Below are 268,448 nucleotides of genomic sequence, written 5' to 3'. Positions count from 1 at the left end.
CTAAGGGATCTGAACTTGTCACAGAAATCTCAGTGATTGTCTAGGGTGAGAACCCTATTTTGTCTAGGGTTGTTAAGACCCAGAGAGAAGAACCCAGTATTCTGGAGTGTGGGTGTTCTACCTCCCTTACAACAATTTGCCAAGTTGTACAAACTATGGTTCCTAAAGGAATTTCACGTCTTTTTTGGGGGGGGAGAGGGAGGGGTCTTAATCAGAGAAGCAAATGTTAGCATCTGCTAATGTATTTGTTTCCTTTCCTTGACTCAGGCAGCAAGTGACTCAGGTGAACTGAGGGAAGGGGCATATTGTTTGCCTAGTGATATTAAGTACTGTCACTCTCTCTACCTCGTCAGGATACCACCTTCATGAGAGGAACTGGGGTCATGGCCAACTCTAGGGCTTCTACTGGAGCCCGAGCGCCACAACTAAAGAGAAGCCTGCACTCCACAACTAGAGAGAAGCCTGCGCATGGCAATGAAGATCCCGTGTGCTGCAACTAAGACCCAACACAGCCAAAAAAAAAAAGACAAAAGACATCAGGAGTAGGTACATATGGTAAATGCTTTATTTTCATATTAACATTAAAACATAAGACACAAACATTAAAACACAGAACATGAACAGAGATCCCACTGTCCGGTTTTCAAAGCAGGTACAAGGATATATACAACAAGAAAATATTTTTGAGTCTGCTTAACTCCAAACCCTCAAATGGGAAAACAACCTTAGAGCCAGGGGTGAGGGAACATGGTGGGGCAGAGTCTGGGTCTACAGAGGTAATCTCTCCTGCCAGGCAGAGGAGAGCGGGGGCAGGGGCAAAGTTTTTTTCGTTTGGAGAAATCAGTCACAGTCCCAAGAATTTGCTTCTAAAACATCTAAATTTACTAGAGGAATGCAAGGATTGGTAAGACATGAGATTCTTCCAACTTCCCTAGTAATACAAGTCCCTTGGTTCCTACACTTGGGGGGATTAATCAGCATCAGCTGAGTGTACTTCAACATTAGTCAAATCCTAACCCTGCCCTGGGTCCTGCCCCTGCCAAAGACAGAGGCAGCCAGGGCCTGACCACTTGCATCCTCTCTGTTATCATTGGCTGAAACCAGATGAGCTCTGCTTTTTCATTCAAATCCTTTTCTGCCACTGAAGCTCTAGACCTGGGCAGTCATTCTTAATCATCAACATATCAAAAGGAACACCTCCTCTAGAAAAGGGGGCTCTTTCCCAGGCTCTGGAAACTGGCTTTTTGAAAGATGTCCTTAAATAGGAGGCCATTCTTTAAAAGCACAACTAGAATGTGGAACTCTGGGGAAATCTATTGCAATAACCCCTTGCTGGTGAGAAATGCTGGAAACAGTTCAGGAGTTGACCGGTCAGAACTGTTTTAAAATAAAAATGATAAAATTTCTACATAAAATAAAATAAAATTTCTATTATTTAAGAAAATCACAATGTTAGCCATCCTGCTCCCAAGAACAAGGAGCACACACCTTGAGACATGTTCTGTTGTGGACAATAGTTTAGCAGAGTAGCCTTTGGCAAAGCAAACAGATATAAAGTGAGCCCTCTATTGGAGAAAAGTGCAGTTCCCAAAGTTGGACAATCCAGGGCTGAAATGAAAGCTGGTGGGCATCTCCCTGCAAACCACATAGGCCTCCAACCACTATTATCTTCCTGAGAATAACTGTTTTACTAACAACACTTTTTTTTAAAGTTAGGAAGGGAGGCAAATCAGAGGAACTTGGAATCAAACATCAGTTTCACCTGGGGGAAGGATTTAACCTGGGAATTCTAAACACGCTCAAGAATGGCTCCTCACTCCAAGGGGTTGACTTTATTCAGAGAGAGACTCTTTCAAAATGGAAAACACAAGTCCTTCTTTTGCTTTCAACAGCAGTCTGAGTAGCTTCTCTTTTGTAAGCCTCTCTTGGTTAGCCCCTTGCTCCTGATCTCTCATACTAGAAGACTCAAGTAAGAGCTCTGACATATGGCTCATCTTTTCCTAGTGAGAGGGACAAAGAGTGGCCTTCAAAGCATTGGCTTATATAAAACCAATCCTGAGATCCTAAGCTGGCTAGAAAAAAAAGTGAGTCTTCCTCACTGCTCAAACAACTGGTCTCTTTCCTTGACTCCCACAATGTGACAAACTCCGTACACTCGGCATTAGGGAAGGGTCCACAGCTCATCAGCCACCACCATCACTGGGTTTACCAATATCCCAGCACTGCACACCTGAATATTACTGTTCCTGCCACAAAGCAGACCAGATGTGCTCTACCACACACTTCTGTAGGGATGAGACCAAGTTACTAAAAGGTTATCAGGCCGCAAGGTCAGAAATAGATCAAATCCTTTGGAAGATTCTGCAGTGCCCTCTTGTGTTCAACTAAAGATTCTTTTGCATCCAGGCTGCATCAGGAAGATGGTTAGTCCCTTCAGGAACATACGCATTCCCAAGTCATATAGCTCAAGTGACAAGACCACTCTGGTGGGATGTCACATCCTCTGGAAATGCTTGGTGCACACACATATCCTAAATGACTTCTGGGAGGATACTCTCCGAGGTTCGGCAGAAAGTTTGATCAAAAATATTGATTCTCAACGAAGATTCATGAAGGCTTTTACCCCCAAGAAATGTATAATGTGATGGAGTACCAGTCACTGACTCTTTTGATGGACACTGAAAATACACAATCTGTAGTGCTTTGCTGACCTGGAGTCCTAGAATCATACTAACCCAACGGAACCACAATCCCAAAAGTTCTAGGCCACAGACAATAAGCACAGATCTTGCTCAGGGCTGCCAGGTGCTAACAAACAACATTTAACATTAACCAGCAGCATGCCCGACAAGTTTCAAGACCACGGTCACTCCCACCTATGGATGTGGACCATCTTCTCCGTTAAGGTAGCCAAGTAGCTGTTATGGTTCACCTGAAATGGACAGATGTCCAAGACAGGCTGATTAGCCTGCAGTTCCTGCAGCAACGAGCCACTGCCAGCATCCCACAGCTAAAAAAGAAAAGCAGAGACAAAGGTCAGCTAGGTCCCTTCAATTCAGCTAGGGACTTGCATTCTTTATCATCACACAACTTTGAAAGCACTGCAGAGACAGCATTTCCTGGGGAGCAAAACAGACTGTCCCTAACCTTCACAAGGTTGCACAAAGCCAACACACCTGACATAGGTCACGTATGGCCTCACCTACTATAATCAGCAATTAGTCTACCTGTGAGTGGATCTGAAAACCAAGCCTAGTATTCACCCCTTCAATCTATGTGCCAAGAACTCTTTTAGGGAAAGAAGGGTCAACAAGACAAAAAGTCCCTGTCTCTGCCCTCATGGAACCTATATTCTAACTGGTGTTTTCTTCTCCTTTAAAAAAAATTTCTATTGTGGAAAAAAAAAATTAAAGTAATAAAAAGTACAACAGTACAATGAGCCATCCATCACCCAGATTACTAAGCTTTTACCATACCTGCTTTATTGATTTTATTTTTTTCTTTGGTGACATCATGTCATTTTACTCTTATATACATAAGTATACATCTCTAAAAAAAGACATTTTCTTGGGACTTCCCTGGTGGCGCAGTGGTTAAGAATCCACCTGCCAATGCAGGGGACACGGGTTCGAGCCCTGGTCTGGGAAGATCCCACATGCTGCTGAGCAACTAAGCCCGTGCACCACAAATACCGAGCCCGCGTGCCACAGCTACTGAAGCCCGCACGCCTAGAGCCCGTGCTCCACAAGAGAAGCCACTGTAACACTGTAATGAGAAGCCTGCACACCGCAATGAAGAGTAGCACCCGCTCGCCACAACTAGAGAAAGCCTGTGTGCAGCAACAAAGACCCAACGCAGCCAAAAAAAAAAAAAAAAAGACATTTTCTTACACCTCAGTGTCACTATGCCTAACAAAATGAACAATAATTTATAGTATTCTCTAATACCTAGTGCATAATAAAAACTTTCTGATAGTCTCTTTTTATATTTGGTTTGTTTGAATCAGGATCCAAGTAAGGTCCACATTATACTTGGTAGTCATAAATGTTTGGTTTTCTTTTTTTGGCTGCCCTGGGTCTTTGTTGCTGCGTGCGGGCTTTTTTCTCTAGTTGTGGTGAGTGGGGGCTACTCTTTGTTGTGGTGCGCAGGCTTCTCATTGCGGTGGCTTCTCTTGTTGTGAAGCATGGGCTCTAGGCGCACGGACTTCAGTAGTTGCAGCACGAGGGCTCAGTGGTGGCGGCACACGGGCCCCAGAGTGTGGGCTCAGTAGTTGTGGCGCAAGGGCTTAGTTGCCCCGCGGCACGTGGGATCTTCCTGGACCAGGGATCAAACCCGTGTCCCCTGCATTGGCAGGCAGATTCTTAACCACTGGACCACCAGGGAAGTCCAACAGTCATAAATTTAAATAAGCCACTTTTTTTTTTGGCCACACCACATGGCATGCAGGATCTTAATTCCCCAACCAGGGATCGAACCCATACCCCCTGCAGTGGAAGCGCAGAGTCTTAACCACTGGACTGCCAGGGAAGTCCCAAGCCTCTTTTAACCTAGAGCAGATCCAACCTTCCCACTTTTTTTTCTTCTTCCACTGACTTGTTGTGGAAGCAGGATCAGTTGTCCTATAGAATGTCCACAACCTAGATCTGTGTGTTTGCTTTCTGTACTATTACTTAACTTGTTCCTCTACCCACTGCAATTCCAGTAAATGAAAGCATTAGACTCTAGAGTGGTGCTATCCAATATGGTGGCCACTAGTCACATAAGGCTCTTTTTTAAAAATTAATTTTTATTGTAGTATAGACGCTTTACAATGTTGTGTTAGTTTCTACTGTACAGCAAAATGAATCAGCTATACATATACATATATCCCCTCTTTTTTGGATTTCCTTCCCATCTAGGTCACCACAGTGCATTAAGCAGAGTTTCCTGTGTTATACAGTATGCCACATAAGGCTCTTTACATTTAAATTAAATTACATAAAAATTTTACAATTAAGTTCTTCATTCACATTAACTACTTTCAAGTGCTCACATGGCCAGTGTGACATAACTGGACAGTGCTGCTCCATGGGTTCAAGGACACCACACAGAAGGCATCGTGTGCTTCATTTTGCCTAACATCAAGAGGCAAATTATTTCTGGTTAACCCACTTACAGTGATGCAAAGGTTGATCAATGTATTCAGGTGGTGACAGGCTGACCCCTCCACTGTAAATTCATCCTGAATTGATGAAGCTGATGCCTGATCAATTATTTTATAGGGGTTTCAGTAGCACTTTTTTTAAAAGGTTCACAATATGGCCCATGAGACACTATAGCTCACATAAAAAGAGTGAGGTCAATCTAAAGATACTGGTATGGAAAGATATCCAAAACAGGAAGTTAAATGGGAAAGAGCAAACTACAGAATAGTATGTATCAATAAAGTGTGACTTGTGTAAAAAATAAACTAAGCAACCACACATATACACGTATGAAGATACATGCAATTATGAAGAACTTTGGCTCTTTGCTTTATATAAGTCAGTATAAAAAACTGACAGACTACTCACCAGGGCAGAATTTGACACTTCATCCCCAGTACACACCAGGATGCTGCCATCATTCTCTGGATTTTGGAAAATGGCACTTTTGGTCAGTAGTTTGCAAGTGGGTCCCCCACGGAATGTTTGTACAGAATGGCAGGAGCAGATTGGCTCTCCAGCATTATCCAGCTTATAGGACATCTCCATGAGTACACTTCGTAAGGTGCTGTGATTTTTATCTATGAGACAGAGAAATCAGTATTGATCCATGGGGATGGTCCAAAGAAATTAACCAAGTACATGAACTTGGTTACCAGTTAGTTGAGTGGAAAGGGCACAATTTTATCAAACCATCATGAATAGTGACAGAGCAAACATAACAAGAACAAAATAATACATCACAAATGAAATTCAGAACCCTAGGCTAGCATGAAGCAAGTTATCTACAATAGGTTTTTGTATATGAGGGAAACAATTCTGAGAATGAGCTAGCCTTTTTAGGAAAATCACTGTAACCGGCTGTAATCACTGTAAAAGACCTCTGTTTGGGTTTTTGTCGTCCTTAAGGGTTCTGACTACAAGGTTTTTTCCTTCCCCCAGTCAGGACCCCATTAATCCCTGGAACTGTACATATAAAGTGAAAGCATATTATTACAGAAAGGGAAGCATATACAAGTGGTTCTGCTGGGAGGCAAACAAAAGCTAGAGAACAAAATGGGATCCCCAAGCTTTCTAAGGTCATAGCAAATCCTTGGAGATAGAGGACCTAGATGACTAAAACCAAAAGGGAAAGAAGAGTCTGCTGAAGCAGCTTCTCAGCTCAAACAAAACTTAAAATGCTTAGGTCAATCCACAACTAGCAGAAGTATGAGCACTTTAATGACTGTCTCTTACAAAACACCTGCCTGACCATCAATATAGCTCATCAGGAATTTAGATTCATACCTGTCAGCTAGGAAGAACCTGTGAATTTTAGCACAGTTGGTCGTCAAGGGTTGCAGTCCTGGTTCTGGAGGCCATGAGAAGTTCAGCTGGCTAGGGCCACTGCAGTTGTCCATCTACTCTTCACTTACATGTGTTGGCCCCAAATAAGGAAGAACAGCTAATGGCCTAGAGTCTGGGCTCTTTACATGACTCCCCTTATCTGGGCCTTTCTTTTAAGTGAAATGAGGGGCAAGTAGAAAACATGAAACTGATCTAAGGGTAGCTCAGTGGCTTCAAGAGCAGGTCTCCTCATGCCACTACTGTCTTAAGTCATAGGGGCTCCTAAAGTGGCTGATTCACTTCCAAGGAGTACCTGGCCAAATATGTCCCAGTTCACACAAGTGAGGAAAAGGGAGGCAGGCTCTATGGAAGAACTTGGGGCCACTGTCCTCACTGTAGTAGCAAGAGCTATTAGTCTGTGAGGGGCTTACCAGTACCACCTGAAGGCTAGGACAAGCTCTCCTTTTCTCCCCTCTACCAATCTGCTCCCAAACAAACCACAGGTCCCACGAGGACATGCCAACAACACTCACCAGGCCTGTAGGTCACAAGACAGTGCCGGGTGCTGCTCTCTGTCTGAAAGTCTATGCAGCCCCCAGGCTCCATGGGCAGCACGTGAGGCCAATGAGTAAAGCCCATTTTCAGCTCCCAAAAGGAAGCATTCTCCAAGCTTCCAGCCAACACCCCACCATATGGAAATGCAGCCGAGGCAGCTCTGGGTATGTATGACAGGGATACCAGCGGGCATCTGAAGGGAAAGAAAGGAAATTATGGCTCACCTTCCAATACTTGGATTGCTCCAGACCCCACTACCAGGAGCCCTTGAGGACTTTCCTAACTCTATAGAAAAGGTTAAAAAACTTCTGAGGGTCACTATCCTCTGACAGCTGATAAAACTACCAACCCACTCTGCAGAAACAAAAGAGCATACATACAATATTCCACATTCAGTTTCAGAGGGGACACCACATGCTCTAAAAGCAACGGGAAAAAAATGGACTAGGAAATTTAAAAGTACAAGATTACAAACACAAGATCTGACTGGCGTGAAGCTTCTGGAAATGGGGTTAGCCACATACACAAGAAAAGTCAGGAAGGAAATTCAGCTTATACATCTAATAAACTAAAGCTTCCAAGCTGTAGTTGACAGACCCCCTCAATTAAAATCCAGCCTAGGGAATTCCCTGGTGGTCCAGTGGTTAGGAATCTGTGCTTTCACTGCTGTGGGCCCAGGTTCGACCACTGGTCAGGGAACTAAGATCCCACAAGCTGTGTGGCACGGCCAAAAAACAAACAAAAAAAACAGCCTAAAGCAACTACATTTTAATTCAGAAACAGGATTGTTTCTTTAGAGATTTTCTAAATGTCTTTCTGCAATCATATGACCCAGACTGCATGCCAAGAGTTCTCTCAGAAATATTAGCCTACAGACTATGTTCCTATGAACTCGTTTCTGCTGAAGCTGCTAAAGTGATCACGTTGCCTGCTTTGTTTCATTTCCTTGTCATAATGAAGCTAACCTAAGCAAACTAAAACAAAAACAAATACATATTCTTCCCTTGCTATTTGCTGTATTTTATTGTCTACTCTACGTGGATCCTCTACATCGACGGCAGTCACCTTGTTTGCCTGGAGTTCGTATTTGTATAAACTTACATCAGTCACCTTCAGGCCCATGAACCACATCACTGAAGAACGATTCCACTCAACCCAAATGAAAAGAAAACCCCACAGTGTTGAGGCTAGGTTTCAGTAAACAATTATTACTATAGTGATATCTTTATGTTTAGATTGCTCTACCCCCCTTTTCGTACACTCTGAAGAGCCAAAGTGGTGCTGGTGGCTACCCATCCTCAGAACCTGGGCCAACTTCACAAACCTCCCAACTCTATAACTGGATTATAAATGGATAAATCATAGTAATATGGTATCCTTAGACCAAGGTGGTTCAGCTGTGGATTAGGGAAGTTTTAAATCACTTTTTATTGGGCTGCTCTTTACTGATCTCTTCCTATGTGTTAGACATGTGTCTATTAAAGCAAGACGGTGCTAACCACATTTCACAGATGAAGCTCATAACAGGCCAAGAAATGTGACCAAGGTCACACAGCTCATAAATGGTGGAGCTGGGCTCTGAACACAGATCTGATTTCATTTTGGCATGTTGGGTCAATCTGGTTATATTTGGTACCAGAACTTTCTACCATACGAACTACCATGAACACAAACTCTAAGGATCTTACTGATTCTGAAGTGAGAATAGATCAGTGGACTCAGAGAGGCCCTCTGTTAGGAATTCTGATCAACTGTGAAACACTCTCAAAAGACAGGATTAATACAATAACAGTCTAAGAGAAAGCTGTTACCTATAGGTGGCTCCCTACCTAGCTTTCTGAGGTACTAACTCCTGGATATGAGAGCTTGTGTTTCGAAGGTCATATAACAGAACTGAACCGTTGACCAATCCAGCATACATGTAATTGTTTTCATCAAGACACCAGCAGCAGCTCCAGACAGGACGTCCAGTATTATAAGTCTGGACCACAGTATTTGTCTCCAGGCTGTGGAGTTAAAAAAGACTTTTACAACTATGCATTACAAAAATCAAATACAGAAGAAAGATGTAAAGATTATCATTTTAATGATGATCCTTTAAGAACATAACCACACACCAAAACTATCTGGATTCCCAATTTCCCCTAGGGACTGCCCAGATAACTCCTTTTAATTCCAAAATATTTGTTTTGGGGGACAGGTTTTCCTCCTGAGCTGTAAGGAAGTAAAAGAATAAGTTAAAGGGACAGATAAACAGTACATTCCCTACTCTACCCCTATTACTTTCTCCATAGCTACCTATTACACAGGTAATCAATATTTAATATTGAAAAACTAGAAAATACATATAAGAAAAATAAAAATAAAGTATAATCCAATCATCCAGAGGTAGTCATTAATAACACTTTGCTATTTAACCTTTCTTTCTCCCCCTAATTTTCAACATTACTAAAATAAGTCATAGCACATAGATACACATAAAACATAATGGTACATTGATTTTGGGGGTAAAATTAAGCTGAAGCATTCTTGAAAAGTCAAAAGGTATATCAGGCCTGGAGCAGGCATCATGACATCCCTCAGATTTAGCTGCAGAAATTAAATAAGAAGCCAACTAAGAGACATCTAATCAGAACTACTTTTTTTTTTTTTAATTAATTTTTATTGGAGTACAGTTGCTTTACAATCTTGTGTTAGTTTCTACCATACAGCAAAATGAATCAGCTATACGTATACATAGATACCTTCTTTTTTGGATTTCCTTCCCATTTAGGTCACCAGAGAGCACTGAGTAGAGTTCCCTGTGCTATAGAGTAGGTTCTCATTAGTTACCTATTTTATACATAATAGCAATAGTGTATATATGTCAATCCCAATCTCCCAATTCCTCCCACCCCCTTCTTTTCCCCCTTGGTATCCATACATTTGTTCTCTATGTCTGTGTCTCTATTCCTGCTTTGCAAATAAGATCATCTATACCATTTTTCTAGATTCCACATATATGCGTTAATATATTTGTTGTTCTCTTTCTGACTTACTTCACTCTGCATGACAGTCTCTAGGTCCATCCACATCTCTACAAATGACCCAATTTCGTTTCTTTTTATGGCTGAGTAATATTCCATTGTATATACGTACCACATCTTCTTTATCCATTCCTCTGTTGATGGACATTTAGGTTGCTTCCGTGTCCTGGCTACTGTAAATAGAGCTGCAATGAACACTGGAGTGCATGTGTTTTTTTTTTTTTTTTTAAATAAATATATTTATTTATTTATTTATTTTTTGGCTGCATTGGGTCTTTGTTGCTGTGCGCGGGCTTTCTCTAGTTGCACTGAGCAGGGACTACTCTTTGTTGCGGTGCACAGGCTTCTCATTGCAGTGGCTTCTCTTGTTGTGGAGCACAGGCTCTAGGCGTGCGGGCTTCAGTAGTTGTGGCTCGTGGGCTCTAGAGCGCAGGCTCAGTAGTCGTGCAACACGGGCTTAGTTGCTCCACGGCATGTGGGATCTTCCCGGACTAGGGCTCGAACCCGTGTCCCCTGCATTGGCAGGTGGATTCTTAACCACTGCACCAGCAGGGAAGTCCCCAGCATATGTCTTTTTGAATTATGGTTTCCTCTGGGTGTATGCCCAATAGTGGGATTGCTGGGTCATATGGTAGTTCTATTTTTAGTGTTTTAAGGAACCTCCATACTGTTCTCCATAGTGGCTGTATCAATTTACATTCCCACCAACAGTGCAGGAGAGTTCCCTTTTCTCCACACCCTCTCCAGCATTTACTGTTTATAGATTTTTTGATGATGGCCATTTTGACCAGTGGGAGGTGATACCGCATTATAGTTTTGATTTGCATTTCTCCAATAATTAGTGATGTTGAGCATCTTTTCATGGTTTGTTGGCCATCTATCTGTATGTCTTCTTTGGAGAAATGTCTACTCCGGTCTTCCGCTCATTTTTTGACTGGGTTATTTGTTTTTTTGATATTGAGCTGCATGAGCTGTTTGTGTATTTTGGAGATTAATCCTTTGTCAGCTGCTTCATTTGCAAATATTTTCTCCCATTCTGAGGGTTGTCTTTTTGTCTTGTTTATAGTTTCCTTTGCTGTACAAAAGCTTTTAAGTTTAATTAAGTCCCTTTTGTTTGTTTTTATTCTCATTACTCTAGGCAGTGGGTCAAAAAAGATCTTGCTGTGATTTATGTCAAAGAGTGTTCTGCCTATGTTTTTTTTAAAAAATAAATTAATTTATTTATTTTTGGCTGCATTGGGGTTCGTTGCTGCACATGGGCTTTCTCCAGTTGTGGCGAGCAGGGGCTACTCTTTGTTGCGGTGCGCGGGCTTCTCATTGCGTTGGCTTTTCTTGTTGCGGAGCACAGGCTCTAGGTGTGCGGGCTCAGTAGTTGTGGCATGTGGGCTCAGTAGACGTGGCTTGCGCGCTCTAGAGCGCAGGCTCATTAGTTGTGGCGCACGGGCTTAATTGCTCCATGGCATGTGGGATCTTCCTGGACCACGGCTCAAACCCATATCCCCTGCATTGGCAGGCATATTTTTATGCACCCCCAGGGTAGTCCTCTGCCTATGTTTTCCTCTAAGAGTTTTAAAGTGTCTGGCCTTAAATTTAAGTCTTTAATCCATTTTGAGTTTATTTTTGTGTATGGTGTTAGGGAGTGTTCTAATTTCATTCTTTTACATGTAGCTGTCCAGTTTTCCCAGCAACACTTATTGAAGAGGCTGTCTTTTCTCCATTGTATATTCTTGCCTCCGTTGTCATAGATTAGGTGGCCATAGGTGCGTGGGTTAGAACTACTTTCTAAAAGATAAAGGCATGGAGCACACTCAGATCTGGTGCAGGGTACTTGCAGAGCATGTGAAAGATAAAATGTAGTAACTGAGGGTTACTGATGAGAGCAGTCATCATGGCACCCAGGACAATGAGTTCCTGGTAGGCATTTCTGTTAGGTACAATGATCCGGGAACAGACAAGGAATAAGCAGTCCCAAGCTAGTATGGTGACTCCATGGTGTCAGTACCAAGGCTCCCTCCATATTGTCATTCTACCAACTCTAGGGTGTTACTCTCATCTGCATGACTTAAGATATATTTTGTAACATATATAATTTTTAAGAAATGGAACACCACACGTTCTGTTTTGTCACCAGCTGTGTCCACTTTTTAAAGCAATACATTTTAAATTCAATGAAGCTGGATCTGAGAAGACAATGCCTTAGACATCTCCCATCCCACCCCCACAAAAGCCAAGGTCATCATAACACAGATAACTAATTTCCACACTATTCAACCCTAGGCAACCCAGGGCCCATCTTCCCCACAGAGCACTCACCTGGTCAGTTTAATAGTGTTGTCCAGGGAAGCAGAGAGAAGTAAGCCTTTGGATCGACTGCTGAAAGCCAGTCCACGTATCTGTTTGCCATGCACGGGAATATACTGACTGCTTTTCATGTTGGCAGTACTCAACATCTTAACACCAAAGCCTGCCAAAGATACGAGAGAGTGAAACAGATCACTGAAAGTCAATTTAGGGCAAAGCAAACTACCATTTCAAGTAGGTCCTTTCTTCACCTTTCTTGGCATGTCTCTGGGAAAAAGCTAGTCGAACAAAGAAAATAAAAATTCCCCGGGGTTCTAATTTATTTTAAAAAATACATTCCATCCCAAATATCTATCAATAAGTGAATGATAAAGCATTGTATATACATACAATGGAATACTACCCAACAATAAAAAGAAATGAACTACTGATAGACACAATATGGATAATCTTAAAAAAGTTATGTTGAAAAAAGCCAGACAAAAAAAGAGTAACACTGTATGGTTCCATTTATGTAAAATTCTAGAAAATATAAACTGATCTATCATGACAGAACGTGGTTGCCTGGGGATGGGGAGAGGAGGGAGGGACAGGTGGATGATGGATTACAAAAGGGCTTGAGCAAACTTTCAGGGTGACAGATATGTTCATTATCTAGACTGTGGCGATGGTTTCAGGAGTGCATACATGTATCAACACTCACCAAATGGTATACCACGTTAAGTATGTGCAGTTTATTGTACATCAATTATACTTTAATAATAAAGCTGTTGGGGGAGGGAGAGAGAGAGAGAGAGAGAGAGAGAAAGACACTATTCCACCTGAACCACAGATACTCAAGATGTAGAAGAGATAATGAACAATATAGAATGGAGATAAGTAATTTCTGTGTCAGGTGGTCAAGATATGTTACCTTTTTCTGAAACAGAATGAAAACAGATGACATCAAGTATGCTAATCAACGTATATCATTCCAAGAGAGGAAAAGAAAGCCAAAAACTTGTCCTTTTAAATTTATTTGTTACTCTGTTCTCTTACCAGGTTATGATAATACATTTATTTTTACCAAGTATCTATTTTACCTGAGTTATACACAAACAAAATTTGTCAAATCCTAGATTCAAGATCACACTTCTGCTTCACTAGGGAAAAAAGTGAGAGAAAGTTTACTGTGTTTTCTCCTGAAACAGAATTAGGAGAGCCAGAGACACAAACACAGAAACTACAGGCTTTAAATCAACAAGGGAACATGAGTATTTGCCTAGTTAATCATTAAAGGAAACAAGAGGAAATTAGCATCATCAGTCTATCAGGAAGAGCTAGCTGTGCAGTATGGAATAGACACATTAAGAAATAAAGGAACAGATCACACCCAATTTGGGGAAACAACTGGAAGAAATAAGTATTTTTCCAATTAATGGTGAGGGTTTTATACGATGATAAATCTTTTTATTAAAATTTTGAATGGGATATAGGAACATTATAAACAATCCTTTTACTTTCCCCTCAATTGGAGCCTCCTGATAGCCTCTCAACTCATAGGTAATATTAGTGAATAGAGAAATATAAAATAATCTAGGGATTCCACCACCAATCCTATATATACCTAAGTGTGGGGGACATAGTTTTGAAGCATTTGAATGTAACTTCTAAGTCGGGGGACAGGAAATCAGGCTGAAGCAAAGGGACCTGACAGTTGACAGAAATCATATGCTGAAGACAGCAGGAAAAACATCTACAACATTGGGCATGTGAGATTTGGTTTTCAACATTACGACAACCTAAAATTAAGCTTGAAAAGCACACAAAAAAGAGAAAAGCAGTATAATATTAATAAAATAATAATGTTCCCAAATTCTTTTATTTGGAATTTGTCAATTTGAACACTACTGAAAATAAGCATTAAATCTTGTTTTAACTTGAATTAGAGCTTCGGGTAGTGTTTTTTCAAATATTTCTAGTCTAAAATGAATCTGTACTTATGATGTTCTTATCCTTGGACAACCCACACTTCTAAGTACATATTCTCTCACTTTACCATGGTTCAGTATCTCTACCCTTTTGGTGAACAAATTTACAGAATGACGTCAACAGACAGTACAGACATCTTTGCAGTACCCTAAAGTATCTGTATTAACAGGAAAGTGACTAGGAAAAAGTGATTTGGTGGGCTGTGGACAGTGTTCACCTACTAGTGAGCCCTGGATTCTCCAAGAAGGGAGGAGAGAAATAGAGTCCAATAATGAACATAAAAACTGAGGTTCTGGGGACTTCCCTGGTGGCGCAGTGGTTAAGAATCCACCTGCCAACGCAGGCAACACGGGTTCAAACCCTGGTCCGTGAAGATACCACATGCCGCGGAGCAACTAAGCCCGTGCGCCACAACTACTGAGCCTGCACTCTAGAGCCCACAAGCCACAACTACTGAAGCCTGCGTGCCTAGAGCCCATGCTCTGCAGCAAGAGAAGCCACTGCATCTCTTAAGCCCATGCGCCACAATGAAGAGTAACCCCCTCTCGCCGCAACTAGAGAAAGCCCACGCGCAGCGACGAAGACCCAACGCAGCCAAAAAATAAATAAATAAATGTTCCTTAAAAAAACAAAACAAAACAAAAAAACACCTGAGGTTCTGGACTATTCACCTGGAAGGAAGGAGGCCTGAGGAGAAGGCTGTGATACTACCAGGCAGCTCAGAGCATCACAGTATGTCATGACTCGGCAGTTTCCTGTTTGAGACACTGTGAATGTCTTCTGGAAATGGTATTTGTGTCGGCTCTGGCTGGAGGGCAGGCTGCTTAGGAAATGTGCTTGGGAACTCCCGGTCAGCTGTGAAATCTGACCCTGATGCTGCACAATAAGTTTTTTCAAGTCCTAAAATGAAAAAGATTTTGTAAATGTGAAGCTTTTTCGTTTGGTATTCCCCTCATACACAATTCCTTGATCTAATACAAGGATATTTCTTATCCTTTACAAGAAAATGTTAACATGAATCCTAAAGAACTGCTGCAGTTTTCACAATATTTCAACAAGCAATTGAAATAGGGAGAGCACGGAATCATAAAGCACTGAAAGTCCTTAATGGTCATTTTGTCTGAAATTCTCATTTAATTGGTAGATTCAAGGAAGTGAAATGACTTAAACAAGTTTTGATTATCAGGTGGCTGTTCAATTTTTTAAAAATTCACACTGCAGTAGAATTCATCATAAAGCATGTATATAAGCCCTAATCAGAAATAAAGACTTGATCATGTTTACTTCCTGAAAAACCTGGTAAATCCTATTCGTATCTGAGATGAAACTAAATAATATTTAGATGCCTTCTTAATTCCTACTCCAAAAGTTCTTTGGGTTAGAAAAGGCAAACTTACCTGAACATGACTGTGAAGCTTAGTGCATTCCTCAGTGAGGACTTGAAGCTGGAGCCGGCACTGTGCCGATTCTAACTCAGCCTTCTTCCTTAGCGTCTGCTCCTCTTCTAAGGAACTAGAGGGGGAAAGCCAGCAACAGGTGGAGATTAGAAAGACTACAGAAGACTTCTCATCAAGATGACATAGTAAATTCATGCTATGATATACACACTTTGCTGTAAATATGTCATGATAGTGAATAAAATATAACAAGTGAAAAATCTCTCAAGCCCAGAAACACTATAGAAAGGTAGCATGCAGGGCTGAACTCATGAGCCTACTGGGGTGGGTCTCAATGTTGAAGTAGGCAGTGATGACCAGGAATTTGGCTCTTACTAGGGAATGGGGACCTAAAATGCAAAATGAGGGATTAGAGCCAAGCTCACTGCTTGAGTTAGAACCAAATTATAAAAGAGTAAAAATGACCTGTTAAAAGACCAAGAGTATCTACTGGATAAAAAGAAAATAAGGTACTGGTTGTTCATCAGATATTCAAATTAAAGAACACTATAAAAAGAGGCTGGACTTCCCTGGTGGCCCAGTGGTTAGGAATCTGTCTGCCAGTGCAGGGGACATGGGTTCGAGCCCTGGTCTGGGAAGATCCCACATGCCACGGAGCAACTAAGCCCATGTGCCGCAACTACTAAGCCTGTGCTCTAGAGCCCACATGCCACAACTACTGAAGCCCACGTGCCTGGAGCCCGTGCTCCACAACAAGAGAAGCCACCGCAGTGAGAAACCCGCACACCACAACAAAGAGTAGCCCCCCCTAGAGAAAGCCCACGTGCAGCAAGGAAGACCCAATGCAGCCATAAATTAATTAATTAATTAATTAAAAAAAGAGGCTGAAGTTAAAAAGACAGAAAGTATACACTAGGCAAATGTTAAAAAAAGACTGATTAGAATTAAAAAGGATGAATAGGCATAAAGAGAAACAATGTGTAATGAAAGGACACATTCACCAGGAATAAAAATCATAAATCTGAATGTTTCAAAATATGAAATGCAAAAAAAGAGATTTCCACTCCAATGAGATAGGAGAGAAAAAAAGATGAAAATTAGAAAGGAAGGGATAAAGTGGCTTTTATAATTCAAGTGAACCCACAAACTATTAGAGTTCAGCAAGGCTGCTGTAGTCAAGATCAAGAAAATTAGATCAACAGCATTCCCCATACACCAGATAACTGACTAGTAAATATAACAGAAAAAAATTCATTCGAAATAGCATTCTAACAACAGCAACCTAGGAATAAAGTTAAGGCCTTTAAGAAGCAAAATACAGTTATAAAAGACACAAAGGAAACAGTGAATAAGTGAAAGGATATTATATAATGTTCATAGCTGGAAAGACTAAATTGAAGTACTGGTGCAAGAATTAACAAACAGACCCCAGAACAACAGAGTAGTCCATTCATAATATAGAAACTTAATTTAGGATAGAGGTAGCAATAGAAATTTATATAGAAAGAATATTTCTATATAAATTTTTATTAATTTAAAATTATTTATTAGTTTTTAAATTATTAATTTTAACAATTAATACAATTGTGGTTATCCATAAAACTAGATTTTAGGTAGACTAAAAACTAGTGTAAAAACTAAAACTTTTAAAGACATTTAAAAGGGGCTTCCCTGGTGGCACAGTGGTTAAGAATCTGCCTGCCAGTGCAGGGGACACGGGTTCAAGCCCTGGTCCAGGAAGATCCCACATGCCACAGAGCAACTAAGCCCATGCGCCACAACTACTGAGCCCGTTCGCCTAGAGCCCGTGCTCCGCAACAAGAGAAGGCACCGCAATGAGAAGCCCGCGCACTGGAACGAAGAGTAGCCCTCGCGTGCCACAACTAGAGAAAGCCCACACGCAGCAACGAAGACCCAACGCAGCCAAAAGAAAAAATTTATTAAAAAAAAAAAAAGACATTTCAAAGAAGATATTATGTCTCCATGATTGTAATGTAGTAGGGACAAAAACACACAAAACGAGAGACTGATAAATGACTACACTAAAATTAAAAACTTGTGTTTAACAAAAGATACCATAGACAAGTTAAAGAGACAAACCATAAACTAGAAGATGACATTTGCAACGTATACAACCAACAAAGAGTTGGTATAAGGAAAACAAAGAACTATAAATCAGTAAGAAACAATATATTTTTTTCAATATAAATGAGCAAAATATTTGAGCACAATGTATAGAAAAGTAGGTTCAACCGCAATTGAGGAAAAGCAAATTAAAGTAAATACTACTTCACTCCATGAAATTGGCAAAAATTAAGTCTGATAATACAAAGTAGGTGAGGGTATGAAAAAAAATGAGAAATCTCTTACACTGCTGCTGGTATATACTGGAATAGCCTCTTGGAAGAGCAATTTGACAATATCTAGTAAAGTTGAAATTACATGTACCCTATGATAAAGCAAAGCCACTTCTAGACCTAAAGAAATTCTCACCTATCTCTCTGCAGCATGGCTTATATTAACAAAAACTGGAAACCACCTAACTGTCCACCAATACGAAATACATATAGGTAAACTCTAATTAGAAAAATAGAATATTATATAGAAATTAAAATGAATCAACTAGAGCCACATCTATCAACTAGGATATGTGCCTCAGAGTATTAAGCAAAAATCAAGTCTGGGGCTTCCCTGGTGGCGCAGTAGTTGAGAGTCTGCCTGCCAATGCAGGGGACACGGGTTCGAGCCCTGGTCTGGGAAGATCCCACATGCCGCGGAGCAACTGGGCCCGTGAGCCACAATTACTGAGCCTGCGCGTCTGGAGCCTGTGCTCCGCAACAACAGAGGCCGCGATAGTGAGAGGCCCGCGCACCGCGATGAAGAGTGGCCCCCGCTTGCTGCACCTAGAGAAAGCCCTCGCACAGAAACGAAGACCCAACACAGCCATAAAATTAAAAAAAAATTTTAAAAAAATCAAGTCTGATTTAAGTACATCTTTGTACATATCCTTAATCATTTCTTTAGAGAAAATGCCTGAAGCAGAATTACTTTTAGACTTCTGAAGCATATTGCCAAAGGCCTCTCTAAATGTTTGTGCCCGTGTACATTTTTACCAGTAATACATGAGCGAACCCACATCCCTGTAGTCTCTCAGTGCAGGTTCTTTTTATTTTTTTTGGCTGTGCTGCGAGGCATGTGGGATCTTAGTTCCCTGACCAGGAATCGAACCTGTGCCCCTTGCAGTGGAAGCGTGCAGTGTTAACCACTGGACCGCTAGGGAAGTCCAGTGCAGGTATTTTTAATCTTTAATGTTCTTAGAGCATATTTTATAAGTAGTGTTATTAGCATTTGTTCATGGGCTTCCAAAATCTTGATACTTTCTTGCATTGTATGACAAGTGCAAAGCTTCAGTTATGAGACTTCTTTGCAGAGTACTGTTGCAGGAGGGCTTAGGGACACAAGAAACAAAAATCCTCAGTTTTTAAAAAGTATCATTAAGTCTATTCTAGTGACAAGGAGATTGAGACTTGGGAGTGTGTTCTAGATGGCCATGAATTGGCTACAAAGAGTAAGACAGAGGATTCCCTGATTCAGTGTTCACAGTATTTAGGAGCAGAGGCAGGCAGTAAATGTAATCCCTAGGGAAGAATCTGGACGGGCTACAAAAAATCCAGGCTATCTTTCTGATTGGGTCTGCTTCCCAGCCTAGGTGTGAGGTATTACTGTATGGCTAAAGGTTTCTCTATGACTTTTTTTTGTTTTAAATTAATTAATTTATTTATTATTTATTTTTGGTTGCATTGGGTCGGTTGCTGTGCGCAGGCTTTCTCTAGTTGCAGTGAGCAGGGGCTACTCTTCCTTGCGGCGCGCGGGCCTCTCATTGCGGTGGCTTCTCCTGTTGCGGAGCACGGGCTCTAGGCACGCGGGCTTCAGTAGTTGTGGCTCGCGGGCTCTAGATCGCAGGCTCAGTAGTTGTGGCTCATGGGCCCAGTTGCTCCATGGCATGTGGGATCTTCCCAGACCAGGGCTCGAACCCGTGTCCCCCGCACTGGCAGGCGGGTTCCTAACCACTGTGCCACCAGGGAAGCCCCAGATCATCATTTTTAATGCTATATGGAGAGCAAACCATGCTTCAGATGATCAGACATGTATCATAAATCACAGTGTTAGACAGATTGCCGATGATCCCCAGAGATCCCCAGTCACGGCCCAAGGAAAGCCTCAGAACCACACTAAGAGTGACTCATACCTTTTTCAAAGGTGCATACAAAGAACCAAAAGGGAATATTCCAGCTAGGCAGACTCTTGCCACCTACCTTTTCATGAGCTCCTGTTCACTAGCGTCCAAAGCTCTCAGGGTTCGGGCATAAAGGACAACGATGTCACTGTGCTTGGCTTTCTTGTTGCACTAAGGAGCCCAATGGGACACAATAAGTGTGGTTCTAGGAATCCTCCTGACTTAACATGTTGACTGTGCACACGCACAGTTCTTAACTATGGTCATTACCTGAGGACATTTTCGTGCCTGTCCTTTGAGCCACTTAGAAATGCACTTATACCCAAAGAGGTGCCCACAGCGCAATGCCGAGAGCCGGTGATCCCCAGCATTGGTCCACTGTTCCAAACATATTGTGCAAGTGTCCACTTCTTCCTCATCCACAGAAGCAGAAGCTAGAAGAGGATTAGACTTCTGGGGAGACTGCTAGATGGAAACCAGAATACATTCAAATTAGAGAAAATGCAAAATCAGTCTTGAAGAAGATGTGAAACTCGATCAAATTAACAAAAAATCACACAAAAATGATACAAATGCAATTGAAAATGCCAAAGAAAAACCCCAACACCCATGAATCACTTCCCATTCTTTCCAGAATGCAATCTGGTGAAAGGTAATATAAGCCATGAAAATATTATTACCCTTTGAGCTTATAAAATTCTTGATTTTCTTTCATTCAAATGACAAAAAGGAGCTATATTTACGAAGATATTAAAACAAAACAAACCTAGAAGTGACCCAGTTAAATAACAACAGGGAATATTAAGTTTGTTATACATTTGAAATTAGGTCCATAATCAATTCAAGTAGCTATAAAATACCTGGCTCATGTGAATAAAGAAAAAAAAAATACCAGGAAAAAAAGAAAGGATATAAACAACTCACACAAAAATACAAATGGTCAGTAAGTGTTCACTTATAATTAAAGAAATGAAAATTCAAGAAAGAGACCACATTTTTACTTTTTCATCTACTAGATGGCATAAATTGATGTCTGATGACACCAAGCACTGAGGGTGAGGGAGAAATGGGCATGCTTACATACTGTTGCTGCAAGTAGAAACTGGCACAAATTTTCCAGAGGGCAACTTGGCGTTATCTATCAAAACTAAAAATACATACATCTTTCCTTTGATATAGCAATCTCTCTGCTAGAAATATATCCATGAATATAATCACAAATATTTGCCAAGACAATAGTACAAAGATGCTCAGTGCAGCATGATCTTATTAGGAATCAACAGCAACAACAAAGAAAGAAAGAAAAAGGGAACAACCATAGTGTACATGGCAAGGGAAGAGTTAACTAAAAATGTATTCCTACGTAAAAACACTGTGCAGCTATTACTGCCAATAAGAATGAGATTCAATTTTATGGACTGACACTAAAAGGCTCTCCAAAATGCAGTAAGTTGGGGGAAAAGGAACCAGTCTCAGAACAGGATATTATATAATCCCTCTTGTGTGAATTTTAAAATAGAACATTTAAATGAATTCAGTAAAGTTGAAGGATACAAAATTCATCTACGGAAATCTGTTGCATTTCTACACACTAAAAATGAACTATCAGAAAGAGAAATTAAGAAAATAATCCCATTTGTGAACTACATCAAAAAGAACAAAATACCTAGAAATAAATCTAACTGAAGAGGTAAAAGACCTGTACTCTGAAAACTATAAGACACTGATGAAAGAAATTGAAGACAACACAAACAAATGGAAAGATATACTATGCTCATGGATTGGAAGAATTAACACTGTTAAAATAATCATACCCCCGCCAGGCAATCTATAGATTCAATGCAATCCCTGTCAAAATATGAATAACATTTTTCACAGAACTAGAATAAATAATTCTAAAACTTGTATGGAAACACAAAACTCCAAATAGCCAAAGCAATCTCAAGTAAGAAGAACAAAGTTGGAAATATTACACTCCCTGATTTCAAACTATACTACAAAACTACAGTAATCAAAACAGTATGGTACTACCACATAAGCAGACATATAGATCAATGGAACAGAACAGAGAGCCCAGAAATAAACCCACACTTATATGGGCAATTAATTTACGACAAAAGAGGCAAGAATAGACAATGGGGAAAAGACAGCCTCTTCAATAAATGGTGTTGGGAAATCTGGACAGCTACGTGCAAAAAAATCAAACTGGACTACTTTCTCACATCATATACAAAAGTAACCTCAAAATGGACTAAAGATTTAAATATAAGACCTGAAACCATAAAACTTCTAGAAGAAAACATAGGCAGTAGGCTCTTTGACATGGGTCTTAGCAGTAGTTTTTTGAATATGTCTCCTCAGGCAAGGGAAGCAAGCAAAAATAAACAAACAGTACTATATCAAACTAAAGCTTTTGCACAGCAAAGGAAACTATCAACAAAATGAACAGGCAGCCTACCGAATTGGAGAAGATATTAACAAAAGATACATCTGATAAGAGGTTAATATCCAAAATAAACAAAGAGCTCATACAACTCAACAGCAAGAAAACAACCTGATTAAAAATGGGCAAAAGACATGAACAGACATTTTCCCAAAGAAACAGCCAACAGACACATAAAAAAAGATGCTCAGCATCACTAATTATCAGGGAAATGCAAATTAAAACCACAAAGAGATACCACCTTATACCTGTCAGAATGGCTATCATCAAAAAGACAACAAATAACAAGCATTGGCGAGGATGTGGAGAAAAGGGAACACTCATGCACTGTTGGTGGGAATGTAAATTGGTGCACCCACTATAGGGAACAGTATGGAGTGTGGACAAATACCATATGATCTCACTTACATGTGGAATCTGAAAAATAAAACAAAACAAAAAAACCCAGACTAACAGACACAGAGAACAAATGGGTGAGTGCCAGAGGGAAGGGGAGTGGGGTATGGCAAAATAGGTGAAGGGGATTAAGAGGTACTAACCTCCAGTTATAAAATAATAAACCATGGGGAGGTAATATATAGCATGAAAAATGTGGTCAATAATATTGTAATAACTTTGTATGGGGACAGATGGTTACTAAACTTACTGTGGTGATCACTTCATAATGTATGCAAATGTCAAGTCACTTTGCAGTACACTTGAAACTAACATAATACTGTACATCAACTATATTTCAATAAATAAAGAAAAAACATTTATACACATAAGTAAATTTATATGAGAGTAACTTTTCTAGAGAGAATAAATAAAAACAGAAACTTGCAAAAAGTGGATCAATGATGTTTTGGAACTGGCAGGGTCCACAGTTGGTATAAATAAGTCTCAGATTAAGGACAGTGATATCTGTAATTTTTAAAAATAAAAACTGTTTATCTCATAGCAATCTTTCTGCCAGACAGTTCATAAACTGCATTCGTATCTACTGCTTTAACTGATACTTAACCTTGTTAGGTGGACAGGACAAGTTCTCCTCACATCTTCCCCTACCCCATGTTTTTAAACCTAAGGGGAGGCAGTCACACAAATAATGAGTAACTTGTATAGTATCTACACCTGGACCCCTTGCCTACAAAGTCTGTGGGCTTTCCACTTTAATCTGCAGCTGCCTTTTTAAATGTAAATCGAAACCTCTCATTTAAAAGGATGTTCATATTACCTGTTTGGGGAGAGTCTCTCCTCCACCGATACATGTAACTTCTTGCTCTGTTGAGATATCTCTTAGTTGCTCTGCCAAGTCGTTACCTCCTAGTTGCTCTGCCAAGTCGTTTCCAGAAATGATGGGATAGGTAATATGTAAAAGAAGATATAAGTCAGGTATAAGGCTAGCAGGAGAGCCTGACTCACCACAGCTTTCCATTTCTAATTGATACTGTTGCTGTAAAAGGAATGACAATTTCCCCAAGTAGCATCAATGAATCCTTTTTTTTTGGCTGTGCAGCACAAGGGATCTTAGTTTCCTGACCAGGGGCTGAACCCACGCCTCCTGCAGTGGAAGCATGGAGTCCCAACCACTGGACCGCCAAGGAAGTCCCAATGAATTCATTTTTAAATGTAGACAGAATAGTAAACTAACCCACAAGTACCCATCACCCATTTCAAAAATAATATTTTGCCAATCTTGTTCCAAATAAGCCCCCATTCCCATTATTTTCTTTCCTAATAACAAACCCTAAAATGTGGTTTCACTTGGAAAAACTTTTGTAGCACTCACTGATAAGGACTTTTTTTTTTACATAAACACTATACCTAACAAAATTAACAATACTATATCTAACAAAGTTAACAATAATCCTTCAATACCATCCCAGACACCCAGTTTGTACTCAAAATTTCCCAGTTGTTGTTGTTGCTTTTTGTGGCCACATAGTGAGGCATACAGGATCTTCCCCAACCAGGGAACGAACCCATGCCCCGCATAGTCTTAACCACTGGACCACCAGGGAAGTCCCTCCCAATTGCTTTAAAGTTGCTCTTTACAATAGATTTATTCCAATCAGGATCCAAACAAGGTCTTCAAACAGTGAGCTTGGATTGTTATGTCTCTTAAGTCTTTTTCATTTATAACAATTCTCCTTCACTTATTTCTATCCCCTCCTTGTCACTGATTTGTTGAGGGAGATTTGGTCATTTGTCTTATGAAATGTCCTACATCCTGGATTTGGCTGATTGCTTCCTGTGGTATTCCTTACTGCTCCACTGCCTGCCTTTCCTATAAACTGGCCATTAGACCTAGATGTTTTTGTAGATTCAATTCTGTTTTTTGGAAAGAGGAAGGGCAGCAAGAAACTTAGGTTTTGTGCTTCTGATAGCAGTACACCAGGAGGCTCATACTGGGTTCAGGTGATGTCAGTCTGACCCCTAGACTATCTGGTTCCTCAACAACTTTTCACAGCTTCCATTAATGGTCAAGATAGTAATCTTAACTTTTAGTCATTTTTCTTTTTGAGGCTCAAATTGTTCCATCGTAGGCCAGAGAGAATCCCTTCAAATTGGCTCTTTTAAAAAAAAAATCTTTTATTGAAATGTAATATGCATACAGAAAAGTGTACCATAAATATTTTTAGTGAATTTTCACAAACTGAACTATAAACCAGAACATCACCAACGACCCTAAGAGTGCCCCTTATACCCTTATGTCCTTTTATCTTGGGTGACAGGCAGGGAGGTGACCTTGCCCCCCAAAAGTAACTACTTTACTAAATTTTAACACCATCGACTGGTTTCGCCTGTTTTTGTATATAAATGGCATCTGAGTTACCCACTTTCTGCTACTTTTGTTTGACATTCTTTGCAAAATTTTTCCATACTAATGTGTGGAGTTGTAGTTCATTTTCACTTCTGTACAGTGTTTTACTGCGTAAATATATAACATTTATTTATCCGTTCTACTGCTAATGGGTTTGTGGATAGTTTTGTTTTTTCCTATTACAAACAGTGTTATTACATTCTTGTACATGTCGTTCATGAACACATGTACTCATTTCCTTGGCTATATACCTAAAAGTGAAATTGTTGAGCCACTGGTTCTATATATATATATAGTGAGTTTATAACAATACTAGCAAAATGTTTGTACCAATTTATGTTTTGATGTAAAAGAGGATATCAAAATCATAAAATGTGGGGGAGAAGAGTAAGAAAATGTAAATTTTTAAAAAAAAATTTCCTAAAATGTATTTGAGCCCATATGACTACCAGTCTAAGGCAAGCAGATATAGGAAAGGGTTACTACACTTGAAAAACAGGGTAACCACAAATTAAAAACATACACAAAAACCAAAAAGAAGAGAACATAAGTATAATACAAAAGATAATCAGGGGGAAGGGATAAATTGGGAGACTGGGATTGACAAATACACACTACTATATATAAAATAGATAACTAGTAAGAACCTACTGCATAGCACAGGGAACTCTACTCAATACTCTGTAATGACCTATATGGGAACAGAATCTAAAAGAGTGGATGTATGTATATGTATAACTGATTCACTTTGCTGTACAGCAGAAACTAACACAACATTGTAAATCAACTATACTCCAATAAAAATTAATAATAATAATAAAAAGAATCAAACCACAAAAGGAAAAACAAAAAGAAAAAAAGGACAAAGAAGAAATAAAAAATCAATGGGAAAACAAGGTTTAAAATGGCAATAAATACGTATCTATCAATAATTACCTTAAGGACTTCCCTGGTGGTGCAGTAGTTAAGAATCCGCCTGCAAACGCAGGGGGCAGGGGTTTGATCCCTGGTCTAGGAAGATCCCACATGCCACAGAGCAACTAAGCCCATGTGCTGCAACTACTGAAGCCTGCGCGTCTAGAGCCCATGCTCCACAACAAGAGAAGCCACTGCAAGGAGAAGCCTGCGCACGGCAATGAAGAGTAGCCCCCGCTCGCTGCAACTAGAGAAAGCCCGTGCACAGCAACGAAGACCCAACAGAGCCCAAAAATAAATAAATAAACATAAATTTTTTAAATTTTAAAAATTGAGAAAATAATAAACTGTAACATTAAAAAATAAATAAATGATACATTTCTTAAAAAAAAAAATTACTTTAAATGTCAACGGACTAAATGCTCCAATCAAAAGACACAGAGTGGCAGACTGGATAAAAAAAACAAGAACCTACAATATGCTGCCTACAAGAGACCCACTTTAGGGCAAAGCACACATACAGATTGAAAGTGAGGGGATGGAAAAAGATGTATCATGCTAACGGAAATGATAAGAAAGTGGGGGTCGCAATACTCATATCAGACAAAATAGACTTTGAGAAAAAGGCCATAAGGAAAGATACAGGACACTATCTAATGATAAAAAGGATCAATACAAGAAGAGGATTTTAACTCATCAACATATATGCACCTAATATAGAAGCATCAAAATACATAAAACACAATTAACAGACATAAAGGGAGAGACTGACAGGAATACAATAATAGTAGGAGACTTTAACACCCCACTCACGTCAATGGACAGATCTTCTAGACTGAAAATCAATACAGCAAACAGAGATCCTAAATGATACAACAGAACTGTTAGACTTAATTTATATTTTTAGAAATTATCTCAAGCATCTTTTGTGACCACGACAGCATGAAACTAGAAATCAACCACAGCAAAAGAAATGAGAAAAAAACGATTACATGGAAACTAAACAACATGCTACTAAACAACCAATGGGTCAACAATGAAATCAAACAGGAAATTAAAAAATACCTTGAGACAAATGACAATGAAAACACAACCATACAAAATCTATGGGATGCAGCAAAAGCAGTTCTTACAGGGAAGTTCAAGCGATACATGCCTTCCTCAAAAAACAAGAACATGAAGAGATATGGGAACATATGTATATGTATAACTAATTCACTTTGTTATAAAGCAGAAACTAACACACCATTGTAAAGCAATTATACTCCAATAAAGATGTTAAGAAAAAAAAAAAAAATAATGCCAGATCAAAAGCAACACTATGTACCAGAGGCCATGTTACTGTGTTCTAGTAAAGATGGTAAATGTAGCACAGCCAAAAAACAAAACAAAACAAAAAAAACATGTTTTTTGTCATAAACATGTCTGTTTATGACAAACTCACAGACAATATAATACTCAATGGTGAAAAGCTGAAAGCCTTCCTGCTAAAATCTGGAACAAGACAAGGATGCCCACTCTCACCACTTCTATTCAACATAGTACTGGAAGTCCTAGCCACAGCAATCAGACAAGAAAAAGAAATAAAAGGTATCCAAATTGGAAGGGAAGAGGTAAAACTGTCATTATATGCAAATAATATGATACTATGTATATAAAATCTTAAGGATTCCACACAAAAACTACTAGAACTGAACGAATTCAGCAAGGTAGCAAGATACAAGATTAACATACAGAAATCGGTTGCATTTCTTTACACTAACAATGAAGTATCAGAAAGGGGATGTAAAAATACAACACTTTTTAAAAATCACACCCGCAAGGGACTTCCCTGGCAGTTCAATGGTTAAGACTCCGCACTTCCACTGCATGGGACATGAGTTCAATCCCCGGTCGGGGAACTAAGATCCCGCATGCTGTGCGGCCAAAAAGAAGAAAGAAAAAAATCACACCCCCCAAAATAAAATATTTAGAAATAAACCTGACTAAGGAGGAGAAAGACTTATTCACTGAGAACTATAAAACATTAATAAAGGAAACTGAAGATGATTCAAAGAAATGGAAAGATATCCCATGCTCTTGGACTGGAAGAATTAATATTGCTAAAATGGCCATACTACACAAAGCAACCTACAGATTTAATGCAATCCTCATCAAATTACCCATGACATTTTTCACAGCACTAGAACAAATAATCCTAAAATTTATATGGAACCATAAAAGACCCAGAATTGCCAAAGCAATCCTGAAGAAAAAGAACGAAGCAGGAGGCATAACCCTCCCAGACTTCAGACAATACCACAAAGCTACAGTAATCCAAACAGCATGGTACTGGCACAAAAACAGACACACGGATCAATGGAACAGAAAATAGAGCCCAGAAATAAACCCACCCACCTACAGTCAATTAATCTTCAACAAAAGAGGCAAGAATATACAATGGGAAAAAGACAGTCTCTTTAGCAAGTGGTGTTGGGAAAGTTGGACAGCCATACGTAAATAAATGAAGTTAGAACACACCCTCTCACCATACACTAAAATAAATTCAAAATGGCTCAAAGAATTAAACAGAAAACATGACACCATAAAACTCCTAAGAAGAGATCATAGGCAAAACAAATCATACCAATGTTTTCTTAGGTCAGTCTCCCAAAGCAATAGAAATAAAAACAAAAATAAATAAATGGGACCTAATCAAACTTACAAGCTTCTGCACAGCAAAGGAAACCATAAGCAAAATGAAAAGACAACCTACAGAATGGGAGAAAATATTTGCAAAAGATGCGACCAACGTGGGCTTAATTTCCAAAATATACAAACAGCTCATACAACTCAACAACAAAAAAACAACCCAATCAAGAAATGGGCAGAAGAGGGACCTCCCTGGTGGCGCAGTGGTTAAGGATCTGCCTACCAATGCAGGGGACATGGGTTCAATCCCTGGTCTGGGAGGATCCCACATGCCACGGAGCAACTAAGCCCATGTGCCACAACTACTGGCCCACGTGCCACAACTACTGAAGCCCACATGCTTAGAGCCCATTCTCAGCAATGAGAAGCCCACGCACCGCAACTAGAGAAAGCCCACACGCAGCAACAAAGACCCAACGCAGCCAAAAATAAATAAGTAAATAAATATCCTATGATAAACCATAATGGAAAAGAATATATAAAAAAAGAATATACATATATATGTATAACTGAATCTCTTTGCTGTACAGCAGAAATTAACACAACATTGTAAATCAACTATACTTCAATAAAAAAATAAATAAAATGAACCTCTTATAAGCAGCATTAAAAAAAAAAAAAATTTATACTCCCACCAGTACTGTGTGAGAGGTCTGGTTGCTTTATATCCTTCCCAATACTTGATATTGTCAATCTTTTAAATTTTAGCTGTTGCGGTGGGTGCATATCAGTTACCACACTGTGGTTTTAATCTGTATTTCCCTGATGACTAATCAAGTCTCTGTATATATTTATTGGCCATCTAGCTATCTTGTTTTGGAAGTATCTTTGCAAATCTTCAGCCCATTTTTCTATAAGGTTGTAAAAGTTATTTATGTATTCTAGATATAAGCCCTTTTCTGGATATATGTATTATGAATGTTCTCTCTAGTCAGTGGGTTGCCATTTCACTCTTTTAATGACGTCTTTTGATTAAGAGAAGTTCTAAATTAAAATTCACCTGTTTTGTCACTGATTTGTTGGAGAAATCTGGTCATTGGTCCTGTGAAATGTCCTACATCCTAGATTTGACCAACTACTTCCTCAAGATATTTTTAAACTTATTTACAGAGTTGTAAAACCATTACCACAATCCAATTTTAAAACATTTCTATCACCCCCAAAATATCCATCACACCAATTTAGAATCATTCCCCATTTGTACCAGCAGCCCTTACGCAACCACTAATCTACTTTGTCTCTATAGATTTGTCTTTTCTGGACATTTTACATAAGTGGAAACAAAGTATCTATGCTGGCTTACTGTCATAATTTTTTTAAAAATTTTATGTAATTTTTTTATATTTCTTCTATATTTTGAAGTACTCCTTACTCCTAGATTTTATCACTCATGTATTCCTCTAATACTAAATGGTTTCATTTTCCACACTAGATCTCTGACCTCTTATGTCCTGGTTTATAGTATGAGGAACAAATCCAAATTTGTTTTCCAGTTTTTTTTTTTTTTTAAAGAGTAACACTTTTCTTAAAAAAATTTTATTTATTTATTTATTTATTTATAGCTGTGTTGGGTCTTCGTTTCTGTGTGAGGGCTTTCTCTAGTTGTGGCGAGTGGGGGCCACTCTTCATCGCGGTGCGCGGGCCTCTCACTGTCGCGGCCTCTCTTGTTGCGGAGCACAAGCTCCAGACGCGCAGGCTCAGTAGTTGTGGCTCACTGGCCTAGTTGTTCCGTGGCACGTGGGATCTTCCCAGACCAGGGCTCGAACCCGTGTCCCCTGCATTGGCAGGCAGATTCTCAACCACTGCGCCACTAGGGAAGCCCAGCTATCCAGTTTTAACAATAATATTAATTATAAGTCTATTTTTTCCCTGCTGATATGAGATATTCCCTTTACAACATATTAGATTTTCAGATATGTATGGGCCTTTTCCTAGATGTTCCATTTGTAGAATGTCTTACATTTTAGATTTGAATGACTGCATTTTTCAGTTATTGCTCACCTTGTTCCTTTATTTCCTTCCTGTAAACTGCCTAAACTGTTTATTATATCTAGAATCTCAAGGTCATTCAGGGTTTTTATGGGGGGCAACAGTACTTGCTAGGTGGTGTGGACATTTTCTTTAAATTAATTAATTTATTTTTGGCTGCGTTGGGTCTTTGTCGCTGCACATGGGCTTTCTCTAGTTGTGGAGAGCGGGGGCTACCCTTCATTGTGGTGCGTGGGCTTCTCATTGCGGTGGCTTCTCTTGTTGCGGAGCATGGGCTGTAGGTGTGTGGGCTTCAGTAGTTGTGGCACACGGGCTCTAGAGCGCAGGCTCAGTAGTTGTGGCGCACAGGCTTAGTTGCTCTGCGGCATATGGGATCTTCCCGGACCAGGGATTGAACCCGTGTCCCCTGCACTGGCAGGTGGATTATTAACCACTGTGCCACCAGGGAAGCCCTGGACATTTCTGATTGCAGCACATCAAGAGGCACATATAATGGTTTCACTTTCTGAAATGCTAAGATTGATAAATGGGTTCCGGTGGTGTCAGCGTGGTCCCTCTATTAAAAAGACTCCCACCAACCTTCCAACCTAATGGTTTTAAGAGTCACTGATGATCTTTGACTAGATACATCAATTCATTAGGAGTCACAAAATGATAATTTTTTCCCCCTATCATTCAGGCTACAATTACTAGCTGGAATTTTTCTATTAAAAAAAACTTCCTTAGGGGGTGCGTGGAAGGGAAGAATAGGCCGAGCATAGAGAATCTTTAGGGCACTGAAAATACTGTATATGATATTATAATGATGGATGTATGTCATTATACATTTGTCCAAACTTATAGAATGTGCAACACCAACAGTAAACCCTAAGGTAAACCAAACACTTTGAGTGATTACAGTGTGTAACTAATGTACCATTCTGGTGAATGATGCCAATAATGGGGAGGCAATGCATGTATGTGTGGGGGAGGGAGGGGGGCAGGTGTATAAGGGAGATCTCTCTACCTTCCTTTCAGTTTTGTTGTGAACCATAAACTACTCTAAAAAAAAAAAAGTGTTAAAAACAAACACTTAAAAGACCTTCTCCATCAACTATTTGGTTTCCTGAATACAGTTCATATAGGAAAGGCAGGATAAATGCTTAATCCTTTATTCAACAGTTTTCAGAGCAATGAGTTAGGACTCTAATAACTTATGATGGTGATAAGTAAGGTTTTTTTTTTAAAAAAGTGCACAATTATGAATTTATAGATTCACACAGATTTGATGTATTTCAATCTGTAATCTAAGAATACATTCATTATTCTTTTTAATGTTCAAACTGTCCCAACTTAGGCCAGTAGGATCTCTTTCAAGGTTGTGCCTGTGCCTACTGACGTAACTCTGTAAGACTCAGACGGCTTCCTTGCTTTCCAGCACAATAAAATGCCCTAGGCCCATCTTGTATATTTCCTATCACAGACCTGGAAAGCCATTTCTCCAAGCCTTGGTTCCCTTTAGTGTGAGAAGACCACAGTGTAGGGTATCAGATAGGTTTTTTGTTTTTTGGGTAAAGATTTAATTTTATTTATTTTTGGCTGCGTTGGGTCTTTGTTGCTCCACACAGGCTTTCTCTAGTTGTGGCGACTGGGGACTAGTCTTCATTGTGGTGCGCAGGCTTCTCCTTGTGGTGGCTTTCCTTGCTGTGGAGCACAGGCTCTAGGCGTGTGGGCTTCAGTAGTTGTGGCTCGTGGGCTTAGTTGCTCCACAGTACGTGGGATCCTCCCAGACCAGGGATCGAACCTGTGTCCCCTGCATTGGCAGGCGGATTCTTCTTTTTTTTTTTTTTAGTAAATTTATTTATTTTTGGCTGTGTTGGGTCTTCGTTGCTGCGCGCGGGCTTTCTCTAGTTGCAACGACCGGGGGCTACTCTTCGTTGCAGTGCATGGGCTTCTCATCGCCGTGGCTTCTCTTGTTGCGGAGCACAGGCTCTAGGCTCGCGGGCTTCAGTAGTTGTAGCACACGGGCTCAGTAGTTGTGGCTTGCGGGCTCTAGAGCACAGGCTCAGTAGTTGTGGCGCACCGGCTTAGCTGCTCCGCGGCACGTGGGATCTTCCCGGACCAGGGCTTGAACCCATGTCCCCTGCGTTGGCAGGCGGATTCTTATCCACTGCGCCACCAGGGAAGTCCGCAGAGAGTTTTTTAATACAAGCATATGCTTAAGGGGTCTCTGCCCATCTACTGTTAAATAAAGTTCCACTTGCACAACACGTAACATTACACTAGGACTTAAAAAGTACCGGACTAGACAGGGTGCTGAATTTATGAAGCTTTTCTTTTAAATAATCTACTTCCTTCTCAAATGTCTAAGAAAACGAAAGGGAATGTAAAATGCCATTATAAAGTGACCAACTCAATGGGTCACAAATCACATTAAATTGCAAGCCAGATCAAATCCTCTCTATATAGTTATGGCCAGTGAAAGCTCTGTACGATAAAGCATTAATCTATGACATCTGGGGTGAAAAGGGAAAGTATCAAAACACAAGTCTAGAGTTTCTAGCCTTCTGGAGTCTAAACTTTCCGGATGTTGACCTTGTGAATCAAATCTGGATAAAACACTCACCTTCTAAAACAACAGCTCCAGGTTCCTCTGCCTGGACAACTCCCTCTTCATACTCTGTGGAGCTGTCACTGTCAGAACTACCTGATACCTGCAAGTCTTCAGAAACAGGATTCCTAGTCTCTGAATCATAAGAGGTGGCTGGCGAATAAGGCTGCGTCCTGCTCACTTGAAAGTAAGCATCCAACGGTGTTCTCAACCTATATGTGCAGAAAGACAACAAAATTCTTGTACAACGTACCATCATCACAAGAATAATCCACAGTAATTTGGAGGTAAATCCTAGTCATTTTAACACATCACCAGACCATTAAATGCTGCCTTTGAACGCTGAAGTAGGAATAGAGATTCAGGCAGGTGCTGACTGGACTAGACATGCTCTTTCAACTCAAGTATTCCATTAGCCCACACTGAAGCCTGACCCCTCTGCTAAAAGCTAATCCTACTTTACTGGCATTTCTTTTGTCAATACCTTTTAAAGACATGACTCATTAATATAAAGGAAGGAAGGGAGGGAGGGAGGGCTGACTCAGCAATTTGTCTGCTGATATTAGGGGGTTGAAAAGAGAGTGGGCAAGACGAAAAAGGGCCCTATTGATCAAATATGGCCTCATGGGATTCTGCTGCTGCAGCTACTAAGACCAAGGTCTTTTGAAGGTATGAAGCCTGGCTATGGTCATCATTGTCTCACCTCTTATTTTAAGCCACTTTTCAAGTCAAAAATGTCAAAGAAGGACAAAAGTTCTCTCTTTTGCCTGCTCAAACCTGCTGTTGAGCTCTCTAGTGATTTTTTTCCATTTACTGTGTCAACTCCAGTATTTCTATTTTGTACATTTTATAACTTCAGTCTCTTTATTGATATTGTCTATTTTGTTGTTTTATACTTTGCTTTAGTTCTTTGAATATATTTAAATAGCAGATTTAAAGTTGGTCTGGTAAGTCCAACATCTTGGCTTCTTCATGTACAGTTTCTATTTTTTCTTCCTGTGTATTGGTTATACTTTCTTTACATATCTTATTTTTTCTTGAAAACTGGACGTTTCAAATAATGTAATGTGGTAACTCTGGAAATGAGATTTCACCCATTCCCAGGGTTTGTTGTTCTTGCTATTTCTTATAGTTATTACTATTGGTTTAGTGACTTTTCTGAAGTAATTCTATAAAGTTTGCATTCTTTGTTGTGTGTGGCCACTGAAGTTTCTGTTTGGTTAGCTTGGTGTTCAGTTCATGACTAGATAGAGATTTCCTTAAACACTTGGATTCAGTATCTACCTCCCAGTCTTTGCTGAGGGACTTGATGTGTGTGTTGGGACACATCATCAATAATCAGCCAGGCAGGTGACAACTCTGCCTTAGCCTTCATCTCCTGCTTACGCAGAGCCTCAAGGTCAGCCAGAGTTGAGAGCTTAGTGCCTTCCTAGGTCTTTCCTGATTGTGGGCCCAGCTGCACACAGCCCTGGGCATGTATGTGGCCTTCTAGATTCCCAGGAATATGTCAGAACTTTTCAAAACCCCATAGGAAGATCTCATTCTCCACCTTTTCCTTTTAAGCTTTTTGGTTAGTCTAATGTTTTCCCCAATGGTCATCCACTGCCACAGGCAGACCCTGGGGAAAAGGCTTTAGAATTTTCGAACTGGACAAGCCAGGGATTGCCTTTCAAGTGGGATCTTCCAGGAAACCAACAAACAGGTCAAAGAAAGAGAATTCTCTGGGGATGAGGCTTTGAAGGACCTCCAATTCCATTCTACTCTCTCTAGTTGCTTCCAGGCTGCTGCCTTTTCACTGTGATTGCAGGCATTTAGTTTTCAAGACTACTATGGAGGGACTTCATAGTAAGTCCCTCCATAGTAGTGGTTAAGAATCAGCCTTCTAATGCAGGGAGCATGGGTTCGATCCCTGGTCGGGGAACTAAGATCCCACATGCTGTGGGGCAACGAAGCCCGCGTGCCGCAATGAAAGATCCCACATGCTGCAGCTAAGACCCAACGCAGCCAAATAAATAAATAAATATTTAAAAAAAAAAAAAGACTACTATGAAGCTGAAGAGAGGGATGGGAATAGGGAATGCCACAAAGCACACAGTTCTTACTGAGATTCAGCTGGTTTTCTTTAAGAATCACTCACTGAATTGCTACAAGTATTTGGTTAATTTCCAGAGTACTGAAAAAGTTGATTTTGATAAATGTTGCCAGTTGTTTCAATGATTTTATGGAGAGAATTTTCTGAGGTCCTTACTCTGCCGTTTTCACTGATGTCACTCAGGTTTCCTTTTCAAAAAAAATGCTAACCAACTTTACAAACTTATTTTATGAACTGTGCATGAACAGCAGCTATAGATACTCCTGAGAATAAGAATATAAGAACAGTATTTCCTAACAACATTTTCACCAAATGAAATACATAATAAAGTTAGGCTATTACATGCATATCAATAGCATTCTGCATAGAAACCAGTAAAAAATTAAGTGATTGACTATTTTTTTAAAAATCACTCATCAATATTGCTTTTACATAGCAAACTAGGCATTTCCAAGGTCAGGTGGGGACATATAAAAGAGAAACTATGAAGAGCAACTGGGAGGCAGTGCTAGGAGTACAGTCTTGGAACCCAAGAAATTCTCCTTTTTTCCTGCACTTATCATCTCTGCATTAAATAACAGTATAGTAAGTTATTGCCCCTTGCTTACCCTCTGTAGTCCTAGATTCCATAAGCTCCAAGAGAAAAGGTACCCTGATCTGTCCTGTTCACCAATGTATCTCCAAGGCAAAAGTTCAGTCTCTCACACAGTGGAGTGTTACAAGTATTTGATGAATAAGTGATGATGCTGGCTGTCAGAATCAAGCAGCCTCAAACAAAGAAACAGGAAAGGAGTTTGTGACCTTGGCTGAGAAGTAGTTGGGAAAAATATCCCACTATGCAGGTTTCCCAAATTTTGGCTTCTTGGTGGAGTCTGAGGCAAAAGCTGCTCACCTTGGCCCAGGCTCTCAGCACCTGGCCCAGGAATGGTCTGTCAGGTGAGTAATGCCAAACACCATAATGAGAAATTCACCTCAAGAAATTCAGAAGGTATAAGCAATGAGTCCTGGAAAAGCTCAGACTTTTATGTGAATTTAGTGTGCAATTTGTTTACAACACAATTTAAAGGAAAAAAACTTTAACGCCACATTTATCTGGCTCCAGAATCCATGTTCTCTCCACTGAACTGCATAATCCCTTGCCTTTAAGGTTTATTCTCTTTGTGGAGACAAACATATGACTGTCAGTCAAATAGCTTAACTGACATCATTTAACATCTAAATTCTGAGCTCAGTCCCTGAGCAGAGATTCTACACACATCAAGCTATTTTCTGATTAGAGTCTGGCTTCTGTGTGGCAGCATCCCCTAGGAGAATCATGCTGACCATGCCAACAAGAGAATTTGGTCTCTGTGGTGTTTCTAATTTTCTCTGTAAATTGGCATCTGGTTTATAAGTGTCACTCTCCTGTGAACTGGTTAACACAAAAGTCCCCAACCAAGAGCAATCTCCACCCCCGCCTGCTCATGAGTGGATGAACAACCAAGCGTGAGGACTACTGCAAGAGGCCTCTTGACAGTTCTTGGGGACACCACTCTCAACTCTCAGCCCCCTTACTTCAACAGGGTCCCCAAATTGCACTACAAGGTACCTTCACCTATGACACAAATGTATGAAATCCTACTTTGCTTTCAAAATCCGAGTAAACGGCATCTTAAAATAACAGAGTAGCATGCATTTGCAACTCTTGTCAACACAGAACTGGGCACCTCTCACCCTTGATGGATCACATCCAGCAGTGACCAGGCATTACAGAGACTGAAGCCACAGTAACAGCAGGCCCTGATACAGTAATCAGCAGGATCCATGGAAAAGGATGCTGAAATCCAGAATCAGAAGGTACAGTCCAGTTCCAGAGTTATCCCAGTCAAAACACAAATCACCCCATCATCTTCCTCATTTGTAAAACATAAGTAATAGATGGCCCAACTACCACTTTTTATTGTCACCTCATTATTTTCACAGTGTTAGAAAACAAATAGGTCTGACTGAAGCCAGCTCTAACCTCCTCTGTGCTGTCGCTATGAGACCCTGAACAAACCACTCTCTCAGGGTCCAAGTTTCCTTCATATTTAAAATGAAAAGGTTGAATTCAATCTCTTTCAACATTATGAAGGTACTTAGAAGCCCAAATGTGAAACAAAGTATTTCAAAAAAAGCTGGAGGAAGTTAAAAAACAGGTAAGGCATAGACAATTGTTATTCTTCTTAATAACTCTGTCAAGACTTGACAGCTAAGCCCTTCAAGAGGCAAATTCAAACCAAAACCTATGGAAGAAAATTATTTTTAACTCTACAACACAGTATCAGGTGAGGAGGGCTAGAATGTTTCTCACTTAGTCAGATAAGCTCTAAATTAATTCACACTCTACTTTTCACAAGGCTTCTCTAAATCCAGCCTGCCCATCTTCTGAAATCTACTGCACCACTTAGTGGAGAACAATGAAACTTGGGCGAGTGGAGTAGCCTTGCAAGTTAAATATTTTTTTGATGTACAAGAGACAAATGATCTAAAGAAAAGCCAGCCTCTACAGAAAACGCTGCCAACAAACTACCACCGAGTTTTCAAAACATATCAGTGTAACTTATCCCCTCCATTACTTTGTGAAGTAAATAAGGCAAGCACTTTTATTCTCATCTGACTTATGAGGTAATGGGGGTTCAGAAAGGTCACCTGACTTGCCAAGTCACAATGCCAATTCTTGGCAGCACTGGGGCTACGATCAGGGCCTAAGGTTCATAATTCCCAATCTGGCACTAATCCTACTGTTTATACATATATTTACCTGGCACTGTTTGTCCTGTGAGACCCTCCAGCTCTTGCCCTCTGTGAAGCAGAACTCCTCCTCCTCCTAGCTCTCACTGGCCCCACCCTGTGTTCCAAAGTTGGTCTCAGGAATTCCAGCATGCCATGAAGTCTCCGCAGCCCATTGATGAAGCCGTTCATTGAATCCAATGAAGATACTTGGGCAGTGTGGTTAGCACCAGATTCCTGCCTACGTTCCTCTGAAACTCCTGGATTGATGTTCTCCACAGTCTCTTCTCCTGGGAGCTCCTCTGTCACATCAATGGACACCTGTGGAGCAGGCTGAAGCAGGGACAGTCCCTCTTGGCTGCTGACCACTTCATCAGGAGAGGGCTGGAGCAGGGGTGGTCTCCCTTGGCTGCTGACCACTGCAGCAGGTGCAGGCTCAAACAGGGGTGGTCCTTCCTGGCTGCTGACCACCTCAGTATGAGAAGGCTGGAGCAGGGGTGGTCCCCCTTGGCCGCTGACCACTTCAGGAGGAGCAGGCTGTTGTGCAGCACCATGATCTAACTGCACCTGAAGATCATATTTCATTGCTTCATGAGCCATCACTGAGAAAGCAATATTTGTAAGTATTAGTAAAATATATCAGCTATAAGACATGTTTTATCTAATCATATCTGTTCTTTAATATTTCTGTTTAAGATCATTCTTGGCAAAACTGGGAAACTTAAAGAGATGATTTTGTTCGATTTTTTTTTTCCATAATAAGTACTTATAACCAGTTTTCCTGTTTGCCCTTTGAAAACATGAAGTCATGTGATCACAGCACTATCCTTTAAAATAGATCTAGGGACTTCCCTGGTGGCACAGTGGTTAAGAATACGCCTGCTAACGCAGGAGACACAGGTTTGATCCCCGGTCCAGGAAGATCCCACATGCTGCAGAGCAACTAAGCCCATGCGCCACAACTACTGAGTCTGTGCTCTAGAGGCCGCAAGCCACAAGTACTGAAGCCCGTGTGCTGCAACTACTGAAGCCCATGTGCTCTAGGGCCCACATGCTGCAACTACTGAAGCTCGCGTGCCTAGAGCCCGTGCTCTGCAACAAGAGAAGCCACCATGATGAGAAGCCCGCGCACCGCAACCAAGAGTAGACCCCGCTCGCTGCAACTAGAGAAAAGCCCGTGCACAGGATAAATAAATAATTACTTAATTAAAAAAATAGATCAATAAAATAAGAGGACTGAACTACTGAAAGTAGTGGATCCACAAGTACAAGGCAAAGAGAGTATGAGACACACAAATCAGTTTTTCGGACTGATAACTGGTAGGACTGTGTGCTGTTGAGAAGCAAGCTAATTTCCACTGAGGGGACTGTAAAAACCACATACCAAAGAAGACAGCATTGTAAGACGGAGATGGAAAGGCTGTGAAAGTAGTTAATCTGTCCCTCAGGCAAACAATCAAAAAACCCCTCCCCCTATGCTGCAGACAACTGGAGGTCTGAACCAGACAGACTTAAGACCAGCAGTGAAAACAAAGAGTTAAGTGAAAGTCTACAAACTTTCACAAGTGTGAGACACTTCCAACCCTTCTCCCCAGCTGCACAAATCCAGAACGCAATATTCTGGTTTGCATACATTCTCTATGCCTCAAGGCAGGAGATTACAGGATTGTTCCCTAGAGAAAACCAGCTCAAGAGGAAAGATCTATAAATACTGACAGCTCTGACTCTCAAGAAAATGGCTGGGTCTCTGCCCGTACATCTAACAGTAAAAGTCCATTGGTTGGTAAGGTTCAGTCATTCATACAGAGCTTCCAATCAGTTTTCTGGGGGTCTCTCCTCAAAATGAACAAATAGCCAAAGAACAACTGACATTCAAGAAAAGCCTCCAACATGAGAAAGAGACCAAAGCAGACAAAGAGAAGAAACTTGGAGAAAAGAAAGGAATACAATGCAAGAAACAGAAATAAGTAAATAAAGAAAGAAACAAATCCAAACTTAAAAGAATGCCAAGGAAAAAAAGATCAAATCAGAAAACAAGAAAGAGCTCTTAGAAAAGAAAATTTACAGCCAAAGTAAATGCTTTAATAGAAGGACTGGAAGATAAACCTGAATAACTCTTTCAGAAAACAAAAGACAGTTAAAAAATAATACTAATATTAAAAGCTCAAGCTAGAATACTTGATTAACTGAAGTACAAGAATGAGAGAACTCAAAATGGAGAAGAAAGTGAAACAAAACCTCTGGTCAAGATGTAACCATAAACTCTCTTCTAAGAACCCCAACACGGTAAATTTCCTTAAAAATTATATCAGTTACAGAACAACTTCCATTATTAATTCCAATTTTAGGACACTTATAAAATATGCAAAACCACACTACTATATGGATTTATAGATATAAGACAGTATAAAACAAGCCCAGGCATGAAAAATACCAAATTCAGGAGAGGAAGGGTGCAGAGGTACACATGAGGCTTTGAATACAGAATTTTTTTTAAGGGGAAAAAAAAAAGAATTCTATCAAAAAGTCAAAGCCAAGATTTGTTAGATCTGGGTGGTGAATGCACGGGTCTTTTAAAAATTATTCTGTGCACTTCTCAGTATGGTTAAATATTAAAAAGTGAAATTTCTTCCCATCATATGCCAGATCTGATTAGAGAAAAACCAGTTCTGATAAGACGTGAAAGGCCCAGAGCCGAATCCAAACCTGATTCATCGGTGTATCCTACACAGCAAGAAGTACAGAGCAGATGCTAAATATTTACTTAATTACCCACCATCCACCTAAAAACACAAAACCAACCAAAAATCCCCCAACAACTAAGAACATATTAGCACCCGATATTGACAGAGATCGGAGAGATACAGAACATGTTCATCCCGGCAGAAAGTTCTCTAACCAGCGTCATCCTGGAGCAAAGCTTCCCAATCAACGTGGGGAAACACAAATCCCTCCAGGCCTGGGGCTGAGCAGCGGTGCGTCGGCTGCACCCCCCGCTCACCCAGGCCGTGAGCAGCCTGGTCCTAGACCTCCCGTAATCTTCCCAAGCTTTGTCACTCACATTTCAACCAAAGTCCGCTCCAGGCGGGATGATGGCTCCCAGTTGAAAGAATAAGAGGCGCCGGCGGGGAGTCGTGCCGACCTGGGCTCAAATCCCTGCTCTGTCACATCCTACCTCTGGGACCTTAGGAGGTTCCCTATTCGACTTGCTCCTCTGTAAAATGGGGATAATAAAAGTGTTTACGTCACAGTGTTGCTGTGAGGTAAAGTTGGATAGAATAGATCTTTCGTTCAACTTGAAAGTGATGCAAGTAGAGGGCGCTCCACGGGACGGCAGTTATTTGCAGATGATGAGTCTGAGGCTCGGCTGCCTGGAGAGCAACCCGGGACCTTTGACTCCGGCCCCGCGGCGAAGTCGGCTCCTTCCGGGATCCCCGATGTTCCTGCCTTCCCCGCCCCCACCCTCACCAGCAACCCCGCAGCCCATCTCGTGGGGCGTCCCGGGGCCCCGCGTCCATGGACCCAGCCCGGGAAGTCATCCCGGAGCCAGAGGCCCAAGGTCTGGGAAGAGGCAAGCACCCACCTCACCTGAAGCCGGAAGGACGCGGTCAGACTCGCGGGACCGCCGCAGCAACTGCCGTCTCCTCAGAAAACCTCTCGCCGGACTGGCGCCAACACCCACTTCCGGAGCAGCTCAATCCGCCAGCCCGAGTTGCGGGCTCGGCCTGCTCCTATTGGGCAGCAGTGCCAGTCGGCAGCCAATACCCTCTCTTCTTCTTTCTTTGGTCGCCACTGGCTGAAACAGCGGCGCTCTCATTGGCTGATCCTTCGTAAACGGACTAGGCGGGACCACGCTCGAGGAGCCTCGTACAATTGGTAGAAACCTACGTCCGTCAACTCTCGCCCAAAGAGAAAAGCGGAAGAAGGGTTTTACCGCTCTTTATTTGAACTTTGTGGCGGGAGAAAGTCGTATGGGAAACATTTCTTGGTCCATTTTGAAAAGATGAAAATATTCAAACTGTGCCTCATGCTATTCCTCCCTAAGTCTTTGGTGAAGGAGATGTCTTTATCCAAAGGCTGGTAGCTAATCCAATAATTTCAAAATGTTGCCCGCAGTATCCCGGAGCCTGTAAAGAAGAGTGGGACAATCCTGTTCATATATTGTATATCCTCCAGTGGGTTGAAGAGCTCATGCAAAAGAACTTACCTACACGGTCTCTTCAATCCCAAACCATTGCAACAAATTGCCTGCTACTAAACTACCGTCACATCACTTGACAGCAAACATTTTTCAAGCATTTCCCTGAAAGACGAAATCTCACCATTAGGAGGAAGACCTAAAAATCTAAACCTCAGGCACAGACTGCACACTGCCAAATTTCATTTACTCAGCTTCCAATTCTGAGTGGAACTAGTAGCAGAGGAGAGTGTAAACAACCGAAAGCCATGGATTATCCAAATAATTGACTTTTCAATATTTTCCTCCTCCAAACCTGTCACTAAAGTGAATATTAGCATTTGTACTTTTTTTTTTCCTTTTCCTGCCCCTAAGGGAGCTTCTACTGAGCTATAGCAAGGTTAATATGAGGAAAAGGAATCTTATTTTGTAAACAAATACATATATTATGGCATAGAATGAAAAACATTTTGAGTGATTCTCACTGTTATATGAGTAACTGCATGTCCAATGCAGAAAATTTAGACAATACATAGAAGCAAAAAAGAAAAATTGTCTCCAGAGAAGTCATTAGTTACTTTGTTTAAAATCGTCATCTATCTAAATGTGTATATTTAGGTATAGATGGAATTGTGTTTTAATCTCAAATTTTATCTTGAATTGCTTTCCTTGTCAATGAATACATAGGCACATCATCAAACACTGAGTGATTCTTTGAAAATTAAAAAAAAATTAATAGGTAATATCACATGGCAAAAAAAATTTGGACAACACAGAGGGCTGCTTAGTGAAAAATAATACAGAATGTTTCTAAAAGGTTCTGAGAGTATATTCATTCATGATCCACCTAATGGCCATGTTTACTAATTAGAAGAGAAAGAGAATAAACACACAAGCCAGAAGGTTATAGTCTTGTCTCCAACTTCCAAAAGTTTTATATAGTTAGAGGAGAAAGGTATTGGCTGTATTTCATTTTAAGGGTGAAATTCCCGTTTACAACTTTATGGGTGATTACTTAAACACCAACCCCCCCGTTGGCTCATTTGTAAAAAGACTGAAAAAAAAATGCACTAAGCGCCACTTCATAGAAGAGTTGTTTAGATGGATGTCTTTTATTTTTCCTCCACCAAAAGACATAACTAATGGGTTCCCCTAAACTACATGATAGTAACCACTTTTATGGACCTGAATGTATAATTTAAATGAAAAATTTGAAATAACTGTCAAGGTTAAAATATGCCAAAGAAAGTTTACACTTGTGGTAAGCCTCATCCCCAGGATCTGGGGAAAGCCATGAATTTCCCTCTACCATTAGCAGTACCTTCATTCATTCATTTTCTAGTTCATTCGGTCAACAAATATTGATACTTTATTCAACAACTACTTAAATCCTGGCTCTGGTCTATTTGGTATGGATATGGTATATAAGACAGAGAGGACTCTTGACCTAATGGAACTTACATTCTACTAAGTGGGGTAGATCATAAACCAATAAACAAGAATAAAGTAGGTAATTTCACATAGTAAATATCATAAAAGCAGTAAAACAGAGGGACATGAATGGAAAGTGCTTAGGAGAACTTCTTTCAATTGAAGGTTCAAGGAAGGACTCTCTGAGGTGCTGATATTAGAGCTGAGACCTGAAAACCTCAGAGGAAAACTTTGAGAAATGGTGTATAGTCTATAATTGACCATAATAAAAAATAGAGTAAGGTAAGTGCTGTGATGGGCATGGTAGTGCCGCAAATAATGTGACTGGATAGGGCTTCAGGACACCTGGGTCTGCCTCTACTCCCCCAATCATCACTAATATTTTACATGAGGTGCTGCCCATTTTTGGACCTAATTTTTTGCATGACAAAATGAGATAGCTGGACCAAAATGAAGAGTTGTCCCTGTTTGAAGTGAAGCAAATCCAGAAGACCACAAAATGCTGCAGAAGTTCAAAGCAGGATGGGGGGAAAAATGATCTCCTCTGCCAGATATTAACAGACAGAACCATGCTGGTCTGAAGTCCCTCTGCATCAGCTTTTTGGAATGCTATGGGAATTGATATGTGGACAGGTTACTATTGATATGTACTGGGAATTTATTCTCAATGTCACCACCATTCTCCTAACACAGCATGAGATCCCAGGAAGTAGCCTTGTAGGCAGGAGTAGATGCAGGTTTCATGGGCCTGAAGCTTATACAATGTGGAGGAACCTCTTAAAGTATACAAAATTAAAAATATAAAATTACTTCCAGTAAAGGCCAGCTATCTCCTGTTAAGCAAATCCTTTAACAGACAATAACTAAAAGCTCTTGACAAATTTTTTTTTCTTTTTTTTTTTTGGGCCATGCCATGTGGCATGCAGGATCTTAGTTCCCTGACTTGGGATTGAACCTGCACCCGCTGCAGTGGAAGTGTGGAGTCTTAACCACCGGACTGCCAGGGAAGTCCCCGGACAAAATATTTTAAAAAAAAACAGCTACCTGAAGGCACTGGAAAGCAGCTAAAGGCAGGCAGAAACTAGAGGGGTCTATATGGAAGAAAGAGATGGCACTAGGTGAGCCTCCCATTTTTTTTTTTTATGGCTTTTAGCTTGAGGGTAGGACCCCATTGGCACCATTTGCAGTGGCTGAAACTTGGAGAGAAACTCTCAGTCTAATTTGGTTGAAAATCAGAGGACAAAGTTTGGAGTGACCATAGTAGTTAGAAAGTGAGAGAGAAAATCTAGGAAAGGAGAAAACCAGAGAGGAGAAGCCCCAATTCTGTATATAATCTCTACCCAAATCTCTATCTTACCTCTGAGTTAGGCATGTGTGGAGCGACTTCAAGCAGTGGCTAAGCCTAAAATACTGAACAGAGATTTCAGATATAACCAAGTAAAGGGGAGACATAGTTTGGAATTTAAGTCCAGCCAAATTAATTGCCTGTTAAAAAAAATACTCTCTGAAGAACTATGACAGAATCTATACTCTCTACAACTATCAATAAAAATGTCCAAGAAATATCCCAAATTACTGGAGGTATGAAAAAACATGAGGATAATCTATAATCAAAAGAAAAGTCAATCAGTGGGGACTAACCCCAAAATGACCTAAATGTTGGATTTAGCAGACAGGGGTTTTAAAGCAGCTATTGTAACCACTGTCAAGGATGTAAAAGAAAACATGCTTATAATGAAGGAACACGAAAGAAATCTCAGCAGAGAAATAGAAATCATAAAAATAGGAGCAAATGGAAATTCCAGAACTTAAAAATACAATATCTCAATTTAAAAATTCACTGGATGAGCTTAATGCAAAGTTGGAGAGAAAGAAGAGTCGATTGAAGATACAGCAACAGAAATTACTCAGTCTGAAGAACAGAGAAGAAAAAAGAAAAAGAAAGAACAGACCTTCAGGGATCTGTGTGACAACATCTAAAAGTCTAACATTTATGAAATTGGAATCAAAGAAGGAAAGGAGAGAGAATAGGGAAGAAAAAATATTTGAAGACATAATAATCCACACCTTATTAACTCAAAAGAGGTCACAGACTTAAGCGTAAATTCTAAAACTATAAATGTGTAGAAGAAAGCAGGAGAAAATCTTCATGACCTTGGGTTAGGCAAAGATTTATTAAATAACCCCCAAAAGCATGATTCATAAAAACAAAAACTGACAACTTGGACTTCAAAATTAAAAATGTATGCTCTTCAAAAGACGCTGTTAAGGTGAACTGAATCCTGGTAGAAAATATTTGCAGGACTTCCCTGGCGGTCCAGTGGTTAAGACGCCGTGCTTCCACTGCAGGGGGCACGGGTTCAATCCCTGGTCGGGGAGCTAAGATCCCACATGCCTTGCGGTGTGACCCACCCCCCCGCCAAAAAAAAGAAGAAAATATTTGCAAATCATTTATCTGATAAAAGGCTTGTATCCAGAATACAGTATACAGAGAACCCTCAAAACTCAATAATTAGTAAAACAAAACAACAACACAACTATGGGCAAAAGATTTGAACAGACACTTCACCAAAGAATATATATAGATGGCAAATTAAATGAAAGGATGATCAACATCATTAGTCATTAGGGAAATGCAAACTAAAGGCTCAATGACATACCAATCGTTATATACCTATCAGGATCACCAAAATTAAAAAGGCTGATCATACCAAATGTTGGCAAGGATATAGAGGAACTCTCTATATACTACTAGTGGAATGGAAAATAGCACAACCACTCTGGAAAACAGTTTGACAGTTTCTTAAAAAGTTAAACGTACATCTACCATATGATCTAGCTGTTCACTTCTAGGTATTTACCCAAGAGAAATAAAAGCATATATTCAAACAGACTTGTACATGAAAATCCATAGCAGCCTTATTTGTAATAGCCAAAAATTACAAACAACTCAAATGTTCATCAACAGGCCAATGGATAAATAAACAGTTACACACATACATTGCAATAGTTTTCAACAGTAAAACAGGAATAAAATATCGATACATCCAATTACATGGGTGAATCTCAAAATAATTATACTGAGTGAAAGAAGGCAAACTTATTATACACCATATGATTTCATTTATATAAAACTTTAAAATGCAAACTAATCTATAGTGACAGAAAGCAGATCAGTGGTTGCCTAGGGAAATGGGGAGGGGGTGGCATGGAATGGAGTGATTATAAAGGAGCATGAAGAAGCTTTGGGAGTTGATGGACATATTCATTATCTTGATTGTAGTGGTGTATACATGTCAAAACATCAAATTGCACATGTTAAATATGTGTAGTTTACTGTGTGACAATTATACCTCAAAAATGCTGTTGAAATCAGAATTGTGGGGCAAGAGTGAGGAGAAGGATTGATTGTGTGGGCATAATAGAACTTTTTGGCATGATGGTACTGTTCATCATCTTGATGGGGCTTGGATTAATCATGTGTATGAATTTGTCAGACTCATCAAATGGTATATTTAGGATTTGTGCATCTCACAACATGGAAAGTTTACCTCCCCCCCGCCAAAAAAAACCCCTGTAAACAAATATTGAACTGCAGTTAATGATATAAATGCTGAAGTGTTTAGGAATGAAGTGTGCTGATGTCTGAAATTTTCTTCTAAATGCATAAAAAATAAGGATGGATCAATCGATGGGAAGAGGAAGGGGAGGACTGATATGCATGTGATAAAATATAGTGAATTGTTAGGTATAGAATCTAGGTGGTGACTATACAGATGTTCAGAGTATAATTCTACTGACTTTTCGGTGTATTTGAAAATATTTATATTTATAAATGTTGAGGAAAAAATTAGGTACCAGACTTTGGAAGATGTCTTGTGTGAGTGAGGGGCCCTGAAGATTAAGCTTTATTAGTTTCACAGTAAATCTACCTCTGCCTGTGGGTCTGCTAGAGCGTGTATAATTAATCTATAAGGGAGCATGTTCACTGTAGCTCCTACAGCAAAGAGAAAAGATTTTAAAGATGAAAATAGTAGTACCTGATGATAAGCTCTAGAAAAGACTCATTTTCAATGTTCAACTTGTTCATGTTTATTCTTTACCTTTTTTTTGTTTTTTTTACTTAAAAAATGTTCTAGGGGCTTCTCTGGTGGCGCAGTGGTTAGGAATCCACCTGCCAATGCAGGGGACACAGGTTCATGCCCCGGTCCGGGAAGATCCCACATGCCGCGGAGCGGCTAGGCCCGTGAGCCACAGCTGCTGAGCCTGCGCGTCTGGAGCCTGTGCTCCGCAACGGGAGAGGCCGCGACAGTGAGAGGCCCGCGCACCGCGATGAAGAGTGGCCCCCGCTCGCCGCAACTGGAGAAAGCCCTTGCACAGAAACGAAGACTCAACACAGCCAAAAATAAATAAATAAATTTATTAAAAAAAAAAAAAGTGTTCTAGGTTAAAAAAATCAAGAATTGCCAAGAGGTGTGGATCCAGAGAGAGAGATATATATATATATATATTTTTTTTTTTTAAAGAGACTTTTTTTTTTTTTAATTTATTTTTTTATTTATTTATGGCTGTGTTGGGTCTCCGTTTCTGTGCGAGGGCTTTCTCTAGTTGTGGCAAGCGGGGGCCACTCTTCATCGCGGTGCGCGGGCCTCTCACCGTCGCGGCCTCTCCCGCTGCGGAGCACAGGCTCCAGACGCGCAGGCTCAGTAATTGTGGCTCACGGGCCCAGTTGCTCCGTGGCATGTGGGATCTTCCCAGACCAGGGCTCGAACCCGTGTCCCCTGCATTGGCAGGCAGACTCCCAACCACTGCGCCACCAGGGAAGCCCGAGATATATTTTTGTAAAACATCTATCAGAGTTACCATCAGAGGTGTATTTTTGACAATATCATTTGGAGTGGGATGGGCTCTGTATTACTGGAGTTGTTTTCTATTTGTAACAGACAAGTGCTGCCTTCCTGCACCCACAAATAACTCCATGCTGAAGGATATGAGGGAGAAAGATGCCCAGCTTGTGCTCTTCCAGCTCCTTGTTCAGGGACTCAATTTCAGTTTCAATACTTGGCTTAACAAAAAGTAGACAGTCTCTCTAAGATTTCTGTGAATGAATAAACAGAAAGTTAGACAAGGGCAGGAACTGAGAGCCACATTAGAGACACAGACATTTCCAAAGTTCACAATACTGTAGAAACTGCATTCCCCTTGGTCTGGCTGGAAACTAAGCCACCACCGGCACTCATGCCTTTGTGATATGATGATCCCTCTTACTCTGTCAACTTTCAAAATACAACTAGCTTGTGGAAGGGGTAAGCTCACATCTTAGTGTGAATTAGTCTCAGGTATTAGATTCTCTAATACCTGGAGGACCCTGGGTTTAAGGACCCTGGAAAGAGGAGGAAGAAGACAAAGGAGAATTTGAAGGAGAGGAAGGTACTATAGAAAATACTGTCAGCTTCTCATCCACCCTGAAGGCTAATTCTTCAGGAGGCACCATTGAATCTGCTCTTCTACGCTGTGGTGGCAAAGAGAAAGTTTCAGACAGAAGCTAGGCCAGGGTTTTGATTTTTCACCCCAAAAGGTAGGGATGGGGGTGAAGGAGGGGGAGGGATGAGATACCTGCTAACATGACTGTTAGCATGATTCCCGATGGACCACAAATGAGAAGGCCTTGAAGGACAGTCCTCATGTCAGACACTTCTGTAATTAGTGGCTCTGTCCTTGGGGGACTACCTCCAAAGCCTGGACATCTGTCTCTTTAGTTCCTCTCTCAAGGCATTGCATCTTCAATTAACAATGCACTCCACCCCCAGGTCTCTAACTCAAGATAACTCTCACGTGTGTTTCTCAGGAAACGTGCGCAAGAATGTTTAAGGGAGTGGCTCCTAAGGACAACTAAAATATCCATCGATAGTGGAAGGGGTAAGTAAGGTGCATGGTGATCTAGTGGCCTACTGTACAGCAGTGAAAACGAATGAGTTGAAACCATCACATTAGCATGGATGAATTTCAAATCATTTGCTCATACTAATTGACCAAATGAAGCAAGTTATGGTAGAATACAGCACGACATCATTCACAAAAAGTCCTCATACATGAGAAACCAAATAATATAGTGTACCTAGGTTGTAAAACTATAGACAAATTTTTACCAAAATGTTAGGACAGTGGCTACTCCGGGAGGATGGGACAGGAATGTGAAAGCAAGGGACTCATAGGTGGTTTCTGAGTTGGTGGCAATGTTCTAGTCTTTAACCAGGGGTGGATATGTGATGTTCTTGTCCTCTGACTTAAAAAAAATTGCACATATATATTTTATACACTGCTGTACTGTGATACGTATCACAATAAAGATAAGAAAAATATTATTTTGTATCTTTGACCTCTGTAGCAACTTCAGTGGAAACACTTCCCCAATCCGGGGATACTGCCTGTGAATCATGTTCTCTTGTGTCTGGAGCTTTGTGGAAAGTCTGAGGAATTTGGATCTAGAGTGGGAGAGGGAGACATTCCCAGGGAGGGAGATGGTGTAAAGAAATGGAGGAGCAGCTGATAACATGGTGAAATAAAAGTCTGAGTAGAGGAAATTATCCCCAGGATGTTGATAAAAGAGAAGGAAGGGAGAGAAAGAATATAGGCTGGAGTAATCTGCCTTCGCAACCCACTTTAGACTAAACAATGCCCTTAGGGCTGGGTTTCTGAACTCCTGTGCTATTGATATCTGGGCCGGATAATCTTTGTTGTAGGGGGCTGTCCTGTGCCTTGTAGGATGTTGAGAAGCTTCTATCCACTAGATGCCAGTGGCATGTCCACCCCACCCCACCTCCCCTGAGTTGTGACAGCCAAAAATGTCTTTAGACATTGTCAAATGTCCCCCGAAGGGCAAAACAACCCCTGGCTGTGATACATAAGGAAAATCTTTCACAAATGTTAACACATGTGGCCCATGCTCTTTAGACCAGACAAAGCCCTACCTTTAACACAGGGCCTCCTGGAGGGCTCATACACACAGCAATCATCAATGATCTCCTGCAACTGTGAAGGGCAATCTTTATCCACTGGCTCCTGGTGCCGGTCCACAGCCACCAGCTGGTAGATCTCCTTGGAATCACAGCCTGGCATGGAAATGATAGGATGGGAGGCTTAAAAATTGCTCTGGCACACACACATCTCTCTGGATGCGGATGGCTGGCAATGGAACTAGGGACTTTGAGAACTGAAGAAACAGCAGCTTCCAATGACCCCAATGACAAGCGCAGGCAATGCCCACATTGAAGAACAAAGCACCCAGGACAGCACTGATGGGAATCTCTAGTCTCTTGGAAGGCGACCCAATCCCAGCACCATCTGAGCCAACTTTCACACTGGTTACCTTCAAATGGGCTTTTCCCAGTGGCGATTTCCCAGAGGACGATTCCAAAGCTAAAAGAGAACCAAGAAACTGAACAACCGTAACAAGTTTCCCTTTTCCCATGCCCCTCTAGCCATTTCCAGAAAACATAGTGGATTTTCTTTTTTTCTTTTTGGCCATGCTGAGCAGCTTGTGGGATCTCAGTTCCCCAATCAGGGATTGAACCCAGGCCACGGCAGTGAAAGCGCAGAGTCCTAACCACTGGACCACCAGGGAACTCCTCACAGTGAATTTTCTGATTACCACCCAATTCCATTCAACAGAGTTAAGATGCTCCTCCCTAATGGCATTTGACTTGGACTTTCTTGTCCCGTTCATCTGAGTTAGAATCTGCACGAGAACATAAACATACCTGTATATTTCAGCTTTTATGTCATATTTATTATACACATTTTCCAGTCTCTGAGGTGAGATGTATGCAGCAGAATTGACTCTCTCTGCTTCTTTTCCTTTAGTTGGTCAGCTGATGGAAGTCTGTGTTTTGCTCAACTCAAATCCTGCAAGCTAGATAGAGAATGACTCAGAGACAGAAAGAAACAGCACCATCTCGGGTGGGGGATAGAGGGAATGGGTTGGTGCTACACCTGATTTTCAGGGGATGGTCTTTTTCCTTTGGGATGTATTTCCAGTGGTGTCTTCTGGCTCTGTGGCTACTCTCCTGGCTGGCATCCTGGGTTCAATTTATTATGGTGTAACGACCAAGAGAAACACAAAGAGGTTTCTTCTCTATAAAATGGGGCATGAGGATTACTTGAGGTGATGGTTATAAAGCACCTGTAAGACTTGGTATGTTGTTGTTCTAGTGTTACTATGTTAGATACAGGGCTTTCTCAGTTGACGACTCAGCTCCACTGAGTGAGGGTGGACAGGGGTGCCCGGAGTCACCGATGGCTCGTTTTCTCTCAGAAGCAGACAAAAAAAACACACAAAAAACCAACACAGGGGTATCCTCTCTGTTGTATCTGAACCTATAGGCAGCCTGTTACCCCACTGACCCTGCACGGTCAATGCCATGCTCTTAAAGAAGCCACAGCACAAGTCATGGGAGTGTGCGTTCTCCTTGGTCCATGCACATCTGTCGTCAGCACCATCCATGTGCAGAGGGCTGCCAGCCCTAAACGCAGCCAGGGATCCAAAACTAGGGGCAAGGTCAGGAAAAGGATTAGACACTTAGGTGGCTCCTCCCCCTTTCATTGACATGTTCAGTGAGCACTGACATCCTCTGACATCTGGCTCCACACTAGCCACCAGGGGTGAAAGGCTGAACAGCACATGTTACAGTCAGGTGTGAGAAGAACTGTGCTATGTGAACACTTATATTACACCTGCTACGGGGAAAGACATCTGAAAGGCAGAAAAGACCCGTCTTCTGTTATTCAGAGAAAGCTATCTGTGGATGACAGAGAAGATATTCTTTTAGCATTTGGGAACTGTGGACATCGAGTTAACAGAACCCTTTTCTCTTCCATAGGAGAATCTGAATTTCAGTGAACCTTTTAGCTCTATTCCCCTGGGAAACTGACAAAAGCTGACTGTTACCTATGCTCCTAAGTAATATTGCTGCTGATTAAAAAATGATGGGTGATTAGTAAGTCGTTTATGGACAAGAGGTCGGGGGGATGGGGACTATAAAGAGCTATAGGGGGGCTTCCCTGGTGGTCCAGTGGTAAAGAATCCGCCTTCCAATGCAGGGGAAGCGGGTTCAATCCCTGGTCGGGGAACTAAGATCCCACATGCCGTGGGGTAACTAAGCTGGCACACCACAACTACTGAGCCTTTGCACCTCAACTAGAGAGCCCACGTGCCACAACTAGAGAGCCCACACACCACAACTAGAGAGCCCACGTGCCACAACTAGAGAGCCCACACACCGCAACTAGAGAAGCCTATGCGCCACAAGGAAGAGCCCGCGTGCCACAGCGAAAGATCCCGCATGCCTCAACGAAGATCCCGTGTGCCGCAACTAAGACCCGACGCACCCAAAAAAGTAAAGAAAATAAATAAATAAATAATAAATAAATCTAAAAAAAAAAGAAAGAATATTGACTCCTGTGAGTCGTGAGGCTTCTAAGCCTGGATGGCCCCGCACCCACCCGAGGGGAGTCTCTTTCTGTCGCACCTGGGATGAGGATGAGGAGAATATCTCCTGGAGGATTGTGGGGACAGGTGTGGCATCTCCGGCTGGAGAGAAGGATTTGATGCTGCCCTGTTGGCAAGCTGTGTTGTGTGATACCCTTCTAATTGCCTCCAGGTGCCAAGTGTGGGCTATGGCTGGCCTGTGAGTCTGAATGCCTACCTGGGCTTAAGAAGATCCCCTCATGGGTGTTGCAGGGACACAGAAGTGGTGTCCAGGCATCTGAGGGGAAATGGCTCTTAGCCCATCCCTGCTGAGTGCCTGGGCAGTGGTGGATGACGGGCATCAGAAGAGCAGGCAGGACTGAGTCTGTCCTGTGGTGGGCACACGGGAAGCTGTCCAGGCAGGGGAAGAGTTGAACTCAGTTCTAAGGTGAAGGCAGAGAAACGAGCAGGCACAGGCCTCTGGGAAACGTGCGTCCCTCTCCCAGCACCAAACAGTCACACAGGTCAAACTCAAAGGGCCCCTGGAAGGCCATACTCACCTTCACATTGCAGTCTTTAGTTACCAGGAAGCTCGTGCTGCTGCTGTTTCTGTGGAGTTCTGCAGGTGTTTCTGAATGGTGCAGCCTGACACGACCAAAGGCAGGGAACATTAGTGACCTTTGCACAGACTTTGCTATCCACGGGTAGGCGGGAAAACCAGGATGCAGAGGTGAGATTTGACAATTGTGAGCTGTATGCCTCTGTGGTGCTCTGCCTGGGAAGCACTGAGCAAAGCAAAGGGCTCAGAGGCATGGCTGGATGGTTGGACCATACCTAGGACCCTTCTGGTTGAAACAGAATGTGAAGCTGGGGTTCCCACCAACTTAGTAAGTGGTAAGTGTTTTGGATTAATGGAGCCCCTGCCTCCCAGTTTGGGGTGTTATCACAGAGTTGGCCTTAGGTTGGGTTCTCCCAGAAGCAGATCATGAGGCACGGATTTGGGTACAAGTGATTGATTAAGAAGGTATTCCCAGGAGAAACCAGGTGAGGGAGTAGAGGAAGCAGGACAGAGAAGGAGAAGAAAGCAAGCAAGGGCGTGACTTCAGGTGAAGTTCCAGGCTCAGCCTGACCCCACGGGGACCTCTAGAGGATAGCTACCCCTCAGGGTTTGTTCTGCACGAAGCAAAGGAGCTGGACTTTTGTACTCACACCTGTTGTTCAATGACTGTGGACTGGGTCGGGGGGCGGGGGGAGAGGAACAGGGACAGGGACAGGTGGCTATAAAGCTCCCGGGCACCTTCAGCTCTCAGGGCCAAGGGGCTCCGGCGCCCATGGATATTCCTCTGCAGATGGCGGCCATGAGCTGTTAGCAGCAAAGTATGCTGAGGGGGGGATGAGTGTGCAGAGCAGGTAAAAAGGATCAGAGGCCACCTGGATAGGCACTAACAGTGTCTCCTACAGTCCAAAATTACTTCTCATAAAACCCACTAGTGTAGGGAGTCGAGAAGGAATAAACTTTATGATTTCCAAGAAAGAGCGAAGGCAGTATTTCCAAAAGTATGGATAAGTGGTATGCAAGATGACATGGTGAGAAAATTATTCTTCTTTTAATTCCAGTCTTTCTGATTACGTCAAGAAGAAAGTCTCAGTTTGGTGCTGGATGTCTTTAATACCTCCCTAAATCTGCTGACATCTCCTCTGCACAAAGAGAACGCCGGTCTGAATTGCAGACCTTTGGGCAGGAGGCATCATGCAGCCAGAATTTAATAACATTGTTTTGGTTTTATTTGTGGTCACCTATTTGTGATAAGTGATTCTCATCTTCAATTTATGGTAGTAATAGAAAGTGTCCTTTTTTTTTTTTTAAACTTATTTAGGTTTTTAAAAATTGAGCTGATTAAAAGGAAAATATTAAGTAAATAATGCTGGCATTATTGTGAATACGGTAATAACCATGTAAGAGGTCTGTGAGTGACTGACCTTTGGGGGCCCTTGGGCTAAAGGAACCATAGACTATGTGTGAGCTTCCAGATAAAATACAGGACACCCAGCTCATTTTTAATTTTGGAAAATCAATACATTTTTTTTAAAAAAGTACTAAAAAAGTATTGTGGTTTATATGAAATTCTGTACATCTGAAATTTTAGTAAAAGTATGTCTCATGTAATATTTGGGATATACTTATACTAAAAAATTGTTCATTGCTTATCTGAAATTCAAATTTAACTGGACATCTTGTATTTTTATTTGCTAAATCTGGTAACCTTAAGACTAAGGCCTGTCCAATTCCACAACAGCAGCCTGGATATTAAATTCAACCCTCAGTTCTGGGAGCTGGTGCTCACTGGATTAAGCCACATTTCCCCCTTCTGTCTCAGGTGTTACAATCAGAGTTAAGTAGTAAAACAACTTATGGAAGGGAAGGCTACCTGGGGCTTCTGGCCTCTTCTCTCCTTATCTCTGGGACTATCAGTAAAGAAGACAGACTCATTCCGTTCTTCTTGGCGCCCTCTCCCCCATCTGGTACCTGTATAAGCCTCTGGCTGCCCCCAGGACCAGGATGATGCACTTGGCAAGGGTGAGGTCCTTTTCCTGATCCAGCAGTTCCCTCAGGGTCCCGAGCTCACAGTACTCCATGACGATAACTGAGGTGGGGTCACTGATGGAAAGGAGCCAAACACTATGAAGACCCAGCCCCACTCAGAGGGCCTACTCTCTGCAGCCCACTCCACCATCTCTCTACAGAGACAGACTCGCCTCTGCTATGTTTCTCCATCTCCATCTCACGCAGTTTGACTCCTTGAATGGGTCCAATACCCACCGAGTCTTTGTGGGTATTCTTTGTGGCGTCTGGCATGTCAGAATTCTATATTTCCATTAGTTATTTGAGTAATGTCTCCCAGATTCAACCATATATCCCAGGAGGGCATACAGTGCTCACGGGGAGCTGAGTAAATATGTATGGTAGGAAGAAATGAGGCACAGACTGCAGGGGCTGGTGAGGGGAGCTCAGACAGGAAGTCAAGGGCATGGGCCTGAGATGCAAGAACTGACACACACAGAGTGAGTCAGTCACCTTGGCCGTCACCCAGGAGGATAAACATCACTGGAAGTTCTCCTTTAGACTGGGATTCTATGTTCCAAAGTCAGGTCGCCTGAAGCTGTGGAGAAACTTCCAGAGAGGATAAGATGGGAGTTGCTCTGTCCTCTCTGTAGGCAAGAGCAGCAAAACATAACCAGCAGGAGAGGCCATGCTGTGAGGGAAAACGCAGCCACATTAAAAAAATTAAAGTTAAAATGAACCTGAGGAGTGAGGTTCCTGGTAAAGGCGTAGGTTAATCTAGCTTTTAGATTCACTCTGCACTAATGATCAATGTTAGATTCCTTATTTGGGTCGTCAGCTTTATAACGTTTTCTTGCAACAAAACCCACCCATCACCCAGGTCAGCATCTGAACAAGCATTTCCTTGGTTCCCAGTGAACCAGCAGGAGGAGATATGGTCGCATTAGTGCAAACCAGCCCTGGGGCTGAAGCCAACTTCAAGCCCTCTTCTCTTGAAAGAAGATGGGAACCTGCATCCTGGGATGTGAAAAAATTAACGTTGATAAAAAAGCACAGTGTAGATGCCACCCTTTGAGCTGTTCTTTAAAAATGCAACGCAGTAAAACAAAGAAGACATATGACAGACCACCAAAAGCATACCCAGTCCTAGAAACAGCCTTACCTGTTTCATCAGTGCAAATCCCAAACATACGCAGGATGTTGGGGGAATCAAATTTCTTCATGGTTCTGATTTCGTTATTGAAAGTATGCCTCATTATCTATGAGAATAAAAGGGGAAATTAGCATTTCAGGATTGGGAGGTCCTTCAGAGAACACTCAGTGTAGTGACCATCTGTGTATACGTGGGGTGTGAGGGATCGTCAGCATCTCCCAGGGGTGAGTATAGGTGTATACAACCTGTTCTGAAGAGTCATCTGGTAATTCTTAGTCAATTTAATATACGCATACCCTATGATCAATCAATTCCTCTCCTGGCAATACAGCCCAAAGAAATCCCCATACAGGGCCATAAGGGGATACTTAAGGCAGCATTATTTTTGATGTGGGAAAGTTAGAAACAGGTTGTTTTCCATCACTGGAAAAAAAGGTAAAATGTGGATCTCCACCATGGACAGCAGTCAGAAGGAAAGGACTACAAGTACAGTACATGATGCTGAGTGAGAATGGTAAGAAAAGTAGGCAGCAGACATATAACACTACCATTTGTGAAAATTTAAAATGCACACACAGGGCTTCCCTGGTGGCGCAGTGGTTGAGAATCTGCCTGCCAATGCAGGGGACACGGGTTCGAGCCCTGGTCTGGGAAGATCCCACATGCCGCGGAGCGACTAGGCCCGTGAGCCACAGTTGCTGAGCCTGCGCGTCTGGAGCCTGTGCTCCACAACAAGAGAGGCCGCGATAGTGAGAGGCCCGCGCACCGCGATGAAGAGTGGCCCCCACTTGCCGCAACTAGAGAAAGCCCTCGTACAGAAACGAAGACCCAACACAGCCATAAATAAATAAATAAATAAATAAAATTAAAAAAAATAAAATAAAATGTACACACATATCATGACAACATACATTTTGCCAGAACACATACAAACAAAATACTTTATTGTCTGTGGAAGGGATGGGAAACTAAGAAACAGGAATAAAAGGAAATACATCTTTTTTTTTTCCTTCCCGGCCGCACCTTGCAGCTTTCGGGATATTATTAGTTCCTTGACCAGGGATTGAACCTGGGCCCATGGCAGTGAAAGCGCCAGGTCCTAACCACTGGACTGCCAGGGAATTCCCAGGAATACATCTTTAAAAATATCTAAATACATGAATAAATAAGAGAAGTTTCCAGAATTGATGTTGGAAGACATGTCTTTAAGTCTAGACTCTGCTCCTTAATAGCGGAGAGCAAGTCATTTAACCCTTTGGGGTCTGGGTTCCCCTATATCTAAATATGGAGACAATATGCCTCTCTCCTTGTGGAGTTATAGAGAGAAAGTAACTTGGGGGGTTACAGAGAGAACTCTGCACAACTTACCCAATGTCTCTGGCCTGGGGTTTGTGAATACTTTTATGGCCACTGGAGATTTGCGCTATTTTCCTTCATAAAGTGTGCTGAATTAATTTTCCTTTAGCAGGATCTAATCGGCTTCTGGAAGCTCCTCCTTCTTAATCTCCTTGACTTGATCTTCTGGGAGCCCCTTCTTGCGTTTCTGTGGGACTGACCTCATCCCTAGGAGAGAAGGTAATAAAGAGTCAATAAACTGAGGAGGGTGTGTGTCATAAGGGAAGAGGCATCTGAGCAACATGTGAATGGGAAGCCCTACACCGTGAACCAAAGCTGGCCTTGCCTGGAGCTTCTGATTGACTCATCCCAGAAGCGAGGTCCCAGTGCTTCTGAGTGACTGGTACAGACACATTTGGATGGTTAATAGAAATGTCTCATGTACTTCCTTTCCCTCCTCTTCAGATCCTCCCTGTCTCCAGCCTACACCCCCATCTCAACCCATCTCTCTCATCTACTCCTACTGCCACACAGCTTGGCACCTGAGCATTTGGCATCTTGTCGAGTGATTTCAGTTCTAATAGGTATATACATAGTTCAAGCTCGGTAACCCCACTGCTGTTATGTGCTCACATGTCTCTCTTTTCTCTCCCTTCCTCTAGGCCACGGCTGGGAGCTCCCGGAAGGCAGGGTCTTTCTCTGCATCTTAGTTTCCTCTATGCACTGGCTCCAGCATAAAGCAGAGACTCACAGATGTGTAGAATGGATGAGCATTTTAAATTTGATTTGAATTTCTTCTTGGAAATTCAGCAAATGACTTGAAGCTTTGAAGCTATCTAAAGGAAGTTGTCAGCACTTCAACACGTGCTAGAAGATATCTGGCTGGTCAAGAAGTTCCCTTCAAACACTACTCCAGGGACAGAAGCCTGGGCCAGCCATGAGCACATCCCCAAACCTGTGGGCTGCTTCCAGCCATCCAGCCCAGAAAATGGACAAGGGTGGGGGCGGGGTGGGCTGGAGTTCCTAGCAAACTAATGACTTCTAGTTTGGGGCAGTCAGAAGCAGCAGGGCACGTGATAACTCACAGCTCCTCACGGTTTCCACGGTTTTCTTTGTGTTGTTTTCCAAGTGCCTCAATAAAGTTTCTATGGTTTCATTTTCTGCAAGAAAAAGAGCAGCAGATACTCAAAAATAGAAATGCTCATTAAAAGCACACCGAGATACCCTTTTTCATCTATCATATTCATTGCAGTAGAAATGATTACTGCTCACGAATATTCAGCTCTCCACTTCTAAGCACACAGGAAGTGCCCCGAGGCATGGCTGTGTGCCTTGCTGTGGCCAAGAAATGAAGTGAAAGAGATTTCAGGGAAGTCTGTGTCAACATCAAAGTGCCATAATATTGAAACATCCTGGAAGGAGAACAGCTACCTTGGAGAGTCTCCTGGACTTTCCCTGAATGAGAAATAGACATTTCTTTCTTTAAGACACTGAGTTGTTTTTTTTTCTTTTTTTGAACCATAGTATAATCTAACCTATCCTGATTTATATATTCAGAAATATGTTAAAAAATTGATCATACACTACATAGGGTGGCCAACCATCCCAGTTTTCTCAGGACTGAGGAGTTCTGAGGATATGGGACCTTCAGTGTTCAAACCAGGAAAATCGCAACAATCTCAGACATTGTTAGTAGGAGTGATATTTTTACAACTTGTGTGGAGGGTAATCTGCCAACCTGTATCAAAATTTAAAATGTCCATACTCTTTGACCCAGCAATTAGACCCAGTAACTCTACTTCTAGGAATTTTCCCTAAAGATATCCTGAAATATATACAAAGATGCTCACAACAGAACTATTTACAATAGTGAAAAACTGGACACAACTTAAATGCCCATCAACAGGGAGATGCTTAAATATATCTGGTCCATGTTTACCAAGGAATATGAGACAACTCTGTGGGCATATATACAGAAGAATATTCAAGGTTATTTAAAGAGAAAAGCAAGAAGGAGAACAGTGTGTTTAGCATGCAACTGATTATACAATAACAACAACAACGATAACAACAAACAACAAAATATAAACTTAAATCTCCAGAAGGCTATTCAAGAAACTGGTAAGAGAGCGTGTGTCTTGGAATGGAACCTTGCTGTCAAGGATGAGAGTGGCAGATTTATGTCTCATGCTGGGTCCTTTTTGTACCTTTTGAATTTTGTACTATATGAATGTATTACCCAATAAAAATGTTTTTACAAAATTGCAGGAAGTAAATCCTTTCCTCCAAGTTGATGACACCAATGGGCCACTTCCACCAGAAAGTGGACCAATGAAAACTCTGAAGATTAGGAAGGCCAGGGACCAGTCCTGCCCTTTGGCTGGATCAGCCTCTGCACCGCCCCCAACCTCACTCCAACCCAATTCCTGACTCTCTTTTTCCTTGGCAGCAGGTACTTGGTTGGGGGATTAAAAATGCCTCACTTTTCCTCATCCAGAAAAGAACACATTTTGCCCACAGGTCTCTTCCATATCTGGTTTGTCCTGTTTGAGTGTCTCCTGCTGACCTGATTGGGGATGGACCACCCTCCACATCAAGGTGGCAGAACAGTTATCCCTCGGAGTTCCAGTTATCCCTCTGAGTACCTGAAGGTTCATCCAAATGTCTTTCACTGTCCCCTTAATTCCTCTCCCTCCACCCACCATCCTAATAAGAGGGAAGGATTTGGAATTCATATCACCAGTATCTGCAAAAGTGTAAAGAGGTCACGGGTCCATCCTTCCCTCTCTTCCCTTTTCTGGTGGTCCCTGGCTCTACTGTCATCCCCCAGTCCAACCTAGCCCGTGTCTAATCCCTTTAGAGCCTTGCCCTCTGCCGAGTCCAATTCGAGCCACTCTAATTCAAGCCACTGTCATCTCTTACCTAGCCTCTAAAGTGGTCTCCTAACTGGGCTCATACTTCCAATCTTTTTTTTTTTTGACTTTAAAAAAATTAATCTATTTATTTATTTTTGGCTGCGCTGGGTCTTCGTTGCTGCACGCAGGCTTTCTCTAGTTGCGGCGAGCGGGGGCTACTCTTTGTTGCGGTGCGCGGGCTTCTCATTGTGGTGGCATCTCTTGTTGCGGAGCACAGGCCCTAGGCGTGCAGGCTTCAGTAGTTGTGGCACACGGGCTCAGCAGTTGTGGTTCGTGGGCTCTAGAGCGCAGGCTCAGTAGTTGTGGTGCACGGGCTTAGTTGCTCCACGGCATGTGGCATCTTCCCGGACCAGGGATCAAACCCATGTCCCCTGCATTGGCAGGCGGATTCTTAACCACTGCACCACCAGGGAAGTCTCCATACTTCCACTCTTGCCCCCTGGGGTTTTCTGAATTATTATTCCCAAGTCTTCACCCCCATGTAGTAGTATTATACATCCACACTCCGGCCACAGCCTCATAGTGAGCACCCCACCCTCCCTGTCCCTTCATGCTGGGCTTGCCCATATGACTTGCTTTGGATGCTAACGGATGTGATACAAATAAGAGTCTTGAAATGTGCTGGCACAGTTGAGCTTCCCTTCTTGCCATTCTACCTCGGAAAGAACATTCTCCAGGTACTCATTGCTGCTTCAGCCTTGGCTCCAGAATGAGACACGTGGAACAGACCCAAATTGGACCTGGTGCCTAAAGGCCAGCCCAGTCAAGCCTACATGAGATCAGGAGAACCCCAGCAGATCCACAGATCTGTGAGCAAGAGAATTAATGACTATTGTTTTAAGCCTCTGAGTTCTGGTATGGTTTGTTATGCAGCATTAGTGCAGCAGTAATTGACTAATACATATCCATTTGCCACATAGCAGCCTGGGTGATTTTCTTTTCATACAAATCAAATCATGACAGGCCCACATTTAAGGATCTCCTTTCACTGACTTCTAATGACTCAGAATAAAATCTAAAATTCTTATCAGGCCTACCAGAACCTGCATGACTTTGCTCCTGTATCTTCTGGCCTACTTCCCCACTTTAATATGGTATCTCTCCTTCACCTACCACACTAAAGCCATCCTGGCTTCTGGCTGTTCCTTGCACATGCCATATTTATTCCCACCTCAGGGCTTTTGCATTCACTGTCTTCCCGGCCTGGAATGCGCCTCTCCCTCAACTTCACATGACTCGCTCCTTTTCATTATTCAAGGTATCCATTCAAATGTCACCCTGACCACTCTCGCTGCACCCACTGTCACTTTCCATCTCATTACCATGTGTACGATTTTCATTGCCTTTAGATAAAATAATTTACTTAGGCCTCTATCTGCAGATTTTATGTTCCATGAAGGCAAAGATCTTGTGTATTTTGCTCTGTGTTGAATCTCCAGCACTTAGAACAGTGCCTGGCACATGGTACTCAATTCCTGTTTGTTTAGATAATTAGTGAATTTTTCTTCCTGGATAATTTACATATTAATGGAAGGTCCTGGAAAAACTAAGGCTGGGAGGAATGACATCAAAGAGAATGGAAAGGGAAACACGACTCATCAGTATCACCCCCACCCCGCCACTGGTGGCACACTCAAATCTCACCAGCCCCCACCATGTCTGTACCCAGGGATGTCCGGAGTTCTGAGTTACATGAATAGACACCTGCTAAAACCTCTTCAGCCTTCCTGATTTTTTGGTAAACCAAAATGAGACTAATATACCCCCATTTGGAGTCCCCCCATCTAAAAAAACTCCTTACCACTTCTCAGTCCTTGGATAACCTTCCTGTCTTCCTCTGCATCCTATTGATCTTCCTGTTGCCAGAATGCTCCTGGGCTGATGCTTGAAATATGCATCCGTTGATCCACCTGAAGCAGCAGTGAGAACTCCTCCCAGACATCTCTCAGCCTCTTGTTCACTCCACTGAAGAGTATTCTGTCATGCCCTGCTGTTAGAAACTTCTGGATATTGGATTTATTGCTGAACTTATCTATCCGCTCCTTAGCTTCCTCTAGGGCAGCCTGGAAACGTTTCAGGGCAGTGGTTTTCTCGGTGGGCAGGTTCCTCTCTCCTTGGGCCTGGAGCATTTGCAGAGGCTGCAGCAGGCCATGACATGGTTCCTTAGACGCCAGCACTGTTTCTGGCAGTATTTCATCTCTTCACACTGGTTGTAGATAAGCTGGCCTAAGGAGATGATCTGCCTCAATTGATCCATATCTGGAAGAAACAGATGGAATTTGTTTAAGTCCCAGGAATCTCCTGCGTATTTACTACTGGGCTAAGGGTGTCTGTGATTTAAATGGCTGTAGAGGTCTCCCCATCAATTTCATGTAAGGTAGAGATGGCTTGCTGTCCACCAAATTCTTCCAGTTTTAGCTGGGAAGTGTTGGCCCAGCTAGGGCTACATCTCCCAGCCTTCCTTGCAGCTTGATGTGGCCATGTGACTAGTTCTCACCAATGGGGTGTGAGTAATATAAGTGTTACTTTGGGCTGAGTCAGGTTTGTCTCCTTCACACACTGTCAGCTGGTTACACAGGATGATGTAGCCCTAGGTGTGGTAGAGCCCAAGAAGGGAGAATCCTGGATCCCGGAATCATCACTTGGAGGAGAGCTGCTCATAAACCTGGAATATCTGCCATGGACTAAATTTCTATTGCATTTGAACCATTATATTTTGGGGTCTATTTATTAAGTAAGTTTAGCCTATTCTAACAAATATATCCTGCCAAAGTATAGGGGTGACTATAGGATAGTAGGTTGAAAAGCTCAGGCCCTTTCTAAAGAAGGCAAGGATTACCTAGTAAGTCACCAACTCTTCAAGGATAAAGGGCCCAGTGGTGGAAGATCTTCTAGTTTTTAAAGAGCAATCAGAAATTTGGATTTTTATGTTAAATCTCTCAATTTAAAATATTGCAACCAAGTAAAAAAATGTTTTAAAAACTGTGCAGTCCAACACTGTGTTGGTCAAATAAAATATGTTTGTCACCTGGATATTGCCCATGAAGCCTCAGTTTACAACCTTGGCCACAGCCGGCTGAGGATATTCAGGACCGTAATAGAAGTTGGCTTCTGCAATCTCAAATTTTCTTTTCTGTCTCTTTTCCCAGTGCTTGAGCAGCCCTGCCTCCCTGGTCCTCACCTCCATCCCTCTCTACTGTGTTTTTAGCACTCTGTAAATTTGTTCCAGCCTCCCCATTGGCTGATTCATCAATAAGCCTTCATGTTGTAAGTGCTGACCCCTCAGAGGCATTTGCACTAAAGACTAAGATTTTTCAGGCCCAGAGGAGTTGAGGTAGACATCTGTGTTGCCTACACAGCATCCATTTCTCTACTTCCTACTGCTGCCCAAATTTTCTGTGACTATCTGCTCCTCCTCCATTCAGCAATCAGTTTGTGGGGAGTTGGCCCCACCCCTGGTTCTAAGGGTGAGACTTGTATCTAAGCCAGTGGTTCTAAACTGAAGGTGACTTTGCACACGCCCCCCACTCCCTGCTGGGACTTTTGGCAACGTCTGGAGACATTTTTGGTTGCCACGACTAGGGGATGGGTGTTATTGACATCTAGCAGGTAGAGGTCAAGGTGCTACGACGCATAGGATGCCTCCAACCCCGCCCCGCCAGCAAAGAATGATCCAGCCCAAAATGTCAATAGTGCAGGGGTTGAGAAACGTTGATCTAAGCCATCAGACAATTCCTAGTAGCTTATCACAGTGATTGGTTCAAAACTGGGCACCTGGGCTACTTTGAGGGGTACATTTGGCTGGGGAGCTTCCTGGCTCCCCTAAGACAGCCCAGGAAGTCAGCTTCTAACTCTCAACCTCTCTCTGAATATGAGTGAGAAAGCATGGAGCCCTGATTCTAAAGCTGTGGAATGAGGCTAACCTTCAGATGGCAGAACGGAAAGCAAAGAATGAGTCCTCAGTGACAACACTGAGCCACTGGTGGTTTGAACTGACCCTGAAGTCTACCCCATTCCTCAATTACAGGTTTCATGAACCAATAATCTTCCTTATTGTTTAAGCTCATTTGAATCGTGTTTGCTGTACTTGTAACCAAAGGCAACTGGGTTCAGTAATGAATGATGATAATAGCGATGATTACTACAGGCTAAGTGCTTTGGAACCACAAGCTCACTGTGGTTACCTACATTGTATAGGTGAAGATCCTGAGGTAGGGAAAGGTTGCATTTAAATAAGTACAAGTCCACGGAAAGGGTTGCCAAAGGACCTTTATTTTGGCAGGCAAGATCTTAGTGCCCCCGCAGTGGGAGTGCGGAGTCTTAACCAATGGACCGCCAGGGAAGTCCCTCTAAAGTACTTTTAAACAAAGTTAATCTCAACAGTTCTATTCCAAGAAGGTAATTGGTCTGGAGCCCAAATCTGGTTTAAAAAGCATGAGTAAGAAACTAGCAGAAGCCAAACCAAATAAGCAACTAATTGATACATTTTTGTTGTTGCCTTAGTGTTATACTGATCTAACAAGAGAAGTAACAGGTATTAGGGCATGCCTAAAAAGACTCAGTGGGTCTCAGGCTGCCCAGCTATTCGCAGTTGCTAAGCAGAGAGCTTCAAGGCCATTTCTTGGGACTCCTGAGGGCAATGAACTATATACCTTTCTCTGGTCCCCCGGAGACAAAGGCAGATGTGAAAATGTTGCTCAAGGAACCTTGAGGATTTCAGCTTCATAGCTCCAAGCTTCAGTTATCTTATTGCCAGCCTCATCAAAAAAGCCATATCTCAGAAACAACTAATCAAAAGATAATTGGAAAAAATATCCCACTCATCAAAGCAACAATTTAAAACAATACATTTCGCAGGAAAAGTGATAATGTGGTATGAGGAAAACCACAGAAAACAAAGCTTCAAGAAATGGAGAGGGACTTCCCTGGCGGAGAAGTGGTTAAGACTCCGTGCTTCCACTGCAGGGAGCACGGGTTCCATCCCTGGTTGGGGGACTAAGATCTCGCATGCCTCGAGGCGCGGCCACAATAAAAACCAAAAAACGAAATGGAAAGAACTGTTATTTTTCTGGCTGGGAAGATTAAAAATGACAAACCTGACAATCCTTTCCAAAGGTAAATCCAATTTAATGCAGCGCCAATAAAACTCTCAATGGCACGTTTTGGTACTGAAACTAAATGATCCTCAAGTTCATTTGAAAGAGGAAATTAGTAGGGATAACAAGGATTTTTGTAATAAAAAGGGACTTACCTATAAGATATTAAAATTATAATTACTAAAATTGTTTAGGGCTTATTAAGTATAGGATAAAGATACCAAAAGGATGAAAGGGAATATAAATGCATATATATTTTGACTCAACAATGTGAATTTCTAGGAACTTGTGCTGTGGAAAAGCTCATATGTGTACAGATAGATGGATACTAAGGATGTGCATTGAGGTGCCATTTGTAACATGTAAAACTGCTAACAACCTTGATAAGGATATGTTAGTTGCAGAAAAACAATGAGGGGTAAAAGTCACTAATTTTAAAAGTGAAAAATCTTAAAACGGTGGTAACAATATAAATCCATTGAGAACTCTAATGCCATTTCCTCTTCCCCTCCGAAAAATGCCATCAAGCAACCTTTCCTGATGAGACATTTTACATAAGGTTACTCTCCTTTTGTCTAAAATGGGCCCCAGAAAAGGAAGAGGGCATTAATCATCAAGATCTGGAATCATCTCCCTTGGCAATGTCCCACTGTTTGGAGTTGTCTGTCTGGGGCTGCTTGGCCAATTCTTCTGAGCTGGGTTCCCGAGGCCCTTCCACAACGACCTCCACCCGGAGCCCACCCCTTTGCCGCGCCTTCTTTAGCTGGAAGCAGTCGGAGACACGAGCGGGCGGCTCCACCCTCAGAGCAGAGGAAAGAAAACCAACTCGGTCCTGAGTTCCAGGAAATGGGACCGTGGGTCACCCCCACCTCCCACCGCGGCTCTCCCCTCACTGCCCAGGAATCTGGCTGCGCCCTTCAGCCCCGCCGCCTCCGGGGACCGCGCGCGCCCCGGGACGACTGCCAGACTCACCCTCGTCCCTCCTGAGGGCGTCCAGTCGGTCCTGTGCGCAGTTCCAGGAAGACACCTCGGCTTCTCGGACGACTGCCTTCCTCCCGGGCGAGAAGTCTGCGAACGCGAGACCCCGCGGGAAGTGCCGAGTCCCCGCCCGCGCCTCCTGCCCTCGGTGCCCGTGCCGCGCGGCCACCGGGCGGATGTGTTCCTTCGAAGTCAAGCGACGTTCGGCCCCTCCACGTGTCCCCAAATCAGCTTTATCGGCGGCTGTTTTTGCCCTGAGCCAGCTAAAGGACTGGGGGTCGGACAGGGAAGTCTGTCCCGCCTTCTCTGAGCTTTCACAGGGCTCTTGTAGCCAAACCCCAGGCTCAGGGTGCATTGGTTCCCTAGAACCTCTTTCCATCTGGTTCAGAGCGAAGGATCCTTCCTTCCTCCTGGTATTCTCCCCTTGCCCTTTCCACACTCCCCCACCTTCCCCAAATTTCTCAGTAATTATTTACAGAGTACTCCTGGGGCCAGGCCCTCTGCTTGGGGCCGGAGATTCAGAAAAGAATAAGGTCCCAGGAAACTATTATAACCAGGACACAGTATGAGAAAGATTAGATGAGCAAAAAACAGAGCTAGAGAGAAGGTTCTTGTGTCTGCTTCTCGGTGCTTGAAAATATTGGGGTTGGGGGAAGGGAGTGAAGGAAGAGACACACTTAAGCTGGGGTGGGGGGGAGGGTTCGGCGGAAATCAACTTCCTCCTCTAAGGTCATTGCAGAGCTTTCTGTTTTGGTGTAGTCATGTTTTATTACAGTTAGCTGTGTCCCCAGCTAGAAAGTTTGAGGAATGACATTCATTAACTCATCAGGCTGTTTCCTCTAAAAGGACAGAATTGGATTGTATGAGAAGACTTTTTGGATAGGGAAGACCTGGGTAGAGGATGTCTGGGGTGTTTATTCATTTATATTCTCCTGCTATTGTTCTCCACCTACTGCATCATCAGTTTTCTTCTTAGGTCAGGTTCCCTAGTAGCAGAGTCCAAAAAAGAGAATCAGGTACATTGTGATTTATTGAAGGAAGGCTCTCAGGATAGAGGGTAGGATAGGGCAGGGGGAGAAAATAGCTAAGCAAGGATGCAGTCTCAGTGCAGAGTGGCTTCAGTCAGATTCCATGGGGAGGTCTGGAGCAAGAGGCAGGTCCTCCTCTGGATAGATCAGAAGTTAGGTTACAAAAAGTCTTAACAAACTGAAGAAGATTGAAATCATACCAAGTATTTTTTCTGACCACAGTGGAATGAAACTAGAAATCAACAGCAGAAGGAAAACTGGAAAATTCATAAATATGTGGAAAGTAAACAACTCTTGAGCAGCTATCCTGTCAAAAAAGAAATCAAAAGGAAATTAGAAAGTACCTTGAAACAAATGAAACACAACATACCAAAACTTAGGGGATGCAACAAAAGCAGTACTAAGAGGGACGTTGACAGCAATAAATACCTACATAAAAAAGAAGAAAGATCTCAAATAAACAACCAAACTTTACACTTCAAGGAACTAGAAAAAGAAGAACAAACTAAGTCCAAGGTTAGCAGAAGGAAGGAAATAAATATTAGAGCAGAAATAAATGAAATAGAAAACAGAAAAATAATAGAAAAAAATCAGTGAAACAGAGTTTATTTTTTTAAAGATAAATTCTACAAACCCTTAGCTACACTAAGAAAAAAAGGGAGAAAATTCAAATAAAAAAATCACAAATAAAAGACATTACAACTGATGTCACAGAAATAAAAAGGATCAAAAGAGACTGTAATGGGGAATTCCCTGGAGGTCCAGGGGTTGGGATTCCAGGCCTTCAGTGCCAGGGGTCCGGGTTTGATCCCTGGTTGGGGAACTAATATGCCACAAAGCCCTGCAGCATGAGCAAAAAAAAAAGAAAGAGAGAGAGAGAGATTGTGATGAACAATTATATGCCAACAAACTGGGTAACCTAGAAGAAACAGATAAATTCCTAGAAACATACAGCCTACCAGGATTAAATCATGAAGAAACAGAAAGTCTGAACAGACCTATAATTAGTAATGGAGACTGAATCAGTAATCAAAAACCTCCCAACAAAGAAAAGCCCAGGGCCAGATGGCTTCACTAGTGAATTCTACGAAACATTTAAAAATGAATTAGTACCAATCCTTCTTAAACTCTTGCAAAAAATTGAAGAGGAGAGAACACTTCGAAGCTCATTTTATAAGCTCACATTACGCTGATACCAAAGCCAGACAAAGATAATAAGAAAAGTACAGGCCAATACCCCTGCTGAATATAGATACAACAATCCTCAACAAAATACTAGCAAACCAAATCCAACAACACATTAAAAGGATCATACACCATGACCAAGTGGGATTTATTCCTAGGATGCAAGAATGGTTCAACATATGAAAATCAATTAATGTGATACACCACCATAACACAATAAAGGATAAAAACATATGATCATCTCAATAGGCGCAGAAAAAGCGTTTCACAAAATTCAACACTCTTTAATGATTAAAGACTCTCACCAAATTAGGAATAGGAGGAAATTATCTCAACATCACTAAGGCCATATATTACAAGCTCACAGCTAACATCATTCTCAATGGTGAAAAACTGAATGCTTTTCCTCCAAGATCAGGAACAAGGCAAGGATGTCGACTCTCACCGGTTCTATTCAATATAATAATAGAAGTCCTAGCCAGAGCAATTAGGCAAGAAAAAGAAAGAAAAGACATCAAAATAGGAAAGAAAGAAGTAAAGTTGTCCCTGTTTGCAGATTACATGGTCTTATCTATAGAAAACTCTAAAGACGCCATTTAAAAAGCCCACAAAACTGTTAGAACTAATAAATGAATTCAGTGAAGTTGCAGGATACAAAATCAACGTAAAAAATGAGTTGTGTTTCTATACACTAACAACAAATTATCTGAAAAGGAAATTAGGAAAACAATGCCATTTTCAATAGCACCAAAAAGAATAAAATACTTAGGAATAATAAATCAACTAGGGAGGTAAAAGACTTGTACACAGAAAACTACAAAACACTGATGAAGGAAATTAAACAATATACAAATAAATGGAAAGACCAGTGTTCATGGATTGGAAGACTTAATATTGTTAAAATGAGCATCTACCCAATGCAGTCTACAGATTCAATGCAATCCCTATCAAACTCCCAATGTCATTTTATAGAGAAATAGAAAAACAATTCTAAAATTAATATGGAGGGACTTCCCTGGTGGTCCAGTGGTTAAGACTCCATGCTTCCACTGCCAGGGGCGCAGGTTCAATCCCTGATTGGGGAACTAAGATCCCGCATGCTGCGTGGTGCATTAAATTAAGTTAAATTAAATTAAATTAATATGGAAACACAAAAGACCATAAATAGCCAAATCATTCTTTTTAAAATTTATTTATTTATTTATTTATTTTTGGCTGCATTGGGTCTTCATTGCTGCCTGCGGGCTTTCTATAGTTGTGGCGAGTGGGGGCTACTCTTCATTGTGGTGCACTGGCTTCTTGCTGCGGTGGCTTCTCTTTTTGCAGAGCATGGGCTCTAGGCGCACGGGATTCAGTAGTTGTGGCTCGTGGGCTCTAGAGCGCAGGCTCAGCAGTTGTGGCGCATGGGCTTAGTTGCTCCGCGGCACATGGGATCTTCCTGGGCATGAACCTGTGGTGTCCCCTGCATTGGCAGGCAGATTCTTAACCACTGTGCCACCAGGGAAGCCCCCAAATCATTCTTGAGAAAGAAGAATGAAACCGGAAGAATCACACTTTCTTATTTCAAAATATATTACAAAGCTACAGTAATCAAAACATTATGGTACTGGCGTAATGGCTGACATATAGACAAATGGAACAAAATAGAGAACCCAGAAATAAATCCACATATATATGATCAACTGATCTTTGACAAGGGTGCCAAGAATACACAATGGGACAAGGATAGTCTGTTCAACAAATAGTGTTGGGAAAACCATATCCACATGCCAAAAAATTAAGTTGAACCCTTATTTTATATCACTCACAAAAACCAACTCAAAATGGATTAAAGACTTACACATGACACCTGAAACTGTAAAACTTCTAGAAGAAGACATAAGGGAAAAGCTTTGTGACATTGACCCCGGCAATGATTTCATGGATACAACACCAAGAGCACAGGTAACAAAAATAAGTAAAATTATATTAAACTAAAAAGCTTCTGCACAGCAAAAGAAACAAGAGTGGAAAAGCAACCTATGGAATGGTAGAAAATATTTTCAAACCATATATTTGATAAGGGGTTAACCTCCAAAATATATAAAGAACTCCTACAACTCAATAGTAAAAACATGAATAACCTGATGAAAAAAAATGGGCTAAGGACTTGAACAGACATTTCTCCAAAGAAGACTTACAAATGGCCCACTTGTATGTGAAAAAATCCTCAACGTTACTAATCATTAGGGAAATGCAAATCAAAACCACAATGAAATATCATCTCACACCTGTCAAGATGGCTATTATAAAAAAGAAGAAGACAACAAGTGTTGGTGAGGATGTAGAGAAACTGAAACCCTTGCACACTGTTGGAGGGAAAATGGTGCAGTCATTATGGAAATCAGTATCGAGGTTTCTCAAAAAGTTAAAAGTAGAACTACCATATGATCCAGCAATCCCACTTTTGGGTATTTAACCAAAATAGTTGAAATCAGGATTTCAAAGAAATAGCACATCTATGTTCATTGCAATACTATTCACAATAGCCAAGAAGTGATAACAACCTAAATGTCCATTAACAGATGAATGGATAAAGTAAATGTGGTATATGCCTACAATGGAATAGAATTCAGCCTTAAAAAAGAAGGAAATTCTGCAATATGTAACAACATGGATGAACCTCGAGGACATTATACTAAGTGAAATAAGCTGATCACAGAAAGACAAATACAGCATGACTCAGCTTATAAGAGGTATCTAAAACAGTCAAATTCATAGAATCAGAAAGAGGAATGATGGTTCCCAGAGGCTGGGGGAGGGGGAAATGGGGAGTTACTAGTCATTGAGCATCAAGTTTCAGTCAAGAAAGATGAATAAGCTCCAGAGAACTGCTGTACAACATTGTACCTACAGTCAACAATAATATATTGTACACTTTAAAAATTGTCAAGAGTGTAGATCTCATGTTAAGTGTTTTTTCCATAATAATAAAAAAGAAATAAAACGACTGTAAGGGAATATATGAACAATTGTACATCAACCAATTAGATAACCTAGATGAGACGCACACAAATAACCTAAGTGATTCAAGAAGAAATAGAAAAATTTGAACAGACTTGTAACAAGTAAAGAGACTGAATCAGTAATCAAAACCTTCCCCCCAAAATAAAAGGTCGGGCCAGATGATTTCACTGGTGAATTCTACAAAACATTTGAAAATGAATTAACACTAATCCTTCTCAAACTGTTTCAAAAAGATAAATGGAGAGAACACTTCCTAACCCATTTTAGGAGGCCAGCATTACCCTGATACCACAAGAAAGAAAACTACAAACCAATACCATTGATGAATATAGATGCAAAAATCCACAACAAAATACTAGAAAACTGAATCCTAAAACACAGTAATGGATTGTATGCCTTTATATGACCAAATGAGATTTATTCTAGGAATGCAAGTGTGGTTCAACATATGAAACAATATAATACACCATATTAATAGAACAAAGGAAAAAACCCCACATCATCTCAATTGATGCAGGAACAAATTTTGACAAAATTCAACACCATTTCATGATGAAAACACTCAGCAAACCAGGAAGAGAAGGGAACTTCCCCTTGATAAAGGACATTTATGAAAAACCCAGAGCTAACATCATATCTAATGGTGAAAGACTGAATGCTTTCTCCCTAAGATCAGGAATAAGAGAAGGATGCTCACGTTCATCAGTGCTGTTCAACATTGTACTGGAAGTTCTAGACAGAACAATTCGTCAAGAAGAAAAACTTAAGGCATTCAGATTGGATAAGGAGAAGTAAAAATGTCTCTGTTCACTGATGACATAATCTTGTATGTAGAAAACCAAGTATCCAATAAAAATTTTACTAGAGCTAATGAAGGAATTCAGCAGAGTTGCAGGATATAAGATTAACACAAAAATCAGTTGTGTGTCTACACCAGCAATGAAAAATACAAAAAAAGGAAATTAAGAAAACAATTCCAATTACAATAGCAGCCAAAAGAATAAAATATTTGGGAATAAATATAACCAAGTAGGTGAAAAGACTTGTACACTGAAAACTACAAACCATTGCTGAAGTAAATTAAAGAGTTCCAGGTATAAACACCTGGACCGCCAATCTCTTGCCAGTGCCTGTATTTGCAGAACTGGCAGTCAATATGCAAAAGAACACACTGAGGCAGTACACAGATCAGCCTCACAGGGTACTGAGAGGGATGGGAAAGAAGGGGAGAGTGAATCTGGAGAGTAAATGGCAAGTATCTAGCCCATCTCATAATTCCTATGTCTGATGTCTTTGTTGGTGTATTTGTTGCATGTTGTTTCTACCAGCGTTTACTCATGGTGCCTTCTTTCCCTGTGGGTTTTGTTTTGTTTTTATTGTGAGCTTATAGTCCTTGGAATTTTATCTGTGGGAATTTTTTGAGGCCTAGATTGAAGCTACATTTTTTTCCACCAAAATTTATAAGTGCTTCTCCTGAGAGCCTTGTGGCTCCACCAGTCAGGGATATTTTACACTAAAATTTTGACTTGAGGTGTTTCAAACCACACAGTTTATGTGAATCCAGGCTTCAGACCACCATGAGGGCTATGCCTGTGGTTCTATATTCTCAAAAGAGCTTTTTCTCCACCCCATGCAGGTAATTTTACTTGCAGTGCCCTGGGAAGGTGGCTTTACTTCCGGTTCACTCTTCCACTGCGGATCTAGCCTTTTGGGGTCTGTAGCAGACATGTCTGGCATCCTTGTCATATCCCTTCAGTCCACCTCTGGTCTTAACCTCAGTTGTGGTGGAAGGTTCTGTGGGAACTCAGCCACAGTTCTGGTGGATAGTTCCTGGCAAGCTCACACTCAGCTTGTACTGACTGCATCCCACTTCAATTGCACACATCTGTCTTTCTGCTTTTGTTCCAGGACCTTTGTCAGAGCCAAGGAATCTGGTTGCGTTGCACGCTGGGACAGCACATCAGTGAGAAGGGTGTTGACACCAATGCTCAACCAATAGGAGAGGAAGCTGTGGGTAAATGTTCCAGCCTCTTGTCCTTTAGGTGGACAATTCTGGCAGGTATTCTGTCTGCTTCTCAAGATGCCCCTGCGGAATCTGTATGAGAACCTCACATACTCATTCTTATTTGGCTCCCCCACTGTCTAATCTTTCCCAATTTCTCACTCTTTATTTCTGCAATTGGCTCCCAAATAAACTACATGCATCCATGTTCTTGTTTTAAGGTTTGCTTTTTAGGGAACCTAAATGAAGACAGCCCCCTACCTTTATGCTTTTGCCAAAATGATATTTTTTCTTCTTTTTCTTATCGCTCCTTCTTCCCCCTCCCCCACTATAAGCTAATAAGGTGTCTGGGATGGAGTGCAGATGAGACTCTTGGCATTTTCCAAATTTCACATTCACCCTGTAGCATCCTTAATAGATAACAGTTCTTCATTGTGCCGTTATTACCTCATTGTAAAGAAATCTCCATCTTTTTTCCCAACCATCATATCTTTATAGAAAGTTAGAACTGGAAAGTTCATATGTATAGTTCCAGCTTCCTCTCAAAAACAGTAGATGAGACAAAACAGTAAGGTAAGAGAACAGGTAAGGTGGAAAAGTGATGGAATTTTACAATCACAGGCATCTGATTTCCAGTCATAAGGGGGCAGAGCCGCATGCCGTCACCAGAGGGCAGCAGAGGCCAGGGAACCGGTGGAAAACCAAAGCCCAAACAATGTAACCTGCCAGAGATCTGACAGAGACAAGACTAACATTTATTGGGGCCTGTTACAAGTTGGGCTTTGCGCTGAGCACAATTAGAAACAGTACAAAGTTCAAAGGCAGAGATGGGAGGCTAGAGCCAATGCAGGAGTGGAACGGAGTCAAGTTAACAGCGCGGTTCTTCAGGTCAGCCGAGAAATGCCCAAAGACAGCATGTCTGGAGGTAGAGCGATGCCAGAAATAAAGATAACAGCTATGGCCCTGTCCTCTGCCAGGGCAGCTGGGTTGTTGCTAGAGAATCAGGTAAGTTGCTAGGATCACTGAGAGTCAGTCAACCTGCATATTTACTTTACACTGATCAGAATTTAAATGGCCCTTTGCCCACGTAAACATTAAACTTTCTTGATGATTTTTCTGTCTTCTCCCACTACAGAAATAATCACGTGCTCCAAGTTTCAGGCTTTCCCATCATGCTAGATGCGCTGGCATCTTGATAATGTCCCCTGCTGGCTTTAGCATCTAATCTTTGACTCCTCCTTGGGTCTTGCACTTGAAGATAAAATTCTCTGACTCCAGCAGATGATCACTGAGTAGGGACTGCACTTTGAGCGCCAACTGGCTTGAGGTTAAGGGCACTTTCTATATTATTCTCTTCTGTAGGATGGGGCTTAGTCTCTCCCTTCCAAGGCCTTGTGGAAATTCCTAACCCCTTGGAAAGTTCTAGCCAGCACAGTAGGAAGCTCTGGGGGAGTCTGTCCAATATTCACTGAGTGGACCTTTTCATTAATAGATTGGCTTGTTTTTTTTTTCCCCCCTAAATCTTCTCATTACCATGCTACAAACTCACATAGATTTTGGCACTTCTTACTAGCTCTGTTTTAATCTTTTTAAAGAATTTTTTTTTCCAATTAATTTTTTGCTCAAACTTGCTCATCTTAGACCTGTCTCCGGTGGACTCGCATATTTACAACTAGTTGATCTCTTTCTTTGCTCCTGCTTTTTGTTTCTTCCTTCCCCTGGGGAGTGATGCTCCATGGTTGGATTCCCAACAGCATCTAGGGAATGGAGGTTGGATTTCTGCTGCTTGGATGGCCTGATTGCAGGAGCTTGAGGGAGGATTGGCTCAGACAGGTCGCCCTAACCTTCAGGCTGGGAGCTGCTCTCTCGAGCAGGGCGAGGCAGCAGGAGCGGGGGCCCCTCCATGTGGCCACAGTCTCGCCAACATCAGCTTGCTTCCGCTTTCATTTTTGCCTTTGCATCCTTGTGCAGGCGAATGCAGAGCCCACCTCTGCCGCACCTACTGAATGAGACTCTGAGCGTTGAGGACTTGGATCTGTGGTTTGATAGGTTCCATAGGTGGTTCTGATGTGGTGGCTGGGAAGATATCCTGGGAAACTGTTTCACCCAGACTGAGCTGGCCTGAAGTTCTAGTTCCTACATTGGGCATTTGTTGCTGGAGCCTTAGAAAAGTCAACTAGAGTCTTAGCTGTGGTCTGGTAAATTCCAGAAGAAACACCTCCTCTGTTGTGTACCAAGGCAGTTGGTGGGAGTGACGCCCCCTTATGCCCACCTCCAGGTATAAGCAGTGAGGGGGAGATGCTGTCTGCAGAGAATTTAAAAACAGTAACGAGGGAATTCCCTGGTGGTCCAGTGGTTAGGGCCCCGCAATTTCACTGCGAACGGCGTGGGTTTGATCCCTGGTCGGGGTACTAAGATCCCGCAAGCCCCGAGGCAGTGACCAAAAGAAAAAAAAAAAACAGTAATAAAATCGAATAAAAGGATAGGGGTTGGTCTGCTTTTTATCATCACTCTACCCCAGCAAGTCTACACAACCTGGTCAGCGATCGAATAAATACTCCCTCCTGCTCAACAAGCCACACCCCCCCAACCCTCCTGCGCCTCCCCGGCCTCGACAAAGTCTGGTGAGTCGCCATCAGCAAGTAACACCTCTTTTTTGGTTTCTTTTCCAATGTTTTTATTTTTCAAAATATACAATTTATTTACACCTTTATTTCACAACGGTAGTTTGTATATTTATTCCCAAATCTTTAAATAACCCCGCAGTAAACAGTACAAATCACAGGATCGGTCAAACTGCTTCCCTTTAGCCTTTACACACATCGAGTTTTTAAAAAGTTTCAAGTAGTAACAGTTTGTGGGTAAGAAGGGAACAAAAATAAGACAAAAACGTTTTTACATAAGCTCGACATGTAGGATTAGAAAGGGCAATCTGAGCAGCTACTTGGTCTGGGGCCCGACTAAGGGTATTTATATAGTTTATAAATAAGACCCTCTTATGAGCAGCGAGGGTTTTGGTTATGAGGAAGAAAGGGTGGGAACCTCGTCAGCTGGGGTGGGAGGGGCTGGGAGATAAGGCACCGCATCAAGGCTTCTTCTCGGCTTAAGGAGGCACTGGCTGGAAGGGTCCTGAGTGAGGCGGGCAGGGGCCCACTTATGCCAGGTGGAGGTCGAGAATGGCTGGGGACAGGATGGGGCTCCCACCCATGGAGAGGTCTCTTTAGCCTCCCTTGGGGAAAAGCTTTGTGATTCTGGAGGCGAAGAGATGGCTAGAGCAGCTGGTGCTTCCTAAAGAAAGGGGCGTGGGCTCCCTCCAGCCTTGAGACCCGCAACAGCTACTGTCGGCCCACCTGCACAGACAGGTGAGGGCCAGGCGTGTGGGTGCTGGATGTGTCACAGCCCGAGGCACGTGGTGATGCAGCTGGCATTTGTCATTGGCAGGGGACAAAGGTGCAGCCCCGGGATTGGGGGTGGCCTGGAGGAGGCTTCATGCTTTCTCCTCTTCTGAGAGGGCTTCATCCACCTCTGTGCTCTCCAGTCCTCAGGACAACAGCCAGAGCCACCACACCCTCCCCAGGAGGAGAAGGTGGGGAAGACGAGGGCCATGGCCCTGCAGACTCCGTTCTTCACTGTTAACACTGGCAGTTCCAGGGTTTCGAGGGGGGCAGCTCCTAGGGAGCCCAGGGTGCTAAGATACAGGTGGGACACCAGCTGGTCCCAGGGGTCAGTTGCCTTCACTCCCCTTAGGAAAGTCCCCACTGGCCAGTCCTGAAGCAGTCCTGTGGGCTAAGGCACTGGGCGGGGGTGTGAGTGAAGAGGCTGGGGTGCTCCAGGGAAGAGCTAGTCCCTGAGGGCCACTGGGCCACCAAGTGGACGTGACCCTCCTGTGCTGGGTCAGGAGGGCAGTCTCAGGGTTAGCCTCGGGCTTCAGGGTTTCCCCAGCACCCTCCACCAAGCCCAAGGGCCGGACAAAGCCCGTACTGCCTGGTCAAGCAAACCTTCTTTGCAGGGTCTGGATGGGGGTGGACTGGGGTAGGGGCCACGGCAGGGCTGAGGGCAGGACAACAGGGCTGGGAGTTGTCACTGTATCTTCGGGTGGGGTTCTTCCGGAATAAGGGTGTGGAAAAAGTGATCCCAAAATTTAGTGCTGATGCCAAATCCTAGAGAGGGAGACAAATGGGGAGAAGATGAGGCATTCTTGAAGGAGTCAGTTTGCTCGGAAGGGAGCCTAGCTGGGGCTAGCACGTGGGGAAGATTTCAACATCGGTCCCCGATGGCCTTCCCAACTCTCAGGGCCATTCTGGCAGAAGTCAAGAGCAGGGTACCAGTGTTTCTAGACTCCCAAGGATACTGTTGGAATAACCCCCAATTTCTTATCTGGCCTGGCTTCCTGGGGGAGCCTGGCTGCTGCCTGCCTCTGCCTCTCTCTCCCTCACACTCCAGCCGCCTCCTTCTCTTTGAAGATGCCAAGTTCATTCCTGCTTCAAGGCTTCACACCTGTTGCTCCTGGGATGCTCTTCCTCCAGACACTGGATGCTGGCTTCTCCTAATTCAGGTCTCAGCTCTAATGACGTCTCTGCAGTGACACCTTCCTGGACCACTTTAGCTAGCATTCTGCTGTCCAGCAGGGTGGCCACTAGCCCATGTGACTCCTGAGCACTGGAAATGTGGCCCGAGCTATGGAGGGACTAAATTCCCAACTTCATTTAATTTTAATTAACTTACATTTCAATGTAAAAACCTATACTCGATTCAGTTACTGGAAAACTTTTAGGCACATTTGGAGCAACTCATGTATGTGAATCTACTTTTTTGACTGTAAATTTTATAAACTCTAAATATGGATCAAGTATTTCCAATGAACATTTAGCCCTTGAATGGCGACGGGCTTGTAAGTGCAAGATACACACCAGATATCGAAGACTTAATAGAAGGAAAGAATGTAAAATTTCTCATTAACAATTTTTTTTTTTTTTTGGCCACGCCGCACGGCTTGCGGGATCCCAGTTCCCCAACCAGAGATCAAACCTGGGCCCACGGCAGTGAAAGCGCTGAGTCCTAACCACTGGGCCTCCAGGGAATTCCCAACAATTTTTATATTGATCACACGTTGAAATGATAATATTTTGGTTGTATTTGGCTTAATAAACTATATTATTAAAATTAACTTCATTGGTTTAATTTTACTTGTTAATGTGGCTACTAGAAAATGTAAAATCCCATCTGTGACTCACATTCTAGATTATTAAACAGTGTGGGTCCCCTGCCCCGCTGACATGGTTTCTCTAACATCACTTTGCTTTATTTTCTTTGTGGCACTTATCACTGTCTGAAATGGTCTTTGCTATTTACTGGTTTCCTTGTTTGTCTGTCTCTGCACAGCCCCCTGCACCAGGGACTAGGATGGGAGTCCCAGGCTTGCCTTGCTGACTGTGTATCCCCAGAACCGTGCCTGGCCCTGGCTAGAAGCTCAGGGGTAGCTGTCAAATAAGAAATGAACAAACGAGGAAGCGGGGAGGCACCGGCAGGTCCTCACCTGACTGCTGATGTGCAAAGTGGTGCTTGACGTGGTGGGCCTTCAGGTGGTACAGATAGGAGCCCTTGTGCGGGGAGCCGAAGTGCAGATAGTAGTGGATCATGTCGTAGATGACGTAGCCCAGGAGGCCCCCTGCAAACACAGTGCCCCCCACCGCCTCGGGCAGGATGAGCCGTAAGAACACGTAGAAGAAAGCTATCACCAGAGAGGCTGGCACCGGGGGGAAGACCAGGCGGGACTCGTCGAAGGGTGCCTGTGGATGGAGGGGCTCATGTGTCAGGATGCAGCCCGGGGCCCCAGGGCCTGACTGTGGTCACACACAGCATGCCGGCCCAGAGATGCTCCCATGGGGGATGGGGCGGAGCAGCCCACACAGTCCAGGGAGGGCGTAGGCTTGGCACCCTCGGTGGCTTTGGGGAGGGTGGGCCACCAAGCCTAAAAGCCCTGGAGAGTCTGTCCCACCCCCAATTTCCAAGCCAGGATGGGACCTGGAAAACCGGCCAAGAAAACAGGGGTGGGTGTGATGTGGGCAGGAAGCTCACAGAGCAGAGCCCCGCTTTATGCTCAAGAGGCCCCTTTGTCTCTGGAATTTGTTCGGTGCTAGAGAAGAGGCCCAACCCCCCACCCCAAGTACCAGGCGGGGCACCTAGACAAGGCCTGAGGGTGATGAAGGCGTACATGTTGGACGATCCTGGAAGTGTTAACAGGCAGGTCCCCCACCCCAGGTGGCCTTCTTTGTTCCAAGGGGGTGTTGTCACAGTGAACCAGACAGCAAAAGAACCTAGTCTTTGGCTCTGGAGCTTCACAAGCCAAGGGCCTGGCAGACAGGTAAGATTTTAGAGACTGTGTGAGTATTCTGAGGAGAGACCCTCTCTGGGCTGAAAGAGGAGAGAGAGAAATCAGGCGACAGAGAAAGAGCAATATACTGATGTGGGCGTCCCTCCCCTCTGACCAGGAACAACAGGACTTGCTGGCCATGTGTCAGAACACCGGCTCCAGGACAAAGAAGGAAGGAAGGAAGGGAGGGGGGAGGATGGAGACCCTGGGACAGGCTGAGAACAGCACGGTGCAGGGACAGAGAAGCAGCAGGGGGACACAACTTCCTCTGGGCAGACCTGGCTTCCAATCCCAGCTGCTGGGACCATCATGTTGCCCTCGAGGAGCCCCAGGGGGGTGGATGGCTGACAGCACAGACTCTGGATTCCACGGGGGACAACATCCAGGTGTGACCTTGGGTGAATTCCTTAGTTCCTTTATTTCCCCAAGCCTCAGTGTGCCAGTCTGTGGAATGGGGAGAACTGCAGCACCATCTTCAGAATGAAGCTCCACAAGGGCAGTGATTCTTGACTGTTTTGTTCAATGGTGTCTAGAACAGTGCCCGGCACATAGTGAGCACTTAAGTGAGCATTTACTGAATGAATGAATAAATGAAGGAATGAAGTTGCTGTGAGGATTAAAGTTGGACACACATGCTCACTCTGTCCATGCCCGGTGCAGGTTAGGACCCAGTCACATGCCCTTGATTTCCCCTCGCTCTCAACCTGGCTCCCACCAAGATGGGCAGCTCCCACGGGTGGGTCACAGTGGCAGGGACCCGGGTGAGAGCCTGCCCTGCTCACCTTGTGGTGCTGGCCGTGCATGACGAAGTGCAGCATGATGAGGTAATAGCTGTCACTGGGGGGCTTCATGTGGAACAGGAAGCGGTGGATGAGGTACTCTACTAGGCTCCAGAGGAGCAGCCCCAGCATGAACAGGCCCGGGAACGTGGACTCAGGCATGGTTACTGAGTACTCTGCAGAGGGGCAGGAGAGAGGCAAGGTCAGGGCAGACAGCCCCGGGGCACAGCAGTGCCTGGTAGCTCCAGAGGTCCTGTCTCACGGCCCTGTCACCTTGGGAGCTGCTGCCCTCTGCCCAGCAGCTATGGGGCCCAGCCCCACGATCAGGGCCTTTGAATCAAAATGGGAAGGAGGCTGTGACGATCTATGTTGGGCTTAGGAGGAGTCCTCTCAGAGGACTATTGATGTGGGGTATTACATTGATTTCAGATGTTGAACCACCCTTGCATTCTGGAATAAATCCCATTTGGTGGTGGTGTATAATCCTTTAATATGTTCTAGGATTCAGTTTTCTAGTGTTTTGTTGAGGATTGTTGCATCTATATTCGTCAGTGATATTAGTTTGTAGTTTTCTTTCTTGTGGTGTCTTTGTCTGGCTTTGGTATCAGAGTAAGATTTGGCTAGAGATCTGAGATCTTCCTTAAAGGGACTGTAAGAGGAACAGCTATGGCCAGCACTGGACCTTTACTTGGTGCTATGGTCTGAACGTGTTCCCTCAAATTCATATGTTGAAACCTAACCCCCAAGGTGATGGGAGGTGATTAGGTCATGGGGTGAATAGGACTAATTCCCTTATAAAAGAGGCTCGAGAGAACTCTTCCCCTTTCTGCCATGTGAGGATACAATGAGTCTTTGACCTAGAAGAGGGCCCTCACCTGACCATGCTGACACCCTGATCTCGGACTTCCAGCCTCCAGAATCGTAAGCAATTAATTTCTGTTGTTTACAAGCCACCCAGTCTGTGATGTTTTGTTATAGCAGCCTGAACGGACTAAGACACCAGGAAAAAGTGACCTTGCCCCAGCAGCATGGAGGAGAGGGAGGGGCGATCCTGATGAAGCCAGCAGAGCTGGGGGGCTATTGGTGGAAGATGTTAACCACCAGGGACTGGGGGGCCAGGAGGGTCAGGAACACCCAAGGAGAGACAGGTTCATGAACAATACTTAAAATCATAGCATATGAGGAAGATGTGAAAAACCTGAAGATGATTAGCCCGGAGACCAGAAGACTGGAGAGGTGTAATTATCATCAAGTGTGAGGTTCCCCATGCCCAGCCCTTGGAGGACAGCCTGCAGTCCTTCCGGCTCTCGTTTCTTTTCTCTACTTCATCCATTCTTTGACTTCACCGACACTTCAGCTCTTGTCACAGTTTCCTTCATGTCTATCCTCACCCTCTTAGTTCTACTTCTTTTCTCCACAAGCTATTGCTTTGGCTATACTTGCTCTCTCTTTTAAAAAGGAGCAGCTTTATTGAAATATAACTCACATATCTTACAATTCACCCATTTAAAGTGTACAATTCAATGGTTTTTAGTATACTCAGAGTTGTACAACCATCACCACAATTTTAGAACATTTTTATCACCCCAGAAAGAAACCCTTTACCCATTAGCAGTCACTGCCCATTTCCTCCAACCTCTGCCATTTCCCAGAGCCAGGAATCCCCTAATCTACTTTCTGTCTATTGCATTTGCCTATTCTGGATATTTCGTATCAATGGACTCATACAGTATGTGGTCTTTTGTGACTGGCTTCTTTTACTTACAATATTTTCAAGGTTCATCCACGTTGTAGCATGTATCAGAACTTCATTCCTTTTTAAGGCTGAATAATATTCCTTATTAATATGGATGTACCACATTTGTTTATCCACTCATCAGCTGATGGACAGCTGGGTTGTTTCTACTTTTTGGCTATTATGAATAATGCTGCTATGAACATTCATGTGCGATTTTTTGTGTGGACGTATGTTTTCAGTTGTCTTGGGTATATGCCTAGGAGTGGAATTGCTGGCACCTATTGCAACTATGTTTAACTTTTGGGGAAACTACCAAACTGTTTTCTAAAGCTAGCCATTCTCTTTTGACCTCAGCTGCCCCCATGACCTCCCAAGCCAGGATCAGCACAAGACCTATTTCTCCACTCCACACCCAAGCTGCTGAACACAGAGGAGACATGTGTAGCCATGGGTCTGGCGCCTTCAACCTCAGCTAGACCTCAGACACTGCCTGGTGATCCTTTTATGCCTCCAGGTTCAGCTCCCTCCCCACTGCCCTCAAACATCCCCCGTTCCTTCCACCCAGACTCCTACTTCACAGAGAAAAAACGACTTGGGGTGGAAGAAAAGAAGGGGAGGAGAACAGCTCCTTCACATCTGTCCACCTTCAACCACACCTGATTGTGCCCCAACCCTGAAACTTCCTTCTTGCTCCTCATAGAAGAAGTGTGTACCCAGGTACCTGGGCACTGGATGGTGGCAATAATAATAATAATAATAATAATAATAATAATAGCAGCAGCAGATGTGTGTTGAGGCACCCTTCATGCCAGGTGCCACTCAAGTGCTTTACATGGGTTACTTCACATTTCATCTCACTCCAGCCTCTCGAGGGAAGCACTGGCATTGCCCATGTGAGTGAGGATGTGGAATTACAGACAACTTACATTACTTGCCAAGCTCACCCCACTAGGTAGTGCACAGCCCTCAGTCTGCCTCCCCGCCGGCCCCTCCATCCCAACCAACCACTCTGGGCATCTTCAACTTCTCCTCCACTGGCTCTTCTGCTCATCTTTAAGACTTTCCCATCATAGATGCAGTACCTTCATAGCCAAACCTACTGAAAAGGTTGGCTAGACTCAAATCTACTTCACCTCTTCCCATTCGCTCAAGTCCCTAAAGTCTGTCTTCTACAAAGAACGGCAAAGGCCATTTGTGACGTATTCCTTGCCAGATCGAAGTAATTTTTTTCAATTCGTCTCTGACTTGGCTGTGGCATATGACATTGGTGACCATTCTATTTTTGAATCTGTAACCCCATATGTTCCCATCCTGAGGTTTATGAATAACCCAGAGTCCTCGGTTGGATTTCAGAGTGAACCTGCTGACATGGTATCCCAAACAATGCGTCTGTGTGCATCTTTCTGGGGGTTGAGTCCACAAATATTCAGATTCTCAAAGGAACTGGAACCAACAAGGTTTGAACACACAGCTCCACTCCCTGCCTGCTGGGGTACTTGGCTTTTCTCCTTTTCTCTAGATGCCCTTTGTCAGGCTCCATCGTGGAAACTGCCTCTGTCTCCAGGGTCAAAACCTTGACCCTCCCCTCTTATATGCTCTCTGTTTGATCTAGGATGTCAGCCGCACCTGCCTGCTGACAAGCCCCAGATCTATGCCTCCAGCTCAGCCCTGGATGGCCACTTGCTACTGGGCATCTCCATGCAGCTGTCCACAGCCCCGCCTCCAAGGTCAGCAGCTTCCAAATGAAGCCAATCATCTTCTTCCTTCCTGCCCACCCTATCACCCCAGGCTGCACCTCAGTGGGGGGGGGTTAATGACTTCCACACATTACCTAAGGCTCAACTTATTCCCCTCTCCCGTGTCCAACCTGTCACCAAGCTCTGTCAGCTCCCTCTCCTTAATATCTTCTGGCAAAGTGAAAAAAAAGCCAGACACAAAAGACCACATATTGTAGGAGTCTATTTATATGGCATGTCCAGAACAGGCAAATGTAGAGAGACAGAAGTAGACTGGTGGCTGCCAGGGGCTGGAGGAGGGGGGAATGGGGAGCAGCTGCTCACTGGGGATGGGGTTTCCTTTTGGGGTGATGAAAACATTTTGGAACTAGACAGAAGTGGTGGTGGCACAACATTGTGAACGTACTAAATGCCACTGAATTGTTCTCTTCAGAATGGTTCATTTTATGTTATATGTATCTCACCTCAATTTTAAAAAAAATCTCTTGGGTCACTTCACTGCTCTGACTCCCCCACTACCTCACCACCCGGTGGCTGCGTCAGCTTCCTACTCCAACTCTCTGCCCCTACATGCTGTTAAAACCCTCCTGTGGTGCCTCGTTCTCTTTAGGTAAAGTCCAAACCCCTAGCCTGGCACTGGAGCTCCCTTGAGACCCAGCCCTGCCAGCCACATCCCTGCCTCATTGCCCCGTCACCCTGTACGGGGGCCAAACCGAACCACTTGTGGCTCCTGAGATGCCCACGTTCCCCACCCACACATATCTTTTCCTTCGCTGGAATTCCCTCTCTCCCTTCCTTACCCCACGTGTCTCCTCCTGTGCGAAGCCTCCGCAGACGCCCTTTGCCCCGACCTGGGCCGGGTTCGAGGCCTGCCACATCATCCTTTATCATGTTGAGCTATGGCTGCTGTTTTACTCATTCGTCCCCACCAGGTTGTGAGCATTTTATGGGCAGAGTGGGTATTCTGTTCTGTATCTCCTGTGCTTAACACAGCAGGTGCTCAGACACTCGTGGGAGATTCATGGGCCAGCCCAAGTCTCTCTGGAGGGCTGGACAAAGATGAGATTTGACCCGCGCTGTTCTAAGGGCAGAACAGGGGCAGCCTCTGGTTCTGTTTAAGGAAGCACTTCTGAAGGACTGTGCCCAGTGTGAATGACCACAGGGAACTAGTGAGGAAGGAGAGAGCCCAGGAAGGTGAGGAGGAGAGGTGACTTTCCTGCTCTTTGGACCAGATGCCAGGCCCAGGGCCATTCTGATAGACGGTTCCAAATGAGTCTCTAAGCTAAGGAAGGATTTTTCACACCTCGCCTGGAAAGTAACACACAACGCAGCTAAGATTCAATCCCCAAAGGACCCATCCAATCTCTCTCAAATCAGGTGTTGAGCTGGTCTGACATTTCTCATCAGTGGGGCCTGCTGTGTCCACATCTGGCACGAGACACTTGCCTGACAGCATTGCCTGTCAGTGGCCATCCAGCCCTGGCTGGGCTGCTCTGGTTGGCCAGGTCCCACTTTGAGGGAAGGCTAGATACCTCTGGGGTCTTTCAGGACACTCTGGTGAAGTGCAGGGAGCCTGGGCTTTGGATTTGCAGACCTGGGTTCAGATCCCGGTTCTGTACCATCTACGTGTTTTCTCAACAGTAAAATATCCTACCACTTGTGAAGGGCTGTTGCTAAGACAGAGGGAATATAACACCTGATTATGTGATAAATATATATCTTATATATAAGAATAATATATTGTATATTAATACTTATCATAATAATATAATATGCCTCATATATAACAAGCAGCTACTATAATTTTTAAATATAATGAGTCAAAGTACATCTAAGTTCCACCCACAGTCCTCCTTGTGCTGTGTTTTCTCAGTTCTCCTTGCAGGGCTCTGGAGCGTCCCTGGTTGGGGGAGAAGGAATTTCCCAGCTCCCCCGTCCCCCTGCCCCAGAGTGCAGGAGCCCTTCCTCGCTGTGTAGCTCTCTTGTCAGCAGGGAAAGGACTGGACATACAGAAGCATTCCCTGGCCACAGACTTTGGTCTTGACCTTTGCTGGGGATCCCACCACAATCGCATGGTGGCCTGAATCCTTGCCTAGGACGCTGCTCTGCACTCACTCTAATGCGCCTCCAGGAACTGTGCTGGGGGCCAGCCTGGATGTGCAGAAGCCCTCTGCTTTCCAAAGCATTTTCACACACGCACCTAGGAATTTCAGCCTTGCACTGGTGTCTCCGTGCAGCTTCCACTGTTCCTTGGCACCCTGAGTCTCCTGCATTTACTCCAGTGCACCCTTTGTCCAGCAGCTGTGCTGGGACCCTGCTGAGTTTCCACTCGCCTTGCTTTGTGGCTCTATTTTTTTCTGCCTGTGGCCTGTGCCTTGCCTGATGAGCTGCAGGTGAGGGAGGCGTGTGCGGCTCTCATGCCACCATCGCTGGCATCATGGTCACAGCCCCACTAACCCCCTACACTAGACCTTTATCAGACAGCACATTTCAGCTCTCTGCAGAGGCCCGTGGTTCTGATGAAGCCGTCGAATCACCTTCCCTGCCTCGCAGAAGAGTCCCCTCCTATAGGTCAAGTCTCTGCCCGCCCCCTCACCCCAGCATCACCCCCGTCAGCCCATCAGGCCGGAGCTGGTACCGAGTGGCATCTCTGGAGGAATCCTGCAAAGGGACCTGGGCCAAAGCTCTGGCATCCCATTCCCCCTCCGGCCCCAGCCCTGGCGGCCCTGCCACTGTTGGTGATTGTTAGGGGAGCGCCCGGCAGACAGTGGGTGATTCAGTGAGCAGGCCGTCTCAGCAACAAGCCCTGTGCTGTGCCTGAGCTATTCAGCGTGGGCAGAAAAGGGTAACCTTGGCTCGAGGGGTGCACACATTAACCCTTGGGGACCGGGAGCAGCCTGGGCTCTGGGGGACTTCCTGCAGCTAGCTCAGCCCCTCCCCATCCTGGACCAGATGGGAAAACTGGGGCTCCCGGTGCTGCGGCCGTGGCCCCTCTCATCTAAACCATTCAGCCCTCAACTTCTCCTCCTGGGGAGGCGGGCAGGAGAGAGCCTCGGAGTGTGGAGAGAAGGAAGGTCGTCAGGGTGAGAGATATACATGCACAGAAGCTCGAGAGGGTCCAACTTCCCTAGAGACACACCTCTCAACTAGAGGGGGATGAGATGTCTCTGGCAGAGACAGGGGTTCAGAGGCTCACAGTTGGGAACATGACATGTGATCAGGAGAGGAAAGCCCACCTGAGCTATTCCCAGCACCCCTCTCCCACCTGTCCCCCTGCCCGGCCTCTGTCTGAGCCATTTGCCATGGGCAAGCACTCCCCAAGGCAGGTTCTGCCAGGACGGACAGATTACCTGGGCAGGTGGCACGCACGAGGAGACCAAAGGTAGGTGATGAACTTGGGAGGCAGGCTGGCAGAAGAGGCCCAAACCTGTGGCTGCCCTGAGAGACTCAGCCTCACAGGCTCTTTGGAAGTCACCCCATGTCAGCCCTTCTCTCTGTCCCCTGCCCACCTGGGTGGCACCTAGCATCTACATCCTAGCCACGTGACCCTGAATTGCTCGCTTGACTTCCTGAGGTTCCATTTCCTTATCTCTAAAGGGGTGTACCTTTGTTGTGGGGCTGTTGGGAGCGTTAAATGAGATGGTCCCTGGAAAGCACCAGGCATGTGATAAGTGCTCAGTAGAGGTTAGTGGGTTGCTACTCTGAGTCAGGGCTTCTGCCGCTGGGCCTTTGCCCTGGGGGACATTCTAGGACACTCTGGGATCCTTCTCTCCCAGGCTCTAATCTGTGTTCTGTTCGTGAACCATTCCAAGTTCAGCTCTCTGCTGTGCCACCTGGTGAAATGACTTCATTTAGTTTCCTGACGAACAATCCCAGGTCACACTTTTTCTATTCTTAGACTCAGTGAGAAACCCCCGTCTTTATTGTTACACCACTTGATGAAATGATTTCATTTAGTGTCTGCTAATGTGTGGCTGGTTGTTTTTTTTTTTTTTTTTTTGGCTGGTTGTTTTTTAAAACTCATTTTGTGGAGGGTGGGGAGGTCTGACATTTCTTTTGGAAGAATATTTCTACAGATAGACCTCATTTTAAAATCTTTGTGATATGGTTTAGGGTTCTATGTTCTCAGAAACTCAGGACCAGGGAGAGCACCAAGGTCTCCGGCCTTCAGGAGCCACGGGAGCAATTGAGGAAGGACCCGACATTACCTGTGGTGAAGGACGTGAAGAGTCGGACGTTGCCCTGGGCGAGGGTTCGGTAGTAGGACCAACTGAGATACAGCATCAGGGGAACCCAGATGATGGGGACGCTGTACCTGCAGGAAGGTCGTCAGGGTGAGAGATATACATGCACAGAAGCTCGAGAGGGTCCAACTTCCCTAGAGACACACCTCTCAACTAGAGGGGGATGAGATGATACCAAAGCATGTGCACAAAGCATATGGAGACCTGCGGTCCAGGGGACACTGATGTGGGGGGTGGGGAGGGGAGGAGGAGAAAATAAGAGAGGAGCTGTGAGTCTGTCTCAGTCTCTGAGACGAATTACTGGCAGGAAAAAAAAAAAAAAAAAAAAAGAGTCCCTCTGGCTGACAGTGCAGCTAGATAGGTGCTGACCTCTTGTGGCAGAGGGGCTAATTGCAGGCAAAATAGTCCGCCATGGGCAGGGAAGGCTAGAAACCCCTCACAGGAGTCTGGAATAGAACAGGAGTGACATTCAAAGTGGTTTCTGGTTACACGTTGGATTGTCACTCAGTGGACAAAATCATGCATACGAATGGATTATGCCTATGGCATGTTCCACTATCGCCAAGAGCTTACAGTACAGCTCTGGGCTCCAGGGAGGGATCCATTTGCCCCTTCCCCTTTGCATCTGACTGGCACCATCAGGAGAGAGGGATAGCCCACCATGGTCCGAGAACAGGGCTCACCAGACAGTCTTGCTGAGGGCCTCGACGAGATCTGAGTGGAAGAGGCGGATGGGCCTGGTCACCGGCTGGTGGACCCACTCATCGTACTTCTCTCCCAAGTGGCCTACCTGCCACAGTAGGGGCTTCTGCCAGTCTACCAGGTCCTGCAAGAGATAAAGTCAAGTGGACACTTGAAATTCACACCTGTGCACATTCGTTCTCCCATCTCCTGGTTACAGCATCCTACTCCCCAGCCCCACCTCAGCTTATGTGGTCTGTATGGAGCTACCAACCCTCCTGCTCCAGTGCTTGGGGACTAACTGTTCACCCCAACCCGAGGGCCACAGAAATGGGATCCAGGATAGGCTCATGGCCTAAGCTGGTGCAATGAGCCATCGGACAACCCTCTCCTCTTGCTGGGATTGCTAGGTTGGCAGGGCATGACCCTGGAGTTGCCAGTGAAGGCTGCCTGAGGATGAAGTCAACACAGAGGATGGCCAAGCCAGGAGCTGGAGACACTGAATCCTGGTGATGACATCTGAGTGCCCAGATTCAGCCATGCATGAAGCTTGAAGTCTTAACCAGGATTCTTTAGGTATAGGAGCCAATACATTCTGTACTAGGAATCAAGTAGGCCCTTTCTCCTCCAACAAGGGCTTTCTTCTTCTTTTTTGTGGCTGCACTGGGTCTTCGTTGCTGTGCACAGGCTTTTCTCTAGTTGCGGCGAGTGGGGGCTATTCTTCATTGCAGTGCGTGGGCTTCTCATCACGGTGGCTTCTCTTGTTGTGGAGCACAGGCTCTAGGGGCGCGGGCTTCAGTAGTTGCAGCACGCAGGCCCCAGAGCACGAGGGCTTCAGTAGTTATGGTGTGCGGGCTCAGTGGTTGCCGCTCACAGGCTCTAGAGTGTGCACTCAGTAGTTGGTAGCACATGGGCTTAGTTGCCTCGAGGCATGTGGGATCTTCTCAGACCAGGGATCGAACCCATGTTCCCTCCATTGGCAGGCAGATTCTTTTTTTTTTTCTTTAATTTATATATGTATTTTTATTTATTTATTTTTGGCTGCATTGGGTCTTCGTTGCTGTGCGTGGGCTTTCTCTAGTTGCTGCAAGGAAGGGCTACTCTTCGTTGTGGTGCATGGGCTTCTCATTGCGGTGGCTTCTCTTGTTGCGGAGCATGGGCTTTAGGCACGTGGACTTCAGTAGTTGTGGCACACGGGCTCAGTTGCTCCGTGGCATGTGAGATCTTCCCGGACCAGGGCTCGAATCCGTGTCTCCTGCACTGGCAGGTGGATTCTTAACCACTGCACCACCAGGGAAGTCCAAGGGCTTTCTTCTTCGTGGTGGCCTGTGTAATTCATTCATTCACCCATCCAAACAATCATTTGTTCAGCACTTTGCTTGACATATATCTATATTTCTATGTTAGTTGCTGGGAATAATAAACAACAATGTAAGAGACCATCTTTGCTTCACATAGCTTAGTGCTGAAGCAGAGTTCAGACTCTAGAGACAGGCTCTATCACTTACTGTGTGACCTTGGGGAAATTACTTGACCTCTCTGAGCCCCAGTTTACCTAGCTATGAAATGGAAGTAATAATAATGGTACCCACATAAAGTACTCAGCAAGGTGAGACATGCCAGGCAAGATAATTTAATGGTGATGCAGGCAGGCTGAGGCTGGGAGGCAGAATGATTGGTACAAATGCCCGGGTCTAGGGTAGGAGAGGAGGGCTTTGCACAGAACCTAGGGTTTGGGTTGGAGCTCATACAATATGGAATACTTGGAAAGGGGGAGAAGGGAAAGGAGGTGGGGAGGGAGTATGGGCATAGATGTGGAGTTGAGAATGATTGTGGCCCATTTGATTCCTTGACATTGGTCTGTGGGGCAGTAGAAAGAGATCTGCTGAGGGCTTTAGATGACAGAACACCCAGTATCAGGCTCAGGAGTTGTCACTTCATCCTCCAGGCTGGCGGTCTCCAAGGTAGGGATGTATGTGTACCCCAGGGGTACTAACAGGCTGATCCCCAGAGGTGGAGGAGAAAATATTAGAGACTATTTTTGATATATTTCTTTCATATATAAACCATATTTGAATGTTTTCTAATGTACGTAATACAAGAGTACATTAGCTCGCACAAATAATTTGTAGATAATTTAAATGGACATATAATGGAGAATGTGCTCAAAACGTTTTACTTAATAGGGATGCAAGGTCAAAAAAGTTTGGAGGCTGCAGAAGCCCTTGAAGACAATGGGAAGCCCTTGAAGATTTCTGATGAGTCGGTGTATTGAAGATTAATCTAGACCAAAATCAGTAAAGAAAAATGACCTTGGAGTCAGGTGACCACCTTCAAAGCCTGACTCTGCCTTTTATCAGCTGTGGGACCCTAGGCAAGTGCCTTTACCTCTCAGAGCCTCTCGGCTCTCTCGTCTGTAAAGCCGGGTGTGCCTGGACCCACCACCCACGATAGGAGAGAGGGCACCATGTGCCCAGTGTCTGGTGTTCAGTGGGTGTCAATGAACGTCCAATGCAGGGCATTTGGCGGCTACTGCGGGTGACAGGGACGTGGTGTCAGGAAAGGAATGGAGAAGAGCAAGGGATGGATGTGGAGGAAGAGCACTGAAGCTTGGGAGAAAGAATCAATCGTGATTCAGAAACCCACCTGCCTGCAGCCCCAGCTGGAACCTCACCCTTGCACTGGCCTCCATGCCAAAGCTGGCTCAGCCCCAGCAGGGCTCCCAGCCCTGCCAGAGGTGAAGCTAGCCCTGCCATTACAGCCTTGGAGCAGGGGGCTGGGGGTCTCGGGGCAAGTGGGGAAGGTCACCAAGCACTCTCTCTGTGCCGGCGACCAGAGGGAAAGGCCCAAAGATAATTGTGGTTCCTGCCATGTGAACTTGGCAGGTCCCAGGTGCTGACTGCCTTCATGCTTCTCAGGCTGGAAGATGACCCAGGTCAGCCTGGAGCCATCCCATCCAGCACCAATTAAACCAGGCAATCATCCAAACCCCACCTGGTCGTTGCACTCCTCCTGGCCCCGTCCCAGTGTCTCCTTGACTTCATCCTTTGGGTCTAGCAGCAAACGGATTACTGGATGCAGGCTGACTCATTCGTCCCATTCCTCTGCCTCAGGTCTCTATACACACACACACACACACACACACAGGGAAAGGGAACTGGAGGAACCAGGTAGTGGCCTGTGTTCACATCTTATCTTGCAACAGCCTGCAGAGCCTCACCTCAGAAGAAGCTCAGCCAGGATCACAGTGAGAGCCTGAGGCTTTGTCCCAGATGCAACAACACTGAGGGCTAAGAGTCACAGAGCACTGGTTATGTGCTAAGCATGGTGAGTTAAATCCTGTGATCCTCACTGTACCCATAACTAGGCGGGTACTTTTATTGTTGTTGTTTGCAGATGGGGAAATTGAAGCTGAGTAACTTGCCCAAGGCTGCCCAGTTAAGACATTTTTGATGAATTGGCCCCTCTATTATTGGGAAATAGTCCCTGGTAATACTCCTTGTCCTGAAGTCCACTTTGTCTGATTTTAGCAAGGCTTCCTTATACTTGGTGTTTGCATGGTCTTTCTTTCCCCACCCTTTTACTTTCACCTTGCACATGCCTTTAAATTTAAAGTACATCTCTTGCAGACAGTGTATAGTTGGGTCTTGCTTTTCGATCTAGTCAGACACCCTCTGCCTTTTAATTGGAGTATTCAGTCCATTTACATTTAATGTTGTCTTGCTATTTGCTTTCTGTTTGTCTCCTCTGTTCTTCCCTTCTTGACCTGTTTGTGTTGATCAAGAATTAAAAATATTCTATATTATCTGCTCTGTTGGCATTTTAGCTATGCCTTTTTGTATATTTCTTAGTTGCTGTTCAAAGGATGATAATACGCATCCATAGCTTATCACCATCTATCTCAAGTGAAAGCCCTGGTTTTTACATGTTCCACTTTTGCATGTTACACACGACACTTAATTCAGACTTAGCTACCTTAGACAAGGAACGTTTCCAGCTGTGGCACAGAGATGTGAACAGGCAGGCCTTTCTCTCAGACAAGCAGTGGCTTGGGAAAATTTTTTCTGTTGATCCGTTTTGCCCTCATTTTGTAAAGTGAACAGAAAACAGTATGCGATTCATAAGCTTGATTCAGTTGAGACCCAGGAAGAAACGTCTAGGTCTAGCACCAAGCAGGGATTCCAGCCTGAATCTAACACCCTGTTGCGAAGGGAACAGAACAGAAGGACAGAGAATGTATGGAGAAGCTGGACTCAGATGGCCAGAGAGCTGCTTGTTTACAGGCATGATGGAAACAGAGCCAGCCTCTCCTCCCAGACACAAGGGTCTCTCATTCGATGGCCTGTTGCCCACTGGATCTTTGGACATGACTTGGGTTCCTCCCTGGCTAGACCACTGGGCACTGGCCACTGTACAAAGGGCGGACTTGCTGTCTTGAGTTGGTCCCAAGGGTCCTCTGACCTGCTGGCTGGCCTTGGAGGGCCTGGAACCTGGGCTCTGTGTCTAGCCCCCCGTGCATTTCCGCAAGGTAGCCCTCATTGGTGCCCAGGAAGGGCCACTTCACCCTGGGGGATGAAGGACCACAGCGGAGGAATCCGAAGAAGGCTCACTTTCCTCTCTGCAAACATCCCCCTCAGTCCTCAAAGGCTGACACCTGCACTCTCCCCGCTGGCAGTCCTGCTATTCCAGGGGCAGTAAAGCTACCCTTCCACATTAAGTGTAGAAATCCAGCTTGGCTGACTTCCTCCCCACTTTGAAAAGGACGACACTGAGGCCCAGAGGGGTTAGGCGACTCTTCAGATAGGGTTGGTTGGTCCTGTAGTAGGAGCCTCCCTTCCCGCCTCCCCCAAGCTCATAGCATCCTCCACACAATCTCCCAGGAGCTGGGACATTCACCACGGGCTCCACCCTGGTTTAGACAGTACAGCACACACAGGGTGTCTCTTCTCAATTCTCTTCCAGTCCTGCTCACTGATGAGAAAGTCTCAGGTGGGTGCTAATTCAACACCTCTCGCTCGCTGGTCATTTCCAACATGGCAGCTGGCTGAGACGGGAGGATGGCAAGAGATGATGGCTCAGATCCATGAGGTGGGAAGGGACTCAGGATAAATTTCACTTCCTACTCTACCTGGCCGGAACCCCTTGGCCCCTTAACCCTCCCACATAAACGGCTCTCTTCCTCCAGAGCTGGTGTCTGCTCCTGGCCCTCTCCCACCCCTACTTCCTAAGGCTCAGGGGAGACAGGGAAGGCGTCAGCAAGGGTCTGCGGGCCTCGGAAGGAGGCTGGGTGGGGGTAGGAGGGGGGAACAGGCCACTGATCACGCCTCCAGTTCCCAGGCATCTGGGGGTTTCTGTTGCTACCCTCACGATAGCAAATCCTCCTTTTACAGCTGTGGAACCCGATGCTCAGAGAGGGCAAGTGATTCACTCAGGGTCACCCAGCTAAAGCCAGACTGCATGGATGAGGGTGAGGATATGTCCAGAAACTGCTCTTGAGTGCACTTGTTGAGGGTGGTGGGGGGGGTGGGCTTGAGTGAACTCAAAGACCCAGAGCAACAGGCCAAGTCCCAGGGAGCACACGTGTAAGTTGGGGTGAGTTTGGCCCAGGCACCTGGCGTCCCATTCCCCTCCCCCAAGCAGCTCTGTCCCTGCCCTAACGGGAGGGAGGGGGAGGGAGTCTCCCCGGGCTATGCCAGGAATGCAGCTGCAGCAGGGCCAGCGGGGGAAAAGGGCAGCCTGCTGCCCAGAGGGTGGGTGGAAGGGCGCTGCCAGGGTGGGGAGGGGGCCTCTTTTCTCGCCCCGCCCATTCCCCAGAGGCCCCTCCTCCTGGGCAGCACAGGGCCAGGTGGCACATCACTCTTTCCGGGGGCAGCCCCAGCGCAGGAGTGGGAATCTACTCATCCCCAGACAGGGCGAGGGGCAAATGTGGGGAGAGGGGGCAGCTGCTGTCAGCAGCTCCTCCCACCACCGCAGCTGTGAGCTGAGGCGATTGTTGAAAGAAATGTGTACCCAAACCCCAGAGCTCACAGCTCCAGGGCAGCTTTCTGGGCCAGGGAGGTGGGGGAGGGGCTTCCAACCAGCAGGAGCGGGGGCGGAGCGGGGGCGGGGCGGGGGCGGGGCGGGGGCGGTGCCCGTGAAGGGCGAGAATTCCAGCCACTGTTTCTGCATCCTTGTAACAGGCCCCTGGGCTCAGACTTCAGGTCCATTGTTCTTGGAAGCTAGCATTTTGAGAGATGGGGCCTCTGATGAGCTCATTTGACAGATGAGGAGACTTAGGCTAGATGCTCAGCTATGTATGCTGCACCTCAGCCGCCCAGCTCCGCAGCCCGAGGTCCTAACCACAGGGCCAGGAGGCCCACTCTTAGCTGGCTCAGGACCTGCACGGCCGTGGGTTCTCTGGCACAGAGGCTGTGAGGGATCCAGCAGGGGTGTCCAGTGCAGCGGCTCTTGGTGGCCTTGCAGGGGGGAGTGCAGGCCTGTCCCCTGAGGTCTAACTGGGGGCTCCCAGCTGGACAAGCTCAAGTCCACAGGGGCGGGTTCTGCCTCCCCCGCCCGTGCCCTATAACCTCCCCGTGCCCAGAGGAGGTGGCCTCATGCTCCCCGCTGCGAAGGTGCAGGAGATGAGAGTGACAGGAAGCAGGGGGCAAAGGGGCCGAGGCCCAGGGAGAGAGGAAGGATGGCGTGCTGTGCAGAAAGCCAGTACCACTGCAGTCCCGCCCTGGGTGCCCAGCCCAAGGCCAGGCAGGGTGGTCTTTCACTGGCAACTCACTTTCTGATACCCCACACAATACAGGGCAGGAATAATTTCCTCCTTCTTCTTGATGGAGAAACAGGCCGGAACTGCCTGTGGTCACCCAGTGGCACCTCCTGCTCCCCAGCCTGCCTTGTACGCTGCCCCTGCAGGGACAAAGAGGGCAGTGCCCAGCCTGCCTGCCTGGTGTCTCCCCGGGGGGTATTTTTTGAGCACAGCTGAGCTCTTTAGAAGAGGGGCCCAGACCTCCGGGCAAGGGGACGGGCAGGGAGGAAACTTGAGAGGCTCTGGGCCAGGAGGACAATCCTGGGGACCCCCTGTGGATCCCTCTGCAACCAGACCCTCCACACCCCTACTCTGGGGCAGGCCAAAGGGAGAAGGGAGGCTCAAGGGGGCCCCAGGTGACTGGGGGGCAGAGTCCTGGGAAGGAAGCCAGCACCCATGGTGTCGAGGTCGGCCCTGTCCCAGGGGCGGCTGCCTGAGGGGCGCTGGTTCCGATCCAGGTGCTGCTTGCTCAAGTTCTCAGTGACTTATGTGAGGGTCGTGAAAGGGTAAAACTCATTGGGCAAAATCAACATCTTTGCCAGGCAGCCCCTGATGCCAAGGGGTGTGTGTGTGTGTGTGTGTGTGTGTGTAGGGGCAGGGAGGTTGGGGAGCTGCAGTTTGCTCTGACACCTGCTGGTGGCCTCCAGGAGCCTGAGGGAAGCAGGATGCTGAGAGGAGGCGGCCAAGCTTTGAAGACACCTCCCTGAGTACCTGCTCAGCCTCCTCCCTGCCTTCTGCCACCCCCTCTCCCAGTCACGGGCCTCAGGGTCTTATTCTTGGCCAGCCACCAGGGTGGAAGGGCTCCAGGACACACGGAGGGGGCAGGGCAGGGGGCTCAGCTGTGACCCCCTACGCTAACCAGCAGAGTGACTTTGACCTTGGGCAGAAGATCTTCCTCATTAGTTAAATCGGGATCATTATCACCTTGTGTTGTTGCTAAAAGATAATTTCATTAAAGTGCTTAGCCTAAAGCTCTTACCCAGTGCCGAAGAGCTCAATGAAAGAAGAGTTAATTCAGTGTTAACTCCACTGTCCAGGGGGATCTGGGCAGGGGGTTCTGCAAACCCCTCAAATCACACTAGTTCAATTTGGTTCCCAGGACGCTGGCCCCACAATGGGAAGCCCTGCCAAGGACACAGTGAAGGAGCAAAAGAGGCCGTGGGACAAATGGAACAGGTGTGCCCAGAAGCCAGGAGCAGTGGGCACTCCGTCTACCTCTACTGGGGTAGGCTCCGAGCTGGCTGGGTTCCAGGAAACAGGGAGAGACATGTAGGGCGTAGTGCGGGGTAAGGAGCTACAACCTGGTTTCTTGTCCCACAAGGAAGCTTCGGTCCTGCCCAAGAGGTGATGGAAGGTATGATTCAGAAATTGTTCCAATAAAATCCCATGCAGAGCTGGAAAGTCAGACGATACTGCACCTCTAAGCAGGGCAGGGCCCCCCGGGCTTCTTCCTGGCCTTTTCTCCTGTCTTTTCAGAACTCTCCGCCCTCCACTCTCTACCCCAGCACCCCCATCCCAGTTTCCCCTCACTCTTTCCAGCATGGCTGAATCTGTCCCCCAGCTTCTAGGACCAGGGAGGCTGGGCCATGGTAACCAAGACTCCCTTCCTTAGCAGCACCTAGAGGGGCTTCCCGTGAATGCAAAACATGAAGGGTTAACTTTGGCAAGTCCACCCCAGGCCCGGGACCCCCGGCTGAGACAAAGCTGCTGCCCTCTTGGCCTTTCTCTAGAGCTCCTCAAGGTCCAGACCCTGGCCTGGGTCAGAAACAGATGGGGGTCTCCCAGCCTCTCGTCTCCCCGCAAAGGGGCTGGGATTGACCACGTGGTAGATGAATAAAAAAGGAAAAAAAGCAAGGAAAGCACTGTTCACTCTCCCTGGGAAGTAAGCTTCTCGTGCCGGGTCTTCTCAGGGCCTGGGGGAGGCACGAAGCTGACTCCCCATTGCTCCCAGTGGGTCTCCACACCGTCTCTTGGGCCAGCCCTTGCCCCTCTCTCTCAGCCCAGGGACAAAGGAAGAGGGAGAGGAGGAAGAGAGAAAGTGCGTGTGAGAGAGAGAGAATGACAGAGGCGGGGAAGGTGAGTCAGGTATGACCTGGATGTGCTGGAGAGGAGCCTGGGCAGGGCCCGGGGGAGGAGGGGGAGGGGAGGCCTCTCTTCCCCTTGGGTGGATGGATGGAACAGGCCTGGGGGACTTGATCCCTCTGCCTTGTGCTGAGGGCAGCCCAGGGAAACTGGGAGGACCCCTCCCCTGAGCAGGGCTGGTGATCTGCCCGTCCCCAGCCAGGCTCATGTGACAGTCCCCTCCCTTCTAGGATGATTCTTTCTTGCCTCCCCACCCCAGGCCTGCTCAGCTCTCTGTAGAGTATTTTCTTTCCAACCTTCAACCCCTAAACCAAGCCCACAGATGCTGGCCCCAAGGACCCCTCTTCCTGCGGTCCTTTCAGCACCGTCCACTGGCCGCTGAGCCCAGAGCCCGACATGCTGCAGCTCACTCTCTGGTCCCACCCTCATCCCCCCACCCTCCTTGTCTCCCACCACAGCTCCTCCTTTTTCAAGTCGAGGTCCTGACTCCACCAGCTTCCAAGGTCCTTGTCCCATTCAAGCTAGCTGCCTCCCCCTCCATCCTGCCCTCGTGCAGAACAAGCCCAGGTCCCCAAAGTTTCCAGAGAAGTCAGCCGTTTGTACTGAGACCTTCAACCTGTGCCCCTGGCCTGGGCAATGAGCAATCGTGGCTGAGTCCGGCGTCAAGGTCAGGAGACCAGGTCCAGTGAGCCCTCTAGGGACATACTGCGTGGCCTATGCAAGCCTTTCCCCTTGATGGCCTTCAATTTCCCTTTCGGTCACAGGCCTGCTTGAAGGGGATGGGGCACAGGACAACTTGTCCTGGCCTCTTTAGTGAAGCACCCAAAGGCGTCTTTGCCCTGGGCTGATGGGCTTCCCCAGAGGCAGAGGCGATTCCCACGTGACAGATGCCATCTCTGAGTTCCTGGGGTCAGGGCCTCAGGAGTCCTGGCAAAAGGGGCCCAGCAAACAATCAGTGGGGGCCTCCTCTGGTCACCTGTGTCCCTTGGGTGTGCTTCTTGTATCTCCCCATGTTGTTATAACATGTTTGGGGGGAGATCTGCCCTCCACAGCAGATTGTGAACTCCCTGAAAGCAATGGCCTGTCCTGTTGGTCTCTTGTTCCCAGTGTCCAGCACAGGTTGGGGACATTTATGGACATATACACTTATGTCTATTACAGGAGGAAATGACGACATGACATTGAGAAAGTCCCATGACCCAGGTTGGAGGGAAATGACACCCAGGTCTGGTTCTCTCCAGAGCCCCCAGGCAATGCTACCCCTCCCTCCTCTTGGCTCCACTGCCACCTGTGACTACCCAGCTCCTCTAGGACTACCCTAACCAGCAAATGGGTGTGCCTAATCACAGCAAGATGCTGGTCTCCGAGCGCCAAGAGAGGTTTGTCATCGGGCTCTGCAGCCACATGCTACAGAAGGCTCCAGCCCTTTCCCTGCTGGCCTCAGCAGGCTCCCATGCCGGTCACTCCTGCGAGTGGTCACCGGCACCTGGGGCAGCTCTGCCTTGTGCACTGGCCAAGCTGGGTGTGTCTGGGCCTCCTGACCCTCTCATCGTGCCCTTCTCAGCTTCAGGGGTCCCTGTGGGAGACCTCCCTCTGGGGTCTTTGGAGCCTGGCTCTGCACAGATCTCGTGTGTCGTTTCCCCAGACCCACCATAACCTCGGCCTGGGTTTGCTGCCCCAGGTCGTGCTTGTGAGCTGTGGGCACCTGCTCCTCGGTCCTCATCTTCCCTGGGCAAACATCATGAATAACCATAGCCTGTGGCTGCACGCACCCTCTCCTCGGCCCTGGGAGCCCCGACCATCACCCCACCCTGTCTTGTGCCCGCTACCTTGTCCCAGTCCACTGCTTTGAGGTTTGGCTCCATCGCAGGGTCTGTCTTCTGAGTGCTTGCAGAGGTCACAGCCCCATTCTCCACGGAACCCTGGGGAGAGAAGACACAAGCGGATTACCCACAGTGGGCGAGGGAAGAGAACCCCCAACTGCCCCACGATGAGGCAGTCAGGAGTGGTGGGAGCACCATGGCAGGGCAAGGTGGGCGGAAATCAAGGGCACCGAGTGCACTTGAAAAAGGGTAGACACTGATGTGGGTGGTCTTAACCTCTGCACTTTTCTTCTCCCTGAAAAAGAAAATAATACCCATAAAAACAAGAGGCAAAAGATCTGGGGGAGGAGAGAAGCTGGCAGAGAGACTGGAGGGAAATGAGAGCAGTGGGTGGGAATGCCCTGGCCCAGGAGATCTCTGCCAGCCTTTCCCCAGGCCCCTGGCAGGTGTCAGGTAAAGAGTCACAGGGTGGCACCAGGGGACCTGGCAGGCTCACTGGGTCACGCCCAATGACTACACCACCTGCCTCTCTCCCTGGTAATTCTACAGAGCTCGTGGGCCACAGGCTGGGCAGCTAGGTCCACGTGCCCACAAGAAAGGAAGGCAGCAGAGCGTGAGGGAGCCGTCCCTCCAGGAACTCCCAGGTGTGGGTCAGCGGCCACACGCGGGGCGGGACTGGCAGAGGAGAGCCCAGATGGGCTCAAGGTCAAATGGAAGGAGCAAAGAGGCAAAGGCAGAAGGAAATGGAATGTACTGGGAAAATCACATGGCTCCAGCTGGCCCTGACGTCATGTGGGGTGAGGCCGGAGAGGGCAGGCCGGCACGTAGGTAAAATGCAGGCTTCCCTCCAGGAAGGGTGGGAAGAGCACTTACCAATGGGGGGGGGGGTGTCCTGAGTCCCTGTGACTAAAGGAAGCTGTGGTGGCCATGGAGAAGGGGCCCTTGGAACCTGGATATTGGCAAGAACCCAAGAAGAGTGTTTGAGCAGCCAGTTGGGGTTTCTGTTGCTATGATTCTTACATTTTTTGCTTCCAAATGAACCAAGAGAACTTGATGGTGACAGTGACGCTGTCATTTTCTGGGAAAACACATATGTAACCCAAGTAAAAGTGGGCTTTCATGGTCCTGTCTTGGTCTGGGTATCTCAGCATTTTTAGTCTTTGTCACCATGCTAATAACTGAATTCTTCTAAAAAGCAACTCTGATGATCTCTTGAGGATGGAGTGGATTTTATAGTATTTCATACAAGGAAACTCCCTAAGTATCAAATATAAATGCCATATAAGAATCTTGTCCCTTCTAATTCTGTTCTACCCTTGAAATACCTTCGAGCGCCTCCAATCATGGACCTATTGGTTCTCCCTCCCTCCTAGATAGTTCTTTTCTCCTGGTCACCCCAAGTCCTTTCTTAAGTAGGGTGATCTAATCCTTCTCTGCACCTCCAACCTGTCTCATTCACTACAACTCCATCCATCTCTCTCCACAAAAGGCTTGTCTTGGGGTCCACCCATCCCAAGCAGGGAAGGGGTTATCACTCGAATTAGCATTTGATGTTTTTGTCTGTGCTACACTTTTCAGACATCCCTGAGTGGCAGACACAGATCTGTTTGGGGCACATGCATCTAAACAACTACTGGAAGCAGAAGAAATGGTCATCACTTTTCAGCACTGGGCACAGAGCACTCATCTATCCAGCCCGTGCTTCTGGTCACTTAAGGCTGCGCTGTTTTCTGAGAGTTTGAGTCCTTGGGAAAGTCTCCCTTCTGCTCAGCTGGCTGCCTCAGTTTCCAGGGACCACTCCTGGCTCTTCCCCTCTAGGACTGTACGGGCTCTTTTTCACCTGGCAGCTTATACATACATGAGGACCACTGCCATCTGCTTTTCCACAAGACCTCCTTAGGACATAACAGGGTCTCTAAGCATAATGATTGGTTCCTGCTCCTCTTCAAAGGTGGGTGTGATGGGACCAGGCCAGAACCCAGCAGGGCTCATGCCTCCCCCACATGGAACATCCTATTTCAGGCCATGGGAACTGAGCTCCCATTGGCACTTTGACCTCCATCTTATGTGGCTCATTCACTTAGCTTATAGCCACCTGAAGCTTTTTTCATGGACTGCTGCTGCTGGTGTGGTGTGGAGAGCTTGTGTGGCCCAGGAGGCGAGCTGGACCTGCAGACCCACTGTGATGAAGACTGGGATGCCCGGAGTAGTGATGAACAGGAGGGCAGAAGGCGGTGGAAACCAGAGAAACCCTAAGAAATGGGATCATCAAAAAAAAAAAAAAAAAAAAAAAAAAGAAATGGGATCATCGAGGGGAGTTTGCGGGGACGGAAGCCCTGGTTCCATATCCGCCTCCTCTTCAGGGGCTGGTGGTCTCAGTGAAGTATCACTATGGTCCCCTGCCTCTTCCCTTAATTCTTCCCTCCTACAAGGATCTGATCCACACCCACTGCTGTCACCCACTCATCCACAGACATACGTGTTTGAACATCTGCAACGTGCCAATCACACATCAGCTCAGAAGACTCTGCAACATCTCTCTAACACTGGTCCTGCTCCTTGCTCCAGGAGTACGTTTCCAACAGCTGACATTGTAGTCTGACCCTCTGACCACATTCCTAAGAGTGAACACGCTATCTTCCTCTGTAGGTCGGCTTATCCTTGACTTCCTTGTATTTAACGTCTTTCCCCTGTATTTCCAAGCTCTTCTCCTGTCACACCTTTGAATTAACCCTAATTTTTCCCTCTCACCGGTAGGGACGACTTGCCATTTTCTAAACATACCTCGCGTTCTTCTTCTCAAATGTCATCCTATCTAGCATGATGACGACGGTTAATATTCACGAAGGCTTACCATGTGCCCAGCCCTTTCATCTTCATAACAACCATATGAAGGAGGCATGATTATTATTCCCACTTGACAGATGAGAGGGCCAAGGCATGAAGGAGCCCCATAGCTAATGAGGGGTAGAGCCACAGTTGGGCTCCAGAATATTCTCTTGACCACCATGTATTTCTTCCCTAACCATTCTAGCCAGAAATGAGCTCTTCATTTTCCAACTTTAAAAAAAGTCACACTTTCCATGTGTCCCACTGCCTCAGTTGGTATTTACAATTTCCTGCCTCTTATTGTTTTTGCATGTTTGGGCCATGATCTTGTTTGTCCAATGGTGGACAAACAATAGATTCTAACAGGCCAGGAAACTACTGTTTCCTCTCCTCAAGTTACCTAGGGTGGGCTGTTGAAAATATTACATCTCCACTCATACTTCTTGAGTGGATCATGTTTCAGTGATGGCTCTTTGCAGCACAGCCACGATCCCCTGACACTCCAGACCCCTGAGATGTGGCAGGAACCTCAGGGGATCCTGGCCGTGCTGCTCGGGGTGGAGCCCTGAAACTCTGCCAGGCTCATGCTCCTTGGAAATATATAAAGGATGGGGGGTGAGCACATCTGCTTGGAAGAGAGAGGTCGCCCAGGACACTGAACACACCATCTGAGAATGCCACCCCGGGCTGGGTGGGGTGATGCCCAGACACAAGGGTCAAATTCCAATAATCCGGGCCATATATTCTCAGTGCCCTTTGGCCAAGTTCATAGGATAGGCATGGGCAGAACTGAAAGTACATTAGTCTGACATGAAATTACCAGCAACTTATTTTGTCAAATAAAAATATTAAAAAGGGGCTTCCTTGGTGGCGCAGTGGTTGGGAATCCGCCTGCCAATGCAGGGGACACAGGTTTGAGCCCTGGTCCGGGGAGATCCCACATGCCGCGGAGCAACTAAGCCCGTGCGCCACAACTACCGAGCCTGTGCTCTAGAGCCCGCGAGCCACAACTACTGAGCCCACGCGCCACAACTACTGAAGCCTGTAGCCCGTGCTCTGCAACTGCAATAAGAGAAGCTGCCGCAATGAGAAGCCCACGCACCGCAATGAAGGGTAGCCCCCGCTCGCCTCAACTAGAGAAAGCCCGCGCGCAGCAACGAAGACCCAACGCAGCCAAAAAAAAAAAGAGTAAATAAAATAAATAAATGAAAAAACATATATTAAAAAAATATTTAAAAAATTATCAGCAGCATTTCATAAATGAAAGAAATAGGTAGGAAACACATGCTTGCAGAATAAAAGGCAGTTCTTCCCAAGGAAGGGCATTTGGCAAATTTACAGGGGGATTAAAAAAAAAAAAAGGTTCCATTTAAAAATATTTATTAATGCAGAAGAAATTACAACCTAAAATTTTGTTTTGTGAGCATTAATTGTATGTCATTGTTTTCTTGGTTCATGGTGGTCGGTGTGGGTCTCTAGTCTCTGTGTAACAGGAAGTAGATCAAATGCTCTCTTTGTTCCAGTTCCAAGGTTTTCTTAACAAATTACTAAAAATCCAGTTTCACAGAGAGATGTTGGCTGAAAATGAAAACAGAACTTTCAAGGGTTTTTTTTTGTTGCTGTTGTCGTTCAGCTGGAAATACTCCGGGTGGAATGAGGGAAATGGAGGGAGGATCCCCGTGGCTCTCTGCCTCTTTCCTGAGAGCCAGGAGGAAGGGGAGCGGCTCCTGCCCAGCACCGGGCTCACCAGCTTGCTTCCCCAGCCCTGAGCAGTCAGGGACTCTCCCAAGACGCTGCCCTTGAATCCTGCACCAGCGCCTGTCTGAGGGCTGGCAGGGCCGTGCGCTGCCATGGAGGGTGGGGAAAGGAGAGGAAGAAGGGACGGGAGAAGGCTGTTTCCTCCTGCCACCCCAGCTAATCACAACTTGAGGGTCCTGGAACCACCAGGCAGTCGTGTCGTGGGTGATAGGCTTTTGGCCAATAGATCCCAGACTGACAATAGAACCAAGGTGCTTTCTGGGTGGCCTCATCGGGACCACAGCCCTCCATGGCAGGAGCCCAGGTTTATTAACCACAAGACTGTACACAGCTCCAATACGGGAGGAGATTTCAAGGAGGACCACAGCAAGCAGCACATGGGCGCTGCCAGGAGCAGAAATGCCCTCAGGTACAAGGAAGTGTCCTCTAGTGCGTCTTTTATTGACTCTTTTTCTAGAGTCTAGCTGTGAGTTTTCAAAAGGTCTCCCATTCCCACTCGGGGGCTGCTCCCATCCAAACCGGGGCGGGGGGCGGGTGTTCCAGGAACCGAGTCCTGCTGGGAGCCGCCACACCACACACACTGATCTGGGCCATGGTTTCCAGACTTCCCTGCCCCGTGTTTATTTTATGGTTGAGCTGGGCTCACCCTTGAATTCCATGCGCAAACACCATCTATGAATCAGAAGTGTGTAAAGGTCATTCCTAGGGACTAGGGTACAACTCAGACTCTAAAAGACTTTTTAAAAAAAGTTTCTTGGAAACTTCCACAATGCATTATTTAAAAGACTCTCCTGATCCTGGAAGCAAGCCTGAAAACCAAAAACCTTTAAAAACCAAAAAGCAGCGGCAAGTGAAGAATACATGTACTCTTTTCCAGGTTTTGGAAATTGTTCTGGGTCCTGCCTTCAGATTGCATTAGCTGCAGACTTTGGGGAAGGGAGGTGAGTAATTCTGTAGTCAGACTCACAATGGCTTTCACAAGAATAATCAGCCCAAGTGTTGATGGATGTGGCTTGACATGCGGCGTCCAACCCGTGTCAGATGACAGCTTTCCTAGAGGGTCTACCCGAGGGACACAAGATTGTCCCAGGGTAGCAAGAATGGAGCTGAAGACCCACCCCTCCTCTTGAGCCCTGCTGACCTTTCCATCCTGGGAAGGCAGGCAGGAGACCTGGCTAGAAGCACATTTATGGTCAGGCCCAAGGCTGTTTGAGCTTAGCAAAGTATCGATAGTTCAGGGGCTGAAAGCATCTTGCTTTCCTATGCATTTCCCTGTGATTGCCTCCCAAGCCAGAATGCAAGCTCCATGAGGGTAGAGACCCTGCTGCCTTGCTCACTGCTCTGTCCCTGGCAGCTGGCACGGGGTCAGCACCTGAATACGTGCTGAATGGTATATTTGAGTAGATGGTGGCCTGTTTAGGGTCTGGGGGCCCAGGCAGGCAGGATGCCTACTTGAGGGGAGAAGGTCAATGTGCCCTGCTAAGGAGACTAGGTAGGCGGGCACTGCCCACCCTGAGCTGGGAACCACTGGACATGCTGGGCAATATGGGGGAGGAGGTGAGGAGGGCATTTTGATCTCCTTAGATCCTCCCAGCCACAGTCCAAGGCTGCAGGGAAAGAAGCCAATGAAACAGCAGCACCAGCCTTATTTTCTCCCAGTACAGTGCCAGTTCCCGGCTGCTAATGAATCATGATGTCCTCTCAGGTCAGCCCAAGCCACTGCTCTTGTTTCATGGAGATGGTCCTGCTGACACCACCGCCCCCTCTCCTGGGCTCCCTCGGCCACCGCCTCCTCTCTCATACTGAGTTCAATGCCCTCGGACCCGAACTCACAGAGGACCCAGGAGTTGTCCCCTGCCAGCTCGCTGAGGTTCCAGCAAGTTCCCCCAACATGCCTGTCTCTCAGGGAAGCAGCCCTCGGGGGAAGAATCCGGGTCCAACCATCTATTCCAGACCCTGCAGATTCAGCTTTAATGAAGAGACAAAGTTCTAGACCAGCCTCCCTCATCAACTTGTCTTGTGACCTGAGGATCTTCCCCTTGGAACAAGAAGTGCTTCTCTCCGGCGAAGGCACCCCGAGTTCCTGCTCTGTCCTCAGAAGGTGGGCAGGTGCCTTCAATGAATGAAGCAGGCAGAGTGTGGTTCATAATACAGACTCATTTTGTTTGCGGACTAAACACGTAGGAATATTCTTTTTTTTCTTTTTTTAATTTTGTTCTTGTGATGAGAACTTTTTTTTAAATTTTATTTTTATTTATTTATTTTTGGCTGTGTTGGGTCTTCGTTGCTGTGCATGGGCTTTCTCTAGTTGTGGCGAGCAGGGGCTACTCTTTGTTGTGGTGCGCGGGCTTCTCATTGCGGTGGCTTCTCTTGTTGTGGAGCACAGGCTCTAGGTGCACAGGCTTCAGTAGTTGTGGCTCACGGGCTCAGGAGTTGTGGCTCACGGGCTTAGTTGCTCTGCGGCATGTAGGATCTTCCCAGACCAAGGATCGAACCCGTGTCCCCTGCATTGGCAGGTGGATTCTTAACCACTGTGCCACCAGGGAAGTCCCCGCGAACTTTTTTTTTTTTTAATTTTATTTTTATTTATTTATTTTTGGCTAAATACATAGGAATATTCTTTACTTCTATGAGGAAAGATGCTCACTCTCCTTTTCCTTAAAACACAAGGCACCAAGAAACAAAAGACAAGCACAAACATGACGAGCCCTTTTGCTAGAGACAGCAGTACAGAGAAAAAAAGAAATGCAACACGTGCAGTAATCTATGGTCATTGTCGTGGGGTCTTGGCATGGGGGAGGCTGTGGGGAATGGAGGGGACTGCAGCAAACTGGAGGGGGTCACACCCCGTTGAAAGGGGGCAGCCCCGACTGAGGTTCAGGTCAGGTGAGGATGGGGCCCAGTGTTGTCAGACCTTCCGACTTCTAAGAAAAACTGGAAAACTAGATTTCTCTGTGAAATCTCCAGATTTCAAAATTTGACTCCTGTTTAAAACAAACACACGATGTGGGCCAAACCAACCTGCCTGAATACAAACACAGCCCTTGGTCCGCCAGTTTGAAAAGCCTGGGTGAGCTGCAGCCCTCCTGCCCCCGGGACAGCCTCAGAGAAGGATGGGCATGGACGGGCAAGAGCAAGGGTTTTGCCCTCCTGTTCCCACAACAGGGAATCCACGGGGAGCCCACGTGCACCCACCCAGCTGTACCAACGCCCTGAGTGGGCTGGTGACAGGCGGGCAGCACTCGAGGACCAGAGCCCCAGCAAGGCTCAACGAAGGGCAACCCGGGCCTCTTTCTCCCTCCAGGCTAGCCGAGAGGAGGCAGGGTGTCAGGAAGCAGAAGTGCGTGGTGGATGCGGATTTTTACTGGCGCTCTTCCCTCTCATGGTGTCTGGAAAGGAGACAAATCCGTGAGGGTGAGGGAATCGCAGCGGAGACGCAGCTCTGCACCAAGGACGTTCCCTCCAGGGAGGGTTGACTTGATCCTCCCCATGCCCACCCCACCTCTAATAAATTCCTATGTTGATGTCCTAACCCCGAGTCCATCAGAACGTGACCTTATTTGGAACTAGGGTCACTGCAGGTGTGATTAGTTAAGGTGAAGTGATTAGGGTGGGCCCTAATCCAATGTGGCTGGTGCCCCTATAAAGAGGTGAAATTTGGAAACAGACACACACACTGAGAACACCATGTGAAGAGGGAGGCGGAGATCAGGGTGAAGCAGCTGCAAATGCCAAACCGCCAAAGACTGCCAACAAAGTACCAGGAGCTAGGGAGAGGCCTGGGACAGAGTCTCTCCCACAGCCCTCGCTAGGAGCCAAGCCTGCCACACCTTGGTCTCAGACTGCTAGCCTTCAGAACTGTGACACGTAAATTTCTGTTGCCTAAGCCACCCAGGTTGTGGGACTTTGTTATGGCAGCGCTAGCAAACGAATCCAAGCTGAACCAGTTTCCCCTGGGTTTGCCTCAGGGCCACAGAAGGAGAAGGAATCCAACCAGGAACGAGAACAAATGATGGAGGCGTCCAAGGAGATGTGGAGACAAGATCTGAGGAGGCGGCAGAAACCAGGGTCTTGCAATCAGCACAGCCTTCCTGCCAGGCCCTTGGTGGCAGCCCACACAGACGGCACTAGGAGGGGTAGGCATTTGAGTACAGCAAGTCCCCTACGTACGAAACTTCAAGTTGCGAACTTTCAAAGATGCGAACGTGTGTTCTGTCAACGTCAGGCGTGAGTGAAATTGCAGCTTGCCCTCCGTCTCCTGTTGCTGGCGATCCTTCAGCTCTACCATCTCCCACCTCCTCTCCCTCCTCCAGTCAGTAACTCTTCTTGCCTGTTCCCTCGATGCCAGCCCCTGTATGCCACCTGTTGTACTGCACTACTGTACTTTTCAAGGTACTGTACTGTAAGATTAAAAATGTTGTCTTGGGGCTTCCCTGGTGGCACAGTGGTTGAGAATCTGCCTGCCAATGCAGGGGACACGGGTTCGAGCCCTGGTCTGGGAAGATCCCACATGCCGCAGAGCAACTAGGCCCGCGAGCCACAATTACTGAGCCTGTGCGTCTGGAGCCTGTGCTCCGCAACAAGAGAGGCCGTGATAATGAGAGGCCCGCGCACCGCGATGAAGAGTGGCCCCCACTTGCCACAACTAGAGAAAGCCCTCACACAGAAACGAAGACCCAACACAGCCATAAATAAATAAATAAATAAATAAACCCAAAGTTTAAAAAAAAAAGTCTTTATTTTTTGTGTTTATTTTTTATGTATTATCTGTGTGACAAGTATTATAAACCTATTACAGTAAATACTATATAGCCAATTGTGTTAGCTGGGTACCTACCTAACTTTGTTGGACTCATGAACAAATTAGACTTACGAACGTGCGCTTGGAACGGAACTCGTTCATATGTAGGGGACTTACTATACCTCCCTCCCCAGCCCACCGTTCCCTGTCTAGCAGCCAGGAGTGGCCTTGCTCCCCTTCTTCACGGCCTGGGAAGTCACTCCCCAGCACCTGGAAGCACTGTGTTGGGGAGGCAGGCTGAACGGGGCGGGGGGGGGGGGTCCGGTGTACCGCGACCCCCTTTAGCACAAACCTTGGCCTACTTGGCAATCCCCACCCCCCCACCAGCCACGAGGCTTCCGAGACAGCTGCGCCACCTCCACGGTGAGTGCCATTACCACCTGCACGTGTGGCCAACATCTCATCGGGATCAACACAATTCTCCCTGAGGACATGTTCCCTGGATGAGGGAAATGGAGGCACAGACGGACCAAGTCCCTGATTCAAGGACTTGCAAACAGTTGCTGGGAGAGCCAGCCAGGAATCCACTTCCAGGGCTGTCCCTGCCGAGGTCCTTCCCACGTCCTCTTCTATCCCCTCCGGGAGGACTCATCGGGATGCTCCAAGCCCCTGCCCTGAGCCCCCAAGCCCCTCTCTAGTGCCCCAGACCGTCCTCAGAGAGGGTTTGCTTGGATGGTGCATGAGGGGGAGAGAAAAGAGAAGAACAACAAAAAGCCTGCCCTCTGCATGGCAAACAAACAACCCGACCGCAGAGGCGGTGAAAGGAGGCTGTGTGCAGCGGGGCGGGGGCTGCAGGAGGCGGGGGAGCCGGTATAAAGGAATGTTGTTTGGGAAAGCCGGGGCTGGGCACCGAGGGACAGACAGATGGCCTTTTATCCCATGGCCTGGGTTCGGCCTGAAAACCCTTCTTCTGAAATGAGAGGGTGCCCCAGGCCGTGTCCAGCTGCCCCCCCCACCCCACGGAGGCCCAGAGGCCCATGTGTCTCAGGATACCTGGGTCACACGTGGCCCAGGCAGGCCCCGGAAGGAGGAGGACCGTAACCGCACCAAGAGGCTTCCTTGGGGAGAAGTCAGTGTTAACAAGCCCACCCCCAGGCCCCCCAGGGAGCAGCCTCCCTGAAGCTGGTTGTCTTCTGCAGCCAGAAACATGGGGCGAAAATGAAGGCGGCAGGACCTGCTTGCTTCCGTCTCCAATAAGCTGCTGTGTGATGAGGTCCAAATCAGAAGCCAGGCCCAGCCAGGTCCTGTGGCCTATCCAAGCCTTAAAACATTTAAAATAAACCCCTGACGTGCACAAAACCCAAACCAAAACAAAATCCATGCCTGGCAAATGACAAGCCACAGAACTCCCAAAGCACACGCATGTCTCACTCGCCCAGTCACTGCAAGGCAGCTAGCTCTGCCAGCCACTCTCCCTGTATTCATGGTAGGCAGATGAAAGGAAAAGAGAAAATGAGTAGGAATAGGAAACTTGCACCTGAGGTGTGCCCCACGCCTCTCTCTCGGAAGACGTGGGGATGTGGACAAGACATTCCGAGCCTCCTGGGTCCTTGACGTCAGTTTGCTGTGGACCCAGCATTGCTCTTACTCATGAAATGAGCCTCCTTGGATGACATCACCCGCAACCTTGTCACCAGAAGCAGGAGCCAGCATAGGTGGGCATTCCAAGACATCAGAAAAGGGGGCCAGTGGATTGAAAATAGTAAATTACCACTCAAAACTCGCCAAAGCACCCCACAAGTTTTCAGGCTACTAACTTGATTCTCTACCAAATCCTGCCATGGACCATCTGTATCCAGGCAGATCCCCTCTGCTCTAGCCTCTAACCTTAGATGAGGGCACCATTTCCAGGAAGTCACCAAGAGTCAAGCAGACACAGTTTTTTCCCAATGAAAGCCTAACTCAGGGATTTGGAACAGCCCGAGGGGAAAATTCCATCTGGGAGCCTGGGCTGGGGAGGTTGACCTGGGCATGGTCAGGGGGGGACCAGGGAAGCTCTCTGAGGCTCACCTCCTTGGTCCTGCCTTACAAAACCCTGCCTCGCCTGCAGTGGTAGGATGGGTGGGACCAGAGCTTCAACTCTGATGAGCAGCGTCAACAACTGCAGGAAATGAGCTCCTCAAGATTTAGCCTTTTGCAGATTCGACGGGACATTTCTAGACAGTGCTCTCTCAAGTCTTAGACCTCAAGGCACCTCAGGTGGGCTTACAGAATGTGCTATCCACAGGGAAGACACACTTAAGCCATCTAAAATATATTATCTCCTGACTGACCCAACTTCTATAAAAAAACCAATTTCAGATGTTAACACTCCGTCTGTAAGGATTAATCTCAAAATACTATTTTGCTGTTTTATTAAAGGAGAAACAAGACCATTGATTTACAAATAACCTCATATATCACTATTCCAGAGACAAGATTCCTAAATGTGCCTTTTATAATCTAATAATTTAAGAAAGAAAAATACTGTCGTTCTCCTTTGTTTACAAAATGGCAAATGATCATATTGCCAGAAACAATAAAAGTCACTGAACTGTTTTGTAAACAAAACAATAAAAACAACAACAAAAAACAACCTGTCTTATACCCACTACTTCTTTTTACTTATTCAAGCAATTTCCCCCTCTCCCTGCTCAGGCACGGAATCTTCTCCCATGTGTAGCTGAGGATGTTGATGCTCAAGAGGTTGACTGGCTTAACCTCCAGGGACACAGTTAGTTCAAGAACACAAGACTGCTGAACTCTAAACCTGTCTTCTTTTCCACCCTCATTTATCCTGACAACTTCCAAATCCACTGCACATTCCTCAAACTAGCCAAGTCTGCACAGTGAGCCCTAGAACTGGTACCGCCTCATGAGGAACAGCCTACACTCCACGTTTTATGCTCATGTGTTTATACTCGTCACTCTAATGATGCTCAGCCCCAGGGGATGATGTCCTTGATCAGCCTCAAGGCAACTTGTCCTTCTGGGTGGCCAGTGCCTCTCTGACATGGCCACATGTCAGGGACATCACTGAATACACGATCTGGTGTGATCATGTAGAGAGAGAGCAAGAAGGAGCCATTTGAGAAGGATGCAGGGACACCAGCTTTCTGGCCCCAAATCACCAGATTAGGATGCCACTATCCTAGAGAGAAATGCCTTTGTGACTCTGGGCCACAGCTCAGACCAACGCTTTTTTGCCCAAGAGAACTTTCTGCAATGATGGAAATGTTCTAGATCTGTCCTGTCCAATATAGTAGTCACTAGCCACATATGTCTACTGAGCACTTGAAATGTAGCTAGTGTGACTGAGGAACTGCATTTTTATTTATTTAATTTAAAATTAAATTACCACATGTGCCTAGTGGCTACCATATTGGACACCAGAGTTCTGGACTCATATATTCAACTACTATTTGAAATCTCTACCTGGGTGTTTCCTGGGCATCTCAAACCTAATAGGGTCCTAGTGAACTTTAACTGCCCCATCCCAAACCAGGGACCCCCATCCCAGTATTCATCATTCCACAAATCAAACCACCTAATTGCTCAGGTCAAAACCTTGATGTCGGGCTTCCCTGGTGGCGCAGTGGTTGAGAATCTGCCTGCCAATGCAGGGGACACGGGTTCGAGCCCTGGTCTGGGAAGATCCCACATGCCACAGAGCAACTAGGCCCGTGAGCCACAATTACTGAGCCTGCGCGTCTGGAGCCTGTGCTCCGCAACAAGAGAGGCCGCGATAGTGAGAGGCCCGCGCACCGCGATGAAGAGTGGCCCCCACTTGCCGCAATTAGAGAAAGCCCTCGCACAGAAACGAAGACCCAACACAGCCATAAATAAATAAATAAATAAATAAAATTAAAAAAAAAAAAAGAGTATCTACTGTTGCTTTAACAACAATGAATCTTTAAAAAAAAAAAAACCTTGATGTCACCCTCAACTCCTCTCTTTCCGTCACTCCCAATGTTTAATCCCTCAGCAAGACATTTTCAATTTCTATCTACTTCTTTCTGTCCCAATGGCCTCCCAGTCCAGGCCACCTCTTTTTGTCATCTGGACAACAGTGATGGCCTCTTAGCTCTCTTCCTGTTTCCACTCTTTTTAAATTAATTAATTAATTAATTTATTTATTTATTTATTTTTGGCTGCGTTGAGTCTTTGCTGCTGCACGTGGGCTCTCCCTAGGTGCGGCGAGCGGGGGCTACTCTCCATTGTGGTGCGTGGGTCTCATCGCGGTGGCCTCTGTTGTTGTGGAGCACAGGCTCTAGGTGTGCGGGCCTCAGTAGTTGTGGCACGCAGGTCTCAGTAGTTGTGGCGCACGGGCTTAGTTGCTCCGCGGCATGTGAGATCTTCCCGGACCAGGGCTTGAACCCATGTCCCCTGCATTGGCAGGCGGATTCTTAACCACTGTGCCACCAGGGAAGCTCCCTGTTTACACTCTTGACTCCCTTCAAGCTACCATCCACATGGCAGCCAGAATGATCTAATAAACTATAGACCAACTTTGTCAGTGTTCCGCTTCAAGTCCTCCAGCCCTTGTTCTCAGGGTAAAATCTAAGCCCCCTACAATGACCTGTGAGCCCCGCTGAGGTACGGCTCCTGCTTACTCCCCACTTCAGCCCACGCCACACTCCCCGTCGCCCACAACACTCCAGCAACAGCAGAGCCGCCTCTTGGATGCCTGATGTCACCAATCCTGCCAGACCCCAGGACCTTAGTGCTTGCTATTCCTCTGCCTAGAATGCTTTTTCACCCAGTTCTTATGACAGCTCCTTTTCATCCATCATATATCAGTTCCCCAGAGAAGCCTTCCCTGACCATCCCCATCAGAAGCTGCAGCTGTGACTCTGTCACAGCCCCCTGATCTAAAATATATTTTCTGTCTGTCTATCTGTCTGTCTATCTATCTATCTATCTAAAATATATTCTGTTACAGCTCTTGCCACCACCTGTAATTGCCCTATCTATCTCCCTCCGTCTACTGGTAGGCACTCCCCATGAGGGCAGCGACCAGTTGTCTTTTTATCCCCAGTATCGAGCTTGGTCTGGGCATGATGAGACTATATCCACTATGTTTGCAGGTGAATAGAGGAAGGAATGGTGGGGAGAAAGAGGCAGCCCTGCAAGCCCCTGGGACCACTGGGGCGGTCGCCAGCCTCTGTTTCAGAGACCAACTGTCCCTGATCAGGGCGCGTGTCCCCAGTCCAACATTGTACTTGTCCAGGTGAAGACAGAATGAGGACAGCAGGTTGGTGCAGACCCCACATGCCCTAGCTGGGGGGAGGGGTAACTCTGAGAGACTGAATGTCACCACTCTCCAGCTCCTCCAGGGGGTAAGTGGCCTCACCCAAGAGAGCCTGAGCACATAGCAACTCAGATCCTAAAAGCATCCACCCCTCACCACCTAACAGGAATCTGCCTTTTCTTAGCAGAAGTTGGGGCTAAAGGGGCTCGTAATCATCTATCTCAGTTTAATCTACATGTTCTGTCTTACAGAGCTCACATGATGTCACTGAAGCCGCACAAAATCCTGTAGTGATGCAAGAAATAAGGAAATCAAGGCCAAGAGAGGTTTAGTGACTTATGCGATGTCATGTAGCCGGTAAGACCCAGAGCTAGACCCAGAGCTGCAGATCCCCGGCTCCTCTCTCCTGGAGGGGAATAGGATGGGCTGCCAATTCAGCACCCACCACACAACTGCTCTGCACTAAGCTCCACTCTGGGAGCTTGGGGACGCTGATTCTTCAGTAATTCCAAGAGATCTACCTACTGAGCCACTTTCAGTGACTCCAGCTTTTCCATCTCCATTTTCCCTCTGCCCTTAGCCTTCTAGAACAGTAGGTTGCAAACTTTATGTTGCTTCTAAGGCACATAGAGAGCTTGTTAAAAGTACAGATTTCTGGGGTCTTGCCTTCAGAGATTCTGATTTTGTAGATTTGGGGAATGGCCCAAGAATATGAAATATATATATATATATATATATATACATACACACACACACACACACACATATATATATCTATATGTGTGTGTGTATATATATATATCTCCTTATGGCAATTAATTCTCTAATTTAGTTTTATGTCTATTTTTTTCACCCCCAGTGAAACATCAAACTTTTCACACAAGTCTTAAAATATTAGAATCTCTGTTGCTACTAGAGCCATTTTTCTGAAATATAACGCAGTTCTCCAGTGCCTATCACATTCACTTCCTTCTAGGTTATTTGAGCGGCAGAAGTTGTTTAACGATATCTGTATTGGCAGAAATAGTATCTCTCTGCACCCCACCCCTGCCAAGTTCATGTCCACCCAGAACCTTGTGAATGTGACTTTATTTGGACATAGTGTCTTTGCACTGATCATGTTATCATGAGGTCATACTGAGTTAGGGTGGGCTCTGAGTCCAATATGACTGGTGTCCTAGTAAGAAGAGGGGAAATTTGGAGACACAGACGCAGAGACACAGGGAAGAATGCTTTTGTGCAGATGGTTGCAGAGACTGGAGTGATGTATCCACAAGCCAAGGAACACCAAGCATTGCCGGCCCCACCAGAAGCTAGGAAAGAAGCAAGGAACAGATTTTCCCTTAGAGCCTCCAGAAGGAACCAACCTTGCCGACTCCTTGATTTCAGACTTCTAGCATCTAGAATGGTGAGAATAAATTCCTGTTATTTTAAGTACCCACTTTGTGGTATTTTGTTACAGCTGCTCTAGGAAACTAATACAATATCACTAGAAATGTGACGCCTTGTTACACGTAACCATTCATGTGCTGTTACCTTGTTTTATTTTCCCACTCATCCTTTAAGAACATATTTGGGAGTGATGTCCATGATGTAACTACCCAGTATTTTTCCACTTTTTATTATGAAACAATTTAAACGTGCAGCCAAGGTGAAAGAATCTCACTGTGAATACCTGTATCCCTACTACCTAGATCCTATCATTCACATTCTATTCTTTCTTTTTAAAAGCATTTTTGGTACATACCTTAATTAAAAAATACTTTATTGCTAAAATATGCTAACCATCACCTGAGCCTTCAGTGAGTTATTACCTTTTTGCTGTAAGAGGGTTTGAAATATTGTTAGAATTACCAAAATGTGACACGGAGACACAAAGTGACCAAATTCTGTTGGAAAAACGGCACCGATAGACTTGCTTGACGCGGGGTTGCCACAAACCTTCAATTAAAAAAAAAAAAATGCAGTATCTGCGAAGTACAACAAAGTGAAGTGCAATAAAACAAGGTCTGCCTGTATATACTGTGTGATTCCACTTCTGTAGTATTCTGTGTATGTCTGGAAGAGGAAGATCAGAGGACAAAGAAGTGCCTCACAGTATGTGGACAGTCCTAAGTAAAATGTTGATCCTTGCACCTCCCTACCAGGTAGTCTCACTGCCCTCCCCCCAAGGCTCTTGGAAACCCAGTCCCTATGTCACAGTATGCTCCTATTACCCAAACGACACCCCACTGGGACCTCCCTGCTTCCCAGAGCCTTTCTCCAAAGCCATCTCCTCACCACAAAATCCAAACCAGCATTCCCTCAGTGTGCTCCAATTCTGCCCAGTTCTAGCAGGAAAAAAGCCTGATTTACGTGATTGACATTAAGATCTGAATGACCAGAGACAACCCTTTTAACCTGTCAGAGTTTTCATGCTTTTAATTGAGCTAAGATTTCTAATCTCTAGTTGATAGACCTTCAGACAATACTACTCAACGGTAAAATGATTAAAAAAAAAAAAGCAATTTTTAAAGGCTGGTGTATACCAACATCTAACGCTTGCAATCATGAGGTCATATCTTTAGAAGCAATTACTTAATATGTGTTAAATTTATTTGCCTCCTTTAAAAAAATTGGGTATAAACTTCATATAGTAAAAAATTACCTATCTTAAGTATATTGTTTGATATGTTTTGACAATTATATGCCTCCTTGCAGCCAATGCCCACATCAAGATGTAGGACATTTCCACCATCCCAGAAAGTCCCAGGAATCTATTTTTAGTAAGGCCTCATTTGATTTTGATGAAAGGAAGGTAGAGGGGGATAAGTATTCAGTTCCCTTGACCAGAGGGACAAGAAGTTTTAGATTTACAGGGATTTACAAGAGAGGTGCCAGTTTCCCTGATAGGGCTCCTTCCCGGCTCTCCTAGCCTCCCCTGTTCATACACACATAGAACTTGACCTGTAGGCCCCTCCTCCAACTACAAGCTGTGGACACAAAGCAGGAAAGGTACACAGGACCCGCCCCCATGCTGAGTTCAAGCGGCAAGGCTGCCTCCAGACATTCCCTCCACACCCCTCCTCATCCTTGCATTCCCTGCTGAAATCACTACCATTCCACAACCACTGCACACCCACTGTGCACCCCCCCTTCCCATGGGCTTTCGGACTGCGGCTGCAGCCTGTGTGAGCTTCCCTGAGCCACTTCCTCCCTGCTCCAGCCACACGACATCAGGGTCAGGGCGTGCTGGGCAGCCGCAGCTCCTGAAAGTCAGACTTGACTGTATTTCCCCAAGGCTGGCAACATGGTCCAGAATTGATGCTCAGCTCTTGTCCTGCCCTTTGCTTTCTCTAGTGGAGCAGGTGGGAGCAGGATGGAATGGAACAGAAGGAGGAAAGGGGAAAAAAACCCCGAATGGCTAAAACTTAATAAGAAAATGAGTGATTTCATTAGTATAGCATAGAGTCCAAGAATAGACCAAAATATATCTGTGAATGTTTGATGTGTGATAAAGGTTTTTGTTTTTGTTTTTGTTTTAAATCAGTGAGAAAAGATAGATTATTCCATAAATCTACTGGGATAACCAGTTGGTCATTTGGAAAAATATAAACCTAAAATAATCTCTATTTTGTTCTTTACACCAAAAAAAAAAAAAAAAAATCCAGGTAGATAAAACATTTAAGCAAAAACAAACAAACAACAACAGAATCATTAAGGATAAAAACTATGAGCAGGATACAAAATACTTTTTGCTTGCTTTTATATATAAAATCATAAAGTAGAGGTGGTCTTTCTAAGAATGATAAGATGACAGCTTTTACTACATGGAAAACTGAAAGGTTTAAATGGAGAAAAAAAAAAATTAAACAAGCCAAAAGACAAATGAGAGCTGGAAGACGAGTAGTATTATGTATGATGGAAAATAGGCTAATATTCTTTATATATAAAGAGTGATATAAATCAATAAGAAAAAGATCAACTATCCAGTACAGATGGACAAAGGACCTGAACATGCAGTTTACCAAAAAGGCGCAAATAATTTAGAAATGTATAAAAAGACACTCACTCTCTCATAATTCATATAAATGAAAATTTGAACAGGGAGCAATTTTTTTCACCCATTGGCAAAGATTAAAAATATTGGTTGTACACAGCATCGGTGAGGGTGTGAAGGAACAGGCATTCTTGTATGCTTTTGGAGGGAGTTTTAATTGGTACAACCTTTTTAGAGGGCAATTTGGCAATATCCATCAAAATACAAAACGGATATGATTTTGATCTAGAAATTTCACGTCTCGGACTCTATATTACAAATTTATTTGCATATGTGTGCAAAATGATTATGTAAGGATGCTTCTTGTAGCATTGATATAATAGGGAAAAACATCAATAGGGACAGCTATCAGAAAGAATGTTGACAACCTAGAAGAAATGGACAACCTTCTAGAAACATACAGCCCACCAAAATTGAATCAAGAGGAAATAGATAATTTGAAGAGACCGATCACTAGACGTGAAATAGAATCTGTAATAAAAAAAACTCCCTACAAAAAAAGTCCAGGACCAGATAGCTTCACAGGAGAATTCTACCAAACAAACAAAGAAGAACTTATACTGATTCTTCTCAAACTTTTCCAAAAGATTGAAGAGGAGGGAACACTCCCAAAGACAGTCTCTTAAGCCACCATCACACTGACACCAAAACCAGAAAAGATACCACCAAAAAGGAAATTACAGACCAATATCTTTGATGAATACAGATGCAAAAATTCTCAACAAAATATTAGCAAACCGAATCCAACAACACATAAAAAAGATCGTACACCACGACCAAGTGGGATTCATCCCAAGTTCACAAGGATGGTTCAACATATGCAAATCAATCAATGTAATACACCACATAAACAAAAGAAAAGTGAAAAACCACATGACCATCTCAATAGATGCAGAGAAAGCATTTGACAAAATTCAACATCCATTCATGATAAAAACTCTCACCAAAGTGGGTGTAGAGGGAACATAACTCAACATAATAAAAGCCATTTATGACAAACCCACAGCCAATATAATACTCAACAGTGAAAAGCTGAAAACCTTCCCACTAAAATCTGGAACAAGACAAGGATGCCCACTCTCACCACTTCTATTTAACATAGTATTGGAAGTCCCAACCACAGCAATCAGAGAAGAAAAAGAAATAAAAGGTATCCAAATTGGAAGGGAAGAGGTAAAACTGTCATTATATGCAGATGACATGATACTATATATAGAAAACCCTAAGCACTCCACACAAAGACTACTAGATCTAATAAATGAATTCAGAAAAGTAGCAGGAAACAAGACTAATATTCAGAAATCAGTTGCATTTTTCTACATTAACAATGAAATATCAGAAAGGGAATGTAAAAAAACAATAACTTTTAAAATCACCCCACCCCCAAAAAATACCTAGGAATAAACCTGACCAAGGAGGTGAAAGACTTATATGCTGAGAACTAAAACATTAATAAAGGAAATCAAGGGACTTCCCTGGTGGTGCAGTGGTTAAGAATCTGCCTGCCAGTGCTGGGGGTATGGGTTCAATCCTGGTCCAGGAAGATCCCACATGCCACGGAGCAACTAAGCCCATGCGCCACAATTACTGAGCCTGTGCTCTAGAGCCAGCGAGCCACAACTACTGAGCCCGTGCACCTAGAGCCCGTGCTCTGCCACGAGAGAAGCCACTGCAGTGAGAAGCCCGCGCACCTCAACGAAGAGTAGCCCCCACTCGACGCAACTAGAGAAAGCCTGCGCGCGGCAATGAAGACCCAACTGAAACATAAATAAATAAATAAAATAAAGGAAATCAAAGAGGATTCAAAGAAATGGAAAGATATCCCATGCTCTTGGACTGGAAGAAAGAATGAAGAAAACTTTTATTACTGATGTGGAAGGAAGTACAAAACATGTCATTAGGTGAAAAAAGCCACAAGTTGCCAAGCTGCCTGTACCATACAACTCCTTTATGTGGGAAATAGAATAATATGTGTGTTTTTCTGAGGCCACATAGGAAACTGTTGGTAGTGTTTACACAGGGACTAGGTTGGGAGGGGCACTCAATATTTTTTTTTGCACATTGCTTTTTTTTTAAAAATTTATTTATTTATTTTTGGCTGTGTTGGGTCTTCATTTCTGTGCGAGGGCTTTCTCTAGTTGCGGCAAGCGGGGGCCACTCTTCATCGCGGTGCACGGGTCTCTCACTATCGCGGCCTCTCTTGTTGCGGAGCACAGGCTCCAGACGCGCAGGCTCAGTAATTGTGGCTCACGGGCCCAGTTGCTCCGCGGCATGTGGGATCTTCCCAGACCAGGGCTCGAACCCGTGTCCCCTGCATTGGCAGGCAGATTCTCAACCACTGCGCCACCAGGGAAGCCCTGTACATTACTTTTAATGATATAAATTTTTGTATGAACTATGTTCATGGGTAATTATCACAATAGAGAAAAGGAGGGACAAAGTGATAGCTGGGGTTACTACCATCTGACAGTATACAATATAACAAAATGCAAACTGACTGCAAAGTGAAAATTCAAAATCAATGCAAAAACTTAGAAAATTTCATGAAGTCAATTAAAGTGAGAGAAAACTGTTTTAGTTACAGTTCCACTGCCCAAATAAGGATCTGGCAAAGTCAGGCTGTTTAACACTGAAACACAGGCAATCAACAAAGGATGAGGCCCTTCAAAAGAGGAGGACTTGTTTATTAAAGGATCAAAAGAGATCCTTAGCCCTTAAATACTCTTGCTAAAATGACCTTTTTTAAAAAATTTTAAAATTTTGGCTGCATTGGGTCTTCATTGCTGCACGCGGACTTTCTCTAGTTGTGGTGAGCAGGGGCTACTCTTTGTTGCGGTGCACGGGCTTCTCATTGCGGTGGCTTCTCTTGTTGCAGAGCATGGGCTCTAGGCACGTGGGCTGCAGTAGTTGTGGCTCACGGGCTCAGTAGTTGTGGCTCACGGGCTTAGTTGCTCCGCTGCATGTGGTATCTTCCCAGAGCAGGGATCAATCCTGTGTCCCCTGCATTGGCAGGTGGATTCTTTTTTTTTTTTTTAATTTATTTATTTATTATTTTTTGGCTGCATTGGGTCTTCGTTGCTGCGCATGGCTTTCTCTAGTTGCAGCGAGCGGGGCCACTCTTCACTGCGGTGCATGAGCTTCTCATTGCGGTGGCCTCTCTTGTTGCGGAGCGCTGGCTCTAGGCGCGCGGGCTTCAGTAGTTGTGGCACGCGGGCTCAGTAGTTGTGGCTCGTGGGCTCTAGAGCGCAGGCTCAGTAGTTGTGGTGCACGGGCTTAGCTGCTCCGCGGCATGTGGGATCCTCCTAGACCAGGGCTCGAACCCGTGTCCCCTGCATTGGCAGGCGGATTCTCAACCACTAAGCCACCAGGGAAGCCCCGGCAGGTGGATTCTTAACCACTGCAGCACCAGGGAAGTCTCTAAAATGACCTTTATGATCACACTGTGAACAGCCAATGCAATGTTTAGAATGTCACAATGTGCTTTCATACGTTTTTGTCAGAAAAACCACACAGGCGCAAAACAACACTACTTGATTCATTATTTGCTCAATTTAAGAATCAGCACCCAAGTGCAATCTTAATTTTGCTGTCAGATTTTTTTTTTTTGGCTGTGCCACGGGGTTTGCAGGATCTTAGTTGCCCGACTAGGGATCAAACCCGTGTCCCTTGCAGTGCAAGCACAGAGTCCTAACCACTGGACCGCCAGGGAATTCCCTTGCTGTCAGATTAAAATAAACTAAAGCAAACAACAAAAAAAACTTTTCAGTTTCATTTTTAAAGAGAATCAATTTCCTTCTCTCAACCACTTGGTCCATTTTCTATGAAATTTTGGTCTTCATTTAAAGTAGATTCATTTTAAGTGACCTTTAATCCTAGGAGTCAAGGACTTTCCTACTCAGGTTTAAGAACAACTGAATTTTTTTATGGCACCCTGTCTCCAACCTGCATAATCTTTTACACCTGGCACTCCAAAGGGTCTTGCCCAGGACATGGGGAAGCAACAACTAAATCGGGTTGGTCTGTCCTGGTGCCTAACTTGGGATAATGGAAGCTGTATTTATTCAGCTAAATGTAACTTCTCCTTATTCCTTCATGGCAGCCAGTCTCAAAGTGTGGGCCTTAACTTGATTTAAAAATGTGAGGTCTTTCTTTGATCTTTGTGGGTAAATGATGCTTGTTTCACAGACATTCATTATTACATAAGACTAGGTGCTATTTATTAGCAACTAAGTGGGTTATTATGGACTATTAACATTTGCGATTTATAAAACAAAGCTAGCCATTACTAGAGATCCCTAAAATCTCCAATTCCATTTTCCAGTGGGAAAGGTAAGCATCATGCAATGCTAAGCAATGTTAAAAAGGTTCTGCTGGGCATAGAAGAATGTACAGAACTAGAACTCTACTCCCTTTAAATTCTATTTGTTTTAAAGGAGAAACTATGACTAATTCACTTAGGTAATTATCAACCACATTTGTTGTAGATTACATGGTTCACTCTAAGTGTGTAGTCACATGTACTTCCATCAAAGGAATTTTTGGCTACTAGCTTTCCTCTAACAGGACCTTAAGACATTCTGTATGCATCGTAGTTCAAAACACATCCCCCCAAATTTGCTTATCTGGTACTGCTATTTTAACACCTTGCAATATAAATACTATCGAAGTCAGAAAACAAAGCATTTGAATAATTATGTTTTAGGGCAATGCTTCACAACAACAAATCCTGAGTATGAGGTTTCTATTTCTCAATGATAGCTTTATCGCTGTTGCTAGCATCAATTTTGTTGTTCCCCAGTCTTGTTACTATGACTGAGTTTGTTTTCCATCAGAGGGCAAGAGCAGGTGGGGAAACGGTCGTTAGAATCTTCTGCCCATCTTAGTTGAGCAGCAATTAGAGAAGATTGAGAATCACCATTCGGAGATGACACGCTGTAGAGAATTTTGCATGAAAAGACACAGGAAAGAGTAAACAGAACTGGTAACCCAGGAACCTGGGTCCTGCCTATGCACATCATCCAGACACTTACAGACACATGGGGACGGGTCACAGCCCTGAGAGCAAGGAGGGCTCTCAATTGGCATTTTCTATGGTTAATTTCACTTCTAACCTTGCAGGGGACTCACGGGCAGGGATGAACTTCAGTAGCCTGGTATGGAAGACGTTTTGCCAACTCTTTCTGGCTGCGAAAAACTGAGGGCAAAGGCAGAAATGAGTGACTCACTTGATAGTCCTCCATCCTTTCCATCAACTCCCAACCCTTTTAGCTAACAAAGAAGAAACTGGAAAGAGGTTTGTTTCTGTTTTCTTTTTTTTTTTAACATCTTACTACTTGAAGTATCTTGTGTGTGCTAATATCACCACTTTCCTTTTCAATCTGGTACACATATCAGTTTTCCAAGCAGCTCATTCATTCATTTATTCAGACATTTGTTACTTCCTGTTGGTAGGCACCAGTGGGCTACTGTCTCCTAGGGAAACCCAGATGAATCAGGCAATTCCAGTCTTCAGAGAGTTTACAGTTTACTAGAGAAGATAAGACACGTAGTGAAAACACAGTGAATAAGGAAGAACATTTTGAATGCTGTAATGTAGGGAGAGGCCAAGTGCTATGAGAGTTTGGGAGAAGGAAAAACCCAGTTCTAGATGGGGAGGTAAGGAGAATCTCTGTGGAAGAAACAGAGTTTGAGATGGACTTAAAGGATGTGGCAATCGGGAGCCACTGAAGATTTAGGAATCCCGCTGTAACATAACCACATGCTCTTTGGAAAGCTTCACAAGGCCATGGGCTGAAGGAAGCGTTGGCAGGGAGAGACCTGCCCAGGGGACTGCTGCAATAATGAGCATAACGCAGCTCTGGCCAAGGTAGGGTAGTAGTGGGTAGGCGTCCTGGAAGGAAGACTAAGGAGGCTCATGAGGATCGGCATGGGGTCTGTCCCAGCCACTGGCTCTGCTTTTTTCCAGTTATCCCTCATTTTCCCCTCTACAGCCTCTGGATTCTCTAGGACAGAGCAAGGAATGGAGACAGTTGAAAAACACACATACAGGAAAGAGTAAACAGAACTGGAAACCCAGTTGAAAAACAGCTGAAAAACACAAATACTATCTCCCAGACGTAGTATTGGATGAAAGAAGCTGTACAGCAGAGCACACACTGTGTGACTTTTCTGGGAAATGAGGAGCAAGGGAAACTAGCAGTGGAGACTGAGCTGTAACGACCAGGGGTATAAGGGGTGAAGCAGGCGGGATAACGCACCCCCCCTTCAAAATCTACAGCCCAATACCTGGAACCCGTGACTGTGTTACTTTACATGGCACAGAGGACTCTGCAGTTGTGATTAAATTAAAGACTTTGTGATGAGGAGATGATCCTGGACATCTGGTGTCGGGGGGGGGGCGCGGGGGGGACAGGAGCACAGTGTAATCACAGGGTTCCTTATAAGTGAAGGATGGAGGCAGGAGAATCAGAGTCTGAGAACGAGAAGAGACAGGAGAGCAGAGGTCAAAGCAATGTGACTGCTGGCTGGGGGCCAGGAGCCAGGGAACACAGGCAGCTCCTAAAAGCTGCAAAAAGTGAGGAAACGTTCTCCCCTAGAGCCTCCAGAAGGAAGGCTGCCCTGCCAATTCATTTCTGACTTCTGACCCTCCAGAAACATAAGAGAATAGATGTGTGTTGCTTTAAGTCACTGAGTTTGTGGTAATTTGTTACAGCAGCAATAGAAAACCAAAGGGGTGAGGTATCCAGAAACCAGCTGAGGACAGTGTGTCAAGAAGGGGGGGGGCGATCGCCATGTCGAGAGTTGCTGCCAGGCCAGGTGAGAACTGACCACCAGGTTTAGCCAGGTGAAGGTCCCGATGGCCCTGGCAAGGGTACTTTCAGTGCCGTGGTGGGTTTCAGAGAGAACAGGACGCTTATTTCCTGTCTGTCTAAATGAATGAAGACGACATATGGACCAACAGTGAGTGTGTGTCTTAAGATAAATAAATAAATAAATAAATAAGGAAAGGGAAGATGATGGATGCTGCTCAGGCATCAATTTGGGTTCTTTGCTGGGAATGTTTCCAGAAATGATTACCCTCAGGTGTTTCTGAGATTCCTGTCTATTTCTTTTTATTTCCCCCATACAGTCCTAATTTCCAACCTTCGCCCTAATCTGGGTCTCGAAGCCCCTTCAATCACTGAATTCTGAGGTGACACCAGGGGGCACTCTTGGAGCCTGTGTTTACCCTGTGTCACATGGAACCACAGTGACTTGGGTCCCTGGCCCTCTCCCAGCTTGCCCTAGCTTCATCCTCCAGGTAAGGCTCACCTGGCACCACAGCAGGCCAGGGCTCACAAGTCCCTGGCAGGTAGCAAAGGACGGTGGCTGCTGACTGGCCAGGCAGGCCCTCTTAGGAAGCCTTGTTGTGGGCTAAGCAGACCTCGACCCCCTTCAGTTAGCAGATTTCTCACATCCACTCCGCTCTGCAGGCTGGGGGAGTTTAGCAAGTTTCCCAATCATCAGCTTTTATCTGAATTCTCAGCTCAGACCGGCATTCCAAGCTGGGCTGTGCTCAAGCTGTTCCGGAGCCCCGGGTGGGGTGGGGACCCTGAGTCTTCCTGCACTTAGATCTCCTCCCTATTGTCCATCCCCATTTAATTACTCAATCTCCAAAGTTCTGAATGGCTGGACGCCCAAAGCCTGGCAGAACCACATGTGGCAGAATCTGTGGACTTCTCAGCCACTCATAGACAGATACACCCTGCGGGATTAGGATGCGACACACATTCAGACAGTAGGGTTAACCCAACAGCAGGGGCTGGGGAGTCAGGGCTTGCCCTCCTCTAGGGTCTCCCCAAACAGAGGGCTTTTCTCCAGGGGCATGGTCAGATGTCTGCCCACAGGAGGCCCCCTCAAGGTCTGGGTGTGTAAGACGGGGGCAGGATGATCTGCCCTTTCAGTTATTTTCCTCTTGGTGGCAGGTCTGGAGTGAGGGAAGGATTCTGGTTGGACTGTGATGAAAGCTGCAGCTCTCTCACCAGAAAAATGCACAACCATGCATGTTTTACACACAATTTCATCTCTTCCATCAATCCCAGAAAATGATCCATAGAACTCCAGAGTTAAGAAGCTCTGCTCCTTGTATCTTCCAAAGTGTGATACTTACTCCACTGACGGTGCTCAGGATGTTAGGGGATAGGAGGATGAGCATTTACTTTAATAGCTCTATTTTTAAAGTGCATGTACACCCTGATTTCACTGGTAATATTGCCTAGGGTGAGTAAATGGTAAAATAAAAAGTGAGTCTACTTAAAGATAAATATTAAATAGTTCAAGTCGTATGCCAATTTGGAAAAAAACTGGGACAGTGATTCATGGATGACAAGTCTGGGAAACAGTATCTATGGCCTTGGGAGGTTTGGACCCGAAGTTCTTTTCTTTCCTATTTCTTTAAAAAAATTGCTGGTTGCAGCTCAATCAATGGATTTCATGCCCCACTAACAATGTGAGCCACTCTTATCTAAGCTTGGAGTGAGGAGCCCTGAGCGCCCAATCGAGAAGAGGGCCTGGCTTCCCTGCTCAGCCATCACTGATTCACTTCCTCAAGTCCAGGGCTACAACAGATCTTGTCTCATCCCCACGGTATGTTAGCTCAAACAAGTTCGACTTGTTTCATGTGTGTGTGCTTCCCTGTGAGTGTGAATGTGTGGGTAAGTGTGTATACAGAAGGGGTGTGGCAAAGTGGGGGAAAGGGGAAACCAGTGGGGCTGAGCCTTGTCCCTGGAATTTCATGGCAGAGCTCCAGCAGGCTCCCCGCTGAGGACTACACTTGGGAAGAAGGACTCCAAGGAGGGGCACCATTCAGAAATGAGCTCCGAACAACAGAGCTGGTTCATGACACTCCCCTTCCCCGTCAACACCCCTTCTGGTCCTCACCCTACAGGAGCCGGGTTCTAGCCTCAACAGGTGTCAGCATCCCTGGTCCAGCAGGAGGAGATGGGAGAGGTGGAGAAGGCAGCATGGGGGTTGTCAGAAGGGCTTAACCAGAGAGAAGAACAGATATGTCTTCTCTCCATTCAGCCCTTACGAAGATGGCTTCTCTCTGAAAAGATATCTTCTCCAGATTTCTCCTCTGAATACCTCTCTTCCCCAATATAAAGACAACCCTACACTAGTTTCCAGAATAGCAGACAGAAGCTGACGAGCAACTGGAGTATTGGGTGACTACGGCCATTGGTCAAGTTTGGGCCATGGATTTGTAAATGTGGTGTTAATTTTTAGTTTTTTTCCCACATCCTCAGGTGGGGGCCCAGATATAAGGATGCCTGAAACATGGCCATACTGGGACTCTTGGGGTAACAGGTGAGTGCAGGGGTAAGAAACAAATTTAGACTCAGTATTCTCTAAAGGTCAGGTAAAGCAAAGCAAAACAAAGCCAAATCAAACCATAGTGCTGGGTAGCTAGCAGAGCTGGGAGGTAAAGCCATCTAGGGCAGCTAGCCAGGAGAGATGCTCTAGATGGTGCTGGGAGGAGAGGCCACACCCTAAGGCTCCTGTTTATAGGACACAGTTACAATGTAGGATGGCTTCCATGAGCCATCGCAAGCTTGGAAGTCTCTAGTATTCCAGCCCCCACCTCTCATTTCCTGCACTCAGCTTCAGTTATATCTATGGCTAAACCTTCTGCGCCTTCAGCATGACCTGACACCTAACATCAGCTTCCAAGATTAAACTGGGAGTCCTGCCATTTTACGTATGAAGTCTCCCAAATTCAACCTTCCCCTTCCCTTGGTCATAGTCACCGTTACCTCTCACTTGGGCTATGGGGTAGCCTCCCGCCTGGTCTCCTCACACCCACTTGGGTTCCTTCCACCCCTTCTTGGCATCGCAGCCAGGATGCTCTTCCAAAGATGCAAATCTGACCACACCACACCCCTGCTTGAATCCATTACCTGGCTTCCCATTGTTCTTAGAATCAAGTCCCAAATCCTGACCACAGTGGCCCTGGCTGATCTCCGGCCTCCTTCCACTCCCTCTCCTTGCCCAACAGCCTCTGGTCACATTGGTTTTATTTCTGTCCCTTGACTCTGCCAAGCCCTTACCCTTCAGAGCCTTCACACATTCTTTTCCCTCTGTCTGGAAGGTTCTTCTCACCACACTTCACCTGGCTTAAGCCCTATCCATTGATTAGCTCCCAGGGTAAGTATCACTTTCTCCAGAAAGCTCTCCCTGATTCATACTCTGATAGCACCAGGTAATTGAAGAATTACTGTGGGATTAGTATGTTACCTCATTAGCCTGTTAGGTCCATGAAGACCGTACTGCTTTTGTCCATTGATACCTCCTCAGTGCCTAGCTCAGTGCTGCCAATCACTAAGGGACCAAGTGAGTGAGTGAATAAATGATTAAAGAATTAGGCAAGATGGCCTAGTGAAAAGCCACCTGGAACAGTGAGAGGCAAGTCCTCTCATCCAAAGATCTAAAAGCACTTGCTGGGGCTATCTTGAACGCAAGAGCTAGAAGCAGGGAACAACTGTTGGTTTATGTCCAAGCATGACGGCCTCACTGTCACCAGTCCTACAGCTGGGGCTGGGGAAGTCCTGAAGAGTTGGTTTGCCTCTGGCACAAGCCTACCTGGAACCCAACGGATAAGATCATCTCCCAGGCCCAAGGATCCTTGGGATGGAGAGAGCATTGATTTTGGAATCAGACACACCTGACTTTTCCACTAACTAGCTCAAATTACCTCAAATTCCAAATTGACCTCAAATTCCAAACTGACCTCAAATTACAGTGCCTCCTTGATCCTGTTTCCACATCCTAAAATGGGGATAACAAAACCCACCCCAGGATCAGTCAGAGGCTTAAATACAATCACGAGCCTGTGGTGCACAGCAGCGTGCAGCTCAGAGCGCTACTCCCTTCTCCCCAGCAAAACTGGCTCACCCTGTCATGTCACTCTGCTGGACACCCAAGCCAGCATGCAAGACAAGGAATAAAGGGAGGTCTGAGGCGTGGGAGGACATAGGCCACCCAAGACACTGCGCCAACCTCTCCACGCAACCAGAGAAGCCCTTGTGCAAGACTAGGGTGGCACCAGGAAATCCAAACTAGCTGAGAAGGGTGACTGGTCTGTGCCTTTTGGATGCAGGGGTAGGGTGAGATGGGGAGGAGAGGACAGGTGAGCTTGGAAGCTATTATTCAAACAGAAATGAAGAGCAGTTGCGAAGAGGGAGAGGCCGATAAGGGGACAGGAAGGAAAGATTGAGTGTGTGAAGGGCTGGGAGGGAAAAGGTGATCCAAGTTGTCAGATGGTAGAGGCTGCAGCAGGAACACGTAGGAAGGAGGAGGTACCTTGGGAGGTGGGAGAAGTAGCAGATAGAGGAGGGTCAGGGGAAATGCTGGAGAGGAAGGGGAAATGCTGGAGAGGAAGGGCAAACTCCTGGTTGGGGGTGGTGGTGGTAGGCAGGGACCTGTTACCTGGAGAGAAGAGAGGTGAGGGCGGAGGCTGTCACCTTGGGTCCTCCTAGAGGGCAGGTGAACGCGGCCTGCCGGGGAGTGGCGAGTTGGGGCGGGGAGGGTGGGGGGAATAGAGGGTGTGTGACCCCGGGGCCCGGCTGTACCTGAGGGTCTCCTTGCAGGTCCCCCACGTAGTACTGCTCGAGCCAGCGGCGCGCGTTGTCCGAGTGCCGGTGCGGTGGCCCGTCCAGGTCGGCGCTAACATCCTGACCAGCCCGTGCCCGCAGCAGCTGCTCGCCCCCTGGATGGTGCCGCACGAAGCCGGTGAGGTCGTAGAGGCGGGCCCCGCAGCGGACCCAGCAGGCGCCGGCCGCCAGGCGCCGCTGGACCTCGGCGGGGGAGAAGGAGGCGGCGGGGGGCGGAGCGGGGGCCATGGCGGGAGACCGGAGCTCGCGGCTCGAAGCCTGCGCGTAAGCTCCGCGGCCGCCCAGCTCGCCTCTAACATCCCCTGACCCGCTGCCGCCTTGACTGGTCAGCCGTCGCCGCACCTGCTCATTTGCATGCCGCGCTCCCATTGGCCGCTCCTAAGGACGCTGACCGTGTCCGGAGGGGCCCCTTCCCCATTGGCCGGCAGGACGCCCAGCCGACCCGAGCGGGGCGGGCCAGGGGATGCCCCCCCCTCCGTCAGGTGGTCCTGGGCAGGTAGAGGGAGCGCCCGCCAAGAGTGTCTCATTGCAAGAGATCAAAGGCGGCGGGAGGACGCAGGTGGAGCAAGTCTTCCTGTTGCCGGCGGCTGTGTGGACGGACGTCCTCGATAGCCTGATCGCCACCGGAATAACTCTTCTGCTGCTGCCTTATGGGAGAAACTTGCAGTTTTCCTTCCTCAGGCTGCAGGAGTGGGTGAAGAGTGGGGGAGGCAGCGTGAGAACTAGAGTAAGGCAAGGGAGACACTGGCCTCTGGCGCCCCCAAACTCAGTAATCACGATATACAATATTTTAATGTAATATTTTAAAAAAATCATGTCGTGTACAGAACAATGTGAATGTGTTTAATGCCACTGAACTGTAAAGTTTAGAATGGTTAAAATGGTACATTTTATATTATGTATATTTTACCACAATAAAAAATATATATAACAAAGAATTTTAAAAAATAGGAATACTGGCGAACCACAGCCAGTGGGCTGGCCACCTGATTTTGTATATAAAGTTTTAGTGGAACCAGGACTAGTGAGAGGAGTGAGGCAGGTTGATGAAAGTGAAGGGTTGGATCTCGTCTTTAACACGGTAAGTTGTGGTATTTTGTTCATCATGGATTTTTTTGTTTGCATTAGTTTTGAATTATTAAAATACACTTTTTTGTTTGTTTTTGTTTTTCGCCGCGCCACGCGGCATGCAGAATCTTAGTTCCCGGAGGAGGAATCGAACCCCTGCCCCCTGCAGTGGAAGCTCGGAGTCCTAACCACTGGACCGCCAGGGGATTCCCTAAAGTATTCTTTATCTTGATTACTGAGTTTTTTGGCACACCCTTAACTTTTGCCTGCAGAATGACTGCCTCAGTTGCCTCACTCTAGTCTCACCTTCTGGGGAGGATCCTGAGGGACGAACAGAGAATCCTGCTGCCATTATAGGAGGAGAAATAGGGACCTAAAGAAGTAAAGCCTGGTAGTCATGCTGGATGGAAGGGAAGAGCAAGTGTGCTCAATCCAGTTTTGTTTATAACAGGGGAGAACTGCACACAACTTTTAACTGCCCAGCAATTGGGGATCTCACTTGAACTCATGATTTGTAATAAAAGAATGCTGGTACTGAGGTTGCCCCATTCAACTGGCCTTGGTCTCTCTCAGCAAAAGGTATTTTCAGGGTCACCCCTGTTTATGCTCTTCTGGGGTTGGGCCTCTATGCTGGGCCAGTGCTGTGGGGGAAAGCCTAGCTCAGATGCCCTAGGGGCCACCCCAACTATAGACACGTCCAAGGTCAGGAGAGTTGTTCCTTCCTTCTCTCCTTCCCAAGACTTTCCTGGCTCACCCTCAGGGAGTAGGCAAGAGTTTGGCTGAGTATATGGGTCGGCTGTGGAACTGCTGTCCAACAGGCCTGGAGGGAGGCCTTAGGTCACTAATTTTGCTTTTCTCAAGCAATGAATACATAGTCACTCTCACTTCACTTCCACACCTACTCTGTTCCAAATACCTTGCATGTGCAAAAGCATTCAAACACTCCTGGGTGTCCTCAGGTACTTCCTGATGACAATATCTGTAGGCCACCCGCATTTGGATTTTTCACCGTTGCCTTAAACTCATATTGTCTGAAGTTAAACAAGCAATTTAGTCATCTATTCAGAATTGTAACATTTCTTACCATAGTAATTCCACTTCTAGAAATTTGACCTTTCAGATTACTGTATAAAGATGTGTAGGGAGGAAAAATAATTTTCCTTCTACTCTTCTAGGTTCTCGGCTGAGACACTCCCTGAAATAAAAGATTAATAGGAGAACAACAAACTTAATTTCATACATAAGGGGACCCCAAAGGTATAAGACCCAAAGAAGTGACCAGAGCAGGCAGCTTTTACACCTTTCGGACAAAGAAACAATAAATCTGTGAAGAATTGACAAGACAAAGGAGTTCGGGCTTGGAGTAGTATATTAGTAAAGAAGTAACAAGATTTTTTTTTATACAGACATCTTAGCTCTGAACTCCCTATCTCTAGTGATAAGAATGCCCTCTACCCTTCTGGTACATGGAGGGTACCTTTCACATGGAAGACTTATTTCCTGCTTTTAGGGGGACAAAGGAGGGTCAGAGTGTCCTTCTTGTACCAGCTGTTTCTTAAGTAAATTTAATTCAAAATAATCAATATGCCAAAGTGGCATATTTTGGAGTGGCCTGCCCTGAACCCCATCAGATGTATGCATAATAATATTAATTGCGGGGACACCCCTGGCAGGCCAGTGGTTAAGACTCTGCCCTGCTGCAGGGGGCGCAGGTTTGATCTCTGGTTAGGGAACTAAGATCCCACATGCCGTGCGGTGTGGCCAAAAAAATAATAATAATAATAATTAATTAATTACGACATTGCTTATAGACTAGAAACAACCCAAATATTCATCATTAAGGAGGACTGGTTAAATAAATGATGGTGTATTCAGTGGAATACTATGTAACCGTTAGAAAGAATGAGGTAAGTCTATGTGTACCGATAGGGAACAATCTCTATGATATTGTAAGTGGAAAACAAGAACAGTGTGTATGGTATGCTAATAATTATTTTGCTATTTTAAGTTCTTTAATTTTTAAAATATTTAAAATGCAAACAAAAGAGTATGTATATGCTCTAAAGCAAAAATAGTATAATTAATTCAATGAATTTCCCTCCCAACCCAAGAGCTAGGACATTACAAAAATTGCACCTACTCCTACACTCCAAAACTCCCATTTCTGCCTCCTCCCAAGAGGTAATCACTGTCCTGACTTTTGTTAATGTCCATGAATCATTTTGTTAATGTCCATGAAAAAATTTTTTTATATTTTTATCACATCTATATGTATGCTTATACAATATATTGTTTAGATTACCTTGTTTCTGAATTTTATGAAAATCACATGACACTGTATTTTGATTTATGTAGCCTTTCATGTTTTACTCAATATTGCTTTAGGGTTCATCCATGTTCTTGAGGGTCACTATAGGTCATCAATTTTCACTGCAGTGTCATATTCCACAATACAAATTTATTTACCCATTTTCCTTTACTTGCAGATACGAATTTGAGTTTTTCTTTTTTTTCTATTATAAGCATTCTTGTACATATGGGTACTTCAACTATACTTCAATAAAAATGTTATATTTCAAATAATAAAACTCAGAATACTCAGAATGTATTTTTTAAAATTAATTGATTAATTAATTTATGGCTGCTTTGGGTCTTTGTTGCTGCCCATGGGCTTTCTCTAGTTATGGCGAGCAGGGGCTACTCTTCGTTGCGGAGCATGGGCTCTAGGCACGTGGGCTTCAGTAGTTGTGGCACTTGGGCTCAGCAGTTGTGGCTCGCGGGCTCTAGAGCGCAGGCTCAGTAGTTGTGGTGCACGGGCTTAGTTGCTCCGCAGCATGTGGGATCTTCCTGGACCAGGGATCAAACCTGTGTCCCCTGCATTGGCAGGCGGATTCTTAACCACTGCGCCACTGTATTTTTTAAAAAAAGAAATGAAAGGTATAAAGAGCAGAGATGAAGGCTTAAAAATCTCTCTATTTGCAGATAACATGATTGTTTACATAGAAAACATCAACTAATTTGCAAAGCAACCAGAATAAGTGAATTTAGCAAGTTCACAGGATCCAAGGTCAAAATACAAAATCAATTATGTGTTAACTACTATCAGCAAACAACTGAAAAATAAAAAAGTTAAATTCCATTTATAATAATGTCAAAAAGCATGAATTATGTGAAACTAATTGAAAACTACAAAACACTGCTGAGAGAAATGAAAGAGCATCTAAATAAATGGAGTTCATGGATATAACAAATTCCAAGTTCATGGATTGGAAGGCTCAATATTAAGATCTCAAATCCTCCAATTGATCTAAAGGTTCAATCCAATCCCAATCATAATCCCACTAGGTTTTTTTTAAGAAATTGATAAACAATTATATAATTGAAATTTGCTAAGAGAGTAGTACTTAAATGTTCTCACCAAAAAAAGAAAAAGAAAAAGAAAGAAAGACAAGAAAAAAATTGACAAACTGCTTCAAAATTTACATGGAAATGTAAAGGACCTAGAATATCCAAAGCAATATTGAGAAAGAACGAAGTTGCAGACTTACACTTCCTAACTTCAAGACTTAAAACTTCATATTTGAAAGAGTGTAGTGCTCTCATAAGAACCGACAAATAGATCGATGGAACAAAAGAGTCCAGAAATAGACCCAAACATATAAGGCCATTTTGTTATTTTACTGAGATACAAAATTTGACCTTTTTAATATATATAGTTGTCCCTTGGTATCCACAGGGGATTTGGTCCAGGACCACCACCCTCTCCCCACAGATACCAAAATCCAAGGATGCTCAAGTCTTTTATATAAAATGGTGTAGTATTTGCATATAACCTATGTACATCCTCCTGTATACTTTAACTCAGCTCTAGAGTACTTATAATAACTAGTACAATGTAAATGCTACGTAAATAGCTGCTGATGCATAGCAAATTCAAGTTTTGCTTTTTGGAACTTTCTGGAATTTTTTCCCCCAAATATTTTCGATCTGCAGTTGGTTGAATCCGCAGATGTGGAACTCATAGATATGGAGAGACAACTATACAGTTCTATGAGTTTTGGGCATCTTCTATACTGTTATAAAGATCGGGTTTGTCTCTCCTTTTGTCAATACCACATTGTCTTTGTTATTATAATAGCCTTATATTAAATCTTGATATCTGGTAAGTCTACTGCGCACTCCCTGTTCTCCTTTAGCGTGTCTTGGCTTATATTTGGATTTTTCCTTTTTCATATAAACTTTAGAATCATTTTGTTAATGTCCATGAAAAAGCCTATTTGGATTATGAAAGGAATTGCATTGAATCTATAGATTAATTTGGAAAGGATTAATATGTTTGCAATACTGAGTCTTCCTATTTATGAACTTGAGCTATATCTCTACTTATTCCAGTCATATGTAATATTGTTCCATGAAGTTTAAAATTTTCTGCATACAGGACTTGCATATATATGTTAAATTAATTTATAAGTATACCTTATAGGGTTTTGTTTTGTTTTTGCTATTGTCAATGGCTTCTTTTTTAAAAAAGCTTTTTTCGTTGAAATATGACATCCATAGAGAAAAGTACACAAAATCATAAGGGTACAGTTCAATGAATTTTCACAAAATGAACACACACTTACCAGAAGATAGAACACTAGCAGTCCCACAGAAATCTCCCTCATGCCCTTTTCACATTACTACTTCCTTTCCTCCCCAAAGAAAATCACCATATTGGTTTCAAAAACTGTACATCAGTTTTGTCTGCTTTTGATCTTTATATTAATGGAATCATATAGGGTGTGCTCTTTTGTAGCTACCTTCTTTCACTCAAATTATGTTCCTGAAATTCACCCATGTTCTGAGGTGTACTAATCATTTGTACATTCTTGTGGCTGTGAAGTATTTCACTATATGAAAAAGCCACACTAATTTATTCATTCTATCATTGATACCTATTTGAGTTGCTTCCAGCTTGGGGCAATTAAGAATAAAGTTGCTATGAACACTCCTGTACATGTCTTTTTTTTCTTTTTTTTTTTTTTTTTAGTATAATTGACCTACAACAATATGTTAGTTCCAAGTGTACAACATAGTGATTCAATATTTCTATATATTACAGGATGATCACAAGTCTACTTACCATCTGTCACCAAAGTTATTCCAGTATTCTTGACTATATTCCCCATGCTGTATACTTCATCCCTGTGACTCATTTATTTTGTAGCTGAAAATACGTACCTCTCAATCTCCCTCACCTATTCCACTCATCCCCCTTCCCTCCCTCTGGCAACCACCTGTTTGTTCTCTGTATCTATAAGCCTGTTTCTGTTTTTTGTGTGTGTGTTTGTTCATTTGTTTTGTTTTTTAGAGTCCACATATAAGTGAATTCATATGTTTGTCTTGCTCTGTCTGACATTTCATTTAGCATAATACCTTCTAGGTCCATCCGTGTTGTCACAAATGGCAAGATTTCATTCTTTTTATGATTGAGTAATATTCCATTGTATATATATACCACATCTTCTTTATCTATTCATCTATTGATGGGCACTTAGTTTGTTTCTAAACCTTGGCTATTGTAAATAATGTAAACAATGCTGCAATGAACATAAGGACGCATATATCTTTTTGAATTAGTGTTTTTGTTTTCTTTGGAAAAATCCCCAGAAGTGGAATTGGTGGATCACATGGTTGTTCTATTTTTAATTTTTTGAGGAGCCCCATACTGTTTTCCATAGTGGGTGCACCAATTTACATTCCCACCAACAGTGCACAAAGGTTCCCTTTTCTCCACATCCTTACCAACACTTGTTATTTGTTGTCTTTTTTAATAATAGCCGTTCAAACAGGTGTGAGGGGGGTATCTCGTTGTGGTTTTGATTTGCATCTCCCTGATGGTTTTGATGTTAAGCATCTTTTCCTGTGCCTGTTGGCCATCTGTATATCTTCTTTGGAAAAATGCTCATTTTAAAATCAGATTGTTTATTTAGTTGATGTTGAGTTGTACGAGTTCTTTGTATATTTTGGCTATTTAAATCCTTACCAGATATATTGTTTGCAGATGTCTTTTCCCATTCAGTAGGCGGCCTTTTCATTTTGTTGATAGTTTTCTTTGCTATGCAAAGGAGTTTTAGTTTGATGTGGTCCCGTTTGCTTATTTTTGCTTTTGTTTCCCTTGCCTGAGGAGACAGATCCAAAAAAAAAATATTGCTAAGACCCATGTCAAACAGTGTACTGCCTATGTTTTCTTCTAGGAATTTTATGGTTTCAGGTCTTAAAAGCTTTTTCTTAAGTCAGTAGCCCCTTCTAGATTGCCTTATTTCTGTCCACGATACTACAGCTCACCTAACCCTGACATGCAAAATCTTAGAATCACCCAAGACCTATACCGCAGGCTTCTCCTTTAAAATGCATCTTCTGTAACTTGTATTTTCTTTTCATCGTAGAAAGGATAGAATTAAAAGTGACCCAAGAGAAGGAATATGGTTCAATTTCATCATTTGATAGATGAGGAAGATTAGACCTGAGACCATAGAACTAGTAAGGAATACAGCTGGGAGCCAAGTTTAACTTCAAATTTAATGTTAATTTTTCTATTGCCACTAGACGTGAGCAACTCAAGGGCAGGGGCCATTTTGCCTCCATCATTGCTGTTTTGCTCCTCACAGAGCTTCAGATACATAGTAGGTGCTTAATAAATATGTGTTGAAATTGAACTCCACACTCTAATTCAGATGCTCCCCTGATGCTTAGACTAGTGCAATAGCCTAACAGTCTCTTTTCCTTCAAGTTCCACTTCTTCCGATTCATCTTCAACACCACTGAAGAAGTGCAAATTAACTAAGTACATGTCATTACCCTGCTCAGAAACTGTCGGTTGTTCCCTCTTGCAAAAATGATGCAATCCAAATTCAAGCTGGGATGCGAGCCCTGATCACTTCCTCAGGCTCACCTCACCCTCCTTCAAATGGAAAGATCCTCTATCTCTCTGCCTGGCAGGCCTGACCCCTAGATTCAAGGACCACCTCTCCAAAGAATCTTCTCTGATTCCTTTACTGTCTGTCCCACTCATATTGCCCTTGCCATACAGTGTCCTGTACTGTTACCCTCACTCCCTAATTAGACTGGAAGTGCTCAAGGGCAGGGAATGATTCCCATGTTAGTTTGAATCTCCAGCACTTAGCACACAGTAGAAAACCAATAAATATTTACTTATAATTATGCCAGTAAGTATAAACACAAATTTGTTACAAGCAAACATGCACACATTTCAAGCACTCTTTTTTTTTTAATTAATTAATTAATTATTTTATTTTTGACTGCGTTGGGTCTTCGTTGCGGTGCGTGGGCTTCTCAGTGCGGTGGCTTCTCTTGTTGCGGAGCACGGGCTCTAGGCACGTGGGCTTCAGTAGTTGTGGCACTTGGCCTCGGTAGTTGTGGCTTGTGGGCTCTAGAGCGCAGGCTCAGTCGTTGTGGCACATGGGCTTAGCTGCTCCGCGGCATGCGGGATCTTCCCAGACCAGGGATCGAACCCGTGTCCCCTGCATTGGCAGGCGGATTCTTAATCACTGCACTACCAGGGAAGTCCCTCAAGCACTCTTTTGAACACTAAGCATTTTGTTTATACTAGGAAAATCTGAAGGTAATACCTTTTTCTTCCACATGTTATTGACTATGTACCTCATTCATTGTGGGACAAACCCTAGGGTTTTTGTTTATTTATTTTTGGTGGGCTTTTTGTTTATTGGCTGGTTGGCTAGCTGGTTGGTTGGTTTGCTAAAAGGCAGCATAGTGTCTGTTGAAGCATTGGGTTTGGGGGGTTTGTTTTTTCTATTTTATTGAGATGTAATTGACATACAGCTCTATGTGAGTTTAAGAGGTGTCTGATGATCTCACTTCTATGTGGAATCTAAAACAAAACAAAACAAAAATCACAGAAAATAGATAATAGATCATATTTGTGGTTACCAGTGGTGAAGCACTGGTTTTTGAGTCTGAAGCCCTGAATCTACTGGAGGTCTTAACATTGACCCTGGTGACTTTAGCCAGCTTCTTATGCTAGTGAACACTGGTTTCTTTTTTCTTTTTTAAAAAATTCTCACACAGATGAGAGCCATTCGTCCTGACTGTCTTGCAACTGCAAGATGAAATTTCCCCTTCACCTGATAAGGTATCTCTATCTTAGAGATGACAGTCCAGAACAGGAACGGCCAGGCGAATAATAGCAGGTGCTCCGAAGACTAGCCTGATTCTCGTGCAGCCGCAGGAGACACCATAGGCAGGACTGAGGCTCGCCATGGTTTTTCCCAAAGTGTGACTGTGACAGAACTGTTGGTGTCCCGTCCAGATGCCCTAACTGGGGCATGCACCTGTCCTCCAGCTCCAGGGTGTTGGCTGCTAACTGCTCACCCCTACACCCTCCTCCTGTCCTTGGCTGGCCACCACGGCTTTGTCTGGAGATGGCTGGAAGGTTCTGCACCATCCTTGGAGGGAAGCCTGCGGCCAATGACTAAACTATGTGGGAGTACAACAGCCCTGCTCCCTTGCCTCTGGCTGCGTGTGGAAGGACAACCTCAGTGATACATGTCACATTCTAGAGCTCCCTTGGGATCAGGCTGAAGCTACACTTAATCCAAACCCATGTCTTTCCTTGGCTCACCCCCTGCCCTATCCTGCTTCCCTCTCCGCGTTACACGTTTCTTTGGAGCCCCTTCTCTCAGTAAATCTCTTGCACAACAACCACCCTTTCAGATCCTGCTTCTGGAAAACCCATCTAATAATAATGCCCTGCCCACACCAGTCTTATAAAAAGATCTGTAAGAAATAAGTTTCATGGCCAAATAAGTGGGAACAGCTCTGCAAATTCTGTTCCCCTCCTAAAGGACCAAAATGCATATTAAAGGTTCTGAGAGATCTTCCCATAAAGAAACCTGCTGAATCCTGTTAGTACTTGCTTTAGCACATCTAAGCCAGTCAGGTTCAGAATAAGTAGGTTGGGGGTGGGAAAGGGATATCGGGAAGAATCACTGATGGAGAATATTCTAAGACTAAGTCTATTCTGAGGCTGGCTTTGGGGTATGGATTCAGTTTGGTTGGAGATTACAGAGAGGATTTGCTCTGTGTAACTGCGGGGAAGTTCCCAGACCAGTAGTCACCCAAGTCCAAGCTTGGACACAAATGACAAGGCTAGAACCAGCTCAAACCCCAGGGCCTGGGTGTGGAAGCATCATCCCTCTTGCCCTTCTGGCTGGACTGCTGACCCCAAGTCACAGCTCCTCTGTTGCTCGCTCTAAACAAGGACCACGCGGGATGACCACCTCTTTCCTGCTTTCACTGCCAACTGGGAAGAGTATTGTTTGACTACAGAAAACGTCTGGCTTTTTTCCTAACTGAAGACGTTCCAAAGTCAAATTCCGTCTAGGAGATCAGTTTGCCATAGTCCACCTTCTCTTTTCTTTCTCCAAGAGGGTGTGAGGAAAATTATTCTCTATTAACAACGTGGGTTGGCAGGTCCACAGTGATGGGGAAAACATGATATCAACATGACCTTGGCAGAGCTGGAAGATGAGAGTGTGAGAAAAGGAGCAGGGCAGGGGCAAGACGGAACCAGTCTCCTCTCGTTGACTTGCCCTATCCCTGCCTCAGGGCGACGCTGAAACGTGCTGCAGCCAGTGCCCGATCCGTGAGAGTCTTCATAATCCTCGTTCTAGGGGCTTGGTGTCCGCTCCTTTCCTGCCACTTCCATCTGACTGGAGGAAGTGTGCTGCCTGGAGAGTGTTGGGTCCAACTGGATGAGTGGTGACCCCAAGGCCCTACTTTTGGGGAGCTCAAGGCTTTCCAGAGCATCTGAGCGAGGCAGCTGGCTTTCCCACCCAACCTCTAAGGCCACCTGAAAACTTCTAACCATTGAACCTCCAAACTGCAAATAAGAAGCCAAGGCACACTCGGGACTTCCCTGGCGATCCAGTGGTTAGGACTCCGTGTTCCCAATGCAGGGGGCGCGGGTTCAGTCCCTGATCAGGGAACTAAGATCCCGCAGGCAGTGAGGCCAAAAAAAAAAAATTAATTAATTAAAAAAAAAAAAAAAAAGCCAAGGCACACTGAAAAGAGTAGTTTGAAATGCCCGGTTATATGATTATGCAATTCCACTTAAGATGATAATATCACATATGAAACCTGCTTGAACAAGCCAGTTTAAACTTAACCAATAGTTGAATTGTCTCCAGACATGAAAACGCCACAGAAGCCAGTAGTTTAGATGTAGGTCTAGAAAGAAATAAAATAAAAATAAACTTGATCAGAATACCAGCCTGTGGCGACTGGTGTACTAGCACAATGAACTTGAGTCATCCTGAGTTTTGTAGATATTATGTGATTAATTGACTAAGGCAGTCCTTGCAAAAGCCTGAGACCAAGAAGCTGGGAGCATGGGAGGAAATTTGTGGTGTGTTCGTGGAAGGTTGTGTGCTTCCAACGGGACTCATGGTGTGGACACTGGTGTATCCAAGATGTGTGCGTGTGAGCAGAAGCTGGGTGCGCGTGAGGAGCCCTGTGGTGCAGAGGCAAACGGCTGTGTCTGAGAAGGCCTGTGTGGGGGAAGAGGGCTGTGTGTGGGGAGGGGAGCTGTGATGTGGATGGACACACTTGAGAGAGCTTACTGTGTGGACATGAAAGGCTTTGCGTTCTTGAGGGGACTTGTGGTATGGATGTGTGTACCTGCCCAAGGGGATCAGTAGTATGGACACAGAAGGCTGTGTGTTCCTGAGGAAACATGTGGTGTGTTTCTAGAAGGCTGTATAGACACGAGGAGATGTGTGGTGTGGATATGGATGTGTACCCAGAGAGCTGGTAGTGTGGACACAGAAGGCTTGTGTACCCAGGGGAACAGTGGTGTAGACATTGATGGTGAAAGGACCTGAGGGCCTCTGTGTTGTAGACAGAGATGGCTGTGTGTGCCAGATGTGGCTTGGGTCTGGACACAGAAAACAGTGTGTGTTCTGAGAGGACTTAGCGTGTGGACAGGGAGGTCTGTGTGTCTCTGAGGGAGTTCTGTGGAGGGGGGGAGTGGAAGGCTGTGTATATGTGATGCAACTTGTGGGGTGGACACAGAAAACGGTGTGTCCCTGAGGGGACTTGTGGTGTGGATAGAGGACACAGAAGGTTGCGTAAACCCAAGGGCACAGAGACTCAGTAGTTAAAAAAAAAGGCTGTGTGAACTCGAAGGGACGTCTGCTGTGGACCCCTGAGTCTGTGTAGGTGTCAGAGGAAACGTGTGATGTGGACAAAGAAGGCTGTGTGTCCCCAAGCGGATGCATGCTGTGCATACGAGGGTGTGTGTGCTCAAGACAACATGCGGAGTGGAAGCAGAAAGCGTTTGTTCGGGGAATTCCCCGGCGGTCCAGTGGTTAGGACTCCGCGCTTCCACTGCAGGGGACACGGGTTTGATCCCTGGTTGGGGAACTAAGATCCCACATGCCGTGTGATACGGCAAAAGAAAAAAAAAGAAAGCTGTTTGTTCCCAAGATGACATGTGGTGGTGTGGAGGTAGACGTGTCGACATGCGCCCCCGTGTGATGTGGGCATAAAAGGCGGTGTGTCCCCGAGGAGACTTTCTGTGTGGATAGAAGGCTGTGAGCACCTCAGGGACCTGTGGTGTGTGTCCCTGAGAACCGTGGTATAGACAAAAAAAGACTGTGTGTACCTGAGCGGACTTGTGATGCGGACATAGGTGGCTCTTTGTACGCCAGGGGACAGAAGGTGGTTGTATGCAGTTGGAATTGTGGTGTAGATACAGGAGGCTCTGAGTACCTGAGGAGACCTGTGGTGTGGTCACAGAAAACTGTCTGTAACCAGGAGATCTCCGGTTTGGGCAAAGAAGGCTGTGTGTAACCCAGGGGACGTGTGATGGAGACACAGAAGACTTGTGTACCTGAGTAGAATTGCGTGAACACAGCTAGCTGTGTGTACCTGAAGCAACTTCTGTGTTGGACAAGAAGGCTCTGTGTTCGGAAGGCGAGTTGTAGCAGGGAGGTGGAGATGCTAGTACCTGCGGTGACCCGCGGGGTCAACGTGGAAGGCTCTGGATACCTGAGACTGTGGTCTCCATGCTGTGGACACAGTAAACTGTGTTAGCCCAGGGGACTTACATGGACATGGAAGGCCACGTGTGCCCAAAGGGACACGTGGTGAGGAAGCCGAAGCCGTGAGGGGGCTTGTGGTGTCGACATAGAAGGCTGTGTATGGCCAAGGGGACTTGTGGTGTCGACATAGAAGGCTGTGTATGGCCAAGGGGACTTGTGGTGTGGATACAGGTCTAATGAAAAAAATACAGATAGGGCTTCCCTGGTGGCACAGTGGTTAAGAATCCACCTGCCAATGCAGGGGACATGGGTTCGATCCCTGGTCCAGGAAGGTCCCACCTGCCATGGAGCAACTAAGCCCCGTGCGCCACAACTACTGAGCCTGCGCTCTAGAGCCCGCGAGCCACAACTACTGAGCCCACGTGCCACAACTACTGAAGCCCACGCACGTAGAGCCCGTGCTCCACAACAAGAGAAGCCATCGCAATGAGAAGCCCGCGCACCACAATGAAGAGTAGCCTCCCCTTGCTGCAACTAAAGAAAGCCTGTGTGCAACAACGAAGACCCAGTGCAGCCAAAAATAAAATAAATAAAATAAATTTATAAAAAAAAAAAAGACAAGGATGCCTGCTTTTAAAAAAAATACAGATAATAACAAATGTTGGTGAGAAGGTGGAGAAGTTGGAATTGCTGGTGGGAAAGTAAAATTGTGTATTTGCTTTGGAAAACAGTCTGACAGTCCAGTCCTCCCAACGTTAAACACAGAGTCACTATATGACTCATATACTCAGGAGAAACGAAAACATATGTCCACGGAAAAACTTCCACATAGATGTTCACAGCAGCATCATTCATAATAAACAAAAGGCAGAAACAACCCAAATGTCCATCAACTGATGAATGGATGAACAAGATGTGGTGTATCCATAAAATGGAATATTATTCAGCCATAAAAAGAAATGGGATTCCGATACATCTTACAACATGGATAAACCTTGAAAACATCATGTTAAATGAAAGAAGCCAATCACAAAAGACTACATGACATGTATATGAAATGTCCATAATAGGCTAATCTCTAAAGACAGAAAATAAACTGGTGGTTACCAGAAGCCAGGGGAAGAGGGGGAGGTTGAAGTCTATTCGTTTCCCAGGGCTGCCATAATTATTGCCACAAACCTGGCAGCTTAAAACAACAGAAATGTATTCTCTCCCAGTTCAGGAGGCCAGAAGTCCAAAACCAAGGTGTCGGCAGGGTTGGTTCCCTCTGGAGGCTCTGAGGGAGAATCCCTTCCGTGTCTCTCTCCTGGCTTCTGGTGATTGCTGGTGATCCACTGATGCTCCTGGCTTGGGCTTTGTAAGTCCAACCTCTGCCTGCATCTTCACACTGCCTTCTCTCTGTGTCTCTGCATGTTCTCCTTTTTCTGTCTCTTATAAAGACACTCATCATTGGTTTTAAAAACCCTAATCCAGAATGATCTCATCTCATGATCCTTACTTTAATTACATCTGCAAAGACCCTTGTTCCAAAAAAGGTCACATTTTGAGATTCCAAATGGACATATCTTTGGGGGCCACAATTCAACCCACTCAGGGGGTGCTGGCAACGGGGTACAGGGTTCCATTTTGGAGATGATAAAAACGTTCTAAAATTGATTGTGGTGATGGTTGCATGACTTTATGAATATACTGTAAGGCATTGAACTGTGTACTTTTAAAAAATTTTTTATTTTATTTTTATTTATTTATTTTTGGCTGCAGTGGGTCTTCCTTGCTGCATGCGGGCTTTCTCTAGTTGTGTCGAGTGGGGGCTACTGTTTGTTGCGGTGCGCAGGCTTCTCATTGCAGTGGCTTCTCTTGTTGTGGAGCACGGGCTCTAGGCGTGCGGGCTTCAGTAGTTGTGGCTCGTGGGCTCTAGAGCGCAGGCTCAGTAGTTGTGGCGCATGGGCTTAGTTGCTCTGCGGCATGTGGGATCTTCCCGGACCAGGGATCAAACCCGTGTCCCCTGCATTGGCAGGCGGATTCTTAAATCACTGTGCCACCAGGGAAGTCCCTCAAGCACTCTTTTGAACACTAAGCATTTTGCTTATACTAGGAAAATCTGAAGGTAATATCTTTTTCTTCCACATGTTATTGACTATGTACCTCATTCATTGCAGGACAAACCCTAGGGTTTTTGTTTATTTATTTTTGGTGGGCTTTTTGTTTATTGGCTGGTTGGTTAGCTGGTTGGTTGGTTTGCTAAAAGACTGCATAGTGTCTGTTGAAGCACTGGGTTTGGGGGGTTTGTTTTTTTCCATTTTATTGAGATGTAATTGACATACAGCTCTATGTGAGTTTAAGAGGTGTCTGATGATCTCACTTCTATGTGGAATCTAAAACAAAACAAAACAAAAATCACAGAAAATAGATAATAGATCATATTTGTGGTTACCAGTGGTGAAGCACTGGTTTTTGAGTCTGAAGCCCTGAATCTACTGGAGGTCTTAACATTGACCCTGGTGACTTTAGCCAGCTTCTTATGCTAGTGAACACTGGTTTCTTTTTTCTTTTTTAAAAAATTCTCACACAGATGAGAGCCATTCGTCCTGACTGCATAGTCTTGCAACTGCAAGATGAAATTTCCCCTTCACCTGATAAGGTATCTCTATCTTAGAGATGATGACAGTCCAGAACAGGAATGGCCAGGCGAATAATAGCAGGTGCTCCAAAGACTAGCCTGATTCTCGTGCAGCCGCAGGAGACACCATAGGCAGGACTGAGGCTCGCCATGGTTTTTCCCAAAGTGTGACTGTGACAGAACTGTTGGTGTCCCGTCCAGATGCCCTAACTGGGGCATGCACCTGTCCTCCAGCTCCAGGGTGTTGGCTGCTAACTGCTCACCCCTACACCCTCCTCCTGTCCTTGGCTGGCCACCACGGCTTTGTCTGGAGATGGCTGGAAGGTTCTGCACCATCCTTGGAGGGAAGCCTGCGGCCAATGACTAATCTATGTGGGAGTACAACAGCCCTGCTCCCTTGCCTCTGGCTGCGTGTGGAAGGACAACCTCAGTGATACATGTCACATTCTAGAGCTCCCCTGGGATCAGGCTGAAGCTACACTTAATCCAAAGAGCAAATTGGCTGGTTAGCAAAGTCATTTCAAAGTCCCCTAGAACTCAAAGATTATCACAGTAGCAGCTGGGGATGACTTTCCAAACCCAACTGAATATTAAATCAGTAGTAAATTTGTAAACAAACAGAGAAAACCAGTATGCTTTACTTGGCACAATATTTTAGAAATCATTATTTAGATGTCCTTGAAAGGCAAACAACTTTTCCAGCAATGTTTGTCTACTGCTCACTTCATGATATAAATACTAAGCACATGAGGCCAGATACTGAGATTAAGGTTCAGATATCAGAATATCCCTTACCTTGATTCGACCCTTTGCTGGAAAGCCAGGACTTGTGTGGCTGTCAGGTTTTCATAGGGTAGAGGTGTATGGTGCTGTCTTCCATGCTTTTAAAATGCCGAAGGGAGCAAAGCCCACAACGAGACCACACCCTTGAAACTCTTGCTGATTTCTGAAGAGAGTGAGTACCAGGGCAGATGCCACCTCCTCCTTGAAGGCCTCCCTAATGCTGTGGGCACGGCTCTCCTCCCTGCGTACTCCAGTGGTACTTGACACATTCCTCTCTGCATGGCCTGGTTCAGGGTAGATATTCAATAAATTGGTTAAGTGTAAACCTAATAAAGTGTGTTTTACGGGAAATTATGTGGAAGCCACCAATGGAAACTGAAATTGCCTAGTAGCCACATTAAAAAGATAAGAAGAACCAGGTGAAATTAATTTCAATAATATATTTTATTTAACCCAATATACCCAAAATATTATCAAGACAATATGCCATCACTATAGAAAACTTTAATGAGTTTTTTTTTTTTTTTTGTCCATGCTGCGAGGCACGCGGGATCTTAATTCTCCCACCAGGGATGGAACCTCTGCCGTCTGCAGTCGAAGCGCAGAGTCTTAACCACTGGACCGCCGGGGATTTAACACAAACAAAGGCAGTAACAGAGGTGTGTTTGAAGAAGAGTTCGCAGACCAGGAGTTTGGGAAAGAGAGCTGTGTAGTGTGAAAACGTAAAATCGGAGATGCGGGTGATATCCTAATGGTCATGCAAAGCCTTGGAAGCCATGGCAGGGAGTTTGCAGTCTGTTCAAAGGGCAGAAGTACAGTGGACTTTGGTGACTCTGTCTCTCCCTTTGGCTCTCTTTCTGTCTCTCTCTAATAGATAAAATGAATAGCAGGCAGAATCTTGAGTGTGCCTCCTGTCTCTTGGGGACCCTGGACTGACACAAGTGTAAACAGTGTGTAAAACCAAACTAAGAAAGTCCAGCTAGGTTTAGGCCATCAGATAATTATTCAAGGAAAGAACAACTTCTCTGAATGCATAAGAGTAATGTATAAGTAACCGTTTTGATGTACTCCTATAGAGGTGAACATTTTTCTATACAAAGTTTCAACAATTTTCCTGCATTCTAGCTTACGCAGCTCATTTATTCAGCTGCATTTCCTGTGAAGTCAATGTCTATTTGGATGCCTTCTGGAGTATCACAGCGCTGATTAATGAGACTTAATTTTATAAAGTACTTCTTGATGACTGCCTGAACCAAATCCTTTCAAGTCCTTTCCTAATGTCTTGGTGCGACTGGTAAAAGGTGAAGCCACACTAATCCTTGCTCTCCATCAAAGTTGCAGGAAACAGGAACAGGACAATTTCCTGCAAGCATGTCACCATGTGAGCTGAGTAACCGGAGACCTGGAGGAGCTCAGGGTTACTGTGTCTGAAAAGCAGTTGTTGAAGAGACTCACAGTGGAATTTATGGGAAGCTTCAGAGGAGGCTGAAGACCCGTACCTCAGATTTAAGCAGAGGGATTTTCTTTTCTAACTGTATTTTTAAGAATTTTTAAAAGAATTTTTAAATTAAAAAATTTTAATTTTCTTAAAAAATTTTTGGAATGACAATTTTTTTTTTTTAAAACGGAAATGTTCTATATCTGTCCAATATGTGGCCACTAGTTAGTGATCACTTGAGCTATGGCTAGTGTGACTGAGACACTGAATTTTTAATTTTAATTAATTCAAATGGAAATAGTCACATGTGGCTAATAGTTACCATGTGTGATGGTTAATTCCATGTGTCAATGGAATGCCCAGAGAGCTGGTAAAATATTATTTCTGGGTGTGTCTTGTAAGAGTGTTTCTGGAAGAGATTAGCATTTGAAACAGCACATTACTCAATCAAAAGATTAATCAGGGTAATCAAAAGATCACCCTTACCAGTGTGATTAGCAAATAGAACAAAAAGGCAGAGAAAGGGTGAATCACAGCACTGCCTTTAGGGCTTTAGAGCAAGACTCTGCCATCATCCACAGATAACTACTCTCCTTTAGAAAAACAGCTCTTGGCTGCTGCTGGGCCTTAGTAGAGACTGAACACTTGACCATGGGCCACCAAGTTACCACGTGACCTGAGCTGCCCATCATGAACTGGGTGTTATCTGACCCACCAAGCCATAATGTTGGGTGTGCATCATCAAATGGAAGTGGTATATACATGATCTGGCCCAAGCAGGCCCTGAAGGCACAAGTAAGTTACATGATGAAGTGGCCCAAATGCCTGTGGTCCCCACCCCTGCTACTCTGTCTTGTCTCTCCCAGGCTGTGCTTATGGCTTCATGGGCAGTTCCCTATCATCAACTGACAGAGGGAGTAATGACTCAGATCTGGCTTACAGACAGTTCTGTAGATATGTAGGTACCACCCACAAGTGGACAGCTGCTGTGTAGTTTAAAAGGAGAAAGCATTTTCCTACAGAGCAAAGATTCTTTTTTAAAAAAATTTATTCTTTTTGGAAGGATTTCTAGCTAGAACTAGCAGAATCTAACAGGATTGACCCATATTACTCCTTACAGGAGTGTTTTGCTTCCATGTGGAGAAGTAATAGTTCAGGATTTGTCCTTAACTGCATTCAATGATTATCATTTCAATTATTTTATGGCTTCTCATAATAGATTTATTTAAACCTTCTTGCATTTAGGTAAAGTATTGACTTTAAAAGTACTGGAAAGTTAAAAAGAGTTATAAAGACTTAGAGAAAGAATTATGAAGGCTTATTCTATCCAAGAAAGTAAACCTTGAATAACTGTCATCATTTTCCGAAGGTGGCAAGAGTCACTTTCACCGTATCAATACCAACTGCTTATCTGCACAACCAGCGATCTTGGCTACAGTTCTAGCTTTTGAAAGCTTTTCCTTGTTTCACACGTCCTCGGTCATTAATTTCTCCTTCTAAGAGCTGGTCAGGCTACAGTCAAACAGGTCATTCAGCTTCTGTGGAGTTCAGGGCTGTTTTGCTCTCTTGTCCCTGCTTCAGTGACCTCACCCTGTATTTTCTGGGTCAGGGGAAAAACTTGCAACAATGCTTGTAATTTTACTTATTTTTTAAAAAATATATTTGCCTTAATGTAATACAAATTAATTATCTTACAGTTCTGGAGGTCAGAAGTCCAAGAATGGGTCTTGGGGGCTAAAAATCAATGTTTAGGCAGAGCCGTATTTATTCTGCAGACTCTAGGGGAGAATCTGTTTCCTTGCCTTCTCCATCTTCTAGATGCTGCCCACGTTTCTTGGCTTGTGGCCCCTTCCTCCATCTGCAAAGCACATCACTTCAGCATCTGATTCCCTCTTCACATCTCTTCTCTGTTCTGACCTCACTAAGGACTCTTATGATTACATTGGGCCCAACTGGTTAATCCAGGATAATCTCTCTATCTCAAGATCCTTGATTTAATAACATCTGCAAAGTTTCTTTTACCATGTACTGTAGACTGAATGTCCATGTCGCCCCAAAATTCATAGGCTGAAACCTAATCCCCAGTGGGATGGTACTAGGAGATGGGAGTTTGCAAGGTGATCAGGTGATAAAGGTGGAGCCCTCATGAATAGGATTAGTGCCCTTATAAAAGAGACTCCAGAGAGCTCCCTAACCCCTTCCCCTCTGTGAGGACACAGCAAGAAGACTGTTACCTGTGAATCAGGAAGTGAGTTCTCACCAGACACTGAATCTGCCAGTGAGAAATAAATGTCTGTTGTTTATTGGCTACTCAAGTCTATGGAATTTTGTTATAGTGGCCCAAACAGACTAAGATACCATGTAAGATAACAAATTCACAAGTTCCTGGGATTAGGATGTGTATATCTTTGGGGAGGGGGCCATAATTCAGCCTAACACAGTGAGATTTTATACTGTAAGCTGCCTACAATAATACTTTTACAAATGAATAGAAAACAGAATTTTAGTTCTGGTCTAGATTTTATTAGTTTGCTCTTGTTGCCCAACTTGGCATTCAAGTAGCCAGCCAGAGCTAACCAGCCATGAGGACCTCTGAGAGTTTTCAAAATCCCTCCAGCGTTGAGATGCATAACTATCACTTGATAAGACTAAGAGACATCGGGTGTTTATGACCTCTCCACTCTATGAGCTAGCCAAGACATGGCAGCTTTAATCCTTTGGGATATTTCCAACTGTACTCTCAACATCACACAATGCTCCTAATGACAAAGTCTTAAAAAAAGAACAGAGTCCATGAGGAAAAGGAAGCTATTACAATCATCAAGATAAACAAAAGCACTGGAGTTCCTTGGTGGCTCAGTGGTTAAGAATCCACCTGCCAATGCAGGGGACATGGGTACAAGCCCTGGTCCGGGAAGATCCCACATGCCGTGGAGGAACTAAGCCCATGCACCACAACTACTGAGCCTGAGCTCTAGAGCCTGCGAGCCACAACTACTGAGCCCACGTGCCACAACTACTGAAGCCCGTTCGCCTAGAGCCTGTGCTCTGCAACAAGAGAAGCCCGCACACCGCAAGGAAAAGTAGCCCCTGCTTGCCGCAACTAGAGAAAGCCCGTGCTCAGCAACGAAGACCCAACATAGTCAAAAATAAATAAATAAAAAAAAATTTTAAAGCCCTTTTTTATAGTCACCCCATGAAAATAATAAATGCCCCAAGCTAGAATGTCATAATGTAGATTCTATCTTCCATTCTGCTTTTAAAGAAGTATATCGAATTTTTTAAGCTAATATAGAATTAGGCAAGTACATAAAAATTTTTTTTACACTTAGGAGTTTCCAGAGTAGATTGTTATTTCAAATGCAATAGAAACTGCAAATGACTCTGTAAAACAAGGACAAATCAACAACAGAAATGGGCTAGGTGAGCTGAGAGACAGTAGTAATCTCCATCTTTAGATTGGAAATTTGTTGCTTAATAGTAAAAGGAATAGTACAGTTTACTTTAAACAATATCTTTACCTGAAAGCCTCAAAGCCCACTCCAACAAGTCAGTGGATGTCAGCATTTTATATAACTGAGTGAATAATGACTAAAAAGAGATTTTTGTGTTCAAGATATGCAGATGTCACAATCAATTTGTTGCACCATGGTATCTTTGTAAACGAGCTCATTTGTTTTCACTGATCTCTTACCCTTAGATATGAAGAAATGGAAGAATAAAAGGTCAGATGGGAGGTAGATAGGATATCTGCCTGAGACAATTAAGACGAACACCCAACAACAGCATCCAGGTCACATAGTGCCTACCTCTGACCTAGTAATGATGGGAAAGTAGTCCTGAATTATAGTCCTGGCTTCTTAGCTGAAAACTTGTCATGAGGAACACCTGCTTAATTTCTCAGTGGCTATTTCTTTACCTGAAAAATATCAATAAGAATAAGAAACTTGACAGGGACAGTTCCACATTTCATCTGGAGTTCTAAGGTTGATTTGTCAACAAACAACTGTGCAATGGGGGCTGATGGGTAGATACAGAAGCAAAACAGAGAGAGTGCAGAATCCAGTGAGCTCTTAACAGGCAGCAGGAAGATTGGCTACAACTCATGCTGGGAGGACTAGAAGAGGTGCCGAATTTCATCTACCTACATCAGAAAGTAAAGATTGGTAAGGATGAAGTTTGAAAGACAACCAGAATGTATGATGCTCTGAATTGAGAAATTTATAATTAACTCCAGTTCAAAGATGTGGACTCGAGAGCCAGATACGGAAAGGCCTGGGCTTGTCTATATGGGGTTTGGTGGATCCAAGTTCCCACGTTCTGTCTGCCCTTTCTGGCGTGTTGCCTTGAAACACTCTCAGGTGCGGTAGGACGCTAGCGATGCTTACTCAGCTCCCCTTAAGTGGATGAGTTTGCAATCCTAAAAAGGCATAAATAATAAACATATAGATGGTGAGGAAATAAAGTTTTGATGTATACTGTGTAAAACCAGGTGTGAAAAGTTGTATAATCATTGTGCCTCTTTTTATAGGCTTTATTCAGTTTTCAGTGGTTTGAAACATTTCAGATAATCTGATATACTAGAGAATTTAACATCTAATTTTAATTGTAATCCTTAGGAAGATTTAACTAATTCAGTGTGCTGTCAACATTTCAATGCTGAAGAATTCTGATTTTCTAAATGTATATGTTTGATTTTTAACATATAGAAATGTTTTAGAAATTTAACCTTACTGAATGTATATTTTGATTTGCTGGATTTGTAAGAGTTATCTAAATCCTTAGCAAGATTTCACTGTTAGATTTGTAAGGCTCTCTCTTAGGTGCTTGCAAAATTCTGACTTAAGGAAAGAGCTTAACTTTCCTATCAATACATAAACTGTACAGAAGAGTAAGTTCTTTATAGAAGAATACTAGCTAATGAACGCAGAAGGAATGATAGACCTGGAATAGCATCATTCTGCAAGCCCTAATAAAGTAATGATTCTGGGCAATGATCATCACCTGCCAAAGTCATCAGGTAAGAAGCTGAAGGGTTGTATTAATAATGGATGCATCCAGCTGACAAAACGTGAACCCTTGCATCATTTTTCACATCACAAAAAGAGAAACAACCAGACCTTATGTGTCTCCTGATAGAAGTACACGACACTAAATTGAATGTATTCTTGCCCAAAACCCAAGCCTGAATGTGGTAACTCTCTAGATTTATGGTTGTCAAATTTAGCAAATAAAAATACAAGATGAACAAATATTGCACTACTGAGCACTCTTACACTAAAAAATATTGTTTAGTTAAAATTCAAATTTAATTGGGTGTCCTGTATTTTATCTGGAAACCCTACTCCAAATCTAACTACCAGTTCACAGGAAATAGAATGAATACAATCAACAAAATCTAGAATGTAGAAAACTCTCCAGGACACATGTCCTTCTACAAATAATTTGCAAAGAAACAATAGTTTATTTGCTAACTGGAAGAAAAAAACAGTTTATTCTTTGACAGAAAAATTGCAAGGATGAAAAAGGGAGGAAACCTACAGATCCTTTGGATTAAAAGAGACTTGATAGACATGGCAATAAATTTAAAGTGTGGACTTTGGATCCTGATTGGAATAAACATTTGTGACACAATTTAGGAAATATGAAAACTAACTGAATATTTAGGAATCAGTGTTAAAAGTTTTAAGTAGCATGGTTGGATTTCACAAGAGAATTTTTATCTTTTAAAGATACATATTGAAGTGTTATTGATGAAATGATATGATGTCTGAGACTGGCTACAAAACAATCCCGTGGCAAGTTGGGAGGGGTATGGTGTCAGGAATAGAGATAAAAATGGGATAGGCAGGTATTGACAATTGTGAAAGCTGGTGAGACGTATGTGAGAGTTCATTATACTATTTTACCTTTGTAAATATTTGAACATTTTTTAAAGTTTTTTTAAAAAATTAATTTATTTATTAATTAATTTATTTTTGGCTGCATTGTGTCTTCATTGCTGTGCATGGGCTTTCTCTAGTTGTGGTGCACGGGCTTCTCACTGAGGTGGCTTCTCTTTGTTGTGGAGCACAGGCTCCAGGCACGCGGGCTTCAGCAGTTGTGGCTCGTGGGCTCTAGAGCTCAGGCTCAGTAGTTGTGGCACATGGGCTTAGTTGCTCTGCGGCATGTGGGATCTTCCTGGACCAGGGCTTGAACCCGTGTCCCCTGCATTGGCAGGCGGACTCCCAACCACTGCGCCATCAGGGAAGTCCCTAAAAACTTTTTTAAAGGGAGGTGTTTAAGAAAAACTGAGGGGTAAACATGTAACTTAAATAGAACATTAATTATGACCCAAAACAAATTTGCATGCCTTCATAATAATTGAAAGGAATGATAAATTTAAGTTACGTTTTAGTGAAAATAAATATGCTATTTTTTTTCCCCTTGGGGGCTCCCAGGAATGGAACTGAAATGTACACAGAAAGGACCAGTTTAAAGATGGGGAACTACATAAAAAGGAACGAAATTGGGTCATTTGTAGAGATGTGGATGGACCTAGAGACTGTCATACAGAGTGAAGTAAGTCAGAAAGAGAAAAACAAATATTATCGTATATTAACGCATGTATGCGGAATCTAGAAAAATGGTACAGATGAACTGGCTTGCAAGGCAGAAATAGAGACACAGATGTAGAGAACAAACGTATGGACACCAAGGGGGAAAAATGGGGTTGGGGGTGGTGGGATGAATTGGGAGATTGGAATTGACATATATACACTAATATGTATAAAATAGGTAACTAATAAGAAGCTGCTATTTAAAAAAATAAAATAAAATTCAAAAAAATATATGAACTGGAAAAAAAATAAAGATGGGGAACTAAGTGGAAGAAGCATTATGGAAACAGAAAAATGTATGTCCCACATTCTTTCATTTCACAATGGCTAGAAAATACGACTGAAGTCAGAAGCCTCCACAAAAAATTAGAACTTAGTGAGAAACCTTGAAAATAATAAGAGCACTATTGGTGCAGCATCGTACCTGGTTAAAGACGATTAAAAAAAAAGACCAATTTAGCAAATATTTACAAACCATTTCCCACAATATTTAAGTTATGACACCGTAACTTATGTATACCATAATGACAGATACAAGTTATTACACATTTGTCCAAACCGACAGAATGTACAGCACCAAGAGTGAACCCTAAGGCAAACCATGGACTTTGGGTGATGATGATGTGTCAGTGTAGGTTCATCATTTGTAATAAATGTATCACTCTGCGGGGGAGGGGGATGTTGGTAACATAGGAGACTACATATGTGTGGGGAAGGGGGTAGATGGGAACTTTCTGTACTTCCCACTCAACTTTGCTGTGAACCTAAAACTAAAATAACAGTCTCTTTTTTAAAAACGTTAGGTTCCCTTTGATCATCACTGCCAATCTTGGTCTCCCTGCTGCTCCAAGGTAACCATAGCTATTGGTTTAACGTGTATTCTTCCAGAATGCTCTCCATGCATTTATAGGTATATACATGTACCATAGAAAATGCATAGCTTCATAGTGTGTTTTTGTTTGTTTGTCTTGAGTTCCTTTCTTGCTGTCATCTGACAAAAGACCCTTGATTAAAGGTTAAGGGATCATTAAGATACTGACGGATAACACTTTGACCTGTGGCCCTTTTATACACCATTTGTTAAAAAAAAAAAAAGACTCGAGAATAAGAAAAGCTACCAAGTTGCTAAGGATTTGGTTGAGTAGATAAAACTTGGTTTGTTACTTTGAAAGTGGTATTAGTCTGACAAAATTTATTGTAATTGTGGGTGCGCCAGAGGAAAGCTGTTCCTTACGACCAAAGGTTGGTCTGAATCCCTGAGAGAGGTCTTGCTGTTCTCCTGGTGAACAATGTCATATCAACATTGGACAGGGCCACTCTGAGACCATGTGAAGCAAGACAAGAACAAGACCACCTGGGAATCGTGTCTAAACACAAATAAAAGCTGAACACTATCCAAGCCCTAAAATACCAGCCATCCCCCTCTCCCAGCCAATATGAGTGATGGCTGCTTCTTTACCAACTACAGCTGTAGCCTCACTCTGGTCTCCCCTCTCTCTCATTATGTTTTATTAATGTATCTAATCATAGAATTATCCTTGCTTCCGACAGGAACATAACATCCAACCCAGAGCAAACCTCCACTTCCATGAACTCACATCAATATCACCTAACACAAGTGCAAACCCTGTAAGAAGGTCCTTAGAGCAGCCTCTCACCAAGATGCCCCAGGGTCCAGGGCGAGTGGTCTCCCTCTCTGCAACAGGCAAAATCTCACCTTGTTCACCTACAAGTGTGATTCTGATGATCTTCAGCTGGATGGTATTGACAGAGGTTTGCTTTAAAACTTTAAAACCAGTTATAAAGACTTCCCTGGTGATCCAGTGGGTAAGACTCCATGCTCCCAGAGCAGGGGGCCCAGGCTCGATCCCTGGTCAGGGAACTAGATCCACGTGCATACCACAACTAAGAAGTCCACATGCCACAACTAAAGATCCCATGTGCTACAACTAAGACCTGGCACAGCCTAAATAAATAAATAGTTTTAAAAATATTATTAAAAAATAAAATAAAATAAAACCAGTTATAAGATAAATAAGTACCAGGGATGTAATATACAATGATAAATATAATTAACACTGCTGTATGTTATATATGAAAGTTAAGAGAGTAAATCCTAAGAGTTCTCATCACAAGAAAAAATATTTTTTCCAATTCTTTGATTTTGTATCTAAATGAGATGAAGGATCTTCACTAAACTTACTGTGATAATAACTTCATGATGTATGTAAGTCAAATCCTATGCTGAACACCTTAAACATATACAGTGCTATATGTCAATTACATCTCAATAAAACTAGAAAAAAAACCTTTAAAAACAATGGATCCTGCCCCCAAATACGTACTCATAGGTCAACCCTCCTTAATGATTGCTTCCCACAGTGAGTAGATTTAGTGGTCGCCTTTCCAACCTCTATTTCCCATTGCTCTCGGTAACCACCGCTAATCTCATTTTTTCAGGTAACTGCCCCCACTCGGCTTACCTGTTCAACTCCTTGGCTTCCGGGGGCCCCAGGGACTCAGGTCCTCTCTATGAGGCCAGAGTAGACCTCCCTCCTCTCACGGGGCCCAGGGAGCCTCCAGGGCCACCCACAGGGTGCTCCGAGTTTGCTGCCAAGCACTTTCCCCACAGCTGGGGGCGCTCAAGTCCTCACTACACAGGGAAGCCCAGAGGCAGAAGAACTGGAGTTGGAAATTTGATTATTATTCCACGATTTTAAATGTGCATACGTGCATTTTTTGGTTTGTTTTACACAATTGGAATACTAACATAAATATAAGTTCTTTATCATGTCTTTTTCACTTAATATATTACCATTATTGGCTCCACATTGCTCGAAACTTTTTTTTTAATTAAAAAAATTTTTTTATTTTATTTGTTTATTTATTGGCTGTGTTGGATCTTTGTTGCTGCACGCGAGCTTTCTCTAGTTGTGGCGAGCGGGGGCTACTCTTTGTTTCGGTGCACGGGCTTCTCATTGCTTCTCTTGTTGCGGAGCACGGGCTCTAGGAGCGCGGGCTTTGGTAGTTGTGCCTCGCCGGCTCAACAGTTGTGGCCCACAGGCTTAGTTGCTCCGCGGCATGTGGAATCTTCCCGGACCAAGGATCAAACCCATGTCCCCTGCGTTGGCAGGCGGATTCTTAACCACTGCGCCACCAGGGAAGCCCCACTCCAAACTTTCTGAATTCAAATTTCTTGGAACAGACTTCAGCTAGCCTGTTTGAGATAGAATCCCTCTTTCCTTTTACTCTTTATAATTGTCTTTTGAAACTATTTTGGAAGAAGAGTCAAGTTTTCTTGGGCAGCATAATCATTCCAAGGATTGTAATATACATCATGCCAAAACTCTTTAGGGAAGGACTTTTAAAATCTGATTTTAGTTGTCATTACCTATTAACTAAGCTATCAATATTAACCTTCAAGTTAATTACTTCAGGCCAATACCTCAGACCAAACTGGTATCACATTTGAGATGTGAAACACACGCATAAAATTTACCTAGTAATAAATCTGCTCAACAGAAGTCTCACAATATAAGCACCTATTCTTTGGGTGTGTGCCTTTCTGACCCATCTAAACATTTTGCCCCAGATACAGCTATCCTGTTTAAAACAGAATTGAGGAACTGGAGTGGTTTGCTCCCAGCTGTCTCGAATACACAAAATTCTTCTCAGTCAAGCACTGAGCTGCCAATAAAAACTTCTTTTTATATTTAAAAAAGCTGCTCGTTTGTTTTTGACAAGGAATCCTTACAATACTTAACTCGTTTTTTGTTACATTAAAAAGTCAAAGTAACATATTAAAAAAACAAATAGTACAAAAAAATTAAAAATAAAAATTAAAATTATTTTCCATCCCAAACCCCTCCAGGCCTATTCTCCGGAGAACATTCCTTTTAATAGTGTATCCTTTGAGAAATTTTCTATGTCTTTATAAATGTATATGTATATATCACTTAAAAAAACAGAAACAGGACCATACTGGATACAGTTTGTATGTTCTTTCACTTAACAATATATACAGCAGCTCAAACACCCTGCATCCATGTTTTTCCAATGGTGGCATAATATTCCATTGTATGAACACATCACAATTTATTTAATCAGTCCCCGATTGATGAACATTTAGGTTGTCTCATTTTTTTCCACTATAACAAACAATGTGAAAATAAACATACTCATACAAGCGTTTTCGTGCATTTGTGTAACTGCCTCTGTGGAATAAATCCCTAAAAAGGAAATTGAGTCTAAGGGTTGGGTAGTGAACAGTTTGAGAGCTATTGACAACTTGTTTTCTGAGAAGGCTGCACCAATTACCACTCTCACCTGCAGTATATAATGCTACATGCTTCCCCACACACTAGCCAACATTTGTGCTTCTTCAACTTTTTTATCTTTGCCAGTCTGATAGGTGGAAAAATGACATTTCCTGCGTGTGCTTTTGTGTGTGTGCCAGTCCGCCATGAGTGCAAGGTTACTGCCATTTCTGAACATGGTGACTCAATTAAATAAATCAAGGTAGTAACAGGGATGGTTGATATTTCAAAAGTTTATCCTTATGTCTAAGAGTGATTAATTGGCTTTGCAGCCTAAATTGGAAAGATTAATTATATACTGAGCAGTGCTTGGGAGTCACTTTCTGATTACTCTTTTTTCCAAAATTTGTCTATTTTTTATTTTATTTTTTGGCCACACCACATGGCTTGCAGGACCTTAGTTCCCCGACCAGGGACTGAGCTCATGCCCTCAGCAGTGAAAGCACAGAGTTCTAATGACTGGACAGCCAGGGAATTCCCTTCTGATTACTCTTTGATCTTAAAATGTCAAGCTAAGAATTGAGGGAACTAACAAGATGACATAAGGAATGATTACAATTTTGATTCAATTATTTAGAAATACCAGCACATGTCATTTGAAATCATGATAATGATGACAATGAATATTGTATGTGCATGCGAAACAGGCAGTCCTAAGAATAGGCTGATAGAAAAGGGAGTACAGTACATCTTCAAACTTTGCCTTACCTCTTATGAATAGCTTTGGAAGAAAGTTATTACTGTCACCAAGAGAAATTTAAAATTCCTTACTGAAATTCATTTAAAGTACCTTTTTAGGAGAAACTCGAGGGATTAACCAAGATGGCGGAGTAGAAGGACGTGCTCTCACTCCCTCTTGCAAGAGCACCAGAATCACAACTGGTTGCTGGACAATCATCGACAGGAAGACACTGGACTTCACCAAGGAGGATACCCCACGTCCAAGGACAGAGGAGAAGCCACAGTGAGACGGTAGGAGGGGCGCAATCAGAGTAAAATCAAATCCCATAACTGCTGGGTGGGTGACTCACAGACTGGCGAACACTTACACCACAGAAGTCCACCCACTGGAGTGAAGGTTCTGAGCCCCACGTCAGGCTTCCCAACCTGGGGGTCCGGCAACGGGAGGAGGAATTCATAGAGAATCAGACTTTGAAGCCTAGTGGGAATTGACTGCAGGACTTCGACAGGACTGGGGGAAACAGAGACCCCACTCTTGGAGGGCGCACATGGAATAGTGTGCGCATTGGGACCCGGGGGAAGGAGCAGTGACCCTGGGGGAGACTGAACCAGACCTACCTGCTAGCATTGGAGGGTCTCCTGCAGAGGCGGGGGCTGGCTCTGTTTCACTGTGGGGACAAGGACACTGGCAGCGGAGGTTCTGGGAAGTACTCCTTGGCGTGAGCCCTCCCAGAGTCTGCCATTAGCCCCACCAAAGAGCCCAGGTAGGCTCCAGTGTTGGGTTGCCTCAGGCAAAACAACCAACAGGGAGGGAACCAAGCCCCACCCATCAACAGTCAAGTGGATTAAAGTTTTACGGAGCTCTGACCGCCACAGCAACAGTCAGCTCTACCCACCAACAGAGCCTCCCATCAAGCTTCTTAGATAGCCTCAACCACCAGAGGGCAGACAGCAGAAGCAAGAAAAACTACAATCCTGCAGCCTGTGGAACAAAAACCACATTTACAGAAAGATAAGCAAGATGAAAAGGCAGAGGGCTATATACCAGATGAAGGAACAAGAAAAAACCCCAGAAAAACAACTAAATGAAGTGGAGATAGGCAACCTTCTAGAAAAAGAATTCAGAATAATGATAGTGAAGATGATCCAGGACCTCAGAATAAGAATGGAGGCAAAGATTGAGAAGATGCAAGAAATGATTAACAAAGACCTAGAAGAATTAAAGAACAAACAAACAAAGATGACCAATACAATAACTGAAATGAAAACTACACTAGAAGGAATCAATAGCAGAATAACTGAGGCATAAGAACGGATAAGTGACCTGGAAGACAGAATGGTGGAATTCACTGCTGCGGAACAGACTAAAGAAAAAAGAATGAAAAGAAATGAAGACAGCCTAAGAGACCTCTGGGACAACATTAAACGCAACAACATTCGCATTATAGGGGTCCCAGAAGGAAAAGAGAGAGAGAAAGGACCAGAGAAAATATTTGAAGAGATTATAGTCGAAAACTTCCCTAACATGGGAAAGGAAATAGCCACCCAAGTCCAGGAAGCGCAGAGAGTCCCATACAGGATAAACCCAAGGAGAAACACGCCGAGACACATAGTAATCAAAGTGGCAAAAATTAAAGACAAAGAAAAATTATTGAAAGCAGCAAGGGAAAAACAACAAATAACATACAAGGGAACTCCCATAAGGTTAAGAGCTGATTTCTCAGCAGAAACTCTACAAGCCAGAAGGGAGTGGCATGATATACTTAAAGTGATGAAAGGGAAGAACCTACAACCAAGATTACTCTACCCAGCAAGGATCTCATTTAGATTTGATGGAGAAATCAAAAGCTTTACAGACAAGCAAAAGCTAAGAGAATTCAGCACCACCAAACCAGCTCTACAACAAATGCTAAAGGAACTTCTCTAAGTGGGAAACACAAGAGAAGAAAAGGACCTACAAAAACAAACCCAAAACAATTAAGAAAATGGTCATAGGAACATACATATCGATAATTACCTTAAACGTGAATGGATTAAATGCTCCAACCAAAAGACACAGGCTTGCTGAATGGATACAAAAACAAGACCCATATATATGCTGTATACAAGAGATCCACTTCAGACCTAGGGACACATACAGACTGAAAGTGAGGGGATGGAAAAAGATATTCCATGCAAATGGAAATCAAAAGAAAGCTGGAGTAGCTATACTCATATCAGATAAAATAGACTTTACAATAAAGAATGTTACAAGAGACAAGGAAGGACACTACATAATGATCAAGGGATCAATCCAAGAAGAAGATACAACAATTATAAATATATATGCACCCAACATAGGAGCACCTCAATACATAAGGCAACTGCTAACAGCTGTAAAAGAGGAAATCGACAGTAACACAATAATAGTGGGGGACTTTAACACCTCACTTACACCAATGGACAGATCATCCAAAATGAAAATAAATAAGGAAACAGAAGCTGTAAGTGACACAATAGACCAGATAGATTTAATTGATATTTATAGGACATTCCATCCAAAAACAGCAGATTACACGTTCTTCTCAAGTGCGCACGGAACATTCTCCAGGATAGATCACATCTTGGGTCACAAATCAAGCCTCAGTAAATTTAAGAAAATTGAAATCATATCAAGCATCTTTTCTGACCACAACGCTATGAGATTAGAAATGAATTACAGGGAAAAAAACGTAAAAAATACAAACACATGGAGGCTAAACAATACGTTACTAAATAACCAAGAGATCACTGAAGATATCAAAGAGGAAATCAAAAAATACCTAGAGACAAATGACAATGAAAACACGACGACCCAAAACCTATGGGATGCAGCAAAAGCAGTTCTAAGAGGGAAGTTTATAGCTATACAAGCCTACCAAAAGAAACAAGAAAAATCTCAAGTAAACAATCTAACCTTACACCAAAAGAAACTAGAGAAAGAAGAACAAACAAAACCCAAAGTTAGCAGAAGGAAAGAAATCATAAAGATCAGAGCGGAAATAAATGAAATAGAAACAAAGAAAACAATAGCAAAGATCAATAAAACTAAAAGCTGGTTCTTTGAGAAGATAAACAAAATTGATAAGCCATTAGCCAGACTCATCAAGAAAAAGAGGGAGAGGACTCAAATCAATAAAATCAGAAATGAAAAAGGAGAAGTTACAACAGACACCATAGAAATACAAAGCATCCTAAGAGACTACTACAAGCAACTTTATGCCAATAAAATGGACAACCTGGAAGAAATGGACAAATTCTTAGAAAGGTATAACCTTCCAAGACTGAACCAGGAAGAAACAGAAAATATGAACAGACCAATCACAAGTAATGAAATTGAAACTGTGATTAAAAATCTTCCAACAAACAAAAGTCCAGGACCAGATGGCTTCACAGGTGAATTCTATCAAACATTTAGAGAAGAGCTAACACCTATCCTTCTCAAACTCTTCCAAAAAATTGCAGAGGAAGGAACACTCCCAAACTCATTCTATGAGGCCACCATCACCCTGATACCAAAACCAGACAAAGACAGTACAAAAAAAGAAAATTACAGACCAATATCACTGATGAATATAGACGCAAAAATCCTCAACAAAATACTAGCAAACAGAATCCAACAACACATTAAAAGAATCATACACCACGATCAAGTGGGATTTATCCCAGGGATGCAAGGATTCTTCAATATAGGCAAATCAATCAATGTGATACACCATATTAACAAATTGAAGAATAAAAACCATATGATCATCTCAATAGATGCAGAAAAAGCTTTTGACAAAATTCAACACCCATTTATGATAAAAACTCTCCAGAAAGTGGGCATAGAGGGAACCTACCTCAACATAATAAAGGCCATATATGACAAACCCACAGCAAACATCATTCTCAATGGTGAAAAACTGAAAGCATTTCCTCTAAGATCAGGAACGAGACAAGGATGTCCACTCTCACCACTATTATTCAACATAGTTCTGGAAGTCCTAGCCACGGCAATCAGAGAAGAAAAATAAAAGGAATACAAATTGGAAAAGAAGAAGTAAAACTGTCACTGTTTGCAGAAGACATGATACTATACATAGAGAATCCTAAAACTGCCACCAGAAAACTGCTAGAGCTAATTAATGAATATGGTAAAGTTGCAGGATACAAAATTAATGCACAGAAATCTCTTGCATTCCTATACACTAACAATGAAAAATCTGAAAGAGAAATTATGGAAACACTCCCATTTACCATTGCAACAAAAAGAATAAAATACCTAGGAATAAACCTGCCTAGGGAGACAAAAGACCTGTATGCAGAAAAATATAAGACACTGATGAAAGAAATTAAAGATGATACCAACAGATGGAGAGATATACCATGTTCTTGGATTGGAAGAATCAACATTGTGAAAATGACTATACTACCCAAAGCAATCTACAGATTCAATGCAATCCCTATCAAATTACCAATGGCATTTTTTACGGAGCTAGAACAAATCATCTTAAAATTTGTATGGAGACACAAAAGACCCCGAATAGCCAAAGCAGTCTTGAGGGAAAAAAACGGAGCTGGAGGAATCAGACTCCCTGACTTCAGACTATACTACAAAGCTACAGTAATCAAGACAATATGGTACTGGCACAAAAACAGAAACATAGATCAATGGAACAAGATAGAAAGCCCAGAGATAAACCCACACACCTATGGTCAACTAATCTATGACAAAGGAGGCAAAGATATACAATGGAGAAAAGACAGTCTCTTCAATAAGTGGTGCTGGGAAAACTGGACAGCTACATGTAAAAGAATGAAATTAGAATACTCCCTAACACCATACACAAAAATAAACTCAAAATGGATTAGAGACCTAAATGTAAGACTGGACACTATAAAACTCTTAGAGGAAAACATAGGAAGAACACTCTTTGACATAAATCACAGCAAGATCTTTTTTGATCCACCTCCTAGAGTAATGGAAATAAAAACAAAAATAAACAAGTGGGACCTAATGAAACTTCAAAGCTTTTGCACAGCAAAGGAAACCATAAACAAGACGAAAAGACAACCCTCAGAATGGGAGAAAATATTTGCAAACGAATCAATGGACAAAGGATTAATCTCCAAAATATACAAACAGCTCATTCAGCTCAATATTAAAGAAACAAACACCCCAATCCAAAAATGGGCAGAAGACCTAAATAGACATTTCTCCAAAGAAGACATACAGATGGCCACGAAGCACATGAAAAGATGCTCAACATCACTAATTATTAGAGAAATGCAAATCAAAACTACAATGAGGTATCACCTCACACCAGTTAGAATGGGCATCATCAGAAAATCTACAAACAACAAATGCTGGAGAGGGTGTGGAGAAAAGGGAACCCTCTTGCACTGTTGGTGGGAATGTAAATTGATACAGCCACTATGGAGAACAGTATGGAGGTTCCTTAAAAAACTAAAAATAGAATTACCATATGACCCAGCAATCCCACTACTGGGCATATACCCAGAGAAAACCGTAATTCAAAAAGACACATGCACCCGAATGTTCATTGCAGCACTATTTACAATAGCCAGGTCATGGAAGCAACCTAAATGCCCATCAACAGACGAATGGATAAAGGAGTTGTGGTACATATATACAATGGAATATTACTCAGCCATAAAAAGGAACGAAATTGAGTCATTTGTTGAGACGTGGATGGATCTAGAGACTGTCATACAGAGTGAAGTAAGTCAGAAAGAGAAAAACAAATATCGTATATTAACGCATGTATGTGGAACCCAGAAAAATGGTACAGATGAGCCGGTTTGCAGGGTGAAAGTTGAGACACAGATGTAGAGAACAGACATATGGACACCAAGGGGGGAAAACCGCGGTGGGGTGGGGATGGTGGTGTGTGTATACACTGATGTGTATAAAATTGATGACTAATAAGAACCTGCAGTATAAAAAAACAAACAAACAAAACAACTAATACTAAACTTTCATTGGGTTATTTGTATGGAAATATGTTAATATAAATGTTTCAGACATTACGTGAAATTTCTAAAAATCTTATATGTTCTGGTATAATGTTATAAGTCATAATCCTAGTTATTACTTTAAAATGTATATCTGAGAAATAACTAATTTTCTTGTCAACTGCATTATTATGAACTTTCATCAAATCTTTAACCGTGGTCATTTTTAAGTCTTTTGTCATTTACAGACAGTTCTGGGTGTACTCTGATGCTTTTGCAAATATGTTCCTATAAAAGGGTTTCATCTTCAAGAAATTCATGGAAAAGACTCTGACAAGTACAGGTTTCTGGTACCTGACTGTACTGCTGAACTGAATGAATAAGCATTTTCAGAACTCTAATGAAAAACTGATGAACTCATAAAAGTGCTAACAAAAGATCAAGATGAAAAAGAAAAATTAATTACATGGGACTGAGTGAACTGATGAGGATGAGTATAATTTTTGTGACTTTCTGTTTGAATTTAAAAAAAAATCTCACAAGGACTCAGAGGCAAAGAATATACAAATCAATTTTCACTGCAAAGTAAAGGAGCTGTTACAGTGGAGGATTACTGGACTGAATGTCAATATTATGACATAGTATGAGTGTGTTTCATGTTTGGTAATTGCAGTCATTGTTGCTTTTGTTGTGGTCATCCATGTACAATGCTTGGTGTCAGTCTATTTATCTCTTGTAAAAATAAAATACAGTGTGTGTGTGAAAAAAAAAACTTCTATATACATTTTATAATCAGCTTATAAGTTCTACACACACATACACTGTAGCTATTCTAAAAAAAAAAAAAAAGAATGGGAGAAAAAGAACACTCTAACAGAGAAGTTTAATTGCTTTATGTGATTTAATTTAGCTGTCTCAGCATCCTCCTCCATGTATAAATGAGTATGAATCAATCATGTGAATATTGTTAGGCTGTTCCTGTTTGCTGTTTGTCATCAGTAGGTGGATAGCTTGCAGGTACCTATATCCTATAGCAAGCACTTAGCTTTCTTGGTACCTAGGCTCTGGGTGAGGAGAGCAGAAATTACCTGTGCTACTATGGAACAAGTTTTAAAACTAAAAGAAACAACCAACACTAGAGTTGGTACTTTGGCGGCAGATATTAAACCATCAATTAAATGCAGCCATGTGCTCTAGAAGGAATGAGACATTCCCCAACATTTAGAGGTGACTTCCAGAGCAGCAGTGGGCAGTCCAGAGCGGAACACAATGTTCCTGTTAAGTAAGTTGGGATAGGAAGGGAGAGGAAAGAATGGGTATTGATATGTTGAGACAGGCTGGGACCCAGGACCCTTTGCTGCAGTGCTTGCACCTGGACAAATATCTCCGCTAGCGTCAAAATACGAAGAAACTCTAAGGGACTAAAAATAACTGTGTGCATGCACAGTTGGGGCAAACTATAGACAACAAGATACAAAAAGACCAAAAACCCAACTACCACTTCTGAAGAGCCAGGAGCAAAAACAGGGTGTCTGTAGCAAAAGCAGCGTACTGCGTATGCCTCCTGCACTCAACACCCCCAAAGGGGTGGGCAAGCCACTTAAGCCACTCCTCCGGCCTGACCCATGGATACATCCCTACCCTCACCCCATATAAGGAACCAGCTCGCCCCGTCAGGGAGGGAGCAAGGGAACCTGTTGCTTGTTTTCACTCCCCCCTGCTACAGCAGAAGCCTCGATAAAGCCTTGCCTGAAAAAAAAAAAAAAAAAAAAGTACCTTTTCATTTTAGAAGAGATTTAGACTTACAGAAAAATTGCAAAGATACTACAGACAGTTCCCAGACACCCCACACCCAGTTTCCCTATTTATTAACTCCGTATATTAATATGGTACATTTGTCACAATGAATAAACCAATATTGATTGGTACATTATTATTAACTAAAGTTCATACTTTACTCAGATCTCCTTAGTTTTTCCCTAATATCCTTTTTCTGTTCCAGGGTCCCATCCAGAATGCCACGTTACATTTAGTTGTCACGTCTCCTTTGGCTCCTCTGGGCTGTGACAGTTTTTCAGTTTTTCAGTTTCCTTGTGTTTGATGACCTTGACAGTTTTGAGGAGTCGTGGCCAGGTATTTTGTAGAATGTCCCTCAGTTGGGATTTGTCTGATGTTTTTCTCATGATTAGACTGGGCTTATGGTTTTGGGAGAGGATGACCATAGAGGTAAAATGCCCTGTTTGTCACATTATCGTATCACACTGTCAACATGACTAATCACTGTCACTGTTGACCTTGACCATCTGGCAGAATGACATACATTTATTAACTTTCTCTGTTGACATAAGCAAGGTTACAGGACATGACGAGTTGAGTCCTGAGGGTTTCCAAAGTAAATTGTGGTGGTGAGGCTGATTATTAGGCAGTTAGGAGACCCCTCATTCTCTAGGAGACCCTGCCAAGGGAGGAGAAAGAACTCTATGCCAGAGCATAATGAACTTTGAAGCAATCTTGGAAATTCAGAAATACATTGTTCAAAATGACCCCACTGGGGTAAGTACTGTTACTCATACTTTACAGAAGAGGAAAGTGAGGCACAGTGCCAAGGATACAGGCAAGCTGAGATGCAATCCACACATTCTGGCCACAGGGTCCAGGCTCTTACCACTGTGTGTACTGCCTCACCAATGCTATCTTTTGTCTTAACTTGCCTTTCCCAGATTACCAGTGAGATGGGGCATCTTTCCTTTGGTGTATTGGCTATTGGACTTCTTTTCAAGACCTCATTTTGGACAGGTGATACAAAGAAGGAGCCATGAGGAACAGATTCAGGGTGAGACCCCAGAGTCAGAGCTGGCAGAGACCTGGAGGGATGGCATCCCATGCCCAGAGTGGGGGCCCTGCTGGAGCCAGCAGATGGAATCATCTCAGGGTATAATTTAAGCACGACCCTTGGTGAGGATCGCCAGATTTAGCAAATAAAAATACAAGATCTGGGACTTCCCTGGTGGCTCAGTGGTTAAGAATCCACCTGCCAACGCAGGGAACATGGGTTCAAGCCCTGGTCCAGGAAGATCCCACATGTCGTGGAGCAACTAAGCCCATGCGCCACAATACTGAGCCTGCGCTCTAGAGCCCGCGAGCCACAACTACTGAGCCTGTGTGTCACAGCTACTGAAGCCTGCGTGCCCAAGAGCCTGTGCTCCGCAACAAGAGAAGCCACTGCAACGAGAAGCCCGCGCACCACAACGAAGAGCAGCCCCCGCTCGCTGCAACTAGAGAAAGCCCACGCGCAGCAACGAAGACCCAACGCAGCCAAACAACAACAAAAAATACAAGATCTCCACTTAATTTGAACCTCAGATGAACAACTTATATGTTCCAAGTGAAATTCAAATTGACCGGGGCATCCTGTATTTTAACACTCCCCTTGGCTGCATGACCCCCAAGCCTGATTTCCAGCCCTCCTAGATTCTGTGAGCTACTTCTCTTTCATTGATTATTCCCAGCTGTGGTAGAGTCGGCTGTGGCTGAACTAAAACGCTTTACACTGTGACTCTACCAACATGGGAAGACAAATGGAAGATCTAGAAGGCTGAGGGTTTCAAGAAAAAAAATGGGAGAGAAGACAAATTCTTTGTGTAAGAGAAAACAGTCCAATGTGCTTCATATGCAAAATGTCTTTCTAGAGAATTCCACTTAAAGTGTCTTTATAAAACAAATCATAACATCCACTTGCTTCCTGTATTTCTGGTACATGCCTGCTCCCCATAAGCTGTAGAATTTGCAACACCTGAAATAGTTCCACCCCTTTTCCTGATAGGTGAGTAATTAGAGATTTACAGAAGCTCTGTGCCTGCACTACAGTCACACAGCAAAGCTGGGGTGGGAACACAGGTCTTGAGATTCACAGCCGCTATTCCCACCACTCCAAATTTCTAACCCAGAAGACCCTCGTTATAAGCATAGTGCACACTAAAATGCAAGATCATGAAACAGAAGGAATCACGTCTAATGAACAAGCATGTTTCTACGAAGGGTAGCACAGTGCCTGAAACCGAACGGATACTTGTTAAGTGGATGGGTGGAAAAGTAGAATCTGTCTTTTAAAAAAAAATTCGTTATTTAAGTATTAATGTATTGAGACGTACTAAATGTTTGCCAACCCAAAGTTGATCTTTGAATGAGAGGACATAATGAGGTAGGTAGAGGGAAAGCCATGTGTGAGAAATTTTCATACTAGAGGAGGTGATGGGCAGGACTTCAACTAGCTTTCCTTTTCCGATGGCATATATCTGTTCAATCACCGGATCGATGAATCTAGATGAATTGAGCAGATCTTTCATTTCACAACTGGAGAACCAGGTATAGACTAGTCTGGTTTAATCTTTATCGGCAACCTCATTTCAGTCTTAGGAATCTATCAGATTCACCAAGTCTAGATCTCTGCTGCCACCTAGTGTTAACAGTTTCTCAGGTTCAAAAAGGTAGAAAGTCAGGAAGCTCTGTGCTCTGAAAAAATTTCACCTGGAGTTCCGACCATTTCTATTTCAGGATTTCCAACTCTATCAAAGCTTTTTGTGCGTAAAACAAGAAAGAGTATATCTTCTATTTGTACTGCACAACTATTTTACCTCTGTTGTGTCTGATGTGTCCAAAATGTTTACGAAGGAAAAAAGTTTGATTAAGAAACAGGTTGGCCCAAGCCTCTTAAAGCCAGCAAGTTTTGCTGGGAAAAGCGGGACATTTTCCTGATAGGAAAGAAAATCCACCTATTTTGGATACCAATGTTGATCTTTTCTCCCTTTCTTCCATTTCTGATCTCCATTAGAAAAAGAAGAAAAAACACAGACGGTTTTGGAGGTGCTCTTCATCGATTCTCTCTAAATCAAGTTATGGCAGAAGACAGTCATGTCTGGCCTGGCCCCAGGCCTTTAAACCAGAGTTACTCCCAGTTTGGACACAGAGGCATCTAGCAGGGAGGGCCAGGTTATGGAGGCCAAACTTTCAATCTTCTGAAAGCACAGAGAGTGAGAGAGAGTGCTTTCCTGCGTGGCAATCCAGAGCCGTGACAGTAAAGCTGAGCTCAATGAGAAAAGAGACATCATTTCTATCTAATCGCTTCGCACCCTTTATACTGTATCTTGGCTGAACGTAGCCAAATAAAGACAGTACTAAGAGATTGTTATGAGAGTTATGTTACTGTGAAAGAAATATTTTTATGATAGAAGGAAAAGCCGGATACTCCTGTCTGTGCTTTTCTTACCTTTTTTTCTGTTAGTCCAAACTAAACAAATTTATCCATGGGCCTTCCCATACGGGACTTCCCAAACTAACAGGCATCCCCCTTGGTGGCAAAGCTGGGGATTTCTGCTACTTGGTTAGGGAGGTAATAACCAGTCTCCCAGGATTAGTTGTATATTTTCAAAGTGATGGCCGAGTTCACATCCGTTATCTACTCCTGAAAGTTTTGACTGCTTTTCAATCACAAGTCTTACTGGAAAATAATGATAACTGCCATAAGGGAACAGAGTCAAAGGACTAAAATCGGAGCGAGAAACTAGATTTTGACATGAGCTCAAGCACTGGGGGAACAGGAAAAGATTGTTCTCTGCAAATGGTGTGACTTCATTGAGGAACATGACAGATCCTCAGTACAGTAAGTCCCCTACATACAAACCTTCAAGGTGCAAACTTTCAAAGATGAGAACGTGACTGTCCAATCACGTAAGTTAGTTCACGTGTCTGGCGTACATTGTCATGTACGTGCATCCTCTACACGTGATCGTGCTTTTGTGTACTTTATTGTACAGTACTGTTGCTGGGCAACACGAGGAGCTTACTAATGAAGACCTGATGGAATTGGAGGCCCAGAGAAAGGACGAAGAGAGACAAGAGGAAGAAGTAACTGAAGAACCGAAGAGATTCACAACGGAGGAAATGGCAGGGGGATTTTCTTTATTTGAGGAGGCACTGTTAGTTTTTGAGGCACAGGACCCGAACATAGAACGGTACAAGAAGGTTGCAGCAGCCATTCAGAATGCAATCCAGTGTTACCGTGTCATCTATGACGAGAAAAAAGAGCTACTACCCGTTTTTTCAAGAGGGTAGATAGAATTCATTCCAGCAAGGAACCAGAACCTTTGCCATCAACGTCAGGCGTGAGTGAAATTGCAGCTTGCCCTCCGTCTCCTGTTGCTGGCGATCCTTCAGCTCTACCATCTCCCACCTCCTCTCCCTCCTCCAGTCAGTAACTCTTCTTGCCTGTTCCCTCGATGCCAGCCCCTGTATGCCAGCTGTTGTACTGTACTACTGTACTTTTCAAGGTACTGTACTGTAAGATTAAAAATGTTGTCTTTATTTTTTGTTTGTTTTTTATGTATTATTTGTGTGAAAAGTATTATAAACCTATTACAGTACAGTACTATATAGCCGATTGTGTTAGTTGGGTACCTAGGCTAACTTTGTCGGACTTACAAATTGGACTTACGAACGCGCTCTCGGAATGGAACTTGTTCGTACATAAGGGACTTACTGTAAAAACTTGTCGACTTATCCCGTGGTGCCATTACAGCAGTGTCGATATAAACAAGCGAACAAGAGAGAGTGAACAAATTCGGATTTCTTTGGCCGCCTCCTTTATCCACCTCCCATGTACCTACTACACCTAGTTATTCAGCCCACTCTGCAAAGACGCTGGCATCTTACCTCGGATCATAGCCCAAGGTTAAACCTTTGCTCTCACTGCACAGGATCCAGGCCTTTCTTATGTCATGGTGTTTTGTGCCCAGTAACACAGGGATGATGTTCATATAAGCATCATCCAAAACAGTGCTTTGAAAACGTTTTGACCACAACCCTCAGGAAGGAAGGAATTTACATTGTGATCTGTTATACACATGTGCAGGTGTGTGCATATACACTGGTAAACAAGTTACAGAAAACAATGTTTACCCTATGTCTGGTAAGTTCTGATATGTCTCTTCTACTCTGTTTCATTTTTTAAAATTCTGGTTTTTATCCACTACATTGATTTCACAATCTATTAATGGGTCCTGACCTGTAGTTTAAAACACAGCGATGCAGACTTCCCCAGTGGCGCAGCGGTTAAGAATCCGCCTGCCAATGCAGGGGACGCAGGTTCGAGCCCTGATCCGGGAAGATCCCACATGCTGCGGAGCAACTAATCCCGTGCACCACAACTACTGAGCCTGTGCTCTAGAGCCCGTGAACCACAACTACTGAGCCCACATGCCACAACTACTGAAGCCCGCACACCTAGAGCCCGTGCTCCACAAGAGAAGCCACCGCAATGAGAAGCCCGCACACCACAATGAAGAGTAGCCCCCACTCGCCACAACTAGAGAAAGCCCTTGCGCAGCAACAAAGACCCAATGCAGCCAAAAAATAAATAAATGAATGAATGAAAATTAAAAAACAAAACAAGACAAACAAACAAAAAAACCCACAGTGATGTACAACACTTTCACATTTTGAGACATGGAGTTATATTTCTTAAGCTAATCAATTTGGAATTGTAAAATTCTAAGAAATAAATATAGGGACTTCCCTGGTGGTCCAGTGGTAAAGAATCTGCCTTCTAATGCAGGGAACGTGGGTTCGATCCCTGGTCAGGGAGCTGAGATCCCACATGCTGCGGGGCAACTAAGCCTGCGCGCCACAACTACTGAGGCCGTGCGCCTCGACTAGAGATCCCACATGCCACAACTACAGAGCCCACATGCTCTGGAGCCCACGCGCCACAACTAGAGACAGAAAGCCCCCATGCCACAACTAGAGAGAAGTCCGCACTGCAACAAAAGATCCCTTCGTGCTGCAACTAAGACCTGATGCAGCCAAAAAAATAAAAATTAAAAATAAATAAATAAATATAAATTTCAGTAGCAATATTGAAAAGAAGATGTCTCTTTCCTGGCACATACAAAATGGGAAGCATTGAGAATCATTCTGGAGAATTGGTGGATGCAGATAAACATGGGTCAAAGCCTATGAAGGGGCCCAAGGGAAGAGTGAAGGCATTTACGGGAACCCAGCCAACCTACACAGTGGCAACGGGAGACTCTCACAGCAATGCTGCCATGTAATTTCATTTTCCTTTGTTAAAAGAAATGATTAAAAAAAAACTCCTGTGGTTGGGAAGAACCTTAAATGTCAAATTCTATTTTCTCCTGTTGGATGACAAAAGCAAGTCAGCATTTCCTTTGAAAATATGAGCACTGACTTTGGTCCTATCCCAAAGAGTTAATTTCAATTAGAAGTAGAATAAAAAAAGATTCACTAAAATATTGTTCAACTTCATCTCTTTGTTTTTCAAACGATTACTAGAATTTTATTAGCCAAGGGAGAACAGCTGGAAGAGAAATAACAAACAAAAAAATACATCTTAAGGATCCTTAAGTACATTACGTATTTACAATTTAAGTATATTTTAAAAGGCCACAGTCCATCAGTTCATAAATGCATCAACTTATGTCACAGGCCCATTTGTCCACTGTCCTTTGGCTCAGGAGACTGTCCTTTGCAACCAACCTTGATCTCTCTGATGGCATCAGAAAGGATGCTGTCATCTTAAAGGTAAACACGGCTCTGGAGGCAGGTGCTTTTCTCCAAGAAAACTTCCACCTGCCCGCGTCCTCCTCCACCGACATCCATGCCACCAACAGTCAACAAAAGAGAAGCAAAGGCCCATGAACAGCTGGCACCGTGTCAGGCTTTGAGGAGAACACATCCCTGTCTAGTTAGGGGTGGGTTCTGGAGCCTCCCTCCTGGCAGAGAGCTTGTCAACTGGCATTGACGGGTTCTCTGGGATTTCCCACAACTCCCACGGGCTGTCAGTTCAGAAAGTGCTTTCAATCAGGCAGTGGCACCCACACCCGGTGGGACACACCTCCTGGGTCCGAAACCACTCCATCATGTGGCTGGTGTGTCCCCCATGCCCGCAGGTCAGGCAGAAGTTGGATGACCCGCGCACGGCCACGTGGCAGATGGCGCACTGGAACGTGAAGCCTTTGCAGATGGCACACTGCGTGCCCCTGACCTCGCTCCGGCAGTGGCTGCAGTACACGCCGAACTCTGGGGAAGGGGGGAGATGGCCAGAAAGAGACGTGGTGAGTTCAGTTCTGCAAAGGGGAACCAGGCATTGTGAGTAAGAGTGAGGTACTCATTTGGGGGATTCTGTAGGATCCTATTAGACCCCTGCTGTTCAATTTCCTTTTTTTTAATGGCAGAACCCCTTCTTCTACAACCTCACTAAGTCTTTTAAAGAGGAGCTGCTGTCATCACCACAGTGGAAGGGTGCGGGCAGGGGGTGCAGCAGGCGCCTGGCTCTCAGAGGCCCTGGGTGGAAACCCCAGTGTCTGCAGCGGTCAAGGCTCCATCTCATTCCTCTTCCACCCCAACAGCTACAGATGCAGAGAAGGCAGTTAACAAACGTTTGTCTGAAAGTACTGAAGGATCAGTAGACACCCAGGCAAGAGCTGATTGGTCTCACAATCTCTTCCCTACCTGCCTGCCAATGACCCAGCAGCCTAAGATGGACGGAGTCAGGCCACCACAGGGCTGCCCCAGCGCGGGGGAGAGCGGTTAGGACCGCCCTGCTCCACTGGTGCCCACCTGCCCCGGAGTCCCTGTCCCCTTTAGCCACGGCCCTGGGGCCAGGCGGCCCATGTTAACCACCCATCTCCCTTGCTCACCCCCTGCTACCTGGAGATCCTTCCTCCTCCCAGACCGCCTTCCACTGCGCTGCATCGAGTGCAGACCTTCCCACGTGCTCTACAGGCTCTTTTGGGAACGGTCCCCTCACCACCTGGCCCTAACCAAACCCCGCTGCGTCTCGGCCTCCTCCGAAAGAAAGGCCGGCTCTGTCTTACATCCTAAGGATGGAGGGGTGGGAGGGGAGGGTGGCGCATGGCTGCCTCCAGACCGTACTCTCCTCTTGAGGCTACTGCCCCCTGGCTTCACCAGCCTTTCCCCTTTCCCTCTACTGTCATCTACCGACATTCTGGACACACACCCGCCCCGTGCCCTGAAGACTTCTGCCCTTGGTTCTCAATCTTCCCTCCACCCCAATCCTTGGCATCTTCAAGAGCCACGCCACTAACCCTCTGCACACCTGGCCTCCCAGGTCACCGTCCTCTTACCTCTAATCCACCACCATCTTTCATTCTATCCAAAGTCCACTTGCACTTCCATGCGATCAGCCCCTCTCTGGCTGTAGTTTCCCCTCTGACCAGCCTGAATTACACGGTTCCACTTCATAGTCACTTTTTTGCAATTGGCCCCTCTCTCCCTCACGGTCCCACCTGGCAAAACCTTCACCTGGATGAGCCCCATCCCTGGCCTCCTCCGCGTCAGCCCGGGAGCGTTCCCACGGGAAGGCGCACGGTCAGGATGCTCGTCTCACTGACCGCACCTGCAGGTAGACTCCTGGCTTGTGTGCAGTGGTCGGGCTCTTCCTCCCCGACTCCCAGGTGCCCACCTCACACCTCTGCCACGTTCTTAAACCCCTCCCACATGCCTCTCTCTCTCACCCGATGGCCTCTTCTCTCCCTTCCCTAAGAAAATAGAAGCCTTCCAATGGGGGACACTTCATCTCAACACCCCCAAATCGTCACATCTCCCTCTTCTTTCACCTCCTACTGTAGAGGAAGGGTCCTGCTTTCTTTCTTCTATCAAAGCCAGCTCCTCTGCTTCACCACAATAGGTAGTCATAAAAACAGACAAATAGAGACTCTAAATACATGGTAACTAAGGAAAAAATTTTATGGTAGTTCCTAGTTAAGGTAAACCCTGAGATAAACTGGTTTGAAAATTTGGGTTAAAAATAGCTATGTCTTGGGACTTCCCTGGTGGCGCTGTGGTTAAGACTCCACCTGCCAATGCAGGGGTCATGGATTCGAGCCCTGGTCCGGGAAGATCCCACATGCCACAGAGCAACGAAGCCTGTGCACCACAACTACTGAAGCCCACGTGCTGCAACTACTGAGCCCACGTGCTGCAACTACTGAAGCCTGTGCACCTAGAGCCTGTGCTCTGCAACAAGAGAAGCCACCATAATGAGAAGCCCACGCACCGCAATGAAGAGTAGCCCCCGCTCGCTGCAACTAGAGAAAGCCCGCATACAGCAAGGAAGACCCAACGCAGCGCCCCCGCCCCCCCAGAAAAAAGATGTCTTCTTTCTCTAAGCATAACTTTTTAAAAAAAATTTTCTTGGAGTATAGTTGATTTACAATGTTGTGTTAGTTTCAAGTGTACAGCAAAGTGATTCAGTTATACATATATATATATTCATTCATTTTCAGATTCTTTTCTCATATAGGTTATCACAGAATATTGAGTAGAGTTCCCTATGCTATACAGTAGGTCCTTGTTGGTTATCTGTCACATATAGTAATGTGTGTATGTTAATCCCAAGTTCCTGATTTATCCTTCCCCTGTCACGTTTCCCCTTTGGTAACCGTAAGTTTGTTTTCAGTATCTGTAAGTCTGTTTCTGTTTTGTAAATAAGTTCATTTGTATCATTTAAAAAAAATTAGATTCCACATATGAGTGATATCATATGATATTTCTCTTTCTCTTTCTGGCTTACTTCACTTAGTATGATAATCTCTAGGTTCATCCATGATGCTGCAAATAGCATTATTTTTTGTTATTTTATGGCTGAATAATATTCCATTGTATATATGTATCACATCTTCTTTATCCATTCATCTGTCAGTGGACATTTAAGTTGCTTCCATGTCTTGGCTATTGTGAATAGTGCTGCTATGAACATAGAGGTGAATGTGTCTTTTCAAAGTATGGTTTTCTCTGGATATATGTCCAGGAGTGGGACTGCTGGATCATTTAGTAGTTCGATTTTTACTTTGTTAAGGAACCTCTATAGTGGTTACACCAATTTACATTCCCACCAACAGTGTAGGAGGGTTCCCTTTTCTCCACACCCCCTCCAGCATTTATTGTTTGTAGACTTTTTGATGATGGCCATTCTGACTGGTGTGAGGTGATACCTCATTGTAGTTTTAATTTGCATTTCTTTGATAATTAGTGATGTTGAGCACCTTTTCATGTGCTTTTTGGCCATCTGTATGTTTTCTTTGGAGAAATGTCTATTTAGGTCTTCTGCCCATTCTTTGATTGGGTTGTTTGGGGGTTTTTTTGATACAGAGCTGCATAAGCTGTTTGCATATTTTGGAGATTAAGCTCTTATTGGTCACTTCATTTGCAAACATTTTCTCCCATTCTGTGGGTTGTCTTTTTGTTTTGTTTATGGTTTCCTTTGCTGTGCAGAAGCTTTTAAGTTTAATTAGGTCCCATTTATTTATTTTTGTTTCTATTTTTATTACTCTAGGAGACAGATCAAAAAAGATATTGCTGCAATTTATGTCAAAGAGTGTTCTGCCTATGTTTTCCTCTAAGAGTTTTATAGTGTCTGGCCTTACATTTAGGTCTTTGATCCATTTTGAGTTTATTTTTGAGTATGATGTTAGAGAGTGTTCTAATTTCATTCTTTTACATGTAGTTGTTCAGTTTTCCCAGCACCACTTATTGAAGAGACTGTCTTTTCTCCACTGTATATTCTTGCCTCCTCTGTCATAGATTAATTGACCATAGGTGCATGGGTTTATTTCTGGGCTTTCTATCCTGTTCCATTGATCTATAGTTCTGTATTTGCACCAGTACCACACTGTTTTGATTACTGTAGCTTTGTAGTACAGTCTGAAGTTAGGGAACCTGATTCCTCCAGCTCCATTTTTCTTTCTCAGGATTGTTTTGGCTATGTGGGGTCTTTTGTGTTTCCATACAAATTAAAAAATTTTTTGTTCTCGTTCTGTAAAGCATAACTGTATATATTATGTAAGACTTTGCTTTGTGTTCTCATTAAAAACTGATTAGTTTATATTTCTTAAGTTTCCTTTACTGGTTTTATTGGTTTGAAAAGATTCAACATTTAAAATTATGAAAATGTAAAAACCGTGTGTTCACATAAACTGAATGATAATAACATGTCTTTTTAAAAGGGTTGTTCTTTGGCACTTGAGATAACTGTATATGTAAACTATTCTCCATTTCTATCTGGGTAAAATGATTAAAATGTCATCTTGCTGAAAAATTCAATACATCATTAGTAATCATGTTTCTTTTTAGTGTGTCACTTAAACATAATTTCTAACATCCTTATTAACTTTAAGACCTTGAACTTATATTTCATTTAACTAACGAATAATCTTTAGGGGTGTGGACAATTTCTAAATGGATTTAAATTCCCAAAGAGAAAAAATACAAAAACACTAAGTCACTGAGCATAATCTTAATATTCTCTCTTGCCGCTCATTGTTGCACATAATGGCATGACCACTAGTTAACAGTTGGTAAGAGTATGCATCCACTTTGGGTGATGCTGGTAAACATGCTAACTTTTGCCACTTTAGGAGGTACAAAGGGATGTGGAATGTGTTCAAAATCGCTTAGAAATGTACAATCTCCCAAGACTGAACCAGGAAGAAAAAGAAAATATGAACAGACCAATTACCAGTAATGAAATTCAATCAGTAATTTAAGAACTCCCAACAAACAAGAGTCCAGGACCAGAAGGCTTCACGGGTGAATTCTACCAAACATTTAGAGAAGGGTTAACACCTTTCTTTCCCAAACTATTCCAAAAAATCACAGAGGAAGGAACACTCGTAATTTACAAGGTTAGCATCACCCTGAAACCAGAACCAGACAAAGATACCACAAAAAAAAGAAAATTACAGGCCGATATCACTGATGAACATAGATGCAAAAATTCTCAACAAAATTTCAACAAACTGAATCCAACAATACATTAAAAGGATCATACACTTTGATCAAGTGGATTCATCCCATGGATGCAAGGATTTTTCAGCAAATCAATCAGTGTGATACAGCACATTAACAAATTGAAGAATAAAAACCATATGATCATCTCAATAGATGCAGAAAAAGCTTTTGACAAAATTAAACATCCATTTATGATAAAAACTCTCCATAAAGTGGGCATAGAGGGAACATACCTCAACATAATAAAGGTCTTATATGACAAACCCACAGCTAACATCATACTCAACAGTGAAAAGCTGAAAGCATTTCCTCTAAGATCAGGAAGAAGACAAGGATGCCCACTCTTGCCACTTTTATTCAACATAATACTGGAAGTCCTAGCCACAGCAAACAGACAAGAAAAATAAATAAATAAAAGAAATCCAAATTGGAAAGGAAGAAGCAAAAATGTCACTGTTTGCAGATGACATGATACCATACACAGAAAATCCTAAAGACACCACCAGAAAACTACTAGAGCTTATCAACGAATTCAGTAAAGTTGCAGGATACAAAATTAATATACAGAAATCTGTTGCATTTCTATACACTAACAATGAACTATCAGGAAGATAAATTAAGGAAACAATCCCATTTACCATCACATCAAAAAGAATAAAATACCTAGGAATAAACCTACCTAAGGAGGTAGAAGACCTTTACTCGGAAAACTATAAGACATTGATGAAAACCACAAAGCTGTCAACTGTCTTTCACTGGAACACTGATAAACTTGGGGGATCTCAGGGAAGGAGGCATAGAATCATAGGCATAGGCTTCGCAGGTGAAACCTGGTAGAGGCGAAATGGATCATTCTTGGTTCCTAACAGACAAACTAATAAGGACAATAAAAATACTGCTGGTACATGGAACGATCAAATTATGATTCCCAAGGCTTTACGGAACCTCCAGGTGGAAGCTAACTCCAAAGGTTTAGTGTCATACAATTCTAGTTTGTTAATCACATAGAAGAGTTATGCGTGTTAATTAACATCACATTACACAAATGTAAGTAAAACCAACCAAGTAAATAAGATATTAAATTAATAAACTGAAACAGAAAACTGCTGAATAAAATTCAGGTGGGCAGATAGGAACTGGGGGTGGGCTGCACCTTCTCTACCACCATTCTGACCTAGCGCCTCATACCTCAATAGAAAAAACAAAGACAAAAATCACCTTGCATATGGAGTTTTTTTTCCTTTTTTCTTTTTTTTTTTTTTAAAGAATACTCTGTCTAGCATTATCCCCTCAAAATAAATGAAGCCTGGAGTCCTTTCTGTAAATATCTAATCCCCTAAATTAAAACAACTTCATCCCTCAAATCTTGCTGCTGATACGGAGTGACCCTTGCAGATGTGATAAGTGTGAGAGGAAACTGCTGGTTTTCCACCAGGAGGAGACCAACTTGGCAACCTTGTCATATTCAATACCTGCTATTTCCTGTATTTGGGTAGTCTGACTCTCCCAAAGGAAAAACTTTAAGGATGAAAGACTTAATGTTTTTGTCTGTGACTCTTCCACAATCCACGCTCCCCCCTTCTTTCTGAAATTTTGTAGCATTGTTTATAATGGTATTAGGACATACTATTCATTCTCGAACATCATTTAAGTCTTCATGAGCTTCTGTTTCATCTCTCTGATTGGATTATAGACTTCTTGAATGACCCCCTCCCCAAACCACACCTTACAGTTCTTTGTCCAGCCCACAGAACCCAGCACGACCTTTATAATAGGAGATGACAATAGTCTAGCTGATTGATGGATTGACACATCAGTTACATATCTCTGTGATTCATTTATTTTCCTGGAAACTAATTTTAAAAGACAAATTGCTCCAGGCCATTATTAATCTCTCCCTGATATACTTTCATGCATGTAGATGCTCTGAAAAATATGTACCCACATAGCATTTTCTGTCTGCATTTCTTTACGTACATGCACCAAGATAATCCATATTTGGGGCTTCCCTGGTGGCGCAGTGGTTAAGAATCCGCCTGCCAATGCAGGGGACACGGGTTCCAGCCCTGGCCCGGGAAGATCCCACATGCCACGCAGCAACTAAGCCCGTGCGCCACAACTACTGAGCCTGTGCTCTAGAGCCCGTAAGCCATAACTACTGAGCCCACGTGCCACAACTCCTGAAGCCCGCGCGCCTAGAGCCCATGCTCTGCAACAAGAGAAGACACGACAATGAGATGCCTGCACACTGCAATGAAGAGTAGCCCCTGCTTGCCAAAACTAGAGAAAGCCTGCGCGCAGCAACGAAGACCCAACACAGCCAAAAATTTTAAAAAACAAATAAATAAATTAATTAAAAAAAAAGATAATCCATATTAAAATAATCCTTGTTATTCAATGTATGTATTAGTATGTATGTATGTATATATTAGTTTGGTTTTTTTTTTTTAATTGAAACTATACTCGCACAACTTAAAGGGTCAAATTATTCTATGTATCGTGTTATGAAAAGCAGCATTCCCTTCCAACTCCACACCCATCACCCCCTAGAGGAAATTCTTAACTATTTCTTCTGTTTCTACCTCCCTATCTCTACACAACATGTTCATAAAGCTATTTCTTAATTGTCGTATTTAAGCACTGTCTCTTGACCTTCCCCGGTGGAAACTCTTTCATTCCCCAATCTCCCCAACCAGACTCATGTACCACCTGTTCCTCATCTTCCCCATGCGGTTCTATTATCAGCTGGTTGGATCAGTACTGTTTTCACATTATTTCTCTAGGTAAATATTACTCAAGCCAAGCCACGTACCATGATGACTTCCTTTCTTTCTTGCACATTTTGTTCCTCCTAGAGTTAGTCTTGTTTTTCCTGTTTGCTTAGTTACATACTTATTGATAATTCATCTCCAAACATCTGAATCTTCTGTAAATACATTGAATACTGAAATACACTATATATACTGAAATACACAGATTTTTTTTTCTCTTCTTGGAGACAATGCTCTGAAGCTCCAACCTGGACTGGTCTGTCTTCCGGTCTGTCACGTACATCTCCCTTCACCATCATCCCAACACCCTGGTTTCCTGGCTTGAATCTATTTCTCCTCCTTGGATAGGCTGAAGGCCTACTTTTACACTTGATGGATAACTTGGGTACAGAATTCTAGGTTAGAATTCGAAGAGATTCTAAGAGGATCATTTTCTTGAGAACAGGGAAGGCACTGCTGCACTGTTGTCATCTAGTTCCAGTATCTAGTTCACTGCTCCCGAGAAGTGTGATGCTATTCATATTCCTATCCTTTGTATGTGACCTGTTTTCTCTCTCTGGAAGCTTCTAGGATCTTCTCTATAACCCTGGGTCTTTCCTCATTCGTATGCTAGCTACGTGGCGGCCCCTTTATTGGGAAATGTGTCCACCTTCTTTGGAGAATGAACTTCCGTTTTCTGCTGGGGGAGAGGAAGGGTGATAACTGCTCTGCAAACTAGGAGTGGGGATCTGGGGACCCTAGAAAGGGCATGACACAATACTCCTGTTTTTGACCTCACCTTCATGCCACTTGCAGAGGTACGGGGTACCACTAATTCCTGAGCCACCTGGGGGTTCTGCCATGTGTGTTGCTGTTTTTCTGCCTGCCAGTTCAGGGCTCAGCTTTCTCCCTGTGAGATCAGGTATCACTAACCTATCTGCCCCCCAGGTCCCAAATTTTACTGCCAACATTACTTCTCCTTGCATGGTTGTGTCTTTACAGAAAAGCTCTATGTAGTCACTTTGGCAGGGTCTAGGGGAGAAAGGAAATCAGTGTGTGTTCAGTCCACTCTTGTATCTGTCTTTCATGTCACTCTTTAGAAAACATCTCTTCTCTTAGCTTCTTTCATAGTACAGTCTTGCTTTTCCTCAAAACTCACTGGTACCTCATTCTAAGTCTCTGTTTCTGGTTCTTCCTCCAAGACTCAATCTCCAAGTACTGGTTTCTCTCAAGGCCCAGAGTAAATGGGCTCTCTTATTTGCTCCTCCCATCCTCTTCCTCCCCAGCCCCCAGCTTCCAGGTAAATGCACTCAACTCCCACAGCTTGAACACCACCGACATGGTGAAGATTCCCACATTCCTAGTGTTAGCCCTGAACTGTCCTTTAAGCTCCAGACTCATATCCAACTGCTGCATGATTTCTACAGTCTGAACCTCACCAACATTTCCAACTGTCCCAAACTGAGTTTTAAATTTTCTTCCATTCTTTTCTATCGTAGAATATGGCACCACCATCTACCCAGTTGCTTGAGCTGGAAACTTGGGAATCATCTAAGCTTTGCCTCTTCTCCTCAAGCCCATACCCAACTTGTTAGTAAGTCATATTGAGTCTACCGCTAAAATACATTTTTACTCCACTCATCTCTCTCCACCTCCACTGATGTCACCCCGAGACTAGGCCGTCCATCTCTCTCTGACTACTCTAAGAATCTTCAAATGGCCTTCCTACCTCTGCTTCTATCCTCATCCAACCCTTTCTTCCTATAACAGCCAAAGGGATCCTCTTACAATGGAAACCAGAGTACATCACTTACTTTTTTTTTTTTTTTTGGCCTCACCACGCGGCTTGCGGAATCTTAGTTCCCTGACCAGGGATCGAACCCAGGCCCATGGCAGTGAAAGCACAGAGTCCTAAGCACTGGACCACCAGGCAAGTCATATAACTTACCTATTAATGTCCTTTGAAGCTCACCATTGGACTTAGAATATAATCCAAATTCTTTACCATGACTCTCAAGTCTGACTATCCTACAGTCTAATTTTACAGCACTCTTCTCACTCATTATGTTCTAGCCACACTGGCCTTCCTTCACTTGTTTAGAATAACAAGTTATTTCCCCCATGGACCCACTCCCTCTGCATGGGATGCCCTTCGTGCTGCTCTCTCGCTGCATGTGTGGCTCCACCCCATCCTACAAACCTCAGCTCCTCAGAGGGCCTTCCCAATACAGCTCGACATGTCTTCTAAGATTCTCCCCCCCTGCTTCCCTGCCCCAACATCCCTTTTGTTTGCTCATAAATACTGATCACAATTTGTAATTATATTTTTCTCCCCCACTGGTCTGTGAGTTCCACCACGGGAAGGAGTGAGTGTGCTAGCGCTGTGACTCAGAGGAGTCTGATAAACATTAGTTGAATCACCGAATAAATATCCCTACTTCCAATCAATATCTGAGGATTGTACAGAAAACTTCTTCCGTTACAGTAAAAATGTAATCACCTCATGAAATGCCAAGGTTTTCGGAAGCTTGAAACAGACTCAAAATGCTTCAGAAATTTCTGCTTATAAAGGAGAAACTGGAACTTCATTCCAAGTATTATGTTATGGGCACATTAAATTATAGGACTTTTCAGAGAGTGACGGGAACAGAAAGAAATTCTTATTCACCGATTCCTTTGTGAGGATCAGGAGGACAGGAAACAAACTTCAGCACTTCAGCTCGTTTCTCCCTCAGACCCCAGCGGTAGAGGATTTCTCCGTAGCATTTCTTAAAGTCATCAAATTGCTGGGTATTGGCGGGGTCCAGAAGCCTGGATCAAATTCAAAATTCCGGTCAGTTCCTTTCAGAGAAACAAGCTCAAGGCCAAACAGCACTTAATATAACAAATGACACATAATATGCTAAGAGTCCTGATTCTGGAGAATCTAAGCGTCATGAAACTGCAGCTCCCACCTGCGAAGGTCATTACCTTTTATTTTTATCGTGCTGGTCACGCTCTCGCTCACGAGGATCACTGTAGGTCAGACTCCCAAATCGGATTTCTTCTGGTGAGGACTCTCCCCAGGGTGAAGATATGTGCTCTGTCTCTCTTCCCACTGAAAAAAATCAAATGGGAAGAGAAGATGAAAATCAGAGAAGGCATGGGAAATACCCGAAAACTCTCATAATGCACATGTGTCCAATTTACTCCCTGGAAGAAAGATAAGCTAAGTTGAAGATCCTGAGAAATGGAACTAAACAGAACACTTTCCTAGCCTTACCTTTTTGTCTAGGTATTTACTATTAAGGTAACTTGATAATTAAGTACACACATAATGATTAAGCAAATTATGGTAGAGATGATGTAGAATATTAGGCAGGCATTACTTATAAAAACTCTTTAAATGACATGAGAAAATGCTCATGACAAAATCAAAAATGGAACACAAAAACCACAAATATAGAATGACCCCCCACACACACAAAGGTTGGAAGAAAATGTTCTGGAATGTTAACAGATGTTATTTCTAGGTGGGGGAATCGATGATCACTATTTTCTCCACTAATGCTTTTTGTTTTGTTTTTCTTCACTGGGCAAATAGTACTTTTGTAATCAACAAAACTAAGATCATTTTTAAAAAGAAATTTAAAAAATCCAGAAAACACAAATACACTTCCTCGTTAAATAGACCTTTATGGCCAGCTGGAACCAGGCTCAGCTTTATTTCTCTACGCTGAAGGAGGTACGTGGGGAGAGGGAGGTAACAGGAAGTGGCAGATGATCGGGAAAGGGGCTTGTGCAGGAGAAAGGATAAGGGTTAGCGTTTGGGGGTGGACACTGGGAAGTCCCACTGTCAGTTTCTTAAGGTTACAAGATGGAAAGCAACCCAGCAAGGCAGAGAGACCAGAAACCAGCCTGTTCAAACACGAAAAGCCCAGACCTTGCTGACTACAGTATCCCCATCATACTCAATTTAAAGGGCAATGAGGGGAGGCTTCCCTGGTGGTGCAGTGGTTAAGAATCCGCCTGCCAATGCAGGCCACACGGGTTCGAGCCCTGGTCCGGGAAGATCTCACATGCCGTGGAGCAACTAAGCCCGTGCGCCACAACTATTGAGCCTGCGTGCCACAACTACTGAAGCCCATGCGCCTAGAGCCCGTGCTCTGCAACAAGAGAAGCCACCGCAATGAGAAGCCTGCGCACCGCAACAGAGTAGATCCCGCTCGCCACAACTAGAGAAAGCCTGCATGTAGCAACAAAGACCCAACGCAGCCAGAAATAAATAAATTAATTAATTAATTTTTTAAAAAAAGGGGGCAAAGAGGGGGACTTCCCTGGCGGTCCAGTGGTTAAGACTCCAGGCTTCCACTGCAGCGGGCCCAGGTTCGATCCCTGGTCGGGGAACTAAGATGAACTAAGATCCCGCAAGCTCCACGGCATAGTGTGTGTGTGGGGGGGGAGGGGGGGCAAGGAGAAACGAGTAAAAATATGGAGAGTATTCATCAAGTAAAGATTACATATTAAATCACACACCAAATTTAGAGTATAAAAACCCAGCGTGGAAACTAACACACCACTGTAAAGCAATTATACTCCAATAAAGATGTCTAAAAAAAAAAAAAAAAACCCAGCGTGGGCTAAGGCAGTTCCATACCAACCTATGTTCCAGCCACCAGTGTTGAATCCTGGGTCGGACATACTCGAGCAGGAACCAGAGGATGTAAAGCTGGGCTGCAGAGCAAACAGGAGCAGTATGAGAGTGCCGTTCCCTGTGACGGCGACCTCTGGGAAAAGTCAAACTCACACCAGGAAACCCCCAACTTACGTATCGACTGTGGGACACCACAAGGTTAGATGAGCGGCTGGGAAAAGGCCCGAAGGGGTTTGGTATCCCCTGCGGCCGAGACTGGGCTTCAAACACGCTGCAGAGCATAGCCAACGTCTGCACGTCCCGGAGCCGGCAGTAATGAGCCAGCCTGGAGAGAAAGGGGACAGGAGAGGAGAAGGCATGAGAAGGGCAGGGGGAAGGATGACTGTCACGACAGCGGCAGGTTGCCGCCATCGGGGTAGGAAGGCAGAATTTTTTTAAAAATTTATATTATTGAAGTATAGTTGATTTACAATGTTGTGTTAATTTCTACTGTACAGCAAAGTTCTTCAGTTATACATATATATATATACACACATTCTTTTTCATACTCTTTTCCATTATCATTTATATAGAATGGATAAACCCACAAGGTCCTACTGTATAGCACAGGGAACTATATCCTGTGATAAACCATAAAGGAAGGGAGAATTCTTGATTCTGCCTCAAAAGCCCCCTTCAGGAACGAGGGCTTTCTACAGATCCAGGGGCTTGATCGACTTTGAGTTTGGCTAAATTTGTTTTGGAATAACATGTATCTGAGTATTACACATGACCTAGATATAACCAATCTGAAAGCTCCTAGCTGGCATCCAGGCCTGGGTTCAGACTCGAATGGAGCTTCTTCAAGAATTAAGGAGACTCAACTCACATCTGAGTGAGGCCATACATGCTCTCTCGGCCTCCCCAACTCCAAGGAGGCATCACACCGCTTCCTGGGGGGGTTTCTATGTCCTCCATTCATATGACGTAAGGCTACATGGAGGTGCTCAGAGAGCACGGTGCCACCACAGTATGGGGAGCAGGTCACAGACTCGGGAGGTGGCATTATGAGTCTGAGCTATTAAGTAAGAACAACAGGGGATAGTTTTACCTTTTAGGTCCTCACATCCCCTTTGTTCCTTTCAGTACAACTGTGCTAGATAGAATGTGAGGTAGAGATCCCAGGGACTTGGCCTTGGTGATGGAATAATATTGATACTTTCCTACCAAGCAACGTCTAATAGTTTTAAGGTGTTTTCACACACTCTCATGAGCCTCGTATGAAGTGGGTAGAACAACACCATGAGCAACCTGAAGCAGGAGCACGTGTCCCAGGTCCGGCCTCAACAAGTAGGTAAAGCAAACCTCCACCTGAAGGAAGGAGAGCTTTTCCATCTCTCTGTCAGGACCTGGGCCTCCCTGTCTTGGAGCCTCAAGTGGTTTTTCCTGGTTGTGAATCATTTTGCACACTGTATTTCCAGTTTGCCATATTTCAGTGCAATAAATCAAACACAAACTCAAGGTTTTCATAAACTGTCTAACAGGGTGAATGCATCGTGGCCTTTGGAAAACACGAAGGCCAATGTGCAATTCTCTAACCTGCTCTCAGGGGCGAGATTCTATAGCACCCAAGAAACTTTCTACCTCAAGAACTCAAACTCCTGTGTTCAGACTGATGTACTTCTGGGCCAAAGCATAACTCTCTCAAGGACACATGAGTCCCAAATCCTTGTTATAAACGACAAATACTGTATAATTCCTTGTGCTCTAAGAAGTGAGTTCTGCACAGAAATTATAGCAGCCCTAAAAGGAAAGGTCTCACTTCCTCTTCTCACGCCTCAGGCCTTTGCACTTTTCTCTTAGACAAAAAGACTGAAAGTGTTTACAGACCTAAAATTCACATCACTCATTTTCCTCACTTTTAGCTGTCAAAACCTACAGGGATTCCAGTAGCTGTCGCCCAAATGGATGTCGAGCCCAGGGTGTTTCCAAATCTGGGTCAGACTTCGGACCAAGGCAAAGATCCGTAGCTACTGTAGCCAGCGACCAAACCTGGACAGATCAAAGAGAAATACCCACACTCAGACTGGTGAGCACAGGACCGGGAACCATGAAAGAACCCCACCTCCTCCTCCTCCACACACAGCCTAAAGCCTTGCTACTCTGGGGGCGGCCAAAGCTGGGAGCTTACTGAAATGCAGAGTTTGACGCCCCACTCCAGACCTACTGAAGCAGCATTTGCATTTTAGCAAGATTCTCAGGGGACTTGTACGCACATTTGAGAAACACTAGCCTTAAAAACTTTTATGAAGCAGACGTCAGAGAAATGACACCATGCAACAACTTCCCTGGATGGTCTATTTAACCACTGACACGTGTGACTTTTTCTGCTGCTTCATTAGTGAACTGGCAAGGAGAAAAAAATGCATTCGGTATCACACTTAAGATTGTCCTTTGCCCAAATAATGAAAAACCTTCCATTACAAAAGTTTCAGTATCCTCTCTGAAGTTACAGAAAAATAGGCCAAGAAAAAATAGACTCGGCTTTCTTTTTGTTGACATCAAATCTGAGGAATATTCCCAAACTTGAAACCTCACGGGGCTTGGAGTCCTCAAGCAGAAACTAATGTCCATGAAGTGTCTATTAAATCCAAGATTTGGCATACGCTAAATATAAATACATCACACCATCAACAGAGTCCCCTCCCCTCTATACCTTTAAAAATGGAATACTGGGGACTTCCCTGGTGGTCCAGCGGTTAAGACTCTGCGTTCCTAATGCAGGGGGCCCAGGTTCGATCCCTGGTCAGGGAACTAGATCCCACATGCGTGCCACAACTAAGAGCCCACATGCTGCAACTAAGAAGCCCGCATGCTGCTACTAAAAGATCCCACACGCCGCAACTAAGACCCGGCGCAGCCAAATAAATAAATAAATAAATAAATAAATGTGGGTTTTTTAATGGAATACTATTTTTGGGAAATCTTTCTTACTAGCAATACATCACTGTATGCCCACCAACTGGAAAACACTACTAGTCTCTGAGAAAAACCCGCAAGGAAGAAGATACAGACTTTGAATCAAGGAGTTTAAAATAGAAGAAAAAAAGAATAAGCAAATAAAAATACTGAAAAACAGGTATAGAAATACATCAGATATGTAAAAAAAAAAAAAAAAAAATCAATTAAATCGTGTGGCTCCAGTATACTTAAATAACGCCCACGAGTATTGGTTCCAATGAAAAACATTCATTTCTATGATCAATGGACCACCTGGATGGTTGCTGGAAGAAGTTTATAGGTTTCTGGGATAGGAAAGGATGTTTACTACCCTGGCTGACAACTTGGGCCCATTATTTCCTCACTTGTAATACACGTTTCCTAAGTGCCTTCAACAGAAATAGTTGACAGGTTTATTCCTGTAAGTCTCTGCAAAACAGCAGACACATCATCTTCAATATGTGCAAAAAGAACAACAACAAAAAATTCTCCAAGCATCTGCACTGATGTCATTTCCAGCCCGTTAAGGAAGAGCACACACAATGATGACTGCAATTGCAAGAACAGCAGCAATAATTTGCCACATACTGGGTATTTACATCTACCAGATACAGGTATGGAAATTGTATGCATATTACCTTATTTAGCTCTCATAAGGACCTTAGCAGTATTGTTCCTATTTTATAGTTGAGGAAACTGAAGTTCAGAATGATTAGGTAGCTGCCTAGGATCACACAACATGAAAGGGACGGAGCCCAGATGTAAACCCAGGTATGTCTGAACCCCAGGGAAGGGTCTTTCCACTTCACTCGGACTAGCCTGACCTTCCAAATCAACCCTGCCATAAAACTCCTAAAAACTTAAAAGAAAAAAAAAAAAACACTTTAGGAAGTAATTTTTCCTCAGAGAATGTTTTTTCAGAACGTGAACCAATCTTCTCATCAACCCTATGAGGCAATTATTCTTGTGGGTCTCATTTGACAAATATACAGACGCTGAGAGAGTCGGAAATACTTGGCCCAGTGTTACACCACTAGGGAGCGGAGTCGGGCTGACGCCTCCTGTTAGAAATTCCCCACTATTTCCACTACTTTGTTTTGCCTTCTTAGTGTTTGCAGAATTTTAGGTGGCTGGGTCCTTAGAGAAACAGATTAAATCCATGACTCTAAGTTTTACTTAAAAGGGTTTGCAGCAGAGACTTGACGGTGTTTACTAGGAGACAAAAGGAAATCTTAGGGATTTTTCAATCAGATAAAAATCAAGGGGAGGCCTTAGCTCTGGGTCATTTGGAGGGTTACAAGGAAAAAACTGAGCAGATAGGACAGTTGCTCATAGTTTCCATTGCTCAATCTAATCCTCACGCTAAAGAATAAAAGATGCAATAGAGACAGAACATAGGTTAGTGGTTGGCGAGGGCTGGATGGGAGAAGAGGGGCTTGAGCAGTGACAAGTAAGGGGTGTGGGGTGCCTTTACAGGGTAAAGGAAATGTTCCAAAATTGCTTATGGTGATGATAGCAAAATGCTGTGAATACACTAAAAGCCACTGAATGGTACATCTTAAATGTGTAAATTGCATGGTCTATGGACTACAATCTCAATAAAACAGTTAAAAAAAAAAAAAACACTGGGAATTCCCTGGTAGTCCAGTGGTTGGGACTCCACGCTTTCACTGCCAAGGGCCCAGGTTCGATCCCTGGTCAGGGAACTAAGATCCCGCAAGTCGCGTGGCACAGCCAAACAAACAAAAATAAATAAATAAATAAAAAACAAAAAACCTCACCAATATAGGAGCAACTTGCCTAAGCACTGATATGTTTCTGCAAAGATGAAGGAAATTTTAATTCTTGTAATATTACACCTTGTTTTAAAACTGAACATGTCTCTATCTTAAGGAATGCCTTGGTAAACCTTCTATGAAATGAAGCATTTTTAAAAGTAAAAAACAAACAAAACAGAACGGAGGGTGTAAATGGCAAAGATAAAGACATCCAAATTTACGTATTAACAATCACCCTGCCCTAGAATAGAAAAGAGATGTTATAAAAACACTTAGTAAATGCTTTAGGACCTCCTCAACTAAGCACTAATAAGAAAAACATCCAAGGGATTTAAAAAGCTGCTCTAGCCCTACAGTTTGGCAAAGAAAATGGGAAAGAAATGACAAAACAGGAGGAACACCTTGAAATGTCACTAAACCACAACTATAAAGTGAAAAGAACCTGCTCCAAGAGAAAAATCCAGATCTCCAACAAAAGGAATGGAAAATACCTGGACGAGATCCTTCCTTCCAACAAGCAAGGCAGAAGTGGCGTTCTTCTGACATGTTTCTTGAATATCATTCACATTCAATCTGAAATTTAAGAAGAATTAAAAAGTTTCTTTCCAGTTGACTTCTAAATCAATTACTCCGGGTTTAACAAATAAACTAAAAACTGCCTCTTTGGTTGTCACTCAAAATGTTTTATTCATATTGGCCTTAAGCTCCCTTTCTACGTAACATGGAGAAAAAGCTTACCTACAGCTGATGTTACACTGTGAGTTCAGGCCTGGGGAAGGTGAAATTGCTTACCTCTTTGAAGTCAGGAAAGGAGGCCAGATTCAAAGAACAATTTGCCAGCTAGCTTTTCTGGGGAGTTCCCCAGGCTTAAGGGTTGAATAAAAATTGATTTAGATATGTATAATGCTGACTGTAGTTTCTAACAAGGAGTAATGTGCTGTACATAAACAACAAAATAAATATTTTTTATTATGCGTTCAAGTTCAGGAAGAAGGGGAACCACATGTCAGCAGCTTCTGTGTGCCTGTCACCCACCTCCCAGCTCCCTTCAACCAAAGTAGCTCTGCTTTTAAACTGTTTTACATATTAAGTACAGGAGGCAGAATTCTGAGACTGTGTCCAAGATTGCTGGCCCCTGCTGTACATGCCTTGTATAAACCCTCCCTTTAAACGGGGTCAAGACCAGTCAATATTGATGACATATCACTCCCGTAATCGTCAAAAGGGAGATTCTCCTGGGTGGGCCTGACCTAATCAGATGAGACCTTAGAAAGACAGTGAAGCATCAGTGAGACACTCCTGCTGGTCATGGAGAAGATGAAATTCCCTGAGTTCTCCAGCTGCAAGGAACTGAATTCTGCTAACAACCTGAATGAGTTTGGAAGAGGACCCTGAGCATTGGTTAAGACCACCACCCAGCTGACTTCGTAATTTCAGCCTGCGGAGACCAGAGCGAGGACCCAGATAAGCCATGCCCAGACTCCTGACCCAGAGAAACTTTGAGATAATAAATGTGTGTTGTTTAAACGCTAGGTCTGTGGTAATTTGCTATGCAGCAGAAGAAAGCTAATGCACTGGGCCTCTCCTAAAAAGGATTCCAGTATCTCAAAAAATAAAATAAACAGGGAGTTCCCCGGTGGCCTAGTGATTAGGATTCCGGGCTTTCAACTGCCTGGGTTCAATCTCTCGTCAGGGAACTGAGATCCCGCAAGACACGGCCAAAAAATAAAATAAAATAAGATAAAATAAACAACTTTGATATTCATGTCTAAGTGGGAAGCACGGCATAGTTGAAATTCTGAACTTACATGTATAGTTCTCCCAACGACTTGTGAACAGGAAGAAGGCAGGCAATATCCTGAATGATCACTTTCCCAGCAGCCTTGATTGGTCGATTCCCAGAGTCCGATCCCTCACGCTTACTTTTCCATCTCCTTGATTTCTGGGGGAAATGACAAGATATAACTAATGGGGACTTCGATGAACGGAAACCTACATTTGCAGAGCACACCATAGTTGGATCATTGGTAATCTGCAGAGACCTTGCATTACATCATGCCCACAATTATATGAATCAGCATCTGTAGAAAATAAAAGGATGACAAAGGGCATTGAGCTCATGGCCCAGAATCCTAAGAGGAAAATAAGCACCTACTGCAGTGCTATATACATTCTGCAGGTGCTCAAAAACACCTTGAAGCCAGAATTTAAAAAAGAAAGAACAGCAAGTAAATAAGTTAGCAAAGACCACAAAAATGTGGGAGAAGAGCAACTTTTAAGGTTGGGTTCAGCCCTAGGTTCAAAATTCTTGCTTGAAACTAATCAAAGTTTTTTTTTTTTTTCCTTTCCTTTTCAGACAATTTAAATTGGATTTGTTGAAATTTAATTCAGACACAGCAGTGTGGGATCTGCAAACTTTCATCTATGGGAGGCAGACACAGAAACTGAGCAGCTCAAGAAAAATTACCCTGTCTTCCTTAGCAGATGTGAATTATTTCTAAAAGTGATCATTTAGAATGTCAAAAATACCTGAGCGGAGGGACCTGGGTAATGGATGTGGAAGATCATAAGCAATTATCCTATTTCCCCAGAGCCTTCCCTACAAATGGCTACAGAGGAGCCTGTATGTGGGAAATGAGAGATGTCCTGGAAAATGAGAATTATGAGAGCGTAGCCCCATCTGGTATCTTCAAAATGACGACCAGCCAAGGGAGCAATATTCTATTTTATTTTATTGCCAGAAGTTAGAAAGGGGGTCACCAAAGTGATTCAACTCAGGAGGGAAGTGACATATTTATTAACAAAGGAGGCAAAAGGAGCCAGTGAAAGGGCCCTGTAATGTGGAGTCAGAAAACCAAGTCTTACTGGTCTTATTAACACATGCCCTGGCTCAATGCGACCCCAGGCACGTTCCTTTTTTGCGGTGAATTCAGGCTTCTGTCACTCTCTCTTTGCTCACTGGTAACTCTGGGCTCATGATAAGCTCTGTGGCTCCAATCTCACAAGGTTAATCAGGGGACAACGAAAAGGTGAGACTGCAAAGTGTCAACTGAAAAAGTGCAATTTAAAAATCTGTATTATAAATGTCCATAAACTCTCGGGCATGTAGAGTACATTATTATTTAGATGGTTCATAGATAAATTCATTTTCCACCAGTGATTTTGATACAATCACTCTTCCATAAATCAGTCATGGTCTATATCCAGGCATTTCTGACCGTTCACATCCCATCTAACCCCCAAAGTTGTCCAACACACGTAACTTCCTATAGGATTAGTAAGCGGCACGGAACCTGCTAAACCCAGGACACCCGGACTCAGTGCATGGCAGGTAAATGTAGATGTTTAGCTAAAGTATTTGAATTGTTCATCATCGTTTGTAAATACATATGCTATCAATTTGGAACCTTAACCTATTTGGTCTTAGAAGCAGTTCAGTTACTATGTATCCATACACAAGTCATTATTCTGCAACACAAGAGGAAACTGCATCTACTCTTGAGGGCTAGTAGCCCTTCAATTCTCTACTGGCCTTGGTTATTTTCTAAAGAAGAACTGTGATGTGGGTGCAAGTAAGGGGCAAATGTGCTAACGAGAAAAACGGCCTGTCAGGATGGGCTGGAGCCAGGCAGCGTTTATCGACATTAGACTGTGCTGTCACACGTGCCCTGAGCACTAGGGCCGGTTTTACAGAGAGTAACTCAGCATACACCGACCCTGCAGTGATGGGACAGCACAACATGGGTAACTAGAACACGGAGGGCGTAAGTCCATAAACTCACTTCACTGTGACTTTCATCCAGACTTCTGGGAGTTTAAAAATCCTGGGAAATGACATACCCACACGGCCCCACATAATTCGTCATCTCCAATGAGATTTAGGGTACTGGATTTTTTTTTTCAAAGGCAGAAAGAAAAGATCTACATTCAAAAGATTCCATCTGGAATCAAATAGGATCCATCTAATTGGGTCTTCCGGGTTGGCTGAAAGGCTTTTAAAACAGTTCCAGGCACTGACTCCGGCTCCTTATTACAAAGAGAAAATAAGAAGCCTTTCAACAATTGAGCAATTCACGACAGATCCGTTTAACTGAACAGTGGAAACCAATGGAGGCCTCGTGAGGGATGGGGTCTACAGCTTTCAGGCCACACTGGAAACATCCACAATCGCCTGACTTTTTAAGCAAACCCAATGAAAGCATAATATTAAGGCCCATGTGCCCTAAGTGCTTCATTTGCAAATAGACTAGCTCATGTCAGAATGTTTTTCCTAGCAGACTTGAAATATTTCTAAAAAGGATCATTTTCAGAATGTCAAAAATACTTGAGCAGAGGGACCTGGGTAATGGATGTGGAAGAAGATCACAAGCTATTATCCTATTTCCCCAGAGCCTTCTCTACAATGGCCGTAGAGGAGCCAGTATTTGGGAAATGAGAGACGCCCTGGACTTCACCAGTGAGGAAGTGAGCTTACTCAAGGCCACACTCCTAACAGCTGAGCTTTGAACACAGGTTCTCAGGCTGCTAAGCCCATAGTTGTTAACCTGCTTTTAAGAGTATGATTTTAGATTAAAAAGGGGGGAAAATTAAGTCCTGACTAAGCTACCTGTTAATACGTAAATAGTTTGATCCATATAAAAACAGATCCATTTCTGCATATACGGAGATCCACATCTGATTCCAGTGAGGGCTGTCCAGCACACCACTGTCTACAATTACTCACTTCTAAAGTCACTTCTCTGCCAAGCACTGCTGAGCCAGAGCAACGCGCTGATGACAGGCAGAGGCAAGCAGCTCCTGCGGCTACAGGGCTTAACACACCAGGCTCAGACCAAGGTGCTGTGTTTCAGGCCGGGCTCGTGAGCCTGAACCTTGCGCCGTTTAATTTCCTTTTTGGATTTGTTAGGATTCGACACATTCAGAGAAAAGAAAACTCAGGGTCCAAAGAGACGTCTCAGGGCTCTTCTCCCATTTGCAGTCTTGGGTGACGGAGATTGGCAGAAACGGGCCCATGTGAGTCATCAATAAGTCCTTGATGAAAATGTAAAGACAGTGGTCTGGGCAGCTTTCTGCAACTACCCTTCACAGAATTACAGAAATCACCGTCTGTATTTCCTGGGACTTCCTTGTCAGCTTCTTGAGACATCAGGCTTCCAGGTGCTTCTCTGTTTGATCTGTACTGATGTACAGGTGGTGCTTTATGGACCTCGATAAGCTGCCTTTGAGCCTACAATAGAAGGAGATTCCCTAACACAGGATCACCCTAATGACAGCTGCCACCAAGAATCAAAGTGTGAAAGCAATTAAGGGACAGCTGTTTTTGTTCATTTAATCCAGCAAGGAATAACTATAAAACATTATAAAAAATCTTTAAGGGGGGGTCACAAAATATTTTTTTTTCAAACTTGGAGGTTGATGGTTTTTAAATATGAACTATCTCCCCTTCAGGCTATGGAGGTCACTCAGTAAACCTGTCTCGTGGCAAATTATTCTGGGGATTCAAATCCAACAAGGCTGCCTAAACAAAGATGTGGTAGATCTCAAATCAGGTGTTAGGGCCTAGGACCCAGCTGCTCCCTAAGAAGCATGGAGTGTTTCCTCTACTGTTTTGGCAACAAAAATGGTTCATACCTCATCCACACCTTCCCAAGACTTCTTTGCCTTAGTATCTTGCTGGATTATTATTTTAGAATAACCTCTCTAGCCTGAGCACCTGTCAGGTGACGACAACAATGACACACCGGGATGAGGTGTGGCTGACCTTTCCGGGTGAGGAAAGGGCACAGGGGCCCCAAAGCCCCCTAAAACCTCCTGCATTGCTCCAGTCCCACTCTGACGGGCTTAAATGTGGATACGTTTCTGTGCAGTAAAATCGGTACCTCTGGGAGGTGAAGGACTCTGCACTTCTCTTAGGTCATCTCAATGCCCCATCGATAGAAAACACCCCTTCCCCACAGATTCCATGAGCAGGGATCGAGGGAGGAGAGACAAAGCAAGACAGACAAGTTATCACACGATGAGACTGGGATGCTCCTCTGAACAGACCGAGAAGGTGTTCATGGAATTACGGGCAACAGGACAGGGAGGATGGGGGTGGGGAGGGAGGGGCGGGGGGAGGGCGGAGGCACTGGTGCAGAGAGCACTGAATGACAACCAATAGCCAGCTTGCGACTGAACCACCAGTGTTACTGCTACAATCGGAGGCAACATCGATGCCAATAAATGGGTTAAATGTAAAAACAGCCCAAGAATAAGCCACCAACTGCTTCGCAGCAACCCCGTCGACAATGCATAATCATCAGCAGAGTGGGCAGTGAGTCAAAATGAGTTCCTATTTAAATAGCAGCAGGAGCAGGGACTTCTGGAAAAATCAGTGGAAACGCAGCAGTTGGGTTGGTAGGACAGGCTTTCTGAGGAAAGATGGCCGTGGAGGCAGCTCCACCTCCAGGTTGCTGGGCAGCAGTGGAACTTGCTAATCAAGGCTCCTGATTTCAACCGGTTTTTATATGAGAAGGCTACAGGACTATGCCCCTAAATTTTTTTTTTTTTTTTTTACACCAAATGAAACTTACACAAAAGCCTCAAAGCTGCCTTGCACAGCCTGAGGTCACCATGGCACGACTGAAACACAAAGGGGGTGGGAGAGGAAGACAGAAGAGGAGAGAGTAAGCAAGAGAAAAGGAAGAGAAGATGTCCATTGCAGAGGTTTTATTGTCAATGCAAAATATTGATGGCAAGGAAAAAATTTGTTCCAGGAAATTCCCAAAGGATTAAAATCTAGCTTCGGTGTCATGCCAATGAAGCAGGTGGGCACTTCCCTCTTTGAACTCGAGCAAGACGATAAAAACGGAGGCAAAATGGTAGAAGCCTCTTATATCTTCCTCTGCTGCCCCGCCATGCCAAAGGTAGGCTTTTGAAAGCTCTATGAAATTATACAAATACTCCAAGTGACATCAGGTGAGCTAAAGGCTTATCACTGGGGTTCTTTCCAAGAAATCCAGCATTCAGCTTCATTTTCAAAGAAGTCCATTCACAATCCTTAACGATATCAGTATTCACCCATTTGAAACTGATAGAACCAGGAGGCAGTCCTTGGTGCCTGACTCCCAAGAGTGAGAAATTGATTATGCTGGTCCTGAAAACCAGCCAGCCTGTCATTTCAGGTTCCTCAAAGCCAGGCAGGTGGCATTTTATTCTTGGGCCTTTGGGCAGAGACAGGATTAGTTAAGGAGAGCATTTGCACAGCGCACAGTACCGGGAAGTCGTTAATTGCTTGTATGGACCAACGTCGCCGGGCAGAGCGAGGAGACATCTGTGCGTGAAAACGTTACACCCACGAGGAGGGAAGAAAAACACCAAGAAAATTAAAAGGGAAAAAATATAGAATAAAATGAAAGCTTCCCACACATCTGATGGATTCAAAGGTACCATAATACACTGCAAAATTGGGATGGGAATGACTGAAAAATCTGAAACTCAGCACAGCAGTATTTAGATTCCCTCACCCACCTCCCAACCCATCACACTCCATACACAGTGTGGACAATGTCGTTGTCCTTTAGTCCGAAACACATTTCAAGGTATCAGGAGGCTGACATCCACACAGCTCTGACAGAGGAACTACGACGGAGATTTGTGGTTCTCTTACAAGAATTAAGATCGTAAGAAACAGGTGGAGGGACTTCCCTGGCAGTCCAGAGGTTAAGACTCCACGCTTCCAATGCAGGGGATGCGGGTTCCATCCCTGGTCGGGAACTAGGATCCCACATGCTGTGCTAAGACCCACACAGGCCAGCGCGGCCAAAAAAAAGGAAACAGGTGGAGAACTCTGCTTCCCCTTCAAAAGCATATGTATGTGCGAGAAGCTTCTCATTCCTAAAAAGGAAGAAGTTCCTCAAGAGATTCAACACTGAATTGTTTTTGGTGTGTGGCTGGGGGAGCGCCAGGGAAACTGAAGTCTTGACCTTGGGACTGCAGGACCATCCTCAGAGTGGTGCCACGAGGAAGTGAGAGCCTGAGAGAACTGAAGCGTGATGCTCCCCAGGGCTCTCGCTAACCACGGGAGCATCAGTGTGAAACTGGGAGCATACAACACTGTTTCGGGAAATCAGAAATTACTCTATTAACTTCAAGACCTCCCCAGTTATTTACATTAAAGCTATTTTAGTGATGTCTACTGAAGTGAATGTGGGAGGCTGCAAAATTTTTTAAATGTTTACAGGGCAATGCCTGATGTTTACCTTAAGTCCTGGGCCTTCTGATTTACCCTAAGAATAAACAATATTTCATCAGCTATTAATAGATGGTCCAGTTACCAAATGAATGTTAGCATCTCTCTGTGCTTTCTAACTTCTTATGAAATTTAATGGTTTTATTTATTTATTTTTACATCTCTCACATTTAAAAAAATTTTAAGAGCAAACATTGGAATTCCATCTGGAGAGCCTTTGGGTGATATAACAAGATGACCTAAGTAGGGCCGGTTAAAAACACAAAAACAAGAGAAATGAGTATTAGTCCCCAATGGCTCTAGGAAGATATTTCTGCAATCTCCAAAATACTCTAAAATTCTTTCATTGTTATACTTTAATGCAGTTATATTCTTTTCCTTTCTTCTTACTCATTTAAAGCTCTCAGGGGTAGAGACCTAAACAAGAATACAAGTATGCAGGAGATAAAATTTGGGCTGAAAATGAAGACTTAAGCACAGAGAAATTTAGTACACTGGAATTGTTTCCAGGACAAAAGTAATAAAAGTGATATTATTTGACATTTGAAACTAGACACCCAAGAATCAGAAAATACTTCTCGAGGGATAAAACCGTTATCGTCCTCTGTAAGGAAGATGAGATGGCCATATTTCATTCCTGCAATTCCTTCCCCATGCCGTATGTAAATGGGATGGGCATGAATAAGCTTCAAGTAGAGTTTACAAGTTTATTTTAGATTCATCACAAAATAACTGACTGACCAGTTATTAATAACTGATTTTAACTTCTTATTAGGTTGAACCACGTGAAACTTTTTCTTAAGGTCAAAAATGCTCAAATATCAGCAGTTTCATATGATTTAACCTAATAATTACTATGTGTCATACATTAAAATGTGTCTCCCTCCCCCAGGGCTTCTAGGGTTCTTGGAATCGTCTATTTCTTAGAACAGTCTATTTCCTGTGATTGTTAATTGACTGAATTATATACCTATGATTTGTGAACTTTTCTGTACATATGCTATACATCAATACAAAAGTTTCACATGAAATTATAATAAAACTACCTCCCCCCATTTTATTCGCTCACTGTCTGAAATACAATTCAGAGACCACTTACTATGTCATCCTACAGGACTATAATGGCCCGTTTTCTGGGGAGAAGCAGCACACTGGGAATCACCCCAAAGTGAAATATCACCATCCTTCCTCCACGCCCCAGCAGATCCTGTCTGATAAGAGCTAATTATCTATGTGCCTTTGTTCCCTCTTCATGATTACAGTGTGTTTGTTGTAAAAGAGAGTCCAGACCATCAAAAATATAAAGGTAGGCCTTACAAATGCTTCTGCATTAGGAGAGGCTCCTTCTTGGAACTGGAGTTATTTTGATGAAACACGACCTTTACACACTATCACAGGGTCAAAAGTGCAAGTCCCAGCTATGCCGCCCAATCCAAACCCAAGCACGAGAAGCACAGGGCATGATGCAAAGGGGAATTCAGAACTGCCTCTTTGACTGAAAGATCTCCTCAACCTGGCCCTGGTGCTAAAGAAAATTCCCACATTTATTCAACCTTGAGTTTGTTTAGCTACTACATCAATAATAAAATGCCTTAGTTCCAACCAGTTTATCAAAGCATCTCACCAGTTACCCGCTAGCTTGCAGAAAAAGAAAAAAAGAATTTTTTTTGAATGTAAAGGACTTGGGAAGATAAAAGTGTTCTAAGAAGTTCTGTGACAGGTGCAGGACAGGGCGGGATGGGGGGAGGCGGCGGTGGGGTGGAGAACTCCGTCAGAGATGCAAAGAAAGGGACTATGGAGCTGGCCAGAAAGGCAACAAAAAAATCATTTTCCCTATTTGACTGAAGGTTTTGCCCAAGACTGGTCGTGTCTCAAGCATCAGTTCCTGCCACTCATTTGTCACATACAACCCTAAGTCAGAGACAGACAACATCATGCAAACCAGGAAGGTTAGACACTACACTGCAATCAAAGTGAAGACACCTCTAACACTTGCTGGAAATTGGGGTTTTATTTTAAATAATTCAATTTTTAACAAAAAAACAAATTTTAATTATAGTCAATCCATCATTTCTCAATTAGTGGGAGAGAGCAACAAAGAATTCTTAAGGACTGAGTTTGTGAGTAGCTCAGTGGTAACCAGTTAATACATCATGTCAGTTAAAAGACAGTTTAAGCCAGACTCAACCTGATAACACAGAAAGTTCTCAGAATCATTCCACGCTCTGCCAATATTCTCTACACTGTCGTCACCAAAGGTTTCTGACAGCTTAATAGCTACTGTAGGGACGAAGAGTTCCTTAAGAACCCAGGAACAGAAGGACAGTTTCAGGCGATTTTTCCATAAACCGGTCCGTTCAAATGGGTACTTCGGTGCAGACTTAGTAAAAGTATAAAACCTCTTAGAGGTCAACTTGAAAACTTCCCACAACTATGAAGTTCCAAATATATCAGGATCCCAAGCCTTCTGAAGCATCCCTTAATTTGCTGACAAACATCAGAATACCCAGGAAGACCTGAAGCTGCGTGATTCTATCTGAGAGGATGGGAATCGACTTCATGTATGGGGATCACAGGACAGGGTTAAAGGGGAGGGAAGAGTACGGATTATAATAACCAACCACCCCTCCCCCTCCTATACAATTTACAGTAGTTAAAAACCAACCGAAAGGAACAAAGCGATGGTCTTTCTCTAACACACTAACTATGAAAGGGAAAGACAACAGGGGGATCACTAATTTAGCTGCTGTGCATGGCAGGCAGGGAGGCCAAGGACAAGAATCTGGGGAAGGGATAAGAATCAAAGGCCGTGGATCGGCCACTTACCCGCTCCTTGTAGTAGAAGGAGCTGATGGAGACCTGCTCCTTCTCACTGCGCGTGGGGCTCCCGCTGTACAAACGGAGGTTCCCAGGGGCCTCTGTGCGGATTTTCATGGGTGCAATCAAGCCAGTATGATAGGCAGACAAAGCTGACAGAGATCTGTGTTTGAAAAGGCACAATTAACCATACTGGCTTGGATCTTTCCATAGTTCTAAGTGATGCCATTCTTAGCGCTTGATGAAATCAGGAGAAGAAGATGGATAAAATGGGGAAAAAATGGAAACTCCAAAAAGGAATCAAAGAGCACTTTTAGAGCTGAAAAATGCTTTATCTGCAGAAGCAGAGAATGTTTCTATGACTATATACATAGAAAATTCAAAGGAGTCTATAAACTACTTAAACTAATAAGTGAATTTAGATACAAGGTCAATCTACAATAATCTACTGTATTTCTATATATTAAAAACAAACATTTGGAAAATAATAAAATTGCATTTACGATAGCATCAAAACACATTCAATACCTAGGAACACATTTAAAGAAAAAATGTGCACTGAAAATACAAAATATTGCTGACAGAAATTAAAGACTCAAAACAATAGAGAAATACACCATGTTAATAGACTAGAAGATTCCAGATTGTTAAGGTGTCAATTTTCTCCAAGTTGATCTATAGAATCAACACAATTCCAATCAAAATATGAGCAGGCTTTTTTCTGTAGGAACCAGTAAGCTGATTTCTATTTTTACAGAAATGCAAAAGATCTAGAGTAGCCAACACAATCCTGAATGAGAATAATAAAGTTAGAGGACTTAACATTACCAGATTTGAAGACTTACTATATATACCTACATTAACAGTGTAGTGTTGGCATAAGGAGAGACCAATAAACCAAAGAAAAAAATAGAGTCCAGAAATAGATCCAAAACATACGGTCAATTGATTTTCAACAAAGGTATCAATGCAAATTCAACAAGAGCAAAATCTTTTCCATAAATGGTGCTATATATATAACGACTATATATCTCTACTGAAAAAAAAAACTTTGACCCCTACCTCACATCACACACAAAAATTACTTTGAGATTAATTACAGACCTTAGATAAGGAATTTACATCTATAAATTTTTAAGAGAAAACACAGAATATTTTCATGACCTTGGGATAGGCAGAGATTTTTTTTAGACAGGACAGAGAAGCACTAACCCTAACACTTAAAAAGTGATAAACTGAACTGCATCAAAATTAATAACTGCTGAAAATTGAAAATCATTAAAGAGGGAGAAAGATAAGCCATAGATTAGGAGAAAATGAATACATACACCCAGCAAAGGATTTGCAATAAGAATTGATAAAGAACTACCACAAATAGATGATAAGAAACACAGTCTAAAAACAACTGGACAAAATGCGAGAACAGGCAAATCACAAAAGAAGATATCCAAGTGGTCAATTAGCACACAAAAGCTGTTCAACATCATTAGTCATCACCATGGAAGCACAAATTAAAGCACAATGAGATAATACTACACACCCACCACAATGGCTAAAGCTGAAAAGACTAAAAACACCAAGTTTTGGAGAGGATGTGGAGCAGCCAGAACTCTGAAACATTGCTGGAAGAGTATAACACGGCATAACCACTGGGGACAGACTTTTTGGCAATTCTAATAAAATTAAATACGCACATATCCTATGACCCAGGGATTCTACTCCTTGGGTAGAGAAATTAATACACATGTCCATAAAAAGACTTGTATGAAATTAAAAAAAAAAAAAAAAGACCTGTATGTGTAGGTCTACATATAATAAAATAAAAACTGGAAATAATCCAAATGTCCATCAACAGGAGTATGAATAAGCAAATTATATTATTTTCATACCATGGAACTACTGATACACACAACGTGGATCAATTTCAAAAACGTTAAGTTGAACAAAATAAGCCAGACATAAAATAGTACATGCTGGATGATCCTATTTAGATGAAGTTCAAGCACAGGCAAACTAAACTTCAATGATGGAAGCAGAAGAATCATTTCCTCTGGGTAAAGGGACCAGGGAACTTTTGGGAGTGAGGACAAGGCTCTGTATCCTGATCTGGGTGCTGGTCATCAAGGTACAGACTTCACATTTGTGTACCCTAAATTATACCCCAATAAAATACTGTTAGTATGAAAAATGTTCTAATAGGAACATTTTCCCACTGACCCAAAGTCCAGATACAGATATCTGTTGTTTCCTCTTAAGAGTAGGTGATTGGGGGCTTCCCTGGTGGCGCAGTGGTTAAGAATCCGCCTGCCAATGCAGGGGACACAGGTTCGAGCCCTGCTCCGGGAAGATCCCACAGGCCGCGGAGCAACTAAACCCGTGTGCTCCAACTACTGAGCCTGCGCTCTAGAGCCGTGAGCCACAACTACTGAAGCCCACGCGCCTAGAGCCCGTGCTCCGCAACAAGAGAAGCCACCGCGATGAAAAGCCTGCACACCACAGCGAAGAGTAGCCCCCACTCGCCGCAACTAGAGAAAGCCTGCACGCAGCAACAAAGACCCAACTCAGCCAAAAACATAAAATAAATTAAAAAAAAAAAAGAGTAGGTGATTGTTTTCTAGTCCAACCTTTCGAATAAGGAATCTGGTGTAATGTAGGGCGTTCTCTGGCATTTAACTCCCACTTCTTGTAGGGCCAAGTTCTCATCTGCCTGGGTTACTGCAGAAACTGGCAAACTCCCAGCACAGCCGTAGCACCGGCTCATGAACTTGGTGCAATGTCCTTTCTTTCTTGTTAGCTTAGCTATTCATTATTAAGTATGCTAATTATATCATATACAATATAACCAGGTGTTTGTAGTAGGAGGGTTTCCAAGTTATCCTGGTCATCACACTGTAGAACCAGAAGTCTACAGCATAATATTTAAGCTTAAAAAACCACTAATAGGCTTCCCTGGTGGCGCAGTGGTTGAGAATCTGCCTGCCAATGCAGGGGACATGGGTTCGAGCCCTGGTCTGGGAAGATCCCACATGCCGCGGAGCAACTGGGCCCGTGAGCCACAATTACTGAGCCTGCGCGTCTGGAGCCTGTGCTCCGCAACAAGAGAGGCCGCGATAGCGAGAGGCCCGCGCACCGCGATGAAGAGTGGCCCCCACTTGCCGCAACTAGAGAAAGCCCTCGCACAGAAACGAAGACCCAACACAGCCATAAATAAATAAATAAATAAATAAATAAATAAAATTAAAAAAAACAAACAAACAAAAAACCCCACTAATATGGGGAAGGTTGTAAAGGTGTGGGGACAGGGGTATATGTACTCTGCACTCAATTTTGCTATGAAGATAAAATTGCTCTAAAAGATAAAGTGTATTAATTAAGAAAAAAAGTTACAATATGATCCAGTCATTCAGTTCCTAGGTATATATCCAGGAAAAATGAAAAAATATATATCCACACAAAATTTGCACAGAATGTTCATAGCAGCATTATTCATAATGGCCAAAGAGTGGAAACAGTCCCAATGTCCAATGACTGATGTATGAATAAATAAAACATGGTATATACATGTAATGGAATATTATTTGGCAATAAGAAGAAATGAAGTACTGATACGTGCTACAACACGTATGATCCTTGAAAATATACTAAGTGAAAGATGTCAGTTACAAAAGAACACACATATAATTCCATTTATATGAACTGTCCAGAATAGACAAATTTATAGACAGAAAGTAGATCAGTGTTTGCCCAGGGCTGGAGGAATGGGGGACTTAGGGACTGGGGTGACCCTTAAGGGATTCAAAGTTTCTTTTTGGGATAATGAAAAGGTTCTAGAATTGACTCTAGTGATGGCTGCACATACACTACGTGTGTGTGGTAATGTTAGAAGTGGCCTATTAGTGTTACGGGACTATAGATTATCTCTTGCTATTTTTCTAGTTTTATTTAATGTTCAGATAATACTTTAGCAATAGGGGAAAAGCACATTAAAAAAGAATTTGCCTTGTTTTGACAACAGTTTTTATTAAGCAACTCCTTCTAGTAGTAACTTTACAGTAGAAATCTCAGCTTGGGTGAAATTCAATGAACCATGATCTTTTGGGAGTAAATCTTATAATGAGTGTTTACTGATAACTAACACAAATTGTCCAAAGACAAATTCCCAGATGTCTGCCTATTTCTGGCCCATGAATGTAGCTTACACCTGCATCTCCCAGACTCACCTCGGAGTAGGCTCAGTCGGAGACACTGCTCGGTGCATCGTCATGGGCCTTGTGAAATACACCAGGTACCCTGTCAAAGGAGACATCACACGTGCACATCAAGGTCAATGAGCTGGTCGTGGGAAATCCTAAGAAAGCACTGGTCAATCTTTTGTCTACCTCAATATACCTGAAGGATAAGACATAGTATCCTAAGCTACATAGGCTCACAACGGCAGCCGTACTTAATAAAAACAAAGATAAGAGTCTCCAGGATTCAGGAGAGATGGGATGTATGTGGTTTGGAAAAAGTCTTCACAGGTACTTTATATTTCCTATGTGTATTTTCAATAGGCTGAGTCAAGACTCAAATTCACACTCATCAGAATCAAACAAATTAAGTCTGTAAATCTGGTGAACATTCTTAGGGTATGTCCCCAGATGCCAATTCGGCATCAGATAACACTATGACAGAAATCTTTTGAGTTCTCAGGAAATAAAAACAAAGAAACATTTTCTGATGGAAATTTTTATACAGACATTCTTAGCTTCTCTCTCTCGAAATCTAGAATCAGAGAACCTAAAGAGACCAACCTGCCCCGCAGAATCTGGCCCCCGAGGTCCTGGGAAAGGGAATATTGGCATCCTGGTAGGACCCATAGGCGGTGGTCACCCGGGCAAATGTCGGTAGGGGTGGCGTGACAGAGTTCGGGAGCGCGAAGGGATTGCTGGAAGCGCTGTCTTCTTGGTTCTGAAATTTTAAAATCAAGAGACTAAAACCCACAATCTGTCTTCAAGCCAAATTACAAAACAGGACACATTATTACAAGATCAGGGAGCCCAGGATTTTAGGGAGGAGGAAAGGAAACGAAACCCCAAAGCATAGGTTGGTAACAAGGATCCCACCACAAAAGACTCAAGGCAGGAGACAAGCTGGCGCAGGCAGGGCTCCAAACAGCTCTGGTTGCGTTTCACTTTTTGTAGGGAAGTGTCTTTCAGGATCTAGAAAAGGTACAAAACGCAGTCAAGAAGAGCAACATTCTTTCTCCTGATTCTTTTTTATTGTGTGAAGCATCGGATGCAGCAACGATGCTGGGGCACCAGAGCGTGGCTGTGTCTGAGGCTGCCAACACAACACACCACCTTCCCCCTCCCCGAGAGGCTCAGAGAGAAGATTCATTTGTGAATCCTCTTCCAGAAGCCCTTTCCTTTGCCACGGCAGGCACATGCACTGGCTCTGAGAGAGCACGATTAGAACCACCATTCTTCCTTTATAGTGAATTCTACTCCTTTGCTCTCTCCCGACCCCACCCTCCTCCATGAGAAATCTCAGCATCACTTAGAGTAATATCCTCCAGTCTGGACTGAAAACTGTTCCATGTGATACATACATGCCAGGGGGAACAGATTTCACTTTAGTGAAAATTAAAATGTACCTTTTTGGGGGGGTCCTTTAAAAGTATAAAGCCTAATATACCTGGACAAAACTATAATTCAAAAAGATACATGTACCCCTATGTTCATAGCAGCACTATTCACAATACCCAAAACATGGAAACAACCTAAATGTCCACTGACAAATAAATTGATAAAGAAGATGTGGTACATACATACAATGGACTACTACTCAGCCATAAAAAAGAACAAAATAATGCCATTTGCAGCAACATGGATGCAACTAGAAATTATCATACTAATTGAAGTAAGTCAGAAAGAGAAAGACAAATACCATATGATATCACTTATATGTGGAATCTAAAATATGGTACAAATGAACCTATCTACAAAACAGAAACAGACTCACAGACATAGAGAACAGACTTGGGGTTGCCAAGGGTGAGGGGAAGGGAGACAGATGGCCTGGGAATTTGGGGTTGGTAGATGTAAACTATTACATTTAGAACGGATAAACAACAAGGTCCTACTGTATAGCACAGGGAACTATATCCAATCTCCTGGGATAAACCATAATGGAAAAGAATATTAAAAAAAGAATGTATATATGTGTATAACTGAGTCACTTTGCTGTACAGCAGAGATTGGGGCACAATATTGTAAATCAACTATACTTTAATAACATATATATATTTTATATACATATATATATGGAGCTTAACATTTTAAAGCACATGCTATCAATATAAACCGACATACACATACTGAAGCTAGGCATGTAAATTGGACCTGGGCTGTCTAACATGGAAGTCATTACCGGGCTATAAAGCACATGAAGTGTGGCTAGTCTGGATTGACATGTGCTGTAAGCATAAAATTCACACCAAAAGTTGAAGACTTAGTACCAAAAAGAAAAAAAAAAAAGAATGTAAGCTATCGCAATAATTTTTATACTGCTTACATGTTGATATGATAATACTTTGGATATACTGGATTAAATTAAAATATTGAAATTAATTTACCTTTTTTTTTATTAGTATGGCTACAAGAAAATTGAAAATTACATGTAGTCTGTCTGCATCACATTTCTATTGGACAGCACTGAATTAGACCTTTAAAACACTTGCTTATCCTATCATTTTTATACCAACAGAAAAATCTATCTTTTTTGTATGTCCAAACAAGGCAACGAAATGTTCAGACTCCAAGGACAAAATGTCAAGTACCACAAAATCTGAGTAATTAGCATTTCACAGACCCTTACAAAGCTTGAACAATTTCTTGGTTACCTATCATACCCCAAGAAGATAGACAATCAAGTGTATATAACACAAACTAGGCAAAAATGAACAGCATTCAGGTCAACTTGGTGCTGTCAGGATATTTCTGCTATTTCACATGTGATGCTGCTCAGACCGAAAAAGACGTATCTCAGCTCACGGGGCTTTTTTATGAGGATTCCACCTGGTTAGCTCTGCGTGAACTGACAAATCAAGTTTCTGAACCTGTAAGGGTAAAGACGAGATGCCAGGCTGTACCCCTCCATTCAGGCACCGCTGTCCTATCACACACCTCACCTGTCCAGCCAGCCAGCCTCACTCTAAGTAACAACATCTCCTTTTATGGAACAGATTTTTTTTAATGACCTTACATACTTTTTTTCTGATTAGAAAGTATCTTTTAGCTTCAGAATACATTTTGCCTATAGTTTCCAAATAAATGAGATTGTATTGTATTAACCTGGGATTAACGCATAGCTTTAATGAGATCTGTGAGATTATATGCAATTACATAATTGCCTATGATTTATATGCAATATTTCTGAAGTTATATGCAATATCTGTGCAAATTTTTCTGTGGAAGGGTGTGTGGTTTTCATTAGACTTTAGAAGGGGGCGGTCCATGACCCAAAGAGATTAAGAACCAGCGCTCAATGTTTTCTACACAAAAAGAATACAGTTGTTAATCCTGCCAGGCGGAAGGACACATGATGTCCAAATCTTATCGATTGGTTTTTTCACTCAACTTCACTGCTCGACTCAGACACTGATGCACATGAGCAGTGCTCTCCACTTCTGACATCAAGGAGAACTTGTGAACACAGATGCCCACCTTGAGCAGCTTCGCTTTCATAGTGGATGTGATGGTGGTGGGGTTAATGAACTGGAAGGAAGGGGCCGCGTGGTTCGGGTACTGCGCAGGGAACTTCACCAGCATCTTGACGCGGTGGTTGCTGCAGTGCACAGACACTGTGCAGCTCCTGTCTGCTGCGTCCATCTGCAGGGGACAAATCAATAGCTGCTTTGGAGAGGAACTGCAAAGGGTCTTCAGATGCAAACAGGTTTAAATAAGGTAACTGAATGCTCTAGGTTCCTGGTAACGGAGTGAGAGAGAGTCTCCAAAGATGAATTTGGAAGATGTGGACAACTCATTTTCAAAATGGATTTTTAATTTTAGCACCGATTTAATAAGTTCAAAGTGTTTTTACTTAAAAAAGCTTCATCCTAAAGCTGTGAGATCGGCTGAAACTTGTTATATTTATTTTGAGATGGGAAAATAAAGCAGGAAGATGTTAAAAACCTGACTCAAGTTAAAAGTACTCCTGGGACCTAGGAATAAACCTACCTAAGGAGAAAAAAGACCTGTATGCAGAAAACTGTAAGACACTGATGAAAGAAATTAAAGATGATACAAACAGATGGAGAGATATACCATGTTCTTGGATTGGAAGAATCAACATTGTGAAAATGACTATACTACCCAAAGCAATCTACAGATTCAATGCAATCCCTATCAAACCACCAATGGCATTTTTCACAGAACTAGAACAAAAAATTGCACAATTTGTATGGAAACATAAAAGACCCCGAATAGCCAAAGCAATCTTGAGAAAGAAAAACAGAGCTGGAGGAATCAGGCTCCCTGACTTCAGACTATACTACAAAGCTACAGTAATCAAGACAGTATGGTACTGGCACAAAAACAGAAATATAGATCAATGGAACAGGATAGAAAGCCCAGAGATAAACCCACACACATATGGTTACCTTATCTTTGATAAAGGAGGCAAGAATATACAGTGGAGAAAAGACAGCCTCTTCAATAAATGGTGCTGGGAAAACTGGACAGCTACATGTAAAAGAATGAAATTAGAACACTTCCTAACACTATACACAAAAATAAACTCAAAATGGATTAAAGACCTAAATGTAAGGCCAGACACTATAAAACTCTTAGAGGAAAACATAGGCAGAACACTCTATGGCATAAATCACAGCAAGATCCTTTTTGACCCACCTCCTAGAGAAATGGAAATAAAAACAAAAATAAACAAATGGGACCTAATGAAACTTAAAAGCTTTTGCACAGCAAAGGAAACCAATAACAAGACGAAAAGACAAACCGCAGAATGGGAGAAAATATTTGCAAACGAAGCAACGGACAAAGGATAATCTCTGAAATATACAAGCAACTCATGCAGCTCAATATCAAAAAAACGAACAACCCAATCCAAAAATGGGCAGAAGACCTAAATAGACATTTCTCCAAAGAAGACATACAGACTGCCAACAAACGTGTGAAAGAATGCTCAACATCACTAATCATTAGAGAAATGCAAATCAAAACTATAATGAGGCATCACCTCACACCGGTCAGAACGGCCATCATCAAAAAATCTACAAACAATAAATGCTGGTGAGGGTGTGGAGAAAAGGGAACCCTCTTGCACTGTTGGTGGGAATGTAAATTGATACAGCCACTATGGAGAACAGTATGGAGGTTCCTTAAAAAACTAAAAATAGAACTACCATATGACCCAGCAATCTCACTACTGGGCATATACCCTGAGAAAACCATAATTCAAAAAGTGACATGTACCCCAATGTTCATTGCAGCACTATTTACAATAGCCAGGACATGGAAGCAACCTAAGTGTCCATCGACAGATGAATGGATAAAGAAGATGTGGCACATATATACAATGGAATATTACTGAGCCATAAAAAGAAACGAAACTGAGTTATTTGTAGTGAGGTGGATGGACCTAGAGTCTGTCATACAGAGTGAAGTAAGTCAGAAAGAGAAACATATGCTAACATGTGTTAGCTACTGTATGCTAACACATATATATAGAATCTAAAAAAAAAAAAAAAGGTTCTGAAGAACCTAGGGGCAGGACAGGATTAAAGACACAGACGTACATAATGGACTTGAGGACACGGGGAGGGGGAAGGGTAAGCTGGGACTAAGTGAGAGAGTGGCAATGAAATATATACACTACCAAATGTAAAATAGCTAGCTAGTGGGAAGCAGCCACATGGCACAGGGAGATCAGCTCGGTGCTTTGTGACCACCTAGAGGGGTGGGATAGGGAGGGTGGGAGGGAGACACAAGAGGGAGGTGATATGGGGGTATATGTATACGTATAGCTGATTCACTTTGTTATACAGCAGCAACTAACACAACAATGTAAAGCAGTTATACTCCAATAAAGATGTCAAAAAAAAAAAAAAGGACTCCTGGGAAAATCCTCCTCTCTAAAGGAGATGAGGGGCTGCCAGGGGCTGGGGAGACAGGAAATGGGGAGAGGCTGTTAGGGGATGTAGGGTTTCTTTGGGGATGATGAAAACGCTCTGGAAGTAGCACTGGTGATGGCTGCATGGCTTTGTGAATGTACTAAGAACCACTAAATTGTATACTTTATTTTTTTTTTTAAGATTTTTTTTTTTTGATGTGGACCATTTTTAAAGTCTTTATTGAATTTGTTACAATATTGCTTCTGTTTTATGTTTTGGTTTTTTGGTCTCAAGGCATGTGGGATCTTAGCTCCCCAATCAAGGATCGAACCCATACCCCCTGCATTGGAAGGCGAAGTCTCAACCACTGGACCACCAGGGAAGTCCCTGTAAACTTTAAAAGGGTGAATTTTGTGGTATGTGAATTATAGCTCAGTAATTTTTATTTTATTTTATTTTTTTTTTTTATTTGGCCATGCCACGCAGCATGTGGGATCTTAGTTCTCCGACCAGGGATCGAACCCGCGCCCCCTGCAGTGGAAGTGCGGAGTCTTAACCACTGGATCACCAGGGAAGTCCCTCTCAGTAATTTTTAAAAAGCAGTCCTGGGAAAGGAATCAAGATCTCCTTCTTAGACTAGATCACTGGATATCCAAACTGTTCTCAACTGGGACAAAGGGAATATAAACTGAGTTGATATAGATAACCAATTAATCAAGGAATCCTTTATCTCTTTTGATTTCTTGTGCTGCCAACTAGAGACGGCAGCCGGAGGATGGCAAAAAGAGCCACACATATGGGAAATCTGGAGACTCGGATTCAAACAGCTGTTGACCTCGGACAAGTTATTTCATTTCGTAGTGTCTCTGTTTCCTCATCTGTAGAGTGGGGATAAAACCACTTATTGCAGAGCTGTTTTAAAGGCCAAATGAGACAATTATGTAAGTGCACAGATCCAGGCCTACTGTTAATTGAATCTGGGCTAAAGAAAAACTAATCAAGTTTTAAAACTCCTTCACAGAAAGACTCAATTCCCTGAAGCACAGAATTTCAGTACCTGCCCAAAAGGAAAAGAGTAAACCTCTCCGTGTGTTAAATGAAAAAAGAGGCTTGGTCACCTTCTTAACATGCATCTAAATCTCTGAGGAAATGATCAGCTTACAAGGCAAGATCGTACAGCAAAGTACTAAGAGCCTTGGAGAGTCAAGAGGCTGGCTTCCAAACTCAGCCCTGCCATTAACTTTGCCAGTAACCCCCGCCAAAACACTAAACTTTCCAGGAGCTGAGCATCTTCACATAGAGTAAAATGAGGTGTTAGAGCATCTAAGGAGATTCTAAGACATTTGAGCATCAGTTTATCCCTTGGTTCATCTTATGAGAAAATAACAGGGTAAGGGAAAATAATCTGCATTTGTAAAATATCTATGTCCTTAGATAACCTAGAAAACAAAAAAGCAAGCACAGAAGACTTCCCTGTTAGAGCAGCAAAGCTATATTGCTAGCCTAAATCATGGCTGAAATAGTCCCCTCACCCACCAACCGCCAACCGCAAGCGAGAGACAGTTCGCTGAGCCCGAGCACCTCCACGTTCACGTTGCGGATCTGCACGTTGATCAGGGAGAACTCCTGCTGCAGAGTCTGAGGCAGGCCCAGCTGCTCTGATTTCTTCTCTTCCAGGAGACAGCTTGGGGGGTCTTCCTTTAAGACTAGCAGGAGAGAGAGGGTAACTTGTTGGAAAAGATTTCTGAAATGGATTCAGAGAGCAGTTCTGGGGTATCTGCCACAACTTGGAGATGCAGAGAGGGGCACCGCACCGAAAACATCAGTGTGACCAATTACCTTCTTCCTCCCCGTGGCTGGAGTTGTGCTGGTGATCCGTATCCTGAGCGTGAAGGGTCTTCTCTGGTTCCGGCAGAAGAGCAATGCTCTCAATGAACTCATCAACACCATCTAAGATGTCATTTGCACAAAGCTGCAACAGAGGGGAGGAGATCTAGGTCTAGAGAAGTCAGTGGAAAGGACTGTCGTGTTTGGTTGAGTTCTGACTTAAAAATGGGAATCACAAAGGAGAGAGATGTCAGCCCCAAACTGATACAATCAAAATAAGTTTTGCCCATCACCAATTCTCCCTGGTTAAATACACAGGGTAACAGACTCTATTAGCCTACCCTGGAAAATGTTTTATCCTGTTCGTAGTTTACGCAAATCTCAGAAAACCTTTTAAACTCCTGCCTTGATGGAGTTATTCAGCCAACCCAAGAGCAAAAATATCATAACCTCAAAGCATTTGGAGCAAATGGTACTTTTTGGAGAAAACAAATTTAAAAGGCAATAAGGTGATGATATTTGACCAAAATTGCTCATGAATGACTTGGTACTAAGCAGTGTAGCAAATCTGACCCAGAATTTTCTATCCACTATGTACAGAGTGCTGTATGGGATGCAATACAAGTGAGACAGCGATCCCACCTTCAAGGAATTTAGCCACCGGATGAGAAGACAGAACCCCGTGATGGGGCAGAGCAAAGCAAGGGCCACGAAAGCAGTTCACACAGGGACCACTGTGTTTCATATAAGAACAGATACAACTTATGGGGCAAAAACTGGAAAGGGCTTCACTTAACAGGTGTTGTTGATGAACGTGGAGGACTCTGAACACTGCCTAGTACCAGGGCAGATTTTCTAGCCCATTTATAAGAGAAAGAAATGAAGCCCCCAGGCCACTTGCTCAGTATGCTTACCCACACTACCTTAGACCAGGACAAGAGGAAAAAAAGACATTCAGAGGCTTTGCAGCCTTCAAGTGCTGAATACTGAAGTGGGCTCCTGAATACCTCAAAGCCTCAGTGTAGCATACACAAGCCACTCGGCCAACCAGCAAGTACGTATTAAATGTCCATCACGTATCCTCTAACTTCTTCAACTACCAAATCTTCTATCTTACGTTTCTGGTGTATCCAGTTAACATTCCTCCACAGCATCATTGAATACATACCCTCTGCATCTGGGAATCCACCCGCCACATTCTCAAGGTCTGATCCCGTGACCACGTAACCAGTTGGTAGTCCTTGGACCCTGGAAATCATCAGATAAGAATCGTGGAGGTTTTTCTGGATTCAACATCAAGTTTCTTACAGGTTGCGATGGGGTGAGATTCATTCATCCATTCATCCATTTAACAAATATTTATGGAACATCTCCTATATGCCAGGTACTGTTCTAGGCACTAGGGCTATAACATGAATACAAGAATCTCTGTCTTTACAGATCTCACATTCCAATGGTGGAAATAGACAAACATACAATAACGTGTCCAGTAGTGACAATGTTATGAAAAAAAATAACATGGGATAAGAGGATAGAGACTGACAGGGGAACTATTTTTAGACAGGACTTCCCTGAGGAAGTCACCTTTGAGCAGAAACTTATTTTTATTTCTTTTTTTATAAATTTATTTATTTATCTTTGGCTGTGTTGGGTCTTCGTGGCTACGCACGGTCTTCTAATTGCGGTGGCTTCTCTTGTTGTGGAGCACGGGCTCTAGGCATGCCGGTTTCAGTAGTTGTGGCACGCGGGCTCAGTAGTTGTGGCTCGCGGGCTCTAGAGTGCAGGCTCAGTAGTTGTGGTGCACGGGCTTAGTTGCTCCGCAGCATGTGGGATCTTCCCGGACCAGGACTCGAACCCATGTCCCCTGCACTGGCAGGCGGATTCTCAACCACTGTGCCACCAGGGAAGTCCTGAGCAGAAACTTAAAGGAAGTGAAATAATAGCTCACAAATTAGCAAGTGAAGAGTGATGCTGGGATTTAATGTCTCAGTGAACTTTCACCTCCACAAATGTTCTTCCTTTTACGTGCTCCAGAGGAGCTGGGGATGAATAGGTTGCTTGTAAAATGAATTGTTTTAAATGCATCATGACATCTTACTGTTTAAAATAATTTTTTGGTAAAGAAATGCATCTCTTTACAAAAGGAATAATCAATCTTTAATGTTCTTAACTGACTGAATTGTATTCTCACACGATAGGTCTGGTCAAAGGGAAATTATCCTATCAATAAAAAGGTCCAAGGTACTTTCTGAAAGAGCTTTATGAAAGATCAGAACATTTCAGGGTAATTCTGCAGTATCTAGAATCTTCTTTATGGCCATCTTCAGAGAGCAAAGAATCTAGAAATAATTTCATTCAATTCCCTCATATTATGGATGGGGAAACTGAAGCAACAGAGAACAGAGCGAGCGAGGGCCAAAGTTCCTTCTCTGTGTCACTGCCTTCAACCAGGCCTTCATTCCTCCATGTTTTAATACATCCCTGTGTACAACTATCAAGACAGCAACTATTCTGAGCTACTACCTGTCATGAGAACCACCATCTAGCCCAAGTTCATAACAACAATTTTCTTTTCTTTTTTTTTTTTGGCATCATTGCATGGCTTGCAGGATCTTAGTTTCCTGACCAGGGATTGAACCCGGGCCCTCGGCAGTGAAAGCGCGGAGTCCTAACCACTGGACCACCAGGGAAGTCCCAGCAACAATTTTCTGACTCCACATCCAGACTCTTTTCATGTCCCTGACTTTGAAGAAAAGTTATGCCTAATTCCTTTCTAAACCCAACTCCTCTACTTGGGTCTTCGGCCCTATTCCCTCCTATTTTCAAAGGGCCTTTGCTTTCACACCTACTCCCTTTCTTGCCTCTTCTCCTTGCCTTCAAACAGAGAGGGCAGCAGCCTCCTCCAAGGAATTTAGTCTACTCCTTGCCTCTGAAGGCAACCTCATTCACAAAACCAGTTCGTGCTGCTGCTGTTTCTGCTGTCTTACAATCAGGCTTCCCTCCTCAATCCGCTTTTGGAACTGGTCTCTTAATGATCGTATGGCTTCCTATTTAAACCTATTTATACAATTAAGTGCTTCTCTCTTACTTTGCATGGAGATCCTTCAGCAAAACCCAAAACCAATGACCTCCGATTCCTTCATGAAGCATCCTTTTCCTTGGACCACAACATCCTGATTCTCTTCCTACCTCTGAGAGCTCCTTCACCACAGTGAAAAACCAACATCAAAGCCTGAGGTGGTCCAATAAAAACTGACTAAGAAGACACGACAGTAAAAAGAAAATGGTACACCATTAGGTTGAGAAAGAAGTAAAATATAAGAATATATGCAGGATGGGGACTTCCCTGGTGGTCCAGTGGATAAGACTTTGGGCTCCCAATGCAGGGGGCCCAGGTTCGATCCCTAGTCGGGGAACTAGGTCCTGCGTGCATGCCGCAACTAAGAGTCCGCATGCTGCAACTAAATAAATAATTTTTTTTTTAAAGGAATACATGCAGGATGATTACATTTATAAAAGGTTCAAAAACAAACAAACCTAAATTATTTTTAGGGATGCAGAAATGGGTGGTAAACTGTAAAAATAAAAACAGAAATCACTACCGTAAATGTTAGGATAGTGTTTACCTCTAGGAAAGGGAAAGGATTGTGATCAGGAAGCTTCCGGGTTCTAGCAATGTTTTCTTTCTTGACCTTGGTGGTAGTCACACAGATTTTCATGTTATAAACGCTACATGTTTTATGCAATTTTGTAGATGATATATCTCACAATAAAAAGGAATTTTAAAAAAACACCTATAACTTGTACTCAAAATTTCACAACTGGCTAGACAGCCCCAATTTATACAATTCACCCTGCCAGCTTACAGATGACACAGACAACTGAAAATGGGTTGCTAAAAACTTTTTATTTCAGTCCGAAACTACAGGCCAACCTCTCGCTGCCAGACCATGGGGAAACTCTATCATCTCTTTTCAATGGCAAAATGCAGGACAAAGAGCTGAAAGATGAAGTCAAGCATGGAAATTGATGGGATAGAGACCAAGCAGCCTCGTGTTTCTAGAAGCAAGTCAGATTATGGAAATGAAGATGGGAAAATTAAGAGCATGATCGAAAGATTCCTTTCAAAAACAATCCTAGGGACTTCCCTGGTGGTCCAGTGGTTAAGAGTTCGCCTTTCAATGCAGGGGACGTGGGTTCAATCCCTGGTCGGAGAACTAAGATCCCACATGCCACGGGGCAACTAAGCCCGTGCGCTCTAGAGCCCCTGAGCCACAACTAGAGAGAAGACTGTGCGCTGCAACGAAGACCCCACGCGCCGCAGTGAAAGATCCTGCATGCCGCAACAAACATCCCGTGTGCCGAAACTAAGAACCAATGCAGCCAAATAAACGAATAAATATTTTTAAATAAATAAAAATTAAAAAAAACAAAAACAAAAAAACGATCCTAGAAGAGGCTTGTGAAGGTCACAAACAAGCTGGGATAAGATGACTGCTCTAATCCCAGGTCCACCAGAGACCTCTCCCGGACTCTGGACAAGTCACACCACTCCACTGCCCGGTTTTCCTTTTGTGATATGGAAAAGACCATGAAATATACTTCTGGTCTGGAAAACATTTAGAGAGTATGGCAATAAGATCTCAAGACAAGGGAGGTTGCAACTAAGTTTGCATTGTGAGTTGGTGGAGAAACTGAGGCCGAGGGCTTCCTGACCCCCATTATACTTATGATGCATGAATGAGGGCTAGCTAGATTAAGCTGCAATAACAAACAGCCCCAAACCTCAGTGGCTTAATGCAAGGCTCTCCTGCTCTCTCTACATCTTCACCTCACCCCCACCCTGGTGGGAGCAGCGCCACATGGAGTTTCTCCAGGTACCTCGGCAGAAGCAGAGAGAGTAAATAATTGCACACTGGCTGTTACCACTTCAACCCAAAAGAGACTGCATCACTTTCGTTCATGTTTCAAGATCCAAGCAGGTCACGTGGCCAAACCTATCTTCAAGGGGTTGGGAGGTGAAATACCACTGTGTGTTTGTGAAGAGAACTGGGAATACGTGGTAGGTGGTACTGACGATGACCTTGCATCTCCCTCATCAATAGAGGGGGAAGGGAGAATTCCTTGGCAGTCCAGTGGTTAGGACTCCATGCTCTCACTGCCAAGGGCCTGGGTTTGATCCCTGATGGGGGAACTAAAATACCACAAGCCGCACGTTGCAGCCAAAACAAAACAAACAAACAAACAAACAAAAACGGGGGGGAAGGAGCAAGTGCCAGGGATTTCTGAGCGTGTGATGACCCCAGAGTTTTTCAGCTCTAGAAGTGATCCAACAGCAAGGCTACCAACCTCTCCAGATCCCTTCCACACAGGAGAGAGACTGCACAGAACACAAGAGGATGGACTTGGGGGGAAGAAGCACAGCCACACGCCCTATCACCCACCTATGATTAAAGGGGGAGGTTCCCTGACTCCCGCTCCTAAGCCAGCCCTGTTCCTGGATCCTCCCCTCCGATCACGTGGCCCACCCGGACGGGAGCTGCTGGTGAGCAGGGCTCAGGAGGAAATCAGTTGGCGGTCTCCCTCCCACCCACCTTCCTTCTGTTTCCTCCACTGGAATTCCAGCACCACATCATCATGGCCTACGAAGGTATGGACCGGCGTGTTCAAGTCAAAGACATTCCACAAGAGCAGGCTGTTCTCCCTTCGCAGCTGGGGAACCATCACGGTCACCAATCCATTGTTGAAAGGCTGTGGCAAAAGAAGGAAAAGCAGGCATTGCTCCAGGGAGAATCCGCTGAGTCTTGAGTTACCCACGTTGGAATTCTCGCCTAATTAAAATAAACTGGATGATGGGAGGCCCCAACCCATCTGGGGAACATTTTTCCAAATACCGTCAGTTGACCATCACATCTACTTTTCATTTGCTTTCCTTTTTTTTTTTTCTTTGCTGATGGAAGGGACCACAGCAAGTAAAAAATAAAGCTAAGCCAAATACTTGGAGAAGAACGTTTTTTAATGTAAAATAAGCAAATGGCTCTAGGGGTTGCACACGGGAACACACCGTTTCACACCCTGGCTCCTCTCCACGAGTTCCCTCTGAGAGTTATCGAGTGCATTCCCAGAATGAGCGTGCAAGGCACACTGAGGGTAACCCCAGACAGCAAACAAACCCTGCCATGTGGAAATGCACCAGAAGCACACCATCCACGTGAAGCAGCACCTTCCCACTGCCCCCAAGACCACAGCTTTGCAAAGGAAAACCTTCCAATTTCAGGACTGACACTTTCCACTTATAAACACCCAATCTGCGAGGTAGCTAAGGGGCTCATTTGGTTGATAGGCAGACTCTGTTCTTTAAGGAATTAAGCCAAAGCCACCTAAGAGCACACTTATTTTCTCCTGCCCTCTTGGCAGCACTCCTGAGCTTTCCTGCTTATTTTTTAAAGCAAACATATTAATCCAGAGAAGTATTTCAATTCACAAGAGCAAAAGCCTGACTTCCTCCCAAGTGCTCCCAGATGCGAAGGCCAAGTAATACCCCAATTCTCTTCTTCACTCCATGACGCAGCAGGTGGCAGCCTAATGCATAAAGATACCTTCATTCATCCCTGCGCTCCCTTTCAAGTTGACACTGAAGGAAATATATTATCTCTGATCAATTATCAATCTGGCAACAAAGTTGGAGGGTCGATAACAGCCTATCCACTATACTTGTAGCATTTTGTGGTTTATACAGCATTTTCATACATGTTTTTTTTCCAAAGGGAAAACATATTGTACAGGTACTAAATGCCACCGAATTGGACACTTAAAAATAGGGAATTTTATCACAATTTTAAAAAAGAGCAAGGCATATTAAACACTATTATTCATGTCTGACACAGGAGGAAACTATTACTCAAAAAACACAGGTGGCTTGCCCAAGGCCACACAAATATTAAATGGCTCATTACAGCATTATTCACAATAGCCAAGATATAGAAACAACCTACATGTCCGTTAATGGATGAATGAATAAAGAAGATGTGGTACATATACAATGGAATATTATTCAGCGACAAGAAACAAGGAAACCCTGCCATTTGTCACAATATGGATGGACCTTGAGGGCATTATGGTAAGTGAAATAAGTCAGACAAAGACAAATACTGTATGATATCATTTATACGTGGAATCTAAAAAGCTGAACTCATAGAAACAGAGAGTAGAACGGTGGTTACCAGGGGTTGGGGGTGGGAGAAACAGGGAGATGCTGGTCAAAGGGTACAAACTTCTGGTTATAAGATGAATAAGCTCTGGAGATCTAATGTACAGCGTGTGATTATGGTTAATAGCACCATATGATATACTTGAGAGTTAAAAGAGAGTAGGTCTTAAATGTTCTCACTGCAGAAAAGAGATGGTAATTATGTGACAATGGAAGTGTTAACAAATGCTACAGTGGTAACTGTTTGGCAATATGTAACTGTAACATATCAACATGTTGTATACCTTGAACTTATGCCATGTTATATGTCAATTATATCTCAGTAAAGCTGGGGAAAAAAATTAAATGCCATTGCCAAGCCCTAAACCAAGGTCTTCTGAATCTAAAGCCAGAGTTCTTTCCACCACGACCCACTGACCTCCAGCCTCTCAACCCTCCAGCTTACCCTCCTCCCCTCCCTTACTGACCACCTTCACACTGCCCAGCTCCCCAGCCCAGCTAGTCCAGCACTTCTAGTATAGATAGAGTCTCACCCAACGACCCAAGGGAAAATTTTTAAATAGATAACAGCTTTTATGCCATCATGACCACCTTTGTCCCACTTCTAAACCAAGACAGAAGGAGAAAACTGCCTCACAAATAAATAAGAGGAAATGTCCCTGGCCCCTTCTGTCCAAAACACCTAGATAATGTTTCCGAGCAAGAGGTAGGGCATCTCACTCACAGTGTATCTGGCCTTCCAGACAGGCACCTGGCAAGGGAGAATATTGAGGTATTTCCGAGGCTGGCGGTAATCCCAGAACTGGAAGAAAGAAAGCAGGATAATTTGTGAAATAAATGCCATTAAAAAAAAAAAAACTCAACTATCAAACTAAGCATAGCTGGGACTTCCCTGATGGTCCAGTGGTTAAGAATCCTCCTTCCAATGCAGGGGATGCGGGTTTGATCCCTGGTTGGGGAACTAAGATCCCACATGCCGTAGGGCAACTAAGACTGTGTGCCACAACTAGAGAGCCCACGCACCACAACTACTGAGCCCACATGCCACAACTAGACAGAAGCCCGTGCACCGCAACGAAAGATCCCCCATGCCTCAACAAAGATCCCGCGTGCCACAACTAAGACCCAATGCAGCCAAATAAATAAATAAATATTAAAAAAAACAAAAAACAAAACAGAAAAGAAATAAGCATAGCCTTCAAACTCCATGCTTTCTGTCCTCTAAGTGCATTTGAGTCAGCCCCCATGGCCATGCTCCTGTGACAGACACACAGGAAACGCCCCTTTCACACTTAGAAACATTATAGGAGAAACAAAGACTTCTGTGAACACATGAGGATCACTCCTTGAGGCAGATCACTGCCAGCCTGCCTATTAAACCACCTTCATAGTTGGAAGGTAGAAGTGACAACTTTTCATCCTGTATCACTTCACACCACATAGAGTAATTTAACTACTAAATTAACTACCGCTATTGCTAGTAGTTAAAAATGTACTGACCGCTGACTGCATTTCAGACAGATGTTTAGAGCTTTAAGAGTTTCATCCCATCTAATCCTTACAACAATCATACAGTGGGTGTTATGACTCTCTTTTTCAAGCTAAATTACTAAACGATGTAACTTGTCAAGGTCACGCAGCAAAAAGGTGACTGTGCGACTATTTGGGGCCCAACCACTCACGTCCACTCTTCCACCCACTCCAACACGGAAGGTGCAGGGAACACACAGGTGAGCCAGACAAAAACTGAGCCTTAGAGACGTCTATGCTTTTAACAGAAAAACAAACACACTTAGAGCTCAAGCATTTGCCATGAAAGCAGGAAATGGCAGAGCACCAAAGGTAGGAGGGCCAAGACTGAAACTCTGAACTATCAGGTATTAAGGAACTATTGTCAAAAACAGGTGACAGGAGGGGACTCCCCTGGCGGTCCACTGGAGGGGGCACGGGTTCAATTCCTGGTTGGGGAACTAAGATCCCGCATGCCACGCAGCACGGACCAAAAAAAAAAAAAAAAAAAAAAAAAAAGGTGACAGGAGCCACTCCAGAGAACAGTTTGGCAGTTTCTTAAAAAGTTAAACACACACCCACCATGTGACCCAGCAATCCCATTCTTATATGTTGGTCCTAGAAAACTGAAAAGTTCTGTTCACAGAAAAAAATCAATACACGAATGTTTACAGCAGCTCTATTCACAATTACCAAAAACTGGAAACAGCCCAAATGTCCTTCCACAGGTCAAGAGATAATAAATTGTAGTATCTCCATATAGTGGGTTACTACTCAGCAATAAAAAGTATATGAACTACTGATTCTTAAAACGACTTGGGGGAATCTTAAAGGCATTATGCTGAGTGAAAGAAGCCAACCTCAAAAAGTTACGTTCTGCATGATTCCATTTAAATGACATTCTCATAAAGACAAAACTACGGTGATGGAGAACAGATCAGTGGTTGCCAGAAGTTAGGGGCTGGGGAGGGTGGAACTCTATAGGTATAGCATGAGGCAATTCTTGTTTCTTCTGACAACTCTTTTTTGCCGAATTCAAGTCCCATATTCAACATAATAAAATTGTTAAGATGTCATTTCCATCTAAACTGCTTTTGGGTTTCCCAGACGGCCACGGGGTAAACTATGACTTGCTCCCTCAACTTATAAAAGAAGGAAAACTAGAAAAAATTAGGTATGCTTGGCATTCTCCGTATTTGCAATTAGCCCAACACTTTGTGAATGCTTTCCTGTTACCAGGTCCACCCTATGCGAAAAACTAGCAAATAAAAGAGAAGTTCAACCTCCCTGGGTTGATTACATACAAGTAAAATATTATTACTCTGAATGCACTTCAGCAATAGTTTACTTTTCAGGTTGGACAAAAGTATATTCACATTCATTTACAAAGACCAGCATGATAACTACTAATAAAATTAATCCTCTAAAAAAAAGATTTTGTTTCTAGATTTAAATATGCTCATCAATTGGTGACAGTTATGTCAGATAATTTATGGGATAAATAGAGGACCCCGGAAAAAGTCCTTACTGTTCATAAAAAGCTCTTATTCTCAAGGCCATCACTGATGGGGTCTTATGAAATGATTACGTTATAGTTGAATGGAGGACTTCAGTCTATTTCAATATGATAAAGTTGGTTATTATAATAAGTTAACCAGAGCCATGCTGCCTCCTATCCATATGTAACTTCTGCTTTCCTCTTACCATTGCCAAAGGCCTCTGCTCCAAGCTAGGGATCAAAAAGAAATTTTTCTGAAGAAATGTCAGAAGAGCCTTGGTCAAGAACCAGGTTCCTGACTGTTGACATCACAGGGAACAGCCTCTGGGTACAGGTTTCTCAATATGGCTCACCTTATACTATGAACATGTCAGAATGGACAAAGGGACTGGGTCTGGATTTCCAGGACTCAGTCTGGAAGATGGCAATTTTGTAAAATAGCCTGCTTACCCCAAGATAAGGAAAAAAACAATCGGTTATCCAAACTGACATGAACTAATTTCATTATGGTTCATGTTCTATTTTTAATGGCCATAGAAGAAAAATCCTTTTCTTTCTTCTTGATCTAGCTCTAACCCTCAATTCAACAGTTTTACAGCTTACAATCTACAAAGTGAAGTGAAACTCATACAATGGTATCTTGTTCCAGCAGACCCCTTAGAATCCACAAAAGACAAATAGAATAAAAATTATTGTTATAAATTATAAGCTAATAAATTATCAGATAAACTAAAGAAAATGATTATGTAGGAAAAAATGGCATGCATTGAGCCTTATCAACCAATTACTAAAAACAATGGTTGACTATTATAAGCGCCTCTAAATTGCTTCACTTTTTACAATTATGTTATTTGTATATGTTCAATAAAAACTGTCTTCCTACCAGGATATAGTGGAATAAATCAAATACCATGCCAAAAATCTCATTTAATTCATAAGCTAAGCCCACTAGTAAGGAATAAGGACTGTGTTTCACATGTGGAAACTGGCCTGTTATCTGCTTTATTACCTATGGAATCCCAGCCTCAAGGGTAGTAAAGTTGTCAGTGAATATTGACAAACTTGGGGACCTCAAAGAAAGAGAAGGAGGTGAATCGGATGATTTCTGGTTCCTGAAGTTGGGAAACAAGCTGATGGGGTATGGGGACAAACACTTAAATCCAAAACAAACAAGCAAACAGAAAAACCACTGTTGGCACATAAGAATAAATTACAACCCCAGGGGATTTACAAACCTCCAGACAGAAGTTAGATTTTAAGCCTGAGTGTACGATTCTAGCTTTGCTAACCATACCAAAAAGACGTACATGCTTGTGTAAATAAAACAAAGCATTAAATTGCTGAAGCTGAATCCTAAAGTTGCTAAGCAAATTTCTGCGGTCAAATCTCTGTCCTTCCAGGCAGAGACCTGACCATATGCAGGAACTGTGGGGCACGGCTAACTCTGTGCCCTGCATCCTTTTGAACAAGGGTGCATATCACATCCCACAGTCAGAGAGGATAAACAAACAAGAAACACTGAGAGAAACCAAAAATAATAGGGTCACTGACATACATAAATCCTTGAGCATTTCCTGTAAGTTAGAGAATCTCTAATAAAACAACTCCATCTCTACTTGTGAAATGCTGATGATCGAAGACGTCCTAACTTTTGCAGATGTGATAATCACGTGAGAAAATTGTTCTTTTTCCACCCCAGACTAATGGTAAACTTGGTAACTTTAATGACCATGTGGGCTTTTCTCCTTTACTTGTTTATCTGTTGTGTTTTTATTTTGATGAGCCAGTCCTGAAATGGGACTTCCTGACAACTTCTTGGCAAGTAAACTTCTTTTCCTTTCTAGATGTTTTTGTCTCTGACTTCCTTTCACAAAGGGAAAGAAGAAAAGCCTCTGAACAAATGCCAGGAGCCATATCAGATACGTGCTACTACATCACTCCCGCTGGACCACATAACCAGGTGTACTTGCCCAGCTCCCCAAAAAGCACATGCACCCCTGAAACACGTGCCATGCTAACCTACTGCAAATTTCCTTCTGAAGGAAGTGCTCACACACCCCTGATGCCTCCCAAACACGCTCCCCCAACTGCCGTGGGGGCGCCGCTCACCTTGACAGAGTTGTCTTGACTGGAGGTAGCAAGAACATGCTCGCTGTCTGGGTGCCAGTCCAGGCCGTGGATCTTGGAGAGGTGGGCTGCGAGATACTCCACTGCTGTGCTGGGTTTCTGCAACAGGATCAGCAACGAGAGTTGTCACTTCAGAAGGAACTCAGAGTGTCCACCATATAACAGTCTGCTGGGTGCCGAGTGGGAATACAAAAGTACTCCCAGAGGAATTCCCTGGCGGTCCAGTGGTTAGGGCTCCGTGCGTCCACTGGAGGGGGGCACAGGTTTGACCCCTGGTCGGGACACTAAGATCCTGCATGCCGCACAGCGCAGCCAAAACAACAACAAAAAAACTCCCAGAGACCGCCTCTGTTCTTAAGAAACTCCGCTTTGTTTTGTTTAAAACAAACGACAGAAGACTTCTCCAGCTCTCCTTCACGCATGCTCTGAACACGGGCCTGTGAGCCTAATCTACTTCCGCTCCGGCTCCAGGTACGGCCTTAATGAAGGACACAAGGTAGTGGATGCTTTTCTCCTTTGGTACCGTGGTCTGCAATTCCTGCTCCCCTTCCTCACAATCACCCACAAAGAGGGGCTGTGACATCTAAACAGACCCAACCCCAATCCTGGGGGTAAAACCACTAATCTTTTTTTTTCTAATTGAAGTATAGCTGATGTACAATATTGTATGTTACAGGTGTACAATATAGTGATTCACAATTTTTAAAGGTTATACTCCATTTATAGTTATTATAAAATATTGGCTTTATTTCCCATGTTGTACAATATAACACAACATTGTTGCTTATTTTGTACATAATAGTTTGTCCCGCATAATCCCCTACCCCTATAGTGCCCCTCCCCGCTTCCCTCTCCCACTGGTAACCACTAGTTTGTTCTCTATATCGGAAAACCACCAAGCTTAAAATGATCAAGCCCTAAGACCTCAAAAAGAGAATGAACACACATCACTAAAGAAAACAATACATGATTAATAAGCATATATAAAACAAATTCAGAAGGAAACCTCAGAAATATATTCATACATTAAAACATTAAAAGATTGTTTTAAGCAATGACTGCTGGTGTACATATAAAATAGTATAACCTGTTCCGGAAAAAAACTGGACAATTTTTATCAACAGACCTAAAATTTTTCCTTTCTTAAGGGAATATCCTAAATTCACAAAAAGCTTTAGGTACCAAAGATGTTCATCTTGGTGTTATTTGGAACACCTAGAAAACCAGAAACAACATGAATAATAAGTGGGGAATAATTAAATGTTAGAATCAATTATTGTACAGCTATCTGATACAATATGATGTAGCCACTAAAAGTTATACTTAGAAAGAGCTTATAACACAGGGGACATGCATTTGTTGTAATGTTAAATGAAAAAAGTATGCATAACTATGCATATGATATGATAAACCATGTTTAAAAAAAAAGCATAAGAAAAGAAAACACCAAAATATTAGCATTTGTCTCTGGGGCAGGACTATGAAGGATTTTTATTTTCTCTTTTATATTTTCAACAAAGAGCATGTATTACTTTCTGTAATCAGCACTGGTCTATGAGGTTAAGAGTGCAATCTCCAGAACCAGCCTCCCTGAATTTAAATCCTGGCAACAAACTGTGCCTCAGTTTACTCAGCTGTAGAATGGGGTAATAATATTACCTACTTCAAAGGTTAGTTATAAAGAGAAATGAATCTATACACATCAAGTTCTTAGAACAATGCCTGTGCATAATAAACACTTAGAAATATTAGTATTACTAGTCATTCATGAATTTGAGTGAAAATCCAACACTACCACTGATACTGCACTTTTTTAAGCCTGTGATGCTTGCTGCCAATAGTCCTGCTTTGATACTATAAAGTGCCAGAGAAGTGAAATTACAACCAACAAGTTTTACAATCCATATGAACAAAAGTCCTAAGTATTAATAGCCAAGAAAAAGTTAAAGCTCTTTAAACAAAATAGATAAAAGGCTCGCTAAGGGAAGTCAGGGTTATGAGTAGACCAATCAGAAGGCTAGAAAGAAACAGTTCAGCAGTATATTTCTACAAGATAAGGAACACAGCTACTGTTTTGGAAAACAGGTCCTGACCGAGTTCATGGCTAAATACCCAATTGTTTATTTTGCCTATGGCTCTGAAAACAGTCTAAAGCAAATACACAAGTACTACAAATTAACCAAACATCTTAGTTAAACCATTTACTATATTTAAATGCTATACCAGTGACAAATATGAATAAAACCAATTGCCAACTGAAGAAATAAAGAGGGAAGAAGAATGACTATTACCAGACTGGACTAAAGGGACAGAGATAAAACTAACATATAGAAGATGCACCATCCATCCTTTCCTTATAAAATCACCTTGTCACCTAAGAGCCACCTAAAGCGAGGGCTTCGGCCGGCACACCCCTTTCCCAGCAGGTCTTGGCACCCAATCCAGCAGCCTTCCAATCTCTGCTTCACTTCCCTCTCCTCTCCAACTGTATGACTTTATTCCCTGCTGGAAGGGGAAGGGAGCAGGATAGCCGGAAGCAAAGCTGAGACTTTACAGTCAGCATCCCAGTTGGGACAGTTCCTGAACAAGTTCCAGGAAAACTAACAGTAGGTCCTCCCCACAAAGGCAGGTTTCACAGAGCAGGAAGCAGAATTTACACCCCAGATCTTACACAAGTCGACTACTCTCTGCATTCTTACCCAATCGTCTGGCAGTTAGTTTTGGAAGAGGCCCTTTCCCTGCATCACTGTTCTCACTGATGCCAACATATCAAACTTCCAGACTTGCCATTACAGTAGCAGCCCAGAACCCTGCAACTCTTTCATGCCTCTCAGGTCCATGGGCTAATGCAGGGAGAACGTATGCTCTGCAGGCTCATTTGAGGCTGACGGCACAGCTAGACTTCCAAGGGAAGATCTGAGCATACCGAGTATCCTACCTCAGTGATTTAATTCTAGATGGTATACGTCCTAGAACAATGAGTTTTCACTTTGCAATCTGGGGCAGGAATAAGAAGCCTGCTGACGATTCTAGAATAGTGTCTGGTCCCCCAGGCTTGACCCCCTCAGTGACACTCACTATTATCATCTTTATTCTGAAGAAAAGGAAACTGAGGCTTGGAAAAGTTTGTGGCTCACCTGATATCATAATCAGGAGGCAGCAAAATGGGACGCTAGCTTAGGTCAGGCCAAGTTCATTTTCTTTTTTTTTTGGCCACGGCACGCAGCTTGTGGGATCTTAGTTCCCTGACCGGGGATTGAACCTGTGTCCCCTGCAGTGCAAGCTCAGAGTCCTAACTGCTGGACCGCCAGGGAATTCCCCAAGTTCATTTTCTTAACCACTGATCATAATGTCTGACTCCCCTATCTTCCATCAACACCAGTTTGATCGGGAAGCAAATGTCATCTGGTACTAGGATCTTAACATGGCAATTAACCATGCTGCACAGGGTACCCTGGTCTCTCAAGACAAGTCCTGCTATTCACAACATCCTCTTCATATCCTCTCAGAGGGGAAAAAGAAGATTACTTACCCGCTTGTCCCATATCCGTACATCCCCGTCATGACTGGTGGCAAGGCAATTAGCGTTTTTTTTATTCCATTTGACCTGTGAGGCACCCGCTGCAAAGAAAAATCAGGGGAGGAAAGCTGTTGCCCTCAACGCCTTCAGTACCAGAGTGGAGCTTATCCAGGGGAGCTGGATAATGAGTTCCGGATGAGTAAGAACAGAACTCTTCAAGCTTCTATGACTGCATCAGCTCCACCATTAAGGAGAAAATGAAGCCAAAGAATAAATGAATTAACACATGGGAACAGGATCAGAGTCACCTAATTGAGGAAATAATCTCACTAAGGAGAAAAAAAAAAAAACTTCAGGTTACCTCCGAGCAGAATCAGCAGGGAAATACAGTTTCTCACAGAGCAGCGGTTCAGCCCGGCTCTGCTGGCTGGTAACTGACACATCCCACAACCTGGCCCTTCATCCTCTCCGACACCAAGCTTGCGCTCCCAATCAGAAGAGCCTCAGCTCAAAGCCTGCTCCTTCCCACACCGGTTTTTTTGGTTTTGTTTCTGGGGGAGGGACAGTCTTGGAAAAACACAGCCTCCAGCTGAGGCTCAGCTGAAGAATGAGCCCCAGTGTGGCCCAATTCTGCCCTCAGAAAGTTATGTGCACCCCACCCCCACTCTCATCTCCCCATCAGCGAGCGGTTAGACGTGGTCCTGCGTGGAGACAGGGAAAGGGAACACTCCTGGCACCGTGTGAACTCAGTCCTCTGCCAGAACACAGAGGTAACAACAATGGGGACAAAAGAGCTACTTAACAGAGGAGGCATACTGGAAGATGCCAGAAGGGGCTGAGACAGGTGGAAAATTGGGACATAGCAGCACTTCCAGCTGACTCTTAAAATAATCACGTTGATGATGTTAAACCAGAATCACATGATGACTCTCCTTCCACCTCTTCTTGTTCTCTGCTCAGACAACACATGACATTTCTGCTTTGACACCCTCTCCCTTTGGGTGGGTGTTTATTACTTGGGGACACCGCAGTGGATCCAGGACTTTGGAGAGCAACCTGACCCAAGAATCCGGAGAGTATGAGAAAGAAAGCAAGGACTTAGAACCTAACAGGAAATAGAGTAAGGCCCAGACTTTATCTTTGCTTGGTTTTGGTGAGGGTATTTGTTTGCTTATTTGTTTGTTTGTTGTGTTTTTTTTCCTTGAGACACAGGGCACCTTAAGTCACCTAAGAACGAATAATGGAGACCCCTGAAGTTGGGGACGGCACTGTATTACTTAGGAGACCCAGTTTCTTTGCAAGAAATGGTATCAGCTAGAGGAGAAAGTTGTAAGAAAAGACTGCTCCAGGGACTTCCCTGGTGGCGCAGTGGTTAAGAATCGCCTGCCAATGCAGGGGACAGGGGTTCAAGGCCCAGTCCGGGAAGATCCCACATGCCACGGAGCAACTGGGCCCGTGTGCCACAACTACTGAGCCTGCACTCTAGAGCCCGCGAGCCACAACTACTGAGCCCACCTGCTGCAATTACTGAAGCCCGCACGCCTGGAGCCCGTGCTCCACAACAAAGAAAAGCCACCGCAATGAGAAGCCTGCGCACTGCAACGAAGAGTAGCCCCTGCTCACTGCAACTAGAGAAAGCCTGCGTGCAGCAACAAAGACCTAACGCAGCCAAAAATAAATAAATAAATAAATTTATTAAAAAAAAAAAAAGACTGCTCCATCTCCACGTGACAGAGTTACCAAAGAATTCAACAACACAGGAAAAAAATTTTTCTCTATGTCTTTAATGTTGCGTCTAAATGAGGTGATGGATGTTCACTCAATTTACTGTGGTCATCATCTCACCATGTACGTAAGTCAAATCCTTATGCTGTACACAAACTTATACAGTGCTGTGTGTCAATTATACCTCAATAAAACCGGAAGAAAAGGAAAAAGAAAAGAAAAACGAGTTCCAAGAAAATATGCCTTTCCCAGTAGGTGGTCCATCAGAACATGAAGCCTCCCAAAGGATTCTGGGAACCCCCTAATTCAACGTGCTTTACTAGGATCGTGACACCAGGGTCACACGGAGACCTCCCAGACCATAAGAGTTCTCAGAAACAAAGAACGCTCTGGAGCACACGCGGACATGCTCTTACTGACTCCCTACCCCGAGGTATAAACAATGTGCTCACAGAGAGAGGAGGACCACAGGCTCTGGGGAGCCGCAGCATCTGGGCTGCACCTCTCAGGGAATGAGAGCTCTGCCACCACTGAGACCTCACTGAGGTGCAAAAAAGAAAGAAGTCTCCTAACTCTGTTTTTTCAGAAAGACTCCCAAAAGAAAGCAATTAGAAGAATCTTTCTTTTTAGAGGTCCTCTATAAGCCATCTAACTTAGAAACCTGCAAGTAGAAATAACAAAGTCAGGGATGGATGACTGAGGCATTCACAGACCATTAGTACTTTCTTTCAGCTCAGGGTCCTCTGCAACCACGTCTGTGGGCCATTCTAATGCCTCAGATCATAAGTGCCTACAAGTGTGTGTGCACAGGTTGTGAGGGAGGCACCAGCACAACTGTTAAGCACTCAGCACAAGAGACACAGCTGCCTGAGTTCCACATCCATGGAACAAACACTCCCAGAGCATCTCCACAGGACAGGCACTTAGGCTGATCCTGGTCTGCAGCCCTGAACAAGGCAGACGTGGTCCCTAACCTCACAGAACAAACCAACCAACTGCTTAATACAGTCGTGATGTTTAATGCCTTCAAATGATGACGTGTCGGGGTACAGGGGGATAAAAAGAAGAATCATGTGATCATTTTGGAGCAAACACCAAATGTGAATTCAAATGATGCAAGAAGATACAAAAAAGCAGGATTTAAGAGACAGATAATATGATCTGTTTTGACCAAGGATGCCAGAATAGAATACTGATGATTGGGCTTCATCATGGTGGGCAAGGTATACCGGTTCTATGCCCAAGTTCACCTCTCAGGAAGTGGTGAGAATACTCTGTAACAGCCCCAGTGCAGAATTGCAAAAATAGTCAATTCCAACAGAATGATGAAAACAGGTAGCTCAGAAAGTAATTTCAAAGTTTCAGTATGCCCATATTAAATGATACCACGGGGACACAATCAGTATAATCTAGACTGTGAGGAAACCGCAGTTTCTTCAGTAAAGAAACTGCAGGGAAGGAAAAACAAACAAACAAACAAACCAAAAAAGGGGAGGGAGGAGAAACCTACCAACTGAAAGAGATGAGAAATATATCAACCACTTATAAATACGGACTTTATTTGGATTCTGATTCAAATAATTTGTAAAAAGAGAACAAAAAACCAAACAACTACTGAGACTACTGGGGAAATTTGAATACTGCTTAAATATTTGACGACATTAAACTACTGTTAATAATTTTAGGTATGCTAATGGTATTGTGGTTATGTTTTTTTTTAAAGGATTCTTCTCTTATTAAAAATACTTACTGAAATATTTGTTGATGAAATGATATGACACCTGGGATTTGCTTCAAAATAATCCCAAAGGGGATAGGGGTAGGGGTGGGTGGGCTAGTGGGTGAAAGAGGAAAGAAGATTGTCTGTTCGTCGACAACGTTCAAGCTGGATGACGAACACAGGGCAATTCATCCTCTTCTAGTTTTATACACTTTTGAAAGTTTCCACAAGAAAAAGTTTAGAAACAAACCAATGTGGCTCCTGCCCTTGAATTCTGAAATAAGTTCCTGACCACATTCTACAGTCCTGACTCTAACTTCTGAGAGGAGCGGGAGCAGGGCCCTTGTGACGCGGACCTTACAGGTCCACGCGACCGTGGACAGAGCCCGGGGCATGGGGGACGGGGGTCAGTGGGAGTGAAGCAGTGGAAGGAAGGGAATGCAGGCCGCTGGGGGGGGCGTCCACTCACCTACAGCAGACAGCGCAACGGTCGGCTTCCGTGTATCTCTGAAACATAAAGAGTCAGAAATCAAATGCCCGTTCACCTGCCCCCATCCACCTGGTGCCTTTCTCCCGCTGCTTGCATTTCTTCACTTTCCTTTCAGTGGGTTCTTGGACTTCAGTGGGAATGTGAGGGCCTTAAAAAGTAGTGTAAAGAGAAGCCTGTCTCCCTCCAGGGAGATGAACTTTCTCAGCCTCTTCAGCTGAGGCTAAGTCTGAATTGCCAATTATACAGTTGTATCCACAGAGAACAAATTACACAATCTGGCGTGGCCTGGGTGACTCTGATGCGGGGGTGGAGGGAGCCAAAAGAATCCCTTCCTGGTGTCATTCCTCCTGTGGAACAACGGGACAGTCGTGGAGGCGTAATTCTGCAAGAACCAACAGCACTGCCAAGGTGGAGTGGAAAACTACTCTGGATGTTCCCAACAGCCAAGAGGTAGAAGCAACCTAAGTGTCCACGACTGATGAACGGATAAATACACTATTGTCTCTACATACAATGGATTGTTATTAGACCTTAAAAAGGAAAGCAATACTGTCACGTGCTACAACATGGATGCACCCTGAGGACATTATACTAAGTGACGTAAGTCAGTCACAAAAGGACAAAGACTGTATGATTCCACTTACACGTGGTACCTAGAGTCATCAAATTCATAGAGACAGAAAGTAGAGTGGTGGCTGCCAGGGACTGAAAGGAGGGGGAAACGGGGAGTTGGTTAATGGGTACAGATTTTCAGTTCTGCAGGATGAAAAAGTTCTGGAGCTTTGTTGCACAACAGTGTGAATATACTTAACACTACTGAACCGCACACTTAAAAATGATTAAGATGGTAAATTTTGCTTTGTGGCTTTTACCACAATTTTATTTTTTTTAAAACTACTCCTGGATACAATGGGAGACTCAACCGTTCACCATGAATGGTCAAAATGACAGAACTGGGCAGCCCCCTAGGGCTAGGAGGGCCAGACAAGGCAAATCTGCAGCCCTGGCTTACTGTTCAGAAGACCTGAGAAGGCAAGTCAGTTCAAGTGTCTTTCAGTCTTTAAATTATGAAAACAACTGTTTCATGTAAATGAGGGACCCTTGCCCCAGAGCTCCCAGGGGGTTGTTTGCTTGTTAAGAGCCCCTCTCTTCCACTTCCCCTGGATTTTTTGCTCCTTCTCCCTCCTCTGGCGCTGCCCTTAGACCTGTCACCTCGGAAGCGCTAACCTGCATGGGATGCAGGTGAAGTCAGCTGTGCGCATCCTTACTCCCTGAGGATCCCTTTCCCTGGTCTGTCTGGTCAGTCAAACCTCAATACCTGGCTTGTCCTCTGCCTACAGTTTACCTTTCAGTGTAAAGCATCACAAAGTCACTGCCATTTGGGAGCAGAGTGGCCTGGTTGGGGAGAGGGTGTCCTGTCCTGGGGACTCCACAGGCCACAGGCCCTCTAGTTAACGGTTATGGGGAAAGGAATCTGCTTTACAAAGAGAAACGGGAATAGATGTTTATTAAGAACTTAGGATGCGCCAGGCCCTGGGCTGGGCGCTCCTCCACTCTTTACTCCATGGAGAGTCGCTCTACGAGGTGGCTCTCAGCCCCCTTTCCAGAGGGGAAGTGAAGCGTCACCAAGAGCAAAGCAGCTGTCCTGGAGCACTGCTCGCTGCAGCACGTGTGTGTCTATACCCATCAGAATGCCCCCACCATCACCTGCCACTTCAGGAAACTCCAGCCTGACTTCCAAATGCCAGAACCTGTGGTTCTCTGACAACGGGATTTCCCTGGCTGCTGAAGCCCGTTTTGCAAACCTCTGTGACAGGCCTGAAGTGCCAGGGAGCTGAGGCCCCCGGGGACAGCCTTCAACCAGTGACTGACAGTGGATGGCACCCCCGCTTCCTCAGCCCTCGGAGGGGAACACCTCTGAGGAGGGAGTGGTACACCAGCCCCTAGTGTTCCCAGTAAGACCAAGCTCCACCTGTTCATGGTGCTACCCAAGTAGATGATGTGCCCTCTCTGTGTGGCCTTCCCGATCCTGTCTCTCTTCCCCACCCCCACCAGCAGTTCTGTCCCCTCCTAAACAACGTATCTGCAACGTCTCCTCGTCTCAGGGTCTGCATCTAGGGAAAACCAAATTAAGATACCCGATCTCTGAAACAAAGGTCCCAAATCATCCCACAGCCAAGTGGTTATGCCTCTTAATGGTTCTTACTTGATATCCCAAATGTAGATGTAGGTGTCCACAGAGCTGGTGACCAGGAGATCTGGCTCAAACACTGCCCAGTCCAAGTCACTGGAAACACAAGGAATAAACAGGACAACAACGAAGAGAAAAAATTCAGAGTCCATTTCCAAAGCATTCGCAGATTTCATTTCTAGTGGCTTCAGAAAGTCACTGTTAATGGGCCCCTGAACATGGTTTAGGCTGGGAATCTCCAAAGTTCTTTGGGAAAGAAGACTTAACCAAGCTCCGAAGGAAACTTTCAGGTCCTTCCCTGGTTACCACCTGCTCCCCCAAACCAAAAGAAACGGAGCATTTCAACTTAAAACACATACACACACAAAAGCGCACAAACATGCATCTGCGCAAACTAAGACAAAACAAAGAAAAAAACCCCACGTAATTGTTGACATCGTTTTTTAAATCAGACTCAACCACAGATACCTTGAGTAAACCCAACATCTTTAAAGCACTGGCAAACTGCCGTGTTGCCACACAGCTTTCAAGGAGGGCAAGCAGGGCTCTGGTCCTCCCCACCCACGTCCTCAGTCCTTGAAAGGCACTTGCTACACAAACAGTTAACACAGGCCAGGGGGGTTCTGGCCTTTCCCATCACCTCCCACGTCAGCTTCACCACTCCCACACTTCCTGCTGCTACTTCTCACAAGAAGTTTTCCCCACCCAGAAACAGTGACCCAAGGAAAGGATGGATCCAGGAACATTCCAGAAGCCAGCTGGAAGGCCACGAGTGGGAAGCAACTGGGCATCTGGGTAACAGACTATGATGCAGGAGCTCCACGTGGTGCCCCACCGCGGCTGGACAGACAGCAAAGGGCTGGCCCCCAAGGTCTCTGTGCTCTGGGGCACCGCCGACCGTGAGCTGGGGGATTCTGTGGGCGTTAAGTTCATCTCCCTCCTGCAGCAAACAGCTCTAACCCTTTATTCTGGACCGGGCTGTACCTAAGTGTCTCCTGGGATCGGGGTGAACACCTACAGGGATGCTGGCTCCTAAACACCGGCTGTTCCTCACTGCAAAGATCATCACTTCAGGACTGCTAAGGACGCAGCAGCCACTGGGGCCAATGCAACACAGAGGGTCAAGCCTGGAGGGGGATGGTGTCTTTGTTTCACTTCCCGAGGGACTGTGACAAAGTGAGACAGGCCAGGGAGCAGTGGAGGGCTGTGCCTACCTGATGACACGAGTGTGGCCTTGTAAGGTCGTGCCAACTTCCCCACTGCCGTCTTTCCACTTATAAAGGTCGACCCGTTGGTTGCTCTGAAAAGAGACAAGGGGAAACCCATCTTGAACAGTTACGGCTGAACTAAGGCTACAGACACACTCGTGAGCACGTGAGCTATGGGTTATGGAGCCGCCCCCAACCATCAGAGGAACGACCTCCCTGCCCTAAGGGTCACACACCCATCTCCCCAGCTGCTGTCACACTCCATGGTCTCAGCTCACCCTTCCCACCATCAAATGCCCGGAGTCCACCTACCACACTTTGAAAAAACACATGCATGAGAAAGAAAACAGAATCACCACTAAAAGGGTGTCCTAGAAGGCAAAATTATAGACGACTCCTTGAAATATGAACTTCTTTAAGGGTTAAGCAGAAAGACACAGGGAAAATGGGCCAGAAGAAAACACAATCACAATAAGGAAAAGGAAGAAAAACAAAGCTTCAATCAAACTACATTTCTCTTAAAGAAACAACAAGCCAGCAAATGCTCCCTAAATATCATGAGTTCATAAAACACACTGAAAATGGATAAAGATTACTAATAGACTAATTGCTATTAGTAGGCTATTTAATAATTTCTGAACTGATATATATATATATATATATATATATATATATATATATATATATATATATATATATATATATATATATATGAGATGGATTTTCATTTTAGCTCAGAGACAGACAATTGTATACAGCTCTGAGATTTTTATCCAGAAATGCCAGCTTCCAATTCTAAATAGGTAAGGTTCCTGTCAAAAGGTAAGGATTCAAAATAGCTTCCAATGGGAATAGGAGTGTAAAGAAAAGCCCCCCTCATCTCATAATAACATTCCCAGCCATTTCCAGGGTCTGCTAGTGCCAGTTTATGGACTAGGAACCTTAAGAAACCTGCCCTCTGCTCTTTCCCATCACACTGCACACTGGGTGTCATCACCCACATCATAGGTGAGGCAACTGAGGCTCCAAAAGTTGGATGGGTGCTCAAGATAAAACAGTGAGTGTTAAAACTGGGACTTGACCTCAGATTTGCCTAACTGCAAAGCTCTTTCTCCTGAAAATGCTTGCCTTCCAACCAAGAGCAATGAAGGGAAAAAAAAAAAATCAGTAAACTGAACTTCATCAAAATTAAAACTTTCATGTATCAAAAGACATTATCAAGAAAGTAAGGGCTTCCCTGGTGGCGCAGTGGTTGGGAGTCTGCCTGCCAGTGCAGGAGGCATGGGTTTGGGCCCTGGTCCGGGAGGATCCCGCATGCCGCGGAGCAACGGAGCCCGTGCGCCACGGCTGCTGAGCCTGTGCCCTGGAGCCTGCGAGTCACAGCTACTGAAGCCCACACGCCTGGAGCCCGTGCTCCGCAACGGGAGAGGCCACCGCAATGAGAGGCCCATGCACTGCAGCGAGGAGTGGCCCCTGCTCGCCACAACTAGGGAAAGCCCAAGCGCAGCAACGAAGACCCAATGCAGCCAAAAAGAGAAAAACAAATACCGTATGCAGCCAAAAATAAAATTAAAAATAAACAAATTTATATAAAAATAAAGTATTTGAAGCATTTTATTAAAAAAAAAAAAAGAAAGTAAAAAGACAATCTACAGAATTGGAGAAAATATTTGCAAATCATGTCCCTGATAAGGGTCTAGTATCAGGAATATATAAAGAACTCATAACACAACAGCAAAAAGACAACCCAATTCAAAAATTGGCAAAGGACTTGAATAAACATATCTCCAAAAAATGATATACAAATGGCCGGCCAGCACATGAAGAGATGTTCAACATCATTAGTCACTAGGGAAATGCAAATCAAAACCACAGTGAGATACCACTTTATACCCACTAAGATGGCTAGAATTTTTAAATTACAAAAACAAAAACAGGAAATAAATTTTGGTGAGGCTGGATTGTGCATTGCTATGCAATGCTGATGCATTGCTGATGGGACTGCAAAACGGTCTTGTGCCTTGTAGAAAACAGTTTGATGGTTCCTCAAAAAGTAAAACACAGACTTACCACATGGCCTTTCAATCACTCCTAGGAATATACCCAAAAGAAGTGAAAATGAGTACCCAAAAAAGTACATGTACATGTACTTCCCTGGTGGCACAGTGGTTAAGAATCCGCCTGCCAATGCAGGGGACACAGGTTCGGGCCCTGGCCTGGGAAGGTCCCACATGCCGCGGAGCAACTAAGCCCGTGCGCCACAACTACTGAGCCTGTGCTCTAGAGCCCGTGAGCCACAACTACTGAAGCCTGCGCACCTAGAGCCCATGCTCCGCAACAAGAGAAGCCACCGCAATGAGAAGCCTGCACACTGCAACAAAGAGTAGCCCCCGCTAGCTGCAACTAGAGAAAGCCCGCGCACAGCAACAAAGACCCAATGCAGCCAAAATAAATTAAATAAATAAATTTATATATATATAAAAAAAAGTACATGCACGTACATGTTCTTATCGGCACTATTTATAATAGCCAGCCCAAATGTCCATCGGTGGATGAATAGACAAAATGTGGTGTATCCTTATGATGGAATATTATTCAGCCATAAAAAGGAGTAAAGTACTGATACATGTTCTGACGTGGATAAAGAAACCAGCCACAAAAGGTCATGTATGGTATGACCGCATTTATATGAAATATCCAGAATAGCTAAATCCAGAGATGGAACACAGACTGGAGGTGGCCAGGGGCTGGGGGTGGGGGAATTACTGCTTAATGGTAAGGGGGTTTCCTTTAGAGTGATGGAAATGTTTGGGAACTAGATAGAGGTGGCAGTTACATAACACTGTGAATGTAGTAAATGATACTGAATTGTTCCCTTTAAATGACTGTCTGAAAAAAATAAATAAGGCTCTTTCTTGCCACTCCCTAACACATGCAGTGTAATCCACTTGGGCCGAGTACTGAAGGGTCAGCCTAAATCTGTGGTTCCCAATCAGGGGAGATTTTGCTTCCCAGGGGACACCTGACAATGCCTAGAGACATTTTTGGCTGTCACGACGGGGGTGAGGGAGGATGCTACTGGCATCTAGTGGGGGAGGGGCCAGGGATGCTGCTAATTTCCTACGAAGCACAGGACGGCCCCCACCACGAAGAATGATCTGGCCCGACCTGTCAACAGTCCCAGGAATCAGTTCCACTTTAGTCGTTGTCCCTGGTTAAAGGCAGACAGTCAGATTCTATTTTGGAAATGACGGGGAAGAGCAGCTTTTTGTTCCTTCTAAAGCTGACAGCACTGCTCTTCTTTCTTTTGTGAGATGCTTTCCTCTCACAGACTGTCATTCCCAATAAGAACAGACCCAGACAGCACTGCGAATGGTCATATTCCCTGGAGGATGAGAAGGGCTCCTTCAAATACTGCCCTCCCGGCCCAGTGCAAAAGGAGCCAGAGGTTTAGGTCTCTAATTGTCCTAGGAGAACAGAACACTGATAAAGAATCGGGCAAGGGATACCAGAGATGATCTAAGCCCAGATATTTTTTCAGTTGTGAACCCCTTGGAAAACCTAATGAAACATATGCATCTTTTCCCTGGAAGAATTCACATATAAACAGGATTCAATCAAAAAAGAATCCCTTCCTTTGAGTGGAAGGGTGTATGGAATCTTCTGATCCCTCTGAAAGCAATGACAGTCACCCCCAGACCAGCTCACCAGGTCCTTCCTTAGAACCTCTTTCAGTCACTGGCTAGTTACATTCATGCAGAAAACGGGTTCTTATCACACACAGACATAGAGGTATCTACCTGTTTCCCTTTCCAAATCTGGATTCAATTCTTAGAATTACCGATGGTACCCCCAATTCTTTTCATATACATTTAAATCTGTAATTGCCTCCATCTTCCTTTTAGAACCATGCAACCCCTCTGTGCCGCCTGAGAAATGACGATTATGTTCTCTTCTCTATGTAGAACACAGACCTACCAGCCTAGATCTCACATTTAAAAGAGTTTTCCGGGCTTCCCTGGTGGCGCAGTTGTTAAGAATCCGCCTGCTAATGCAGGGGACACAGGTTCCAGCCCTGGTCCGGGAAGATCCCACATGCCGCGGAGCAACTAAGCCCGTGCCCCACAACTACTGAGCCTGCGCTCTAGAGCTCGTAAGCCACAACTGCTGAGCCCATGCACCACAACTACTGAAGCCCGTGCGCCTAGAGCCCATGCTCCACAACAAGAGAAGCCACCGCAACGAGAAGCCCGCGCACCGCAACAAAGAGTGGCTCCCGCTCGCCACAACTAGAGAAAGCCCGCACGCAGCAACGAAGACCCAACACAACCATAAATAAATAAATAAATAAATTTATAAAAATAAAAAATAAAAGCCTTTTCCTGTACTCCTTGAATGAGCTCACCGAGGCTGCAAAATAGTGCGCCAAGCTGTCATGAGGATTCCACTGCACGGCTCCAATGTCCCACTTGCTCTGGCGTGAGATCTTTCGATGACCTTCGAAGGGGGCATCTAGATTGACGATGTATAGGAATCGGCGGCTAGGAAAACAACATCAGCATTATGAAAACAGAAAAGCATTAGCACTAAGATAGAAAAGCACATTCGGAATGACATACGGTTCGCAAGCAGTGCTCAAAAAATCCCCAGATGTACATGACGTTTATCGACTCTGAAAGGCATACAAGTGACAAGAGTAACTCGTGGCTGCTGGGCAAGCGGGAGCCGTACCCCCTGTGAGATCTGTCTCTAGAGATGGTCCTCCCTCCCACATCCATGGAAGTCTGACCTCCTCCACCAGATTCAGCTCCAGCCCAGCCCTCTCCCAGGCTTTTCCAATCCCCCAGTTAGGATCATAGCTGCTTCCACACGACTCCCATGACACAGTCTGCATTTGGACTACAGCACAGCACTTATCTCTGTAGCAGAACTGCTAACGTAAAGGTTCCTGTCCCAAACCAACTGAGTGTTTGGGGTATGGACCATGTCTTGAATATCTTTGTATGTCCCTCATCACCAGGCACAGTGCTTTGCATGCAATAAACGTGTGTAAAATTAAACACCTCGCTTATCACTTAGCCAAATAATTTGAGAAAATCTCAAATTCCCGTGCAAGTTGACTACTTGGTGATGGGAACTAAATTAACACTATCAGAAGAGGAAACAATAACCAAAAAATAATAATAATGAAAATAATAATAAGTGCCAATAATGTTCAAGGTGCCAATCAATATAAAGGATCTGAAAACAGTGATGTCCTTTGTTCACCTATTTTCCTTCTGTTTTAAGAAAAAAATCCTTGGTATGTGTATCAACCTCTTCAGCAGCCATCAGCGATTCTTTGTTGGGGAGCGCTCCAAGCCCCCGGGAGTCGGCAAGGACAGGTGGGCTTGATAATGAAGAAAAAGATTCATTGTCCCTGCTCAGAACAGACAGGAAGTAGAAAGTAAAAATGACATGTAGAACTCTAGCAGAAACCCTAGGAGGGATGGATTAAGAGAGAAGGGAAGCACAAGTAAGACACAAATTAAGAGAATTTCTGGGGCTTCTGAGAAAGTTGGTACAGTACAAAGACCTAGAAACTCTGACCTCTTCCTAAGGAATCATCTGATCCTATGGCAGGCAGGCCGGCATTTCCCATTAGAATGAAAACAGGGCAAAGGCCAAGCACTATATATATGGCGTGTTTTTCAACAGGGGAATCAGAGACAGTACAGGGCAAATGCAGAACAGCAGAAGGTGGGCACTTCAGGATAAACATGCCTGATTGGACATACATGTTTGTCTTCATCCCCCACTGAAGACCCACTAGAATAAGAGTGAAAACATAAAAGACAGAAACCCACAAAGAAAATGAGAGAGGAAACGGAAAGCCGACGGAAAAATGGTAACTGATCTAGAGGAAAGACAACCAGCACCCAAGTGCCTGCAGAGGGAGCTGGTTCACACTGTGGAATCCAGGCCCGCAGGAGCTGGAGAGGAAGAGAAACTACCTCAGAGGAGCCCTGGGCCTGGGACAAGAGGCACAGCAGGGGGTGAGCGAGAGCTGCTGTGCTCAAAACAGGGCAGGAAGTGGAGGGTGAGACCCTCAGGCCTCTTCCCCTGCTCAGAACTCACAACACGTGGCTTTTAGTCTTCAGATGGTGACTAATGACAAGCGGATTCTTCTCAGGAGGAAGTGAGCAGCCCAAGAAAGAACGAAAGCGAACGAAACAACAACAACAAAGCCCTGGAGATGATGACATCTGGGCACCCTCCAACAAAAGGGCCTAGTTCCCACCTGATCTCCCTCCAGTGGATCCCACCATTGCACACGTAAACAGAGGTGCCACTCACTCTTTAATATTAACAGAGAGCCCATGAGCATCAGTCACAGCAAGAAACTTGAAAGACAGAGACCAACACAGCCAAAAGGAAAAAAAGGAAATGGGCGGCACAGAGCAAAGAAGAAAACCTAGAATTAATATTCTCAGAGACATAAAAGAAGACAATTTAAAGAACAGAGAACAAGAGCTCTTGGAAATTAAATTATAGTTGATATTTTAAAACCTGACAGAAGGGTTGGAAGTTAAAGTTGAAGAAAACTCCCAGAATGCAAAACAGAAAGACAAAAAGATCAAAAGTTCAGAAGAGAATCCATACAGGATATCCAACATGCACTAAGAGGAGCTCCACAAAGAATGAGGAAAATTATCAAAGACATAATGCAGGAAAATTTCTCCAAACTAAAAGACACAGATTTCCAAACTGAAAGGGCCCTCCAAGGTGCTAAAAATTTTTCGTTATTTTAATCTGAATGGTGACCATATGGGTGTATATATTTGTAAATTTATTTGAGCTGTTCACTTAAGCATACTCCTTACTACATATATTTTAAAGTTCAATATAAGAAAATGAAATGGTGAACTTCAAGATCATGTTGAAAAATAATATGGATGTATGCATGTCTAAGAACACATCAGAACAAGAACACTTGCATGATTTCCAGTTACATAATCCCGTTCTCTCCTAGAATGCTACAATGACAATATCCACATCAGTCAATACTGAGAAATCTAACGTTTGAGATACAGTTATTCCAGGGCACCTAAAAGTATTTTATGGGTTGTTAATATGGCTACATAATGCCAAGTATATGTTATTTTTCTATTTGTTTAGATAAAACAGGTAATAATGTCAAAAAGCGGAGGAGGGTCCCTCTAAGTGCCCAGCACAATGAATGAAAAAAGACACATACCAAAGCGGCCACAGTGAAAATTTCACACGCACAAGAGGTAAAGATAACACTAGGGATAAAGATAGGATTTCTCCAAAGAGAAAAAATAGGTCACATACAGAGTCCAGAATCAGAATGGCATAGGACCTCTTGACAATAACTCTGAGAAAAAGAACCCCAAATACTGATTCAACCCAACAATTGTTATATGACTACATTGGAAGGAGGCGGAAGGCCAGGTATATATACATAAGGGACTCACAACTGAAGTAAAAGTGCTAAATATTCATCATCTACTGTAAGAAGTCAATTTGAATATCTATGATGGATAAATCAAGTTATAGCAGTGTATGTAGTATACCACTTGGAAAAATAGAGGCAATCCAAAATAAATAGCTAAAAGAGTCTTAACTGGTTGCCTCTGGTGAGTGAGATCAGGGTGGGGAAAAAGGTGAGGTGGGGGGCTTCCCTGGTGGGAAGTGTTCAATCGCTGGCCCGGTAAGACCCATATGCTCCGAAGCAACTAAGCCCGTGAGCCACAACTACTGAGCCTGCGCTCTAGAGCCCATGCTGTGCAACAAGTGAAGCCACGACAATGAGAAGCCCGCGCACCCCAACGAAGAGTAGCCCCTGCTTGCCTCAACTAGGGAAAGCCCATGCACAGCAACGAAGACCCAACACAGCCAAAAATAAAAAAACAAATAAATTAATTAATTAAAAAAAAAAAAAGGTGAGGTGGGATTCTGCTGACTGACAATATAAGCCTTGTAATGTTACTTGACTTTTCAAACTATGTATAGGCATTTCCTTGATTTAAAAAAAAAAAAAAAAAGTTTAAAAACTGACTAGGAAATTAATAACATATACCAAAAAAACACTGACTTGTACATTTAAATGGGTGAATTGGGGCTGCCCTGGTGGCGCAGTGGTTAAGAATCTGCCTGCCAATGCAGGGGACACGGGTTTGAGCCCTGGTCCGGGAAGATCCCACATGCCGCGGAGCAACTAAGCCCGTGCGCCACAACTAATGAGCCTGCGCTCTAGAGCCTGCGAGCCAGAACTACTGAGCCCACGGGCCACAACTACTGAAGCCCGCACACCTAGAGCCCGTGCTCCGCAACAAGAGAAGCCACGTCAACGAGAAGCCCGCGCACTGCAACGAAGACTAGCCCCTGCTCGCCGCAACTAGACAAACCCCACGCACAGCAACGAAGACCCAATGCAGCCAAAAATAAATAAAATAAATAAATTTTTTTTAAAAAAGGGTGAATTGCATGGTATGTGAATTATATCTCGATAAAGCTATTTTTTTAAAAAGTGAGTTTGGCAGGGGCAGAAAAGAGACATACCAATTTTTCCTATCTATGCATTCAGGGTGACACAAGAAAATGGTATCGATAACTGTCTCTGGGGAGTGGAGTCAGACGTAGGAGGGAAACTTACTTTCCATGGTATATCCTTTTGAATTAATGTTTGCTATGGTTTAATTTAAAAGTAATTTAAAACATGATTTCAAAATAAAATAATGAAGTTACTAGAAAACACTTCATTTTATAAATGGGTTCATAAACAACTAAGTTAATGAACATATAGCTAAATTTGAGAGGCAGTAATCTAGAGCAACATAAAAGGAAAGGGACTCTGACCATTAAACGTTATCATACTGGTACAATGTTAGGATGATTAGCAAATGCAGGGAACTTAATTGCCAGAATCTTAATTTTGAACCAGAAGACACTACAGAAATTATGTAGCTCAACTTCTTCATGATGAAATCGAATTGCTTCATGAGAAAACCTTAGTCCAGGGAGGCCAACTGAATAAATGTCCAGGGGCTCATAATCAATGGCACTGCCAAACTATAACCCAGATCCTCTCAATCCTAGGAACTAACTACCTGTTAGACTGTACCAGACAGCATCCTTCTGAAGAGTCCATGCACTAAACAGAAAATGGCAATTTCAAGACCAAACTACCAGTCACTAACATTTCAAAGGAATTTTATTGCTCACCTGTTAGGGCAGAGAAAAAAATAAACTGCAAATAATCCCCACAACTACCGCTGAGGTCACTAGGACAGCAGAACTAAACCCTATGACCATAATCCTTAAATAAAAAAGTATTTTCCAATTTCCCAGAAACCTCTTGATTTGCAATTTGTTCCCAGAAACCGTGGCAGACGAACTCTGTAAGCTCACTTACCCGGAAAGCACTGCATGCTGCCCGAGACAGTCCACAGACATTGCAGTTGCCTGTGAGAGAGAACACAGATTCAGTTCTGCCAGCAAAGCCGGCTCAGGTTAGAGAAGACAGGCAGGTAGACACCTGTGGGTCTTCCTCTTCCCATGGCCCAGGCAGTCCCCAGCTGGCAGTTCTCTACAGTGGATACTTTAACCCCCTTCTAATTCTCATTCAAATCTCACATTCACCTTCCACAATAGGGCAGCAGTTGTCTGTTTCCCCCTGAGACCAGGGCTACACACAATCTAACCCGGGACATCTTTTTCTCTCTCTCTCTCTCTCTCTCTCCCTCCCTCCCTCCCTCCCTCTCTCTCTCTCTCTCTCTCTCTCTCACACACACACACACACACACACACACACACACATATACACACATACACACACCATCCATGCCTTCCCAAAGGGCATGGACTCCTCCTCCAAGCCGAATGGCAATTGGTAATATTCAAACACCACCTCTGCTGAATCCACGGTCACATTCTTGTCATTGAGATGCCCAGTTCCCATTTAATCTGAGATTTCCAGCACATTTTACTGGCTTCCAATTCCCAGGTCTCCCAGTTCCTAGGGAGCACCGTCTTTTCAGGATCTGATGTCCAATTTCCAAAAGACCACACCGAATCAAACAAATCTACATTCAGGCTGGAGCACGAGGCTAATTTTAATCATGGTAGTTATAGCCCTAAATTCGCTTATTTGGACAAGTTCAAGTCCTGCTGCATTCTCAGGGCATTATCTGAAACGGTTTGTGCCGTTGTTTGGTTATTAAATGCTCTAAGTTCTTTCCAAGAGTCTATCAAGAGAGAATGCATTTTGTACATTCTGCTACACTCACAAATCACAAATGGTAAACAGAAATTCCCTTCCTCACTCTCGCTGGTCTTATTAATAGGTTTCTCACTTGTACACCCTCAAGAAACATGTCACAGATAATATTAGGGACAAGAAGCCAGAGTGCTTTCACTGGAGGCTGAAAAGGATTATTATGCATCCTTCATTCCACTAGAGTCGTGAGCAGAGAATAGCCCAGCTGGAAAGGCAGGCAGTGAAATGAGATGCCATTTCCAGAACTCTTCTGTGCAATGTATACATTAAGGGTATGAAAGAGGGCAAGATGGTACCTCCAACCAGGGGCGGTACCATCTTTCTAGAGGGTGTGTGGTAGCAAGAATCCTAAGGTGTTCCCAAGATTCTGGCCCTTGGTGTACATACACATTCTCCCCATTATTTAAACACTAATCTACGTACTGCTGTAAACGAATTTTGAGATGTAATTAAAGTCCCAAATCAGTTAACCCTAAGATAGAAAGACCCGAAACAACCCAAATGCCCATCAGCTGATGAATGAACAAACAAAACGTGGTATATACACACAATGGCATACATGCTACAGCATGAATGAACCTTGAAAACATTACGCTAAGTGAAATGTCAGACAAAAAAGGATAAATACTGCATGATTCCACTTATATGAGGTGTCTAGACTAGGTAAATTCATAGAAACAGCAAGTACAGTAGAGGTTGCCAGGGGCTGGGGGTGTGGGGTGTGGTGTGTTATTGTTTAATGAGTACGGAGTTTCCATTTGAGATGATGAAAAATTTCTTGGGGGAGGGAGGAGGGGGAGATAGAGAGACCTAATCACATCAGCCCTTTAAAGCTAAGTCTAGAGGTCAGAGACAGAGGAGTCAGAGATTTGAAGGGTGAGGGATTGATTTAACATGGAGAAGACTCTTTGCTGCCGGCTGTGAAGATGGACAGACCACATGGCAGAAGCTGAGAGTGACCTCTAAATAACAATCAGCAAAAAACCAGGGGCCTCTGTCCTATAACCCTCAGGAACCGAATTCTTCCAACAACCTGAATGAGTTTGTTAGCAGATTCTTCCCTAGTCAGCTGAGCCTCCGGACGAGAACACAGCCAACTGATGCCTGGATTTCAGCCTGTGAGACTGAAGAGAGAAAGCAGCCATGCAGAGACTGGATTTCTGACCTACAGTACTGTGAGCTAATAAGTGGGTGGTGCTTCAAGCTGCTAAGTTTGTGGTACAGTGAGTGACAATAAAGGATGATCTGGTAATAATACCCAAAAAAAAAAGTCACGTTGTCATTTTGTCTTTTTTTTTTTTTTTTTGGCCACGCTGCACGGCATGCAGGATCTTAGTTCCCTGACCAGGGATCAGACCCATGTCCCCTGCAGTGGAAGCGTAAAGTTCCAACCACTGGACCACTAGGAACTCCCCTAAAGTCATGTCCTTTGACTCAGTAATTCCACCTCCAGAATCTATCCAAAATACAGCAAAACTTTCATACACAGAGTTGTTGAATTCATGTTATCTATAAGTAAATTATAGATATCTATACAATGAAATGTTCTAGAAGCATTAAAGAATGACATAGAAAAATGCAGGAGCCTGCAATTAGAGTATCATAACTCACCATATCACCTTATCAGAGCAGGTTATTTTTTAAGAAGTAAAACAAAAAAACCCACACCTAACTGACATTTCCGTACTCCTATCCCAGAAAGAAAGAGGTTATGTTTGCAGGAGCACATGAAGGAGGGTTTGCTAGGCTGTCCCAAAGTGGGAAATGGAGAGAGGGAAGTGCTTTAAGCAAAGGACGTAAAAATAAACTGACCAGAGTAAAAGGTGGTGCTTTGTCAGGGACAAGAATCCCCCTGGAAAGGCCTCAGCACCCTCAGTGCACCCGATGGGGAACGGCTGAGAGATGCTAAGTCTGGGCATCAGGGGTGAAGAACCATAGGGTTCTTGTATGATCCCACTGCAAAGAGAGGAAGGGAGCCCCATAGTGACTGAGAGAGAACCTCCCACCAGCCTGCAGGCAGAGCCCCGCTGCAGATTAAAGACAACTTAGAGGAGAACAGCAAAGTGGTATTTCATTCCCTACTATGAACTAAAATTTAAATCGGCTACTTAGCCTGAAAAAAGTATCCCAAAATGTTTAGATGGTAGTTGTTCCTATGGGATTTTAATTTTATTCCTCTAAATGAGCCTACATTTTTGTATTATTTCTATATTTGCATTATTTTATAATAAAAAGCACTTTCTTTCCAAGGCTCCTTCCAACTCTCTTCTCTTTCCACTCCTCTCATCTAGGCCTGAGACTTGGTCTACAGCAACACCCTCCCAACAGTCTACTTTCCTCTCTCCCGTCTCCATTCAACCTAACACTGAACCTCTGAAGACAGAGTTCTAATTACATCAATCCACTGCTCTCAAACCTTTGTTGGTTTTTCTCACTCTGAATAAAATCAAGCATAGACTCCTCAGCCTTCATATCCTTCCAAATCAGACACTTACAGAACTTCTCAGGCTGACCCACTCTCTACCTGCTCAAGCCACACCCACTCACAGCACTCACCCGATTCTGCAACTCTCCCAATTCTGAAGAGATGCTTAAGCTCTTCCTTCCGCCTAGAAAGTCCTTCTCTCCTACTCTGCTGTTGAAACTCTACTCAACTTTTAAAGGCTCAAGACATACTTCCTCTAAGAAGCTCACCCAGCGTCCACCAAGGGGACTCCACCTTCTCCCAAAGTAACTTCCCTGCCCCTCCATCACAGGACTTGCCTTAACTTGCTTTGTGGTACAGTGAGTCCCCTACACATGAATGAGTTCCATTCTGAGAGCACGTCTGTAAGTCCAATCTGTTCATAAGTCCAACCAAGTTAGCCTAGGTACCCAACTAACACAATCGGCTATATAGTACTGTACTGTAAAAGGTTTATAATACTTTTCACACAAACAATACATAAAAAACAAACAAACACAAAAAATAAAGACAACATTTTTAATCTTACAGTACAGTACCTTGAAAAATACAGTAGTATAGTACAATAGCTGGCATACAGGGGCTGGCATCGAGGGAACAGGCAAGAAGAGTTACTGACTGGAGGAGGGAGAGGAGGTGAGAGATGTTTAGCTGAAGGATCGCCAGCAATAGGAGACGGAGGGTAAGCTGCAATTTCATTCACGCCTGATGTTGATGGAACGCACGTTCACATCTTTGAAAGTTCGCAACTTGAAGGTTCGTTTGTAGGGGACTTACTGTAGTTACTGCTGTGCGCATTGATCCTCTCCCAAGAGCTGTGAGCCCCTGCAGGGAAGGGTCTATTTCATTTCTCCAAGAGCTCCCAATGAGGTGCTTTGTGCATGCAGTCACTGCACACATCTGATAGTTTTGAAGATGGGTCAGAACCAGGTGAAAATCAGGGTCCTCCCAGCTCGGAATGTGCCGAGACATCTCAAAGAATTTTTTTCAGTAGTTTCCCTTGTTAATTTATCACCCATGAATTTATCTATACTTCTCCAGTTCCCTCACTTTTTTAATACCTCCTAGGATAATGAACTTTGATAGTTCATTGCCTGCTGTGGGAAACCTTCTATTGGAATAGAGAGAACTGACGAGCACAGTTTGTGTACCTTATCCCCACATTTTATGATGTAAAATTCCAATCATACCTTTTCTGAACCTTTGTTTTTAGAAATTGAAAATTCCTCTCCCGCCTGCAGGAAACAAACTTATGTTCAGAAATTCGCCCTGTCAAGGTGACATCTTTAGACAAAAGAGAATAAAGTTCTTAACAGCCCTGTCCTTTCTGCAGGATGGTGGCCTTTGCGGCACACTTTAGGAGTCATATGACCTCTACGAAATAAGACTGCCATAGCACTGACAGTGATGGTTGATTCTTACTGGCCTAGAGAAAATGTAATTCATAATGTGGAAAAGACAAGCTAACTGATGGCTGATAAAAGATACCATTTCATGAGACTCTGCGAGCCTCTGTACACAAATTGCTGCTGCCCTTGTTCAAAAAAATCATTTTTTCATGAAGGCAGCTGTGTTCTTAAGCATTTGGTTTCACCAATCCAAAGAAACTGACTGCTCTGCATCAAAAGGAAGAAAGTTTCTACATGGCATTTCTGCAGACATAAAACACAGTTCATCTGGTGCAGCAGAAAGGATGTGCATGGGCTTTGTGTCAGACTGGATTCAGAGCCCTCTTCTACCACCTCTCTGGTGGACAACAATAAAAAATGGTCCAGCACAGGTTGTCACTGGCCTCCTGCACTGTTGGCTGTTTATTGGCTGTTTTACTTGATCCTGTGGCAGCATCAGAACTCATGATCACTCCCTCCTTAAAACCACTGGCTTCGTGACATGACTGCCTCCTGGACTCTTCCTAGCTTTGGACACTTGAAGGAACAGCTAGGAAGGTCTGTTCCTAATCCATCCATTTCTTCCTGTCTCTGCCTCAGCTCAGGCCTTTGTCGGTCCTCCCCTGGACAGGGACACCCGCCTGTCACCAGCCTTGTTCCCTCCACCCTCAGGGCTGTTGCAGGACCTACCTCTGGCTACGCTGTTTGCTTGCTCACACTCCCTTAGTGGTTCCCCATAGCCTGAGCATGACATTAAAGATCACTTCAGACCTCTCTTCCTGGGCTTCCTTGGTGGCGCAGTGGTTAAGAATCTGCCTGCCAGTGCAGGGGACATGGGTTTGAGCCCTCGTCCAAGAAGATCCCACATGCCGCGGAGCAATTAAGCCCATGCACCACAACCACTGAGCCTGAGCTCTAGAGCCCGCAAGCCACAACTACTAAGCCCACGTGCCACAACTACTGAAACCCGCGTGCCTAGAGCCCGTGCTCCACAACAAGAGAAGCCACAGAAATGAGAAGCCCGCGCACGGCAATGAAGAGTAGCCCCCGCTTGACGCAACTAGAGAAAGCCTGTGAGCAGCAATGAAGACCCAACGCAGCCAAAAATAAATAAATAAATAAATAAATTTTTTTTTAAAAAAAAAAGAAGGAAAGTGTAGTGGTTTAAAAAAAAAAAAATCTGGGACTTCCCTGGTGGTCCAGTGGTTAGACTCCATGCTCTCAATGCAAGAGGCACAGGAGACATCTGTCTGAGGAGACGTGACAACTAAATATAATGTGGTATCCTGGATGGAATCCCAGAACAGAAAAAGACATTAGGTAAAAAGTAAGGAAATCTGAGTTAAATATGCATTTTGGTTAATATATCAATATTGATTCATTAACTGTGGAAAATGTACCATACTAGTGTAAAATGTTATTAACAGGGGAAACCTATCAATAATTACTTCAAATGTAAAAGGACTAAATTCTCCAATCAAAAGACAAAGAGTGACTGAATGGATAAAAAAACAGGACCCATCTATATGCTGCCTACAGGATACTCACTTTAGATGGAAGGACATACAGACTGAAAGTGAAGGAAAAAGATATTCTATGCAAATGGAAACCAGAAGAAAGCTGGAGTAGCTATACTTCTATCAGACAAAATAGACTTTAAAACAAAGACTGTTAGCAGAGACAAAGATAGGTGTTACACTACCAAATGTAAAATAGATGGCTAGTGGGAAGCAGCTGCATGGCACAGGGAGATCAGCTCGGTGCTTTGTGACCACCTAGAGGGGTGGGTTAGGGAGGGTGGGAGGAAGATGCAAGAGGGAGGGGATATGCGGATACATGTACACATATAGCTGATTCACTTGGTTATACAGCAGAAACTAACACAACATTGTAAAGCAATTAAACTCCAATAAAGATGTTAAAATAAATAAACAAATAAATAAATAAATACAAAAAAGATAGGTGTTACATAATGAAAAAGGGGTCAATCCAACAAGAGGATATAATATTTATAAACATTTATGCACAAAATATAGGAGCCCCTAAATATATAAAGCACATATTAGCAGACCTCAGGGAAGAAAAAGACAACAATACAATAATATTAGAGGATTTTAATGCCCAACTTGCCTCAATGGATGGATCATCCAGATAGAAAGTCAATAAGGAAACATCGGCCTTAAACAACACATTAGGTCAGATAGACATAACAGTTATATCTAAAATATTCCATCCAAAAGCAACAGAACAGGGACTTCCCTGGTGGTCCAGTTGTTAAGAATCCGCCTTCCAATGCAGGAGACGCAGGTTTGATCCCTAGTCGGGGAACTAAGATCCCACAGGCCACAGGGCAACTAAGCCTGTGCACCACAACTAGAGAGAAGCCCATGCACCGCAATTAGAGAAGATGCCCGTGCACCACAACAAAAGATCCTGCATGCCACAACTAAGACCAGACACAGCCAAATATAAAATTAAAAAAAAAAAAGCAACAGAATACACATTCTTCTGAAGTGTGCATGAAAAATTTTCCAGGATAGATCATATGTTAGGCCACAAAACAAGTCTTAATAAATTTAAGAGGACTGAAATCATATCAAGCGTCTTTTCTAACCACAATGGTATAAAATGAAAAATTAATTACTCAAACAAAACTGGCGGAAAATTTACAGATATGTAGAGATTAAACAACATGCTACTGAACAACAAATGGGTCAAAGAAGAAATAAAAAAAAAATTTAAAAATACCTTGAGACAAAGGAACATGGAAATATAACATACAAAAATTTGTGGGATGCGGCAAAAGCAGTTCTAAGAGGGAAGTTCATAGCAATAAACGTCTATCTCAAGAAACAAGAGAAGTCTCAAATAAACAATCTAACTTTACACCTCAAGGAACTAGAAAAACAAAAGAAGCCCAAAGTTAGTAGAATAAAAGAAAGTAACAGGGACTTCCCTGGAGGTCCAGTGGTTAAGACTCCACGCTCCCAATGCAGGGGGCACAGGTTCAATCTCTGGTTGGGGAAGTTCCACATGCCACGTGGAGCAGCCAAAAAAAAAAAAAAAAAAAAGACAATAGAGAAGATCAATGAAACTAAGAGCTGGTTCTTTGAAATGATAAACAAAATTGACAAGCTTATGGCTAGCCTCACCAAGAAAAAATGGGAGAGGGCTGAAATAAAATCAGCAATGAAAGAGGACATATTACAACTGATATCATAGAAATACAAAGCATCATAAGAGACTACTATGAACAATTATATACCAACAAATTGGACAACCTAAAAGCAATGGGTAAGTTCCTAGAAACATACAATCTACTAAGATTGAATCATGATGAAACAGAAAATCTGAACAGACTGATTACTATTAAAAAGACTGAATCAGTAATCAAAAACCTGCTAACAAACTACAGTCCAGGACCAGAGAACTTCACTGGTTAATTCTACAAAACATCCAAAGAAGATTTAATACCAAACCTTCTCAAACTCTTCCAAAAACTGTAAGAGGAGGGAACTCTTCCAAACTCATTTTATGAAGCCAGCATTACCCTGATACCAAAACCAGATAAGGACATCACAAGAAAAGAAAATTACAGGCCAATATCCCTGATGAACACAGATGCAAAAATCCTCAACAAAATATCAGCAAACTGAATTCAACAATACATTAAAAGGATCATACACCATGATCAAGTGTGACTTATTCCTTGGATGCAAGGATGATTCAATATCCACAAATCAGTCAATGTGATACACCACATTAACAAAATGAAGAATAAAAATCATATGAACATCTCAATAGATGCGGAAAAAGCATTTGACAAAATTCAACGTCCATTTATGATAAAAACTCTCAACAAAGTAAATATAGAGGGAACGTACCTCAACATAATAAAGTCCATATATGACAAGCCCACAGCTAACATCATACTCAACAGTGAAAAGCTGAAAGCCTTTCTTCTAAGATCAGGAACAAGACAAGGATGCCCACTCTTGTCACATCTACTCAACACAGTATTGGAAGTCCTAGCCAGAGCAAATTAGGCAAGAAAAAGAAATAAAAGGTATCAAAATTTGAATGGAAGAAGTAAAACTGTCACCATTTGCAGAAGACATGATATTAAATACAGAAAACTCTAAAGACTCCATCAAAAACCTGTTATAACTAATAAACTAATTAAATAAAGTTGTGGGATACAGAATTAATACACAAAAATCTGTAGCATTTCTATACGCTAATATACACTAATACATCATCAGAACCAGAAATAAAGAAAACAATCCCATTTACAATTGTATCAAACAATCCCATTTACAACCTAGAAATAAATTTAACCAAGGAGGTGAAAGACCTGTATACTGAAAACTATAAAACATTAATGAAAGAAATTGAAAAGGACACATACAAATGTTAAGATACCTTGTGCTGGGACTTCCCTGGTGGTCCACTGGTAAAGAATCCGCCCTCCAACGCAGGGGACACGCATTCGATCCCTGGTCAGGGAGCGAAGATCCCACATGCCGTGGGGCAACTAAGCCAGCGTGCCACAACTACTGAGCCTGGGAGCCTCAACTAGAGAGCCCAAGTGCTGCAAACTACAGAGCCCATGCGCTCTGGAGCCCGCGCACCACAACTAAAGAGAAAACACACACGCCACAACTAGAGAGGAGCCCGCCCAAGGCAACAAAAGAGCCCGCCTGCCTCAACGAAGATCCCACGTGCTGCAACTAAGACCCAACACAGCCAAAACAAATAAAAATTTAAAAAAAAAAAAAAAAGGACTTCCCTGGTGGCACAGTGGTTAAGAATCCGCCTGCCAATGCAGGGGACACGGGTTCCAGCCCTGGTCCGGGAAGATCCCACATGCCACGCAGCAACTAAGCCCGTGCGCCACAACTACTGAGCCTGCGCTCTAGAGCCAGCAAGCCACAACTACTGAGCCCGCATGCCACAACTACTGAAGCCTGCACACCTAGAGCCCGTGCTCCGCAACAAAGAGAAGCCACCACAATGAGAAGCCCGTGTACCGCAACGAAGAGTAGCCCCTGCTCGCCACTAGAGAAAGCCCGCATGCAGCAACGAAGACCCAACGCAGCCAAAAATAAATAAATAAAATAAATTTATTTTAAAATAAATAAATTAATTAATTAAAATACACTATCTCAGTCACACTAGCCCCATTTCAAGTGTTGAAGAGCCACATTTCCATCGTCTCAGAAAGTTCTAGTGGATGGTGTTGCTCTAGAAAACTATCGCTAAGCTTTCTTAGCGTTCACACTCATCGATTCCAGGGACCACTTCAGAGTAGATGCCAAGCAGCACAGCTTCCTCACTATTAATCGGTGAAAGTAACATCTGTTTTATAAAGTAAATGACACATATAAAATGTAAAAAAGTTTCACCTTTCAGACTGGGGTTTTCCTCTGAAAAACCTAAAAGCTTTAAATTTTTTAAATGATTTTTAAAAGTGGTGGGGACACACCAACGAAGACCCAATGCAGCCAAAAATAAATAAAAATTAAAAAAAAAAAAGGTGGTGGGGTGTTTGGAAAAGTTTATTGTTCTGCCTTTTCAGAAAGGCGGTGTGAAGAGTTTTAACTTTTTCTTTCTACATTAATGAAATAGTTAATAAAATGAGTCCCTACCCCTCCCAGTGATCACCAAAATCAATCACAAAACCATACTAATTCACACTAAGACTCACCCTTCCAAATGAATAGAAAAACCAGAAAGAAAGACAGAAACTCCCGCAAGGCAGTTTAATTACCCAATTTAGTTTGTTCTCTTACTATGACAACTGCTGTTTAGGTTTAATTATTTGATACGACTTCATAGCATCCTAATATATGTGTCCACACCCTCTCTGCAGGTCTTTTCAATTACATCTGTGTAGAGAAGTAGGGGTGAGACTACCTGGGTTTCTGTGAAAATTAAAGGGTTTGCAGATTAGTAGCTTCCAAATTAGCAAGCTCAGAGGTAGGACACATGATTCTGTTCTTAGTCCCCAGTGAAAGCAATTAACAAAAAGGGTAACAGGAATATGGTTCTTTTTCCCTGGGAGTCTGGCATCTTTCTTCCTCCCAGAGACAACATGCTGACAGTGCAAAGTGCTTTAGGATCCTTTCACCCAAAGGCGGTTGCTCAAATTCTCCATGGGCACTATGTATCAAGGGCACCCATAGAGCAAATTGGTGGAAGGTTCTCCCCTCATGCATCTTTACGGCAAAAGAAGGAACCACATCACCCCCTTATCGTAAATCCAGCTTCCCCTTCAGTATAAATCACCTGAGCACCAACACAGTGCCTGGTACAGTGTGCACCTGTCAAAAGCTCAATAAACTCTTATTGAAAAAATGAATGAAAGTCTGGCACACTGAAGGTATTCAATAAATTATGTGTTCGATACATGAAGAGAATCACCAACACACTGTCCTAGGTGCTGGGGGGAAGGGGGCATGATATTTATTGTAAAACGACTGTATGACAGGCTCATACAGTATGAAGCAGAGCAGTGTAATGAGCCCAACAAGGCCCTGGGGCCAGATGCCTGCGTTCAAATCCCAATGCGACAACATAATGGGAGGCCTTGGCCAAGTCACTTGGGATCAGCCAAATGCGGATCAGCTTCTCCGTTGGGGGAAACAAAAAAAAAAATCTACTTATCTTGCATGGTTCTTTCATGAATTAGAAAAAGGAAATGTAATCTTCCACTGTAACAGGACTGAATTACTGGACTGAATGTCAATATTATGACATAGTATGAGTGTGTTTCGTGTTTGGTAATTGCAATCATTGTTGCTTTTGTTGTGGTCATCCATTTACAATGCTTGGTGTCAGTCTATTTATCTCTTGTAAAAATAAAATACAGTGTGTGTGTGTGTGAAAAAAATAAATTAAAAAAAAAAAGGCAGAAAAAAAAAAAAAAAGAAAAGAAAAAGGAAATGTAGACCACTTAGCACAAGGCCCAGCATATGGAAGGAATGAAATAGAAAAATGGTAAAAATTCCTAGTAAATACTAGCGTTCCTTTGGGCTTACCATGTGTCCAGCACTGTGCCACACATTCTAAATGTATGACTTCATAAAATTCTCACACCAACCCTATGAGGTAGGTACGATTCGCACCTCTTACAGGTGAGAAAACATGCGCAGAGGGTGATGACAGGCTAAGAGCTGAGGCGGGATTCGAACCCGGGCAATACATGCAGTGCATACTCCTATTCACCTACGGTGTTTTCCACTATCCTAGCGTCAGTAACCACTTAAAAACTTAGGCGCGAAACAGGCACTTTGCATGCATTTTTTTTTAAATCGAATCCACTCCAAAGATTTGTGAGGCAGGGTTAAGTCCATGCATCTGAGGCTCAAATAAGTTCTGCGACTTGCCCAAAGTCACCAGGCGCGGGGGTACCTAAACCCCCCTCGCTCACCACCCTGGTCATGGGAAGCTTCCCCTCAGCGCTCACTAGCGCGCAATCTCTGCAATTCGATGTCCCCAGGCAGACCCCACTCCCGGTATCCACGAGGGGAACCCCGAAACCCCGCCCATGCCAGCCCCAAACACCCGCAACAGTCATCAAGGACCCCCTCACCCGCTCGGGTCTGACAGGTCCGGGTCACTCCCTTGCCCATCTCTCCAGCCCGGACTGGGGGTCGCCCCGCCACCCCCAGAATGACCCGGCAGCGTGGGGGAGGGGAACCAGGAATGGCGCATGCTTAAAAGGCTCCATTAGGCCCCGCGCTCACCTGGGAGTCGCGGAACTCCACCACCACGTTCTCGCTGCTCCATCGCGCCGCCATCTCCCGCGCCCAGACTCGGCGGTCCCAGGACTATGCGTTCCCACCCACGACACCCGCGTTCGGTGAGCCCCACGCAGCCCGGAGTCAGTCCAGCCACGCCCCGTCCCCCCTTCCGTCTGACCGCAAACCATTGGCTGACCCAAACACTGGCTCCGCCCCCTCTTCCCGGATCATCCAATTGCGGCACCGACCCTGCCCCAAACAGACACGCCCCCTTCACTCCGTCACTCGGCTTGAGTCACCCACGCTCCTCGCGCTTGTGAATACACGCCCCCTGCCGCGAGCTCTGCCGGGAGTTGTAGGCCAAGGTCTAGCCACTTGTGGGCAATCCGCGAAGAGCTTGCAGGTTAAGGTTTGGACGAGGGGAGGCACCTCTCTGTCTCCTCGCTGGTGTCCTTCGCAAGGCCCAGGCCGTATATAACCAAAGCCCGACATTAGTGCAAACCAATGGTTACCTCTTCCCCTGAGGCCTGCCACAAAGGCATTGAAAAGAGTGAACGTGCGATTCATTGTTTTATACAGTACAGCGGCGCCTGCCAAAGTATCCAAGGGCCCAGGGGGTCTCCGAAGGCAAAACAATTTTCATAGTCATACAAAGAAGTTATTTGCCTTTTTCATTTTCTTTCACCAGTGTACAGTGGAGTTTTCCAGAGGCTACATGATACATATTTGTAACAGATTGAACGTAGAAGCAGATGTGAAAATCCAGGGGTTTTCTGTTAAGCCAGACATTAAAGAGATTTGCCACTCTTCTCACAAAACGATTTTTTTGGAAAATAGTTATTTTTTACTTACAAAATGTGTTATTAATGTGAATGTGCATTGATGTTTAAATGAAATATGTATTTTTTAAGTTCTCAGTTTTAATTTCTGATGTACTAGACGTCTCCCACACAAAAGTTTTGGGGGGTCATTAATGCTTTTTAGGAGTGTAAAGAGAACCTGAGATCAAAAAGTTGGAGGACTGCTGTGCTAGTATGGGGAGTGGTGATTAAGAGGTTCTCTTTTTCAGCCCCAGCCTCTCAAATCCTGGGCTTAACTGGCTTAGCCTCAGTTTCTCTATGGAAGGAAGAAGTTTGTTTGCTTGTTGTAAGGAGTTAAGCAAGCATAGGGCCTGGAATATAGTCAACACTCAAGTGTAAGCTATTATTATTGTTGTTAATATTAACTCTATTTCTACATGCAAGTTGTTGCATGAATAGAGATAAGAAGGCTTCCTTTCCCTCCGGGAGTGTTGGATATAATGGGGAAGACAGACTTGTCAACAGGTTAGGGTGACCAACTCACACCAGGAAGCTACTCAATGTGGGCAAACAGAGACAGTTGGTCACTGTACAACAGGTATACACTTGGCAGAATTGTGTTTTATAAAAGCAATGTGCCAGGAGAGAACAGCTTAAATGGGAGCCATGACATAGCATCCTGAAGACCGTGACATTTGAGCTTTTCAGTATATTATTAGGATTTTTGATAGAGTCCACTATCAGAAAAAGTACTTCAGCATCAAAAAGTGTGAAGGGCAGGATGTGTTCCAAAGACATAAAGCAGTTCCCCAATTAACACTCACGACACTGTGCTTCTTTCTTTCCTTCAAAATACACACCACAATATGTAACTCAATATTTGTTTATTGAATATTTTCAAGTTTTAGGAGGAGAGGGACCAGCTCTGTTTTGTTCAGCCCTGCATGGCGACCGCACATACATGACACTCCATGAATATTGGTCCAATGAATAAATGCGAAAAGCATATGTCATGCCCGCACAGTGCTGTCTAAAGCCAAAGGATGCCTTCTGTGAAACCAAAAGCAATTTCTAAAACTATTCATGGTCTTTACTTGTAATTCTTTACACCCAGAAAGAAATACAGAATCACCAATAGTTCTCCGTAAAATCCCTTGCTTTCTTTCTCATTCATCTATCAGTTATTATACTCACACAACACAGCCCTTAAAAATTTCCTCCAGCCCTGGCCTCCACAGTCCTGCACTGGCTTTTCTTCCTGCCTTCCAGTTTCTTCCCAATTCTCCATCTAAAATGCCAAAGACTGCTCTAGAGAGAAGGGCCTCAGCTCAGAGGGCCAGGAAGGGGAAAAACTGCAAGCCACGTTGAAGGGCACAGAGATGGAAAGATAAAGAATAGTTTCTAGGTATGCTTATGCCATCACATAGGAATAAATGAATTAATTCATTTAACACATCATATTCTTATTTATTTGCCTGTTGCTTAGGAGGTAGTAGGTGCTCAATAAATATCCACTGAATGAGTGTTTAGCAAATAGTCAGGTACAACTGTAACTTAGGGTAGATGACAGGATGTAACAAAAAGTACAGCTAGAAAAGTTGAAAAGGGCTATTTAGGAAGGGTCCTGCTTAGGCTTTGACGTTTTATTTTGGATAGAGATAGAGGTAGAGAGAGAGATTTCAAAGCTCTCTGTCTGTCTATATATAGCTTGGTAATTCCTTTCCCACTAAAACCAGTAGGACTGACCCTGCCCAAGCATTTCTTCAACCCTCCCCCACTCCCACCTCTTTAGTTCATTTTTGCCTAGTTCTCGAAATCTGCTTGTCATGGTTATTAAGTACAGAAAGTACTTTGGGTTTCAAATCCTTGGTTCTCTCTGTTCTCCCAGTGTTTTCTTTCTTGAATGTGAAAAAGGCAAGGTAAAATTTTTGAGAGAGGGACCATGAGCCCCTTTCTAACTGCCTCCTCAGGCCTTCTTTCCATCTCCCACCCACGCTGTCACCACGAAAGAGTAAGGACTCCGGAGACAAGTCTAGAGCTCTCTGCTTGCTTCTTCACTACTGTGCTCCCCTGAGATCTGCATATGAATGTCCTGAGTCAGAGACTGGAGACCATTGAGGTGTCCCTTGTCAAGCAGACCTCAACTTGCTGACCAGGCCACAGGGCCCTTATCACCAAACAATGTCTTTTCAGAAGGTCACTTGCTAGCCACGCCACAGGAAGGAAGGGTATGTGGCCAACCCAGAAATCCAGGGCTCTGGCTGGCTCTTATCAGCAACTAGCCTTGCAAGTTTGAGCACAATCCTTTATCTTTCTGGTCCCCTGTTTCCTCTTCTGTAGAATGTGGAGTTAGCTGACCCCTCAGTCTCTCTACATCTGGGAATCTTGGAACCCTGCCCTGAGCTCTACCAGTAATTTCCCTCTCTTCATCAATCAACAAATATTTGTGGATGTTCCCACATGCTCCGGCTCCTTGCTATATGCATTTGGTTGATCATTACCCTGATTTTCTCTATTTATGTTTTCTCTTTTCAAGCAAAATGATTAAAAACCTAAAGAGCTATGAGAGGCCTGGGAGAAAGTTTCTTACTTGGAGATATTTGTCCATGCCATCCCCACCCTGGCTATTTCCCAGGAGTAGGCCCTAACAAGCCATTGCCCCCATTTTCTGAACCCTTCAAGTCCCAGACTTACATTCTTTTTTTTTAAAATTTATTTATTTTTGGCTGTGTTGGGTCTTTGCTGCTGCATGCAGGCTCTCTCTAGTTGCGGCGAGCGGGGGCGACTCTTCGTTGCGGTGCGCGGGCTTCTCATCGCGGTGGCTTCTCCTGTTGCGGAGCACGGGCCTCTAGAGTGCAGGCTCCATAGTTGTGGCGCACGGGCTTTGTTGCTCCGCGGCATGTGGGATCTTCCTGGACCAGGGCTCGAACCCGTGTCCCCTGCATTGGCAGGCGGATTCTTAACTACTGCGCCACCAGGGAAGTCCCCCAGACTTACATTCTTCAAGGTGATGTTCGAAACTGGGGTTTTGCACCATCGTTATGCACTGACATTGCAAAGGCAAATGGCTTTGGCAATGCTGATTTTTTTTTAAAAATTGAGGTATAGGGACTTCCCTGGTGGTCCAGTGGTTAGGACTCTGTGCTGCCACCGCAGGGGGCCCGGTGTTCTATCCCTGGTCAGGAAACTAGGATCCCGCATGCCTCGCAGCATGGCCAAAATAAATAAATAAAAATATTTAAAAATTGAGGTATAGTTGATTTACAATATTATATGTCTTAGGTGTATACCATAGTAATTCGCAATTTTTAAATGTTATACTCCATTTATAGTTATTATAAAATATTGGCTACAGTCAATGCTGATTTTATCAGCTCTTTCTCCTGACTATTCTGGTAGGTGGGTTAGCGATTTATTAACCCTGTTTCACAGCTGAAGGAGAGCCACGAAGCAGTTCGCCCAGGGTAAGTGAGAGCATGAAGATAAAAAAATAAAACAGAGGTCCCAAGTCTAGCTGGGGCCGTTCTTGCATCTGATATCCTTGCATCAAGAGTGTCCAGAATGGGGACTTCCCTGGTGGTCCAGCAGTTAAAACTCTGACTTCCACTGCAGGGGGCACGGGTTCGACCCCTGGCTGGGGAACCATGATTCCACATGCTGCGTGGTGTGGCCAAAAAGTAAAAAAAAATAAATACATTAAAAAAAAAAAGAGTATCCAGAATGACTTGCCTCTGTCTCCAGACCTGTTAACTTTAAACCAAGAACCCACAGGAGAAACTTGGAACAAAATACGTACAGGACTCTTGATGCAACAAACGATGAAATGAAACAAATCTGAGGCTTCAGGTCTCAGTGGATGCCTGTTGTTAATGCCATGAGTCCCTCTTTCTAAGATGTAAAGGACAGAATCAAGCTACTGAATGACTGAACTTTCCCTGCTCTGTATCTTAATATTTTCATTTCAGGGGGAAATTTGTCATACAAATAACTGCACAAGGAGATAACAAGGGCATTGCCTGAGAAAGGCTGCCACTCGAGGTCCCACAGGCCACCTAAATTTAGTGTCATCACATTGCAGAAAGCAGGGGCTTCACCTTTGCAGATCAGGCTCTCAGCTGTTCAGTGGTGCCAGATGTGAGAGAGACTAGCTTATGATAGTAGACTGGAATATACACCTTAAGGGCAAATTATTAATATACAAAAAGAAATAGAGCTGTTAAGCAGATCTAATCCTTTTCACCCCGTTGGAAAGCATAGAGAGAAAATGAAATTGTCATGCAAAGATTCCTTGATGAACATGTTCACTGTAAAGCTTAGAAGTCCAGCTTTGCTCCTTCCAGCTGTATGACTTTTCAGTGTGCATGTGGTATATCCTTTTTTTTTTAAGATTTTTTTTTTGATGTGGACCATTTTTAAAGTCTTTATTGAATTTGTTACAATATTGCTTCTGTTTTATGTTTTGGTTTTTTGGCCACAAGGCATGTGGGATCTTAGCTCCCTGACCAGGGATCGAACCCGCACCCCCTGCATTGGAAGGCGAAGTCTTAATGCATGTGGTATGCACTTTCTATATACCTCTATCTCTTTCTCTCTCTCTCTCTCTCTCTCTATTTAAATTTACATGGCTGAAACACTAAAATACAAAAAGGTATATAATGAAACGAGACACTTCCCATCTATCCTCTCACCCAGCTCTCCAGTTCCTACTGCCCACCCCCCCAAGGGACTACACTATGTTGTTTCATGTTTCCATCCAGTATCTTTATGAATATGTAAGCAAAGAAAAATATAGATCTTTATTTGGGGAGAGGATAAGTTTCTTAATTTTCCAAGTTGGAATCTTCATTAATCATTGGCCTTATTAATCATTATTTTTAATGATAATGATGTTGATAAATCTTTCCACAGCTCCCCATCCCCTCAGGATACGGTCCATGCTCCTTCCCATGGCTCCCTGGACCCTCTTGTTAGCTTCTGAGGACCACTTCCTCTCTTTGCAGCTCTACTGCATCTTTCAGTTCCTTTGAACATGCTGTTCCCTTTGCTTGGAACATTCTTCTCTTCCTGAAATACAGCTAATCCCCCACCTCCACCCTGCTTTCCCTGGCTAATCTCCAACTCATCTTTTAGGTCTTGGCTTAGAATCACTGTGTCTGTGCCTGTCTCCTTCCATCAAAACCATGGTCTTGAACTCTCATAGCACTTAGTCATTCATTCATTCATTTCATAAACATTTATTGAGTGTCACGTACTTGCCAGGCACTGTTCTAGGCTTTTTTTAAAAAATTAATTTATTTTATTTATTTATTTTTGGCTGCGTTGGGTCTTCTTTGCTGCACGCAGTCTTTCTCTATTTGCAGCAAGTGGGGGCTACTCTTCGTTGCGGTGCGCAGGCTTCTCATTGCAGTGGTTTCTCTTGTTGCAAAGCACAGGCTCTAGGCACGGGGGCTTCAGTAGTTGTGGCTTGTGGGCTCTAGAGCGCAGGCTCAGTAGTTGTGGCACACGGGCTTAGTTGCTCAGTGGCATGTGGGATCTTTCCCGGACTAGGGATTGAACCCATGTCCCCTGCATTGGTAGGCAGATTCTTAACCACTGTGCCACCAGGGAAGTCCCTGTTCTAGGCTTATTTACCACACTGTACTGTCACTGCCTGCTTTGATACTTCATATATATATATATATATATATATATATATATATATATATATATGTTACTGCACTGTAATTCATACACCATCAAATTCACCCTTTTAAGTGTATAATTCAGTGGGTTTTTTTTTTTTTTGGTATATTTACAAGGTTGTACAACCATCACCATTATCTAATGCCAGAACATTTTCATCACTCCAAAAAGAAACCCAGTAGCAGTCATTCTCCATTCTCGCCTCCCTCCAGGCTTTCTTTCTGTCTCAATGGATTTGCCTATTCTAGACATTTCATATCAGTGGAATCAGACAATATAAGATTTTCCTATTCTAGACATTTCATATAAGTGGAATCAGACAATATAAGATCTTTTGTGATTGGCTCCTTTTACTTAGTGTTTTCAAGGTTCATTCATGTTGTAGCATGTATCAGCACTTTATTCTTTTTATGGCTGAATAACAGTCCATCGTATGGATATACCGCATTTGGTTTATCCATTCATCAGTTGTTGGACATTTAGGTTAGTGTTTCTTCTGAAGCCCTATGAGAACAAGACTCTATATGTCTTTCTCACCATCGTATCCTAGAACTTAGTGCAGTGCCTGGCACTTACTAGAAATTCATATTTTTGGAATTCCATGGTGGTCCAGTGGTTAGGACACTGCGCTTTCACTGCTGGAGCCCAGGTTTGATCCCTGGTTGGGGAACTAAGATCCCACAAGCTGTGCCACGCAGCAAAAAAAAAAAAAAGAAATTCATATTTTGTTCAACATTAAAAAAAAAGTGTTGAATGAATAGGTAAATCAAAAGCTAGTTAGATGGTTACAATACTTATTGATTATATATTTATCTCCCCAATAGAGATCTGTCAAGGGATCTAGTATCCTCTTTTCTGCATGGTACTGAAATACCCCGCTTCTTTCTTCAGGGAGGAAATTGGGTTAAATTTAAACTTTCTTGTTTTTCTTCAGATCACATATTTGGATCTTAGGTGTATACAAATTCCCCATTTAGGCACTTACAGATAACTTCTTGGGTATTAAAACATTCTGTTTTTGCTACATCATTTCTCATACAGAAATCTCAACTTCTTTCGGCAGGGCTTTTTGTTCACTGCCTCCCCTGCCCTCAAAAGCACTCCATGCTTGCACATAGCCTTCCTCCTGTTTCTTTCCAAGCTGGTCACACTGGGACAATCAATACCTGTGACAGATCAACCTTTCTTTTTTTGGTTTTAATATTTCTTTACACCCTGTTTTGGCTCCT

General features: G+C 43.7%; 4 protein-coding genes and 1 non-coding gene across 15 annotated transcripts; 1 reads left to right on the top strand and 4 right to left on the bottom strand.

Annotated features, from left to right (window-relative positions):
• Nucleotides 1-543: 543 nt before the first annotated feature.
• RFWD3 (ring finger and WD repeat domain 3) lies at nt 544-41,947 on the bottom strand. 4 transcript variants are annotated; one of them, XM_061172398.1, is made up of 14 exons: nt 41,862-41,947; nt 41,335-41,487; nt 38,305-38,875; nt 33,446-33,642; nt 23,656-23,753; nt 20,267-20,461; nt 20,076-20,167; nt 15,760-15,874; nt 15,034-15,262; nt 12,404-12,554; nt 8,894-9,070; nt 7,043-7,257; nt 5,553-5,764; nt 544-3,010 (listed from the first exon to the last, which is right to left on the bottom strand). In XM_061172398.1, the coding sequence occupies exons 3-14, from the start codon at nt 38,871-38,873 to the stop codon at nt 2,867-2,869; spliced, it is 2,394 nt and encodes a 797-aa protein (XP_061028381.1). In that variant the 5' UTR covers nt 38,874-38,875; nt 41,335-41,487; nt 41,862-41,947; the 3' UTR covers nt 544-2,866. The 4 variants fall into 4 exon arrangements, with proteins under 4 accessions (XP_061028381.1, XP_061028379.1, XP_061028380.1 ...); XM_061172396.1 differs by having other exon boundaries at nt 41,857-41,924; XM_061172397.1 differs by lacking the exon at nt 41,335-41,487 and having other exon boundaries at nt 41,862-41,943.
• Nucleotides 41,948-48,647: 6,700 nt separating this feature from the next.
• MLKL (mixed lineage kinase domain like pseudokinase) lies at nt 48,648-67,457 on the bottom strand. The gene is given in 14 exon segments (XM_061173111.1): nt 48,648-48,979; nt 50,853-50,993; nt 51,251-51,300; nt 51,642-51,793; nt 53,908-53,992; nt 55,875-55,992; nt 55,995-56,006; nt 57,073-57,169; nt 57,757-57,775; nt 58,425-58,626; nt 59,484-59,558; nt 63,115-63,465; nt 63,468-63,572; nt 67,382-67,457. Coding segments are annotated over 13 exon segments (1,437 nt in total). The 5' UTR covers nt 63,571-63,572; nt 67,382-67,457; the 3' UTR covers nt 48,648-48,947.
• Nucleotides 67,458-77,284: 9,827 nt separating this feature from the next.
• Nucleotides 77,285-131,452, bottom strand: FA2H (fatty acid 2-hydroxylase). The gene is made up of 7 exons (XM_061173641.1): nt 131,124-131,452; nt 100,867-100,959; nt 90,162-90,304; nt 89,443-89,549; nt 81,764-81,936; nt 80,145-80,397; nt 77,285-78,768 (listed from the first exon to the last, which is right to left on the bottom strand). The coding sequence occupies exons 1-7, from the start codon at nt 131,391-131,393 to the stop codon at nt 78,689-78,691; spliced, it is 1,119 nt and encodes a 372-aa protein (XP_061029624.1). The 5' UTR covers nt 131,394-131,452; the 3' UTR covers nt 77,285-78,688.
• A 15,181-nt stretch (nt 131,453-146,633) lies between these two features.
• On the bottom strand, nt 146,634-260,879 carry WDR59 (WD repeat domain 59). 8 transcript variants are annotated; one of them, XM_061174570.1, is made up of 26 exons: nt 260,741-260,879; nt 248,277-248,326; nt 243,264-243,399; nt 238,865-238,950; nt 237,666-237,746; nt 235,439-235,476; nt 231,537-231,625; nt 227,987-228,103; nt 223,595-223,672; nt 221,255-221,411; nt 216,829-216,908; nt 215,673-215,805; nt 215,370-215,539; nt 211,429-211,593; nt 208,828-208,923; nt 208,516-208,672; nt 207,943-208,012; nt 203,732-203,885; nt 194,484-194,617; nt 193,167-193,248; nt 189,837-189,949; nt 188,093-188,243; nt 187,926-187,998; nt 186,256-186,382; nt 185,954-186,096; nt 146,634-146,673 (listed from the first exon to the last, which is right to left on the bottom strand). In XM_061174570.1, exons 1-26 carry the CDS (start codon nt 260,792-260,794, stop codon nt 146,663-146,665), a joined length of 2,745 nt encoding a protein of 914 aa, XP_061030553.1. In that variant the 5' UTR covers nt 260,795-260,879; the 3' UTR covers nt 146,634-146,662. The 8 variants fall into 8 exon arrangements, with proteins under 8 accessions (XP_061030553.1, XP_061030549.1, XP_061030548.1 ...); XM_061174566.1 differs by lacking the exon at nt 146,634-146,673 and adding an exon at nt 147,733-147,985; XM_061174565.1 differs by lacking the exon at nt 146,634-146,673 and adding an exon at nt 175,075-175,804.
• Nucleotides 190,639-190,711, top strand: TRNAR-CCU (transfer RNA arginine (anticodon CCU)). The gene has a single exon. It is a non-coding gene; the product is annotated as a tRNA-Arg (tRNA).
• Nucleotides 260,880-268,448: the final 7,569 nt, after the last annotated feature.

This window comes from Eubalaena glacialis, chromosome 18, assembly GCF_028564815.1.
Source record: "Eubalaena glacialis isolate mEubGla1 chromosome 18, mEubGla1.1.hap2.+ XY, whole genome shotgun sequence".
In the NCBI taxonomy this organism is placed as follows: Eukaryota; Metazoa; Chordata; class Mammalia; order Artiodactyla; family Balaenidae; genus Eubalaena; species Eubalaena glacialis.
Note: the sequence above shows the minus strand (reverse complement) of the source record. Positions and strands in the feature narration are given on the sequence as shown.

Coding starts and splice junctions, on each gene's coding strand:
- RFWD3 (XM_061172398.1), bottom strand. CDS start 38,873: ATGGCTCATGAAGCAATGAAATATGATCTTCAGGTGCAGTTAGATCAT. Junction 15,875..20,075: donor GAACAGGAGCTCATGAAAAG/GTAGGTGGCAAG, acceptor TTCCCCCTCTAG/TTCCTTAGAAGAGGAGCAGA. Junction 15,263..15,759: donor AGCTTCACAGTCATGTTCAG/GTAAGTTTGCCT, acceptor TTTTCATTTTAG/GACTTGAAAAAACTTATTGT.
- FA2H (XM_061173641.1), bottom strand. CDS start 131,393: ATGGCCCCCGCTCCGCCCCCCGCCGCCTCCTTCTCCCCCGCCGAGGTC. Junction 100,960..131,123: donor ACCTGCAAGGAGACCCTCAG/GTACAGCCGGGC, acceptor TTCTCTCCCCAG/GGTTCCGTGGAGAATGGGGC. Junction 80,398..81,763: donor TGCACGGCCAGCACCACAAG/GTGAGCAGGGCA, acceptor CTCCATCCACAG/GCACCCTTCGACGAGTCCCG.
- WDR59 (XM_061174565.1), bottom strand. CDS start 260,794: ATGGCGGCGCGATGGAGCAGCGAGAACGTGGTGGTGGAGTTCCGCGAC. Junction 223,673..227,986: donor GTCAAGACAACTCTGTCAAG/GTGAGCGGCGCC, acceptor TCTTTCTTCCAG/TTCTGGGATTACCGCCAGCC. Junction 208,673..208,827: donor CCTGCCTTGAGTCTTTTGTG/GTGGGATCCTTG, acceptor TTAAAATTTCAG/AACCAAGAAGACAGCGCTTC.